Source organism: Equus caballus, chromosome 2 (assembly GCF_041296265.1).
Source record: "Equus caballus isolate H_3958 breed thoroughbred chromosome 2, TB-T2T, whole genome shotgun sequence".
NCBI lineage: Eukaryota > Metazoa > Chordata > Mammalia > Perissodactyla > Equidae > Equus > Equus caballus.
The window spans coordinates 86,235,126-86,497,188 of NC_091685.1; the positions used below are offsets into that span (position 1 = coordinate 86,235,126).

General features: G+C 40.7%; 2 protein-coding genes and 1 non-coding gene across 24 annotated transcripts; 1 reads left to right on the forward strand and 2 right to left on the reverse strand.

The window, feature by feature from the left end:
- Positions 1-18,783: 18,783 nt before the first annotated feature.
- On the reverse strand, positions 18,784-83,731 carry MND1 (meiotic nuclear divisions 1). Of its 2 annotated transcripts, XM_023636419.2 has the most exons (8): positions 83,451-83,731; positions 78,190-78,255; positions 74,702-74,759; positions 71,466-71,614; positions 39,426-39,500; positions 36,577-36,691; positions 23,548-23,592; positions 18,784-19,027 (listed from the first exon to the last, which is right to left on the reverse strand). In XM_023636419.2, exons 1-8 carry the CDS (start codon positions 83,451-83,453, stop codon positions 18,921-18,923), a joined length of 618 nt encoding a protein of 205 aa, XP_023492187.1. In that variant the 5' UTR covers positions 83,454-83,731; the 3' UTR covers positions 18,784-18,920. The 2 variants fall into 2 exon arrangements, with proteins under 2 accessions (XP_023492187.1, XP_070113776.1); XM_070257675.1 differs by lacking the exon at positions 36,577-36,691 and having other exon boundaries at positions 83,451-83,582.
- Positions 83,732-90,668: 6,937 nt separating this feature from the next.
- On the reverse strand, positions 90,669-241,902 carry TRIM2 (tripartite motif containing 2). 21 transcript variants are annotated; one of them, XM_023636422.2, is made up of 12 exons: positions 241,673-241,902; positions 145,588-145,772; positions 140,981-141,218; positions 129,038-129,189; positions 127,366-127,546; positions 125,794-126,517; positions 114,233-114,336; positions 113,820-113,987; positions 106,153-106,321; positions 104,974-105,044; positions 100,982-101,122; positions 90,669-95,089 (listed from the first exon to the last, which is right to left on the reverse strand). In XM_023636422.2, the coding sequence occupies exons 2-12, from the start codon at positions 145,719-145,721 to the stop codon at positions 94,937-94,939; spliced, it is 2,235 nt and encodes a 744-aa protein (XP_023492190.1). In that variant the 5' UTR covers positions 145,722-145,772; positions 241,673-241,902; the 3' UTR covers positions 90,669-94,936. The 21 variants fall into 21 exon arrangements, with proteins under 21 accessions (XP_023492190.1, XP_070113882.1, XP_070113827.1 ...); XM_070257781.1 differs by having other exon boundaries at positions 145,588-145,769; positions 241,673-241,889; XM_070257726.1 differs by having other exon boundaries at positions 106,141-106,321; positions 145,588-145,769; positions 241,673-241,888.
- LOC111772641 (U6 spliceosomal RNA) lies at positions 148,461-148,564 on the forward strand. The gene has a single exon (XR_002806645.1). It is a non-coding gene; the product is annotated as a U6 spliceosomal RNA (small nuclear RNA).
- Positions 241,903-262,063: the final 20,161 nt, after the last annotated feature.

Consider the following 262,063-nt stretch of genomic DNA (forward strand, 5'->3'; position numbering starts at 1 on the left):
TTCAAAACTAAAGTACTATATATAACCTTGGACAGTATTCAGAGAAGAACCACCGTGAGAACCACCACGACTGAAGTGTGGGCAAATGTATCTATTAATAGAGGAGGAAATTGAAATCACTTAGCTTGAGGGAGGGAAAGTTGAGGATCATCGTAGCAGCAATCTTTAGTGAATACGAGGTCACAGAAGAGCAATGAACCACTAAGAAAAGGCAGAGTCTTTGAGTCACTCCATTTTAGAATCTCTATTTTTAAAAAGGGGCAACAGGGGCCGGCCCCGACGCTGAGTGGGTGAGTTTAAGCGCTCCACTTCAGTGGCCCAGTTTCACCGGTTCAGATCCTGAACATGGACGTGCCACCACTCATCAGGCCACGCTGAGATGGTGTCCCACATAGCACAACCAGAGGCACTCACAACTAGAATGTGCAACTATCTACTGGGGGGCTTCGGGGAGAAGAAGAAGAGAGAGAGAGAGAGAGAGAGAAAAGAAGATTGGCAACAGATGTTAGCTCAGGTGCCAATCTTAAAAAAAAAAGGGGCAACAGCATTACTCATAATTTTGTTAAAGTGAAGGTGACACATGAAGAGTTCCTAAATACTACCTGAGGATGTGGCTTATATAAAAAGTAGGAATGAGCCTCTGTATTGAGAGCAGTAAAAGATTTTAAAAATACCCATAAAATGTACTGAATGCCACAGAGCTGTCCATCTAAAAATGGTCAAATGGTAAGTTTTATGTTATGCGTATTTTAATCACAAATATATATATATATATATATATCCATCAAAGAAATCTAGAGCTAACATGTTTCCAATTGCTAAATAATGTTACTTTTAGGAAAATTCATATTTCATAGCACCCAAAATATACTAACTTGCCTGTTTTTTTAAGACTCTGGTAATCTCCTTAGTTTTCCTGCAGAAGCACAGGGCTCTTAAAGGAGAAATGGAACTGTTAGAAAAGATGGTCTTCTGACTTGAATCCAGAGGCAGAGTGACAGGATATAATGGATGATCATCGTCTTGACTGCCTCCGTGGAGAATTTTGGCCAAGGTTGAGGAGCAGTATGTCAGTGAAGCTGGTTGGGTGGGACAATGTTTTTTACATCAGGCAAAAATGTCCCTAAGCACTGAGTCAAGAAATATGAATTCCGGGGACTTCATCATTCTCTAATTTTCCCCCGCCAGGTTGTCTTTCCTCCATCCTTGAAGTCAGATCTTCCTTCCTGCTTTATTCATGGAACAATCAGTGGGCAACTGTCTTGTAAACTGAGACTGCAGGAGCCACACAGCTCCTTTCCTTTGATTATCTTGAAGACGTGGCAGAAACACAGACTTTCTGGCCCTGCTTGAAAAAAAAGGTCTTTACTAGTTTCAATCTTTTGGAAAATAATTTTAGATTAAAACAACTCATGATGACTTGTAAGAAACATGAAAGGGTTCTCTCAAAAGAAAATACATCTAAAACTCTTTTCAAAATTTTAAAGGCCTAAAAACTGCAGGGTCTATCATTTCCTTTTTGTATTTCCTTTGAGTTGTTTCCATGGGAATCATACCTGTGTATTGGTTCTAAGTAAATGCTCATATTTTCTCAGACTTCTGCTCCAGGTGTGACTAGATGGGCCAATGGGTTATGGACAATTTCTGATGCTGTCTAGGTACTATGTTTAACAACAGAAATTTCAGAGCCTGGGTTTGGAGGTTATTTTCAGGGCCAGCTGGTCATTTCAAAATGAAAGGTGAGACTGATCACGCCCTCCCATCCGCACATACAGCAGACACCCTGCAGTGAATTAAAGAAAAAGGACTTTTTGCTTTTGCGGGGATAAGGTCAAAAGCCACCCCTATGGCAATTTTAGAGCTGATCAGGAGAATCTTATTTCAGTAAAAGGCATAGACTTTTGAAATGAAGATTAGAGCTGAGAGGAGGAAAGTTATTACTTTCTTTGATTCATGTTATCTAAAGACTAGAACCCAGCTCGACACTCAGAAAAAAAGTGTCCAAAATTTGGATCCAGGAAAGGTATTCCTGTGTGAGGCAATCAAGAGCAGAAGCATGCCTCTTCCTATTTTTCGCTCCCATATGTTCTACCCAGAAAGCCAAGCTGTGGGTAAAGGGTCAGGGAGAGGGGGAGGGGAAGCAGAAATCAAAGGGATTGCGGATTAGCTAAATGCTCAGTTTCATCCGCTAATGAAGAAAAATGTCTGGATTTGGTCCCTTGTCTATGACACTAAAATGAACCAATTCCAAAAACTAAGAGGATCTGAACAATGCTGCCTTCAAGTCCAGCTCCAGCCTCCTTTTGCAACCTAATAAATACTAAAAAACATATTCACTGCTGTTGCAATTTTTAAAAAGTGATATGAATATATACTTTTTTATGAGAAAAAGAAGGTTCTTTGCAACATGGCTCCCACTTAAAAAGTATAGGCCCACCCAGCTTTAAAAAGGGAGGGAACTCTGACACGTGCTGCAACATGGATGAATATTATACTAAACTAAATAAGCCAGTCACAAAAGGACATTGTATGATTCCACTTACATGAGGTACCTAGAATAGTCAGTTCATAGACACAGACAGTAGAATGGTGAGGTTCAGGGACTGGGGGAGGGGGAGATGGGAGTAATTGTTTAATAGGTCCTGAGTCTGAGTTTGGGAACATGAAAAAAGTTCTGAAAATGGATGGTGGTGATGGATGCATAGTGTGAATATACTTACTGCTACAGAACTGTACATTGAAAAATGGTAAATTTGATGTTATGGATATTTTACCACAATTTAAAACATTTTTTAAAATAGTGTAGGCCCTCATGTGGTGACAGTTCTCCATGCTGGCTCCTTTCTAGATATTTTAACGTGGTGCAATCTATGTCTGCTTCCCAAAACATAGTGCAAGACTCATAAATTTGGTTTAGCTCGCAGTAAATATCTTTTGAATTGCAACTGGGCACTTGACAGTGACTTTCTCAATCCCACCTGCAGTTTGCAAACTGCCTGCTGCAGGTAGACATGCACCATTTGTTTTTACAATTAGCCTTGAGCAAGAGCTGATCAAACGCTTGATAAAATAACTTCTTGGAAGACGTTGCTTTCCTCCTACTTTCCCACCCTCGTGAACACCACATAAAAAGTGACAGTTTGCAATCTTTTTTTCTTCTTTTTTAAGTATTAGCATCAAAGTTGGATGGGAACTTCATTCTTCTTCTGAATGCAAACAGGCTGCATTCCACTCTAGGAACATCCCTCATTCCATTCCAACCTAGGCAATGACCTATTAAAGAGCTGGCTCTTATCCAGTCATAAAATCAGGGGCTAAGGTGCAAAGGGACATTTCCTGCATGTCTTTCCCCTAATATGGTTGCTTCTTTAGGGGGCAGGGGTGGGGAAGCACACTGGGAAATAAAGCCGTCTGAGTTCCTCTTTCTATTTCTATAATTCTCACTTCCCCTCCCATCAGAAATCCCCTTGTGGTGGTAGTGCTTTCTCCTCTCCCTTCCCTGTCATTTCCCTTTCTTTTCTCCTCTGGTGCCTCTTCTGGGCTTGTCCCCAACGCCCTCCTACTGCTACTTCCTCTGTCTTCACATCTTGAATTCCATATCCCACAAGGTCTTGGCAGGCCCTTTCTCTCCCAAACACGGTTCTCTACTTTCGATGGCACCCTTCACACTTGCATCCTGGTTGGCCACGCCTGGCCCTTTTCACAGCACAGACATTGTGTAAGGAGTCAGGTCCGCCTCTCGGCTGCTATCATTTGCTAGCTACCACCAGACATTCAAAGTGAGAGGGAGCTGACCTCCTCTATGCATGTGAAATCCTTGGGCGCTCTCTGACTGGTCAAGGGATTTCACAGGGAAAGCTTTACCTCCCGCTGTTTCTTGGAGATACAGCTCCCCATTTCACCTCAATGGTGTCTTTTTGGAAAAACAGAAATGAAGGAGTTTTATTGGGTGAGCTGCCTCTGAAACCTAAAATGTCATCAGGCCCTTTGCTCCCTGTCAAAATTCCAATCCTATAAAAGCTTCTAAGTCCTGTCTCAGTTGTCTCTGTTTATTTATTTATTTATTTATTTTGAGGAAGATTAGCCCTGAGCTAACTACTGCCAGTCCTCCTCTTTTTTGCTGAGGAAGCCTGGCCCTGAGCTAACATCGTGCCCATCTTTCTCTACTTTATACGTGGGATGCCTACCACAGCACGGCGTGCCAAGCGGTGCCATGTCCGCACCCAGGATCCCAACCTGCGCACCCGGAGCCGCCGAGAAGCGGAACCATCGAGAAGCAGAACGTGCGAGCTTAACCGCTGCGCCACCGGGCCGGCCCCCTCAGTTGTCTCTGTTTAAATGAGTGTGACTTGGCACTGAGAGCCTCTCCCACCGTATCTTTTTATTTCAGAGTGGTGGCACGGTTAACCTTTGCTCATTCACATCCTACTATTCCGGAATGTGTACAATTGCCCGGACATGCTAAAATGAAGTGTATTTCTGCACTTAATATGAAAAAAGTTTGCCCTTTGTAGTGGTTATAAATCTCCCTCCACAATCTCATCTTTTTGTAAGAAACACAATTTCATTTTCGACGTCAAGTTCTTTTCCATTTCAAGGTCCCATCCTGCAGGATGAGAGATTTAACCTCGGCCCTTTTTGAGGCTCTCTCTTCCCCATTTCCCACGATGGTGCCCCGGCCCTGGGGTCTTACACAGCATCAAGGGCTTGCATGTCTGGTCCTCTGCTCACAGAAGTTACCTGCTGCTAAAGTCCAGTGGCTGCTTGGACTTGGCTGCTCCAGTGCCATGTTTGGGACGTGGGAGTCCTTGCCCACCTACACACTGCACAGCCATTTCTCTCTGAGGTCTTGGTTTCTCCTTAGCAGTGCAGCAAAGAAGAAGTGCACAGGTGCCCTCAGCTCTTAGGACCCCCAACTTTCCCTCTCTTTCCTCTTCCTCTCAGCCTGGAGGAATTTCTTTCTAATAGCAGGGAAATTTTCCCTTCATGTTTTTGGCCAAGATATTCTGACTATGCCCCTAATCCTCCTCCCACCCCAACCTTGCTTTAAGGCCAACAGTTTACCTATAACCAGGAACCCACCACCCTTTCTAGAGCTCAGACCTTTGAGAAAAAAAAAAGAAGCCAAGATTTCTGCTTTCCAGGGCTGCCGATAAAAAAGCGAGTACAAGGCCATATGAAAAGCGAAGATAAGGAGGACCCCAATTATAACCTCAGGACATGTTTTCAGCAACAGTTTTTGAACATGAACAATAAATGTGACAGTTATAAATGATTTTTAGATATCTAACGGATTAAAGAAAACCCCTATATAAACTTATACGTGTAATCTTTCTCTAAAACTAGTTCAAGAGTTATTCAAACTCTCTTTTCTGGAGAAAATTAGCAAGGCATTTATAAATTTATAGATAATATTCTTCCTATACCTTAGGACCACTGAACAGACCCAAATCCGTGGCTTGCTTACTATTTTTTTTTTGTTTTTGAGGAAGATTAGCCCTGAGCTAACATCTGCCGCCAATCCTCCTCTTTTTTTTTGCTGAGGAAGACTGGCCCTGACCTAACATCCATGCTCATCTTCCTCTAGTTATATGTGGGACGCCTGCCACAGTATGGCTTGACAAGTGGTGCATAGGTCCGCACCCAAGATCGGAACCAGTGAACCCTGGGCTGCTGAAGTGGAACATTCGAACTTAACCGCTGTGCCACAGGGACGGCCCCTGCTTACTAATTTTTATAACTCAGAAAGTAAAGCAAAAGTAATAACAAACATCTAACACAGTAGAGAAAACCTACTTTTACTCAGTATGCATGTAGGAGAATCATCCTGCTTCCATCCTAAATAGCATTCCAAACTCAAAACCATTCAAGTAGACTTTTAATTATGGCACAGGGCTGTGGCTAGGACAGCTTCTCACGTTTCATTCATTGACTTATTCAGTTTCTATATAAGTTGCTGTTTCAGAAGCACTTAAAAATAATTTTGTTTTAAGTATATTGATGTACGTTCACATATGAACTTACAGTTTAGGGAATGCTCCATGTCCATTATCTTTTTGGATCCTCATAATCATGATAAGTGGTCGTGGTTTTTAAAAGAATTTTAAAAGCAGCTGCAGCTGACATTTGCCTACAGATAATACTGAGCCGAGCGCTTGCTTATGAGGGGGATTCCCAGCTGGTTCTCTGGAGGTGTGCAAAAGATGCCGCCATCTACATATCAGAATAATGATAACTCCTCCAGGTTTTTCATTTTTGTGGAAATCTGTGAATGGCATTACTTTCAGTGTGCTACTTGCTGAGAAACAGACTCAAGTGGTTCTGAAAATGTACTAAGAAAAGGATCATAAAATGGATCAGTGGGAAAAAGGAAAAGTCCTAACTTATATATATAATTTTAACATGTATCAAAATCAAAATTGCAAATAAGAAAAGTACTCCTGAATTTTCACAACCCAGAAAGTATTCGGTACCAGAGAGACAGAGCAAAAGAGTGAGCAACAGACAGAAAGGTGGGGCCTTAGAAATCTTGGCTTTCTATGGGAATTTCCTACCCTGAGAGAAATAAAAGATGAGAACAGAAAACTTGCGGGCTAATTTTGTGAGAGGTAATTCCTCTCACAAAAATAAACAATTAAAACACACACACAGCTAAAATGACTGTAAAGAGTTCTTCCTTTCTTTTTTTTCCTTCAAACTTTAAATGGCAGACTTTTTTATTCAACTGCATTTAAAGGGTAAGTTGACACCATCATTTGAGGAATCACTCAAACTAGAAACTGGGCGTCACGTTTAACATAGTCTGCTTCCTCATCCCCGAGGCCCACCTCCATCCCATCCAGCCAGTCATCAAGTCTGCTCGGTTCAACCTGTAAAATACGTTTACAGTCTGTCTACTTCTCTCCTTCCTTGTCCTAATCCATGCCCCACCACTTCTTCCACGGATTATTACAATAAACATAACCTGTCTCCCCACACGAGTCTTGCTCTCCCTCCACACTGTTCACCAGTAGCCCCACAGCTGGGATCTGCCCAACCCGGGACAGAGTGCACAGGATAAACTGACGGGCTGTGGGAAGAAAACCTTAGGACTTGTATTTATCTCATCCTTTAAAATGACTATTTTTCTGTATTTTATAATATACATAATATTATATAATAATAAACATCCCTGTATTGGCATGCAGGTTTAAAATGTTTTATTGATAGAGGTACACTATTTAAAAAGTTCAGTGGCCACTACTCTATACAGCAGTCAGAGAGATTTTTAAAAATACAGATCTGATCATGTTAATTCTTTTGCTTAAACCACTCAATGGCTTCCCATTGTCCTCAGAGTCCAAAATCTGTGATAGTTCCTACAAACTCTGCTGGTCTCCCTACGACCTACTCCCTTTCCTGGGCGTGGGGCTGTCTCACTGACGCTCCTCTGCTCCTTCGAAGCCAGGTTTTTCCCATGCGAAATCACACACACTGTCCTCTCTGCCTCCATGAAGCTGTAGGTCTTGGTTTTAATGTTTTCTTCCCTAACACCCCCCCTCCCGCCCACCATCCCACTCCAGTTCAAAAGGTCCCTGGGTTGAACTCTTAGCACCCTGCATTTTCGATCATGGTAGTTAGCACAATTGCTATTATGTATGTATAGTTTTTTATTCAATGTCTTCCACACTAGGCCATAATCTTCATGAGAACTTGTTTACCACTGTAACCCCCAGCACCTAATAAGTACCAATAAATATTTGTTGAACGCAAGAATGAATTAAAGTACAAACATTCACCCCGACACTTACTTCCTAAGACTGAGGGAGCCTGGGAAGACCTGCAGAACATCTCTCAGGGAATCTCTTTCCTGTCTCGTGTTCTGCCCTGGTCCAGAGCACCTTACCTTTAAGACTTGCCCTGATTAACCAGCTGTTTCTCTGTGAGGTCTTTTGAGATGCCCCTGGACAGTCACTCTTCCACCTGGACTCCCCAGCACCCAGTGGAAAGCTTTACTACAGCACTTATGGATTTCCATTTCCATTTCCATTTCTGCACCAAGACTCATTATCTTCATGACTTGGACTCATCGTTCACCTTTGTGAATGGTGTAAAGGAGGTATTTCGTAAGTGACTGGAGATCCCTGGTGTTTCAAGGATTTCTTTTGTAGAATCTTTTGCTTAATTTCCCTAACTCTCAAACAGTTACAGCTATCCCTTAGAACAAGGCAAACCCTCTGGGTGAGGTATCTTCACAAGCCTTATTGTGATATTTTAAATGCTTATATCCTACCCTTCTTGAGAATTGGATGTATTGAGGGGGTGGAAAGAGAGAATTAACACTCTGCCTAGTTCTGCTCTTTTCTTCTCCCTCTTAGAGAAACTAACTTAAAAGAGAGGGTGAGTAACTCAGGGACTGGGTGTAAAACTGGAAGAAATACCAAAGAGTACATGGAAGTTGCTTTTGTTCACATACACAAGGACAGATGAAAGAGAAGAAAAAGGAAAGAAAAGACATCTCTGATGCTCTTTGTGGTAATTACACAAAAGGGAGACATAAGAGAGTTAGAAAGATGCTTTCGTGGGACTTATGACAGGATCAATTTAAAACAGGGCCAGTCATTAGCTTTTTGTTAGGACAACATCATTCAGATCCTTTATATTCCTACCTCTCCCTCCCTGAACAACTTTGTCCCAAACCCAGTTTAGTTGATCCATCTACATCTACCAGATTCTACACACAGGAGTTCTGCATCTTAGCCCCTGAGCTATTTAACTTTAAAGCTTGGATCCTAATAAGGGTTCGACTTGCTCACTTCAGAACCAAGAACTGCTGTGGAACAGTTACCATACAAGGGCAGAGAAGCCTCTGCAGGGGGAAAGGGGAGGGAGCGGGTTGCTTCAGCACAGCAGTTATATAACCACAAGGGGAGCGCTGCAAAAGGAAAGGCTCCTTCTGCCTTCCTTAAAAATATTAAAGTCTAAAAATGTCTAAAAGACCTAACGAGCACATTGGAGTTGCTGGAAGTTAGTAGCTCAAGTATAATTAGACCCAGAATATCACTTCAGTCTGATGGGTTTATGTAGCTGCTATTTTAAGTAATTTTCAATACTTGGTCTCCTCAAGAAACAGCTACAAAAATATATGGGCAGTATGTTTCAGTAATAGTAGAATAAATGTCATGTTCTTTTTCATTGACAATGAGTTATGAATGTTGACCTACAGGCAGTCCCCAAACAAGTTGCATTCCAACAGTTCATTTCTAAGTCAGTTGTTAGGCACTTGGAACATAGTTTCCCATAGAAACAATTTTAGACATGGTGGTTTAGGATTTCCAGATATGGCCAAAGAAGGCTATTTAGCCATAAGTAATTTTACTAAAGACCTAACCACCACATATAACAATGCTTTTCTACAAGAAAGTGTTTCCCCGACTTCTATGTTGGGCTTCCCATCACTCCTCCTCCCTTGTCCTGGAATGAGCAGAGTACGCCCTGAACATAGAGGCTGGTTGGGAGGTGGTGGTGGTGAAGGGGGTGGGTGAGAGGCAGGGAAAAGTAGGCTCCCCCAGCTGCAACAGCAAGGACTTGTCAAAATAATAAACAGAACACTCATAAAAGTGGAATTGGAAGGCCAAAAGGGGGAGCTCTCACACCCTACCTGATAGCAGAGCCCAACACAAGAAAGAAGGACATCCTCTTCTTGATGGGCAAGAAGCTCGGCCAATGAGAGACTGTCACAACTATTAACCTACAAAAACAGAAACCAGTTGAAGAGGCCGTGTTTACTTGGGATCAAAGAAGTGCAATTTGGGGAGCACAGGTTCAGGTACAAATCCAAATAGTGTCTCACTAGGGAGTAAAAGCCAGGGGCTTTTAAAGGCAAAGAAGGGAGGTTGTATTACAAAGAATTTTCAGTGGAGTTGGGTGCAGAGAGCTAGTCTTGGCTGAACATGGATTGACTATTGATTCTGTCTAGAGAAAGTCCACAATCCTCAGTCTTTGTGATCAGGGTGTCTGCTCTCCTGCCGACTTCTCAAATAATTGCTTGTAAAACAACTGCTGTTTGGCCCAGTCTGAGGTTCAAGACAGCAAGGCAGTTTCCCTGGAAAGGCAGCTCCAACTTCATTGTAAAACGGCTCACTATAGTCAGTTTTGACACAAGTTAGCCAATGACAAGCCACTACACCTGGAACTCTATATACAGTAGCCCTCCTAACTTCCTCTTCCCCTCTATAAGACTCGCTCCTCCCCTTGTTGTGGGGGACTTGCATGTGGCTCACTATGGTTGCAATTCTTTGCTGATCCTGAATAAACCCATTTTTTTTTTTGCTGGAGAAATAACTGGTTGTCTATTTGTTTGAGGTCAACAGACTCCAAGGTGAGAGTGAGGTCGGGTGGAGTCCAGGCCCTGGAAGCCAGTGCACCCGTGACAGTGATCTGTCATTATATTTGCACTGAGGGGTATTTTATTATCTCCTGGTAAGAACTTCCTAAATGTTTAGAATGATATAACCACCTTCTTCTGAGCACACACTCTGTGCTAGAGCACAGTGTTAATTGCTGTGTTTATATCATTCCACAATTCTCTAAACAGACTCACATCTGTGAGGGAATTATTTTATCGGCATTTAGGAAAGAGGGCACAAAGCTTAAAGATATTAAGTAGCTTGTCTAAATTCATACAGTTAGAGCCAGCACTTGAATCCAAGCCTACTGGACTCCAAATCCACTATTCCATACTGTTTTCCAGAAACTTAGGGAACAATGCCAACAGCTTATTGTTTAGTTTTCCATTTAATGGTTTTAATTAAGGCAGTAACTATCCCCCTCAGAGAATGGATTAATTGATTCAAGAAACACTAAGAAGTGCCTTCTATGTGGATGATACAAGGAAGTATGTGCTGGAAATCTAGTGGATACAACAAGACATCCAAACATGAACATTTAAGTAACTTTACAGAGCAGATGACCAGTGCCACATGAACCGACATACCCTAACTTGTTAGAAAGAGAAACATTTTAAGGGAGATCCCTGTGAGCTGGCATTACCATAGAAGGCCTCCTGAAGGATGCTGGACTTGGGCTAAACCTTGGAGAAATGCGTTTAGACAGGGCATGGCTGACGGACGGCTCGGATGAGCCAAATTTGCATGCTGGTGATTCTTTAATTAAGAGATCAGACTAGCTTGACTTGTCTCATGTTGGAGAGAAGTGGAAAATAAGATTGGAAAAGTTGGGGCCAGAGGTGCAGAGACCTCTAGGATTTCTTTGTTATAATTTAACTTTTTGTACAAGTAATACAACCATATAGTTCAAAAATAAAATTTATGAAAAGGAACAGAGGAAAAAATCCCTTCCTCTCACGTAGGGAACCACTGTTAATTAGTTTCCTGTGCATCCTTTCAGTTTTTTGTGCATATACAAGCAATTATAAATATGTGTATTCTTATTTTCTCCCTTTATTTATTAAAAGGTAGCATACGGCCAGTAGAAATTTTGAATAGCAATAATTTACTTATATATGTTTTACTACTTAAAATGATTACTTTTAGTTATTAAAATATAATGGTGTTTCCCACTGTGGATTTATTAAGCAAATATCAAGAACTGGTATCCAGAAGAGGGATAGTAATTTCCAGAGCTGGACTTACTCAGAGTCAACTTTATATCTATGGATCTAAATCCTAAAAAGTGTGGGTTTAGGTTGATGAGGTGGTTGTTTCTCTTCAGTGCTATCACATCTTGTACGCTCTTCTCCTTGCCTTTCTTCAGTTTTATAATTACCTGTTTATGTGTCTGCCTTATTCGATTGGAATTCTTTGAGGCAAGGACTATAGGGCTCGTTTATCTTTGTATCATCAACATGTAATATAATGCCTGGCAAATATGATTATTAAATGACTGTTCAAGTGACTTAACGAATGGAGAAAAGCGTACGTTGAATAAATGTAACACGTTCAAGGAATGGCTTGAACAACTTGGCTGATCCCTAGGGTATCAGAATATAAGGGGAAGGGATGGCATTTTATTCCATCTGGTAATGTAGTTTGATGAAACACTATGGAGATGTTAAGAAAGATCAGGCAGTAGAGAGGAAGGGTTAAGCTCTTGTGGGGAGGGGAAGAGAAGAAAAATGAAGCAAGGTTTTGGAGCAAGCAGGAGGGTGTTGAGTCATGAGCAATAATGGAGAAGTTAGCCTAACAGGAAGTATGGGTGTGAAAATAATTGTAGGTAGGGGAGTTAGGGAGAAGAGGTTATGCTTGAAGGGCTCCAATTAAAAAACATTTCCTTTTTTATTAAATAGAGAAAATGGAGGAAAGTGGAACTGAGTAGAGAGGCTTAGGTAGCAAATGTTGGAAAACAGTTGTAGGGACTGAAATGAAAAGCTGACTGAAGGTAACACCTGCCTTACAGCCTTTCTGGAATAAGGCCAATTAAACTTTAAGTAAAAGCGATGGTAAGCAATGCTGAGAGTCTGTATGAGGCAGGAGATTAGGAAGTTGTAATTCTTTTGCGTCAAATACTATGTGAGGTGCTCTGAGCCTACAGACGTGAAAAGTCAACATGCCCTCAGGGAGCTGTTGTCCAATAGGGAGAAGGTCATTTGGCCCCTCAAGATATATTTAGTTTCAACATTACCACCTTACTCCTAAAATGATCTTAGTATAACATAATCAACATGGCACTATAATATGTCTGTCACTGCTTCTAAATATTCTGTCCATATGTGAGAAAAGTTAAGCAACCTCTTAGACACTTTCAGTTATGGTTATGCAAAATAATTTTGATATCCAGGCACTTTATCCTCTGAAGCTATGCTACGCCAAATGTTGACGCCATTCTAGGGGCCGGCCTGGTGGTACAGTGGTTAAGTTCGCTGGCTCCGCTTCGGTGGCCCAGGGTTTACCAGTTTACCGGTTCAGAGGTATGGATCCCGGGCACAGACTTATGCATCGCCTATCAAGGTATGGTGCGGCCGGCCTCCCACATATAAAATGGAGGAAGATGGGTACAGAAGTTAGCTCAGAGCCAATTTTCCTCAGCAAAAAGAGGAGGATTGGTGGCAGATGTTGGCTCAGGGCTAATCTTCCTCAAAAAATAAAAAAGTGTTGACACCATTCCAAAAAAGAACTTATCTTTATGGATCCATTAAGGGAATCATTTTATTAAAAGTATATTTTTATCTATTAAAAACAAACAAACAAACAGGCCATTTCAATCCCTGTAGATACAAACTGATTTTATCAGGGTACTTAAAGGTAAAATATTTGTTCCAGTTGACCTAAGAATCAAACCAAATCTGCTCAGATGGAAACTCGCTAAGCAAGTTAAACTCAGTCAGGTGTGGGTCCCCAGAGCTCACATAACACAGGAAACACATGTAAGCAAGAAGTACATTTACTTAAACACGGTAACAACCACAACTGGACAGAAAAAAATTACACATCTGGTCAATTTAAATGTGTAAAAAGTTCCCATAGTTACTTTTCAAAATGTTATGAGAAACAAGATGCCTTCCAAGTTCAGCCTTGCAAAATAACTCACCCTTTCTGCATCAAACTCCGCCTCCAAACTGGTAAGGCATCTCTGAGAGGGGTTTTTCAGAAAGAATTGGGGCTTTAACTTTTAAAACCAGTTTTCAACCTAAAGACACATGAACATTAATGACGAATTTTCTTTCTCATTAATAAATTCCAGCTAAAAGGCAGTATTTTTTACAAATCTGTTTTTGATAACAGATTCCCAGCTCATTTTATGTCAATCTTCTTAATAACAAATCAGAGCTCGTTTCTGAAAACCCATGGAAAAAGCAATTAAAACATCCTCAAAGCCATTACCCTTCCTTTTCTTTTCTATAAAATTCAGCTTCATCTTATATTTCTCATATTCTTTTTAGAGGATCAGTTCTTCATGAATAGGGACTATTTTTTTTGGTCAAGGAATTAATCCTCAGAACTCCTACAAATATGCAAAGAGATATGTTTGGAAATGTTCTTTGAAAATATTGCCTGAAATACCACGCAACTGACAACAAACCGAATGTCCATTAATCTTGGTTAAATAATGTATAGTATATCTTTATGAAGAAATGCTGCATAGCAAGTAAAACTTTTTGAACAAAACTTTTCAAACATTTAAATGAAAAACAAAATAGTATTGATCCATATGTACAGAATGATCTAATTTTTGATTTTGCTCTTGTTTAAAATTATAGTTGAGTATCTTTAGAGACCAGATAGTCTCAATGTTACATAAATTGTTTTAGAGCTAATGAAATGAAGGAGAACTTCCAAATCTTTTTTAAGAAGCGAGTATAAGTAACACTGATACCCAAATCTGTAAAGATAGCACACAAAGAAAAAATTATAGACTGGTATCACTTAATGAACATTGATGCAAAAATTCTAAATAAAATATTAGCATGTAGATTCTAACATTAGAATAAAAAATAACTCACCATGACCAAGTAGGTCTTACGCCAAGAATGTATGGATGGTTGAACATTAGCAAATACATTAATATCATTCACCTTATTAGTAGATTTAAGGAGAAAGGTCATATGTTTATCTCCACAGATGGGGAAAAAGCCTTTGACAAATTCAATAACCACTCTTTACACAAATACTTGAGAAATAGCACTAGATGAATACTTCCTTAACATTATGTTATATATTATAAAACACCAGTATTTTACTTAATACAGGAATAATAAAGGCATTCCTACTGATTTCAGAAACAAGACAAAGATATCCTCTATCTCCACTATAGTTTTATGAGTGGTATTCGTGAATGCAATTAGAAGCATAAGAATTAGAAAAGAAGAATTGGAACTATGTCTATTTGGAGATGATATGATAGGCTACCTGGAAAATGTCAGAAATTATAAGACAAACTCAAACAAAAAAGAATTTAGCAAGATAGCAGTGTAAAATTAATATGCAAAACCAGTAGCCTTCAGATACATAAATAATAACCAGTTAGAAAATAAGATGGAAAACCCCATTTACAATGGCAACTAAAAAGATGAAATTCCTAAGAATACACTTAAGAAGTGTGAAAAATTATGTGAAGAAAACTTTAAAACTACTGGGAAAACTCAAAAGTATGCCTAAGCAAATGGAAAGACCATCCCTTGTTCTTGAATAAGATGTTTCATCATCATGTTAATTTATAAATTTAATACAGTCTTGATTTAAAAAAATAGCAGGAGGATTTTTTTTGGAATTTGAAAGGTTGAAACTAAAGTTTGATGTCAAGTCAGTTTGTCAACTTGGAATGAAACTGTGACATAAAGAAAGGTATATGCTGGCATTCCTCTGAGAAATGAACTCTACCATTGAGAGGTCCTACTCACCCCTAGCTGACTGGCCGCCGTGTGGAATAAGGATTTAGGGTTGCTAAATCATCCAGTTTCCAAAAGAAGCTGAAAATCTCAATTTACATGTGATATTTTACATGTGACTGTGTTGGTAACTAATTTAAATTAAAAACAAAATGCAGTTTGGGCAAAATAAACATGGTCATATCTAACTCACAGGCTGTCAGTTTTTGATCTTTTGGAGGTAGGCAAACTTTTTCCATAAAGGGTTAGATAATAAATATCTTAGGCTTTGCAGGCCACGTACAGCCTCTGTTGCATATTCCTATTTTCACATCATTAAAAAAAATGTAAAAAGACATTCTTAGCTCAAGGGCTGTAAAAAGACCGGCCTTGGATTTGGTTCTCAGGGCGGTAGCCTGCCAATCTTGGTTAATAGAAATCATCAGCCTTGAGATGACATTACCTGACGTCCATCACTCAGAAATAATTAAAAAGAAAAAAATCAAGCTGGGGTAAGTATAATATACACAAATTCACTGCACTGGGCCATTTCATAATGCAGTACATTTTCCTCCTGGTATATAGACAGTATTCAGGAAGCATATCCTGAAAGGGAGTTTATGCATAATTTTAAGACACTTTCCCACCATCTGTCACATTTTAACTGCTCTTACAAATGATGCTGTTAGCTGAAAAATGTGTTCTATTTCACTCCGATCATGTTCTCAAAAAACAGTATGATCAGGTTTACAATTTAGACTTTTCTCCTCAAGAATTATTAGGTGATTTCTTGCTTCTTGGCTGCCAGCTGTACTCATTTCCTTTTCTAATCCCTTAAAGAGAATCATGTTTGATAAAGTTAAGGATAATAGCATCTATTTCTGAGACAGGCCAAGAACTTTATAATCCCATCAGACTAATGATGTGGCAAACATCAGAGGAAAAGTCACCTCCAATTCACCCTTATGGATTGCTCTGGTCCAGGCCCAACCTCAGAAAGGACGTTTCAGTGATTCAATTTGGCTCTGAACAATTGTGAAACTCACTAGGAGACTGTAAAATCTCTTTCCTAGAATCCTTTAAAAATAACACGTGAAGAAAGTTGATACGACAGATATCAGCTCTCAAAAACCTTTTAAACTCCACAATCCATTGAAAAGATATTGGGAATATCAACTATAGCATTATTTTTAAAAATTTTTTTGAGGAAGATTAGCCCTGAGCTAACATCTGCTGCCAATCCCCCTCTTTTTTTTGCTGAGGAAGACTGGCCCTGAGCTAACATCCGTGCCCATCTTCCTCTATATGCGGGACGCCTGCCACAACATGGCTTACCAAGTGGTGCCATGTCCATACCCGGGATCCGAACTGGCGAACCCCGGGCTGCCTAAGCAGAACGTGTGAACTTAACCGCTGTGCCACCAGGCCAGCCTAACTACAGCATTATTTACTGAATCAAATTTGATCCTGGATCACTAGTAATTTGACTCTAGGTCTACCAAAATCGTACTCAGTCTTCAGATCAATAACAAAACCAATCCAGTACTAAGGATTATATAGAGCTTGGCTGGACTAATGTCCCTGGACTTCTTAATCAGTATCTCTAATTCAGGGAAGAGTAAACCCAGAAGTAGCTCTTAAAGATTAAGAACAGTGACGTGCCGCAGTAGGCGAGCCAACTCTTAAGTAACAGCAAGCCAGCTGTTAAACACAGCCATCACTAAAGATCAAATTACATAAATTATGAACTATGTTATATTAAAAACAATGGTACTAAAACTAAAAACTCATCAGTCCCTAAGTATCTTACATTTTACCATTATCTATGCTCTTGTGATTATTTCCATCTATTGTATCTGTATGGTAGAAATACCATATAATGGTGTGCTACTGAACGTTTTCCAAATCTGCATTGTCATCATGTTGGTAATCTGAAAATGGCCATGCTGGGAGTATGTATATCACACAAATTGGCAAAGACTATAAATCAGGCCCTACCCCCACTTTCCAAAGTCAGTTTAGTTAAACATTAACTAGCACACTACTGGCTTATTAGGGTACCACAACCTCTGGTTCGCTCATGTACAGACTCCATCTCAATTGTTGTGCTAGCCCCATAAAATAGACTCAAATTAAAAAAAAAAAAGTCGCTAAATATTTATAAAATAGAATCTTCTAGGGATCATTAAAAATGGCTTCCTTCTTGAACATAGATACCTTCTCTCTAAACAAGGAAGCGTCTTTTCTCATAGCAAACTGGGTCTGAGAAATTTTGAAATTCCCACAATTAGTGTTTTAAGGAAAGGCTTATGATGGGTTTTTATGTTTTGTTCTTTGTCTCTCACATCAAATACTTTCTTCTGTGAGTAGAGCCGTTGCCCTAAGGCAACATCAACTGGCCTCAAGAACAAACGAAAATGGACCAATTTGCTAGGCCTACCTCCAGGAAGTGATTAAGCAGGCCCGGAGCAACTCCGTGCAATACAAAGGCCAGATTCACTAACAAATGGTTTGGATGCCATTTGGGTCATTTCAGACATATGGAGTATCATTCAAGTTAATTAAAAGAATACCAAAATTGGATAGTGTGGAAAAAAATTAAGGCATGTGTGTAAAAGGCATTACACATATTAGTTTTGATTTTAAGTTTGTCTTGGAGTGCCTGCAAATACTCTAAATGCCTAAGCTGAACTGGAAAAACATATATACACAGGACATACATTATTTTTAACCTACTCCTCTTTAGATAGTTGGAAAAATAAGCCCTGAACTCCAGTTGGTGATGTGTACCATACTAATACCACTCCATCATGTTATAAAAAGTGCATAAATCAAGACAAAGGGCCATGTGCTTTACTCTTTGTAGTAGAAAGCCATCAAAAATTCAAAAGAAAGTAGTTTTTATGTCTAAGGGATTACTACCCAACTCTAAATTTTAACTTTTTTTTCTGCTATCCCCCCAGTACATAGTTGTATATTTTAGTTGTGGGTCCTTCTAGTTGTGGTATGTGAAACACTGCTTCAACATGGCCTAATGAGCGGTGCCACGTCCACACCCAGGATCCTAACAGGTGAAACCCTTGGGGCCCTGAAGCGGAGTGCGCGAACTTCACCACTCCACCACAGGGCCGGTCCCCTCAACTCTAAATTTTAGGAACAACAACTTTCTGTATTTTTTCTGTGGGAAATTTGCAAATATGATGCAGTATACTGAGAATCAATGACATTTTCCACTAAATGTTGAAAAACAGTAAAGCAGCCATTAGGGTTTTAAAGGTCATTTCCAAGCATTTATGTGTGGGTGTATGTGTATAATAGAGCCTTCAAAGGTACCCTTAGTTCTTAATATTTATTTGACTGAAACTAAAAAATGTTATCATGTCATGATGGCTTTGATCTCTAAAAAATTATCTGTAAACCTAATGTAGGTGGATGGCTATCGTCCTGTTTTTGATGGATCAAAAAGAGTGAAAAACACCTACTCTTTACACTTTATTTAAAATTAGTAAAATGATAAACACAGTTATAGGTAAATGACAATTCAGTACATTTAGTTGGATCATATAAAAATTTACATATTCACAAGCACACAGATCCTTCACCAACAACGAATATTTCAGTCTATGTAGTCAAAGTCTTCTGGAATTCCAAAATTTTTATCAATTTTATTTTCTTCGAAACCAAATTTTCTTTTGGCCCAAGATTTTATGGCAAATATGTTATCTATAAAGAAAATTGAGACATATTTTTGAGAATTGAAAACCATAAAACATTTCAAATATAATGATATTCTTTTCACTTCTGTTACTTTCAAGAATAAGGGCAATTAATTTCAGGAGAAAATACTTATGAGTATGTTAAATAAATAGATATATTAAAAATTTAGTAGATTAGTTGTCACTGAAGAATACCTTTCTTAAGAACAATGTAAAGACGGGGAAAGGCTGCGGGTGCCTCTTCCACATTTCCACAGCAGAGGCCAGGATTCTGTTACCTCAGGAATTAGAGTTGCTCCTGTTTCCAAAGGGAACACATTCCCTCCGGACCCTCTCCCCTCCCCCACAGAGAGTAATGGCTTCCAGACAACCGGGCCAGCGTGAGAGAGGAGGGGTGAGGCGGAGGGAAAGGGGTTTTCCTCTCTTAAGACTAAGATGGAAACAGATGTAACCTCAGTGTCCTCTAGGGGGAATTTAAAATGAATTTTACCAATGAAAGAAGTGTTAGATCTACTTAAAGGAATTTATCCCAAGGAAATAAAATAAATTGTGTACAAAGATTTATGGTCAAATCTTTATCCCAGTGTGAGAAAAGAAAAAACTAAAAGCAACCCCAATGTCTCATTACCTGGCAGGGTGTCTATGCGCAGGCAGTGAGGGACAGGGGGCAACAGCAACATGCTCATAGTGGCTGCACGTGGGGAGCAGGAATGATGGCCAGCTCTCTTTTTTTAATTTTACACCTCTTCTTTAATGTAATATATACCACCTTTATAATGAATTTTTATTATAAATATAGAAAAAGAATGGTAAAAAGTTTTCTGGTTCAGAGTATTCTATAAAATTTTCAGTACTGTATTAGTAATGATAAGGAAGTGTTAAAATAGATTTTTTTGGAGTGTTATGGGCTGAATTGTGTCACTTCCCCTAACTTCGTATGTTGTAGTCCCAACCCCCCAGTATCTCAGAATGTGACTGTATTTGGAAAGTGGGTCTTTAAAAAGGTGATTAAGTTAAAACGAGCCCATGGGATGGGCCCTAATCCAATCTGGCTGGTGTCCTCCTAGGAAAAGGAAACATGGACACACTGAGACGCCAGGGGCACGCACAGGAAAGACCAAGTGAGGACACAATGAGGAGGTGGCCATCTACAAGACAAGGAGTGAGACACCTAAGAAGAAACCAAACCTGCCGACACCTTGATTTTGGACTTCCAGCCTCCAGAACTGTGAGAAAATTAACTTCTGCTGTTTAAGCCACCCAGCCTGAAGTACTTTGTTACGGTATCCTTAGCAAATTAATATATGGAGTTTGATCACATTTAAAAATATTGCTTTCGGAAGTCTAATTCCAAGTATCAAATAATGATAATTAAACGTTTGGAATGAAGTTCATTTCTAAGGTGAATACTACTACACCAAACAGAATAATGTGTCTTTACTTTTTGTAACAATTTAAAACAAATCTCTACTTTTCATAAGAACCTAAGAGAGCATACTAATAGCATGAGGTACTCCAGAATGATTTGTTTAGTTTTACTAGTGTCTGCACAACCCGTACATTCTTGTCAATCACAGCCAAACACTTACAGAGGATAGAGAGCCCACTGCTACCTAAGACAGGTATTACATGCATTACACGTATTCCAAAACATAAAGAGCCTGTGCCTTCAAGCTGACACAAGAATAGAGAGAGAAAAATCAGTTTCTTACTAATCAATTCCAAAGTGATATGTATGTTAGAGATGAAGTATTATGTGTACGTCTTCCAGAATGGGCTCACAGAGTACAGAAAGATTTGCAGGAAATTCGAGAACAGATGCAACACTGTAGGGAGACTGGAGGAATGGACTTCAAACTCGGATCAGAAGAGAGGAAAACGAGGCGCCTTAGTAAGGCTATAGCCTTTGCAGGAAGGAATTTCTGGCTCACACGAGGGCAAGAAACCATTTTATTATAAACTCTCAAAGATTAAAAACAAACAAAAGAACAAACAAAAGCCTCTTCACAACAACGCTTAATGGACCAATTCAAAAAGACTATTTAAACATGTCCTTGGGCCACTGGATGTCTGCTTCAAGACAATGTTACCCATAATCTTGATAGTTCATTGCCTGTCAAATAATTTTCCCATTATATGGAAATTTTTATAAATGGATAAAAAGTAAGTTTTTTTCTTTGTAAAAGAGATAACCTTAAGACTGGTAGAATTCCTGTTAATTTATATGGAGGCATCCCTGAGATATACATAGGAATAGGAGGGGCAACATCATAGTCAGGAGTCCGTGTTAGGACCTCACAACATTTATCTCCCCTCACTCATTAAGATGCCTCCTATACAAAGTCATAAAAACTTCACTATCTTAATTAAGCAAGGTTTTATATGATATAATTTAAGTCACATTTAAAGTGTATTTAATATCACGAAACATTTAGATGTCATATTTATACCCTAAGGTAATCTCACATTCTACAAAACTGAAATACTGAATTACTGAACAGTGAATATTCTCAACTCTAGATACATTTCGGGACTTTTTTAAGTACAAAGAAACCAAACTTTAATAATTACATAACAACTTCTAGTTATAAGTATTCCTGATGTTTTCTTTTTGTTTGTTTTGAAGTCAGGGAGGTTTTCTGAGATGTAATTTAACTCCATGATCTTTTCATAACACTTTGATGCTGGAAGGAGCAAACTGTAACCTCATGGGAACAGGGTTCTTAACAGCTATTTCTGCTGTTCTAAAAATATCTTCCTTCATGATTTTTAAAGTTTCAGGTTCTTTCTCAGCTAAAAATACAGGGGGGAAAAAGTTGTTCAAATTTTTTTTATATAATAATTTTGGAAGTTTATGATCAACTGGAAAACAGGAAAGGATTTTTGAAGAGGAGAAAGGGAAAAGGGGAGTATTTGTTTACCTGTGTGACTAATGTTGTGCTGAGGGCTTACCAACTGCCTTCTTTAATCCTCCCCAAATCTGAGGTAGATATTACCCACATGGAACAGATGAGGAAGCAGGTTCAGAGAAGTTCAACAAGTCACACAGCAAATAAGGAGCACAACCTGGATTCCCTTGAAAGTCAAGTTCTTGGCACCACAGACACAGGCTGCCTGTTCCTAAGTTTGCTGAGCTGCTTGCTGACAACTATTGAGGAAAATCACTTTGTGACTCGTCTTATTTTTAACCTAAAAATCCGCTTGCTTTTTTTCTCATCCAAAATTCTGTATTTCTCAAACCCTTACAATATCACTGTATTTATTATTTATTTATACTTTATTGGACACATATTTTATTATTCTCTTTTCTTTAATGTTAGTTTGCTGATTTTACCATCCTCTGATCTTATCACTAAAGCATCACATTACTTAGGAAATAACTTTTTAATAAATAAGATTGTAATTTTATTTGAACCAAAGGCCAATTACACTGATTTTATCAATCTACTTAATTCTGAAATGGACAAGGAAAAACGATTCTTAAACTTCTTGTGAAATGCAGAGGCCTGGCATGGAGTCAGGGGAACCTGGCTCAAATCTCTGTTCCTCCAGTGACTAATCACCTTCGACTTTAGGCAGTCACTTCAAGTTTTCTGCATCTCTGCGTCAATGCAATCTTACTCGTACTCTCCCACAGAAACAGAAGGATGAGTAATACATGTGAAGGCATTATAGACTTGCCAGGATGGAAAATTTCAATTACCATTATTTTATAACAAAATACTGGAAAAACATCAGTGTAATTTTAGGACCAGTTTTAACAATACCAATTACATTTGTAAATAATTCACAGGAATCATTATTTATTAACTTTATTTTAAACTTTAAGACATAGATAAAGCCTTATTAATTCCCATTTCTTAGAATATGTCTGGTCTAGACCTGAGGGTGTATCCATTGGTAAACAAACTGATGAAGCATTTACATGAAAGCAAGTATACAGAGAAGATGGTATCATGCAGTGGGTAAGAGCTTGGATTCTGCAGTAAGAAAAGCAGGCGGCCATGGGCTCCTGATGGCCTTAGTTTCATCTCTAAAATTAAGGATAATAGTCCTATCTACCTCACAAGATGGCTGTGGAGATAAAATGAGAATGCACCACAGACACTCTACGATTCCTGGCTTATAGTCAGCCCTCAACAAATGTTAGCTATTATTATTATTGGCAAGAAGACAAATCTTTAGGATTCCACGAAACTCTTAAAGTTGTATCTTGCATTTATGTATATGAAGGTTAAGTGATTAGCCCAAGTGACTTATCTGGGAAAAGTTACACAAAAGTTAAAACTGGAAGCAATCATTGGTTTTACAAAAATATCTTATACTTTACAAAATGACTCATAATAAGATTTTTAAAAATAACCTTAAGCAACTGAAATGATTTAATATATAAAAACTTGATTAATACATACATTTCCAGAATGTCTTTTCTTGAATAAAACTATGTACAATAGCTTCTGCATTTCACATGATAGCAAGTATGGAAGAAGTTTCACTATAGTTTACTAAAGCTATTATAATACATACCAGTCCATCTGTTAGCAGCTTCTTTGGCTACTTTATTTGCCTGACCTGGAAAAAAAAAACGTACACACACACATAATCATCTTCATCTAACTAGAGACTCACTTTTTTTATATGAGCCAAAGGTTATACAAATAAAATGGCTGTGAGAAACAGTTGATATAATGACATACTGTATCTCACGAACCTGCTCAGCTTTCCAAGGAAATTTTAGATGGGTGCAGTTATATTAGTCATGAATAGAAAGTCAGTGGAACAATTTCCTTTTCCTAAATGACCATTATTATTGTACTTTCTTCTTTAAAGACAACATGGAAGTTTAAGCAAAATGTGTTTCTCAATTTGCAATACCAAAAGAGGATAAAATAACTTAAGTTTAATGGTAAAATAATTTAAGTTTATACACATATATTAGACTACAATAAACCTGACCTTAAAAAAATTTTAATGGTCATTATGGTAGCCCTGTAGGAGGAAATATTTACTTTATATTTAATTATACATCTTGCTATTAAGTGTATCTGTACTTATGTTTTTCAAGTTACTCTACACAGCACACAGCAATGCCATGATCAAGTGGGCATAAATAGTATTTATAATGATGGCATTTATTTATTGAAAGATAATTTATATACCACAGAAGTCACCATATTAAAGTGTATAATTTAGTGGTTTTTAGTGTATTCACAAGGTTGTACGACCGTCACCACTACCTAATTTCAGAACATTCTCATCACCCAAAAGGCAATCCCATACCCATCACGAAGTTACTCTACAGTCCGCTACGCTCCAGCTCTGGAGACCACTTATTCCTGCCAGTCTCTATGGATCTCCCTATTCGGACATTTCATAGAAACGAGATCATACAATATATGTCTGGATTCTTTCACTTAGCACAGTGTTTTCAAGGTTCATCCACATTACAGCATGTATCAATACCTCGTTATTTTTTTACTGCCAAATAATATTCCATCGTATAGAAATACCACATTTTGTCTAGCCGTTCGTCAACTGATGGACATTTGGGTTGTTGCTGCTAATATAAATAACTTAATAATTTTTGTGTGAATGCATTTTCAATTCTTTTGGATACATACCCAGGAGTGGAATTGCTGGTTCAAATGGTAACTCTATACATAACATTTTGGGCAATGGATAAATTCTTTTCCAAAGTAGCTGCATCACTTTGACAGTCCCACCAGCAATCTAAGAGTTCCAATTTCTCCACATCCTTACCAACAAGTATTTTCCACTCTTTTTATTACAGTCACATGTCACTTAATGATGGGTATATGTTTTGAGAAATGCGTCATTAGGCGATTTTGTCGTTGTGCAAACACTAGAGTGTACTTACACAAACTTAGATGGTATAGTCTACTACACACCTAGGTTATATGGTACTAATCTTATGAGACCAGTTCATCATTGACCAAAAATGTCATTATGCATCACATGATTGCAAAGCTATCCTAATGGGTATGAAGTGGTATCTCATTGTGGTTTTGATTCACATTTCCCCAACGATAATGTTGTTGAGAATCTTTTCATATGCTTATTGGCCATTTGTATATTTTTGTTAAAAAGATGTCTATTCAAATCCTTTGCCAATGTTTAAATTATTTTTTTAATTGTTGAGTTGTAAGAGGTTTTTTTAAAATATGTGTTTGGATATCGGACACTTAGATACAGGACTTGCAAACATTTCTCCCATTCTGTGGGCTTTCTTTTCACTTTCTTGACAATGTACTTTGACACACAAAAGTTGTTAATTTGACAAAGTTGAATTTATCTACTTTTTCTTTCGTTGCTAAGCTTTTGTTGAACTTTTGTTGTCACATCCAAGAAATTGTTGCCTAATTCAAGAATACAGAATATACACCTGTTTTCTTTTAGTTTTATGGTTTTAGCTCTAACAGTTAGGTGTTTCATCTTTTTGAGTTACTTTTTGTATATGATGTGAGATGGGAGTCCAGGCTGATTCTTTTGCATGTGGATAACCACTTGCGCCTAGCACCACTAGTTGAAAACACTATTCTTTCCTGACTGAATGGTTTTGGCACCCTCGTTGAAAATCAATTGGGTTTACTTCTAGACTCTCAATTCTAATCCATTAACCTATATGTCTATGCTTATACTAGTACCACACTGTCTAGATTACTGTAGCTTTGTAGTAAGTTTTTTTTGAGGAAGATTAGCCCTGAGCTAACATCTGCTGTCAATCCTCCTCTTTTTGCTGAGGAAGACTGGCCCTGAGCTAACATCCATGCCCATCTTCCTCCACTTTATATGTGGGACGCCTGCCACAGCATGGCTTGCCAAGCGGTGCCATGCCCGCCCCCAGGATCCCAACCGACGAACCATGGGACGCCGAAGTGGAATATGCGCACTTAACCGCTGCGACACGGGGCTGGCCCCTGTAGTAAGTTTTGAACTTGGGAAATTTGAATCTCCCAACTTCATTGTTCTTTTTCAAGATTCTTTTGGCTATTCTGGGTCCCTTGCCTTTTCATATGAATTTTAGGATCAACTTACCAATTTCTGCGAAAAAAACAGTTTGTGAGTTTTGATGTTTTACATGGAATCTGTAGAATAATTTGGGGAGTATTTCCATCTTAACAATATTAAATCTTTCAAACCATGAACAAAGGATGTCTTTCCATTTACATGTCTTTAATTTCATTCAACGTTTTGTAGTTTTCAGTATGTCTTACACTTTAATTTTATTCTTAAGTGTTATATTAATTTTAATGCTACAGTAAATGGATTTTTTCCTTAATTTCATTTTCAGATTGTTCATTGTTAGTATATAAAATACAAGTGATTTTTGTATATTGATTTTGGTGCTCTTCAACCTGCTGATCTCACGTATTAGCTCTGTTTGTTTGTTTGTGTGTGTGTGTGTGTATTGTTTAGGGCCATCTATCTACCTATATAAATAAGATCATGTCAACTGCAAATAGAGATAGTTTTACTCTTTCCTTGTCAATATGGATGCCTTTTATTTTTCTTTCTTGCCTAACTGCCCTGGCTTGGACTTCCAGTACACTGCTGAATAGAAGTGGTGAGAGTAGACATCCTCGGGGAAAGGACACAGCCTTCTGCCATTCAATATGATGTTAGCTGTGAATTTTTTGTAGATGCCCTTTTAGTAGATTGAAGAAGTTCACTTTAATTCCTAGTTTCTTGACTGTTTTTATCATGAAAAGCTGTTGGATTTTGTCAAGTATCTTTTCTTTGTCTATTGAGACAATCATGTGGGGTTCACCCTATTATTAGTCTATAAATATGCTGTATTAGATTGATTGATTTTTATATGTTCAACCATCCTTGCACCTCTGGGAATAACGTCACTTAGACAAGATGTAGAATACTCTTTATATATAACTGCTGGATTTGACTTGCTAGTATTTTGTTGAGAATTTTTGCGTCTATATTCACAAGCAATATTTATCTATAGTTTTCTTATGATGTCTTTGTCTGGTTTTGGTATCAGGTAATACTGACCTCAAAGTATGAGTCAGAAAGTGTTCCTTCTTTTTATAATTTCTTTTTCTTTGAAAAGTTAATTCTTCTTTAACCTGGTAGAATTCACTAGTGTAGACTGGGCTTTTCATTGTGAGTAGTTTTTTAATCTCTGAATTTTGTTTTTTTTTTGAGGAAGATTAGCCCTGACCTAACATCTGCCGGTCCTCCTCTTTTCGCTGAGAAAGATTGGCCCTGAGCTAACATCCATGCCCATCTTCCTCTACTTTATATGTGGGATGCCTACCACGGCATGGCCTGGCAAGCGGTGCCATGTCCACCCCTGGGATTTGAACCAGCGAACCCCAGGCCGCCACGCGGAATGTGCGCACTTAACCACTGCACCACTGGGCCGGCCTCTCTAACTGAATCTCTTTACACTTTACACGTCTATTTCAATAGTATATTTCTGTTTGAGACATTATTGGTAGTTTGTATCTTTCTAGGAATTTGCTCATTTATTTCATTTAGCTTATCAAACTTATTCGCATACAACTGCTGAAAGCATTCCTTTATACTCCTTTTTATTTCTATAAGGTTGATGATGATGTTCCTCTTTCACTCTTGATTTTAGTAATTTGAATCTTCCTTTTTTCTTGGTCAGTCCAGCTAAAGGTGTGTCAACTTTGTTGATTCGCTTAAAGAACCAACTTTTGGTCTTAGTGATTTTCACTTGTTTTTCGGTTCTCTATTTCTCTTATTTCTGCTCTACTCTCTATATTTCCTTCCTTCTACTTGCTTTGAGTTTAGTCTGCTCTTCTTTTTCTAGTTTCTTAAGGTGGAAGGCTAGGTTATTGATTCAAGAGCTTGCCATTTTTTTAACACAGGTGTTAAAATGTTAATAAATTTCCCACCGAGCAATGGCTTCAGAGCATCCCATAAGCTTTTGTATGTTTTCGTTTTCATGTATCTCACAGTATTTTCTAATTCCCCTTGTGATTTTCTTTGAGTCATCCTTATTTAGAAGCGTGTTGATTAATTTAAACATGTGTGAATTTCTCAAATTTCTTTTAGTTCTCTCTCATAACATTCCACTGTCATCAGAAAACATACTTTGTGTTATTTCAATCCATTTAAATTTATTGAGACTTGTTTAGGCTTAACATATGGTCTGTCCTAAAGAATATTTCACGTGCATTTGAGAAAAACGTGTATTCTGCTGTTGATCGGTGGAGCGTTCTATAAACGTGTTAGGTTTAGCTGGTTTATCGCATTGTTTAAGTCTCATAATTCCTTATGTTCTATCTCGTTGTTTTATTCATTACTCAAAACGGAGTACTGAAATCTTTAACTATCTTGTTGAATTTGTTTGGTTTTTTGCTTTATGTATTTTTGTTCTCTTTTGTTAAGTGTATATATGTTTATAACTGTTATATCTTTTTGAATGGTTGACCCCTTTATCACCACAATTATCAACTGTACTTCTTTGTCTCTGGTAACAATTTTTGTCTTGAAGTCTATTTTCTCTGGTATTGGTTTAGCCAATCTAGCTTGCTTTTAGTTATCGTTTTCATAGAATATCTTTTTCCAGCCTTTACTTTCACCATATTTGTGTCTGTGAGTCAAATGTCAGTTTTATTAAGACAACATATAGTTGGGCTATGTGTTTTTATCTATTCTGACAAGCTCTGCTTTCTAATTGGACAGCTTAATCCATTTACATTTAATGTAATTACTGATAAAGTAGGCTTTTCATCTGCCATTTGCTATTTGTTTTCCACACGTCATATAAATTTCTGTTAATTCCTCCACAATTGCCTTATTTTGTATTCAATGGATATTTTTTAGTGTATCACTTTAATTCACTTCTTTTACCAAATATTTTTGGGCGATTTTCTTAGTGGTTGCCCTGGGGATTAGTGTTAACATCTTAATTTATAACAACCTAGTTTGGATTAATACAAACTTAATTTCAATTGTATACAAAAATTTTGCTCCTATATAGCTTCATTCCTCTCCTCACTTGTTTTCACAAATTACACTTTATACATTGTGTGCCTAATAATATAGGCTTATCATTATTGCTTTATGCTGCTGTATTTTAAATCAGATAGGAGAACATAAGGAGATACAAACAAAAAATACATATATACTATCCTTTAGATTTACCTACGTAATAACCTTTACCAGTGTGCTTTATTTCTTCAAGTTGATTAAATTACTGTCTAGTGTCCTTTCACTTCAGTGAGAAGGACTCCTATATATTTTTTTCTTTTTTTTTTCCTGAGGAAGATTAGCCCTGAGCTAACATCTGCCAATCCTCCTTTTTTTTCCCCCTGAGGAAGAGTGGCCCTGAGCTAACATCTGTGCCCATCTCCCTCTACTTTCTATGTGGGACGCCTACCACAGCATGGTGTGCCATGAGGTCCCATGTCCGCACCCAGGATCCGAACCAGTGAACCCCAGGCCGCCGAAGCGGAACATGCACACTTAACCACTGCACCACTAGGCCGGCCCCTCCTATATTTTTTTTAGGGCAGGTCTGCTAACGATAAACTCTTTCAGTTGAGGTTTACTTGGGAATCTTACTTTGTCCTTCACTTTTGAAGGAAAATGTTTCTGGATATAAAATTCTTAGTTGATGGTTTTTTCTTTCAGCACTTTGAAAATGTCTTCCCAATGCCTTTGGTTCTATGGCTTCTAATAAGAAACAAGTTGTTAATCTGACTGAAGATCTCTCATCCATGATGAGTCACTTCCTCCTTGTTGTGTTCAAGATTCTCTGTTTATTTTATGATAATTCGATTATGATGAGTCTACATGGAGATCTCTTTGAGGTTGTCCTAATTGGAGTTTGTTAAACTTTTTGGATGTGTAGATTAATGTTTTTCATCAAATTTGGGAAGTTTTCAGCTCTTATTCCTTCAAATGTTCATTCAGCCCTTTCTCTGCTCTCCTCCTGGGACTTCCCTTATGTATGTTGGCACACTTGATGCTGTACCACAGGTCTCTGAGATTGCTGATGTTTCTTCATTCTTTTTTCTTTCTGCTCCTCAGACTAGATTATCTCAGTTGAACTATCTTCAAGTCAGTGATTCTTTCTTTTGCCAGCTCCAATCTGCTGTTAATCCCTTTAGTGAATTTTGCATTTCAGTTATTATATTTTCAACTCCAGCATTTTTTTGGGTTCATTTTTAATAATTTCTCTTTATTGATATTCTCTATTTGGTGAGATATTGTTCTCAGACTTTCCTTTAGTTCCTTAGACATGTCTGTCTTTATTCTTTTAACATATTTAAAATAGTTGATTAAAATCTTTATCTAGCAAGTCCAACATTGTGCATATTTTGGTACATGAGCCATACTTTCTTGTTTCTCACATGTCTTGCAATTTTTTTGTTGAAAACTGGACATTTTAAATAATAAAATGTGGCAACTCTGGAAATCAGATTCTTCTCCCCATCCCAGGTTTGTTGTTGTTGTAACTTGTTGTAGTTGTTATTATTTGTTCAGTGATTTCTCTGAATTAATTCTGTAAAGTCTGTATTCTTTGTTATCTGTGCCCACTGAAGTCTCTAGTCAGTTCACTTACCAGGGAGCTAATGACTCAACAGAGATTTCCCTAAGCACCTGGACTAAGTAAGTCTCCAAGTCTTTGCTGAGAGGCTGTGTGTGTGTTGGGCATGTTTCAACACTCAGCTAGGCAATTTACAATTCTGCCTTAACTTTCACTTCCTGCTTTCACAGAATGTCAAGGTCAGCCAGAGGAGAGAGATTAGGACCTTCTTAGGTCTTTCCTGAGAATGTGCACAGCCCTCTGCATGCATTTGGCCTTCAGGGAACCATCAGAGATGTCAAATAATGACAATTCTTTGGGATTGAGGGTCTTAAAGAGCTGCACTCCATTCTGCCCCCTCTGATGCCAGGAATGCAGGACTGTTATTTTTCAAGGTTACTACTGAGCTGGAGAGTAGGTGAGAATAGGGCAAGTTAAAAACACCACAAAGTTTGCTATTCTTGCTGAGATTCAGTCATTTTTCTTGAATTGGCAATCTTTGGTTAGTTTCTAGAATTCTGGAAAAGTTGTGACAATTTTTGCCAGCTTTCATGGAAGTGTAAATTTTCAGAGGTCCTTATTTCATCATTTTCACTGTCATCTTGGCATTTATTTCTAAGAAAATTTCTTAAAAGTATTTCTAGATTTCCTTTCAAATATTTTTGTGGAAATTCAATTTTTACTACAACTTATTTTATCTGTTCTCACTTAAGAATGGTCAGAGTAGATAAATTAAAATCTATCTTTTATAAATTACTGCTTTTACTTCTCACTTCTTGGATATTTGCAACTAATCTTGGTAATACTTGCTTAATGATATCAATAACTTAACTGGCATAATGAAATACAAATATTTCCTGCAAGAATTATTGAGAAATAAGTAAGAGATAGGACATAGCCATGTCGGGGCTGGTCCTGTGGCCTCCTGGGTAAGTTTGCATGCTCTCCTTTGGCGGCCCAGGGTTCTGCCTGTTCGGATCCTGGGCGCAGACATGGCACCACTCATCAAGCCATGCTGAGGTGGCATCCCATATAGCACAACCAGAAGGACCTACAACTAGAATATACAAGTATGTACTGGGGGGCTTTGGGGAAAAGGAGGGGAAAAAAAAGAAGACTGGCAACAGATGTTAGCTCAGATGCCAATCTTTTTTTCTTCTTCTTCTTCTCCTCCTCCTCAAAGCCCCCCAGTACATAGTTGCATATTCTAGCTGTAGGTCCTCCTGGTTGTGCTATGTGGGATGCCGCCTCAGTGTGGCTTGATGAGCGGTGCTAGGTCTGTGCCCAGGATCCGAACTGGCGAAACCCTGGGCTGTTGAAGCAGAGTGCATGAATTTAACTACTTAGCCACGGGGCTGGCCCCTCAGGTGACAATCTTAAAAAAAAAAAAAAAGACATAGCCACATCTACAAGAACATAAGGGTTAGAACTACTAGTAGCAGAAAAATTGTTTCAAAATAAACCATGACAAACTTAGAGACAAGACTAATTGTTGTAATAGAGTGCTATAGCCATGCTGTTAAGAACTAAATCCTATTAAAATCAATTTGTGAAACTCATAATCCTTTAATCCAATATAATCTGTTCTGCAATAACATGACAGCAGAAATCCTAGAAACTCCTCATTATCAAAAAGCACATTTTAAAAACAATATCTTCATTGGGGAAAAAGGATTTAGGATGAATACAGGTTAAAGTCTAAAAAAGTTCTCTACATTTAGTGTCAAGGAGATCACTGACATTTACTACCTAAATATTTAAATTTCTTGAATCTGTGGATTTACAGTTTTCATCAAATTTGAAAAAAATTTAGCCTTTATTTCTTCTGGTATTTATTTCTTCAGATATTTTTCTGGCCTGGGAACCCCCTCTCCCCCATGACATATACCTGTTTTGGGACTCTACACCTATATTAGGTCATCTGAAGTTGTCCTGTATCTCACAAATGCTATTTTCATTAAAAATTTTTTTTCTCTCTCTGAGTTTCACTTTGGATAGTTTCTATTGCTATGTCTTCAAATACACTAATCCTATCTTCTGAAAAGTTTAATCAGCTGTTAATCCGACCCAGTGTATTTTTCATTTCAGACATTGTAGTGTTCATGTCCAGAGGTTAGACTTGGGTCTTTTTTTTGTATCTTCCATGTTTCTACTGAACTTTTTGAACATATAGAATACATTTATAATAACTTTTAATGCGATCGTCTTCTAATTCTACTACCTGTGTCAGTCTGGGTCAGTTTTGATTGAAGCGTTCTTCTTCTCATTAAGGATTCTGTTTTTCTACTTCTTTGCATGCCTGGTAATCTTTCACTGTATGCCAGACATTATAATTTTTACCTTTTTGGGTGCTGGATATTTTTCTACTCCTATAAATATTCTTGAGCTTTGTTTTGGGAGGCATGTAAGTTACTTTGCAATAGTTTGATGCTTTCAAGACTTGCTCTTATGGTTTGTCATGCAAGTTGAGAGCCGAGCTCAGTCTAGAGCAAATTACTCCCCTCTATTGAGGCAAGACCTTCTTGAGTACTCTACCTAGTACCTTGTGAATTATAAATTTTTCCAATCTGACTGGTAAGAACAGGCACTATTCCTGGTCCTGTGTGAGAGCCTGGCACTGTCCCTTCTCACTGAGACTGTTCTTTCCCCAGCTTTGGGTAGTTTTCTCATACGCCTGCACTGAATACTTGAGGGGAACCTTCTGTAGACATCGAGGATTCTGTTTCTGTGTAACTCTCTCCTCTCTAGTATGCTGTCCTATGAACTCTAGCCACGTTGGTCTCCCTGATTCTCAGTTCCATCTCCTCAACTCAGGGAGTCTGCAGGGTCTGCCTAAGTTTTCCTTCCTTGCGTCACAGTCAGGAAACTCTCTCAACAAAATAAGCTAGGACAATTGTAATGCTTACTGTTTCCTTTCTGTAAGAATCTTTGTCCTTTTTGTCTGATATCAAGTATCTTGAAAATCATTATTTCATATGTTTTATTTTTGTTGTTTTTCAGGTGGGAGGATAAATCAAGTCCATTACTACGCTATCTTGTCTAGAAGTGGAAGTGCCATATTTGAATAAAGTTTTACTTGTTAGCTGTTCTAGGTTTTAAAAGGAGAGGAACTGGACATTTCACTATAAAAGTAAGAAGTGAAGTTAGCCTAAAAATTCTTTTTACAGGTATATAAGCTTTGATAGTTCTTTTTTTTCTAATGATTGTAGTTTGGTAGCTGTCTACAGAAAAAGATATCTTACCGTCACATCTAAAATATGTTTATGTAATTATCCTACGTATCTACTGTCTATTAAATATCATGTAATTTTCTATAATTAACGTATTCTATAAAATTGATAATATTTTTCAACACAGTAAAAAAAAAATTGCATGAAGCCAGGAAGGAAGGACTCTTATCCTCTCACTCCCCTATTAAGATCAGAAATGCATATGATAATGTCAAAAATTAATACTTCTGCAATAGATTCATCATTATAAATTTTATAGGATCCAAATATAGACCCATCTTAAGTGGCTGCATAAATATTAAAAGATAATCTAGGTCTGATGTTGAAGAAAAATGATAAAGTCTCTTAAGTCATGGTAAACCAAAAAATTTTTTCTTCTCATTTACTTAGATTTCATACCCTGCATAATATGCATTCACATTGGTATGTTTTCCTTGAGTTGAGAAATAAATGACCAAACTTTTAAATTCCAGGGTGAAGACGGAGAGAATTCAGGCAACCAGTATAAAACTGCAGTTGCAACATCCTCCTCAACTATGCTATTCTCCAGAAAATCCATCATCCTTTATATACCCTGAAACTTCTTCCTTCAAGTTTTATTACCTTTCTAAGAGGTGATGCACTTGCCAAAATTGTTGTTTGATTCAGAGGTACAAGGAATGGCAACATCTGAAATTATATGCCCGAATAAAAGTTTTTCCTCTTTGTGAATCAGTCTGGCACTGTTCTCTATCCCTGTTGATTTTCTGCACGTCAACATGATCCTCTGGTTTAGGATCACCATCAGCACAGGTCAGAGTAGTTCTGTAAGCCTAAATGAGAGTTGGAGTCATTCTTGAGTGGATATAAGTAATCAAAATCATGAAAAGGAGCGTAAAAATGGGAGGTCACAAGTAAAGGTGACGTCAGTCAGGGTCATCTGTCCAGGGAAACAGCTGTGGCAATACAATGGGGACCACAAAGTGCAAAAGCAGAAGACTTGATTGGGTATGGTTAAGAGTTGTGGGTCTGAGACAGAAAAGGGAATGAAATGGGTAAGCAAAGAGTCGGTACTTCAAAGAAAAAGTTCAAGAATTACACAAAACTGAAATCAGGAAGGAAGGCAGAACCAAGTTAGAGTAATAAATGAAGGAGCAGACTTGGTCATTGTGGAAAAAGAATTTTCATGATGAAGTGCTAAAGGCACAGCTGTGCTGAACCTGAAAATAAACTACCTGAAGGTATTAACTCTGGGTAGGAAAACTAGCTTTTAAGTTCTCTTTCATGAGAAGCTGCTCTAGACAAGACACACAACGTGTGATGTCCTCTTTAACAAGCAGTTTGTGTTTCCTTTTAAAGATGAGTCATGAGCAGGCCTAGCTTCCTAACAGTAACTCCTACCTTGTCTCTTGCTGCTTGGATGTGCTGTGTTCACTGAGCATCATTTGATAGTTTAAATTTTAAAACAGATTAAAGTGGTTAATTTTGTAGCAGTAGATTTGGTAAGCACTTCTGCAGAATGATGATAAATGAAATGCATCTCTGGGCAGTACAAAAGAGCTAACATGTCTCCCCAGATACTTAATTTACAGAAAGTGACTTGCTCAGGGGGCTCTTCTGCCTCACCTCTTTGAAAATCACTTTAGGTAATCAGCTGAACCAGGGCCAACACACGCCACCATCTAGGCTGTGTGCTACACGTACGTGAACGGTGCCTCCTGGAGTTGTGCAAAGCAGGACCTGTCTCTAAAATTGTTTAACTTTAGATTACACTAACTGAACTGCTTAAAACATTTTTAATTGCAAAGAATATCATCAAGAATAGCTTAATGGCAATTAAACTATTCTTATGTTCAAGTACCAAATATTTTCAATTTCTCTCAAACCCTTCAGTCACATACCATGATATCCAGTTTTCCTAAAAGTTTCATTTGGTAAAGTTCTCTAAAGGAAAAGACAGGCTAAGACAGAAAAATGTGAAGAAAGTTAAGCATATTTCCCTAAGCAATTAAATGCAGTGTTTTTTATAATACACTCTTTCATTTCTCCAAATATTCAAATTTCTGTCTTTATGTAAATATATAAAAATTATTCAGAATGAAGCTTTGGGGACTCTGATTTAAAAGTAGGGCAGGGGCCGGCCCCGTGGCTGAGTGGTTAAATTCGCACGCTCCACTTCGGTGGCCCAGGGTTTCGCCGGTTTGGATCCTGGGCATGGACATGGCACCCTCATCAGGCCATGCTGAGGTGGCGTCCTACATAGCACAACCAGAAGGACCTGCACCTAGAAGATAAAACTATGTTCTGGGGAGCTTTGGAGAGAAGGGAAAAAAAGATCGGCAACAGATGTTAGCTCAGGTGCCAATTTAAAAAAAAAAAAAATTTTTTAAAAATAAATAAAAGTAGGGCAAAACATCATTGGTATATTCAAATGGCAAGTCAACACAAGACTGATTTTCTGCAACTTGCAAACTCCACTTTTGGTATCCTTTCCTAGATGATAAGAGGGATTCCTTTCTAGAGCCAAGGTACTTGGAGACAAGTTAGCTCGTTCCTGACTCCTTAGTTTCCTAGGCTTATGTTTTATGTCTTTACCCTTCTACCCCAGCTACCTTCCTTACTCTTAAAACATTTATAATTTCAAAGTTGTCACTGTTAAATGTTTTAACATTAAGGCTCCTTAATGGAAATATTTAGGCAACATTAATACTTTTAATGGCTTCATTTTCTCATATACCTAGAGAATGATTATCAGGCAACTAGAAGTATAAACTCTTGTTCATTAGCAAAGTGATACAAACGTACGTATTTCTTCTACAACTTGTGGGTCACATTCTCTGTATTTTTCTACTTCTGCCTTTAGCTGTTCCCTTTGGTCTCGAAGTGAAGAAAGCTCTTTTGCTAGCATGGTTCTCTCTTCCTGCATTCAAAACAGTTTTACGTACAATTAAGACAAACAAAATGCCAGATGTTATAAAGTTATACATTTTATAAACATTTTCATTTTATTTCTCATAACTGATGTGCATTAGGCTTTTGACAATATTATATATACACAAACATATTCACAATATAAGAGCAAACTCAATTCTCATTTTTATCTGAAATCTCAAGCATCTTTTATATATATTGACTAAGTGAATGGGAATTAACATGTAGAATGGAGCACTCATAAATATGTGAGAGGTTACGAATTATGTATGAACTCTAAGACAACTATGTTATGTGATAGGAAAAAAATTATACTGCCTCTTGGAAAGTTGCATAAGATTGTGTCTATGTACATAAGTAATATATTATGGCAATATCAATCATTATATAATTTTCCTTAAAACTGTTCTAGATAATTTTTCAACCTTTAAGAATAATTAACCTTTAAAAATATTTAAATGTATCAAAGATAACAGAGATGTAGCTTGTGGCCTCCCATACTTTCTTTTAAAGGTAAACAAGAATAAAGCTTTTAGACACAGTATGACCCAATAAACACCATTTGAAATTTCTAGCCGTAATTTTCACTAACAGCTATATAGTCACAGTGCTATAGGTATTCAGTTCATATGCGTGAAACCTGAAAAATAAGTCCAAACAAAAATCAAATATGGGCAAAGGTTATGATACAGAATTACAGGATAAGTCTGAGGCAGAACCAACCAGAGTTCAAGCCGCCTAATGGGACTTGTTTAAGGTTCCTTGCTAGCTTGTATTTTAGTACTCGCATTTTTCTACTTTTGCTTTTAGCTGTTCTCCTTGGTTCCAAATTGAAGAAAGCTCCTTTGCCAGCATTTATAAAAGAGAAAGCATGCACCAAGCAGCATGCACAGTCCAACAGAACTCTACGATGACAGAAATGTTCTAGATGTGTGTTCCTTAATGCAGGAAACAGTAGCCTCATGTGGCTACTGAGTACACGACATGTCATCACACACTACTATTACCAAGAAACTGAATTTAATTGCATTTAATTTTAATTTTAATGTAAATAGCCACATATGATTAGTATATACTGAATTAGCACAGCTCAGGAGAGATTTAAAAATAACTACATTATAAAATGGTCAGTATTTGCCATGCACATCCAAATTATACATGCTCCACAATGAAAAATGAGAGGAGAAAAAGCTAATGCAGACAGGGGAAACAGTGTCAAACATCCATGTGAATGCAATTACAGCTCTCCAGACACCCTGAATTGGAAGCCGTCTCAGACTGTTACTAGCACTGAGATCGTTGCCAAATCCCCGAATCTCTTTGTGCCTTCGGTTACTCAGATACGAAAATGGAGACAGTGATAGTGGCTATCTTCTTGGACTGTTGGCAGGATTCAAGAAATATATAAAATGTGTTTGGAATAGTATACCTGCCTGGCTCATAGTAAGCAGAATATATATGTTAGCTATTTCTTCTTCATCATCATCATTGTCAGCAGCAGCAACATTACCATGAATAATATCCAGCAGATAAGGGCTAGATATTTCTGAAAAATCCTGATTGGTGAGGTCAAGATGCACACAAGAGTTCATCTTTCTCAGGAGCCTTTCTGAACTACGAAACTTTTCTAACAGCTGCAGGCACCAACTAGGTTTGCTACTGTTTTATTCTCTAGTTGCATTGGTTCCAGTGGGTGGGGTAACTCAGCCGACTGGCTGACAACTTTTGGGCATGTGTCTATCACCATGAGTTAACGGTGCTTCTACAAGTTATTGCCAACGTTAACGGAAAAAAAGGATCAAATAAAGAAGTGGTAATTGCTCCTGTCAATGGAAGAAGAAATGTAACAGTTTCAGGCTACGCCCAGCATTTACCTTCCCTTGAATATTCAGAAATTACCCTTCTCCAATTCCTATCTGGGACCGAGCTGACTATTCACATGAAAGAAGGTATGTAAAATAACTTTGAAAAGCATAAAACCACTGTAAATCTGTAATGTATTCTCTTCTACAATCTGACAAGTTTTTGAGTCTCTTTTACAATCAAGTGGTACAAACAGAAGTCTAGATGGAATGTTTTGTGGCTCACATTGATCTCCAACATTTTTTCAAGTCATAAATCCACACTTGAGATAATGATGAAACTAGAAAGTAAAGCGATTTTTAAAAATCACTAACATAATACTTTAGACAATACTGTACTTTTTCAAATAAAATAGTAGGTCAATATTCATTTAAATAATTTAGAAATATTACATGACCCCAAGGATACTATATTGATAGTTTTGAATTAGTTCTGTGCCAAGAATTTTAAAAAACATGACAAAAATTTACAGAAACATTTACATAGGGCTTACCTTGTGCCAGGTCCTCTTTTAAGTGCTTTTGCAAATATCAGCTAGTTTAATGTATACAATAACCCAATGGTTTTATTAGTCCCCATTTACAACTAAGAAAACTGAGAACAGAGTTTAGTAGACTTTCAAACCCAGGCAGTCTGGCTCCAGGGTTTATGCTTTCAAGCCATGCTGCCATATACAATATAATACAATCATCATAAATTTAGATTCACTGCCAGCGAATCCTACCAGGTCAGACGTTCACGTCTTTTGCTGTGACTCACTTCTCTTCCAGTAGGAAGGGCATACTCCTCACAGGAAGCTCCATTTCTTACTCTTCTATTTAGAATTGACATTATTAAAGAATCTACAGACACAGACTTACCGTTTCACTTCGGCCAATTTTAGCTTTCTCGATGCTTTTCTGTAGGTTTGTACGCTTTTGGTTTCCCTCCGATAACTAGAGAATTAAAACAAACAAAAGATAAACTTTCTTAACATGAAGTTTATGAGTCAAGAAGACAAATGAGATTTGTCTTCAAGCCAAGTCAATGTAACAAAAAAGTCAAAGACAGGGCTGGCCCAGTGGTACAGTGGTTAAGTGCACATGTTTCACTTTGGCGGCCCAGGGTTTGGTGGCCCGGGGTTCGCCAGTTTGGATCCCGGGTGTGGACATGGCACCGCTTGGCAAGCCATGCTGTGGCAGGCGTTCCACATATAAAGTAGAGGAAGATGGGCATGGATGTTAGCTCAGGGCTAATCTTCCTCAAAAAAAAGAAAAAAAGTCAAAGACGACACTGAGAACTAACTTCTCCAACCTGGGAAAAAAAACAAGTACCATAGGCATGATGGATAGACTGAAAAAGAAAGTTCAAAAATATTCCTTCTTATCCTATACAGAAAAGTGAAGGATACACTTTCAATCTTTTCCACAGTCTTCATTTATCAGGTTCCTCACTCCCATCCCAAATAACTTGAGGTTTATTATTTAGTTAAAAATTGAACTTGAAAATTCTAAAAAATCTGTTTTATATAAAATCTTTCTTCAAATTTCATTTCACTTCTGACTAGTGTTTTCAAAATACCCTAGACTGCTTCTTTTGATTTGTAGTATCGTGACCTGTTTCACTAACACAGAGTCAAAAATGAATACATCACTTATTACTCTTAAATAAGGTACTTTATAAGGAATTGCATACTCTATATACTAAGTTCTCAGAAAAGAAAAAAATCTATTAGCCTGTTGTTGATTTTATGCATGTTTTACATACCTTAAAAGTGATCACTTCAAGCATTTTACTAAGCTTAGAAAGCAGTAAGTTATATGTGGAAAGGGATTAAATAATACCAGCATAAAGAGACCACAGATACAGAATATTCATTAGGATTCGGCTAGGCCCACACAAAAACAGGCTGCCTAATTTCAGAACCTTGCTTCCCCTTCTCAATTTTATTAATCTCACCAGGACCCATGACTAAATAAATCATTCCAGGAAATTCCCAGTACTAAATTCTTCACCATCTCTTTTGCTATAAACGAGTGAGAAATTTCAGACTCATTTGATTGGGGAAGGACCTTTTAAAAATATATTCCACTCCCCCCTCACTCTTGAGTTATGAACATTTAGAAAATAATTATTGGATGAATGATTTTTTTTTTTGGCTGATTATAAGTAAATGACCTTTCACACTATGACCTAGTTATATGTTGAGGGTGAATAATATTTACTCTTTTTTGCCTAAAAACCACAAACATTGTATCTTCAAAAAGTTGGTCGCTTTATCCCGGCTTTAGGAAATTTTGCACTTCTCAATATGCATAAAGGAAACACTGTCAGCTTTCCTTTAATGGTTCTCTAGTCACTCACTGATTCTAATCCACAGCATGAACAAAATCCATCTGTGATGCTAAGACACCACCACCAAATTCTATTCTCCCATATATTAATATCTTGTGTATTTCAGCTGGCTTTATTATCTTCCTAAGTTAAAAAACAAAAATCTGCTGTAGAATTCGGAGCCAAAATAAGCTTTAAAGCCCTAAATTTAGCAAGGAGATTTAGTTCTTTAAAACAAGGGTTCTCATTTATAAAATAATGCTATTTTAAAAAGTTAATATTCTACCCTGAAGGATGCAGCTGAAATAATTAATAAATGCAGGTAACATTTAAATTCAGGAGTATTTTCCAATGAAAAAATACACATACATATTAGCATAACATTTTCTCATTAAAAATGTTTTTCGGGTCTTGCCCCATGGTGTAGTGGTTAAGTCTGGCACCCTCTGCTTCAGTGGCCTGGGTTCGTGGGTTCAGTTCCCAGGCGTAGACCTACACCACTGTCAAGCCATGCTGTGGTGGCAACCCACATAGAAAATAGAGGAAGACTGGCACAAATGTTAGCTCAGGGCTAATCTTCCTCAAGAAAAAAAAGAGGAAGACTGGCAACAGATGTTAGCTTAGAACGAATCTTCTTCACCAAAAAAAGTTTTTAAAATAACTAGATAAGTAGACGTTATCCAAGACATTAATAATAATATAAAAATAAGCCAATAATTAATGGATATATATCTTAATTATATCAATGAAGTGTCTTCCAGGTATTGTATGTCTGCTTGTAATTACTTACAACTTAAAAGCATTTCAAAGAGAGTTAATTCAGGAATTCCGTAACTCTGAAAATAATCTTAAGTATTTTAAATGTGATTTCATGATTTATCTTTTTAAGTATCTTGATAATGGAGGGAGGCACAATCTAAATGATGTTATCAAATGAGAAGCTTCTGCTAATTATCTTAAATATTGAAACAATTTGGTTCAGCTCAATAGTAAAGGATTCTCGGGGCTCTGTTTAGTTCTTAAGATCTCTACTGCTGGAAATGATGAAAGCAACTCTCATGAGGTGATCCTGGCTATCAATTTTTCACCTACACGTCTCTTAGAAGCAATATTGCTATACGTAGTTCCTAACACATACCTTGCAATTTCAAACCAGGCCTCAACTGATTAAGGGCTGAGATTTTTTAGCCACTGTATAGATATTAACTAAACCGGTAGTTCTCAAACTTTAGCATATATCAGAATCACTCAAAGGGCTTGTTAAAACACAGCTTGCTGGGCTTCACCTCCCAGTTTTTGAACAGTAGGTCTGGGGTGGAACCTAGTAATTTGTATTTCTAACATGTTCCCAGGTGATGGTGATACGGATGCTTCTGGTTGGGGGCACCAAACTTTTGAGAACCATTGATCTAAACAAAAACCTGTTTTCTTGCAGTAATAAAGCCAGCTGAAATACACAAGATATTAATATATGGGAGAATATTATCTAGTTCATCAGCAAAAACGAAGTACTGCTAAATATTGTAGCCTGAACTAGAAACAAAATATCTTAAGATTTCTGTCATTAAAAGAAATGCAAAAGTCCACATTTACAAAAACAGAAAAAGGAGTGATACTCTATATTCAAGAAAGGTATTCACCATAGGATTCCTTTAAAGAACGAACTCTCCTGACACACTTCTATAACATAACACAAGAATATATACTGTAACAAATCCGTTTCCAAGTTCACTAAAGCAAACAATTGTTTAAAACATAGTAATTCAGAACAAAACAACAGCAGTAAAAACCACAACAAAAACTACTTCTAATTAGTAAGAACAGGATTTCATCTTTAGATTTGAGGATCTGACACAATGCTTCTCTTTACTGCATGTCAGATCACTAGTACTGACATTCAGGCTTGAGAAACATAATGCCAATGTTTCCTAAAGGGCTGATTCACTGCCTGGAGTAACTGCCTATTCATGAGGAACAGAAAGATTGATTCAAGCTGGCTGCATCAGAATTCTGATTTGTTCTTTCTTAGAAATAATAAAATTTCAAAGCATTAGGGAAAGAATATTGAAGTTTTCTCAGGTGGGAAAGAATGTCAAGGAACAGAGGATGGGGAAAAGAGGTAGTAAGAGAAACCACATGAGTCTACTGCTTTATCAAAATTCACATACAATATGTTATGGAAAAATAGGCTCTATGTCTTTTGTTTTCCCTTAAAAAAAAAAGAGTATCATTTACTATAAAATTTTATAGATTTAAAATGTCTTGTTAGAGTATCTACAACTTTAAAATTTATCTTTTAAGGCAATATTCCATTTAGGAATTGATCATAAGGAAGCAATGAACACTTTTATAAAGACATATTTATATATAAAGATAGGAGCCATGTAATTGTCTTAACAATAGAGAAACGTTAAATCAATATTTCATGGTACGAATGTGTCACAATTATGTAGCCAAAGGAAATGTTTTGGAAGAATTTTTACTGATACTGTAACATACTCACAGAACAGAGTTTTTTAAAAGCTGGAAACAAACTGTCACTACATTTGACAGCCTATCTAGGGGAAAAAAATACTGCAAGAAAATGCAGAAAATTTTAAAAATGGTTATCCCTGTATTGTGGAATATATTTTTAAATTTTTTATACAATCAGCATACATAACTATTATCTAAAAAGCTCTTTTCTCATTATAAGCAATACATGAATGTATTCTCAGAGATTAAAATGAATACATTCTTGTTTTAAAAAACTCAGTGCAGAAGTATCTAGACAAAGTCCCCTTTGGCTCTCCACCTCTGCACCATCCCCACAAGCCCCTCCCCAGAGGGGAGCCCTGCAAATCTAGTAGGCAGCCTTCTTGTCCCAGTCCTTTGTTTTATATTCAGATATAGATCAATATAGAGAACATTTCAAAAACATATGAGATTATCCTTCATGTAATGTTCTGCAACCTGTTACTTTCAGAGAAATGTCCATGTCAACACATATACGTAGTTCTACTTCATTTTTTTAAATAGATTTTATTTTTTAGAGCAGTTTTAGGTTCACAGCAAAATTGGGTGGAAGGTACTGAGAGTTCCCATACAAACTCTGCCCCCACATATATGCAGGCTCCTCCACTATCAAAATCCCCCACAGGGTAGTACATTTGTTATAAGTGACGAATCTATATTGACACATCATTATCACCCTAAGTCCATAGTTTACACTGGGGTTCACTCTTGGTGTTGTACCTTATATGGGCAGTAACAAATGTATAATAATATGTATGTAGAATTACAGTATCACAGAGTATTTCCACTGCCCTAAACATCCTCTGTGCTCTGCCTAGTCATCCTGCCTCCCCCAACCTCTGGCAACCTCGGATCCTGTTACTGTCTATATAGTTTTGTCTTTTCCAGAATGTCATATAGTTGGAATCATACATTACATAACCTTTTCATTTCTTTCATTTAGTAATATGCATTTAACGTTCCTCCATGTCTTTTCATGGCTTGACAGCTCATTTCTTTTTATTACCGAATAATATTCCACTGTCTGAATGTACCAGTTTATTTACAGATTTACCTACTGAAAGACATTTTGATTGCTTCCAAGTTTGGGCAATTGTAAGTGAAGCTGCTAAAAAAATTTGTGTGCACATAAGTTTTCCACTCATCTGGGTAAATCTTAAGGATTCACCACTGGATCATATGATAGGAGTATATTTCGTTTTCTAAGAAGCTGCCAAACTGTCTTTCAAAGTGGCTGTACCATTTTGCATTCCCACCAGCAATGAATGAGTATTCCTGTTGCTCCACATCCTCACCAGCATTTGGTATTGTGTTCATTCTTTTTTAAATGTCTGCATACTATTTATTATTCCACTCTTTTATCAATAGCTATCTATTAATGTCCAGTTTTTCATTACTGCAAAGCTCCAATACTCCCATCATTTGACATGGGCCTATGTGCACACATGGAAGTCTTTCTGTAAGGTAGATCATAAGCAAAATTGCTAGATCAAAGGATAAGAACATTTAACTTTTTTTAAGTGCTTTTTTTTGTGGAAAAGACACAAAATTTACCATTTTAACCATTTTTAAGTGTATAATTTAGTGGTATTAAGTACATTCACAATATTATGCAACCATCACCATTATCCATTTCCAGAACTTTTTCATCATCCCAAAAAGAAACTTTGTACCCATTAAAGAATAGTTCCCCCTTCCTCTCTCCAGCCAGTCTCTGGTAACCTCCGTTCCACTTTCTGTCTCTATGAATTTGCCTATTCTAAGTATCTCATATAAGAGGAATCATAATATTTGTCCTTTTGTGTCCAGCTAATTTCACTTAGCATCAAGGTTCATCCATGTTGTAGCACGTATTAAAATTTCATTCCTTTTTAAGACTGAATAATAAATATTCCACTGTAAGTTTATACCACATTTTGTTTATCCATTCATCTGTTGATGGACATTTGGGTTTTTTCTACCTTTAAGCTATTGTGAATAATGCTGTTAAGAAATTGGTGTACAAGTCCCTCCCCTGCTTTCAATTCTTTCGGGTATATACCTCAGAGTGGACTTGCTGGATCATATGGTAATCCTATGTTTAACTTTTTTTTTTTTTGAGAAAGACTGTCCCTGAGCTAACTTCCGTGCCCATCTTCCTCCACTTTATATGTGAGACGCCTACCACAGCATGGCTTGACAATTGGTGCCATGTCCGCACCCAGGATCCGAACTGGCGAACCCCGGGCCGCCAAAGCCGAACGTGCGCACTTAACTGCTGTGCCACCGGTCCAGCGCCCTATGTTTAACTTTTTGAGGAACCACCATACTTCTTCCACAGTGGCTTCATCATTTTACAGTCCCACGGGCAATGCACAAGCATTCAATTTCACCAACACTTCTTACTTATCATTTTTTCCCTTTATAACATTCTTCCTAAAGGGTGTGAAGTGAATGTTTACTTTTAGTCATTTTGTCCTTCATAGACAATTTATAACAGGCTTACTTCCTGCAGGTTTCTCAAAAGTGGATATTGCTATTAGTTTAAAAGATTGATAATCTGATGGCTAAAAAGGGACATTCCATCATTGTTTGAATTGGTATGTCTTTAATTATTGAGATTTAGCATCTTTTCATATATCTATTGATCATGTGTATTTCTTCAACGACTTATTTAATAATATCCCTGACCATTATTTTACTGCATCATTTACTTTTTTCTCATATATTTTTAGGAACTGTTTATATGTAGTAGACAGCAATTACTCGGTTATAAATGTTTAACTTTTTTTTTTTTTGAGGAAGATTAGCCCTGAGCTAACATCTGCTGCCAATTCTCCTCTTTTTGCTGAGGAAGACTGGCCCTGAGCTAACATCCGTGCCCATCTTCCTCTACTTTATATGTGGGAAACCTACCACAGCATGGCTTGCCAAGTGGTGCCATGTCTGCACCTGGGATCTGAACAGGTGAACCTCGGGCCGCCGAAGTGGAATGTGCGCACTTAACCACTGTGCCACCAGGCTGGCCCCTAAATGTTTAACTTTTAATGTTATCCTTCAGTGTACAGTTTTAATTTTCTATGCAAATGTATCAATCTTTTGGCTTCCAGATTCTGTGTCTTGCCTAGAAAAGTCCGTCAAACTAATATCATACAAATAGTATCTATTATTTGTGGAGTTTTCTTTTGATTTTTCACTTTTTAAAAGGCCTCTGGTTTATTTCTGAAATGGTGTGAAGTAGGGCTTTAACTTCAATTATTTCAATGGCTATCCAATTAGCCCTACAATTCACTGCATAGTCTGTCCTTTCTCCACTGAATTGATAAAGATGTATGGCATCTTGATCATAAAGTAAATCAGTATACATTAGCCTGCTTATGGCTTCTCTGTACTGCTCCATTTATCTGTTTGTCTATTCTTACACGAATGGCAAGTTTTAATTACCATAGCGTTATATTTATTTTGATATCTGATAGGGAAGAATTCCACCTCATTGTTCTTTCTTTTTAATACTTTCTTGGCCCTTCTTGCAGTTTCTCTACCACAGAAATTTGACAGTCATCTAAAAATTCAGTGGGATTTTGGTTACCATAACAGTAGCTATACAGATCTGAATTGACATTTTTATAATTGAGTTTTCTCATTCATGAATAGGTTGCTCCATTTATTTAAGAGCTCTTCCCATGTCCTTCAGTAGAGTTTTGTAGTTTTCTTCATGTATGTCTTACTCATTTCTTGTTAGGGTTTAATACTGGTTCGGTGCTACTAAGGGATAGGCAATGACCCCAGGCCTAAGTCTATCGCTGTATGGAATGCTCTTTGACACAGAGGTTGAACTCAAGTGTTAGTGAATCAGAATAAAGACAAAGTCTTTTGTTCAATGGCTGTGGGAAACAACTCTCTCCTGTCCTCTAGATTCTAAACTACAGAGCTACAAGGAAGCAATAGCCCAAATTACTGCAGGCAGTCATTATAACCACGAAGAAAGCCAACCTGAGGACACGGGCATCACATAAAAGGCAAAATCAAGATAAATGAGGAGAAATAGAGTCAGAATCTTGATTAAATGATGCTTGATGTATGCTCTACTTTTGAAAAGTTTTAATTTAAATAAGTCATTAAATCAATCTCACTTTTATCATTTACGCCAAGTAAACTTGGGTTTTCTGCCATTACCACAGTAAACATTTCAACTGTTACAACAGATAAAGCTTTACCAATAGTCTATTTCATATAGTGCTGGCCAGCAATGAAAGCTATGAAACATTTTGGAAGATATCAAATTTAAAACATTCCTTTTTTTTTTTTTTTTTTTTTTGCAGGGGAAGATTTGCCCTAAGCTCATCGGTTGCCAATCTTCCTCCTTTTTTCTTCCTTCCCCTCCCCCTCAAAGCCCCAGTACATAGTTGTGTATAGTTGTATGTTGTTCTGGTGCTTCTATGTGAGCCACTGCCACAGCACGGCTACTGACAGATGAATGGTATGGTTCCACGCCTAGGAACTAAACTCAGGCTGCTGAAGCAGAGTGCACCAAACTTAGCTACTAGGCCATCAGGGCAGGATCAAATTTAAAACATTCTCATTCCTCTATACTGGGTTATAGAACTAAGTCTCCAAGAATAGAAGTGGGTGGAATAAAGTAATATATGCCAGGAAGGCTCTTCATTCAATAAGCATTTATGAAGTGCCCACTATATACACAGTTACAATACTATTGGCCCAAATCTTTTCATAAAATTAATACAGTAACAAATAACTCAAGGCATGTAGTGAACACTGAATGTTGAGTAATTCTGAAGTAATTTTGCCTTATGCTATAAGACAGTGCTCATTAAAAGACAGTCTGTGATGCTAGTAAAAATATAGCAGATTAATACTCCATTTAACCAGGAGATCAAATTTCCAGCAATCCAACCCTGTGGAACACATTTAAGGACCTGGAAATGAGAAAAGTACACCAGGAATCCTAAATAATGGACACAGTGAAAGTGGGGAATCCCATTAAAAAAGCAACATAAAGGGAAAATGAAGTTACTCAATAAGTGCATGCTCAGGAACCCAAAGAACTCAGACACTCAGAGATAACACCGGCTGAAGATGGGACCACAGTAACCGACGATCACAATGAGAAGAGAGGAACTGCAGAGTCAGAGCCATGCACAGAGAACAAAAGATCAGCATTCCTTCAACCAGAGAGACCAGGAATACGCTCCATAAGATTGAGGTAATAAAAGGAGAAATAGGAAAACGAAAGAAATTACAAGAAGAAAAAAGCAAGAAGATTTCAAAATAAATTTGAAACTAAATTATTGAAAATGAACTATTTTTAATTTCTAGGAAGCAATAAAAAAATTAAAAAGTAAAGAGATAAGGAAGGTAGAAAAAGGTCCAGTAGAAGCCTTATAGTGTCACGAGAATAAACTTAGAAGTTGTGACTATAGTCAGACAAAGCCTTATGCAGAATCCAATTAGAAGTCATTCACATATTTTGAAAGCCAAAGACATACAACATCCAACTGATGCAGTGAAGGAAGTTAGATACGAAGTTATAGAGAATTATAGAGTCTCTGGACATCAGAATTGGGTTCTAATATGACAAACTCAGACATGAGGGCTAAGCAATAGAGGCTACTAATTATCTACCAACATCCCTTCTTTCTTAGTAACAGGATCCCAGACAATAGTGAAAATAAACACGAATTATTATGACTATCAGTGCTATGGGCAAAAATATGTCCTAGATACGGAATCTCTGTTAAGAAACTCATCTACCTAATTAGGAAACCCAAAATCCACTTGGAAGAGCAACCTTAAAATTATTTGGAATGATACAATTGTTTCTTTACTAAGTAATTTTTTTTAAATCAAGGGGAGATTTATAATTAAGTACAAAGATGAGCAGATTTCTATCATTAATATTACTGCGTTAAGAAATAACCTATACATATTTTTGCACTGTACTCATGGGGTAAAACCATAGAAGCAACTCAATTTCTCCTCCCAACTGCCATTTTAAAAACAGCTCAGTGAGGGAAGTACTTCCTCTGCCATTGGATAAAGAGTTGGAAGTCCCATGACTTCTTTGACCACTCTTAATCAAGATCTACAATCACTTTAAGTTGTCAAGCAAAGCCTTGATTCAGAAATTACATGTCTAACATGATAATCGGCACTGAAATCTTGATTGAAAGGTAAGACTTCTCCCCTTTTCAGCAACAGCTGGCTGCCAGTGGGTCTTTTGCCAGAGAGGGTGGGTTGCCCTTTTCTCTTTCCTACAGTTTCCGCTCTCCCTCCAGCTCACTGCAGTTTCTACTTCCCGTCCCCAACCCCTACTGCAGCCTGGAGAAGGGGAGAGAGAATAGGTGGAGGGGCTGGGAAACATACTCAAGCACTGTTGTTAAGGTCCTCAGTGCTCTCTGGGCCTGACAGCTGGGTGAGCTGAATCCTCGCGTGGGTACGCTCCTGCGTTCCTCAGAGGCTTCTTTGTTGGATCCCCTAACTGTAACCCTCATGATGCAGAAGACAGATTCCCTGGGGCTACACAACATTCCACCCCTCCCCTTCCCCTTCCCCAGCCTGCCCCCCCCCACACCCTTCCAGCCTGGTTTTTCAGAGGTTCATTCCACACAGACTCCCTCATTACATTTCAGGGCCCTCTGGGCCATATTTTAACATAGCTCCAGGTGGGCTCTTGTTCTCTCACTTCTGAGTGCGGCTCACACTTAGTCCATGAGGACACTCATATACCCAAGAAACTCCAGGATTGCTGGCCAATTTCTTACTTTTACATATTATAGTAATTGACAGAATCTACCAATAGACCTACATAGATGTTAAAGTCAGCAAAATCATTTTTACATAAGGAATTGCTTCTTTTCTTTTTTTTTTTTGAGGAAGATTAGCCCTGAGCTAACTACTGCCAATCCTCCTCTTTTTGCGGAGGAAGACTGGCCCTGAGCTAACATCCGTGCCCATCTTTCTCTACTTTATACATGGGACACCTGCCACAGCATGGCTTTTGCCAAGCGGTGCCATGTCCGCACCCGGGATCCAAACCGGCAAACCCCAGGCTGCCAAGAAGCAGAACGTGTGCACTTAACCACTGCGCCACTGGGCCAGCCCTGCTTATTTTCTTATTGTCTTTCAAGAGCATTGGGAAATATGCTCAAATTTTACTCCTAACATTTCCAAATACTTCTTATGAGAATTAAGACTGTCCACTATTGAAATTTCTAATGAAAGTGTTGCTTAGACTATTTAAAATGTTTGATCCAACAAGTTATTCAGTTTCTTTAAGTAATTTAGTTTCATTAGAAGCCACCAGTCTAAAATACAACAAATTATTTGTTAAGAATTATCCATTATAGAGTTTAAGCTAAAATTTCTATTTGACTTAAATAGAATTAATTTAAATGTAAAGCTTTAAATTTATATTTAGGCCAGGTTATAATAAACCCCACATTAAATGTATAAAACCAAAGAAAAAGTCATAAAGAGACAACAGTGGTGAGCAATAGTCAGTGATTAGAGTACTTGTCCAGAAAGGCTTTTATCTTTTTATCAGAATAATGCTTTCTTCTTTTTCTATTTCTGTCTCTTACAGTGGTAAAATTCAAGAGAACTTGGATTTCAAAGGATTAAAAAGGTGACCTAAAGCCTTCTCCTCCATAGCCTAAAGAGCTTCAGCAGAGCAAAGAGAGAGGCCTAACATGTGATGGTAAACTAACTCAAGAGTTGAGGGCAGCCAACCAACCTAAGACGTGCAGCTAAGAGGAAGTGTTAACCAAACTAAGTGTTAGAAATTACTGAAAAGGTGAAATCCATATAGCTTTCAAAACTATAATTAACAAAATTTAAAATTGAGGTTGCTTTGCATCTAATCTAAAACTGCCTTTCAAAAAGTTACAGCATAGAAAATTTATGGGTGTAAATAAATATAAATACTAGGGAACCTGAACCAAGCCCTAAACCTGAACCTGCAAAATGCAGGCCTGGAAGTTTGAACCATGCCCTTTCGTCAAGTAAGAACCATATTTTGAACAAAAAAACCAACCAACTAATAGGGCTACTTTTGTGAAACCTCTAAATATATACAGCAGCCAGAGACATTATGAATCTTAAAATATTAAAGTGTATAAAATATTGATATGCTTTTTGAGGATAAAACAGGCCAAATAAATTGAAAATTAGGGCTATCCCAGAAAACTAAGGATAATTATGATTTTGACACTGCCACCACCTGGTGGCATGACATCCAAATCGTAGGTCCAGTTTTTTGTGGAGTAAATCTTTTCCAGGTTGGTTGATTTGGGAAGAAAATAGTTATGAATGAAGAATGGCCATCACAAACTTGTAACTCACGTGAAGCAGAGAAGAGTGTTTTGAGTATAGTGTCGGGAATTCTATAGCTCTAGGGTCAAGCTCCTCAACTTCATGCAACAAGCAGCTCCAATTGCAAAGGAGAATAATTTCTGGGGGAAGGTTTAGAAGCCTAGCCCAAAGCTACTTACTAGAAAAGCAAAAAATATATATATATAAAAAATAAATCTCTGAAGTCTTAAGTCCTATTGCAATAATTCATCCAAGTTTCACAGTTGTAATATTAACTATATAATTTATTTTAAATTATTTACCAATAGAAGTACTTAGTCTATACACTTCCCCCATCCACCCCTCCCAATTTTTGACATTCAATCTCAAGAAACATATATTTGATTCTTGATTAGCTGAGATAATGGAGAGAATAACAACATTCAATTTAAAAGACATGACTTTTGAGTGCATATAGATGTAATTTTGCAGACCCTGCCAGTTGCCTCTCTAAAGCCTTTCTCTGTAAACAGAACTACAGCTTTGTTCAGATTGGAGTGGCAATGTGTTCAGAGAGAATGGGTCCCCTCCCAGTCCCTGAGGACGGCTTACCCTTGGCCAGCATGAGCATGTGACTCAGACCTGGCCAATGAGACATAAAGGGAAGCCTTCTTGGGAATGGAGGAATTCTGGGATTTTTTCCTCCTGGATAAAAAGAGAGAGGGGGCCAGCCTGGTGGTGTAGCAGTTAAGTTCACACATTCCGCTTCGGCCAGCCAAGTAGTCTTATTTGCTGAGATGAACCCATAAAGTTGGGCAGCATTTCCTAAAGCATGTTCCACGGAACATTAACCCCTCATGAAAATGGGTCAAGTAAGATTCATAACACATACCAGCATATCAAAGGCTCTGAGAACTCAAACTAGTTTATCTTTGTTAATCCAGGATCCCCCAATTCCTTTGATTACAGAACTCCCCCCCTCCTTGTTTTTGGAGGAAGATTAGCCCTGAGCTAACATCTGCTGTCAATCCTCCTCTTTTTGCTGAGGAAGACGGGCTCTGAGCTAACATCCATGCCCATCTTCCTCTACTTTATATGTGGGACGCCTACCACAGCATGGCTTGCCAAGCGGTGCCATGTCCACACCCAGGATCCGAACCAGCAAACCCTGGGCTGCTGAAGCGGAACATGTGAACTTAACCGCTGTGCCACCGGGCCGGCCCCAGAACTCCCCTTTTAAGTAACACTTATTATATATCCATTCCACAGAATTACTTTGGGTATTGCTGAGGTAGTGTCCAGCAAAAAATAATTCAGGTAAAGTGGTGGTAAAAGAAATAATGGAGTTTAAAATTCATGCTTAATTATTCCTATATATGATATTTCTGAGGCTGAATTAAAAAAAGAAAAACTATAATCCTGACTACTTAACAGAAATCATCTTTACTGCTGCATGTTGTAGACTGGAAGGAAAAGAAAAGCTATGGCCAGGGCGGTGGCGTTGGGGGGTGGGGGGAAGCCTCCTAGACCAAGTACACAACAGTTGGGACCAAAACTAGGCAGTGCTGTATTGATTTACACATTCATTCAACAACATATATTAAGACATCCCTGCTCTCAAAGAATGTCTGCCGTGGAAATAAGGCACACAAAGACTTCACTCTATAAGAGAAATCTACATAAGGTAGTCAAAGCACAAAGAAGTCCTCAATTCTGCTGAGGAGGAGGGGATAAAAACCGCCCAGGAGGAAAGATTTCTGAGGTGGATCTTAATGGATACATGTCTGTGGTTAACGGATAGGTTGGAGTTTGTTAGTTAGACGAGTACAAGAGCCAGCCAAGCGCAGCATGTAAAACACAAAGATATAAAACGAATGGCATTCAGGAAGCTGTAAGCAATTTGGTATATCTGGTGTGTAGGGCTAGAGAAGGGGTAACATCGGGTTATTAGGCTGGCCAGTGGCAGGAGCTACATTACAGAGAGCGTTAAAGCCAGGCTGAGAAGTCTGGACTTTGTTATTCAGGATTGGGAAACCATCCAAAGGGCATTAAAGATAACGACTACAGCAGATGGGAGACAGTGAAGACTGGAGACAGGGGGACCAGTGAAGACACTAATGCAAAATTTGCGGCCAGAGATCATTAAAGTCTAAGCCAAGACAGCGCAGTGGGGATGGAGAGGAAGGGAGAGATTTCAGAGATCAGTGTCTACAACAGAGGCTTAGAACCAACTGGATGTGGAGAAAAGGGAGAGAAAAAAATCTGACATAACTACCAGGTTCTGGTTTGGGTGACTAAGTGGATAGTAGTTTCAGAGTCTAGAAGACACAGAGGAGCAGGTTTGGGTAGTGAACCGAGTTTTGAATACAGTGAATGTGAGCTGCCTGTCAGCCATTCAAGCAGAGATGTCTAGGAGGTAGCTGGATGCCTGGGTGTGGAGCTCACTGCAGAGGTATAGGCAGGAGAGGAAAACTGGGGAATCAAGAGTAGGTGGCACTGGAAGCCATGGGAGCACATGAGACTTCCCAGGAAGAACGTGCAGAGCAAGAAGGGGAAGGGACTGAAGATGGAATGCCCAGCCTAGGGATCCCCAGTATGTCAAGAGGGCTTGCCTGGATTTGAGTCATTTTTTTCCTATTTTCAAAAATCTTAACAAAAAATATATATTTACTTAAGATGGGGCTACATAGGCTAGCCAAAAATCTCATGAATGGTAGTTCTTCTAAATGGTAGTTTTTCAAAAACGAGACTCACAGAAAGAATAAACTAACTTCTTTACAATTAGGGAGACAAGAGTATTATTTTAAAGCCTAGATTTATATCAAATAAGTATGTTCGCACTAGTTATTTCACATCAATTTTTAAAAGTTCTTATTGGTGTCATATATATATCTGGTTAAAAAATAATTTAAAATGTAAGGGAATAAAGTTTGAGTCATGAATCTAAAACAGGGCCTTGATAATAGTTTGGAAAACACAGGTGAGAGTTATTACAGGAATGAAAATGGGGCAAGTATAAGAAATATAACTAAAGAGAACTGACAATAATTGATGATGGATATATACACGGTGAAAAGAACTAAAGTTAATCTCCCAGTGTGAAGACAGTAAAACGGTGGAAGTGACAGATCTCTGGATGATCTCCATTTTCCATATACTTAGATTCAATTAAAGATAAAGGCCTGGAAAGAATACAAAGTTTCTTTTAGAGCTACAGATGTTACTCAGATATTGATTACACAGATGAGAACTACTCTCGAAGGGATTAAGTATGCAGAAGAAAACATTCTTTAGAACGAATCTTGAAGGACATGACAGTAGAGAGAAGAAAACAGTAGTAAATGAAAGGAGAGTGGTCCAAGAAAGATTGATTATCAAGAGTAAAGAGCTCTAGGAGACAGTCAGCCTCATCAAAACTGGTAGAAGGAAGAGGTTATGAGGGGAGGGCAGCTAGAAGAATGGCACTGAAAGCATTCAGTCTTGGCAGCCGAAGGAGTGAAATCCAGGAGAAAAAACTGAGGCAGCAGGCATAAAAAACAGAGTTTGCTACCCCTATTCTATAACAGTGCCTGCTCATTTCTCTTTTGTTGAACATATGTTAACTAATTGTAATACAATTTATTTATGGTCTACTCTCTGAACTAAAATATGAATTCTAAGGACATGGCTATGTCTTAAGCTTTTCATTTCTAGCACCCAGCATGGTGCCACAGTGCATAGCAAGGGCACGAGAATTTGCTGAAGGATTGAATGGCTCACCATTTCACTCAGGGTAAAAGCTTTGCAACAGCATGGATGGCCTTACCTTGTCTGGCCGTCTTCCCCTTTATCTCCCTGATCCTAGTTCCGACTACTGCCTCTCACTCATACTACTCAAGCCACACTGGCCTCTTTGATGTTTCTTAGACTTACTGGGTATACTGCTGTCTTAAGGCCTTTGCTGTTAAGGCTTTCTTCTCTGTCCGGATATCGTCTCTCTCTCTGTGTTCATCCCCAAGATATTCACAAAGTTAACTCCCTCTCCTCCTTCAAATCTCACTTTCTTAGTAAGGTCTACTCAGACCACTCTATTCTAAATCTGTACCCCAGCCCCCCCTCCAGTACCTCTTTTAATTTTCTTTTCAGATACACATCACCTTTTCATACAATACATAGTTTGCTTAGCGATGTTTATTGTTTGATGTCTGTCTCCCTCCACTGGAATGTGACCTCAACAAAGACAGGGATCTTTGTCTGTTTGCTCACTATGTCCCAAGAGCCCAGAACAGTGCCTGGCACAGAGTAGAAGCTCAATAAATACTTCTTGGATGAATGAACAGATGAATCACAGTGACAGACAGAAAATGAGAGTCTGCCAGAGAAGTGGTGATACTTTTTCAGCACTGTGAGTATCTGAGGATATTTCAAATTCAGATAATGGAAAAATTCGGGAGAGGAAGAGAAAGCTGATAGGGAGGAAGCCAACAGAAAGTATACAGACTTGCCATAGGTGTGATGGGGCGCAGGTAGCCTTGGTGAAGAAAGTAGGAATATGGCAGGGGAAGAATAAATGGACATCTCCTGGTGAGAAAGCTGGAAAAGCCAAGACCTGATGCTCTCAATCTTTTCCATCAAGTAGAACGCAATAGCAAAAGTCCTAAAAGAACTGGGAATTTTACTTAAGAACTACAAATATGAAGTAGCTTTGCAATTTAGTTTATTAAACAGGAGAAATGAAAGTTGCCAACTATTTATGTTTTTGATACAGATGTGAGCTTAAAGACATCATATGCTACAAGAATAAAGGTTCTCTCTTGTCTGGAAGAGATATTAAAACTGATAAATCAAGAAAGGAATTATTAAAATTTCTAGTGGTGATTTGTATTCCTTTTTGAAAATTATTTGGAGAGATTATGTCCAATACAATAAAGATAGAAAGAACTTCCACTGAGAATAACTGGCTTGATTTTGCTATGTTACTTCTCAGGGTTTTATTTCCCAAGAAAAGTCCATTTTGGAACATTAGTTAGGAATAATTATTGAAGTTTATAATAAGGTGATTATGCCATTAGGTGATAACCTCTGGTTTACTACAGGGAAAACAATGGAATTCTTCTTTTCTCCTTGTTAACAAAGGGATAGGGGGCTTTGACAAAGGAGAAATATAAATTTTACTAAGAGAAAGAGTTGCACTATCTTCTTCAAAACTAACATTTTAACAAACTGAACATAACTGGACAATCCTAACTAAAAAAGCACGTAATGTCACTCCAAAACAATTTTGTTGTCACATTCTTCATTTTCTCTTTTCCTCCTTCATGTATTTAAAAACAATGACAAGAGCAACAAACTACAAAGGCAATACACCATACGGTGTCCCTATACGCTCTACTGTCAAAATAGTCACTTCCTTGTTATAATGATCGGTGCCTCCAGCGAGCCAAGTCCTTTAGAGGATGTAATACATACACAATCTCATTGGAGGTTTTAATATTGTCATTTTACAAAGAAACTGAGATCCAGAGAGAGTAGGTAATTTGATCAGGTAGTAAGTGGGAAGGTCGCTAGTTGAATCCAAGCCACCTGGACATGAAAGCCTATGTTTTCCACTAAGAATCCTGCCCTTCTGGGCATTATACTAATTCATTATTTAAATACTAATAAACAATGTCCAGAACAATTTCAAGCGAGAAATCTTCAAGAAAAAAAAACCTGTCTTTTGAACTATATACAGTTAGCTAAGATTAATACTTTGAAATAACATACTAGAATAAAATGGTATCTTTAATCAGTAAGAAGTTTTCAGAAACCCCAAATTCCTGAAATAAGAACCTCTGGCATTTAAAAAAAGTGGAAAAAACCTCAGGCAGACAATCTTTATAGAAGTGTGAACATATATCAACGAAAGTGTATTCGTACAGCAAAACAAGGGATTATCTAAACAACAAACAAGAAATTGGCCAAGTATTTCCACACTTCAAGAAAAAATCAAAACACAAATATTATTTGTTGCTTCTAACAGTACAGCCTTGGGTCACCCTTGCAACCACAGGGGAAAAAAATATCAAAAATAAAGCAGAGTGTTTTCTGTATAACCCACATACTCAAAGAGAATGGACTATGTTATCATTAAACACTTTATTATCTGATCAATTGTGCCGCAGTTGCAGAACTTTACACTCCCATACAATAACCTCCTATTCATATCACTATGCCTGTGGCCCACATTTTTGGTTGACAGACTCATCTAATCCACTTTCAACCTCCTTCTTCCCTTACCCACTTCCACTGCTGGTTGTCTCTACAGCTAGGTGCAACACTGTTTCAGCCTATAGGATTTAAGCAAAAGTCTGTTGGAGAGCTTTTGGGAAAGCTTTTGCCTTCCTGCTAAGAAAGACAGACATTTCAGCAACTTCCCTCTCCCCTCTTCCATACTATTCTGTAGATGTGACAAGTGGAGCCATCTCATGCCATGATGGAAGGGCCAAGAGGATCACAAAGATGAGACTCTGATACCACTGAGTCACTGATCGACATTAACAGAATTTACCTCCAGACTTTACATGAGAAAAAAAACCTTTCAGTTATTTAAGCCATTATTCACTTATTTATTCCATTACTTGCAGAAAAAAAATTCTTTATCAAATATCTTATAAAATTTTAAAGCTGACAAGAACATGGTTTAGAAGCTGGTGAGTTGTCTGATGTGTTCATTAAGTCATTTGTTTAAACTGTTAAATGCTTACTTTATATCGGGATTAGTTAGATTTTGGGGAGAGAAGTTGAAGATATGGCTCTTAGTTTGAGATACACATGCTTACCACAAGAGAGAGACGTGTAACTATGACAAGTGAAATAAATGCTCTAATAGAGCATAAACAAACTTCAATGATAGCACAAAGAGGAACCAGGAGATTTTTTTTCTTTTTGTTGTTTTCAGAAGCCAAGGTCTAGGTTCAAGTCAGAAAAATACAAGACTAGCCAGAACCAGCCCTGTTCTGTCCTCTCCAAACGACAAACTCAAGACAGGAGAGGAAGGAGAGTGTGTGGGAAGAAAGCAAGAACGTTAGACACTGGTGAGGGTTTCTGATAAGGGCCCTGACGTACCCACGCTCATACCGTAAGATTAGTTACAACGACAGAAGGAGGAGTGCAACTACAGAGCCCCGAGAAAATCTGGACGATACAGGAATAGAGAAAACCTATCACCTCGTGTCTGGAACCCTGAGAAGCAGCAGCCTCACAGGCACTGTCCACACCATCACGGCACAGGAGGTGCAAAGAAGCACTCTCTCCTGTGTTATCCAGAGCAGAGTGGGCCTGGGATAGCCTAACCTCATTCTTACAGACCCAGAGTGGCCACGGAGAGTCAGCTAAAAGAGAGTGAGGATACCCACATGCGAGAAAAAGAGAGTGCACAGATGTGAGGAGTGGGTGCAGCTGCAAGGCTGAGGACCAACCAGGAACACTGATATTTCAGCTGACGCTGGCATGGAGGGACAATGATGCCTGAGCATTGGATATATGATGGTATCAATCTCAATGGATGCCAGCCTGGATAAACGCTGAGGAGCAAACTCTTCTGCCAAAACCCTTCCTATGTAAGCCAGAACTTAGATGTTCATCCCAAAGAGAAAGTGGGCCACTGGAGAGGGAAGAATCCAAAACTGGTTGAATTTACCTCAATTTGAGAAATTTCTAAGGAGATTTAAGTTTTTTACTACCAGGTGGAATGGGCTCAAATTTGAAATTAGGTTTAATTTTTGCACATGTGAATTTGTAGCCTGATCGTTTATATTGGCCATGTGAGGTTCTTGTATATATGTTGTCTCAAAAAATATTATCACTGTCATCATCCATGCTACCTGAACCTGACCTCCAGAGAATATAGATAGACAGGATGTGTTCCCCATCCAAGCACAAAGACAGGCACAAAGGGGAAATCCAAGTTTGGATAAAAATTATTCCGCTTATTTTAAAATCTGAACTTCAGAGACTCAAAGTGTACACTACTACTGATTGTGGATTCTACCTCCTACACTTCTCCCCAGCCTGCTTTCCTCAATGCTAAGGCCAACGTCTTAGTTCAGGACTTCACCATCCCCTAGCTGGACCATTTCACAGGGCACACTCCCAGGTGTCCTCCATACTGCCATCAGAACCACCTTTCTAAAATAAGGCTCTGATCGGCTCCCTTCCCTATTCAAAATTCGTCAACTTAGACACACGGAGCCCTTCCTTATCAGCATCTGCCTGCTAATCAAGTTGTAGTTCGTTCATCCCTCACATACAGTTGAGCAGTACAAAACAACTTGAGATTCTTTCACACATCGTGTAGTTCTACACCCACCTGGTCTTTGCATATAACAACAAAAGCTAAAGCACTTATTCTGTTCTAGTCATTGTTGTAAGCAGTTATAAGTAACACATTTAATTATCACAACTACTCTGTGAAGTAGGAAATATTAGGACCACTTTACAGATGAGAAAAGAGAGGCCCAAGAGGTTTCTAATAAATGGTAGAAGTTGGATTTGAATCCAGAAAGCCTGGGTCTAGAGTCCACTCTCTTAAACCACTAAGCTACTGCCTTAACCTCTAGTCTCTGGACCCAGAATGCCCTTCACCGTCAACTCCCTTATGAACTCACACATATCCTTCCAGAACCAACTTAAAGGTCTCTTTCCTTAGCTCTAAAGCCTTTCCTAAGCACAACTAATTTTCATCCTTCTGTACCACCATCTTCTTCGGTACTGCACCTATCACACCTTATCGCAATGATTCGTTGACACGTGTGTCTGCTGGCTAGACTGTGAGCTTGTGGAGGGCAGAAACCACCTCACTGATCATGACGCCCTCTCCTCAGTCACAGCGCCTGCCGGAGCGAACATTCACATTCACTGATCATGACGCCCTCTCCTCAGTCACAGCGCCTGCCGGAGCGAACATTCACAGACATTCACTGATCATGACGCCCTCTCCTCAGTCACAGCGCCTGCCGGAGCGAACATTCACAGACATTCACTGAACGGAATGAATTTCCGTAGAGGGAATGCTTCTCTTTATTCAAAAACATTTCACATTGTCCACACAGCCCAACAATGGGCCTACTCAGTTCAGCAATAAGGAATTCTATACACTCATTTCTAAAAACTGATTAAAAAAACAAATGTTTAAATTATCCTACAAGAATCTACCAGTGTCTTCCAAAACCAACACATTGTCTGAAATCCAGCTCAGTGTGGACTTCAAAATGTTAGGCTTATCATAAACCGACTCCTAGAAAATCTGTTGCCCAACTACCCTCCACTAGTAATGAATGAGTTGCTAACCAGAATTTGAGCGAAGAACTATGGAAGACCTCAGCAGACCAAGAAAACAAAAGGAAGAGTATGATTTCCGTAATTCCAACCCTTTAACTAAATAAAAAATCAGTTAAAAACTGATTATTATATGCAAAGATCAGGTATGTGCAGAACTACAAAATGTGTGAGAAAATCTCGAGTTGTTTCGTACAGCTCATTTGTGTGTGAGGGACGAATGAAGTACAGCTAGATAAGTAGGCAGATGCTGATAATGAAGAGCTCTGTGCATCTAGGTTGACGAATTTTGAGTAGGGAAGGGAGACGATCAGAGTCTCATTTTAGACTTGCTGCAGCACTAATGAAATTCTCTGAATCAGTGGATGGTTATTGTTCAAACTAACTTCACATCCTCTGTTTCCTTTCGTTCTCATTCACTTGTCAAATACCTGCCATATGCCAAGAACTGTGCTAGGTACTAAGGATGCAAGCTGATTAAGAGATGGTGTTGAGCAAACTAACAACTGCAGCGCAGTGTGGTAGACTGGAGTCACGCTCAGGGCACCACAGCAGCAAAGAAAGGAAATACTCAACTCAGAATGGGAGTGCTGGAAGGATGGACACGGGCACAAACACAAAAGTAAAAGCATATTGGAAATGCTGTTCCTTTTGGAAAAAGACTTAGAAATGTGCATTTGAAATCAGTAGTGGTCAGTTATTTCCCACACTGTCAGGTGACTCTCTAAGAATAGCACCCCAAGCAATAGTCATAACATTGCTCTTACCTAGTCATGCACATACTACAGGACACCACCTTACATCCGTCAATATAAGCTAAGGTAAAACGGAGGAAGTCATTCCCTTAAAGCTGAGATTGTTCCTTCACTTTTAAGGCCAGGCTATTTGGAAGGGGCAAAGAAGAGGACAGAACCAGAAGACGATGTGGGATGAACAGTTTATCCTGACACATTCTGTCTTGCTTTTCCTTACAAAAAATGTTCAGAAAGACCACAGACTCTCTCTCTCTCACATATACACCCCCCCCCCCCAATTAAAACCATTATCACACTGGGAAAAATCAGCAAGTTTCAGCCAAAACTCTTGAAATAGTTATCAAGAAGAAAAAAACCATCTCTTGACCTTAAATAAGTTCTATATATTCTTCAGGATACAGAGAAATGCCATTTCATTTGGGTGTTCCCACAATATAATTACTTTTTAAGCTATGTAAAAATTCACAACAAAGACTTATGAAAAAAGAGTCTGATCATTTCTACCTTTTGTTGAACCAAAATGGCTGCTTCTACTATCATCCAAATACCGTAACATATTTACATGTATTTCACAAGAACCAGCAGACTTAAACACACACTACCACTTTCATCATCTCCACATAATGCTTTTCTTTCCCATTAAAGTTATTAATTTACCTGGAAAGGCTTCAGGAATGCATCTGTGTCACAGCTATTTAGAGAGGCTAGTTTAACAACTATTTCTTAACCCAACGCAAATATTTCAGCCTTGCAGAAATAAGTTATTACCCTTTAAGTTACTCTCAGCAACATTAAGGATAATACCTTACGTACACATAGAGAGGGGAAAAACGTTTTTGCTTAATACGAGAATGTAACTTTTTTTTTGCTTAATACGAGAACTACTTTCAAAGCTTATAATCTAATTTTTAAAAGCAATTAGATCAGCCAAAAAACCACGAAAGTATTCTGGCAGGAAAATTTTCAACTTCCCCTGCTTGATGTACATGATAAAATACAACTAACCACTAAGACATTCCATAATATGGCCTCAATCTAACTTCCAACTTTACTTTCCCATTACTATACAACAAAAAATCGCATATTCTTTCCAAGCTGGTCACCAACTATCCACTGAGTGTAATTTGCTTTAAAGTTTTGTTTATCTGTGGTTACAAGCAAGGACTATGAAGTCAGAATGCCTGAATTTGAACCATGCTTCACCATTTACTAATACTGTCACCTTAAGGAAGTTATTTAACCTCTTGGTGCCTCAGTATTCTCATATGTAAAATGGAGTTAATACTCACCTCATGCATTTGTAAGAATCAAATGACACAAAGCATGCAAAAGTTCTGCTATGGTCTACACGTTTGTGTTCCCCCCAAACTCATATGCTGAAATCCTAACCCCCAAAGGTAATGGTATTAGTAGGTGGAGCCTTTGGGGGGTGCTTAAGTCATGACGGTGGAGTCCTCGAGCACGGGATTAGTGCCCTTGTAAAAGAGGCTCGAGAGAGATGCCTAGCCCCTTTTGCGATGTGAGGATACGAGAAGTCTCTGACCTCTGGTCACAAGGAGAGGGCTCTTATCTGACTGGCTACCAGAACTGGACCTTCAGCCTCCAGAACTGTGAGAAATAAACTTCTGTTGTTTATAAGCTACCCAGTCTGTAGTATTTTGTTATAGCAGCCTGAATGGACTAAAACAAGCTCTCAAAATTGTACTTGGCTAAGTGCTCAATACATTTTGGCTGCCATTATCAACATCAGCATCAGTGGGTCCCTCTGTCTGCCACAGGAATCTCCTCCATGCATCTAAATCTATGCAACTTTCAGCTCAAAATAATCATTTCTAAGAAGTCTCCTTTAACTATATGTCCCTTAACTATAAGTCTCCCTTAACTGTATGGATTTATAAAGATCCTGCCATCCTGTAAACTCATACAACAATTAGGACTTTTCATAAACGATTAACTTTTCATAAAAAGTTAATTAACTATGTAAGGTATTTATCTTCCCTTACCAAGTGTAAATTATCTCGACATGAAATACATATTCTATTATTTCTATATTGCCCAAAGAACTTAGCACAGTGCACGTACAGAGCAGGTACGCAGTAAATGTCCGTGAAGCAGTTAATGCAACCCACACATAGTTGACTGTTTGCTATCTTAGAAAATGTCAAAGAGAAGCCTAAATTACAACCATGAGGCTTTCAGATTTTCAATAATGATCAACATATACAATCTAAAGGCAAGGGTGAAAAAAATGTGTTTCCTGATTTAATTTTCAGATCTACTTCAAGAATGCCCATTCTCAAGAGACGAGTACATTCCTGCACATAACTGGAATCACTGGCAAAACCAAAGCAGAACAGAACAACGGAAGAAAAAAAAGAAAATTAGGAGTTCTCCCTCTCTCTAATCTGGAAGTAATGAACAAGAAACTCAAAGGAAGTTAACATTTTACTTTGGCAATATGTTGAATAAACTGATTCTTCAGTGCAACCTTGAATTTGGAGGCTGGTTCAATTCACCATGAACTGAGTGACTTCTATCTTTATATAAATCTCACCATCACTTGCAGCATTTTTAATCTCTACCACTCATTCCGGCAGTTAGCCATATAACACTTTTCACTCTTCATTTCACTTTTATGCATATATTTATATCTTACCTCCAGCACAGGTTATAAGCTGTTTCTTACAAAGCACAGATCTTGACTCCTACTTTTTCGAATTACCTCCAGTATGTAGTAAAATGTTTTGCACACAGTAGACCCTCAAATATTTGTTCTGACTGAACAAATAAACTTACAGTATATACTCCTAGGTGGGGACTTAATTAGCTGAATCTGTGGCCACTACACTGGGTGCCTATGCATACCAGGCACCTTACACATATGACTTAATCCACACCACAACCCTTTGAAGATGGCATAATCTTCTAGAAATTGGGAAATTGAGGCTTTAAAGATCTTTAAAAAATTTCCCAAAATTCTACAGCTAGTAAGAAGTGAAGCTGTGATTTCAATGCATGTCTGACTTCTAACTACTCTTTCCATTAAGCCATACTACTTCTCTAAAACGCTAAGTGATCAGAACCATGGTTGAGGGGCATAGAATGATACCGACATGCCTTCTCAAATTTCAGTGAGAGAATAAAGTAAGTTCGATCATTGAAATGGCACAGTAAAATGAGTGTGTTTTTTAAAAAAATTTTTGAACATATTTATAGCAAATGCCAAGGGCTATCAACCTTTTACAAAAAACGTATCAAAATTTTGCTCTTCATTTACTTCTGGAGTGCTTAGAACAGAAAGGCACAGGACCTACTCCTATTTGTTAGCCTCTGACTCGACCTCTAATTCTGGGCAGGTGTGTGATATTAAGCTTTGACTTCCATCACGTAAATGGGAATGGGAGGGGTGTGTCACAAAATACACCGAATGCCAACTCTCAGCCCAGTAAGGAGCAGGGCATAGTGACAGTAACTAATTAGGACACCCTATTCTTTAATCATTCAGAATAAATAAACAATGACATTCAGTTCACTTTTAAAAACAGATTTCACTGTACTAGCAAGAATCTCTTGCTTACTTCTATTAAGGTTTGCCAAGCTCCTCCACTTGCTAAGCAGAGATTATGCTCAATCTAGAGGCAAAGAAATGAAAAGTGTACATCTGGCCTTTTTTCCTCAAAAGTAAAGCGTTTCTCTGGCTTACAAAGTCAACCAAGAAATGCTTAATCAGCACCCATTATGCCCAGTTTCAGAATATTCCAGGCACAAATAACTGTGTGGAAGAAGGTAAGATACACCACCAGAAACACCAACCACAGGGGCTGGCCCGGTGGTGCAGCGGTTAAGTGCGCACGTTTCGCTTTGGCAGCTCGGGGTTTGCCAGTCCGGACCCCGGGTGTGGACATGGCACCACTTGTCAAGCCATACTGTGGTAGGCGTCCCATATATAAAATAGACGAAGATGGGCACGGATGTTAGCTCAGGGCCAGTCTTCCTCAGCAAAAAGAGGAGGATTGGCAGATGTTAGCTCAGGGCCAATCTTCCTCAAAAAGAAAAGAAAAGAAAAGAAAAGAAACACCAACCATAAAGAAACACATTGATAAACTGGACATTAAAAGTAAAAACTTCTGCTCTTCAAAAGACATTTAAGAGAATGAAAAGATGAAATACAGACTGAGAGAAAACATTTAGAAAGTACTTATGTGATAAAGGATTTGCATCCAGAACATAAAAAGAAGTGTCTCAACTCAATAATAAAAACAAACAACTCAATTTAAAAAAAAGGCAAAAGATCTGTATAGACACTTCATCAATGAAGATATATGGATGAAAAATAAACGCATGCAAAGATGCTCAGCATTAGTAGCTATTGGGGAAATAGAAATTAAAAGCACAATGAGATATCACTATACACTTACTGGAATGGGCATCATACCAAGTGTTGATGAGGATGAGAAGATACTGGAACTGTCACACATTGCTGATGGGAACGCAAAACGGCACAAGCACTTTGGAAAACAGCTTGGCAATCTCTTAAAAAGTTAAGTATACATCTACCGTGTGACCCAGCCATTCCATTCCTCAGTATTTACCCACCGTAAAGGAAAAGGTACATCCATACAAAGACCTGTCCACAAACATTCTTAGCAGCTTTGTTTCTAATAACCCAAAACTAGAACAAAAAACTCAAATGTCCATCAACAGATAAACAAACTGTTGTATATTCATACAATGGAATACCACTCAACAATAAAAATGAATGATTAACACATATGGCAACATGGATAAATCTTAAAATAATTACTCTGAGTAAAAGAAGTCAGGACAAGGAGTACACACTGTATGATTCCATTTATATAAAGTTCCAGAAAATATAAACTAGTGTATAGTGACAGAAAGCAAACCACTGGCTACCTGGGGACGAGGGCAGTAGTGCAGAGGGAGCAGGAGAGAAAGACTGGGAATGAGGAAATTTTTAGGGGTGATGGCTACACTCACTATCTTGATTGTGGTGATGGTTTAATGAATGTATACATATGTCAATACTTATTAATTTACAAACTTTAAATATGAGCAGTTTTTAAATGTCAATTATTCCTCAAGAAAGCTATTCAAAAAAACTAATCAAAAAGCTAAGACTTACATATGTGAAAAGTTAAATGAATAAAAAAATCTGTGGTATGTACCTTCTAAGATGGCCCCAGTGATCCCTGCCTCACGGTATTTATGCCCACGTAGAACCTCTCCTTGACTGTGGACTGGATTTAATGACTTGTTTCTAGGGAACAGAAGGCTGCAGATGTGATGGGATATCATTTCCAACACTAAGTTACAAAAAAACTGTGGGTTCTGGGGCTGGCCCCGTGGCCGAGCGGTTAAGTTCGCGCGCTCCGCTGCAGGCGGCCCAGTGTTTCGTTCGTTCGAATCCTGGGCGCGGACATGGCACTGCTCATCAGACCACGCTGAGGCAGCGTCCCACATGCCACAACTAGAAGAACCCACAACGAAGAATACACACCTATGTACCGGGGGGCTTTGGGGAGAAAAAGGAAAAAATAAAATCTTTAAAAAAAAAAAAAAAAAAACTGTGGGTTCTGTCTTGCACTCTCCACACACGTTTGCCTGGAGGGAAGGCATATGCAATACCATGAGCTGCCCTGTGGACAAGCTCATGATAAAAGGAACAAGGGAGGCCTCCGGTCAAAACCTTTCAAGGAATTAAGGCCCTCAGTCCAAGAGCCTTCAAGGAATTGAAGACCTCAGCCCAAAAGCCTGCAAGAAACTAAATTCAACAGCTGTATGAGTGAGTTCGGAAGTAAATCCTCTCCCAGATAAGCCTTCTGATGAGAATGCAGCCCTGGCCAATGGTTTGACCACAACCTCGTGAGACTTTGAGCCAGAGGCACCTAACTAAGCCATGCCCGGATTCCCAACCCACAGAAACTGTGAGATACCAATGTTTGTTTCTTTAAGCCACAGAGTTTTAGGGTATGTAGTTTTCTTATACAGCAATAGACAACTAAAATACAAGATCTAAGTCACATTTATATAAAAGAAAGTCTTCAAAACAATTTTATCCATTTAGAATACATTCAGCTACAAATAACAGAATATTTGACTAAAGTTAGATTAAACAAGGGCTTAATTTTGTTACATAATATGAAGCCCAGAGGTAAGAAAGCCCCAGGCTTGTGCAGCATCTCAAAATGGCACCACAGACCCAAGCCCTTTTTATCCAGGCTCTGCCATGCTTATGGAACAGGTCTTCATCCTAACGCTTATCACAATATGATCTCCTGTCTATATCATGGCAAAGAAGAGGAAGGGGTTTTACCTTTATCAGGAAAGTGAACACTTCCCCAAAAACCTCAGACCTAGTCTTCCACTTAGATCTCATTCATCAGAACCGTTTCCCATTGCCACCCTTGGATGCAAGGGAGTCTGGGAAGATGAGGATTTTTTAGTAGGACACACTGCTCTCTCAACAAGTGTTTTGTTAGTAAAGAGGAAGGGGGTGAAGTTTACTAGATAGGCAACCAGAAGTATGTACCAAGGTACATTTTATTTATGATAAAGCCAAAAATATTACCAGAGTTTAGAGAACAGCAAGAACAATTTAAGCTATGGGGGCTTGAGAAGGATTCTGAAGAGAGATGTTTAGAATTTGGCTAAGTAGAAAGGGAAGAACAAGGGAATTCTCAAAGAGGACAAAAACAAAAACAAAAAACCACAAAGACAGGAAAATGCAATAAGGCATAAAAGTAAATTACTCTGTATAAAGTTTTTAATTGTATAACTAAGTTCTTAAAAAAAGACTGCTGAGTGAGGAATTTGCATGTTGTTTCCTAGCAGGAAAAAAAATGCATCATGTTTAAGAGATAAGACATGGGCAAAGGATCTGAACAGACTTTCTCCAAGGAAGATACGCAAATGTCCAGTAAACACACGAAAAGGTACTCAACGTCACTAGTTACGAGGGAAATGGAAATCAAAACCATCATGAGATACCACTTCATACCCACCAGGATGGCTAGAATCAAACAGCCAGGCAATGACAAGTTTTGGTGAGGATGTGGCGAAACTGGAACCCTCATACACTGCTAGTAAGAATGTGAAGTGATGCAGCAGCTTTAGAAAACAGTCCGGAAGTTCTTCAAACAATTAAACATAATGCTATCATATGACCCAGCAATTCCCAAGAGAAATGAAAATACGTCCCCTAAAAACTTTTACATGAAACTTTACAGCAGCATTTATTCTTAATAGTCAAAAGGTGCAAACATGGGGTTGGCCCGGTGGCACAGCAGTTAAGTTCGCATGTTCCACTTCGGCGGCCAGAGGTTTGCCAGTTCTGATCCCGCGGGTGGACATGGCACTGCTTGGCAAGCCATGCTGTGGTAGGCGTCCCACATATAAAGTAGAGGAAGACGGGCACGGGTGTCAGCTCAGGGCCAGGCTTCCTCAGCAAAAAGAGGAGGATTGGCAGCAGATGTTAGCTCAGGGCTAATCTTCCTCAAAAAAATAAATAAATAAAAATAAAAAAATAAGAAATAAATAAAAGGTGCAAACAACCCAAATGGCCACCAACTAATGAATGGATAAACAAACATCTATACAATGCAATATTATTTGGCCATCAAAAGGAATGAAGTACTGATACATACTACAACATGGATGAACCCTGAAAACATTATGCTAAATGAAAGAAGCTAGTCATGAAAGACACACATTATATGATTCCATTCATATGAAATGTCTAGAACAAGGAAATCTATAGAGACAGAAAGCAAATTAGTGGTTGCCTAGGGCTGAGCAGGGTAGGTGGGCTGCTACCACTTTAGTTCAAACCTCCATTACTTCAAGACTGGATTATTCCAATAATTTAAGCTACCTGGTCTCCCTACCTCCATTCTTTGTTCATGAACGGATTCCAAGGCCTGGAACAGTATCTGGCACTCAGAGGACAGTAGGTAGTCAATAAATTTGTTGCTGCTATTCTGACTCCAAGTCCTGTGCTCCTTTCCAGTTTTTCCCCTTGATTTGTTTATGGATATCTATCTATTATGGGAAGAGAGGAAGTGCTACTCAGCATCCAAATCTGCTTCCTGCTTTGGGGAACTGCTGGTGCCAACAGGAGGCAGCTACCTCCCACTACAGAAACTAGAAACCCCAATGAGTTACTTCCCCTGTTCCACTGGCAACTAGAGTGTGGGCATGTGAGCCAGGCTTGGCCAATCACAGGCACATCCCAGAATTGGGGGTAGCTGGGACAGAAGTTTCTTGGTGGGTATTTTTTTTTTGGTGGCAGCCACATCTGTTCTTCAGCCAGGGTCAGGAGGGCCAGTGGAATCATCTTCTCAGGTCAGCAGTGTGAACAGAGCTAGGTGCAGTGTTCAGGGCTCCAGGTTTCATGGTATGATTTTGGCTGTGCCCTTTCCCTCAGTTCCTGCCTACTTTTAGAAGCTGGTGTCTAGCTTTCTCAATGATTCTGTGAGTCCATCCTATATCTTCGAATAAATTCCTTTTCCCCTAATGTCAGCCAGAGTTAGTTTGTGCTGCTTGTAATTAAGAACACTAGCTGAAAGAAGGCTCCCTACAAACTTGAAGTCTTAAACCCAGGAGCAACATTTTAAATAGTGGTGTTTCAGGAGGATATTCCTATGAAGAAACTCAATCCTATATCATCTCCAAAAAGAAAGAAATTTATTTACTTTGCTACTATTAAGTTTTCCTGTTCCCATTATCTTCCAGAGAATCAGGACTCTTTTCCCCTTCACCTCAAAACAAGTTCAAAGCCATTTTCCCTGAAGTTTCATTTCTTGCCTCTACTGTAAATTCCACATGATAATTCACTCCATCAGTCTGGTAAAAGGATAAAAAAAAGTTCATTAAAATGTGATGGAATCTTGCAGTACACACTAAATACACATTCTTGGGAACAACCAAGATTTTCTTTAATAGCTGAATGAATAAACAAATTGTGGTACATACAATGGAATATTTTCAGCAATAAAAAGAAATGAGCTATCAAGCCACCAAAAACCATGGAGGAAACTTAAATGCATACTGCTAAGTGAAAGAAGCCAATCTGAAAAGGCTATAGAGCATATGATTCCAATCATATAACATTCTGGAAAAGGCAAAACTATAGAGACAGTAAAAAGATCAGTAGTTGCTAGGAGTTAGGGGAGAGGGAAAGACGGAGGAATAAGAGAAGCACAGGTGGTTTTTAGGATAATGAAACTGCTCCATATGATAGTGTAATGGTGGATACATGACATTTATGCATTTGTCAAAACTCACAGAATGTACAACAAAAAGAGTGAACCTTAATGGAAACTACAGACTTTAGTTGATAATAGGGCATCAACATTGGCTCATCAGCTGTAACAAATGTACCACACTAATACAAGACGTAAATAATAGGGGAAACTGTGTGTTTGGTGGGGAGAAGGGGGTGGTATTTGAGAACTCTCTGTACCTTCCCATCAGTTTTTCTGTAAATCTAAAAGGAACTAAAATACTAGAAAACAGTATTATGGCATGTGGGAAGATGAAAGTTTAAACATTCTACGTCCTCGTATGATTTGGGAGAAAGATAGAGATGCTGATTATCTTTAGACTCAGAGTCAAATAATGCATGTTAAAAATTTAATGGAAACCAATTAATGAAAAGAGGATTAAGTAAAACAAAATTTCTTTCTTACAAAGCAAATCTGTTATTTAACTTACCTGAGATTCCAGAACCTCCAACTTACGTTTCCTCGCATGAAGAGCTTTACTTGGAAAAGCCCAATAATAATTAGAAGTTCCAATCCTCTCACAGTCAACCATACCATCATCAACTAAGCTCTGAAGGATTTCTTTTACAGACATAGCAGCTAAGAGAGAGAATTTTTTAAAACTCTACATTAAGACACATCATAAATCAAATTAAAAAGCCAACAACTGAGGAAACACTTGCAACAAATATTATAGATCAACAGTTAATAAGTTAATAAGGAGCTTTTAAAAATAATAACAAAAAAGATAACTACTCTAATTGAAAAACAAAATACATCAATGGGCATCTACAAAATATCGCATAACAAATACACACAAAAAATGTTCAAAACCTAATAACTGAATAATGAAAAATAAAGCAATGAGATATGATTTCTTGACTACTAAATTAAAAATACTAAAAAATATAATAAAGGATTCAGGGAAATGAGTATTCTCAACATGGGTGGGAAAACGTGGCAATATGTATCCAAAACCTTAGATTTATGCATACCTCTTGTGTAGAAAGTCCACTTTTATAAATTCAGCCAAAGAGAATAAAGATAGACATGCATGAGGATGCTTGTCAAAGCACTGTTTTCAATAACAAAAACTTGGAAACCAGTCCAATAACTGGACTTTTAAAAGTATTTTATTGCAATGAGATACTATGCAATCATTAAATTTATGTTATAACATATTTAATAGCATGGACATATACACATTCAAAATGTATTACATAGAATGTATTGAAAAATAAAGTTAGGGGGCTGGCCTGTGGCCAAGTGGTTAGGTTCGTGCGCTCTGCTGCAGCGGCCCAGGGTTTCACCAGTTTGGATCCTGGGCACAGACATGGCACCACTCGTCAGGCCATGCTGTGGCGGCGTCCCACATGCCACAACTAGAAGGACCCACAACTAAAAATACACAACTATGTACTGGGGGGCTTTGGGAGAAAAAGGAAAAATAAAATCTTTAAAAAAATAAAAAATTAAAAAAGATAAAGTTAAAAGACAGTATGCACTAATGTGACAATGGTTATCACTGAATAGTAGTTAAGAGGCAATTTTTATTTCCTTCTTTTTGCTGATTTTTATTTTTTTCCAACAATGAACATGTATTGTCTTTTTTGCTAAGAAAACTAAAACAAAACTATTATGAAAAATTAAAAAATAAAAAAATAAACTGGATGGTATGGTTGGGGTAAGATTAAAAATCAGAAAAAAGCTTAAAAAAATGCCAAGTCATATTTTACAAATGTTTGAAATTCATGAACAATTCTTACTTTCTATTAAGTAAAACTGTACCAAGAAATTATCCATATTTTAATATCCATTTTAATTTTTCCTAGAGCAGATCCCCAAATATAAAATCTGTCAAAAAATTAACGATTTAATAAATAATAAAATTGACACCAAACGTGCAAAATATTTAGCCTCCCTTGTAAGTAAGTACTAACTGAAATGAAATGTCAAAGAATCCTAAAAATGAAGCCATAGTTCCGAGAAATGAATGTGAGTATAATTTGGTATACACTTTTCTGAACGCAATTTGAGAATACATATAAAAAACCTAAAACTACAAAAGCCTCTATTTTCTATTCCATTTCTAGTGATATTTCATAATGAAGTAATATGAGATAAGGAAAAAAATTCATGGAGGGGAGGCGGAAGGATGTATAGGCAGAGCACAGAGGACTTTTAGGGCAGTGAAAACATTCTGTATGACATCATAATAATGCATTCGTCATTCTACATTTTGTACACACTCACAGAATGTACCCCAAGAGTGAATCCTAATGTAAACCACAGACTTCAGGTGACTATGATGAGTCAACGTAGGTTCATTAATTGTAACAAATGTACCACTGTGAGTGACATTGATAATGGGGGAAGATATGCATGTGTAGGGGCAGAAAGTATATGGGAAATCTCTGTACTTTCCTCTCAATTTTGCTGTGAACCTAAAACTGCTCTAAAAAATTAATCTTTTAGAAAAAAATTTATGGTAGCATGTTAATCACACATTAATTTTAGCAGCAAAATTTGGGAACAACCTGGATGTTCAACAACAGGTAATGGGTTAAGCTATGGTACAGCGGGTGGTCACAGAGTGAAACATCAGCAGATGCAGATGCTGTAAATCATTTTTTAGAAGCAAATGACATAGGTAAATGTAGATGATATAATGTTACATGAAAAAATACATCAACATAAACTGTATATGCAGCATGGTTCCCTCCCAGAGAGATGGACGGATACCTGCATACATAAAATAAACAGAACCTATGAATAACATCAAAATACACCAAAATGTTAACAGTGGTGATCTCAGAATAGAGGGATTATGAACAACTTTTATTTTCATTATATTCTTTATAATTTCCAAATCTGTTAAAATAAACATGGATAGCTTATATAATCAGAAGGTAAGGTTTAAAAAAATATATATCATATGTAGTGGGTTTCACAGTGGCCCCTGAAAAGATAACCCACAGAACCCGTGCACGTGACCTTCTTTGGCAAAAGGGTCTGTATAGATGTAATAAAGATCTCCATGATGAAATAATCCTGGATTTAGGGTGAGTCCCAAATCCAATAACATGTGTTCTTATAAGAGACAGAAGGGGTGAAAACAAAGGGGAAGGCCCTGTAAGACAGAGACGGAGATTAGAATGATGTGTCTATAAGCCAAGCACTGCTGGCAGCCACCAGAAGCTAGGAGAGACGCATGAAGTGGATTCTCCCTCAGAGCCCCCGGAAGAACCCTGACATTAGACTTCTGGCCTCCAGAACTATGACAGGATAAATTTCTATTGTGTTAAGTCACCAAGTCCGTGGTAATTTGTTACAGCAGCCGTAGAAAACTAAAACACCATGTAAAGACACAAACTCACATTTAACAAATTCTAGAATCTACACGAACAATTTTTACTTCTTTTGAAGTAAATTATACCCATAAATAAATTAATGTGTGCATATTGTGTGAGTGCGTGTGTGTGCGCACGTGCATACATGCATATTCCATTTTAATTTTCCTAGAGCAGATAGCCCAAACACAAGAATTATGGCTGTGGCCCAAAGACATCATATAGGGACTTTTACAAACATTCTTCATCTCTAAATTTGTTTCCATAAAGTGAAACACTGTTCCAGAAAAGATGACTGATATTTCCCAAAATATCCTGGCATGTCTTTGATACTTACTAATGCCTTTCTCTTTGGGAGCAATCTTCTCCATGTCTTTTAACTGAAACACATCTTTCTGTTTAAAAAGGTTAAAAAAGAGATTAAAAACATGTATTTATTTTCTACTATATATTATATTTATCATAATTATGTTCATAAAACATTGTACTAAAAAACTGTGCCTGGAAATGGACATTGCAATAGAATCAAGCATTTTAGCGCTAGAAGAAACCGTGCCAATTATCTTGCTCAATACCATCAACAGAATGTAACATGGACAGATTTTGCACGAACATACAATTCTTTAAAGTAATTGGAGAGAAGACTATAAAGAATATCTTCCCACTGAAGTATAAAAACTAGTGATGATTAAACATTTGTTAACATGAGATTAGTCTCTCTGACATTTTGATTTTAAGAAAACACAAACAGTGCTTTGCTTGGCATGTATGATACGTCACAGATTCAGCAGTTTTAACTAAAAGCAAAACAGACAACTGTCCAGATTTGTTTCCACTAAGGTTTCACAGAAGAGCTACACTTACATAAAAAAATGATACAATTCATGGCTGCCTATCCATCATTCACCTATACATGCTGGACTTCAATCACATGAGAAGCAAAACATTATGGGAAAATATATATGTAGAATATTTAATCTTATAGTTGGAAAAAATTTATGTAGAATACTCCTTTCTTCTTGTAATAAGTGTTGGTTGAAGTGGTGAAAAGAACTTGGATAACAAAAGTGAAATATTTGAAAAGACTGAAGCATTCAGTAATTAGAACAGAATTATTGTGATTATTGTTATGGAAATTTGGGGTCTATTTCTTCCAAAGTAAACTTGAAAAGGCAACTTCAATAGGATGGAAATTAGACTTCATCAAAATTAAAAACTTCTGCTCATGCAAGGGCACTGTTAAGAAACTGAAAAGACAAATACTGACTAGAAGACAATATTCACAAAACATACCTGACAAAAGATGGTACCCAGGACATACAAAGAACTCCTCTGAAGTACGTCCACCCCCACGTCCCTCCAAAGAAAGAAGAATTGATGGATGGATAAAGGAGTAGCTAGATGAATATATACTTGATAAAGCAAGTAGAGTGAAATGTTAACGGTAGAATCTAGGTGTTGGCCATATACGTATTCACTGCAAAATTCTGTCATCTTTCATAATCAAGTGTTGGAAAAAGTAACTTCAGCTCACTACAATCAAGATTTAGTAAATTAAGGAAAACACTAGGTCATTGTTCTTAGAGTGTGAAATCAAATTCTGCGCATCTAGGAATAAACTATTTAAAGATAATACTTTAGGGTCTCAGAGAACATGTAATAAATTACTGACTTTAGGCCTCTAATGCACTAAAAAAATCAATTAATCAAACCCACGTGCAGATATTTCAGAGTCCCTGGACAAAGAACATGAACTCATTGAGACATTGCCTAAATGTGGTCATGAAGGAGGAGCCCCAGACATACTGGGTGCCCTAGTGAGGCTGCTGTGTAAATAAATGGGCTTGCAAAGAACTAGGCTTAGAACTAAGGTGTGGTCATTTAGTGAGCAGAGAAAGTGGTCTCAAGCAAGTATTAGTTCTCCCCAGTATTAAAGAGAGACAGTAAAGGAGATGAACACGATGGTTCTAGCTCTTAAAAGAAAACCAAAACTGTGTGTAAGACACCATGGAAGACACATAGCTAACTTTCAATTAAGCACTTATGACCTGGGCATTGTAATATTTTACATAGATTATCTCACTTAACCCTCATACCAACACTGCAAGCTGGGTACAATTATCATCATCCTCTTTAATAGATGAAGAAACTAAGACTTAAGTAACTTGCTTAAGGTCACAAAGCTGTTAGGTAAAACAGACTTCAGGTGCCAGTTCTCTATCATTGAGCTATACTGCTCCCATGCTCTTCCTAAGTGTAATGAGCAAACAATTCTTCTTCTGCCACATTAGCAACTTCAAATATGTACTTGTATGTATGTATTTATACATATGAATAACTATATACAGGAATATATGAACTGAAATCAGTCAATTAATACAACTAATTCCTAGCTTTGCATAAAAACTGACTACTGAACTTCTTAAAGCTGTTAATACTCATTAGCATCATAGTCATCAGTGTCTTAATGTTATTGAGAGCACAGTTGAAATTTTTGCAATCAGAAACATCCAATTTTGATAGTTGAGAAAAATCAGCACTATCACAAAGGGCAAAATAACTTCCCTCATCACTCTCCCCAGCTTCCCAATGCCTGGTAGAAATTAAATCTACTTTTATTGCTCTGAGACCATAGGAAAAATATTTCAACTCAGCAAGAAAAAGAGTCATAATTCTCACACACAAACTTCATCAATTTATCCTCCTAATCATATCATTATTAATATGATCCTCTGTTCTGAATTGCCAATGACTTTTAATAAGTCATTGGAGGTAAGTAAGATTAGTAAAATTACACTTAGAGGGCAAACTGTTTTAAAAAAAATAAAAGTCCCCAGGATATTTCACTTGTTTTACTGAGAATCTGCATTATCCAAATGAAAATGTCAAGTATTATCATAATTTATTAATTTCATATTCTGTTTTGCCATTTTCCCCATCTTCTTCACATTTGTATATAATGAAAATAGCCTGTAGGCTAAGGCAAGACAAGGCTTTGAAGATCCTATCAAGTATTAGGCTAATTAGACACAGGCGGTTAACATTTTTGTAGGGCAAAGGTTTGGACTTTACCCTGGAAGCAAAGAAAAGCCCCTGTACAGGACTATGGAGAAGAAAACAGCCTCTAGAGCCAGGTGCCTGCATTTGAATCCTGGCTTTGGCACTTAGAAGCAGAAACTCCAAACATCTTTCCTGTTAGTGGCCAGCACAAATATTGGGAATAAATTACGGAGGCCCATGTACCATCATTTATGTGTTACACTGAAGACAGATTCACAAATGCAAAGAGGCAGTATTTAGCACTGCCTCTAAGTCGACCTCCCTGGGTGTGAATTCTGGTACTATCACTTCTATCCTTTGAGATCCAGGGCTGGGATCTTACGCTGTGTCTCAGACGTCCTCACCTGTAGAAGGAGGACGGTAACAACGGTACTGATCTCATAGGGTTCAAAAGGATAGAATCAGGTAATCTCCACAAAGTGCTTAGAACAGTGATTGACACCCAGGAAGGTCTCAGTAGATGTGAGCTATCACCATTATTATTTTCAGGCAGGATCAAATAGCTTCAGAAAGGTAATTCTGGCACCAGCATGAAGGACAGTCTGGATGGAAGACTCTACGAGCACTGGGATAGGGTTCTACTGGGACAGGGTTCTTTCATACTTCATAGCTCACAGGAACCACAAATGTTTGAAATATTTATTCAGTCTTCAGGAAATTTGTCAGTATTAACTGCTAACAAAAAAGGTACAGTTAACACTGGATGACATATACTTAAGGAGAAAATTACGCAAAATACTAAAAATCTTAGGAAAAATGACTTACCGTCTCAAAAAATATTTCCATCATACGGGCTCTCTTTTCCTCTGCACTCAGTCCTTTTTTCTTCGACTAAAGCACAAAAGTTAAAAGCAAACACTGCATTTTTTTTTAAACACTGCATTTAAAAACAACTTGGTCTGAAACATTATCATAAATTTTATGCATGGTCTTTTCTGACACCAACAGTGTGACAACTCTCAGAGCCAGGCCTACAGACTGACTTTAACTAGTCTACTATCATATGCCAAGCTTTGTGGTAGGCGCTGCCAGCATGATAGTAAGAATTGTGATTGAAACGAAGCCTGGCATTTTGTAGAAATTCAATATTTATCAAATGATCCAATGATCAGTCACTGTATTCACCTTCACAAAACTTAATCTCTCAAAGAAAATCAGTAGACATAACTACTTATGAACAGGTCCATGCACAAATTGCTAATGAATTACTATCCAGCACAGAATGAATTAATTCCATCCTGGGGAAGGAGGGTTAGCTAGGAAGGCCAGAGATGAAAAGGATTTTGGCGAGTTGAGAAATAGTGAGAAGGGTGTCCTGGGCAGACCATACACAGGCACAAGGTTACGGAAGTACATGGAATGCTGCAGAAAGATAAGCACTCTGGGGTGATTACTGTACGTAGAGGGAGTGGCAGATAAAGTGAGAAAAGTTGTCTGGGGCCAGATTACAGAAGGCTGACTATCCAGCCGAAGAGAGTGGACTTTATTCTAGGAGCTACAGAGCAATTTTGAAAGCAGGGAGTGACAAGATAAGAGTTACACTTTAGTAAGATAGTTGTAGTAGCTGGAGGAAGGAAAAACCTGTCTAAGAAGAAAAAGGAAGCCTACTTCAGGTTACTATTATTCTGTCACTACCCTTTAGCCAATAGGAAATTAAGATAATTGATATGTAACAAATATATGTTAATAAATTTTACTATATAGAGTATATACATAAAGCTAAAGCACAAATTAAAAAAAGAGACAAACTTCCTCAACGCAAAGATTCACAGAAAATAACAAAAGAGAGAATGAGAATCATCATCTCTAGTTAATAGAGGATTCTGCACTAATGTGTGATCTGCATCTTTGTTTAGTAGAACTTTAAAACACTTTACACCACTTAGAAAGCAGACATAAATACCAACAATTAAAGACTGACCCTTTCTGACCAAAATACTCCATCAGAAAATGAGAGCCTATGGATAGATGGGGAAAGGGATGTGGAACTGCCATTCTGAACACATACCAGAGTCCACAAGTCTTTATTCTACCTGCAGAACCTAGAAACCCACCAGCTCATTTTCACAGCAATAAAATGATTAGCTGTTCCTTGATAAGTTAAATGGGTAAAATAACTAGCCTCAGAGTTTATATTTTTCTCTTTGTCCACTGTCTACTCTCAAAACACTGCAGTTCCCCAGGGTTCTCTATGGATGCCCCCACCTCCTCACACCTTTTCTTTGATCTCATCTGCTTTCCCGGTTTTAACTAACACTTATGCTGAGACCTCAAATCTACATCACTCCCCAGGGTGGAATTAATTCAATCTGTCCTGGATAGTAATTCATTCTGTTCTAGGTAGCAATTTGTGCCTGGACCTGCTCATCAGCAGTTATGTCTACATCAGGAGTGTCCTCCTGAGCTTCAATCTCAGGTATCTACCTGCCTCCTGGACAGACTTCAAACTCAAGAGGACTAAACTGAAGTCTTCCTCCCCCACATCTACTCTCCAAACCTGCTGTTCTGGATCCTGAGTTCAGTTGGATACCACTTTACTACCCAAGCCAGAGGCCTGGCAGTCTTCCCAGGATCCTTCATCTCTCTTACTCCACATCCAACCAATCATCACGTTCTGCCAATTCCAGTGTTTAACTATTTCCCAAATCTGTCCTGTCTGCTCCATCCCTACTCCCTCTACCTCAGTTCAGGCCTTCATTATCTGTTCTTGCAACATACCTGCCCTCCCCTAACCATGCTTTGTCCTATCCTCTTAGTCCACAGTGCAGATTGCCAAAAAGCAAATCGACCCATGCTGCTCCCTTGCTTAAAACCTTCAGTGGCTCCTAACCATCCAGAAGTATTCAATCATCCTAGAATGATACACAGTACAAGGCCCTCTATCACCTGACCCCAATCTAGCTCTCACAGGCACCACTCCCCACCTCCATTTTACTCTAACAACAGGGAGAGCTGAGCAACTTGAGCTGTAACACAAAAGCTGCTTGTAATTCTCCTCCACTCGCAGCATGCTCTTTCCCATTGCTACACCTTTCAAAAAATGTTGTTCTCTCTATCCAAAACACCTTCTCCTCTTACCCATTTGAAACTCCAAAAAAGACTCCCAAGGTTTAGTTTAGGCATTCTCTAGAACTTCTCTGAGCCCACAGGTTAGGCTGAATGTCATTCTGTGTGTCCCCAGAATACACCTTCATCAAATCATTTACTACAATTGACAGATGTGTTTACTTGTCTCTCTCAGTAGACTGAAAAACTTTGGAACATGAACTGCCTTTGCCTTCCTAGAGCTTAGTGCCAGGTTAGAAGAGCAGACATAAAGGCCAGCCCTTAATTCCTTAATTTCAGGACCATGTGTCTAATGCCCCCAACCCTAAAATTTGAGGCTGTTCAGGCTCCCAAACCCCACAACACCCACTGCACTCACACAAATGCAACACAAGGTGAATTACTAATAAGGAATTCTGTGACAACCATTTCCTCTCTTGCTTGGAGAAATAAGTCAGAGAAATCTCAGGTGGGCAAGCTCCAAGAAACCATACAGACCTGTTCACTAGACCTAGGGTGGAGAGCTAGAGTTCAACACTGCTTATCAGCCTTCCTTCACATTGGCCTCTGTAGTATCTGAGTAAAGCAAGCATGAAATTCACACCCAGTTAGAAAACTCCCTCCGCTCAAGGAACACTGCTTTTCTTACCCCAGAATATGGAGGCCACATCAGGGGCACTGCCGGCAGTGAGAATCCCTTCATGACCTTAGTTTGTGGCTGCATCAGCGGAAAACAGATCCTAAGGTTTAGGAAATGCTCCTAATGTTTTGGTATTATAAACAACTCCTTGTCGAGACCACGAATTCCACCAGAATCTGCCACCCAGAGGCAGGCAATGAGGAGAATCTAGTGTCCTGGGGACACATAGTTTTAGGAAAGCTCTTATCACTCAGCTCAGCCACCATGAAAGTTACTCAAGAAATATGGATGTGCTGTATCATCCATTTACATTGTTTTCAGCTTAATTTACTTGTCAGTCTCTTTTATGACTACAAACAGTTTTTAAGATTAACAACAGTAGGAGAGTACAGTGGCCAGAATTAACATAAAAGGATGCCATATTAATCCACATTTAGAAATTTCTCCAAAAAATCAACACGGGATCATTTAATAATTAAGATTAAAGAAAATCTCCTGACAGTATAAGTTAGAGATGCATTCAAATCAGTAAGTAAAGGGACTCATAACTTGAGAACAAAGGAACCTTCTCCCATTAGGAGTTACAGAATTCCTAAAGTGAGCCCTGTTGATCAATTACAATAAAATTTTGCAAAATTAAAACTAGAAGATATCTGCTGCCCTCAGAAGTGGCAGAAGACATTGCATTTCTCCATTTCCAAAAATACGCCCAGACTTACAATAATTGTTTACCCAGCAAACCCAGCCAAATCGACACAGCTATTAATTCAAAAGCAGGAAAGAGAACTTATCTTTGATGAACATAACACAAACCTTATTTCTTAATCATATATAAAAAATAGGAAGTATGTATCTTATAAAAAATTTTATTCTAATTTGTTTCATGTTTCTCCATTATCAGAGGTAAGCACCTGAAAAAAGTTAACAGCACATCAAACCATTTAGTATTAGGTGATTCATGTGTAGAGAAAGATTAGGTAAAAGGACAAAGTCAATGCATTTATGCTGTATAGTTCTCAACAGACAGTTATATTAGGCCCGTAACTCTACAAAGAGAACGATGACACCCTATCATATGAGAGCACTGGTAACAGATTTATAAGTGTGGTTCTGTTTGTCTTCTTACAACTTTTTATGCCCAGGTGGCTGAGATGTTAGCTTAACCACAAAGGAGCCGTTATCAGTTATAATTACATCTCGACAAGTATCTTCAAATAAACATGGTACAATCTAAATCCTTGTCCACTATTAGCTCGGCAAAATAACGGCCACTTAACTAAATTAAGATATTAAAATCTTAGATCCATTTAATTAGATGTTGATTCTCTGCCAACAGAAATAGAAAAAAATGGCATGAAACTTTGAAGTCAGTTTACGAAAATGATTTAATGAGCAGAAAAACATTAAATTCACAAAGAGAAAGAGAATTTGGGATCTTCCCAGGACTTAACCCATCACAGCATGCAAGGAAGACTAGCTCAGGGTGCTGCTCCTCTAGTAAAGTGAGCAACTCGCTACCAACCAGCAAGCAGTCCGAAGCACAAAAGGGCAGCAATCCCTGCACTTTGGTAAAAACCCACAGATTTTCACAGAAATCATCTAACTGGCACAAAGTGAAGGTTCGTTAGGTTACTTTGGAAACAGTGAGCAATTCAGAAATGCGCTGTTCCTGTTACAACGCATAAAACCCCTCAATTGTCACAAGTCAGGAGAGCCCTTTGGGACGGGAGGGCGTCCCCCGCGCCTGCCCGCTGTCTCGCTGACGTTTTCTTTCCCTGCTCCTAAGACGGGGCTGCACTTTAGGCAGCCGAATCGGGGGGGGGGGGGGGGGGGGGCCTGGGGCACAGGTTTCGAAGTGACTCGGGGTCTTTCGGACAGATCAGGGAGTTTGTGAGATAGGTTCACGAACGTCATGTTCTCGAACCTTCGCGGTTCACCCTATCCCGCGACGATAGGCAGGAGGGGTGCGGGAATGGGGGCGCAGATGCTTAAGAGGGGCGCACGCGCCGGCTCCCTCCCGCGGGGCGGGGGCACAGACGGGCTGGAGGGGCGCACGCCCCGGCTCCCTCCCACGGCGCCGGGGCAAAGGGGCGCGGGGGGCGGGACCCAGCGCGGTGCCCCCGCTGCCCGGCTCCAGCGGGAGTGCTCGGGCTCGCTCCCGGGGCCGCCCCGCCACGCCCGGAAAGTGCGGGGCTGCCAAGGCGGACCTGGCTGCCCCTCCGCGTGAGCCCCCAAAGCCAGCCGAGGCGGACAGCGCTACGCCGGGGTCCCCGCGGCCGAGGGGCTCTGCGGCCCGGACGCTGCGGGGTAGGGGCCCCAGGAACGTGATCTCAGCCCTTACCATGGCGCGGGCGGCGCTTCTTCCGGCGGCGGGGCCTGGAGGGTTTGATTTTGGCGCCAACACCGCTTCGGGGCGGAGCAGCGCAGGGGAGGAGGTGGGAGAGAGACCGACCCTCGCCCCCGCGGCGCGCAGCGACCCCTGGCGGCTCCGCCGAGCGGCCGGCTGGCCTGGGGGCGGGGCCTGGCCTGGGGGCGGGGTCTGCGCACGGCGGACTCGAGGTTCCGGCGAGTCTGGTCTCTCAGCTGCTTCCGTCTCTTCTCTCCTTCGAGTTGAGCGTGACTTTTGTTTTTAGGAAGTCTTGAGCCCTGACTTTTACGTGCGTTTTCTTGCGCAGCGGAAACTCGGTCTAAGTTTGCCTTGAAAAATAGAGGCGGTGCGGTTCTGCTGCCGGGGGAGAAAGCGCTGCCTCCATCCGTCTGGGTTTGCCCAGGCTGGGGCGGATTTCTTCTCTCTTATGATTTTACACCTCATCTCGTCAACCGCTATCCACTGCTTTTCCGGCTTTATAAAATCCCTTTGTATGCTTGTTTTACTTTAGGGTTTTTTTTTTTTTTAATAAACAAGAGAATGGATTTCAAATCAAAACTATTGAAGATGTGCTACTTCTTGACTAGACAGCAGATGGGGATTCAGATCAAAAGCTCGGGTCCCTTCACCTGAAAATGCTACAAAATTAACTCAGACTTCTCAGTTATTTTGAAAATAATTGTACGTTATTTTGAGCCACTTAAAAGTATAATTTTACTAAAAATATAAAGAGTGGCTACTAAAATAGGAATTTGAATCTCGTTGCTATTTATGGAAGCAGGGGAAGGGATATATTGAGTTGCTTAGAGTTCCATTAATTTAGTTTTTCCTAGAGTGCATTACAATACGATACGATTGATGGTACGTGAGCTGATGTTTAAAACAGTAAATGGGTAGTCATTTAATATATTTTCATCTGTTCTAGAAAATGTATGATGAGCACATCATACTCTAGATTTCTCATTTATTGTTCAAGGTATGGCTAAAGTAGGTATGTTAGTAAAAACTGAAAGTGGTATTTAAGAAAAACATTAAGTAATACCACTGTAATATGTAGATATGACAAAAATCATGTAAGTGACATTTGTGGGAAGCCTCGCCTTAATCTGCTCTTAGACTGCCATACCTCTTCAGCTCCATCAGGAGCAGCCTTTCTTCACCTGGCTTACTCTTACCCATCCTTCAGACAACTCAGGTGTAGCCTCCAGGACTGTTTTCTTCTCTGCTTCCCCTCCCCCACCCCACAGCAGATGGGTCCCTTCTGTGGTCCTGTGGCACTCTCTGTATAGTTTCATCATAGCACCTCACATTCATTTTGTAACTATTTACTTGGACAGCTTCCATACAATACCAAACTCCTTTCCGTGGCAGAGCCTAAGCCAACCATTTTGGTATCACCAAGGCCCAGCAGAGTGCCTGACATCATAAACATGCAATAAATGTGTGTTAAATAAATGTACCATCTTGTCAAGAACACCGTCTTGTCATTAACTTAGGGATAACTAGATATGGTTTTCAGTTGACAAACTGAAGGATATTTTGCTTTATTAAAACCTTAATTATTTACACAGAGTAGTGCTTTCCCATTTATTATTCTCACCAATAGAATTCTGAAATTATTTGCCGTTTAGATGTCTTGAGACAAGTTTTGCAATATTATAGAGCAGGCAGATGTAGTATGTAAGTTATGAAGTATGAAAGCAAATAAATATTTGCAGCATCTGAGAAGTACTCGTGAATCTGGATCTTGTACCCACCGTCTAGCATCTGTTATAGTAAAATGACATTCATTTATCCAACAAATTTATGTTTTACAAAAGCCTTAAGCATATATGAATTTCATTCTTTTTACTTTGAGTATCTGCTGCCTGCATAGTGTGTGAAGAAGAACCAGACAGGCCACACCCTTAAGGGGTTTATATTCTAGTCAGTACTGCCCTTCCGTCTGGGCAACCAGCCCTTGCCCTAGACCCCGCTGTGTAGAGGGCCCTCTTGGTCCTGCTCCAGCCACACCCTCCACATTGGTAAGGAGTCCACAAGGCCAAAGGAACGCGACCACCTGTAATCTACAAGCTCCCTTCTAGACCAGGGACCTGGGAACCCAGAATCGCTTGCCTGTTTTAGTTGGAATTCCCCTGAAAACAGAGCCTGAGCCAAAAATGTGCTGGTAATTTATTTGGGAGTGAGGAAGCAGCAAGGGTGAGACAGGAAAGGAGGAAAAGCCACTAAAGATGAGCGCACTTTTCAGTTTGGGCATTTAAAAGTCTTTACAAACCTTTCTTTGCCCAAGAGAATGGAAGAATTTATGGAAGGAAAGAAATTGGAAGTGATGAGCACAGAATTTCACTGGAGAGGATGCTATGAAGCTCTGGGCAGTGCTCTCTGTGCCTTTAAAGCCCTAGCATTCTTTCCAGAGTTATGATTCTTGCCATAGCCATCAAACGAACTCTCTGTCAGCTGGGCCATGCCCGACTAGACCAGAGTTAGGTGCTCAAGGCAAAGGCAGTGTGTACAGGATAGACGTAAGGCACACCACTCACCTCGGAGGTGCCCAAGGTGGCCTTGGACAGTGACAAATTGACCCAATGGGTCTTCTCTTGGGAAGGATGAGTGCAGTGCATACAAAGAGGGTTGGTCATTGGAGCTGTGGCTGTATCCTAAACGTCACCGAACTGTCCTCACAGTGCACTGAGATTCCTGGTGCGTACCCCAGTCTTGGAATACCAAACTTCAGAATGACGACTACCAAGGAGACCAGACACTTTCCATTGCCTTTGGTTCCCTTGCATTCTCAGGAATGCACCCCAAACTGAAGATGACTTTCTCATGGCCCCTCCTTGAAATTCTGAAAAGTTTCACCTATAGAAGCAGCTTTTTTATTCAGGAAGTTGCAAAAGAAAGTCAAGTCATTTGAAAGAGACAGAGGAAAAAGTTTACAAGGTAGGAAGAAGTAGAAGAATGAAAAGCCAAGAGAGGAGAAAAGTGCGAGGGAGAAATAGTGAACATTATCAACCTCTCAGTCACACCACGTCTCCTGAGTTAGAAGGAGATTATGCTATTAGGTAATGGCTGATAATGGGAAAAAAGGCTGAGAAACACTGGTGTTGAGTGAGAATAAAATTTATCATCCAAACCCTGACACGTCTGAGAAGAGACTGCTATTTATAATTTTGCTGGGACAACAAACATAAGGCAGGATTGTCCCCATCAATTATATGGTAACTTGGAATTCCCATCATGCTTTATTAACACTTCTTTTATGGCTTTTACTTCAATTTGCTCTGTATCATACTTACTGATGCTCTTTGAATCTTTCCATCTGGGATGCAAACTCCTGGAGAACAGACACAGTAACTTACTCTTTTTTGTAAGCCTGCCTCATCTCTCATTTCTTCTTGAGCATTCTCTCCTCTCACGATATCAAACTACTTGTTCTTCCCTGGACAACTCATGCTCTCTTGCCCTCTTTTAGCAAGGCTTGGCCACAGGTGGTCCACTCTCAACACCACCTGGCTGCCTTCCCCTGGTGAGTTCTCAGTTGCTGGCTTCCTAGGCCCCACCCAGCAACCCCTGCCCCCCTCCACTCCTGGAGAGGTGTCTGGGCACAAGCATGGGGTGAATCTGAGTCACGGTGTGGGGCCTCAGGTGCATGAGAAGGTTGGCACTTACCCGGTGAGTATCTCTATCCCCAAGGGAGCGTGACATTAAATAGCAAGTAAAGACCACCACCACAGGTTAGAAGAGACCACAGAAGAAAGGAAAAAAACTTTTTCATTCTTTTTCAACGAGGGGCCCTGCATTTTCATTTTGTACCAGGCTCCAAAAATTATGTAGCCACATATACATATATATTCATTTAAGTCTCATCCAAGTACAGTAAAGCTCCATGAGAACACGGACTTTTTTGTTTACTGTTATTCCCTAGTGGCTACAATAGGATTGATCATACTAGACTCAGTAAATGTTTGCTAATGAATGCATATAAAAGCAGCTCATGGTGGTGTAATTACCTGGTCTGGTTCACGAACTAGACCGTAAGCTCTTAGAGGTTACAGGCTGTATTATTCATCCTTATTTCCCTTACACCTAGCCCAAAGCCTGGTATACTACTGGTGCTTAGACATTTGTTCAATGACTATAGCAACAAAAGAGAGACAGTAGGATGGGATCGAGGATAGAATGTGACTTGCCCTTCCTGCCTCTTAAGCTAGACAGTAACACGTGCGGCTGTAATCGAACCCTTTGTCTGCTCTGGAAAGGGGTGCATCTGGGTTTGTGTGAAATGAGGTCCTGAAGGGCAATCAGATATGCCAAAACATGGGGCAAGTGACCTGTATCAGGATGCCCCACTCTCAATCTGATTCTCAAAACTTCCAGAGAGCCCATGATGGCAATGGTGCCTGCCTGGTTAAAAGAAAAAATAAGTGAGGAATGGAAGTAGGATTCAATAATACTAATATTCACAGGTACTAGGTAGCAGGGCCGTGTTTTGTCTTTGTCTCATTTCTATTGTTTCATCTCTCCTTCCAAGACTAACTTTGGTCACCTCTTTCAGACTTTCAATCTATTGTGGATTTTTTTAACCCTCAAAAAAACAAAATTTCTTTCAAAACAAAAAAAAAAAAAGAAATTTTTCTTGTGTTCCTCCATTGTTTACAAAGTATACTCTAATTAAGATAAATGTTAGTGTTCATTCCATCACAGCAAAATAGAAATCACAGACAATGAAAAATCAAAAAGCCTATAAATACATCGGGAAAAAAAGTTGTATGCATACATGTAAGGCAATGACTTGTTTACAGTCAACGAAGAAAGATGAGTCCTTTACAGGAGAAGCCAAGAACAAGCATCAAGCCCACATGCCACTCAAGATGGAGAGCTTATCTGTGTTTTTGGGGGGGAGGGGGGTCAAAGGAAAAGTTACGCTTTTACAAAAACCAGAGCTATAGAATGTAAAATACCATAAAATGCATAAGGTATTTTTGCTTCTCTTTCTTAGGAGAAAGGAGTTATATGGAAAATCTTCTTTTTTTCCCTCCATTACCTCCATGTCCAAGGTTGAAGACAGTTCATATTATAGGGTCCACCACATCTTCCGAGCAGAAAAACTACTTATGCCACCTTTTTTCCCAGCCTTAGGATGGAAAACCAAGTCACAAGTCCTATATAAGACTCCATAAAAAAAGAATGAAGTAATTTGTAACACAGCAGCCTCGCATGCTAGGGAGGTGAATGGGGTTCTGTCATTGGATTCAAAACCGTTCTGTTTCCTTTTACCAATCTTTCACTTAACCCAAGCATGCATTCATAGGGTTAGCATCTGCACAACGTGGTCCTTCCTCAGAAGAATGAAAAAACATTTAAAAATACCAAATGTCCAAAGACTCTAAGAAAGAAATCAACAACAGCTTCCTTCTCTAGGAGAAAAACCCCTCTTCTCATCCAAAAATGCGGATTTACACATGCAAAAATGCGTATTTATACAGGGACTGTGATGGTTTATTCACATATGAAATGAACCTTGTGCTATCTTGTCTTTATGCTTCTTTATCACATCAAACATTTTATTGCAAAACTGGACCTTTGTTCTTATCCAGTACATCTGTGTCACAGGACAAGCCAGGATTTCGAGATATATGCAATGGTCTAACATCTTTCATTTCAAATTAGAATATATATTTGGAATTTACTGCTGCAGTCTCAACTGCGCTTATCATGATAGTGGCTGAAACTGGAAGACATTTTTAAAAAAAACCCTGATGTCATCCATACTTGCTATTTATTTGGTCTTCCTGTTTCAAACAAAAGGTAAAGAATTCATAAATACCACCATCTAAGCACCTGTTTCAAATTAAACATCAGCCTTCAGCTTGTAAAATAATTTCTTTACAATTAAGCAAATAGCAGCAGAAGATGCATGTTATTTGCTTTCTTCCTGGAGAAGTGGGCAGGATGACTGCATCCTAGGAGCTTCTCTGTGGTGACTGACGGGTGGAACAAAAAGTAAAGAGGCCTTTTCCAATGCCAATCATGCAGGTGAAGTGTAGAGAAGAGATATCCACGTTTCAAGAATAGGGAAAGTGGCCATGTAAAACAAGCAGGACTACCCACTCCAGGAGACAATTTAGAAATACTCACCAAATCCTGAGTTCAGAATTCTGTTTTCTTTTCGAGATGAATACAAAGCACCTAAAAGTCAAGGAAAATGTTCTTCCTGATATTTTCAGCTCTGCTAAAGCCAGAGCCAGCAAAGAGCCTATCGGGAACATTCATTTATATTATGACATGTCATTTGAACTGGACCCAACTAATATGTCAGTTTTAAAAACATTTCACCAACTCGTAAACCTAAAAACAGGCACCTTTCCCAGAATTTCCCTCGTACGGGCCAGCAGAAGCACTCAACTGCCCGGGAACCGGCACACCCCCATCCCAAAGGCCGGCTTGCCACGCTGGCCTCACTCCACCATCTCTGTTCCTAGCTTATCTATTCTTAAGTCTTATTGGGAAGATACTGGCCTGTAGATAGGCAGCATTAAAATGACAACTGTGACATTATGAACAGAGATCAACATTTAAGAAATGTTTTATTCCATTTAAGACAGACCGTGGAAACTAACTCCTTTGAAAGAATATGACAGAGTGATACCTTGTTATTCATACATTTACCATCAGGTTCCTTTACCATGGAACCTCCAGAGGACTATCTAGATGTGCCCTTTGGATGCTTTGAGTATTGCTTGAAATGCGTGGCCATTAGCTTGATGTAATATAGAAATTTTTATGGTAAAGAATTTCATTCTAATGAAATTCTGGACCATAAAAACAATGTTTGCAGTGAGGTCCCTTTCTAGTCCTTCACCCCCTAGAAATGTGACTGCCATGACTGCCAGAAGGTCTCTTCATCTTGTGATTCTTTAAGGATTATAAGAATAGTGATTTTGATCTATTTGACCTTCTAAACGTATGTGCTGTACAGACGTGTCATGATTTTCCAAATTCCTGTTTAAGATACAACCCAAATGCTGACAGATTATTAGCATCATAAACAACAAAAATTTTACTAAGCTTTTTCTCAGTAGTATAAACAGTTTGATTGAGGTAGTCATATCTTCCACATATTCTAGAACATTCCTTCATTTCCCTTCACTAAGAAAGAGAACAATATGTCAAATAAACATTCACCCTGGAAATGGAGAAAACAAGCTTTATTATAATGATTTGAAATTTTGTGCATGGTAAAGGTATACACATGAATCTTGTTTCTCCTATGTTTCAAGACAGAATTAATTTAAAGTTTTATTGTAGACTAAAGCATCCAAAATACTGTGATACATATGTAGCTACGAATGTACAAACACTTTGATGCACAGCGTTCATTCTTTTCTTTAAATAGGCAGTCAGCATTTTGATTCATAAAAGAACAAATGATGAGAATATATCAGTATCAATGTCAGAGAGCGCAAGACTTAGTGTTCTACACACAAAACGTATGAAACAGACCTATAAAGATGGAATGTACAAAATTTAAAAAAGAAAAAAAGGAAGCAAAAAACCTTCATACTCATACATAGGATTGAAAGGCTACAGAATTGAGAATGATGTAAAGAATTCTATTACAAGAATACACTCTGTTGATGACAGAACATTCCCATGTCATAAAGCAAAAGCATTGAGTTTAAGGCTGTGTTGCTTTCAAAAGTCAATGGAAGTGCTGTACATTCATTGGAACAACATAGCCAATTTATTAATCTATTTTAGAACATTAATAGCTTCCACACATTCTCCATAAACAGACCATACAATCACTGCCACACAATTCATCTTCAGAAAGTTTAACATCATGATTTGTAGCTTACTGTCATTTAAAACAAAACAAAAGATTATTTATTTATACCAAACAAATCTTTAATGGGCACTTAGTTTCCTTTATGGCAATACTAGATTCCTAGTTATCAAAAATATTAAAATAATTGTAAAGTCTAAAACCCTGTAACATTTACAGAATGCAACAGTTATTACAGCTCTCGATTTTAAGCAAAATTAAGTGATGTTTGCAGCAAATAGATTCAATTTTACCCTACCTGGAAATGTCTGGTTTTTAAATGATTAAACTAAAAATGCTCCTCCCTTTTCAGAAGCTGGTGAATAGGGAGGACACGAAGAGTCCAAATGTACAAAAAAATTTTTTCCATTTGAAGTAATCTGCAGGTGATGTTTATTTGCTATTTCCTCTGATTAACTCAGTAGGTATTACCAAAGCATTTATGTGGACCCTTCAAGGATAAGGATCCATAGACACTTGCTAGTGTACTGCTCTTCCAGTTAACTCCGTGTTAGGACATACCCTGTATACTCAGTAGTACAAGCAAGTGTGTTCTAGTTGCATGGACCTGTAGTATTTATTTGCCTCAAAACTAATCAAAGAGTAAATTAAAATGAGGAAACTAGGGGACTTGTTTAGTTCCTGGAGACTCAACTTTGATCAAGATAATAAGTACCATTTAAAAAAAATGGTGAACAGTCATAAAGGCTTTTTATTCATGTGTTTCTGGATGGTCAAGTGACTCTCTACCTCCCCGTGTCCAGCAGGGGAGGTCTGTAATGGGAGGGAATGCATTGCCACTGACCTATACATTCTAACTGGCAGTATTCTGCCATACGTGCCCAGGGGAAATTGAATGGGTAATCTTTCAGTGCTACTTATCATGAATGTATGACAGGTTCTGTACACTTGACAAAGAGAAATCAAACCATAGTGGTAGCCCAGAAAAAAGTCACTTATTTTAATATCCTTCTCAGTTTACCAGAAACCATTTTCCATAGAATGTGACAAAATTTCATTTAAATCTTGTCTATTCCTATCTTATCAGCAGCACTTTTCCCCCTAAAATATGCCTACCAAGAAATACAGTTAATACATTATATATCCAAATGTGAAATGTTATCTATACTTTAACAGATATGAATACATATTTTGGGGGAAAAAACAGTGTTTCCTGGAGTGCCCATAGCATGAGTTTTAGTATCAGATAGTGGGACGTGTCTGAATCAAAGTATTCTTTCATTCCAGTTTGTGCCAAAATTGACATGTAAAAAAATTAGCTTTGTATTCAATCAACTATTGAGATATCCAGCCTGATATGGTATGACGGCTGGCTAATTTTGAAAGTCACAAATGTAACTGAAAGGTTGTACAAAAAAATCCTTTAAGTAAACCAGTCTTAAGATCAATAGCCTGTGACAGAATCTAAATAAGAAGACGTTTTTGTGAAAATAAACTAAAATTAATGTAACCAATTTAAAAAGTTTTCTTTTAAACAGTCTAGGAGCTATCAGGAGGCTAGCTTATCTTTTATGCAGAATATTAGTAAACATCAAAATGAAATTCCCTCCCCAGAGTGGAAGCCCCAAGGGGGCAGGAATTTTGTCTGTTTTATCTATCACTATATCCCCAGTGCCTAGAACAGCGCCTGGCACCTAGGAGGCACTCATTAAATATGAATGTTTAAATTCAGAGACTTATTTCACTGACATTAGGAAACAGTGGCTTGGTTTAACATTCTAAAAATGTTATTGAACTTTATCACCGTCTCAAATATTTTGAAAACTCTACCTAACTGAAAAAATACTAAACCTAAATGTAAATCTTCCTGAAAAAATTTTTTCAGAGGTTGATTTGGGCATAATAAATTTGATAGACAATTGGAAGTAGCTAGATTTCCCTTCTAAATTTAAAAAAGTCCTATATAAGAGAATGACTGAATTATAAATTAATAAGCAATAAACATCACATTTATATAATTATACATATGGGAAATGTTGTCTTACAGTACACTTCTAAGGTGCTTTCCATGAAAAAGAGCCCAAGGTCAATATTGAAAATGCCAAACACGACATCCTATTTGGTAGAACTGAGTAGAAAATTAAACAGTGGAGACAGACCACATCTTATTTTACAGTATCAATGACATCCACAGTTGACTAAATTATTCTTGACATTTCTCCAAATGCATTTATACTTAGTTTAGATTCAATGTAACTCCAGTTCAATTTTTCTTTTTTTTTGTTTTGTTTTGTTTTTGAAAGCAAAGAAGGCCATTTTCTGTCCAAAAGTCTACCCATACTATCATTCCTGGAAAATGGTGAAACTTAAATCTGCTTTAGGGCTCGCTCTACCAGGACGGCTTGAAACTGCGCAGTAAAGGAATGTGCTGAAGAAAGGCTGGAGATGCTTCTGTCTTTGAGAGTGCTGCCTATTTCGATATACCAAAGATTCAGCTATATATATATATATATATATATGATACATTCTACCTTACCCTAATCATGTATACATAGTCCTTTAATGCCTCTACTATTCATTAGACAATGATAAATAACCATAACATGCCCTTACCTGTAATGCTTTCGAGATAACACAACTTTGGTACCACTTGCTTTCTAAGGGGAAACCATTAATCAATCACATGCCTTTGGTTGACACCATCCGTCCTCCAAAGGGCTACTTATGGCTCTCTGTCCTAGGATACTGGTGTCCTACTACATGTGCTGACATTTTGCAGGAGGTAAAGCTTTCGCTTTCATAAAGTGAAAGAGGAGAGACACATGTGAGAACATGGCACATAAAACGTGACTTTTTCTTGATTATATTCCAGTGCGTTAATCTGAGTTAACGGGGCTGTTTACCAAAAGGTAGGATTATTATTGTAATACGCTTTTCAAACTATTAGGAATTTCAGGTTTCCCTGAAAATGTATTTTGTTTTTTGACACAAGGTGAGCAGGAAAGAGAAGGAGAAAAGAAAAGACAAAAAGGATCTTTGATCTAACCCAGAAAGTATGGGGGGAAATTTGCATTGATTCTTAAGTGCCAAACTCAAGAGGCCTGCTAATCACAGCTGGGAAGACTTTGCAAGACAGTCTTATGTTTTCCTAAAGTAATTTATATGTAGTTGTTGATAACCAAAAAATGTCACAAGAGTAATACCTACTGTAAAAGTGAGGTTAAAAAATCCCCCGAGTCTTGTGACTGAGGATAAATAAAGTATATAACTACAACAGATTTTGTTTTGTTTTTGGAAGCTCTGCACAAAAGCTACCATTCACAGGATTAACAAATACCTTTAAATATTCTAGTTTTTTTTTAATGGTTGTTTGATTTGCAAAATTAGTTTAACTACATAAATCCCTGTCCTATAAGCCATAGTTCACAGGTGTAAAACTCTGCAGTTTTTATAGATTCAGTAGAAGAGATTTCTTTTTTTTAAACCTAAAGGTGAATTACAGAAATTGGATATGCAGTTTTTAAGGAAATTGTTACATTCAGAAATAACCTTGGAAAGTTCACCAATGATTCCTTCTAGCATGAAATGTCTAGTATAATCTGGTCCTGCGTTGAGAAATCCATTCCAGTTTATAGTGCAAGACCTTTGTAAGGGGGTGTCCAGCTGCCCGCCGTTACTGTAAGTATCGATACACCTTGAAACAGTGGTTTCCAGAGTCTGCAACCACAACATGGCCGTCTGAAGTCAGGGCCAGGCCTTGGGGACCGTAGAGTGGGTCAGCAGATGTGTTAATGTAGGACAAAAATGAACCGCTTCCATCAAAAACCTGTAAAAAAAAATAAGGTCAGGGTATTACAGGAAAAGTTATAGTAATATGACTAAATATGAGTTGTAAACTCTTATTGCTAATGTTTTTAATATAAAAGCATGTGTGTAACTCTCTAGGTTTGTTTAGATCACTGTCACATATATAATCCCTCCACTTACCTTCCTTTTTCTCCTCTCACTCTCCATGCCCCAGAGTCACTGACACAGAGCATGCCACTGGCTGCCAGATCACACATATATTCTTACAGTCGTCATATTTGATGAGACTGGCCCTTGATGGTGCTTGAAAAATGAATGACCCTTATTTCTCACTCTAAACCTTCACTTTTCTACCTCCCAGACTCACATCCCTCTTTTATCCCCAGTCATAAGAGAGAAAAATCAGCAACTAAACCACACAAAAAGGTCCTGAGTTATTAATATGCAATGGGAAAACATTATTTTTTTTCCTTTTCAGAAAAGAGTGAGTTATAAGAAGTCAACAGTTCAACATGTCCACTTGGATACGAAGTGGTCTTCCTTTGGTTGGTAAGCTTCTGCTCTGATGAATTAAAAGGAACCCTTCTCCTTCACAAGGCCCAGGCTGGTTTCTTTTGACCATTCTGTTTGGCACATAGGGTGTTTTAAAAGGCAGTGTAATAGGCAGGTGCTATGAGGGCCACAATACAACAGCTTAGCATCTGTGGTCCTATACAGAACTCCTTCGTCAACTTAGTTCCCTGTCTGGCTTCTTGTTTCTCATTAGACACAGAATGTCTCTTTCAAATGTAGACATCCTTTGGGATAATTAAACAAGATGAATATATTGGAGAAATAAAAGCATTTAGTGTTACATTTATGGTCTCAATTCTTTTTCTGAGAAGCAGGTACCTATATCAGATTCAAACTACTGACCACTGCTGTACGCAGAGACATCTGAATGTAGATTTAACCAGTGTACTCTGGGTTGTCAGGTGCACTGCACAGGGCCACACTGACAAGGATGAACAGCCCCATCTGTAAATGCATGTCAGATCTGTGCAGGTGTCCACACAGAGAAACAAGAAAAAAGAATAGTCTTTCTTTAATTTGAGGGTTTAAAAGCTTTGTTCTTAATTTAGAGAAAAATCAAACTTGTGTGTGTGTCATGGACCCCTCTGGCAGTCTAGCAAAGACTACAGTCCCCGTCTCAGAATAATGTTTAAATGTTTCTTCCACTAGAACGTAACCAGTTTTATTATGCTTTATACCCAATCAAAATGCCAAATGCCATTCATGATACCATTATTCCAATATCATGAAAACACATTTAAATTCAGTATTATTCTTTCAAATTTAATTTGTTAATTTTTTATTTTGAAATAATTACAGATTCACAGGAAGTTGCAAAGAGAGTACAGAGAGATCCTGAGACCCCTTCACCTTCTTTCCCCCAATGGTTACATCTTCCATAATTATAGTACAATATAAAACTCAGCAAACAAACATTGGGATGTGTGTGTATAGCTGTATATCACTTTATCCCAGCTGTAGATTCATGTAACCACCACCACAATCAACACACAGAACTACTCCATTATCACAAAGATCTCCCTCACGCTACCTCTTTATAGTCACACCCATGTCCCTTCTTCCACCATCTCTAACTCTTGCCAACCACTAGTTTTTCTTCTCTATAATGTTGTCATTTCAAGAATGCTACATAAATGGAATCATACAGTATGTGATCTTTTGAAGTGGCTTTGTTCACACAGCATGATGTCTTTGAGCATCTAAGTTGCTGAGTGTGTATCATTAGTCTGTTCTTTTTTACTGCTGAGTAGCATTCCATAGTATGGATATACCACAGTTTTTTTATCCATTAATCTATTGAAGGACATTTTGGTTCTTTTCAGTTTTTGGCTATTACAAATAAGTTTCTATGAACAAAAATGTGCAGGTTTTTGTGTGGACATAAGTTCTCACTTCTCTGCGGTAAGTGCCCAGGAGTGCAACTGCTGGATTGTATGGTAAGTGTTATGTTTAGTTTTTTTAAGAAACTGTCAAACTATTTTCAAGGCTGGCTGTCATTTTATATTGCCACTAGCAAAGTATGAGAGATCTAGTTTTTCTGCATGCTCACTAGCATTTGGCATTATCAATACACATATATTCTTTGCTAGGAAAGATTTGCCTTGAGCTAGCATCTGTTGCCAATCCTCCTGTTTTATTTTTTTTCTTTTACTCCCCAAAGCCCCAGTACATAGTTGTATATTCTAGTTGGAGGTCCTTCTAGTTCTTCTATGTGAGCCGCCACTATAGCATGGCTACTGACAGACATCGTTCTGCACCTGGGAATTGAACCAAAGTGGAACATGCCAAACTTTAACCACTGGGCCATCAGGGCTGGCTCTATCAATATTTTTAATTTTAGCTATTGTAATTGCCTAGTAATATCTCACCATGGTCTTAATTGGCACTTCCATAATGTCTACTGATATGACACTTCTTTCCACGTGTATATCCACTTCAGTGAAATTTCTCTTCACGTCTTTTGCCCATTTTCTAACTGGATTGTTTGGTTATTTTACTATTGCTCCGAGAGTCTATATATTCTAGGTTCAAGTCCTTTGTCAGATATGTGGTTTCTAAATATTTTCTCCCATTCTGTTGTTTCTCTTTTTATCTTCTTAAGAGAGTCTTTCATAGAACAGAAGTTTTTAATTTTGATGAACTCCAATTTATTGATTTTTTCTTTTATGGATTGTACTTTTGGTATCATGCCTAAAAACTCTTCACCATGCCCTCGTTCCCAAAGATTTTCTCTTGAAATTTTCTAAAAGTTAATCTCCTAAAATATTATCTTCTAAAAGTTTTATAGTTTTACATTTTTCATTTAAATCTATGATCTATTCTGAGTTAATTTTTTATATAAGGTGAGGTTCATTTTTTTTCTTCTATGCATAGCCTAATTACTCCAGTATCATTTGTTGAAACACTGTCATTCCTCTATTGAATTGCCTTTGGACCTCTCTCAAAAATCACTTGGTTGTACATGTGTGGGGGCTATTTCTGGATTCTCTATTCTGTTCCATTGATCTATCCCTCCATTAATATCACACTGTCTTGATTACTGTAGCTATAAAATAGGTATATAATAAGTCATGAAATCAGGTAGAGTGATTCCTCTCACTGTCTTCTTTTTTTCAAAATTGTTTTAGCTATTCTAGTCACTTTGCCTTTCCATATATATTTTAAAATAATTTTGTCTATATCTACAAAAATTCCTGCTGGGATTTTGTGTTAAACCTGTATATCAATTTGGGGAGAATTGACATTTTTGTTGAGTCTTGCAATCCGTAGACACATTATATCTATCCATTTATTTAGATCGTTTTTTATTTCTTTCATTAGCATTTATATAGTTTTCTGCATTTAAATACTAGACATGCTTTCTTATTACACCTAAATATTTCACGTTTCCCAGCAATTATAAATGGTACTATATTTTTAATTTTGGCTTCCATGTGTTTGTTGGTACTATAGAGAAATACAGTTGATTTTTGTATGTTGATCTTGTATGCTGTGACCTTGCTGAACTTGCTTACTAGTTTTAGAAATCTGTAGATTCCTTTCAATTTTCTATATAAACAATCATGTTATCTGCAAATACAGAAAGTTTCAATTTCTTCCTCTCTAATTTGTAAGCTGCTTCTTTCCTTTTCTTTCCTTTTTTTGCTGGTAGAACTTCTACTACTGCGCTAAATAAGAATGGTGAGAGCAGACATCCTTGCCTTGTTCCTCATCTTAGAGGAGAAGCCTTCGGGCTTTCACCATTAAGTATGATGTTATTTATAGGTTTTCATAGATGTTCTTTATCAAATTGAGAACGTTCTTGTATATTTCTGGTTTTTTGAGATTTTTTTAATCATGAATTGGTACTGAATTTTGTCAAATGCTTTTTCTGCATCAACTGATATGATCATGTGATTTTTATTCTTTAGCCTTTTAATATGGCGGATTCCACTGATTGTTTTTCAAATACTGAAGCAGCCTTGCATCCCTGGAATAAATCCCAGTTGGTCATGGAAGGATTTGTATATACTGCTGAATTCTATTTGCTAGTATTTTGTTAAGTATTTTTGCATCTATAACCACAAAGAACATGGTCTGTAGTTTTCTTTTTTGTACTGTCTTAGTCTGGTTTTTGCTATCAGGGCATCACTTGGAAAGTGAATTGTGAAGTGTTCTTGTGTCTTCTATTTTCTGGAAGAAATTAGGTAGAACTGCTAATTCTTCTTTAAACATTTGGTAGAATTCTCCAGTGAAACCACTGGAGTCTGGAGATTTCTGTTTTGGACAGTTTTAAAATTATAAACTAAATTTCTTTAATAGTTGTAGGGCTATTCAAATTATTTATTTTATATTGGGTGAGTTGTAGAGCTTGTACTTTTTGAGGAATTGGTCCATTTCAACTAAGTTGTCAAATTGTTCGTAGAATTTCCTTATTACCTTGTTGACGCCTGCAGGGTCTGTAACACTACTAGTATTTTGTGTCTTTTCTCTTTTTCTTTGTCTCGCTAGAGGTTTGTCAATTTTATTGATCTTTTCAAAGAAGCAACTTTCTGTTTCATGGATATTCTCTCTTTCTCTGTCTTGAATTTCACTGATTTCTGATACCACCTTCACTATTTCCTTCCTTCTGCTGGCTTTCAGTTTGTTTTGCTCCTTTCTTTCTGGCTTCTCGAGGTGGGAGCTTAGATGATCGATTTGAGACTCTTCCTCTTTTCTACCGTAAGCATTTAGTACTATTCATTTCTCTCACAGGTAGAATGGTGATTACCAGGGAATGGGAGGCGGGGGAAATGGGGAGAAGTTGGTCAAAGGGCACAAACTTCCAGTTAGAACATAAATAAGTTCTGGGGATCCAGTGCACAGCATGGTGATTATAATTAACAACACTGTATTGATTGTAGTTAACAATACTGTATTATGTACTTGAAAGTTACTAACAGAGCAGATCCAAATGTTCTCACCACCAAAAAGAAATGGTAATTATGTACGTGATGGAGGTGTGGGCTGCTAATGCTATAGTGGTAATCATTTTGCAATATATATGTGTATCAAATGAACACTTTGTCCACCTTAAACTTTTCAATTATATCTCAATATAGCTGGGGAAAAAATTTTCTCAGCACTGTTTTAGCTGCATTCCACAAATTTTGATATGCTATATTTGTATTTTCATTCAGTCCAATATATTTTTTAATTTTCCTTGAGACTTCCTCTTTGACTCAGCGGTTATTTAACAGAACACTGTTTTTAAATGCATACAACAAAACCATGGAATTATAAAGGAAAACAATCACATTAAAATACAGTTATCAAAATGTTACAAAATTGTGATACAGTAACATGTGCGCTTTGTAAATTAACATATTAAATAATGAGAAATAGTGATGGGTCTCACAATGACTGTACTTCTGAAGTAGTGATGAGCATCAATGATAATTTGAGATGTCTGCAACTGTAATATGAAAATATCTGTGACTTCTCTTGGTGACATTACTAAAGCTACTGTGATTGTTGCCTATATTCATAATTAAAGGAAATAATAATTTTCAGTTAGAAGATATAAAAAATAATAATGGGATATTTTTGTTCAGTGGACCTCTTGAATTCTATCCACAAACACTTTTGGGGTCTGTGGGATACATGTTAAGAATCCCTGATTTAGAGGATTTCACTCTGGTAACACGTGGACGTTTTTCGTACTCCACGTTGCTGAGTTTGGTACTTCTGGTGAGATTATCTATGGTCTTATTACCTAACCAATGAAGAATGGAAAACATTCCAGGTTGGGAGAGAACCAGTTCTTCTCTTTTAACAAATACCAATCACTCTAAACAAACAAATTAGCATTTTAATCTACCTGGATCCTGCTGTTTCCCCAGTCTGCTACAATGATGTTTCCATTCGAATCCACTGCCACACCCGTTGGAGCATTAAACTGCCCATTTCCTTCTCCATTTGAGCCAAACTTCAATATGAATTCTCCTTCCTGATTAAACACCTGTATGAAATATTTTAAAATTATTTTATTTTAAATTAAAATAGTTGAGCAAACATTATGGATTTTAAAAATACCTGAGCAGGTTTTTTATAATAAGACCTATAATTTAGGACATTCTAGAAGAAAAAAATCTACAAACTAGACTCCCCTATCCCTTGTGGTTCCCCAACGTACTGTATAAATCTGATTTAGCATTTGCTAAATCATTTCTTTTTTCCAGCTTATATCTATTAAATACTTATGTGAAAAATACTTTTGTTATAAATTATAAAATATATACAAAATATAAGGTAGTATGAGTAAACAGAACTATAATTTTCAACATTATTCTTTCTGCCTTTAAATAAATAGCTAATTTCAAGAACGGGCATTATGTTTCTAACAGGATGGATGATGACTCCAAGTTCGATCAGAGAGTGGGAGCTTTTTGTTAGGCCAGATGCTCAGCATTTATCACCATTTCACTAAGTCAACGTAACAAGAAGAGTAGGCTGGACTTCACACTTACAACAGTGGAGATTCATTGTCGTGCGTGTGCACGTGAGTGTGTGCGTGTAATGGCAGTGAGTGAGGAATAAGGACATTTTTACAAATATTTTTTCAGAATATATTTCAGTTAGAATAGAGAATTTATACGACCCTAAAGCTTTGATAAATAGAGCCTACTGAGAGAAGGGAGGCTGATAGAAGTAGGGGGCCAAACAGAACTCTTAAGCAAATTCTCTAATATCTGATATAGTCAAGCAATAGGTTGTTGTGGTCAATTAAATATTCTTATGAATGGAGTGTCACTGTGTATATATCAAATACAGACGATTAATTTTGAGAGAATTAAAATTTTAATGTGTTTAATGATAAGACTATAGTAAGCCTAATTTTATCTTGATGTTTCAGATGATACTTAATGGTTCTGAAATGGTTCTCCAGGATATTATTTTAAGCTTCCATTATCATGAAGCCTACCTGCGTAGAAATACTCATTAACAAATCAGAAAGTATTCCATGCAAGGCACCCTGAGAGTAAGGGCTCCTAAAATGTGGAACTGAGAGAGTTCACTGTATCCGAGCACAAATCTAATTTGAGGATGATCTCCTGTTGCCATCCCTGCGATCATGAAAGATTAAAATGACTCTGTTTCTTCTAGTTATGTACATTGGGAAAGTGAGACACTTCTATCTCTAAAGGCTAAACTTCTTTAAGATAAAAAAAAAAGAGTCATGACCAATTCTTGAATTAATTACATAATTTCCAAGAAAGCAAGCTACCTCTTTGGTTCTTCGCAAAAGACAGAGGCAAGAACCAGCTTTTATAAGATGTCATGTTTTAAATCTCTTTCCTGACTCTTTTTTTTTCTCCTTTCACATAAAACATTCTAGTTTTAGAGACCAAAGGAAGTGTTTGTATGCTGGTGAGAACACAATTGATTACTCTCTGACCTTTCTCTTTTTAAGTCGTGCAAATAATCTTGTTTGTTTGTGTTTCTCTCTCTGAGCCAGTATGTTTTCCTTGGCATAATCCAAATGGCTTAAGAGCTTCTGCTACATTTTGGAATAATGGACAATGCCAAATTTAGTCTTACTTGTTTTGCAATGAAAAGAAAATATATACTGAAGGTAGCTAAAGAACTAACCAGACCACTTATTAGCCCTGACCTATAGGTACGGTTTTTACATTTACCAACAGAGAAGTGAGCTGAATCTAGAACCAGTGCTAGCTGCCCTGTGTTACATGGGAAGCAAAAGCCCAACTATTCTATAAAAGCTATATGGCAACAGCTGTAGAAGAGAAGAGGAAAAACAAAATGACCGGTTTTCTTAAATAAGAGGGAAATTGAGTTTAAATAACTAAAATAATCTACCTCTACTGTACTGAAAACTTGAAGTGTTTCCAGAATCTTAATAATGATAAATTTCTCATATTTCCTATTTTTCCCAACTAAAATGTCACTTACTTATAAATTATTCAGATAAAAACATATTAAGAGGCAGAAGTATGAGCTCAAATCATTTTTACAGCTTTGCTTTTTATAACAAGTTTTTAACACTTTGATGATAATCCTTTTCTGATTTCAAAATTCTGCTCCCCTCAAATACCACCCCCACTTGGCAGTCTTCCTGATAGTCTTGGCTATGGAAATCTTCTCATTTCTTCTGGATACTTATAGGACTTTACATGTACCTATTTTTAACAAATCAGTTATTGCTACCTGCCTCGCATTTTGGTTACTTACATATGCTTTATTTCCTCCTACAGTGTCAGCAGGGCTGGTAAATAGGAATCATCCCACATACCTATGCCAGTTGATTCATAAAGGCTGCCTGGAGCACTGGGACGGGAAAGACCCTGAGGCCACAGCTGTGCTTAGTACAAAAGAGCCACTTGATTAATGTTATTGTCTTCTGGTGGGCAGTGGGCAGCATCGATGCCAGGCTTCACTGGCCTTTGCACTGTTAGGATTTCTATAGGTTTTCTTCTTGTTGAATGCCCTCTAGTTGAATGATTCCTCTATAAGGTGAGTGAAGGGTAGGAAGTATGATAACAGCTTGTGTTATCCTTTTATAGTTATGCTCATCACACAGGACTGTTAGAGCTCCCTGGGAGGTTGGTCACAAGCCCAGCCCCTGCTGCCTCTTTGCTCTGTTTCCCTCCTCCTCCTCCTCCACAGAGTTTTCCCACTGTCCTCTTCCTTTTAACATGACACCTCCTGGAGAGAGAGAGAATGCAGCTGATGGACACTGAGGGAGGTGGAGAGAATGAGGATGGAGCTCAACCACTATGGAAGTAACTATGGAGAGACAACATGGCAGGAAGAGCCTTAGAAGCAAGCAACGGTGGGCATCCTCTCTTAGGGTGTTAAACTCCTATCCCTATCTAGCTATTCCCATTATCAACACTGATAAGTTGTTTTTAATTTTGGTTCCTCAACGGTTGTCTCTAAGTGCAAACTTTAGTCATTGGCATAAAACCTATGCTGTTTCCTCATCCTTCCTTTGAAATGCCTCACTTTAAAAAATTTAAATGAATTTACTTACAAGGAGAACTTTCTATCACTTCTATATGTGCAAACTACTATCACTTGATGTAAACAGAAGGTAATCCTAAAAACAAACACCTTACTCTTAAAATAAAAATGTCAGCCAGTGCACTGCCTGTGAGCACCTGGTATACCTTCAGTGGAACATGCATCTCACCTTGAGAAGCTTGGTCTAGAATGTTACTCAACATTTTCTCGTCTCAGTAAGTGAGAAATTTGTTTTGAACCACTTTATTATTTCCTAATTTGCGTATAATGAAAGTCAAATCTTTCTTCCCCCATACCTAGTAAGAAAGATGTATTGTACTATCTGGGGGAGGGAAGTGGGCATTGTTTTCTAAGGAACATAAGGGTGTGCAAGCATTTCAAAAACTATGAAATATGCTACATGAATGTATGCTAGGGCTATTTCCCTCCCAAAATCTGTTGTTGTAGCAGTATTCTAATATCAAAGTTTGTTTGAAAGGCCTTCTGCTGCAGAAAATCGAAAAAGTCATCTTGTTTTGATTTATTGAATAGTCATAAAACATTAAGCTTCAGAAAGTCCCGCCTCTCTAAGTTCAAGCAATTGCTTTTTCATCCAATTACACCAGTTTCAATTAAGAAATGTATCGCCACCATATTTCGATCAATTTTCTGACTCTCCAAAGTCTCTATGTCTAAATTAGAACGTGCATCTTTAAGAAGCAAAATCTCCTCTTTTAGGTTAACTCCTTTAGATCCAGCTTGCATATCTGAGTATTGTGTTATTTTCTGCCAGCCGATTTCTCAATAAAAGCAGTTAAAAGTTAACAACAATTGACATGTTTATACTACCTTGACAGAATGATTATGGAAATCTGTAACAATAATCTCATTATTGCTATTTACAGCTGCAAAATGGGGACCTGCAATAAAGATGGAAAAAAACATGTGATGACCTTATGTAACAACAAAAATGATTATAACACCACAGGAGTTACGAAACTTAATACATTAATTTAGTTATTTAAGAGAAGACAAAGAATTGTAGACTCAGTCCTTGAAAGGTCACTCGGCTAGACCTGTGGCTCCAGATAACGTGGATCCTATGTCATTCTACACTTGTGACTGTCTACTCTGACTTCTTTCAGATCAACTTAAGTTAGCAGCAGCCCTAAGGTAGTGGAATAAGCAAGAAGCCTCAGAATTCATTCTCGGCACCACCATCTGAAAGTCACATCTGCCAGCTTCCCTGAGCACGTTGGTCATTTTAGGGACCTCAGCTCCCACTGAGGAAAGACATGGTAACTCTTAGCGCTGGGAAAAAGACTCCAATAAGTAATATTTTTTGTAAAAAATATTTTTGTAAAAAAGTAGAGCAGAAACCCACACTTTATAATTTTGGGAGACAATGAGAACCTGGCAGAACTGGAGACAAAGCACAAAGAAAGATTATGCAAATTAATATGAAATGCCAAAAGCATCCTTTCAAAAAGAAAATTTAATAAACTGTTTTCAGCCTCTTCTTGCAGATGTGAAAACTAAGTAAGCTGGTGATTGCAAAGTGCTACACCAAAAAGAGAAGTAAAGAGACTGCCCTCCTGTGCTCAGCAAACATTCTAAACTCCTGCTCTCTTATAATCACCTAGAAAGGTGAAAAAAATTCTCATTCAGAAGCTCTTTAAATAAAGCTACAGCTACACTGAAACAGGAGTTACTCCATTGTTCCTCAAACATTTAAAAAATATTTTATTTTAAAATTTATATTTTATTTACTATTAGTATTTGAAGATTAGACTTCTGAGTTGTAAACTGCCACCGATAAAGACCACACATGGACTGCAGTTCAACTTATGGCGGGTGGAGTAATTGAGAAGCATCTAACCATGCTTTCGCTTGGATTTCATCCCCAATATCTTTCCCAAAGCCAGCAAACACACTGGGGACGAGGTGTCTTCAACATGCTCCAACATCATGCAAATGTGAGCAGAAGAAGCATAAAAAAGGGGGTTTACATATTACCATCAAGTGTACCTGCAAACTGCCTGTCCCCATTTCCTCGGCTACCAAACCTGGTGACTATCTTCCCGTTTGGCTGGAAGATAAACACACAGCACGCCTTGTTATCCACCACAATGATGTGCCCGTTGCGGTCCACAGAAACTCCTTTGGGCCCCATCAACTTTCCTGATCCGATTTTTGTCTGTCAGAAGCAAGCACAGAAAGTGAAGTTTAAAACACTATAGAACATGAAGACAGACATTTGTTTTAGTAAACATTTACTTGAATGTTCAAAGAGGGGTGCACAGCTACTCATGTCACAGTGATCTTCTGTCTTGCAAAACTATCTGTCACATTCATTGTCTGCCACTAATATTTAACCCTCTGATTGGGGCAGCATCTAGAAGAATAAAAGACTGTCGTTTTTAATTCCACCATATTGCATACAATTCTTCAGTTGCCCTTGATTTTTTGTTCCATTAGAAATTTGATGACTCTGTATGATGGCCATGTACACAGAAAGGTCTCTTGCCTTTCTGTATCTCTAACTTCCTCACCTTCTTGTGTTTTCATAATTATATTTGTAGTAAGACATACCCAAATATGACAACTTTAACATCAATAGAATGAAAACTATTCAGTGAGCTCTTGAAAGTATCCATCTGGTTGGAGACAACGCATTTGTTCTTGTTTCATGCTCTATCAAAACCGTGACCTGCCTTTTAAAATTCAGACTAAAATAGGTATGGAAATAGGAGATTTATATCTGGTATATTGAAATATTTTATATCTAATATATTAAAACATACTGAAACAGAAGTTTTATGTCTAAGAGAGAAGAGTTTCCTGAATTAGGCATTTTTCATTCAGTGGTTCAATATTGGAATAAACACTGAAGAACATTCATGCCCCCTAGAGAATGTGATATAGTTTCAACATACCCTTTTTTTAAATGATGGGTTTTGATCAAATCCCAAAGGATAAAAGGATAGCCAGTAAAAGCAATGGGAGTTCATCCAAGTGTGATGTCTGTGACCATATGCTAAGAGATACCCATTTCTTCTTTGGTGGGACTCAGTAAAATTAAACGGGTGCTCAGAAAGATGAACCTTTAACACAAATGTAGATTCTTTGTATTTATTCCTAATAGTCCTAGGGAGGTAACGTCTTAACTCTTTTTCTTTCTTTTACTCACCACCTTCTTGGTCCTAATTTTCATTCTTTTCTGCTTCTAGGTTTTTCCTTTCTATCTTTTCTCCTAACAAATCTTCTGGCCTATCTAGGAACCTTTTATGACCCCAGAACAGATACAGAGGCCCCTGGCCACAGCATTCTAAAATATCTCGTCTCTTCCCTCTTCAATTTAAGGACTAATTTGTTGTGTTAAATGCTTTCATTTAACTGTTCCAGAGCTGGAGTCTAAAATATCTTTGCTTACTATTCTGTTTAAGATGGGGGACACATTGTCAGGCCAAATGCAGTGACTCTTATTTGACTTGGTACAATCTAGTGCAGCTAAACTAGGCGTGACTAAGGCAAGCGGAAGGAAAAAAGGTTTGGGTTCAACATTTAAGTTTGTTTTCTTTGTATGTGTACTAGTTCTCACTCCATGATAGAATGGCAGTAATCCTTTATTTTCTGTTTTTATTCTACATAATTATCATCCACTTAATGTGATTTGGTTGAGTCATTCTAAGTAACAACTAGTGTTCATAATGTTAGCTAGTAATAATACTCTTGTTTTAATTATCAGAGTCTCCTCTCTTCCTTTGATCTCTACTGACATATCTTCCATTCAGACATGAAAGAAAGTATACGACTTTTTGCAAGCTATTATATCATAATCTTTGACCTTTGGGCTAGATTGCAGACTCAGAATCAAATTCATACAACAGATTCCCTTGCAAGAATGCCATTGTTTCCTTCCTAATTAAATGTGTCTCTTTGTTCTAAAGAGATGACGTCTGAATCTCAGTCGTTTATTAACTTATGAGATTAAAAGATCATACAAAGTCTGAAGCTCCACTGTGGGAAAGTCCCCATGCCTCTCTTCGTACTCTCTACATCTATCTTCATGTTTCTTTTGGGAAGGAACAGAATCCTATGGGTCCGGTGTGATATAAGCTGAATAGGGTGAGGAGAAGGAGAGTGCCTGTGAGCCACATGCACCGTATGCTGTGCTTGGCACTTTTATCCTTCAAAATCTGCATGACCCAGGAGGTAAATGCTATAGCCGCCATTTTACAGATGAGAAAACTGAGGTTCAAACTGGTGAAAGAAAGAATAAATTTTGCTCTGAAATTTTGATGCTGGGTGTTTGGATGAACTGTGGGCTTATAAAAGGAATTAGGAAATCAGGAGGTGCTATTTTTGGGCTTTCTTTTTTTTTACTGGTGGAAATTAAGAAGATAAATTTGATTTGACACTGGTTGAGTTTAAGGTGATAACTTGTAAAATAGGCCAGGACTAAAGATATGCATTTGAGAATCTTACACATAGAGGTGAAAGTTGATGCCATAGCATAAATGAGATCTTAGAAGTGTGTAGAGTTGTGCTGTCCAACTTGTTGTATGGTAGCCACTGGCCACATGTGGATACTGAGTGCTTGAAATGGGACTGGTCTGAACTGAGATGTGCTATGCATGTGAAATATACACTGCATTTCAAAGACTTAGTTAAAAAAAAAGAATGTAAACCGTTTCATTAATAATTTTAATATTGATTGCATGTCAAAATGAAAACTTTTGGATTTATTGGATTAAATATATAATTAAAAATAAGTTTTCTTATTTCTTTTTATTTTTTAGATGTGGCTACTAGAAAATTTTAAGTTACATATATGGCTCATGTTATATTTTTATCAGACAGCACTAATATAAAGAGAAAATAAGAGGACTAAAACAGAACCCATGGGAATGCAACTTTTTTGGAGTTTAAAATTTTAATTTAGAAAGTAATAGATGTAAATAGATTTTTTAAAAATAAGCCTACAGATGAGTATGAAATGAAAAGTAAGAATTTCTCCTACCACCGCTAATATCACTGGTTTCTCACTTACTTTCTCAGAGGGTTAATAATTATGTAAGTAATTTGTTTTAATAAAAATGATGAGGGGACTGTAGTACTCCAATGACTTTAAAAAGAAAAATAAAAATTCCTCCCATAAGGGACTAATGAATGAACTTCGTGTTATCTTTAGGATTTCAGAATGGAGTTTGAAAAGCATCACCTCTGAACATTTAGACAAGGAAAGGATGACCACCAGAAGCTGACATGAAGTCTGAAGCCCAAATCATAGCTGGTAAGACTTCATTTTTTGGACAGGGTTAGTAGAGGCATTGGAAAAAAAACGTTTCTTAGATGCCTGTTTCATGTGAGGCACAGATAAAATCCAGAAATAAAATCTCATTTAATCCTTACACAAACCCTATGAGGGATTCTGGCAAGATGGCGGCCCAAGAGGACTCTCAACTCACCTCCTCCCATGGATAGAACAAACCTACAACTACCTGTGGAACGATTTCCTCTGAGAGAGATCTGGAAACTGGATAAAAAGAACCTCTGCAACAAGGGACAACACTGACAGGAGTAGAAAAGGTAGAAATATACCTCTACTGAGGGAAAAAACCACACCCTAGTTGCTCCAATTCACAGCCAAGAGCAATCCTAAAGGTAGGAAGCTTTTTCCAGAGGTGTGAGGGGATCTGAATGGAGGATCTATACCACAATAGGTATATCAGCCTTTAGACTCAGCACAACCCAGACAAAATCCCATAACACCTGGCTTTGCTGGCTTTGCAAACCAACATGGAATATTCCCAGAAAAACTATCAAACTTCCGAGAAAGAAAAACCCGCTCTTAAAGGGCCCATGCACAGATTCACCCATTCCAGAAACCAACATAAAAACACAAGAAAAGTGCATAGTCCATTAGTAAAAGCGACTCACTTACTAGGCTCTGAACACATCTCAGAGAGGCAGGAGGAGGCTGGGCCCCCACCTCCAGGAACTGAGATACCAGCAGCAGCCATTATTGTGACCTAGTTCAGTTGTGCCAACATGGAAGCTGACAGATGCCAATGGATTCATTTCTCTAGCCTGTTAGCATAGGGGTTTGCCCCACCCACTAGAGCAGGGTGTGTGGAACCTCTACAGCAAGGGGAGTGAGTGGGTCCACCTCGCCTCAGTGGGGCATACACACAGGGCAGGCCTGCGCTGGCGGGGTGTGTGGGCCTGCAGGTAGTGGGGTGAATTGGCCATAGCAGACTTGGGCCACTGGCCATCTCAAACAGCCACAGAGGGGATCTGCCCTGCCTTCCAATGCCTGAAACAATTGTGTGCCGCAGTGTCTGGGGTGGGCCCCACCCATCTGCACTCCTAAGAGAGTCAACAACAGCTGTGTGCTACAGAGAACTGCACTGGAGGCCTGCAGCCACTGTGAGTCTGTGAGCCTCGCAACCAGTCACACTGGGGGCCTGACTCGCTTAACAGCAAAACAGCAGTAGTTGTGTGCTATTAGACCTTGCAGCCAGCCCTGCCAGGGCTTACACTGCCCAATAAAGCAACCATGGCAGCTGCACATGGCTAAGCCTTACAACCAGCCGGCCCTGGAGCCAGCTTAGCCTACCGGTGTGCCCACAGCAACAGCAACCCACCAGAAGAGAAAGGCACATGTAGCCCACAAAGGGGACACTCTTGGAACATTTGGAACAGGTGAGGAGAGGGAAGCACACTGCTGGGCCCCATAAGGCATCTCTTACATAAGGCCATATCTCCAAGATTGGGAGACGTAGTTGATCTATCTCATACATAGACATAAGCACAGAGAAGCAGGCGAAATGAGGAGGCAAAGGAATATGTTTCAAATAAGGGAACAGGACAAATCAGAAGAAGAACTAAACTAAACAGAGATAAACAATCTACCTAATAAAGTGTGCAAACTAATAGTCATATGGATGATCACTGATCTTGGGAGAAGAATAGATGAACAGTGAGAACGTCAACAAAGAACTGGAAAATACAAAACAGGACCAATCAGAACTGAAGAACACAATAACGGAAATGAAAAGTTCACTAAGGGGAATCGAGAGCAGAGTAGATGACACAGAAGAATGCATCAGTGAGCTGGACGAAAGACTAGAGGAAATCACACAAGCGGAACAGAAAAAGAAAAAAGAATTTAAAAAAACAAGGACAGTCTAAGGGACTTCTGGGGCAACATCAAGCATACTGACATTTGTATTACAGATGTCTTGGAAGGAGAAGAAAGAGACTAAGGGGCAGAGAATCTATTTGAAGAAATAATAGCTGAAAATTTCCCTGACCTGAGGAAGGAAACCAACATCCAGGTACAGGAAGCACAGAGAGCATCAAACAAGATGAACCCAAAGAGGCCCACAGCAAGACACATTATAATTAAAATGTCAAGAATTAAAGATAAAGAGAGAATCCTAAAAGCTGCAAGAGAAAGGCAATAAATAACATACAAACGAAACCCCACAGGGCTATCAGCTGACTTCTCAGCAGAAACCTTACAGGCTAGAAGGGAGTGGCACAATAAATTCAAAGTGCTGAAAAGAAAAAACCTACAACCAAGAATACTCTACTGGGCAAGGTTATCATTCAGAATGCAAAGAGAGACAAAGAGTTTTCCAGACAAGCAAAAACTACAGGAGTTTATCACCAATAAACCAGCCTTACAAGAAATGTTAAAGGGACATATTTAAGTGGAAAAGAAAAGACCACAAATAGGAATAAGAAAATTATCAAAGAAAAAATATCACTAGTAAAGGTAAATATACAGTGAAGGTAGTGGATCAACCAACTAGAAAAGCTAGTACAAAGGTCAAAAGACAAATGCGTTAAAATCATCTATCTCCATGATAAGAGGTTATGGGATACATACAAAAAAAGCATAATATGGGAAGAGGGAGAGTAAAAATGTAGGGCTTTTAGTAAGAGGTCAACTTCAGAGACCATCAACTTAATATAGATTGCTACTTACATAAGTTATTACATATGAACCTCATGGTAATTACAAACCAGAAACCAATAATAAATACACAAAAAATAAAGAGGAAGGAACCCAAACATAATACTAAAAAAACCCCATCAAATCCCAAGGAAAGAGAGCAAGAGAAGAAAAAAGGAACAGAGAAGAACTACTAAAACACCCAGAAAAAAGTAACAAATTGGCAATAAGTATACATACCAATAGCTACTTTAAATGTCAATGGACTAAACGCTCCAATCAAAAGACACAGGGTAGTTGATTGGACAAAAATACAAGACCCACGTATATGCTGCATACAACAGACACACTTCAGACTGAAAGACACTCAAACTGAAAGTGAAAGGATGGAAAAAGACACTCCACATAAATGGAAATGAAAAGAAAGCTGGGGTAGCAATACTTCCATCAGACAAAATAGGCTTTAAAACAAAAACTGTAACAAGAGACAAAGAAGGGCACTACATAACGATAAAGGGAACAACCCCACAAGAGGCTATAACACTTGTAAATATTTATGCATTCAACATACGACCACCTAAATATATAAAGCAATTATTAACAGACATAAAAGGAGAAATAGGCAGTAACTCAATAATAGCAGGGAACTCCTACAAATCCTATGAGATAGATTTTTTAAATTCAAATTTGAAATACGAGGCTATTGAGGCTCAAGGAAGTTATATAATTTGCCAAAGGCCAAACAGTTAATAAGCTGCAGAGCTGGGATTCCACTGGGTTGATCTATCTGAGTTAAAGTTCATGTTGTCAACAAAAAAAGAAGCCATTAGGAGGCTGGATATGGGGAACGTGGAAGGCATAGTACACATGGCCTTCAAAAACACCTTTGACAACGTGTCTCATAATCTGCTTGTGAACAAATGTAGAAAATGGGCTGGATGATAATATTCTTTGAGATCACCTTAGCAGAGAGATGTCTGTTATCACCAAAGGGCTCTCTACTCTTCGGTGACTTGCTAAACAAACAGAAGATGAAGCTGGGAGTAGTAGCAAATACGTCAGATGATGGGATCCCCAAAGAGTACCTCAACTCGCATTTTCTCCATGAAGCCAGCCCTCATTTTCTTTGCCACCCAATCCCTACATTATATACTTTAACCCTAGCTTTTCAGATTGTACCGAACAGTTTATGACTGATTAAAGGCTGACGTGAATTGCCTTCTGTCATTTTAGTGTATTAATCTTTTTTCCTCAATGAGCTTATACATTTATAAAAGGTAGAGACCATGTCTTACTATTCTATTTCTCTCATATCATCTACCACAGGCCTGAGAAAGTAGAAGGCACTTCATAAATGACAATCTGTAGCTTAATTTGGGAAACATAAATTGCTTCTTAATAACCCTTTCTAAAAAGGTTGTTGTTTTTCATTGAATTGAGATAACAGGAAATGTTCTCCTTTAAATCAGACAGTATACTAAAAAAAAGCAACTGAACAACATAATTGCTTTATAAAATCAAGGCACATTTAGGATATCTGTAAGTGGATTCATGACAGTATCACTGTTACTCTTGCTTCACAAAACTTAGATGTAACAAAGCCAAGACGTCTGTGTATGAAGAATTGTTGACTATTTCACTGGATCTCAAAAAAGAAAAACACAATTTCATCTTGTAGGTCCTATTCCTTTTCTCTACTGTTTAGTGGCCAATTGGTAGTTAATCTTACCTTAAACTTCCCGTCTGAAGAGAAAATGCTAACCCATTTATTATCATAATCTGCAATGATTATGTCCCCACTAGGATGCACAGCTACTCCCGTGGGCCGCTGCAGCTGCCCCGGAGAGCGTCCTCGTATGCCGAAACGACTTTTGAACTGGCCATCATTGGAAAATATCTGTAAAACAAATTACGCTTATTGGCATGTGAACTAGCACAAAAATTAGGGAGGAAGAAACAGGTAAGAACATCTGTCGTATGTACTACAGGTCAGAACATGCAAACTCTATTTAAAGAAGAGTCCATACACACATTATAATCTTCCTTTTCTTTCCTTGTGCCGTGTATTTAAAGCAGGAAAAGATGCAACTGTATCTATTTTATCAACAGAAGTAGATAAAGGTATACCATTCAGGGCCATACCTGCACACATTGATTGTTGCTGTCTGCAATTAATATCTTTCCATTTGTAGATGCGGCTACCCCCTGCAGATTTGTAAATTCTCCTTTATTTCTTCCTTTGGTACCTAAAAATAAATTATAAAACCACAGAAATTAAGCATAGAGAATTAGATTTATCAGTTTCAGCAAGAGAATTTTCAGGCTTCCATAGGTAACTTGAAAATGCACTGTTTTAAAATTATACTTAAAAAAAGAGGACTCCCCCCCTGCCCCACTGCCAGGACCTAATCCATATGCTACTAAACTTTTCTAGACTGATAAAGTCTTGGCAAAATCACTTTTTTAGACAAATACCAATCTTCTCTTACTAAGTTGTAGCTGCATATTAACATGACTAAATATATTTAGATTCTATAAAGACACCATAATAAAAACTAATATTGCAATCAGGAATATGCAATAGGGGAGGGTCTTATTTTAGAGTTTTGCCAAAATCTCACCCTCTCAGTCAGATGCTCTTAGAAGAAACCTGAATACTTGACTTTCAGTACATTTAACAAACCACTAGGAGACAGATGTTATAAAGCTAGTAGGCTGATTTTCCTATCTTGGATTTACTTATGCATTATTTTCACAGACTCTGTATCTCCATAGGCTGTATATTCTCCCTAAAAATGTAAAAGATGTCCTAACAGAGTACTTTCTAGATTTAATAAACAAGAAACGCAAAAGAAAATGAACTAATCCAAGTGATAGTCTCATCCTTACTAGACTCTTTTTTTTTTCCTTGCTGAGGAAGATTCGCCCCGAGCTAACATCTGTGTCAATCTTCCTCTATTTTGTATGAGAGTTGCTGCCTCAGCAGGGCTGCTGATGAATGGTGTAAGTCTGTGCCCAGAAACCAAACCCAGGCTGCCAAAGCAGAGCGCGCCAAACTTAACCACTAGTCCACTATGGCTGGCCCAACTAGATTTTTTTTTTAATGCAAGAGATGAGGCAGGAGAAAAAGCAAAGGAATCTATGAGTTAACAGATGTCTGTTTTTGTTTCAAAACGAGTGTTTATAACTTATTTCAATAGGACCACGTAAATAATAATAACGGATGGAAACAGAACGAACTTTACTCAGACATGACCAGGAAGAAGGTTTAAATTTTCGTAGTTAGAAGGAGAAAACTATGCCTCAGTTTTATGATTTCACTTATATTCAAAAGAGCAATTTGATATTTTGTTTTTAGACAGCAATGCCGTGCCTTCGGAAAGGGTAGACAGAGAGCCGCTGGTGGTGGCGAACGTTAAACACACACTTAGGCACTGCTTAGGAAGAGGTAGGCTCTTCTGAAACAGATGTTTGGGTCTGGGAAGGGAAACTGGTGATGGAATTAAACACAGAATAAAATCAACAACAGAACTGCTGGGCAGAACCATCTCAGATTACCTGGTTCTCACCAGATCCATATGGTAGTTGTTTTATTGAAATCCTGGACTCCATCAACTTTACTCACCACCTCTACCCCTCTATCTCTTTCTAACCCAGAATAAAAATTTCAGATTCAGATCCTCAAAAGAACATCCTCCATGTTGTGGAGGAAACAGTTCTATTTTATTTCACACGTATCAGAAGAGATGATCTTTTGTACTAGACTGCGCAGCATCCCTGCAGTATGCATGTCTATGGTATCAGCTAACACTCTAAAACTGGTGCACCAGTATCTGTTGGTGGGGGGTAGGGGAAGAGGCGGCTGGCCCTTGAAGGAGGTATGTGCCCATGCGATAACAGTTTTTGGTCATTCCCTGTATCAGCTGGTTAACAGGTAAAGCAAAACTGAAGGACCAGGAAAAGAAACAATTCTTCTAAAATGCTCAGTTTATAAATACTTTATAAAAGGTAGTGGGGGTAAGGCCAGGCTCTCTCAAGAATAAAAACTTAATTTATCAAAAACTTTGATAAACAAAAGCATGGAAGTCAGCACAGTGAGGAACTGAGGACCAAGTAAAGAAACATAATAAAAATGCAAGAGTCCTACAGCTGAGATTGGAACATAAACAAAAGAAGTGACTCTGTAAAGAAACCCCAGGCTGCTCTAGGTCCCTGCTGATGTAAAACGGGAAGTGCATCCGTGGCTTAGTGGGCATACTGGTAAGGGAAAGAAATACTGAAATGGGGAGAGGAATAAGAAGCACCTGATTGAGAAGACGAACATTGGTTTGCTGACTTTCTGGTCCAGATAGGGGCACAGCCTGCTTGCTGCCCTCTTTTATTTAACCTTTAGTCCATCCTGCTAAGGACAAAGCCTATTCTACTCAGAGAAGGCTCTGCAGGCAGCAGAGGTTGATGTTTGAAAGGAAGGGAAAAATGGGGAGAATAGTGCTATAGTAGAAGTTAAAGAGTGCCTTAGTCAAAAAGATTTAGTTTTCCTTCTGAAAATATAGAGGCAATGTTCAAGAAGGGAAAATATATGAGTAAAAAATAATAACACTTTTTCTTTCTTTGCAGAAGTAAACATATTTTTCAGTGTCAGTAGAAATGGGAGATAATTGTATTTGGGGGGGTATAATTTTAATACTTGGGAAGACATTTAGTTGGACTCCATATCAGTGTCATTTGGAACAAAGAGAAGGAAGTCTCTCTACCCAGTCTGAAAGGAATGTGAGATGCTGCTACCTGCTGACACTGGGTCTGAGAGCAATGCAACTATGTTGCAAAAGACCTTATTGCTAGCCAGGTTCTCCAACCTCCACCAAGCTCCAGGGCCAGGTGTTGGTCCAGCTCTTATTCTTGTCTCAAGTCAACTAGAGCTTGAGTCTGTTGCCCAACATGTAAATAAAATCACAGGGTTGGAGGCACATCTGTTAGTCTAAGACTACTTGTATATTTTTTAAAAGAGCTAGCTGGAACAGGCATTGCCACTTTAATTTTGTAATATTTGTTCTTAAAATTTGTTTTCTTTAAGCCACATGGCTGAGTTTCCAAATAGCTGGGGCTGGCATTACTGGTAACACCCCCACATCCTCATAAGCATTTTGTTGTCTTGTCAGAGTTATTGATCATCATTCTTTTAAAAACTCTATTTGTTTTTTTTGAGCAAAGCAGGATCACAGTGTTACTCCTGAGGATTAAAGGAAACACGAGCACACTCCTGAGGAACAACTAATGCGGACAATTTTTACAGGCAGTTAAGCTAGGAAAATCTTGATGTTGAGTAATGACGCAGAACTGCAGCATATTATCACTATGCTGAAATGCACACAGTCCAAGTGTTTATAAAGGGTCTCAGGACCAAAATAAAATAAACAGAAATTCCAAAAGTTAGAAATAATTTGAGATCATGCTTTACTCTTCAAGATTTTTAGTAAATTCTATTTAGTCTCTAGAAAAGTTCCCCCAAATACTATTCTAAATATATAGCGAAAACTAGTTCTTTCATAACAACTATAAATGTAACATAAAACATATATAGTACTTATAAAATCTTTTCCTGTCTACTTTGATGTAAAAGATTTCATTTGATGGTTACCTTTTAGTAAAATGAGTAATGCGAGTTTTAAAAGTATTTATAAGCAATTTGGCAACAATTCCGTAAGATAATTAAACTTGTTTTTCCCAGATTTTAAACTAGTTTATGAAGCACAAAATGAAATTTTAGGCCGACAGCTTGTCATCAGTGCTCCTTCTGGTCATTTCTACGCACACCTCCAGGAAGACGACAGAAGTAAGGAAATAAGCTCCGGGACTGAAATAGATGCTCAATAGTTACAAACTTCCTCCCACCCCGACTCCAACTTAATAAGAAAATCAATGCTAAATAAATCTAGATACTTAGAATGGAATAATGCAAGAGGATGAAATTGAGCCAAATACAGGGTCTAACCCAGGATCTGCAACCAAGTAGGTACTTAACAAATCTTTGCTGAACAAATGAGTGCCTGAATGATGTATTAATGACTGAGTAAATTACAACCCACATTACATCAGGGGAAAATGAAATGTTTAGGAACATTTACAGCACTTTCATATACATTCTCTCATGCACTTCCTATAACACACCTCATAAGTTAGCAGGATAAATATTATCATTCCATTTTATAGATGAAGAATTGACGCTAGACACATCACAAAGGTAGTAAAGAGACAGAGGAAAGAATAAAACCCAGTTCCTGACCTTTCACATATTTTTTCTAATACACACATTGCTTCCTTCTAATTGGACTTTGGAATACCAAGTTTCCAAGGCGAGGATAATTACCCTTTGGGCTCATGTGGATCATGCTTTCCCCCCAAAATCTTTTAGAAAACGTCATCCCTTATTGTAACTGTTAACCATCTGTCTCCCTCACTAAACTGTGAGCTCCCCAAGGCAGGGGTAGCACCTGTCCTGTCCACTGGTGTATCCTATACCACAGCACAGCACCTAGCACTCAGTAAAGAAGACTGGCACCTTTTTCTACTTGAAATGCAAGAAGAGTTCCCAAGGATGAGATTGTCAAGGGGTGGGGGCAAGGTTCCTATAATGATCTTAGATGCCAAATTAGCATGATCTCCTTCCTCACAGATTTTAGGGACGAAAGGTGATAGTTCACAGAGGTGAGGCAGGAGAGAGGGGCATAAAATAATATCACTTCTTCCTGTAAAGCTTCTGAACTCTGCTGAGTGATTTTGCACATCCATTTTATATTACAAGAAAGCACACTGCTCTCGAGTACAAATGAGCGTCTCATTCAACACTTCTCATGAACTCATTAAGCTATGGTGTATGAATTACATAATTTGAAACAATTCATCTGTAATTATTTCACTCCCTCCCACATCTTCCGGCTTCCTCTTTGTTCAATGACTTTCTTTAGTAGCCGACAAAACCAGCTCATGGCTTCTAGTCTGCAAACTCTGAGAGCGCAGGGAAAAATAATCCCCATGTTTCAAGGAATCTTCGTCAACAGACGCTCTAACCTACTTTCCTAAACTCACGCAGGATTGTTTTGCAATACAAGATTAGAGTAACACAATAACTCATTCACAGTCAGCATATAATTAAGTTTTCAGATGTGGGAGGTATCAAATATCTCAACTTTGGAAAACCACAGTAGTTAAAGGACATTTTAGATGAGGAGAAATCGTTGTGCAACTGAAAAGACACAGGCGTCAGAGTCACAGTTTGGGTTCCTACCCAGCTCTCTGAGCCTCAGTTCCTTAAATGGTGAAGATAACCATACGTTGTCACGGTAATTTAGCTCTTGAGGGGTAGGGGCTGCGGGGCTAGGGAAGGAGCTCTGATTTGTGGCATTTGCCCATTTCTATAATGTAAATGCTCCCATCACAGCTGATTTCAAGGTACTAAAATGGTCACTGAACACAGAATTGGGAGGCTGTCTGCCAGCCAGTAGGAGCTGGCTCCAGCTCACCACCTATTATGCTGTAGCCAGTATATTATACTGTGGGTTCATCTGGAACCGAAAGCATATTATACCTACTAAGGATTTTAAATAAGACGACACAGAAGACTGCACAACGCCTGGCTCAGAGAATGCCCGTTCCTTCCCCCTGCTCCTATTCCCCATCGGTTCCTTGCTGAATCATAACTCCTATCACGACATTTCATCGAAGCTCATGGTTTAAGGTAACTTCTCTATACTTTTCATTTCCAAATTGATCTCCAGCCCTGACTTCTTTGCTGAGCTTCAAACCCATACTCCAAACTGCCTATGGTACACTTCAACCTGGATGATCAAAACTGAAACACACCTGCCCTCCCTGTAACTTTCCTTATCTTGGTTGATAGTTATAATAACAATAACAACAAGTCAACATTGATTGAGTCCTTACTATGTGCCTGCACTGTTCTCAGCCTTTGCATGTATTATTTTAATCCTCACCATAGGAGGTAAGGGTGAAGATTATCGCCATTTTACAGATGAAGAAACAGAGCACAGAGAGTTTAAATAATTTCCCCTAAATCATACGGTTAATAAATAGCAGGCTGGGATTCAAATTGAGGCAATCAGGTTTTTGAGCTCTTTAGTTACTATGTTCTTTACTACTTAGGTTAATTATTACTTCTATGCTACAACTATGAATAATATATTAACTAGTATTCCCAACTTTGCCTCTCTCAAACATACTCAACATTATTCAGAGCCAAGCACTCTTCTAAGCTCTTTTATGCATTGATGCATCTAATCCTCACAACGCCCTTTGAGGTAGGCTCTTTTTATGCCCATTTTATGGAGGAAACGGAGGCACTGAGAGGTTAAGTAACTTACCCAAGACTGCACAGATAGGAGAGCGGCAGTGTTGGGACTGGTACCCAGGGCAGTCTAGCTTCAGAGTCCACAGCCTTAACCATCACTCATTCTACTGCCTCACATCCCTATAGCACTCAAGTTAAACAGTTAAAAGTTCAATTTGGTTACCAATTCCTTCCTCTTCCTCCAAAGCATCTTATAAATCTACCATTTCCTCTCTACTCCATGACATCACTCTTAATTCTGGCACTCATAACAGCTCATGTGGACTCCTGCAATAGGAAGCAGCTCCCTGCTTCCCAGGAGACATTTCCAATAGATCCATGTAATGCCCCCAGGCTCTATGGAAATAAATATCTTAGTCACTACACTACGTTACACCTTTCAAAGCCTCCCCATCACTCACGTAGCTATGGTTTTCAGACCTCAGTGTCCATAAGCATCACCAGAGCTTGGAGAATGCAGATTCCCAGCCCCTCCCGAGAGATTCCAATTCTGTAAATGTGGTTTGGAATCCAGGAATTCTTATTTTTCCCAAGCACCCCAAGGAATTCAAGTGGTTTATGGACCACACTTTGAGAAATACAGGTATACAGAACAAAGTCTCAGCTCCTTATCAAGGACACGTAACCTTTTCTCTGCTTCCATCTCACTTCATCTGATGCTCCAGGACGACGGAATCACTTACAGTTCCTCGAACTGCACAGTTTCCCACCTTCACGCCTTTGCACCTGCTTCCCGTTCATCTAAAACACTCTCCCCTCCTTCCATTGGCCATACTCTTTCTCCTTCAAAGCCAGCTTAGGTTTGGTGTCATCTCTAGGAACCTTCCTTAACTCCCGGCTGCCTGCCAGCCTCCTGCCCAGCCACCCAACGTCTGTGCAATGATTCATACTGAAGGTACATTTTTCACACGTCTGTCCCCTTCTACACTGTAGCCTCCTCTAAGTCAGAGTCAGAATCTCATCTCTCTCTTTACGCCACAACCTAGCCAAGTGTCTGGCACATGGTAGGCACTCAAACAGCAGAGTCATATCTAACTAGGGGGCTGGATAATCAGTGAGGAAAGTAAAAATCTAAGTCAGATTTACTCCCGAGAATCCTTTCTATCCCCCAGAAAGTGATGATTCACTCTCATGAATACACAAAATTAACACATATTATTTAGGGTTGTTGAATGAACTCTAATTAATTTGCTGTGAAAACTCTGTATCTTCAAGCACAAAATCAGTGCCACAAGCAGCTCAGTAGGTGTGAGACCAGCTGAGGAACAGCAGAATCATGGCTGCCCCCACAGACGTGTAGCTAAATGTCAGTGAATTCTGGATTACATGCGGCAGGCTTTAACACATGCACAAAGGGACTCTTCCAATCGCGAATGTTCTGTTATCATGCACCTAATAGCCCAAACGCACAAAGAAACTTAAAGGTCTAAAACAAAAGTATAACTGTAAAAGAAGTTGAATTCTTCTAATTATTAACATCAGCTCTACCCACTTGCAGCCAATGGCACAGACGTTGAGAAGACAAGTTCTTAGGAGGCCAGCACTGTCTGTCTGATATTACCCAGCACAGCTGCATGCATGGGAACACCAGTGAATGAGTGACCTTGAGTTTAGTGCATTGTTGCCTGGTCTGTGCGTCCCTGGGCCTCAAAACCAGGAACAAACAGTGGTGAGTGGGGAGTTAAATCATGCAGTAGGTCACAACTTGATCCTATTAAATGAGCAAAGTTCTTATGCGAAGTATTCTTCTGGGTATTGTTGGAGATGATAAATAATTAAAGACATCATCCTTGACCTCAAGTAATTTATAATCTTATTGGGAAACAAGACCCATGCATAAATAATAATAATCACAGTGGATTCTAAAAGAGAAGGTGGTACTTGAGGGAAGGATAAAATTGGGGGAAGAATTCACAGGCAAAGGCGCCCAGGTATGAAAGTAGAGAGGACGTTCAAGGAGTGGTGGGCTCCAACACTGATTTGTCCAGCCTCATCTCCAGCCAGTGCCCTCATCACTTTCCATTCCTCTGACCTTTGCTCACCCGCATCTTCTCATGGGATGTGTCCCCCTACAACGTCCATCAAGTTCACTCCTCTTCATCTTTCCTTTCCTCTTTATACTGGTCCCTGTGCCTGGGATGTCATATCCACCTGCCAACTTGGAAAAATGCTACTCACTGTTCATGTCTAGTTTAAATTCCTTCTCATGTCTATAGCTGTTCATCCCCGAACCCACAGGATTAGAGTTAGTTGATCATACGTCTGTGGCCCCAAAGTGTAAGCTCCTTGGGGGGAGATCTCATTTCTTTCATCTCTATACTTCCATTACCTAGCATGGTGCCTGGCAGGCACTAGGTGCTCTAGAAATGTTTTCTTAAGCTATATTATTGCATAGTGAGCAGTGTCTTTTAGCTAGACTCTGGATTAGAACATTAAGTTAAAGAGCAATAGGCCAGTGAGACCTGCCTTTCCTTCTGTCCCAACATACCTGAGGTGTATAGCATCTGTCACAGGGTGAACCGTGTTGCCCCAAAATTCACATGTTGAAGTCTCAACCTCCAAGACCTCAGAATGTAGTTGTATTTGGAAATAGGGTCTTAAAAGAGGTTATTAAGTTAAAATGAGGGCACCAAGGTTGGACCCTAATCCAACAAGACCTGAGTCCTAATAAGAAGCGGAAGAGACACCAGGGGTGTGCATGCACAGAGGGACAACCACGTGAGGACAAAGCAGCAAGAGGGTTGCCATCTACAAGCCAAAGAGAGCAGCCTCAGAGGAGACCACCCCTGCAGCCACCTTGATCTTGGACTTGGCCTTCCAGCCTCCAGAACTGTGAGAAAATAAATTTCTGTTGTTTAAGCACCCGGTCTGTGGTATCTTATGGCAGCCCTAGCAAACTAAGACAGCATCTTTAATTCATTAATAAACCCAGACATAGTGCTGCGTGCCAGGCACTGTTCTAAGCCCTTTACAAATGGTTAAACATTTAAACACCTTCCCACCAGTGCCAGTGAATCACGATGGCTGCGTTTCTCAATGGGTAGAAGGGGAGAAGTGTATACCCCCTCCCCGTGGGGTGGGAGCTAGGACTTGAAAATCAATATTTTGGGGGGAAGCATCCCTAAGAGATGTCTCTTCCCTCAGGTGAGAGTCATAGGTGGAGATGATGACGATTAAAAGTAATAACAGGGCTGGATCAGCAGCGTAGTGGTTAAGTTCACGTGCTCCACTTCAGCAGCTCAGGGTTCGTGGATTTGGATCCTGGGTGTGGACCTAGCACAGCTCATCAAGCCATGCTGTGGCAGCATCCCACATAAAATAGAGGAAGATTGGCACAGATGTCAGCTCAGTGACAATGTTCCTCAAGAAAGAGAGGAAGATTGGCAACAGATGTTAGCTCAGGGCCAATCTTCCTCACAAAAAAAGATAATAATAGTAAAATAATAGCTACCATTAATTGAGCACTTACTGTACAGAGGCAAGTACTAGTACAAGAATTCTCTCTCACTTCACCCCCACAGCAACTTTCATAGCTAGGTAATATTTCATCCCCTTCATAGAGGAGAAACCAAAGAGAGGGTAAGCTACTTGCCCAGCTGGTGAGGAGAATTAGGACTTACACCCAGATCTGTGCTTTTCTCCACTCTGCACACTGCCTGGGGAAGCAGACTGGGGTCACTTGGCTGGGGGAGGGGAGGTTTTAAATTCGAGACTGAATTTATTATTAATGCAGGAGATCAATGGGAAGCATAGTGAGTTCAATTTTTGGAGAAGAAAAGGCAGTAGGGAAAATCTAACAGCCTTAAATGCATGTGCAAAAACAATGGGTTTCATTTATTTAGCTCCTCCTACATGCCAGGCATTAAGCTTGGAACTTAGAACAGTTCTGAGGAGCAGATATTTATGTGCTTTCATTTTATGGACATGGAAATTGAAGCCCAGAGAGGCTGTCCAAGGTTCAAGAAAGTGGCAGAACCAGAGTGGCAGACCTGGGAGGCTCCCAATCCTACACCCACTCCAGCTCATCCACTCTTCTTTGGCAGGTGTATCAACAACTTCTGTACCCACAGTGCACAAATGGCCAGTGACTGCACCAGGGCCTCCCTGCTCTGAATGGACAAGTTACATATCATATCACCGTCTTGACAAGATTCAGCCTAAAGTATCAACATAGCGCAGCTTTTGCCCAAGAATGTTCCAAGGGGTTTTAGTTCCCCAAGATGTTCCATGGAAAAGGTCCTATGGTCAGAAAACTTTGGAAGTGCTGCCTGTTATCCCTCCACTGCCTTGGAGGCTTACCGTGCACATCAACAGATTCTGAAGGTTCTGCAGTAGAAAAAAATCTGTTTCCTTCACTTAAGCTAAGCTTTCCCAAATCTATTCGAACCACAGTGTTGTTTCTCTACATGTTAATATACCGTGGAGCATCCTTTTAGAGACAGTGCAACGTAGGACTAAAGAGGCTGGAGCTACTTTCAGAAACATTAACTAAAATGCAGACATTTTCTTAAGAATTACAAAGCCCATTGATATTTACATTTAGTTTGCTTTCTATAGAGCCAATAAGCAGTTTTTAAAAATCAGAGGCAATACATAAATCAGAGGACAAAGGAAGAGCTACTTGCATTCCCAAATCTTGGCCCATCCTGAGCCTTCCTTCTTGCTTCCGCCCCAACCACATTCCATTCTCCAGATTTCCACCCACCTGCCGGCTTTGGGGCTGCTCTCCAGCTATACACAACTGGAGGCGACCACAACTCGCAATGCACCATGTCCCTCACCCTCAGCCCTTAAATGCAAAAGCAATGACGGGGAGGCATCAGACCCTCTGCCCACAGTACAGCCGGAGGTGGCAGATCTGAGAAACACATGAAGTCATCTGACAGAAGGATTTCTCTGATCTTTAGGTTAGGCAGGAGTACTCTAAAGACAGTCTCATGGGGAGCAGGAAGAATACCAACTTTCCTTTAAAATTTCCAGATTATGAGTGCTGTGATTTTTCTAATTCTCTTTCTGCTTATTTTCAGTTTCTAATTTTCCACAATGAAAACGCAGTACTTGTGCGTTAAAAAGGAGGGGGAGGGGGGAGAGGATAAGGCTGGTGGGGGGGAGGAGGAGGGAGGGGGAGGAGCAAAAAGGAGGAAGGGAAAACAACTCATAAAATCTCCAGAGAAAGAGACCGCATAAGCTCACCTAACAAAACACACCAGTATCTCCCTACACCTTGAGGAAGAAGTTCCGCCCTGCAATGTTTGTATTTGCAACAACACCTTTCCAGAAGTTACCCCTTAACCAAAGCACCGCTCAGACTCCAGGCGCAGCCACGCCTTCTCCTTACCCACTCGAAAGATCAGATCGTCTTCGATGGGATTCTCTTTTCGTTTTCCAGTGCTGTACATGCTCGCGGGTCTTTTCACAGCTTTCTGCTTTACGTGGCCGCTGCCCGGGGATTTCACGCGCCTCTTCACGCCTTCGGTAGTGGGAGACACATCGGCTGACCGGATCACTTTCAGCTTAAACGGGCTGCCTCGGATGTGCTGGTCGTAGAGCCTCAGAGAGAGGGTAAAGTCCCCTTCCTTCTGGACGGTGTACAAAAACTCGTACGTGCCGTTTTTGTTGTCGAGTATCTCTCCGTCCGCCACGCTGCCGTCGGGCGTGCTCAGTTCCGCGGTGATATAGGCATTGCCGGTTTTGCAGAGCTCCCCGTCTTTGTCCTTGGTTGTTATGGTAACGGACATGGGCTGCCCGATGATGGTCTGCCGCAGCCCCTCGCCCGTGGCCACCGTCTCGGAGGCGACGGCGTTGGTGGTTAAAATCGTCCCGAGGTTGTGGATGGACTTCTTGAGCCCTTCGGTCTCCACGATGAAATCCAGCTGATCGTTTTCCCGCGGGTGCAGGGGGAAATCTTGGTCAGCCAGTTCGTTCAGCTTCTCGCTCATCTGCTTCTTCACGAGCAGCACCTCCGTCTCCGTGCCATGGTTGAGGGCCTGCGCCGTGAAGTTGCTGCAGCTCTTGATACTCTCCTGCCCCTCGAGCAGCGTATCCAGCTGCGACTGAAGGACCTGCGGGCAAAACCGAGGCGGGGAAAAGACAGGCTCAGCCTATGGGACGCCGCGCCGACGCGCCGGGGCGGTGCCCTCCGCGCGGGAACCGGGTTCTGCACCTGCCCACGCCAGTGGCTCTCAGCAACAGTGTTTAATTTAACCCAGTGAACCGGTTCTAATGCATAATCTGCATAATCGTAGCTTGCATTCCCAGTACCTTCTCTTTCACTTGCAGCTCGCCCTGTCTCTCCCACACACGTAGTTCTCGGGTCACGTGTTTTTAAGAGGAGCAATCAGAAACGTCACCACTAAGAGCTTGGAAGACAGACTACCATGCCTGACATTTGAAATATTCCTTATTCAGTATCTTTCCCTAGTGTCCCACATTCCCCTGTCACCACCTAAAGGAATGGGAACCAGACTAATGAAAACTCTCCACACCTGAATATCAGAACCTTCTCATCCCTGGTTTTGCGATTAGATTTACAGAGTTAAAGGCTGCAGTCCGGGTTCACTTTGAAGTTGACTAACAGGTTGGTGTGGGTGAGAGAGCAATTAAAACTATTAGACATAAAGGAAGGAAAACAATCCAGTTTAACCCTAAATCCTGAAAGCGTTACTTTATATTCAACCTTGCCTTGTGTCAAATTATAAATTGGTACTTAAGATCACAGAATTAGAGAGATTTGCTGAAAACAGGAAGGGAAAAATAGCTGGATTACGCCATTAAATGAAAATGCCTGTTACAACAGTGACACTTAAGGACCTATTTGAGTCCCTTTGCTGCTATTAGAACACAGTAAGCCTGTGCCGTGAAGTGCCCCAGTTATCACCTCTCTTACAGGATAAGGATGCAGGAGTCTTACTTTGTGTTTGAGGCCATAGTTGACCTCCAGTTCCATAAGCAGCACGCTCTTGCGCACGTTTAAAGTCTTCTGGAGCTCATCAAAGGTGGAGTGGATGTCATCCACAATGCTGGCTTTTTGGTTGGTTAACTGATGAATGATTTCTGAGATGAACTGAAGAGCCGAATCTATTTCTGGGAGCCTGGAGGACAGTCATTAAAGATCATCATTATTTAATATCAGCCCGGAAATAGTAAAAAACAAATCTATCTAAACACTATATTTTGTTAAGAAATATTTTCTGTGCCTGTCATCGTCTTTAAAAGGTAATAACTTAAGTAAAAAATGAATGACATGACAATTACTGCCTTTGAAAGAAGAGACTTTGAGGGTCCATGTCTATTTCAATCTAGTTCAATCATCTAATTTTAATAATTGATAGTACAAAAGCCTTTTAGCTCTCTGAACTCCACGGCTTCTCCTCCACTCTAAACAAGGCTTTCTCAAACTTGACACTACTCATATTTTGGGCCAGATAATTCTGTTGCAAGGGACTGTCCTGTACATTGTAGGATGTTTAACGGACCCTAAGAGCACCCTCCACGAGAGCTGTGACACCAAATTATCTCCAGGCATTGCCCAATATCCCAGGGGAGTGGTGTGTAATTGTCCATGGTTGAGAATCACTCTTCTAAATATATAGAAGTGTCTTTTTCCAATCACTTGAAAAACTTAGCCAAACTCAAGAGTTTCCTGGGAACTTGCAGCAGGTTTCCAAGTTCTTTTAATTAGTGTAGAATAACCACACTTTTCTCACTACAACTATTGGTGAAGAGGTTTATTTTCAGCTGCCTATTTATTTCCTCTCTGTGGTCTTTCTCATGCACCACACGGCTACTCTGTTCCTTCATTTCCATGCCAAAGAAAGAGCCTGGAAACCTAAGGCAAATTGAGCAATCACTGCTCAGGACCATTTTGCTGGGCTTGAACAGAGAGGATCCAGTCACAGTAGACACAATGGGCCTCTAATTATGTCAAGAACAGCAGCTAAGAAAGGCTCCCCAGATAGCCTGGATTTCAGAGATCTCCTGAGAGCATTTTCTTCAAGTGTCTTTTCCTCGAGTACATTTTATTCATTTAATCATACTATGATACTACAACACAAATGCTACAACTCATACAACTCAAGACTAAGCGCATTCTCAGAAGCCAATGAAAGAAAAGACTGCTTTGGACCAGGGAGAAAGAAGCCAGTGTTACCTGCTTCGACTGACAGAAAGCTTCACCTGAAAAATAATTTTAACATACCTGTTTGCCTTTCCTCCTACATTAGGAATAAAACAAACCAAAAAGAAAAAAAGAATGTGGTTTCCAAAAAAGAACCAACGTGGTTCCCAGTTTGTTTTCTTTTTATCTTTAGATACATTGAAATCTCCTGTCTGGTTAATTTTAGGCTATTCCCATTGTCAACAATCTCACAGAAAGCCTCAAAGACTAGCCCACATAAGGGAGTTGGAACTTTGCCAAGGGGCAGGGGCCAACCCTCACCACTCACTGGTTCATAACTCAGACTCATGACCAAAGGAGAGTTTATTTAGGTGGCATGAACCTACAATCCCAATGAGACAAAAGACCCTGAGGCCAAGCCTCATGCACGGGCGGCCAGTTGGGAGCCCTGGGAAGGTGTGCACACCTTTTGTTGACAGCGTCCAGCTGGACCTGGAGTGAGGCCTTGTGCTGCTCCACCACATCCTTGAGGGGGACCGTGGGGTGTTCCGCGTGCTCCCCCTCAGTGCACTCCCGACACATGGCGGTCTCGCAAGACTGGCAGTAAAAGTCCATCACCTGCAGGAGACACAAGAACAATTCCAGGTTCGGTGCCACTGACCGAGTGCTCACCATGCACTCGACCTTTCCTTGCATTCTCTCCTTTAATTCTCACAGCCTCCCCAGGATGTTGGCAATATTGTGTCCAGTTGCACAGGAGAAAGGGAAGGATAAACTTTTATGTGCCGGGTGGCAAACAGGACGGATTGGACTCCAAAGCTGCTGCTATGGCCACAAAACCGGCTTCTCTTTGGCCACTTCGCTAAAGCAGAACAGTGTAGGGAGGCGGTGCTCAAACTTCTTGGTCAAACCTTTACACTCTTTGTAAATTACTGAGGACTCCAAAGTGCTTTTGTTTATGTGAGTTATATCTACAAATATTTGTCATAATAAAAATTGAAACTGAGAAAAATTTTAAATATGTATTAATTTATTAAAAGCAATAATAAGCTCATTAAATGTTAACATGACTAATATAATTTACGAAAAATAACTATATTTTGCAAAACAAAAAATTTTGTGAGAAGAACAGGATAGTTTTCCATTTTTGTAAGTCTCTTCAGTGTCTGGCTTAATAGAAGACAGCTGGATTCTCATATTTGCTTCTGCATTCAATCTGTTTTGACAGCACACAATGTATAGTCTCTGGAAAATTCCACTGTACACTCTTGAGAGAATGAGATTGCAAAAGGTAAATAATGTCTCAGTATTATTGTAAATATAGTTTTGACTTTGTGGACTCCCCTGAAAGGAGTCCCATGAGGACCCCTGAGGGTTCCTGGACCACACTTTGAGAAGTGCTACTATTTGGTAAGAGCTGGACTGAGCAGTATGCATCCTGGTTCCATCAATTACATTACCTCACTGTGTCTCAATTTTTTCTCTGTCAAATGGAGACAACAACAATAGTAACCTACTTCCTAGGGCTCCTATGAGGATTCAGTAGATTAATATGCACAGAGACCTCAGATGATGCCTGGCACTGGCACATAGTAAGTTCTTAATAAGTAGCAGCAGTGATGATGATGATGATGCTTACCTGGAAAGAAAACCACCTTTTCCTGATTATGATGGAACTCTCAGTAACAATGTAACATAAAGCCTGAAAGTTCGTTTCCTTATGAATGCATTCCCCTTATTCTCTCAGCTGGAAATAACTTCTTCCAATTTTGAACTCCCAAAGCACTTTTTGGAGGGATCTTTTTCGTGAAGTATAACAAACATATAGAAAATGGCCTAAATCCTAATACAGATCGATGGATTTTCACAAAGTGAATGCACCCACCCAAGCACTTTTATTCATACCTCATTTATGAAATATCTATAAGATTTTAAATTACTGAGCACAGGAACTCTCTCACCCAGAGCCTAGGTAATTCCTTGCACATAGTAGGCCTTCAGTAACACCGGTGAATGAGTGAACTGTATGCTGTCTATAAGAGATTCACTTTAGATCCAAAGACACAAGTAGGCTGAAAGTAAAAGAATGAAAAAGATAGTCCATGCAAATAGTAACCAAAAGAGAGCTTGAGTACCTATTCTAACATCGGACAAAATAGACTTTAAGACAGAAGTTGTTACAACAGACAAAGAAGGACATTAAATAATCATAAAATGGTCACTCCATCAAGAACATATAACAATTATAAACAAATATTACCCAACAACAGAGGCCCAAAATATATGAAGCAAAAGCTGACAGAATCGAAGGGAGAGATAGACAGTTCAACAATAATAGTTGAAGATTTCATATATTTCATTATTTATATACTCTACTTTCAATAATGACAGAACAACTAGATGGAAGATCAATAAAGAAAGAGAGAAGCTGAACAACATTATAAAACAACTAGACCTAACAGATGTATATAGAACACACTATTCCATAACAGAATACATATTTTTGCCAAGTATACATGGAATGTTCTCCAGAATAGATCATACATTAGGTCACAAAAGTCTCAATACATTTGAAAAGACTGAAGTCATACAAAGTATCTTCTCTGGCTACAATGGAATGAAATTATAAATCAATAAAAGAAGGAAATATGGAAAATTAAGAAATAAGGGAAATTAAATAACAAACTCTTAAAACAAACAATGGGTCAAAGAAGAAATCGCAAGGGAAATTAGAAAATACTTTGAAATGAATAATAATGAAAACACAGCATACCAAAACTTGTGAGAGACAGCGCTCAGAGCAAAATTTACAGCTGTAAATGCCTACATTAAAAAGAAGAAAGACCTCAAATCAATAACCTAAGCTTCCACCTTAAGGAACTAGAAAAAGAAGAACAAGCTAACCCAAAAGTAAGCAGAAGAAAGGACATAAAGATTAGAGTGGAGATAAGTAAAATAGACAATAGAAAAACAATAGAGAGAATCAATGACACCAAAAGTTGGTTCTTTGTAAAAATCAACAAAATTGACAAACGGAATACCATGGACAGTTGTATGCCAACAAATTGAATAACCTATATAAAATGGACAAATTCCTAGAAACACACAAACTACAAAAACTGACTCAAAGAAGAAATGGAAAATCTGAATAGACCTATAATAAGCAAAGGGATCAATCAATATTAAAGAAACTTCCAACAAAGAAAAGCATAGGACCAGATGGCTTCACTGATGAATTTTACCAAACATTTAAAGAAGAATTAACACTAATCTTTCCAAACTTCAAAAAATAGAAGAAGAGGGCACATTTCCTAACTCATTCTATTAGGTGTGTTATGCCCTGACACCAAAGCCGAAGACAAAAGAAAATTACAGACTAATAGCCCTTATGAATATAAATGCAAAAATCCTTAGCAAAATACTAGTAAACTGAATCCAGCTGCATATTAAAAGGATTATACACCATGAACAAGTGGGCTTTATCCCAGGAATGCAAGATTGGTTCACATATCAAAATTAATACATATGATACACCACATTAATAGAATGAAGGGAAAAAACCCCACATGATCATCTCAATTGATGCAGAAAAAGCATTTGACAATATCCAACACCCTTGCATAATAAAAACACTTATCAAACTAGAAATAGAAGGAGACTTCCTCAACTTGATAAAGGGCACCTACAAAAACCCAAAGCTAACATTATACTTAATGGTGACCCTCTAAGATCAGGAACGAGACAAGGATGTCCACTCTTGCCACTTCTACTCAACAATGTACTGGAAGTTCTAGCCAGGGCATGTGGGCAAGAAAAAGAAATAAAATACATCCAAATAGGAAAGGAGGAAGTAATTATTTCTCTATCCAGAGATGACATGATCTTATATACAGAAAATACAAACACAAACACACAAACTATTAGAATGAACAGATGAATTCAGCAAAGTTGTAGGATACAAGATCAACAAACAAAAATCAGTTGTATTTCTATACACTAGCAATGAACAATCCAAAAATGAAATAAGAAAACAATTCTATTTATAATATCATCAAAAAGAATACTGAATACTTAAAGAATAAATTTAACCAAGAAGGTATAAGACTTGTACACTGAAGACCACAAAACATTGATGATACAAATTAAAGAATACCTGCGTAATGGAAATAAATGGAAGGATATCCCATGCTCATGCATTGGAAGACTTAACATGTTAAGAGGGTAACATTCCCCAAATAGATCTACAGATTCAATAAAATATCCATCAAAATTCCAACTTCTTTTTTCACAGAAGTGAACAAGCCGTTCCTAAAATTCATGGAATTGTGTGGGACCCTGAATAGTCAAAACAACCTTGAAAAAGAAGAACAAAATTAGAAGACTCATACTTCCCAATTTCAAAACCTACTACAAAGCTAAAGTGATCAAAATAGTGTGTTACCAGCATAAGGACAGGCATCTAGAGCAATGCAACAGAATTGAGACCATACACTTATGGTCAATGATTCTTGACGAGGGTGCCAAGACCGCTCAGGGAGGAAAAACAGTCTTTTCAACAAATGATGCCAAGACTACTGGATATCCACATGTAAAAGAAAGAAATTGAACCCTTACCTCACTCCTTAGACAAAAATTAACTCAAAATAGATTAATGACTAAATGTAAAAGCTAAAACTATAAATTCCTAGAAAAAAATGTAGGGGTAAATCTTCATGACCTTGGATTTGACAAGGGTTTTCTAGATGTGACACCAAAATCAAAAGCAACAAAAGAAAAAATAGATAAATTGGACCTAATCAAATTAAATACTTGTGCATCAAAGGACACTACCGGGAAAGTGAAAAGAATGGGGACAATATTTGCTAGTCATATGTCTGATAAGGATGTAGTATCCAGAACATATAAAGAACCTCTACAACTTAAGAACCCAATTCAAAAATTGGCAAATGGGACAGCCCGGTGGTGAAGCGGTTAAGTTCACATATTCTGCTGCAGCAGCCCGGGGTTCGCTGGTTCAGATCCCGCATGGAGACCTACACACCACCTGTCAAGCCGCTCTGTGGCAGCCATCCCACATATAAAGTAGAGGAAGATGGGCACATATGTTAGCTCAGGGCCAGTATTCCTCAGCAAAAAGAGGAAGATTGGCAGCAGACGTTAGCTCAGGGCTAATCTTCCTCAAAAAAAAACTGGCAAAGGACTTGAACACACATTTCTCCAAAGAAAATGCACAGTCAATTTGCACAAGGAAATATGCTTAATATCACTAGTCACTAGGGAAATGCAAATCAAAACTGCAATGAGATACTACTTCACACTGACTAGACTCAAAAAGTTAAGATTTTTTTTTAAAGTCAGATAATTACAAGTGTTGGTAAGAATGTGGAAAAATTGGAACTCTCGTTCTTTACTAGTGGGAATGGTGTAGCTGCTATGAAAACAGTTGGTGGTTCCTCAGAAGTTAAATATAGAATTACCATGTGACCCAGCAATTCTACTCCTAGGTATATACCCAAGAGAACTGAAAACATATGTCCACAGAAATGCTTGTACACGAATGTTCACAGCAGCATTATTCATAATAGCCAAAAAGTGGAAGCAACCCAAACATCCATCAAGTGATGAATGGATAAACAAATTGTGGTATGTCAAGACAACAGAATATTACTTAGCCATAAAAAAGGAATGAAGTTCTCATTTATGTTATAATATAGATGAACCTTGAAAATGCTACGATAAGTGATAGAAGCCAGACTCAAAACATCACATATTGTAGGATCCATTTATATCAAATGTCCATAATGGGCAAATCCATAGAGGTAGAACCTAGACTGGTGGTTGCCAGGGGTCAAGAGTAGGGGGGAATAAAGAGTGGCTGCTTAATGGGTACAGAGTTTCTTTTTGGATAATGAAAAAGTTCTGGAATTAGATGATGGTGATGTTTGTAAAACCTCTTGAATATACTAAAAACCACTGAATTGTATACTTTAAAATGGTTAAAATGTTGAATTTTATGTTATGTGAATTTTGTCTCAATTTAAAAAAAATTGATTGCAGCAAGAGACAGCAGCAGACCTGGATAACTGTCCCTGGTTCAGTATCCTCAGTGTTTCTGGGGAAGTAAAGGCCCTGAAATCACTTTGAAGTGTCAACAACTAGCCATCATCAAATGCTTGTGCTGGGGTTCTGACAGCTTTGACTCAAGCTGAGAGTTAATTGTGTGAGGTTTGCAACTCAGCTGAGTTCATCCATCTTGAGTGAGATGATGCTGGTGCTCCCAAGGGAGGGTGGGCCAGAGGCCAGGATGAGCTTATTGTTGTTGACAGGTAGTCACCATTTGTGTTCATTAGAAGAGAAGCTGGCAGCACTATATGCATTACTAACATACTGAAAAAGGATGGTCAGGGCCTTGCAGCCAACCCTGAGGCTTCTGGAAGTGGGGACTTGTTAGTGGCAGGGCATTCTTAATGAGGATCTCTCTTTTGCACTTCTTCACATCCTCATTAGTAAGGCGCCTAAGCAAGCAACAACAGGGTTTAACAATCATTTGTGTTCTGGGACTGCAAGGCATGAGCTCAAATGTCTGCTTTAAGTGCAAAGAACCTCTTAAATCACTGGCCATTATTCCCATTTTTCTTTGTATTTGGACAATGCAGCCATGGCAGTTTAATTAGAAGACAGATAGTGTCACAGCACTTAAAGTAAATGACAGGCTTTCATCCACATGTGCTAATGAGCACCAGACTGTTTATGACTGCAACATCCTGCTTTATTGTTAATTACCCGATTTTATTAACCTTCAGACGCTTGAGTTGTTTTTAAAGATTTACCCATGGCAATTAACTGCAGCAATTTATCTGTAATATTGCATGCATTTGGCTTGAATATGCAATGAGGACCCCTGTTTCAAAGCCACAGGAGTGAACTCCTACAATCTATGATGAAACAATAGAAAGATTCAAGACATACGCTGCTAATTTTCCAAGGCCTCTTGCTGGTTTATAAATTTTATGATTCCAAAGATTCATAATAACCCAGCCTAGAGAAAGTGCTCAAAGCATACTTTAAATAGCTTCATTCACCTCAAGGAGGATCAAACTCTTTACATAGAGTTAATTTTGAATGTGATTTGATGTGATACGTTTGGTAGAGAGACAGGGGAAAGTGTTAATCTAAAGTTTTCTTTAACTTTGCTAGAATTGGCATCTCTAAGAGTGTTTCGGTTTAGCAGCCTGTGGCATCCAAGGGTCTCTGTTGCCCAGGGATGCTCAGGAAGTATATCTTTGGGAATTCTTTTCTATGCGTCTTTCAGGCACTGACAATAGATTTCTCCTTCCAAAGTTTCTCTAAGATCGATAGTGCTATTTTATCAAAACTCATAGTAATTTTAAAGAGCCACCCTCTATTTCAGTTGGTAGCACCGCTGCTTCCTCAGGCACCCAAGCTAGACAGCTGGGAGTCATCCTCTCCCGACCAGTCCACCCACCCAACCAACTCTTACACTGCCCACTGCTTCAGTCTCGCTCAGGCTGCTCTGGATGAGGCCCCCTCTGCGGATTATTCCAGCAGGCTCCCACGTGGTTTCCCAGCTTCACGCTCATCCCCTTTGAATCTACCTCCCTCCCCCATCACATCTCCAGCTACTTTGAAATGAGCTAAATGCAAATCTCAACTGGGCATTCCAATGCTTGACATCCTTTAATAGCTCCCCACGACTTAGGACAGACTCAAGTTCCTTAGAATGGCATCCAGTGCCCTCCAAGACCAGGCCCTTTTTCCTCTCTTGCCCATCACCCACCACTTCCTGGTTCTTGGGAACTCTGGGTTGATACAGAGAACAACAGTCTCTCTGCTTTTCCATTCTCTCTGTCACTTTGTCCCTTCTGCACAGAATCTCTCTCCATTCTATTCTGCAGTCTACTAATTAAAAAACAAACAAAACTCTATATAAACATTCAAGCATATTCACATATATTGGCATAAGTCTCATTTGTTTCCAAAACATCAGTTTTAATGGCTACCCAACAATCAGTTATATGGATCTACCGTAATTCAACCATTTCCCTCATGATGCACATTTAGATGATTTCCAATTTTTACTGTAATACAAAAATTTCAATTAACATTCTTATATCAAATCTTTATTCTTATCTCTGGCTATTTCCTTAGAAATAATTGTATTCGAGGAAATACTAGATTAAAAAATAAGCAGTTGTGTAAAACACTTATTACATTTTGCCAAATTGACATAAACTTCCTCAAGAGCAATTTAGCCTCCCCAGAGCATATGAAAATGTCTCACCATACCATCATCAGCACTGGTTATTAGCTTTTTTAAAAACTGTAGCTAATTTGAGAAGATTTAACCATTTGTGAGGCTTAACATTTTTTTCCTCATACCATTATTAGCCATTTATATATCCCCTGTGAATTTTCTAAGTTCTTTGCCCATTTTCTTTTGCAATATTCCTATTTTTCTTAATATGTAAGTAAGTGCTCTTATATGGTAAGAATTTGCTGGGGTATTCTAATTAAGAATTTCACAGCTACTTTCATAAACTGAATGATTGATACTTTTCTTCTTGTCTGTCTTCATTCTTAGAGTTTGGTATCAGGGGTTATGAGTATTTCCTAAGTAAACTGAGGAGCTTTCTATCTTTTCTTATGATCCAGAAGTATATGCTATGAATCATATCTGCTTTATAGAGGTTTGACGGAATTCAGTTTTAAATTAACTTTTACTAGTTTCTTTTAATATTATCAGTCTACTCGTTTTCTTGATCATTCATAATTTCCTAGATAATCATCCATTTCATTCAGACTTTGAATATATTAGCCTTTAGCACATAGCATTGATTTACTCAGTTTAAAATCTTCTTTTTATCTGTCCTGATGTCTCTTTATTAGTCCTAATTTGATTTATTAATATTTCTCCCTTTGTTGCTTTATCAGATGTCAGATCATTTCATTAATTTTTTTAAAAAACATTCAGCTCTTGGATTTGTTCAACTCAATTGTTTTATTATTTTCAAACTCTCTAAGTTTATCTTTATTATTTTCTTTCTTTCATGTTCCATTTATTTATTTTGTTGTTCTTTTCCTAACTTCTTGAAATGATCTCTTTTTAAACAAAGGAAAATACTTAAACCTATAGAATTTCCTGAGTACAGATTTGACTTTATCCTATACATTTAATGAAGTTTCCATTTTCAATATTTTGTAAATAGTCTAATTTTGCTATTTGTTTCCTTTAATCAAATAATTATGAGCTTTTTAGAATGAGCTGGGGTGTCTTCTGTAACAGAAGTTACGAATGTAATTTATTGCAGTGATGCCAGAACGTGGTCTACACAATAGGAAAATATACTGATTTTTTCTCACCTAGTATATGACTGATTTTAATTGCTCATATTCTCACACTCTTAGTAGCTTAATTGAATACATTTTAGCATAGGCCTTTTTATTTTGGGGAAGCAGATTCTTAGGTGAAAGTACTCTTTTCTCTGGAATTCATCCTCTCTTCTCCAAGTCCATTGATGCTCGTCTCATTCCATCCTTTATCATCTTTCATGTGCACAACTCAGTAAACTCAGAATTGGTGTCACAGCCTCCAGTCTCTGCTACTCCATTCCTCCATAATACGGCTAAAATCCCCATCTCCTGTTTAAAAGGTTTTAATGCTTCCCCTCTGCTTATGGAATTTAGGTCACACATTTTCTCAACGATATTCATAGCTCGTCACAGCCTCTCCCCATCTATCTTTCCATGCTCATCCCTCCAGCCCATCTGTGTTCCTGCCCCCACGGCTCCTCTCTCCATGCTCCAGCTGCACTGAGCTACCAGCTATTTCCTGAATTCCACAACCCTCTTATCTTTATTTTTTGATGTAATCTTTCCAGTTGTCATTATTTCTCATTCTACATGACCAGTATCTACAATAGCTCTCCTAATGTTTCTGAAACTTTACTCCCCTGTCAAGTGAGATCTCTAGACTGCTCCGTGTTGGACTACACTTTAAGGGGACCCATGTGCCTGATAGAAATGCCTCCCCAGACTAGTTGAGAATGTTAGCTCCAGGAGGAGACACCCTTGGCATTCACTGAGAGTCAGTGTGAGAAACGGTCATAAGGAGAATGCTCAAACTGCATTTGAAGGCAACATTTACAGTTCCTTTTACAAAACTTACATGGTAACTCTCCCTGGAGTACAGTGTGTGGAAAATCTAGTTATTGATAGCCTGGTGTGCTTTCAACTAAATAGTTAAAGATACATAATCCACAATGTCTCTCTTGTTTTGGCCACCGAAAAGCTTAGGATGTTATCTCCTTCTGGTTTAGCTTTTATGATGTGTCAGCTAGCTTTGTGACTTACACTGTTCAAGTCTCAGTTTCTTCATCTATAAAATGAAAGTAACTAACACCTACTTTGCAGAGTGGTGGGTAAGAAGCCCAGCATGGTGTCTGGCACATTCACTCAACAAATATGTACTGACTGGCCTCTGAGAGACTGAATATGAAAATGTACAATGGCCACACCATATATAAAAATCGAACTCTGGCCGTCAACCTGCCCAGGTAACCAACCCCTTTATCTACAATGAACAACCCAGGAAGCCAGGCTGCTATAAATCAGACTAGTAGGAAGTCAGACTGCTATCTCTAGTAACAATCCAAAAAGCTAAACAATAACTTCTGTAACAATCAGCCCCAGATGGCTAGGACTTGATAGCTTCCCTAATTTCTGTACCCACTTCCAACTTAGGATCAACCAGAGAAAGCCAAATATATGCTCCTAACCAATCACACAGCATGCCCCACCTCCAGCTTCCCCATGCCAACAGCTTCTAATCAGAGCACACGCGAAGTCTTCCCTTTTTCCACTACAGAGCTTTCCCACTCCTCTGCCTGCCTTTGAGTCTCTGCCAAAACACAAGTGATGGTGGCTGACTCCTTGTTATAACAAACTGAATAAATAGCCTTTGTTTGTTCTTATTTGGTTTGTCTCTGTTTATTTCTACCCTTTCATGTATAAGATACTGTGCTTAGTGCTAGGGGTATAATGGTGAACATGGTCCCTGCCTCCTGGAGCTCACTTTCTAAAAGGAAAGCCAGAAGACCAGTAAGTCAACAAATACACAGATGAAGGCAGCCAGAGCGTAGCGAATGCCATAAAGAAAAATCAAGAAAGTGATGAGATGGCGGGTACCTGGGTGTCAGAGGTGGTCTGCCATAGATAGTGCAGTTAGAGAAGACTGCTCTGTGTAGGAGAAATCTGAGCTGAGACATGAAAGGTGAGACTGAGCTAGCCACATATGAGGGAGACATGAGCATTCCAGGCATGAGGAACAGAGAACAGCCAGGCCCCAGGGTGGAACACCACTTGGCAAGTTCCAGGAGGCCAGTGAGGCTACAGCATAGTGGGCAGAGAGAGAGGTAAAGAAACAGTAGTTATGGCTAATAATTATTGCTTTGCTCTAATGATCTCTTGTTGCCTCAGTGGTTTTATAACACATGGGCCTTATATTATAAGCAGTTCCAAACACTTTTGAAGTGGCCATTATATAAAGAGAAAAGTGAAGTGTCATTAATTAGAAATAATTTTAACAGCTAACATTTATCAAGAGCTTACTATATGCTTCATATGACTGGAACATTTAATTCTCCCAATAATCCTATATGGTAAATACTATGATTACTTTCTTTTTACAGATGAGGAAGTGAGACACAGAGTTTAATAAACTTGCCAAAGCTGACCCAGGGAATAGGCTGAAGCGCAGGATTTGAATCAGGCAGTCTGACTCAAAGCCAGCGCTCCCAGCCACTACCCAATGCAGCCTCTTCGGGTTACCTAGCTATCATCAGTCAGTTATCTGACGGGACACACAGGCCCTCCTGAGTTTATAACAGTTACTGAGCTTGCCGGTAGCAGGGAATATGTTTGGAATCCATAATCTATAATCTGCTATTAGGGATTCACATATCTTCAAATTCTATTATTATTCAGGAATAGGGTCTAATGGAGCATGAGAAAAATTTCCCTCTAGAAAAATAAAGACCTGTAATTAATTAACATTTTAATAATCATTCTCAATTTGCAGAACTTCTCTATTATCACATCTTTATCCATAAGTTATTACACAGATGTTTATGTGGGTCAAAGTATGCCCAGCTTGCAAACAGTTACGGGTTTGCTCTCCCGGGGAAATCCACAATTTGTGCTAAGTAGACACAATGAAGATTGATTTTATTATTTAAATAAATTCGGTCAGACAAAGTGAGCAGGCAAAATAGTCTGAGGAGTGGTAAAAATCTTTTTTAATTACTCGTTTTGCAGGTAGAGTTCTGTTTCAATGTATAACCTCTGACTGCCCAGAACCCAGTCAAAACAAAGCAGATGTGCTGCCACTTACATTCCCATCGTGGTTTGGGCAAGAGAGAGGCTTTCCCGCAGCCACCGCGGTGACTGTCTCCAGGATGGAGGACTCCTCAACGTTGCTGCCTGGAGTTCGCTGCAGCACGTCCATCAGGTTCGTGATGAAGAAGTTGTTCTGGAGCGCGGCCACCCCCTTCTCGGGCAGGATGGAGGTCTGGCGGCACACTGGGCAGGAGAGGGTTAAACTGTGGGCGGGAATGTAGTTCTGCAGGCACCTGTTGCAGAAGCAGAAGCAGGAGGACCGTCACCACAGTGCAGCTCACGGAGCAGAGCTGCCACTTCTCACAGGTACCATACATGTTCTCAGTGACTACACAAGCTACTTTACAGAATCGCTCTTCACGGTCTCCTCTACTAAGAAAACAGTATTTCAGAAGCCAAGCAGTAACCTGTTCTCACACAGGCCCTGTCAACTGATCAGGCAAATGATTATGCTCAAGGAAAACAATAATGTCATTGACATTGGTAGTGTTCTCTAGAGTCTTGGCACACAAATTTTGGTCTACCAATGAGCAGCATCGGCCTTACTGGGGAGCTTGGAAGAAATGCAGAATCCCGGGTCCCACTCCAGGTCTAATGAATCAGATCCCCTGGTGATTTGTATATACATTAAAAGTTGATGGGGCCAGCCCTGTGGTGTAATGGTTAAGTTCAGTGTGCTCTGCTTCGGCAGCCCAGATTCACAGGTTTGGATCCCGGGTGCAGACCTAAACCACTCATCAGCCATGCTGTGGTGGTGACCCATGTATAAAGCAGAGGAAGAATGGCACAGATGTCAGCTCAGGGCTAATCTTCCACAAGCAGAAAAAGAAGAAGATTGGCAACAGATGTTAGCTCAGAGCTAATCTTCCTTAGCAAAAAAACAAAAACAAAAACTGAGAAGCACTGGTCTAGAATATTTAGCATGGTGTCCACAAATTTGTGGACTTTTACAATGGGGAGAAACATAAACTTTTTTGTTAGCTTTGAAACTCTTTTCACATACAAAATCATAAGCACATCTCAGATGTTAAAAAACCCATCAAAGTGGAAATGTTTCATTTGAAGCAGAATAGGAGACCCAGAGTCTCAGAAACATGATCTTGTCCTGCCTCTCAATAGGCATCAACGTAATTCATTTGATTAGCGAAATGTATCACTAATAATGACTAACATATATACTGCTCACTCGATTCAAAGTGCTTCCAACAATGCTATGAGATAGGTACTCTTGAGATCACCTTTAGACACGGGAAAACAGGCAGAGAGAGCCTAAGTTTCTTGTCCAAAGGACTTAAGTGCTCAGGGGCAGAGCAGGAATTCAAATCAAGGCAATTTAGTACCAGACTCTATGCTCTAAATAACTACTCTATACAATGCTTCCCTGTTTCTCGGCCAAACAGAATTCAAAAACCTCTGATTTTGCCCCATTTCCCCTACTTTGCAGATGAGGAAACTGACATCAAGGAGGTTAAATGACCTTCCCTATGACACAGAAGTAAACAGCAATAAATCAATACCAGAAATAAAACAGCTTTTGCTAAGGTCACTAATGACATCTAAACCCAATAGACATTTTTCAATTCTATCTCACTAGCCTTCTCAGCAGCCTTCGTGAAACTTGACCACTGTCTGCCTTCCCCCCTTTTGAAACTTTATCTTCCCTTGGCTTATGACACACACTCACTTGGCTCTCCTCCTCTCTGCTCTATCTTTTCTACTGAGTCAACACTCTTTGAGTTAATCAAGGCTCCATCATAAACCCTCTTCTCTCCCTGGGATAGTATATTCATGTGCGTGACTATAAACATTAACACCTCCACGTTTATATTTCTTCCCACAGATATCTCCTCTGAGTCCCATATCTGTACACCAACTGCTTTCTTCACATCTCCTTAGATGTCTCAAAGGTCCTAAAACTCAACATGTCCAAAACCAAACCCAGCATCTTTCCCCAAACTGTATCCTCTTCCTCTCTCAATGACCAGCACCTCCATTCATTCATCTAAGCAAATCAGACATTAGGAGTCATTCTTAAAACAGTAATTATCTCACTATCCTTCATTTTCCACATCCAACCCATCACCAAAACCTGGAAATTCCTATATACCTTTCCAATGTTTCCAGTTCTCTTCATCTGCACTACCCCACCCTTTCTTAGATTTCTGCACTGGCTTTATAGCTGGTACACTGTCATCCACCCTTGTACCCCTCTAACTTTTCTCCATATTGCAACCAGACTAGCCTTCTCCAAACTCACAACTAGCCATTAAATCTCCTCCCCCTCACACCTAAGACGAAAACCCTTCCATGGCTTCTACTGGTCTTACAACGAAGACAAGAATCCGTATATGGTTATATGGATAACACACCTCTAGGATCTGGCACTTAGGCATTTCCTGTCCCTTCCTCTCATTTGCTGCACACTGGCTACAGTGAGCTTATTTAAGTTCTTCCAAAGTGTGCTGGCCTCTCTTATTATAGCACCTTTGCACATACCTGAAATTCTTTCCTCCTGTTCACTTCCCTTTGCTTAATTAATTTTTACTTATCCTTGGGATTTCTGCTTAATCATTACTTCTGCAGGGAAGCCTGCCCTGATTAGAGCAACTTCCCCTATTATGTGGTTGCCCGTGTACTTCTGATACATAGCACTTGTCACTGGTTTAATTTCACATTAATCTGACTGAGTAGGTGGTTAATGACTGGCTCCTCCACTAGGCTGCAAGCTGCACGAGCCCAGGGACTGTGTAAGCTGCATGAGCCCATAGCTCCTTCCAGGTCCCACTGATGCCATTTCGAAGATGTGAGAGTAAGAGAGTGACTATGAGAAGATACTGAGCAGCTGGTGTGCATGGCCAGCAGGAGCTGGAGGTAAGGGGTCCCAGGGCTCACTTTCCTGACAGGGAGACAAGCCATGAAGTTTTGTCTCTACATAAACAAAATTTTCTCATTTTAAGGAAAGTCACCAGCACCTTTGAAAGGAAATTCAATGCACATGATGCTAAAACAATGTTAACACACAGCATTCCATAGGGACTTGCCATGTAGGATCTTGAAAATCTCCACCACTGGCTGTTGGATGGAGAATGGAAGTGAGCTGGGCTAGACCTAACCAAGAAGGCATGGAGCAGACCCAGGGCAGCCCAGAAGTGTTGCTTCTCACCTGTCAGAGCAAGGAAATGGGAACCAAACAATGGATCGACTGGCACTGAACACTGGGGAACGGGGCAGCTCTGCTGAGCTCAGACTCAGTGGCTCTGGTGTTGTATATAAAGAGTTCCAGAGCTGCAGCAGTTGTGAACTGCTGCAAATCAAATTATGATCTTACAGGGGAGCCCAGGGACACATGAACAACTAGCCGGTCTTCATGTTTTAGCTACGCCCATTGAGTGAGGGGGAAAAAAAATCACTCTCCATTTAGTTATTTGGGAATATGAATCACAAAGTACTTAAGCCAAAGTATAAAATGAATAAAGTAAAAAGTATTGGTGCCCTACATACCACCATTAAACAGAAACTCTACATACCCATGCAAAACCCACAACCCAAAACAAAGAAAGCAAAACAAACAAAAAGCTACAACTAGCAGTAACAAATCCACCTTCTCCCTCCCTCCATCACCACCAAGGATGTGGTTATCCTGTTGCAACTGAGACCATCTAAAGTAAATCACTCAAAGCAAGTTCAATCAGCTAACAAGTGTATGTTAAATTGGATAGTAAACGTAATTAGCATTGATTGAAAGCCACTGGAAATACCAATTTTCTCTTCTATAACAGGAAGCAAAGCATTTTAATTACGTGCATTAAATAATAATAGAAAATGTATTTTAACAAAATGCTATGACATAATTACCATATTTGTTTTTGATAAAAATATGTAGCCTTACTAGGGAAGTATTTAAGTTAGGCCATAGATAAACTAATTACTAATAATCTTTTTAGGCTTAATTGCTTAGGTGGTAAGTTAAGCAAGGGGATTAATGTGTATTCTGATAACTGATTAACTCAATGGAAAAAACTATTCAAGAAAGATAAATAAGGGAGTGTATTTTTATATATAGTAAAGTGCATCTTCAGGTAATTTGTAATTCTTTCATATATAGATACAGTTTTTTTTCTTCATCTGAAACATCATAGGGTTCAAATGTGCCATTAGCATGTGTCTTCTGATGTGTCTTTGGAAGGAAGATCTCTCCTTTTAACTAATGCCTCATATATGCAGGTGTTTTACCTGATTTTTTCATATGGGAGGAAACAATACATTTTCAATTGTCCATCACCAAATATCCTCTGTGAGAGAACTGTGGTTGGCAAAAATTGTGTCACAAAGAACAAAGGGAAAATTTTTTAAAATTTAAAATATCTAATGCTCCATCTACCATGGAAATGAAAAAGCAGCTACTAGATTGCTTTCTTCCTCTTGTAATTATTTGAAATAAAGTAAATTGTTGACAGCTCGTGACTATGTTTCTAGATGTCTAACAGAAGTACAAAAGCTCTGTCTCCCAGCGGTAACTGTAGAATTCTGGAAGGAACCCTGTGGTAGGTTGTAGGAGGTCAGTCTGTGAAACTGCCTTCTCCCCGCACAAAGGCGGCTTACCTCTCACAGAAAGTGTGCAGACAGGGGAGAACCTTGGGATTCTTGTACCGTTCCAGGCATATACTGCAAATCAGAAACTGCTTGTCAATCTGACGCACCACAGGACTTGGGATGTTGGTTGCTTCACTGGCCATCCTAGACCACTGGCATGGGAGGCCGGCTGTCTTTGACCCTGCACGCTGCTGCTGTCAGACAGAAAAACCCAAACGGAAAAATATATAACAATCTGTAAGGGCAAATCAATCTTTGGCTCATTCACTAGCAGCATTGTGTTATGAATACAGGTAGAATTCCACGTCAGTGACCTCAAAATGACCATAACCAACCCTCATCACTGTGAGCTGCCTGTTTGTTTTCTAAATCACTAAAATAATCACATGTTCGCCACACAAGCAAAACAAATTAGAAGAAGGTGTGTTGGGGCCGGCTCCGTGGCCGAGTGGTTAAGTTCGCGTGCTCTGCTGCAGCGGCCCAGGGTTTGGATCCTGGGCGCGGACATGGCACTGCTCGTCAGGCCATGTTGAGGCGGCGTCCCACATCCCACAACTAGAAGGACCTGCAACTAAGATGTACAACTATGTACGGGGGGTTTGGGAAGATAAAGCAGAAAAAAAAGAAAGAAGAAGAAGAAGGTGTGTTGTACAAAGAGGTATGCTTTCTGGGTTTCCAGGCAGGGGCAGCTGAGGGGATAAATACTTACATGGCTATGTCTGTTCAGGCCTTCAGCCATGACTATATTTGAAAATATATTTTATGGTCTTCTTAAAATATAGCCTTATTATAGTCTATATTAAATAGAATGGTCTTATTAAGATAGAATATGTTTTCCCAACTATTGTACTTGAAGTGAATCAAATATGCCACTTTGACACAAGGATTATTATGTGCAGAAGGGCAACTGGGAAACAGCAAACGTGGGAGGAGCTCTCTGCCCTCTTCCATCTGCCTAAAAGCAGGGCATAAATTTCCCATTTGTGAAGGTACCTCTCTCTCCCATACCAGGAAGAGGAGAAGACTCTTAACCACCAGAGATGGCATCAGAGACAAGTCTGCATAAACCTTGCTAACAATCCTTATCTACCATGCATTTCCTGGTCACTTTCACACAATATACTACCCCTTGGAGTCCAAACTCTTTTCTTGAGTCCAAACTTCTTTATCCTTTGTCTAGTCACTTCTCCACAATTTGTCATCCTTTGTTAAAATAGTATATAAACTCCCAGGTCTAACTGCTTTTTTGGGTTTTCACTTCTTTTCTGTGAAGCCCCCATGCATTTAAAATTAACAATATTAAATCAAGAAAGTTCAATAAAATATAACATATGTTTTATTTTGGAAAAATAAAAGATCGATAAAATGTGTACACCTTTTTCTCCTGATAATCTGTCTTCCGTTTGTTTAATTCACAGGCTTCAGTCACCGAACTTAAGTGTGTAGAGGAAGTTTTTCCTCCCCTACATACTGTTAACATGCAGGAATGGGATAATTAAAATTTTTAATTAAAAACTTTGTATGTGATTCAGAGTGTTTTCTTCAGAACTAAAGGTTTGTAGATTTAATACTAACATGTATTTGCCATGGAGCAGGGACAAAGGCTAGAGGGAGTCCCTATTATTTTAAGAAATGTGTGTTGGTATTCATATGTGGGCATTGGAACGACCTGGTGAAATGAATTAATTCAGAGGAGGTTTCAAAATGTGAGGGATCGTGCCAGAAAAGGAGAATTAGACGGGGGCAACGGAGAAGAAAGCAGAGGGCCTATGAGAGAATAAGGGAGTGAAAAGTTATGACATAAAACACAGCTCCATTTACCACCTTAAAGAATTTCTGGCTTCCATCTCAAAGAGGTAACCCAAAGCTGAGCTAAAATTCACTTCCTAATTTTCTAAATATTTGGTAAGATGTCCACAGCCCTCCAATACCCAAGGGAAATACTCTTTGCAAAAAAAAAGTAGTTAATCTTTTCAATATGACCCTAGGCAGGAGGTAATATTATTCTCATTTTACAGATTTGTAAAAACTGAGGCTTAGTTAAGAAGTTTGCCAGAATGTAAAAACCCGTGGCCTTTTCACTCCTTAAACCACCACACCTCCTTTGACCTTGAGTTTTAAGAAGGCTGTGGTATGGAAGCTTGGTTTATATATAACATTTCACCTTGGCCTGGTACCTGTGTTTGAAGCTGGGAAATATACCATATTTACAGAACCAACAATTCTACACTTTCTAAAGGAAACACTCTTTTCTAAATATGATGGTTCTTCTTTCTCCCCACCAAATCACAAATTTTTTTAAAAAGTATGTCAACTGTTATTAAGAAAATGCACATATTTGAGTATAGTTACATACGTGATGCACCCATTTTCCAACTCTATACCTTCTAGATAAGTTCATTAAACAGCATGATTAATAAACAGACAGAACCTTATGAAAGCACTTGCTTACAATGGTGTCACATTCAAACAGTACTCACTGCCTCAGGTCAACAGGTGGGTTTGACTTATCTAATTAGCCAGCATTATCCGCCAGACTTTGAGTCTCCCTCAAGAACTAGAGTAGAGAATGATATTCATTGATTGGATTAAATGTAGCTCATCTCTTAGGAGCTCAGACGGCTGGCACGTCCTCACTTTGCTTTCACCACATCCTTATGACATCAGAAGCGGGAAGGAATGGATTTGTCTGCCTTTAACATAAGGAAACCAAAGCTGAGGGTTCAAATGACTTGCCAAGGTCATTGAGTAAAATCAGTGAATCAGAAAACTCAGATTTCAAGTTTTCCGTTTTATCTGACAAGTCAATGATACCTAATCTTAAACAAGTTTAACGCTTTACTGGTGTGTGTGTGAGTACGTGTGTGTGGCTTATAAAACTGATAGAATGTTCATTTTAGCAGCACTAAAATTGAAATGATATAGAAGATTGGCATGGTCCCTGAGCAAAGGTAATATGCAAATTCGTGAAGTGCTCCATACGTAAAAAAAAAACTATATGAACTTTTCAGTTAAAATCAGTTAAAATAATTTTATTTTGAATAGCTTTTGGAAATTTTTCATATTGCCCTTTGAAAGAATCAGTCATGCTGGGTATTAAAAAAAGCAGAGAGAAAACACAATATTGGATTTTACTCTTTTTTTAACCTTAGAATTTTGGATTCGGGGCGAGGAAAAAGCATTTGTTTTAATCAAATGATATACGTTGACTAAATGAAATTTCCTGAACCAACATTTTCATTCTCCAAAGCTGAAATAAAAACATTTCATTGTAATTTTCATTCTAATTTTATGATAACTACTGTAGTGGGTGGGAGTAAATCTTTGTTCGTATTAACTGGTAAATTAAACTTACACATTAGTACTAATTTAAAATCATGACAATATTACAGATTTGTCACAAGTGACCTGTTGAAGACATCTGGATTTTCAGGACTCATAGAATCAACACAAAACGTTTCCAATCCCCAAAAACCCCCAAACCGAGACTTTGCCAGGATGATGATCATTCCCTGACTAGAAGTAGATATCCACAATAGAAAGACACCATTTAACTACTCCTAAAGGGATAATGTGCTTAGAAAAATGGAGGCACAGAATGTGCTGATAAGCACTATGGGAAGCCTTCCATCAGTGTGAGCATGCCTTGAGGAATATACACAAAATATATGACAGCCTTTAATCAAAGTGTTGGGGCACTACCGCAGTGTCTGGTCTCTTTCATTAGAAAAGCAATAAATACTTATTTAAATTCTCAGCTGGTCTCCTTTCCCCATCTTGGTTTCTGAAGTGTCAAAAATCCTTCTTACCTAACCATCAGAAATAAGTGCACGGTAGTAGAAGAGATCAGCATATAAAACTGCTCTTCTGCTGGAGATCAGTGAAACCAATTTCTGGAGAGACCGCAAGTGAAAACATGCCTGGGGTGACTTTGCCTCTGAAAAGAGCCCAGAAGCTTTTGCATGCGGTAACTGGCACCAGACACAATGACAAAAGGCCAATAGAAAGGAAATGATAGAGAAGCCAAGGCAGGAAGAGCCATTTTAAAACTACATAAATAGCCAACATTAGTGTAATATTGACGTTAACTGGCTATGAGAACCCTTATGTGGGGAGATTAGCTAAAGTTCCTCATCACCGGAAAAGCAGCAGCAATAATGCTTACAGAGACGGGTTCTCTCCCCTTCTCCCTCTTTGAGCTCTTTGCTCAATATCACCTTGGCAACCTGAATATTTTGTTTAAAATTGAAACTTGCCCCCCAGTTCCCTAGTACTTGTTACCCTCTATCCTTGCTCTATTTTTCTCCATAGCACTGGTCACTTTCCAATATAGTATGTGGTAACAGTTGGCCCTCCATATCCATGGTTCCACATCTGCAGATTCAACCAACCGCAGATTGAAAGACCAATGACGGTTGCGTCTGTATGTACTGAATATGTACTGACTTTTTTTCCTGTCATCATTCCCTAAACAATACAGTATAACAACTACTTATATAGCATTTACGTTGTATCAGGTATTATAAATAATCTAGAGATGATTTAAAATATATAGGAGGATGTGCATAGGCTATGTACAAATACTATGCAATTTTATATGAGATTTGAGCGTCTGCAGATTATAGTATCTGTGGGGGTCCTGGAACGAATCCCCCTCAGAGACCGAGGGAAGGCTGTCTATTTGCTGCATATTGTCTCCTTTCCCACCCCACTAGGATGTAAGATTCATGAGGGCAGAGATTTTTGTCCAATTGCTCACTGCAGTCGTCCCAACACCTAGAATGGTGCCTGGTACATAGTAGACACATTTTCTTTTTTTAAATAACTGAATGAATGAAGTATAACATGGGAATGGACTTAGTCCCAGTAGCAGAAAAGAGCTGCACTTGCTGAATTACATGATAAAGAGCATGGTCATTACTAGTCATGTGAACGTTTTCACTTAACATCAGACATTACCTGCCTCCCCATGTGATAGTCTAATGCTGAGCAACAAAAGCCATCATCCAGAGGGGAGATATTTAGTGACATATTTTAACACACTCACAAATGCAGGAAAACAAATTGAGAAATACTGAGGACACACATGCGTGGAAATAAAAAGTCTATGAAGGTTAACACATAAATTCCTTACTAGTGGCAGCTTGCCAACTAAACACAGCTTGTTGTGGGTAAAAACAATGCAACCATCACATAAAATCCTTGGGCATTGAAAAATCCTGTCCCAGCATTTCTTTCCTCACGTCATCTCTGATATTTTCCCTGGCTCACTTTCTCAAATCTCCTAAAACTTGGTGGAAATTATGACCAAACGGGAAAGAAGAACTTGATAGGAGGAGATGAAATGAGAGAAAAATGTCTGCATCCACAATTCTAAGGTTGAGACCATATTTCCTACCCCAAATTATACCATTTAAATCAGAAAACTAACCAAACTCTTAATTGCTGACACCAGAGTGAGGAAGAGCAGGAATCAAGACTGGAAGGGAAAAGCCCAACTGGAAGCCCTTTTCTTAAGAAGGGGAGAGAGCTGGTGAAAGTTTGTCTGGCTGGACCAGAAAACGTGGTTGGGAAACAGGTCAAGATTCCTTTGGAAAATAAAGTTTTAACGTGATTTGTGGGTAAGATGCAGCATTTTTGATTATATACCATCCTAAAGGCATAGATTCCATTTCTAATATTTACTTTTATGGCATTCATGGGTTACTGCTTCACTTTGTTGCCATTTAGCTAAATTTATTAATATGGTTGCAGTTTTTATTGCTCTTGGGCCAATGACAATAGTCTGGACACGCTAAAATCAGCTTCCCAAGAAGTTAAAAATTTTCTCGTACATTTATAGAAAGGAAATCTTGAACCATTGGGATTATCTATAACTCACAATATGCTGCCTCTAGAGTTCAAGGCACAGGTTAAAACAGATTAAAGAAACAAGGTATTTTTAGTTTTTAAAATTCATGAGCATATTGTCATTCACCTGCAACTGAATTTGTATTGTTACTGAGGACTCAACTGAAAGAAAGAAAGGAGGACAATCTTCAGTGAAATTAAAACAGGGTGACCTATTTTCAGTTAAATCAAGCTGTTATCCCAAATGGGCTATTTTGTAAATTAGAAGGCCAGATGCAATATCTTTCCTGACAGTATGTGTGAGCGTGTGTGAATGTGTGTGTTTGTGGGGGGCACACAGGAGACCATCCACTTTAACTTCTGTCTTCAGGCAAGGATGTGCCCAAGCTTTCCAAGGGTTCTCCTTATTTCCAGGGTCAGATGTATGACAGCTTCCTTAGATTGCTGGTTTTCACCATATGGAAATTTTTTTTTAAGCCAAGGCTTGAACCTGCCTTTATGACATCGATGCCTATTTTCCCTACCTCTTTCATGAATATAGATAAATGTTTGCCATTGCCTTCTTCATAAAAGTCCTCACATTTTGCAGTCAATTCTTAAGATTTGCTTTGGGTTTTCTTAGTTCCTGAAGGCTGGGTCTGTGTGATGGAGTGTGAAGTGGTCAGGCTAATTGACAATCATCTTACAGTACCTTGGGACAGTCAAGATGAGTGGGGTCTCCTCTCCTCACATCTATCATCCTGCCAATTCTCCCTTGCTTTCCTTGGGGACGACACAAAGAGGCTGAATATTCTGGGATCACAAAAAAGGCAGAGAGCAGCCAGGCCCCTAAACTCTGGGGGCTGGGTGAGGTTAGCAAGAAGGGGGAAGAGAATTTATTCTACATCAGAACTTCAAAAGACACAGGCCCACGTAACAGAAAATCCCTTTTTGCCCCTGGTGGATAGGAAGCATATTATTTAATTCTGCTGTTGATTAGAATAAATGTTTACTTAAAGTAATATGTTTTCAAGAAGAATAATAAAAAGCAATTAATGGAGGAATGGAGGTGATTGAGAATACGAAGGCAGGAGAGGATAAAGTAGAAGAAGGGAGAAAGACAAGCATGCAAAAAGCAGTAACGAATGTTACATCGAAGGCAATGATGCTATTTGAACACTTATACTGGGCTCATTTTTTCCTCATTATCTGGTCTAAACTAAACCTCCAAATTCTAGGAGGAAACATGATCTGTTAAATTCAGACAACCTGCACAATAATAATATTCAGAGAACCCGAAGAGCCAACCCATCATAGACCAAATTCTACTCTGACACTAAAATCCTTATATAAGTGATAAAGAGGCACAGGTGGCATCAGAGATTTTCTAAAAAAGCAATTACAGGTGTGTGCAAATTATAATTTTGCCACAATTAGAAGTAATTCAGTAACAATTTTTTTTAAAAAAAACTGATAGTAAATAATTTGGCAGCAAATTTTTTAAAGTTTGAAAGTATTTCTCTTCCATACATTTCATTAATACATACAAACGTTTGCTTAAGGTCTTAATTTTATCAGAGAGATAATGAAAAAAAGGCAAAGGGAGTCTTAAAAATGAAGCTTAGTTAAATTTTTTTAAACTGCCACATATTTAGGGTATTTTTCTACTTAATAAAGATAGATAAAAGAAAGTCATAAGTTTGCAGAAATTAATGTCTAAAGATATCCAAATGAAGGACATTTTCATTTCTTAGTAAGACAAAGAATGAGTATTTTTACTTTATTTCACAGGCAACAAAATGCACTAAGCTTTTGTTATCATATAAATTTTTAGAAAATTAAGTCATCTCAGGATTATAAGATTAACTATGATGAAAAATGTGTATAGATTTTATTCTCCATTTTTAAAGTGTGTGGGTTATATACGCTGCATTCATATTTCTCAAAACAGCACATTCTATCAGAGAATATTTTTACATTCAGCTGGGTTTTAACCTTTCCAGTACAAATCACTTGTGTCTTTGCAGGAGAAAATTGGAAAAAAATACTTCGAGGTTTAGGAAAGGCCACTGCTTACATCTCTGCCGCAGAAAGCTGCTTTCTCACACCCCAGCACACATGAAACTTCTCATTGTGTGCTTGCTTGGGAGGGGCGTGCATTACTTAACATGACACCGGGTTAGGAACAGTGCTGCTAAAGCATCTGCAGGGAAATAATGAAAGGCACTCCACTCGGCATAGGTTCACACCAGGCAGAACTGAATCCTAATATTTAAGAAATCAACTTAGGAATCTGGGCAAACGAACGGCTCTTCTCACATATTCTAATTTTTTTTAAAAAACCTCTAACAATTTATTCCCCAGGAATAAAACTGCCATAATATGATCTAAGCCAAAGAAACAAACTAAATAATTTTTTAAATGCCTCATTCTGACTCTAGATCTGTTCCTTAAAGCTGTGACATTGAAATAATCTTTTCTTAAGACAGAAATAAACATTTTACCCTTTGATTCAGAAATCTACTTACTAATATTCAATTTTTAAAATAAATAGCCTTCCTACTTGCCCTCCTATCCTCCCCCCACCTCAAGAAGGAATAATGACAGGGTGGGGCATGCTTGTAGAAAAAGCTCTCTGATACTAAAATAATATCCACTGTTTCAGGAAGCAAACCTAAGGTCCAACCCAAGGATTTTTTTTTCTTCTGTATAATGCTACCATTGAGCTCCACCCAGATTTGAGTCTACTTCAAAGGCAGGGAAAAAATGTCAGAAAAAACCCCCAAATTATCTCCTGCATATTTGCTGATCATCAATGGCATTCAGAATTCAGGGGGTCGAGTCATGCATAATAAATGAGTGGGTTTCCAATGGTAACTGGGAACCTTGGCACTTAACCCCAGGGTTCTCTAACAGAGGACAGAGTGGGGGAAGGGTCGAATCGCACGTTTTCCTCCACCCTGTGGTATTGAGGAAGGGATCCTGCAAATTAAATATTTCATCCTCATCTTTGTACCCAACAGAGAGATGCAGGGGGAAAAATATCTCCTATTTACAATAAGCCGAGATACATATTAAAATAAAGACTAGTAAAACTTAACATCTAGTCAGATCCCATTAGGAACTTGATAAGAAAATCTTGCATGACTTTCTCCCTGTTCTTGTTCAATTGATGCCTTTGTTTAAGCAAAGAGTGGGCCTCCTTCTCTCTTATAGTTACAGAGCATACAGCATCACCATGAGAGAGAAGTGGGGGAAAAAAGCCCGAACAGAGACAGCAGGAGAAATCAATTATCCACCTGGCAATAATACTAAGCAATCCAAACATTTAGGACCTACCCATTTCTGCAGACAGACTAATTAACGAGGCAAAGAATTAAATTCTCCCAAGCCTGTCGCTGCAGCTCCGCGGCAATCCAAAAGAACAATGCACCTTTCTGCTAACATCTCAAGTTTGGAAGCACCATGCAAAGAGACTGGTTAAAATTCCCTACCATGCAGTGCAGCCATCATCAGAAGCCCAGCATATCTTCTGCTCTATGTAGTGATGTGCCAGTTCATGAACAGAACAGAGGAAGAGAAAAATGGAGGAAAGGAGAGAAGGCTCAGGAAAGTCGGCAGGAATGTTTCTGGGTCATTAACAAGTGGGAGACCCCTTTCGGTATTCAAACCAATCAATCTTTATCTTACAGGACATCTTTTTCTCACTCAGCGTCTGTTGAAAAGACTGCAGCAAACCAAGCAAGGGATTATGGGATAGGGATGCAGCAGCGAGCTGCAATGAGATTCGTGGGTGGCTTGCTTTCCCTCTGAGTCAGCAGTCAGCTGTTTCCATGCTCTCCTGCTAGGCTGCTGAGATCCATCACCAGACTGCCCGCACGATTCACCGAGGGAGAGGCAACCTGTGCACGTCTCCCGGTGAAACGCAGCCAAGACAGGCACCGCGTTACAAATCGGAAAGATGGTGTGCTGATAAGCAAAAGGGGGATGCAGGGAGAATAGATTCTAGAGAGAAAACTAGGCGTCCGGTACCTCAATATGAAAAGTTCAAATTTAGAGGAGCGTTTTGGGTGAGTGTGAGAACACACACTTAGCTTCCTTTAGTTAGAAAAAAAGATGATCTATTTTCTTAGACTTTTCAGGTAGCTTGAAACACAAATGTAAATTTTTAAAAATGCCAAGCAGCCCAGTTCAACAAGCCTCTACTACCCTTTCTCCTCTTGTTATTTACCCAGAAAAGGGTCTATAAAACACAGCTCCTAAAAATCAAATAATGCAAATAACACTTCTCTGCTTTTCGTGGTTCTAACCATTCAGAGAAAAATCATAGAGTACATTTATTTGATTCAGGTGATGAACAGAACCCGTTGTTTTTCTGATGATGCAGAAGTTTTCAGTTAAATGTTGAGAAACTTGACAAACTTTACTTATATACATAACTAGATTTCCTATTGTCATTAAACTTATTTTTAAAAAACTTTTAATAACATATTAATGATCAGCAAGTAGCAGTATAAAAATAATTAGATCCTCATATTACAAATAATACTTTAGAATAAAAAATCTTACCTAGCAGAATGGAATTCACAATCATTCCCTTTTCTATAGCAATGGAGGCAAGGAACCTTATTGCATTCTATTCCTATGTTAGTTACCAGTTTAAAAGTAGGCACTAATAATTTTTATTTAAATCCTAAAACTGTTAATTAGCATATTTGATTATACTAACATTCATCACATCCTTTCCATGCAGTCAGGTACTGCATTGAACCTGTGCAGGGGCCCTCAGCTCTGCAGAGCAGTGATTACCTTTGGTGGTGGTGGGAGGGAGAAGGGTCATAGAGAATCCAGTGAAATCCACAGACCCGGGAAAATGCACAGACATGCCAATTTTGGCAAGCTATTGCAGGTGGTACATAGTTCTCAAAAGCCCAGGTTAACACCCTGCCTTAGAAGTTTTTTGTTTTTTAACAGCTTTATTGAGATATAATTCACATGCCATACAATTCACCCATTTAAGGTGTACAATTCAACAGCTTTTAATATATTCACAGATATGGCAATCATCACCAGAGCCAATTTTAGAACATTTTCATCATCTCAAATAGAAACACTGTACCCTTTAGCTACCACTCCCCACCTCCCCATCCTCCACAGTCCTAGGCAACCATTAATCTACTTTCTGTCTGTATAAATTTCCCTATTCTGCCCTGTCACATGAATGGAATCATATAACACGTGGTCTTACGTGTCTGGCTTTTTGCACTTAGCATAATGTCTTCAAGGTTCATTCATGTTGTAGCATGTATCAGTATTTTATTACTTTTCATGGTTGAAAAATATTCCATTGTATGCATGTAGCACATTTTGTTTATCCATCTGTCAGTTGATGGACAGTTGGGTTGTTTCCACTTTTTGGCTATTATGAATAACGCCTCCAGAAACATGTGTGTACAGCTGTTTGTGTGGACACATGTTCTGTTTTAGAAGCTTACAACTTAATAAGAACCAACTCCTGAAACTACAGGCAGGCTACCCCCACTCCATTTTACAATGTCTTATTCCTAAGACAGGCCATCACAAAGTTGCCTGACTTGCTATGACGGAAGTCTCCTCTTCCCATTTGTGCTGCTCAGCCCATCCCCCTAGCCAAATTCATCGAATGCTGACCCCACCTTTAGCGCATCCTCTCTCCTGACCTGTCTCCTTCTCTTCCCCACTCAACCCAAACTCTGGGGCATACAAGTGGAGTGAGTCTCTGTTCTCAGAAGATGGTGGCAAAGTGGGAGAGATTCTTGGGCTTGTCAGAGATGTTTCACCTACTCATTCAATCATTCATTCCAATGAACCTTACCGAATGTCTAGTGTGTGCCAGGGACTCAGTAGGCATTGAGGATATGGAGAAAAACAACAGTTTCTCAGCTCTCAGGAAGGTCACAATCTAGTGTGGGAGATGGATTAGTAAGCAGACAATTCCAACTTGGAGTGGCAAGTGCTTTGACTGCTGGAGGAAGTAGATGTTCTGGGAGCCCACAAGAGGGGCATGCCAGGCAGGGAGGAGTAGTGTGCATTTCAGGTATGGAGCACAGCACATGCGAAGGCTTGGAGGCAAGAGATGGCTCACAGGAATTGAGAGTAGTAGTTCAGGGTGACTGGATCATGGGGTAAGGTAGAGCATACGGGGGGTTATATGTGTTTCTGATCTTTTATCTGGAATTGGGACTCTCTCTTCCTTGGAAACAGCATTACATGGGAGAGTTGGGTTCCAACTACCCTCATGACTATAACTTAACTACTGTAGGGTAGGTGGATTTGGAGGGCTCAGTCAGGAACCCAACAAGCATAACATTGCTTATTATAGGAAAACGCAGCCTTATTTTTAGTGCATGTCTTAGCAAATGAACACAATTGTTTATAAGTTGGGCCTTGGGTTACCATAGGATGTGTTAGCAGTCCATAGCATCTTCCCTTTGGCACTCCCTGGCAACAGATAGGTGGTGGTGTTAGTGGCTATTGGGATACAATGGCTCAGTTTCTTTCTGAGTTGGAGTTTGCTTGTATGGAGACCTCAAGCAGCCAAACTGTGGGGCCGCAAGAGCAGAGAAGAGCCCAGGATACTTGGGATTGAGTCTGCTGCCCACCTTACTGACTTCTTGGAGCTGTCTCTTCCCTCCATATGAATAGACATTAGGGAGTTAACTGTCATCAGTTAGACTGTGATGTACATTTGGGAAGTATACAGACAATGCATTTGCATACAAACAGGACATGTGCTAACTAAATCAGGTTTGGCAGGATCCTGGGAGATATAGATCTGAAATTTCCTGACCATGTATTATGTGCCAGGCTCTATCCAAAGCCCTTTATATACAGTCAATCTATTCCTGATTAAGGAAATTTCTCCTAGAAAGTAAACTCCTTAGGATGGCATATAAGGATGTTTATGATCTGGCCTCTGCCTTCACCATTTTTTCCACTGTCTGTCCTCCTCAGTCATACTCTAGTTCTTAAGACATGCCACCATGCATTTTTAGCAGTGGTTCTCAACCAGGTAATCGTCCCAACCCCCCTGGTGGAGTGGTGGGGTATGCACTTGGAAATAGGAAGGAGCATATTTGGCTGTCACATTGACTATGTGTTTACAGGGTGGGGGGGGGGGGGGAGGTACTACTGACATTTAATGCCTGGGGGCAGGGAGGCAAAACATCCTCCAGTGCATGAGAGAGTCTCATACATTTGTCCCCTCAAATGCCTATAGCACCCCCTTTGAGAAACACTAATCTCTAGGCTCACACGCCGCTTGTTCCGCCAGGAAAGCTCTCATCCTTTCCTGACTCCTTCCCCTGGTTAACTCCTTCGAATCCTTCAGTGCTCAGCAAAGACACCACTCACCTTAGGAAGGATTTGCTGATGACTCCTCCAATCCCAGTCTGGACTGGGTATCATTCTTGTGTGCTCCATAGCATTATTGGCTGAAAATTACTGATGGTTCCATCTTTTACCTCAAACTCCCCAGCCCCTAGAGCAACGCCTGTCACATAGTAGGTTCCCAATAAGTAGATGTAGAATGACAAAAGTCCTTCTACAAATGGACAAGTGACATAGCATGAATGTAAAGGTAAATGTTCATCTCAGAATTGGAAAATAGTTGGATCAGAGACTATTAGGGAGAGGCAATTCTTTATATCTGATTGGTGGCTTATAATTTAGGAAGCACCCACATAATACAAAGCAAAACAAACTCAGAAACAGACAGAGCAGGCATCATCATCATCATTATTATTATTATTTTAGTGGAAATTGAGGTTCTGAAAGGTTACATGACCAGCCCAGGGTGGAGTAGCCATTATGTAGTACGGGTGAACTGGAGTTCAGGTCTTGTGACGGGCATAGTTCCTCTTTCAGGGTGCCACAGTGCCCCTCAAGGATGGGCAAAGGCAGGATCAGTTTATCAGGTAGTTCCACAGTGGAACAAAGCCAGCTGATGAGAGAGGCGATGCGTCTCAGTGAGAGAGAACTACAATCACCAAGAAGGAGGCAACCTGAAATCAGGAGCCCAGAAACTCTGCCTAATGCAATCATTATTTAGTGTGTCTTATCTTTGCTTCCAAAAACCACTATGAAAATTATTGTCCAATGGTCTTCTGAAAGCAGATGTGAAGGAGCAACTACTTGCAGTCTTCAGCTTAGACATGAGCAACTGGAGAAGAGATACTGCTTTTACGGATTGCACAGGTCAGCACTCCAGGTGTGGCCCCTCAAAACCAGGCTCCTTCCAGCAGGCCCAGACTCTATAGGCAGTTGAGTGACTGGTTTGGCTTGGACTCAAAGAGGCTCCTTCTTCTCTATTGGCGGTGGCCCTGGGGAGGCCAGCCGTGTTGGAGGATTAAGGGCCTCTCTTTAGTGGCTATGGGGAGGTCCTAGACCAACACAGGACTGTTTGAAAACAATGGTGAGAAAGCAGAAAGGAGCTTCCCTCTAAGTGTTCTTAAGACGAGAGAATGTCCAAATTGGCCTTAACCTAGTGAGGTTATAGAAATGGATTAACTAGGGAACCAGCTGACCCAGCTCCAACCCAAAAACTCACACCAGAACTGTACTGGCCTTGGGATTACTGTGTAATGTTATACATTTCACAAATAATTATGTGCCAGGTGGTATACTAGCCACTGATGACACAAAAATAAATAAGACATGAACAGAACCTCTCAAAATCACTCCTGGGGATAGAGACTCCTACCTCCAAGTCACGGTCATGTTGACTGGGTCTCAGGTGTCAGACAGCCCTTCCCAGACAGGCGGAGTATTTGCAGCAAAGGTGACCCAGATCAAGCACCCCTGGCTCCCTGCCCAGTAGCTTCGTATCCCCTCCAGATTGCCTGTGTCTCCCCTACAGGGTGCTGCCCAATACTGATGACATAATTCAGGTGGGGTCTGCCCAACACAGAATAAAGAGAGACCATCACTTTCCTTGATCTAGGCCTACCTTTTTTTTTTTAAGATTTTATTTTTCCTTTTTCTCCCCAAAGCCCCCTGGTACATAGTTGTATATTTTTAGTTGTGGGTCCTTCTTGTTGTGGCATGTGGAATGCCGCCTCAGCATAGCTTGATGAGCAGTGCCATGTTCCCACCCAGGATCTGAACCAGGAGAGACCCTGGGCCGCCGAAGTGGAGCGCGCGAACTTAACCACTTAGCCACGGGGCCAGCCACCTTGGCCTATCCTTTTATTAATAATCTCTGAGTTCATTTCACTTTTCCTGGCCCTTTTGTCATGTTGAATCATATTGAACAGATAACTGAAATTCATGTCTACTAACCTTATCAAAAAAAGAATTCCGGTTGGTCTGGTATAATTTATTCTTATGGAACCCAGGATGCTTTCTTCTCTAGGTGCTTGAAAACCACCCCATTAATACTCCTCTATAAAATTATGCTTGATAGAACCTACAATTTGTGGGTTTGATCTTTATAAGTAAAAAGTGTATTTCCCTATCTCCAGTCTTTAAGAAACTCACCTTTTCCCTAAGATCTCATAAAAATCGGGATCTGTGATTTGGCAATGTTAGCTATGTGTGCTTTCAAAAACCTGTTTGTTGAAACCAGAGACTTAAAATTTATTTAGAGCAACTGAGTTTTCTATTCTTACCTACTATATTGTTTCCTAGAGGTGCCGTAACAAAGTGCCACAGACTGAGATGGCCTAAAAGCACAGAAATTTATTCTCTCACACTTCTGAAGGCTAGAAGTACAAAAATCAAGGTGTCAGCAGGGTCAATCTCTGCCCCAAAGACTCTAGGAAAAGATTCTTCCTTGGCTCTTCCAGTTTCTGATGGCCCCAGGCATTCCTTGGCTTGTAGGTACATCACTCCAATCTCTGCCTCTGTAGTTACATGGCTGTTTTCTCCTTGTGCGTCTCTGTCTTCACATAGCACTCCCCTCCCTGTTTTTCTTCTTATAAGGACATCTGCCACATTGGATTAGGGCCCACTCTCATACAGCATGATCTCATCTTAATTTGACTACATCGGCAAAGACCTTATTTCCAAATAAGGCCACATTCATAAGTACTGGGGTTTGGGGCTTCAACATTTCTTTTTGAGAGACACAATTCAACCCACAATACCTACTGTGGGTCAAATGTTAACATGAGGTCTAGGCTGATGAAGGCCCACCTGAGAATGACCTGGTTTTCCCACAGCACTGTTCCCTTGAAAACAGGGGCGTTAAGATAAATGGGGAATATTATGTCAACCTCGTTTATGGCATCCATTAATGGAGCTGTGAGGTGGCTACATAGCTAGGATGACATAAAAGATTGGGAAAAATCATTTGACTTCAGTGTGTCAAGGTGATCCCCACACACTTTGGATCTCATCCCTGGTGCATACCCCAAGTGCACAAGGGGGCAAAGGAAGTTTCTGGGCCTCCCAAAAAGAAGCAGGTGCTGTATCTCCTGCTTTGTATCCTTTGCCAACGCTTACTAACCATCTTATTAGATTAAAGCCTATTTGCATCTTGTGAGTCTGACTGGCAGTTTGAACCCACAACAGAAGCTGTGGGGCTGGCCTATCCTGGTTTGAATTCCTTCTCATTAGCCTTCAGAAGTCCCTTCTCAGCCTGAAGATGTCTTTCACAGAGAAGACTGACACAAAACACAGGGTTCTGCATCTGCTGATACACCAAAGCCCCAGCAGCATGCTACCCCTTCTTATTCTTCGTCTTGCTCGGACTAAAACAAAAGTAAGGAAAAGCAAGCAAACAAAACCCTCTTTTGTTTTGCCATTGTTTGGCCTAAGTCAGAGTTGACTCTCTCTGTCCTGAGTGTGCCTGGAAGAGAACCTCGCAGTCCTGCCTCTGGATTCCCAATTACATTCATGTCCACACTGACAAACGCCTCAGTATCCAGTGTTGTTTTTCACTTCAGCAGTTTCATGATTACACTTTTCATTTTGACAATTAAATTCAAGACGGTATCAAGTTGCTGCTTGCCTCAGCGGTTTACCGCGTCTAATTAATCAGAGCCGTGGTTCTCACCACCAGGCTGGGATTTAGAGGCTGGGATTCCATACAGCAAACGTCCTTTGGTGAGCACCCGCCGAGGCCGAGCCCAGGCCCGAGCTGGGCGGGGCGGAGCCCTGACCGACAGGCGTGGAGCGAGGAGGCCGATGTGGGTGCGCCGCTAGTAATGCCTTACCAGACGCTTACTTCCTCTTCCCCACATTCCTTCCTCTCGGTCCCATAAAGTGGATTATTTTTAAAGCAACGTGTAGTTCAGACACAACTTTACAAATGTTCACATCCGTTGACCAAATAATCCCGCTTCTAAGGTCATAATCACAGCTACGGGCCCATCTCCGACAGCCCGGGCCTCCCAGGCCCGGCGGAGCCCAGAGAGCATTCACCGCTCCCCCGGCGGCCGTTTCTATGGCAACAGCCTCCTCCCCTAGGAGCCCGAGCTCTTCCCTAGCTAAAGAAAACCGTGCGGCTTCCTGCACAGAAGTGTCCGCGGCTCTGCTTCTATTATGAATCTCTCTTTTTTCTCCTCTCTGTAGGTTTCCTTTTCTAACCTTCTTTCTCACCGGGAAACAGCACCACTCTGTAAAATAACTGATTCAAGTGGTGGCGATGGGAGCGCCGAGGGAGGGAAGGGTCAGGCCTGCGGTGACAGCGATAAAAGCTGTGAGCTGCAGGGATCGCCCTGGCCTGACCCCCTAGCAATGTGGATGCTCCAACTGCGGCCCTCTCCCATCTGCTGGGACTGCGGCCCTCCTGCCTTCCAGCCCTACAAGGTTTCCACATCTGAGCTAACGTGACCATACAGCTACGGAGTAAAGGTGGGACTTTCTCCCGTTAAGATGCCTGAGTTTCCTGAGGACTTCTGGAGCTCAGTGCCTTAACCCGGAGGGTGCTCCTAAAGTAGGAGTCTGGGCACCTTGGCAGAGAGAGAGAGATTCTGAGGATAGCTGAACTTGGCATCACCTGCAGGAGGCTGCCTCCCCAGTTCATGTCATCAGGAGAAAGTATTTCCCTAAGCCGCAGATGTGGCACCACGCCACACTGGTCACTTAACATCCCAATATTAGACTCCTACTAGAATGTCAGCATGAAGCTGTAATTAAGGCACAGGCTCTGGAGACACATCTGTATTTGCTCTATATTCAGGTTGTTCATTGCCTCTGTAAGCTCCCTTTGTAAAATATGACCTCATAAGGCTGTCATGATGATTAAATAGTATAGTGTGTAAGTGCCTTAGCGCCGTGCTCAACACGGCAAGCCTCAAGTTAGTGTAATCAGAAGCTGTGTGGTGCAGTGGTGAAGATGATGGGCCCTAGTGCCAGGGTGGTTTTGAATCTCGGCTCTGCCGCTTATGAGTCTGAGTAAGTAATTTAACCTCTCTGTGCCTCAATTTCCTCATCTGTATAATAGGGATAATAACCTACTTCATAGGGTAACGCTGAGAATTAAAATGGTTTAGTCTATGAAGAGAACCTGCCACAGTGCCTGATACATAGTAAGTAGTCAAGACGTGTATTAGCAGAGTGGCAGTGCTAGTAGGAAAGCACTAGAAGATTTATGAGTTCTTTTAGGAATGTCTCATGATTCACTTTTGTAGTCTTAGAGCCTGGCTCATATAGGGCTCATCCATTTATTTTTTGGATGAATGAATAGACTAATAATACCCTATTACTAATATGCTACTACTAATAATACACTACTCCCCATTCATTCTTTTCTATTTTATTTTCTAATAAATAAAATTTATTCTTTTCTATTTTATCTTCCAAATAAAATAAATCAATAAATGAGAGTGGGCAGAATCATGCAAAATTGGAAAAGATACATCTATACACTTTTATCACACGCGGCTGGCCACAGCCTCCCTTGGCCTTCTCACCCACTTAGCACTGCTGTCTCCTAGCTGGCTTTGACACAGTTGAGTAAGAGGCTGGAGTGTTACTTTGTTGCTCTTGGTGGGTCCTCACACTAACTCCTAATCCCAGCCAGCCTCAGGAAGGAAGAGGGTGTCTGCTCAAGCCCACCTGCCCCTTGTCCTTTGCGCTGGTCAGCGGTCTTCTTGGAAAGACAAGAAGAGAAAGGATTCCTTTTGGCTCCTTGCCATAGTCAAAGTTTTCCCCTTTGATGAAAGTCACCGTCTCTGGACGTGAGAATGGGAGACCCTGCTTTCATGTCCTACTCTGGATGGACAGGCTCTAAAGCAAATACTGACTTGCCCAGGTCTCCCTCGGGGGTTGGCAATGTGTCTGGGCTGGGTGCCAGGAAGCCACAGTGCCACTAGAGGCAAGGGGAGCAGGGGCGGGAGAACAGGAACGGGTAGGCCGTAGCAGAGGGTGTGCACACTGGTCGGGTTGGGCCTGTCGGCTCCGGGGTGTCCGGCCCACTCCTGGCCAGGGTGAGCTGCCATGGTGCCAAGCAGATCCATCCAAGGCCTGGGGGCCAAGGCTGGGGGCGCCTCAACTCTTCCTTGATAATGTCTTTCCTCTTCCTATCTCTCTTTTCGCCCTTTTCTCCTGCCGTCTCCCTACTCCCCACTTAATTTCCTTCATTCAACAAGCTTTTAATTTAGCTTCTACTATGCGCAGGGCACTGCTCTGGGGTCCACAGTGGGTCACTATCCTTAAGGAACCTGTGCACTCTTATGAGAGAGACAAACATAAAATCCCAATTACACAACAAATTAAATTAAAAATAAATTCGGGGCTGGCCTGGTGGCGCATCAGTTAAGTGCACAAGCATGTTCCGCTTCACTGGCCTGGGGTTTGTCAGTTTGGATCCCAGGTGTGGACATGGCACTGCTTGGCAAGCCAGGCTGTGGCAGGCATCCCACATATAAAGTAGAGGAAGATGGGCACGGATGTTAGCTCAGGGCCAGCCTTCCTCAGTAAAAAATAAAAAAAAGAAAAAAAGAAAAAAAAGAAAAAAGGAAAAAAGAAAAAAAGCTGTGTGGAAAAAAAAAAAATTTGATATCAAACAATTTTTATCTGTAGCCTCCGCACCTCAGACCTGTGAAGGATGCTCATGGGTATTGCTCCAGCCAACTGGGATGGTGGATAATATTCCAAACTCTGGAATCAGACAGATGTGTGTGCAAATCCTAGCTCTGACATTGACTAGTGGTGTGATTTGGGGGAAATTATACAACCTCTCTGACCCTCCTTTTCCTCATCTGTAAAATGACGATAAAAGAATTACTCCACATAGGGTTGTTATGAGGATTAAATAAGATAATTCTGGAGAGATGCTCAGCACAGTGCCTGGCACATAGTAAGACTCAAAAGATGCCAACTCTCATTGTTGTTTTAATTACTCGAGCCTAGGCGTCAGCAAACTTTCTTTGTAGAGGGCCCAACAGTAAACATTTTAGACTTAGTGGGCCATACAGTGTCTGTTACAACTACTCAACCCTTGTTGTAGTGTGAAAGCAGCCATGACAATACGGAAGCAAAGGAACATAGCTGTGCTCCAATAAAACTGCCTTTATAAACACTGAAATGTGAAATTTTATATAAATTTCATGTCATCGAATATTATTTTCCTTTTAATTTTTCCCCCAAGCATTTAAAAATGTAAAAACCATTCTTAACTCATAGGCTTATATACAAACAGGCTGTGGGCTGGATTTGGCCTGCAAGCCATAGTTTACTGACCCCAGCTCAAGCCCAGTGAGATGGCTGGCACTTCCATTTGTGGATTTTGCTTCAAAAGAAAATCCAGTTGGTGGGTCCATACTACCCTAATTCAGTGTCTGAATATTAAGAGACAAGCCCTACTAACTTTAACGAGGCTACAAACCAACCCAAGGACAACAAAAATCTCATAAAAGAAAAACAATATCTATGATTTATTTGTGCACGAGCAAAAATAAGTAAACAATACGTACAATTTACTTCTTGTGCACAAGCTAAGAAATGGGAAAGACAGTCAGTTCCTAAGACGCACGATCACCCTGTGCTTTGTAGACGATGGCAAGCTCTTTCCACAGGTGCAAGGACTGGCTGTGTGTGTACTTCACTTCTCAGCGCTGAACATAGAGAAATCTAGCTGTAAGAAGTGTCACAGAAGGTCACAACACCCCTAAATTTTATAGACAGAGGATGAGTGAAGACAGAATGTGTGGTGAGTTAGGAAGGCTGGGCAAAATGAGGGAGAGCAGAAGGAGCCTGCCAGAAAACAGGCCGAGTCCCCCCACTGTGGAAATCCGATTGCAAATGATTTAGCTGCAAAACAGTCAGATACCCCAAGTAACACCATGTAGTTCTTTTCCTTCCTTGCCTCCTCTTCTACCTTCTTAAGTATCTGTGGATGGAAACAGGACATTGTGCTTTGCTTGCCACTGCAATCGAGGAAGATTCTACTCTCTAGTCCATATCAAATTCCTCACAGGCCAGAAATTCTTTCTCTAATGCTATAAAAAGAACATATGCCAGACACATTGCAATTAATAATTAAACTAGTTTCCCTTGACCCAAAGGAAATGCAAACGCTTTCTTATAAAGTCATTCCAAGAATAAAAACTGCTCTTGTACCTCTTTAAAAAACTATGAGTTATCCACGTTCTGCTATCATTACTAGATAAAGAACCTGCTAATCCAGCCTGATGTAAGTGTTGAGCGCTCTCAAGGTCAGATGTCATAATAATGCCCTCTAACTTGTGGGGGCTCTCCTCTGGGAAGAACGCAGCCCAGGCACAGATGTATATATAGTTCAAGTCATAGATAACCTGTTGGCAACCTACAGAGTTGTCTCTTTGTTTTAACTGCTATCTGATGTAGAAAGAAAGCAACACTTCTTTAGAAAGGAAAAAGTAAGGAGCAGGGATCTGGTAAGGAACCTTGGCCAGGATGTACCCAACTGCGCCCAATGCTCCTTCCCTACCTATCAAGAAACATAAACCTGAGGTCATAGAACCTGGCACTTTCTGTCATCCTTACCACATGGCGTGGCATTGGTACTCTCTAAAGGGATATGAGCCACCACCGTGTCATATGAATCTTCAGTCTCAGACCAAATGACTTGAGTCAAGAGCATAAACTCCATCACTTTCCAGTCCTATGGTGGGGGCTCAGTTCACTATCCCAGCCCCAGGCCTGGCTCCTAATCCGTTTCCATGCTTGTCCTGGCAGAACCTCTCCACCAGTGACTGGAAGCAGGAAGGCACAAGACTCTCATCCTTTCATAGAATCAGAGGTATTTAAGTTGGAAAGGACTGTAGAGATGACATAGTCCCATGGTTTTAAAGCCACAGAATACTTTCTCTAAAGAAGTGGTTCTGGTCCTGGAGGCCCTGCCAACATGCTCACCCCTCACTTTGCTGGGCCCCTGACGCATCTCTTCAGAACATCTGGAGCTCTGTGGCCATATCGAGTCCAATCACCACCCTGTAGACACAGATACAGGTCTGCGGCGGTGACGTGATTCCCCGACACCATCCAACTAGCAAGTGGCAAAAGCCGACACAGACTGAGGCCGGGCCCTCAGTGCATGCTGCTCTCCATCCGCCCCACTGCCCTCTCTGGATAGGGAGACCCGGGAGCTGGACGTCTTTGCAGGCTGCCCGAGTTCCATCATGATCACATTAGTTCTGTGGAGACTGTTGCCCAACAGAAACGACTGGAAATACAAGCACAGGTCTTGCTAAGCGACAATAGAAAACCATACTGAGGAATAACAAACAACTCTCATATCACAGCTGGTGTGCTTGGAGTTAATGGTTTAGAGTGTTGAATATACAAACACCTCAGTCAAACAGCAGGAGTTCCCAAGATAGGAGAGAAACAGGAACCCACCACAAAGGATGAGAGCACTAAAAGGTTAAAACTCCACCATCCCCATGGCAAAGGGCAGGGAAAAAATAAACCACGACATCCTGTTGCAGGGGGATTCACAGCGAAGGCAGACTCCTGGGAATAGAAAGGAAAAAAATAAAAAGATACAAGACATAATAGACAGAGGGTAGTAACCAACTTGCACAGTTAAGAAGCTGACTATCTTCAGAATGACCTTGACAATAAAAATCTGACACTAAAATAAACACTGAGGAGTGGAAGTTAAATCATGGGTAGTTGTACAGACTGCATATAAAGCTTTTTAATCTAGTCAAATTTGAGAATAGGGTAAAGTGATAAAAGTACACAAATTTACAGAAAACACCCGTGTTGTTGGCATCACATGGCCAGCATGTCTGGACTTTTCTCTTTTCTGTTCCCTGATGGGCCTCGGGTAAAATTTCCATTCTATTTTTAAAAAGCTATTAACACATGTTTGTTTGCCCCCAGAAACGGAAAGGGAAGAACCCAGTCTTAATTTAGACTTGCCCATAAAGCTTATTCATTATAAAAACAGGTTTTATTTCTATTTTTCTATTTATTCCAACAGTCAGGGCTCTCTTAGCAGCATTCTGGGACCTTTATCCAGCCTTCCTGTGGCCACTGGCTTCTGCTCTTCCCTCCATCATTCTCTCTCCAGTGTTTCTGGCTTTTCAAGAATCAGTCAGTCCATCACCTCAAATGCAAATTCTGAGATCTTACGTCCAGAAAGAGAGGCTGCCTCTCCTGAGTAAACGGCAACATTACTGGGTCTTCACAAGGGAGGCATGAGCTCCTTTCAGGGCACTTTGTAACCCCCAGGGGTTCCACTGCTCCCAGCCCCGCTGTTGCAAGGCTGTCCCTGCTCCCGTAGCTCTCTGCCCAAACGGTGCCTCCTTTCTGAGGGTTCCCTGACCCCCCATCCTAAGTGGCTGTCCCTCTTTGTTATTAAACAGCTCACCCTGTTTGAATCCTTTACAACAATGGTCACAGTTTGTAATGACATGTCGATTTGCTTGCTTGGTTGAGCTGCTTCCCCGACCAAGCTGTAAACTCCACGGGGACAGGATCATACCCCAGTGACGACGCAGCAGCACACACGCAGCCTTGGCACATGGCTTCCAACAGAGCGTGATGAAGAATGACTGAGGGTGGAGCCTATCTGGACATTACCAGGGGCTGTGCAACCAACCCTCCTCTGGAGCACAGTCTCACTGAGCAAGCTCTCATGTGAAACACCTTCAAACATACTTGCTATGATTGAATTTCAGCTAAAGATACCTTTGAGCTATATTTGTAGGAGGGATCTGTTAGGAAAATGCTGTGTGAAATGATTTCAATCTAAAATGAAGCCGGAGGATACAAAATGGAGAATCTCACACATGCGTCCTCGGAAGAAGAGAACTTAAGAATGGAGAGACTGATTTACTGTAAGTGCCTGATCTACAGAAGACCAAGATTTACCTCCTACCAGTGAACATCCGCCAAGACTCTCTCCCCATCCTCAAGCCGATGAACTTATGGCTTGGACTCTGGCGTGACTTGCCCTTTTTGGCTCTCCTTGCCCATAAACACAGCCTGCCCCAAACCCTCAATGGACTTGCCTATAGCTTGCTACAAGCATGCATTTCCCAAGTCACAAGTCCTCTAATATTCTCAAATAAACTCAGTTTCTGGTAATTTGAGCTTGCCTTGGTTTTCACCTCTTTATTTAGGTTGACAGTGTAAGCAAGATGGTTAGCACAGCATAACCTGCTTTAAGAGTTACACCTACTCTGCAGGAAAAGATTTTCATACTACTTACTGCAAGTGTTTTTATCCAGTCATTAAGGTATGCTTTATAACACATTTACATGGTTATTGGGTAAGTGTAAATACTGAGAGCAATAAAAATAAACAGCTTTTTAGATACTCTGTAATTCACTCTTGCTTTTCCATGTATTCTGAATTAGTGGGCTCTTAACATGTAGAGTCTTGGAAGCACAGGTAGGAACTTCTATTGATGATAGAAGCGAAATAGGAAAGGAAACCATTTACTTCTAGACTAAGTTCTTTCACAGTGGGTGAAGGTAATCTAATTACTAAAAAATATTTGATATTCTTTTATTTTAGGTAAGAGAACAATAGTTACTGCTTATGTAAATATATAGTTTTGAAAGAGTAGTCCAAACTACGATGTAAAACCTCTTCTTTCAAAGAGGGAGTCTAAAATCATATTGGAAAGAAAACACTACCAAATAAGAGGTTGTGTCTCATTATTTTTATTGCTTGGCCTTAAATGTTTGCAGGATTATTAAAGGAAAACATTTTCAAGAATAGCCTAGCAATCCTTATGCACAGTTTGGCAGTAATAATCTTTTATATTTAAGCCAAATAAGGAATTATGGGTATGATATTCAGCTTCTATTTAGTGATCCTATCTACCATGCAGAAAGTTCAGATACTCTCATGCATGGACATATGCTGCTCTAAAATTCTGCTTCTAATTAAGCCAAAGATGAACAAGGGAGATAGTACCTGATAAAACTCATGTTGTTTGTTGAACAGAAAAGAGGAAGGTAAACAGAAGAGAAGAGAGAGGATGAGGTGCAGGCTACTTATTTGTGACTTTCATTCATCCCTTCATTCAACTTTTATGCAACAATGATATTAATGCCCACTAGGCCCAAGGCGGTTTCACACTGAAAGGAATTCAAAGCAGTATTACAGTGATTGCATTCTTTGATGATTACAAATAAGAGGATTTTCTCTCTCGATCAGAAAGGAACAGAAAGAGAATAAGAAAACAGAAAGACAAAAGAAAGAGAGCTAGCTTTATGAACAAATCTCCAAAACAATTCTATCAAAGCCAGAGTTATTTTCTAACTAGGGAGACTGACCACTAATGCCATCATGAGGCGCCCCCCCCATGACCTCATTTAACTATAACTACCTCCCAAAAGCTTCATCTCCGAATACCATCACATTGGGGATTAGGGCTTTAACATATGAATTTGGGGAGCACCAAGCATTCAGTCCATTACAGGGAGCCCTTAGGTTTTTGTACAAGACGGTCTGACCCTCTTCTGCCTCTGTGACCCCAGCTCCTGGGCCTCCTTGGTATGACTAGGGCATCCAAACACTTGGATCCAAACACAGGTCACTGGACACACTGAGATCCCATGACCAAACATGGGACATTGAAGCCTAGCAGCTCCAATGCATGCAATGGGAGCTGGAAGTGCTACACTTGTTGGTTCCAGGCTTGCCCTCCAACAAGTCTTCTTCAAAGGATTTAAAATGCACTAATTCTAGCCCTCCAGAGTGTGCTGAGTTATTCCCCTTCCTGTGCTTTTTAAACCTTCCTGCCTTTACACGTGCTTTCCCTCTGCCTGGAATCCAGTCCTTTTCTTCTTACTAGAGAGTCAATTGATGCGTGACCTCTATTCTGAAAACTCTCCTGATAGCCCTTTCACCCGGGCTAGGTATTCACCCCTCCTTTGAGTTACCATCAATCCTTGTACATCGGTACTTCTATTGCTGTACTCACCACTCTTTGCAGTAGCCATCAGTTTAAATGTTTGCCTCTCCTACTAGAGAGTGAGCTCCTGGCCCACACCTGACCCATCTTTTTATCCCTGGATACAGCAGGCTCTAGATATAAGTAAGTGCTCAGTAAATATCAGTCATGTTTTCTATGAATATTACTTTCCCCCCATACACATTTTGGCTCTTGGCATATGAAGAGAAAGGAAACTCATATTTATCTAGCACCCACTATGTACCAGGATCTGTGCTAAATACCCCATTTCATTCTCAAGACAACTTTGCAAGATAGGAGTTATTGGTTTGTATAAAACACAGATTGAAGAACCATCTTAGTAGAAATAAGAAAGAATATTTATCCAAAGTGTCTAGGGACCTACCTGATCAATTTTAGGTTAATAATATTTCTGGAGCCTAGTTATCTTAACTCTAAAAGAGCACAGTGATTGAAAACGGTGCTTTAGCAAGTAACATGTGTTATATGTATGATTGAAATTCAACATTTTAGCATAGCTTGTACCTACCAAAACCTACAAATGACCAAAACCACCCAACTTGGCATGAACAGTAAGGCTGCCATGACGTTAGTGGAGCGGTCCACCATGATTCAGTTTACCCTGCCTGTATTCAGTGGATTGTGCTGCTGAAACACTCCCACGAGTCCTTTGCAGCTGGTGGATCAGAGCATCACCACTTCCATTGTTCCTTAGAACAGATGTTCTTCAATTATTACATTGGCATGATCTTTAAAAACTGGGTGAAAAAAATCCTTTAAAAATAATTCCATTGTTTAGATGTTTCTGGTGTTTAGATGGCCAGATAAATTGATCTTTTATTGTCCCAATTTTGTGGTCTCCAAAGACCAACATCAAAAGTACATAGAAGTCATTTTTTTGGTTATCACCAATGGATTCCACATGTTTCTTCTATGTCCAGTAAGAGCTATGACGTGGTATTTCTCAACAGAAAAATCATTATCTTTACCTCTGTGAAATTTGCTTCACATATTGTGAAATGTGTTATACCACATGTCATGCCTCATTCATTTTGGAGGTTATTACCCATCAAAACATGTAAACAACGGAGAACTGGCAAACTTTCCCCGAAAACTATGTGTTAATTTGGTTTACTGACTTGTTTTTGAGTATTGCTTGGAGGGTAGACACCAACACACACAAGCTACTGCCACCACTACCTTAAGGCTTATTCTTACTCAGGGGTTAGATGGGTAGAGGGGCAAAAGGACAAATAAAGGAGAAGGCCCAACTGCCTGGGCACTTTCTGCTGGAGGAAGTAGGTTCAGTTTCATGTGGACTAAAGAAACTGAGCTTCCAGTCTACCTGGACCCAGGACGAGCTCTTGAGGTCATTCCACTGCCACTCCCCATCATGGCATCATGGCAGATCTCCCACCACATACCTCAGGCCTCCACACAACTGGGGAAGTTGTAGATCATAGAGGGATAGAGTTAGAGAACAGAGTACAGATCTTCTAGTCTTTGAAAAAGAGATAAATTAGGTTTCAATATTGGTAAGATCATTCAAAGACTGTCCTGATACTCTGGTTTTTTGCTTGATAATGTAGAAAGCATGTATGTATATACACCACCACCAATGTGTCTGTGTATTTATATTTTCACATTTCATATACTTTGACTCATAACTTATTTTATTAGTATGCACACTCCTAAGTAACTAAGAACCATAAACATGAGACTTGAATGTATATGAGTTCTAAAAAAAACCCAAAACACTAATTAATCATCAATTCATCAAATGTGCTTATTGAATACCTAGTCCAATGTGATTATAACATGGTGCCAATGGAAAGTTAAACGAGATATACTGAAGATTAAAGGGCAAGAGTTAAACTCTAATCCCTCCTACCCCGGCCCCCCAGAGTTAAGTCGGCAAGCAGAAAGGAGAGCCAGACCTAGCTGATTTTCAGTTCTGTTCATTTCCTCATTTATGAGAAATGACAACCAACATCATGTTCTAGATGCTGTTAAGTTTACAAAGAAATTTAAGACATGATTCTTAGACTTAAAGAACTTGCCATCAAAAGCAAATATGTAGATAAAGGACAATCTTCTCCAGGAGAGAAGTCTACAGCAGATTGTATAGGGTGCAAAGGAGGACTGAGGAAACCTACTTTTGTTGTTAAAAAATGGATAAGAAAAGGTTCTGGGACTGTCATGTGGCAGCATTTGAGAGGGCTTCAAACGGTTGTAGGACTGTGACAAGTGAAGAGGAGTGGGTGAGAAGCAGGCAGTGAAGGTGTTAGGTGTCTCCAAGCAGAGAGAGTCAGCATGAGTAGGCACACAGGCAATGAAAACAGCTTGGTGTTCCATGATATAAGGTCCAAGGTGGGGAAAAGTAGAAGAAAACTAAACAGAAGTGAAACACTAAACAGAAGCCATCCTGTGGATGGTCCTAACTGCCAATGTGAGCGAAGCACACTGACCAGAGCAATTTGAGAAGCACAGATGAGTGACAGAACTCTGTTTTAAGAGAACTAATCTGTGTGCAATTAATATGATGAATTTCCTGAAAGAGAGAAGGCAAGAACACGAGTAAGGAAGTTACTACTACAGTTTGCTCATCCATTCATTCATTCATCAAGGAAATATTTATTGATCACGTGCTATACGTTGGGCATCTGCATGCACCCAAGGAGTTTGGGATACAGTGAAGAATGAGGCATGAAGCCCTCAGGAGACTTAGAATCTGGGGAGAAAGAAGACATCACAATTCGGGCGGCCAAGAACCTTGATGGAGGCGAGCACAGGGTGCCCCAGGAGCCCAGGGATCCAGGGAGGGTCTCCGAGGAGGTGACACTTGGGTTGAACCTTGACTGATGGGTAGGGATTGGTCAAGGGAAGAAGAGTGGAAAGGGTAATAGGTCAGGAGGAACAGCTGGTGCAAAGACTCTGACAACCTGACATATTCAGGTCTGCAAGAACCTCTGGTCCAGAAGGAGGTGAACTGAGCCATTTTAAAAAATTGAAAATAACCATTACAACTAAAATAACAACCACGGCCATTTATTTAAGTACTTAGTATGTGCAAGGTGCTATTCTTTACACATGATCATTCACTTAATTCTCACAACTCTATGAGCTAGGCTTTACTATTCCCATTTTACAGATGCACAAACTGACTTCAAGTGCTTTAGAAATTCACTTCTCAGAATCACACAGCTATTAACTATTGATTAAGGGATTCAAATCTAAGTTTTTCTGACTTGAAAATCAATCTTGAGCTTTGAGGGAAAAGTAAGAGTCAGCCATACAACGAAAGGTAGAAACAGCATTCCAGGTAGAGGAAACGAAGGTGTGTGTATGTCAGCAGGGGGAAGACCAACTACAAGCAGTTTGGAATTACCAGAGGATGAAGCACAAGGCTGGAGGTAGAAGACACGAGTGTGGAGAGGCAATCAGGGGCCAGGCTATGATGGAACCAGCTTTGTAGACAGAAGGGTATGAACTTTAACCCGGAAGCTATGAAAGCCACTGAAGACTTACAAACATGAAAGGTAGGAAGGGATGGTCACACTCAAGCTGAGATGTAGTGAATGGGGCAAGACTAGGGGCAAAATTTCTCTAATCCAGTGAGTGATGATGGTGACCCAGGCTTAGAATTCTCTTACTCGAAGAATTAGGAAAATGATGCACAGGCAGCCTAGGTGAGAGGCGAATGGCGGCACCCCTCACAGAAAAGAGGATTCAGGAGGAGCAGCAGAGGGGTCTGTGTGCTTGGGGGTGGGACGGGGCAGTGGAGGGGTGGGGATTGAGAGAGAAGGTGATGAGCTGAGTTCAAGTTTAGATATGTTGAACTAAAGATGCTTGTGGAACAGCCACGTGGAGATGTCAAGCAGGCTGTTGGGTTCACAGTTCTAGGCTCAGAAGAAACAAAGATTTGAGCTGTAGACCTAGGCAGGAAAAGAAATCATAATAAGCATTAACTATTAACCAAGTGCAGTCCATAATGCTTTTCATGCATTTTCTCTTTAATCCTTTCAACAACCATATGAAGTAAATACTGTTATTACCCTCATTTTACAGATTATGGATCTAACCAGGACACAAGAACATTCAGCAACCTGCCTAGGATCATGCTATTAGTAGAGGATCCATACACTTCTACACCCGAATTTCACAAATGTTTGTAACACAACAGAAACATATTTTATGTTGCAGTCAAGTACAGACATATATATTTCACTGAAACAAAAGGTGCCTGAGATCACAATTAGCCCTCTGCTGTTTTCTACTCTTTTTCATTTCTTAAATAGGCTGGTTGCAACCCACAACTTGATGCCCAACCTACTCATGAAACCTACAGTCTGAGAATTGCTGTTCAACACGCTCCTGCCTCCTACCCCTGAATCCAGTGACGGTAGAAGCACTGCAAAGGTGAGGAGAGATGTAAGAGACATCAGGGACGTTAGGAGGGAACTTCGCTTCAGGGCGATTTTGAATCAAAAGTCTAACATGATGAGAAGTGAATCCTTTCCACCCAATCACGCCGGAGGACACGTCTGTGGAAGCCAGCTCTTCAGCAGTGAGTCATTTACGGCTGTCACACGCATTTATGAGGATTGAAGCCATTTTTGCTGCCAACTTTTTCCACTGTACGGCACAGGAAAGGATGCAGATGCACTGAACTTCGGAGAATTTTGAAGTTGTTGGTTCTAAAATTGCTACAGTATCACATGGCAGCAGAATTTGGGCACACAGCCCAAAGAAAACCAGCTCTGTGGCTGCCCTCCACTTTGATGTGATTCCTGCAGACAGTAATTGTAATAGGAAATAATACCTCCAAGGCGGAAGTTATGGAAAATGACATTTAACATCTTGCTCAACAGGAAATGGTTTTGCTGGCAGGACTTTAGGAATCTACCCTCAAAATATACCATAGTCACTGAATGTATGCCTTCATCCTTCCTTCCACTTCATAGGAAGAGGGAAGATGTTCTTCTTCAGTAGAATTAACCCCTTCTGAGTGGTCCATCTGGCTCCTCATCACCTCCAGGGTCTCGCTCCCTCAGTTAACCCTTCCTTCCCTCTTCAGCTCCATCTTTTCCTCCTTTAGCATGGCTTCCTTCCCTTCTGCCTTCATATACACATTGGTTTCCTCTCAAAAGCCCCTCATCTCGAAGGAATGATAAGGGTGATATAATTGTTCTCTATCTTAATAGAGGTGGTGGTTACACGACGCATTGTCAAAATCATAGAATTGAACATTAGAAAGGGTGAATTCTACTATATGAAAACTATATCTTAAAAAAACATGACTTTAAAATAACCCTCTACCCCTCGACCCTTTTCACAATCCTGCCACCCTGGGATTACCATCCTCTTTCCTTCCTTCCTTTCCCTGACACTTTCTTTCTCCAATGTTTTCATTTTAGCTAAGACCATAGTCTTCCCCCAGTTGCTCCCCAGCCAGTTCTCTTCCTGTTCTCCTCCCACCTTCCTATGGCTCCTGGCACTGAAACTTCTACTAGAAACTCTCTTTTTCTTCAGAACTTCATTGTTTCTCCTCTACCTCTTTAAACGCTGCTTTGACTCAATAGCAATCCTCTAACTCTGGGAATTTGCCAAAATACCAAGCCCACTGCTTTCTGCTAAATTCGCTCCCTCAGAGATCTCACCCACTCTCACAGGATAGAGGACTGCTTGACTGTGTTTGACACTCAAATCTATGTCTAGAGAGAGGAGAGCTGGCTCAGGTTTCCAGTGACCCAGTGGACATCTCCACTCAGCTCTGTTACCACCTCAAATTCAGCACATTCAGCTGCCTTTGCCAACTGCCCTCCCTGGTGTGGATGACCTCACCATTGGTCCTTCTCCCAGGCCAGAAACCCTGAAGACATCTCTTCTGTGTCATCCCTGTAGTCAGTCATCAAGATCAAAGGAGGCAGCACGCACAGAAATGCTCTGTAAATTGTCATGTTCTAGAATTATAACATATGTATTATTATGGCTACTACTTAAATCTTTTCAACGACTCCTTTGAAATGTCTATAGATCTTTCCTATTTTCCTCCATCCTCCACTCCCAGCTTACAGCTCCCTCCCTTCCCTCCAGTGTATTCTGCATTCTGTTGTCGGCCCACCTTTATCAAAACACCTTTTCCCCTCTCACTCTGCTGCTCAAGACTCTTTAAAGGCTCCTGTTATGGGCTGAATTCTCTCCTCCCAAAAAAGATATGCTGAAGTCCCCCAGTACCTCAGAATATGACTGTATTTGGAAATAGGTCTTCACATAGGTAATCAAGTGAAAAGGAGGTCATTAGGGTGGGCTCTAATGCAGTATGACTGGTGTCCTTAGAAAAATGGGAAATTTGGACACAGAGACCTGCACAGAAGGAAGACGATGTGAAGACATAGGAAGAACACTATCTACAAGCCAAGCAACACCTGAGGCTATCAAAAGCCAGAAGAGAAGCATGGAACAGCTTCTCCCTCACAGCCCTCAGGAGGAACAAACCCTGCCCACACACTTTATGGAGCCTAAACAGCAGTCCGTGTTCCTCTTTGATTTGGCCCCATCCTCCCCATTCAACCTTAATTCCCAAGACTTCCCTACCTAGACCTTCTAATCAGTCCCTCCTCCAATCAGACGGGCCTCCCTGCTGAGCCCCATCTGGAATATGCTCTCCACCTCTGCGTGGGATGTTCCCAACAGCCTATTATGTCTTACCCACTTCTCTCTTCCATCCAAATCTTGCACATTTTTTAAGCTCTAACTTCGGTTCCTCTTCGTCAATTACATTGTTCCTAATTTTTCTCTCTCTCCTCTGAACTGTCACTGTACTTAAGGTCTGTGTCATATAAGCTGACACTTGATTATGTCATGTTCATATAGTTCCTCAATGGTTTCTTGTGTGATATTCTTGGGTCTGGAATTAAATTTTAAGTGACCAATAGCTATTGGAAACCACTTTTCCAGACACTTTCCTAGATCTGTTTTCTCCGTAAAACATCCCCTCCTCTAGAACTTCCCACGAGTCTTGTATTATTTTACCAAATGTCATCCAGTCAAGTATCACTAAGCATTTTGGTTTTGTGACAAGGATGTTCTAGGTGTGAGTACAGTCCTTTACTGGAAAATCACTGGACTTCTTGAAGCTTTAGTTTCCTCACCTCTAAGTGTTACTTCTCAGAGTCATTGTAAAGACAAGATGGAATAATTTATGTGAAAGTGATTTTTAAAAGGCAAAGATTTACACAAATGTAAGAATAAATCACTATTATCATCTCAGTGCCAAGATAGCTCACTAGTTAGCTGCTATGCTGATGAAATTATGGGCTCAAACCAAGTGAGCTGGTTCTTCTAGATTGATGCCACAGGGGCCAATAAATTTCATGACTAATAAAGAGTGAGAGGAGGGATGGAGAAAACTGCAGAGCACATCCTGGTGGGTCAGCAGGGTTATCTTCATAAATAAAAGGTAGATAGCACACAGTCACCTCAATCTACCCTAAGCCAGGCAGCATCCCAGGCTCTTGGAAGAAATAACTGACAGTCCCGGATATACTCAGCTCTGGTGCAGTAAATCACTAGGCAATACATTCTGCTTACGTCAAGGGGTTAATGTTCTAGGTTTTTGGGGATTTTTTTGGTAATTGACTTATACTGGTTTTAAGACTGAAAGTTAACCAAGAATTGCTAAATATGCCTGCAATATGAAAAGTAAGTTAACCTTTGTCCCTTTCGAATCTCAATATGGTTCATCCCATGAGCATAATGAGTCAAGGAAGAGCCAAATCCTCACTCCAACTTGCAGTGAAGACGAGCTTTAGCAGCATGCAGAGTCCATGGTTTGGGAAGTATTCACGTCCCCAACCCCCAAACTTTCCCTTCAAAAGCAGCCATATGAATTTAGACTTGTTGTTTTTTTAATCTAACTGTTTCTCTTTAAAGGGGTTAAATTAACCTTTTCGTTTACTTTGCCTTTGGTATTTGTTCCACAAACTTTATACCCTGGCCAATGATTTCAAGTGAATCAAGAGATCATTCTTAAGTTGTGGACTCCAAATACAGCATGCATATTAAGAATATAAGTAGTGTAGCCGTTATTATGTGTAAAATTCAGAAAGCTGGGCCTTGGGTCTTGAGGGGCTGGGAAATAGAGCTGGCATACAACAAGCAGGATGTCTGGGTGTCTCCACCTGGAACGACTCCCTCCCTCTGGTCTGCTGGCGAACCCCCATCCCCATTAACCACCCATCACCAGATCCTAGCTGAATGGCTAAATAATGAAGTCTGAAGACCAAACTACTTGCAGGCAGACCTGGCAGCACTTCGGTGAGTGCATGTATCCAAGGGCCTTGAAGAAGAGGAAATGGTTTAGAAAAAAAAAAAATCTAGGAAAAGGAATCTATTTAGTTTTATCTAGATTTGGTTTTAGCATGGAGCATCCTGTGTGGAATAAGCCCCAAACATGCCAAGAATATTTTGTACCGCATGACAAATGAAAACCAGCTCCCATGCAGATGGAATTCAGAATTTCTTAAGCCAACAAATCTGTCTTCTTCCCATTATAGAAACTGCTTTAACTATTCAAAGCAAATTCTTAATTATTTCCCATTCTTGATATGTAAAGTCCTTTTAGAAAGTAGTATGAATTTGATCTCTAATAGATGCTTATTAAAAATTCAGAAGCTTTGTTTAAGCAAAACAGTTGATGTGGACTACAAGTAAAAGCCTTATAGAGGAAATCTGAGAAATCCAACTTTTCGTTCTTTTAATGACATTGTGTTAAACATGAATAAAACATACCTTCTTCTGTGGGGTCTGTAGCTGAAGCGGACATATTAGCGTAGATGTCACAAGAAAAAGGAGCACTTTGCACAGGGCCCCCACACTCTTCTCTCCCACCCCTTCCCTTTTCAGGCTCTTAGATGTTTTCATGTTGTTTTGGCGGGCAATTTGGCAGCTTCAAGTGGGATTTAGCCTCAGGCATCAATTCCTTTGTACTTTAGGTTTCTGGACTGAGATGCTTGGGGAGGAAAGGGATGAAGGACAGTCGAAGGGTAATTGCAATTTGATGGCTGAAAATAGGGGAAAATAACAAAAAGATTGCAGTTAGCCTGTGCTCATCCTTCCTCTAAGCAAATGGCACCCTGTCACATCACTTCATTGTACAACACGACTGTGTGACTTCCGTGTGACCTGGGGCAAAAGAGAGCATTTATCATTTAAAGCTCATTTGTTGTAGAGCGTGTGGCAAAACAGACTGAGAAGCATTGCTTCTCTAAAACGGAAACAGCTTTGTGAAAAAAGTATTCTTTCTAATGGTACCAGGAATCTGGAGACCACATGCTATAACTATTTGTTAAATTTGGTTTTGATCAGTGGTTTCATTATTGACTAAGATTTAGAAGCAAAAGACATCTTAGTCTCTGCCATTTGTCTTCTGCAGCAATCAAGAAGCAAACATTCAGCCCTTTTGAGTATCTTTTCGTCTGCTTTCTTGGGTGACTTCTGATTGGCCATGCTAAATAAGGGAGTATCCAGAATACGTGCTTACATTTCATAAGAGGTTCACTTTTATAATCTCCTTCTTTGACTAACATGGCAATTATTTTGCCTTCCATAAGCAGAATCCAAGGCATGGGATAAATGCAGGAAGCCCTGGACATAAGCTGAACAATAAAGGAGAGCCAGCTGCCCCGAATCTGCAAAGAGACAATTCACTCACCAATATCGAGGAGATTACTACGCACTGAGACAGGCTGCCTAAGTCAAACTGTACCGTTAATCTTGAATTACAAAAAAGAAAAAGAAAATGAGAGGGATCAGACCTGACCCCAGGCTTTTCTTCTTTCGAGTCTCCTCCAAGATCATACCATTTTCCTTCCCCAACCCATGCTTCCAGTTCACTATTTTAATTCCCAGCAGAATCATAACTAAGGCAGACGGCCCAGCTAAAAAGATAGATACGTACCCTCCCATCGTGGCCAACAGTCGAGGACAGACAGGCAAGCTAACAAGATGCAAATCCCATTCAATGTGGCTAATGCCTTTTTTATCACTAAGCAAAGGCCCAGAAAACCCACCCTTTTAGGCGGTTTTACAACATAACTTTGACACCATTGTTGAACGTGCAATACTAATTTAAATAAATTTCACATGGTCAGCAAAAGAGACAGCTCTGTCTTTGTTTAGTCTGAGAGACTATTTTTATGATTAAAGAGACCTGATATCATCCTCTTAATTAAAGAAAAACTCAAGGCTATCTATCATTTACCCTCCAGCAATGTCCACATTATGGGTCATTTTGGTACTAGCCCGGTCACTGCTCAACTCCTTGGTGGCTGGGGAAGGAACATTATAGGAATAGAGCCAGGCACCAGATAAGTGTCTTGGGGTTTACGTATCGAGTGTCACTTCACCCAGGTCGTGCTGAAAGAGCCAAAGAACACAACTTTCACTGCCAAAGGAAGCCAGTCTCCCATCAAGGGGCCATCTTGATTCCCTCAGGAAATGGGTGTAGCTGAATTATAGAAGAGGGTCCTACAAGAGCCCTAGACCTGGTTTCCCAGGTGAGGAAACCAACAAACACGTGAGAGAAGGATGTTCACTGATGTCTAAAGGCGCCACCAAGCCCTGAAATTCCTTCAAGGCTTATGTTCCGCCTTTTACTCAATTGTACTTTCCAGATCTTAAAGCAGGGGGCTTGAAACATAATATTTGTTCAATAAATCCTGTTGGCTGACAGATTGGGCTTGAAAAACATCTTTCCTGTCTTCTACCTCATTCGACAGAACAATCTAAAACAAAACTGGGTCTAATCTTTCACATTTTTGGTCTTATGTCAGATCTATCTTTTCAGGAGTCTTAATCTGAGAGACTTTCCATTTTATTTGCTTCCTGGTCCTCAGAATCATCATCCCTGAAGGTCAGCAATGAGAGTTCTAAAATGCTAATCCTGATCCTAATGGAGATAAACAGGTCAGCAAGACACTGTGTCTCTCTTGATATTTTGGTTTAAATCAATGACTACATTTAAACTAAAGAAGACATCCCTTGAATAGCAGACTTTCTGAAACCTGATAGACATTTACAAAAGGAGATGGTGATTTAAAAGGCTGATCACCTCCCAGAACTCCAATTGCCTCCAGCATATTTCTACAAATTGCTCTGGTTCCAGAAGCCTGCATGTCTTAGGTCGGTTCATTTTCCTGCCATTAAGGCAGAAGCGAACCTGTATCCACAGTTTCTATTTGAGCACTTCCAAACTGTCATAAATTCATAAAGATGCTCACAGACACAGTGTTTTTATTTGACTCAAGCATACATCCTAATTTTCCTGGCCAGTCCTTTTGTGTAAATAAATTTCATCTGGACATCCAGTAGGTTACAAAAAAGGAAGAACGCATTGAATATTCTAGGGAGAGGATATTTCTGTTCAAGGATTAAGATGAGATTCAAAGGCAGGCTATGAGAAAATAATAGTTTTACGTAGGAAGGAACCAGTATAGTAACACAAAATATTTGCCAAAAAAAGCGCAGTTTCTGAGGTTGAATTTCCACTAAACTCTCAAAAAACACATACAAGCTGAGTGGCTAATAAACAATTAACTGAGTGTCACTAGATTTGCTTCCCTTCATCTCCCCTCTACCTACTTATCTCAAAGGTTGCACTTGCCAATTCTCCTAACGCTAAGACCAAATACCATCCATATCAAAGACTTACCATTGTCTTCCAGAGAAAGTAACAAACCAAACTCACAGATGACTTGCAAGGACTTTTTCAGACCAACTCAGCAGGTCAGTCGTAAGGTCTAATACATAAAAGTATAAGAAATAACCTTGGTGATAGAGTATGATAGCACCTCAGCCTTGACTCAAGGCTTTTAAGATGACAGTCTCAGAGAGGCCTGTCAAACAGACATCCTGGAATATATTTTCTCATGAAACTCAAAAGGAAAATCGTCATTGTTCTTATCTGCATCATTAGCAGCAGCAGCAAAAGCATCTTGCCAGCACCTACCAGCATAAAGTTTTAGAGCCTGTACAAATCAAGCTAAAATTGTCTTTTGGGAATTTATAATCCAAGATGGATTTGGGGTAAACCAAGCAGTGTCATTTTTAGTGGAGTGGTGAGAGAAGGAGAAAGGTCTGATAATGTTATCTCCCCAGATTTCAGGATTTCAGGATGGCATTTTCAAAGGTTCCTTGGGCATTGCCGTAAAATCAGATTGGGTTATCTCTACTGAGCAGGCCAAGTTCTCACCAAGCAGTAGCTGGAGAGGTGGTGAGTTACTGCTGCTCAGAAAAGACCAGATAAGCAGATCACTCTTGAGCCCAGCCTCTTTCCAGAGCAGTCAGTGGACAGAAATTCAAAGGACAGAATTCAACCCAAAGGCAGACCACAGAAAAAGTCAGAGTGTATTCTGCTAATTCTCAGGGAGACTTCCTAATCCATTTACGTTCAATGTCTTATGAAAAGTTCCTTCCATCTGTGTTTCAATATAAAACAGAAATACCAAGCTGCCCAGACGATCAGGAAACCATGCAAGTCAACATTAAAATGATGATGCAAGAAAAATAATTCAAGATGTAGATGCCACATTTACTTTGGAAAGATACAACGGAATTTCCAATGGAGGATTTACAGACATAGAATTTTCCAGGAAAATAAAGGCAGGATTTGGAAAAATGTTCTGAGAACACTGATAAGGGGACACTGTCATCTAAACAAATCTTGACACTGAAAGGTAATGGTATCCTAGATTCCATGATCCAAAATAGAATCATGATAGGTACCTAAATGGCATACCATGGAAAGGGTAGAAAGAAAAGGGAAAAGAATGTGCAAATATGAAGGTGAGTGAGATCTCATGTTACCCTTCTGCACCCAGTCGAGAACATGACTGAACTACCTCACCATGAAGACATTTCATTACTGTAGGTGGCCCTGCCCAACTCAACAAAATCGGTATTTACCTTAAGGGAGGAGGAAAGTGTAGTTTTCGTTTGTTTTTTTAATTGATCTTTAATTGCTAGATGTACCCAAATTTGAAGAGGAAGAAAACATAATGTAATATGCGTCATAAAGAATTCAAATACTTTGCCGCTTTGGTTAAGGCGGTGACAGCCAAAGGGTTCTGAATCATTCCTGCGCTTTTCTTTCTCTGAGCTGAAGGGCAGGTACTCGGTCTGCCAAGGATGAAATCAAGTGGAAATCCGAGACAGGAGGTCAAGCAGAGCTGGGAGGCAGAAAATTGAACACAATACCTCTTTCCACCCCCTGGTACGGGATCCCGGAAATACAAGTCGCCATGCAATAAACCCATAACTATATTCTAAAAATATTGATATAAAAGTTAATCTCGATTGTTAGAAGAAAACAGGCTAAAACTGTTCAGTGAAAAAAGGCATTTGTGTGCATACTGCCACAAGAACAACAACCCACCCCACCTAGGGGCTAACCTCATCTTTGGATGTCTGGAACTCTAAGTGTATTAAAACTAACTGTTTAAAAAGCATTCGAATCTAAAGCTGTCTCATAAATCAAGGCTGGTGATTTCGGGGCGGGGGCGCGTGGGGAGGGAAGGAATGAAGAAGGAATCAGCTGCTCTATGAGTTTGGATTTCAAGTGGGAACGAATTTGGGGTTCACAGAATGCTTTGGATCTGACAGGCATTTCACGCGACAAACCTCCCTCCCCAGCCCGAGCCTTACATCTAATTTGTCAGCAGCATGCAGTTTTCAACATGGGGCATGCACTTTCAAAATAAATACACCAATCTAAAAGAGCCACAAACCCCTCAAAATTCAACATCTCCCTCCTCTGATAAGCCAGAACTTCAGTATGAACTTGGGCAGAGAATAACAGCGGAGGACAAAAGGAAAAGAATCTTTCGGTAGTTAGTTTTAGGGAAACAACCAAAACTTAAAAGAGAGAGGAGGAAGACCATCTTTCCAACAATTATTAAAGCTATTGCTTTAAGAGTGCAGAATATCCTTTTCTCCCCTCGCTGCAAAACTGTGTTAACAGCTTGACTTCCGAAGCTTTGCGCACGGACTGCAGGAGCGGCAAGAGGGTCCCCGCCTCCCGGGAGACTCGGGCAGGCCCGGCCTGGACGAGATGCAAAGTCAAGGCTCAGCACTTCCGCAGCCCCCGCCGGCAGCCGCCCGGCTCCCGCAGCCCGGCTCCAGGCTGGCTTCCAAGCCCTGCGGCGAGGATCCGGAAGCGGGTTCATTGCAAGCTCCCCGCACGCCTCGGTCCACCCGGACTTTGCCCAGAGGGGAAGGTTCCAGAGGCCGCGCGCGCCCAGCCCGAGCTCTGACTTACTGCAAGACGGCGACCGGCTCGGCAGAGAACAGGCGCGCTCGCGGGAGGGGGCGGCCGGCGACTCCCGGGACTCCGCCTGCGGCGGCGCGGCGCCCCCGCCGGGGCCGGGGTCTGCGGGCTCCAGGCTCCCGGCGGCGGGCGGCGACCTCGGGATCGCGCCGCCGCTCGGCGCCGCCGTGTCCTGCCGCAGGCGCGGGCCCGGCGCGGGGATGTCTGAAGGCGAAGCTGCGTTATCGCCTGGCGTCCCCCGAGAGCGCGGCTGATCCGGGGGCAACCACGGGCCAGCGGAGGAGAAGCTGCCTCCGGGCTGGATTCTGATGGGCCTTAACTCGGTGTCCCCGCTTCCAAAAGGCTCTCTGGTTGGTCACTTCCATTCTGCGCTCAGGCCCAGAGCAGAGAGACATCTGTTTTCCATAAGCCGCGAGGCAGAGGCAAATCCTGGCTTACATGTGGCCCAACCCTCGCAGCCTTCCCAAACCCCGCGCGGAGCTAATCCCCACACAAAAAGCACGAAGACAACACGCGAGTTGGTGCTCAGTTCCAGAAGGATTTCCCAGGGCGATGACTAAAGGCTCTTGCGGCCGGCCTCCGGGATGGGCCAATCGCAGCAGCACGGGGCGGGGGGGTTGGGGGGCGCAGAAAAAGGGAATTGGCTCGGTTTGAAGGTTTACTCCTGAAAACGCGTCCTCCTTGCCAGTCCTGTAAACACAAAAGCAAACTCTGTCCCTTCAGGGGAAGTGACTTCCGTTTGATGGGACAGAGAGAGGCCAGCCTCCATTATAGGACAGCTCATGATTAAAAGCAGTCGCAACTCCTGAATATGAAAGAGGAAAAAGTCTCTGCGTTTGCTTGGATTCTGACAAATGAGTCAACTACGACACAATCAGCGCTGAAAATGATGAGAAATTACTGTCTCTCGGGGTCTTATTTTTTACTCTGTAAAATAGGTTGGGGCAAGGAGTCTCCCCCTTCCTCCTTCCCCCTTTTCCACTCTCCTTTCCTTCTAGAAACTTTTGTGTACCAGGCTCTAGACTGAGAACAGAAAGTTGGAAATATGGAGTTTCTGCTCTCAAGTGCCTTACAGACCAGTGAGGGGGGGAGGTGGGGGGGGGGGGAGTGGGAAGCCAGGAGGAGATCAACAATTTCAGTGCATCCTGAAATTGCTATGATAGACTGTAGGCGCCCAGGGTTGCCAGAACATAAAAGCAGGTTTTAAATCATGCTGGAAATCAAGGAAGACTTCCTAAAGGAGGCTGCATTTTGAGTTTTAAAGACTGAGCAGGCATCAAGTAGAATGAAGAGAAAGGCATGGGGAAGATCTGAACTTCTGTATGTCCGCCACAGGCAGGGGAGAGGAACAAAGGTGAGAGATGAGGTTATCCAGGGCGGCAGGCAGGCGGTTGGCAAGGGTCATATCTGCTAGGCTCAGGGATTTGGCCTTTGTCTGGAAGCTGCGGGGATCCTCTGAAGGATTTTAAGCAAAGGAGTGACTTGATTAGATTTGTGTTTCAGGAAGATAACTGTGAAGGGCACAGGGAAGAAGGCCAGCCTAGGACAGAAGTGAAGGTGGGGCTGGGATGGATAGCAAAGACTCCAAAGACGTTAGAGAGGGAGAACCTTTAGTATTTGGTCCCTGGTAACAAGGAGAGATGCGGAGCTGTAGGCTATCACCCAGGTTCTGACGTGAGCAACAGAGTAGATAGAGGGAGCCATTCTCCAAGAGAGGAAAATGGGGAAGGAGGGGAAAATGGGACCAGAGAAATGATGCATTGAGTTTAGACAAGTTGAGTTTGTGGTTTCTGTGGGATATCCAAATGCAAATATCCCAGCAGGCAAGACGGCCACAAGGATCTGTAAGGTATCTGGGGCATTATGGACTAGTAATACAAATTAGACAGCTGTCCTCTTATAAGTAGAAGGTAAATAATGGAGTAGAGAAAAATGCACTTAAGTTTGCTAGGGCTGCCAGAACAAAGTACCACAAGCTAAGTGGCTTAAACAGCAGAAATTTATTGTCTCACAGTTCCGGAGGCTGGATATCCAAGATTGAAATGTCAGCAGGGCCAGGATTCCTCTGACAGCACTAGCGGAGGATCTGTTCCAGGCCTCTCTCCTTGCTTCTGGTCGTTTCTTGGCTTTTGGCAGGATAACTCCAGTCTTCACATGGTGTTCTCCCTGTGTGTGTGTCCAAATTTCCCCTTTCCATAAGGACACCAGTCATACTGGATTGGATCATATTCCGGTATGATCTCGTTTTAACTAATTACATCTGCCCTTATTTCTATCTCCTATTTGGAAATTACCCTATTTCCATAGGAAGTCACATTCTGAAGTAATGGCAGGATTTCAACAGATGAATTTAGGGGAGACACATTTCAACCCGTAACATTCACAGAGTGTGAACCGAGTTATTAAGAGCAGGACTGGATATGGAGATGAAGAGAAACACCAGCTTTAAGTCGGCAAAGACAGCAGATATGGATGGAAACTGAGAGAAAAATGGTTAGAAAGGTACGAGAGGGGTGACCCACAAACAAGGGAGAGAAATGTATAAGAGAGATGTGATTCACTTTGCCAAATGCTTGAAAGGTCAGGCAAGATAAAGCTAGAAATTGCCCATTGCCTTTGGCGATGTGACAGTCATTGGACCAGATGGTCAGAACAATAGATGAACTTCAAAGGGCCCATTTAGCTCTAACATTTTATGACTTTAAAAGCGTTGTCCAGGCAAACTCATTGAGAGAAACCAGGTGTGGTGGATATTTGTTTGAGTCTTATCTTCCATGCCATAACCTGCTTTCTCAGCCTCCCTTGCAGTTAGGGCTTGAAACTGTGACCGAGGCTCTGGCAATCAGGTGGATAGACACCGGACTTCAGTTTGGGTGAAAGCAATATGAGAAAGCAGACTCCAGAGAAGCCATTTTCTGTGAGGTGGTAGGGCCTGGTGGAAAGACATGGAACCACAAGGCCAGCAGGGGCAAGGTCCTAGTAGATGTCCTTCAGAGCGCCTGTGGCGCCTGTGCCCAGATGAACATTACTAGGGCTCATTCTGGAACCATCTGGTGGTATCATTGAGGCATTGTTCTCAGCTGGGTAGCCTCTGAGACTAAATCTCTGTATTTCTTGGGGATTCTCTGAGCTACTTAATCTTCTTCTTCTTTTTGTTAATAACTGCATTATTGACATATAATTCACATACTAGAAAAGTCATCCATTTACAGTGTACACTTCAGTGGTTTTGTAGTATACTCACAAGGTTGTGCAACCATCTCCACTATCTAATCCCAAAACATTCTCATCACCCCAAAAAGAAACCTCACAAACACTACTGGTTATCCTCTCTCCTCCCAGCTTATGGCAACCACTAATCTACTTTGTCTCTATGGATTTGCCTATTCTGGACATTTCATATAAATCAAATCATAGAATATGTGGCCTTGTGTGTCTGGCTTCTTTCACTTAGCAAAATTTTTTTCAAGGTTTATCTATGTTGTACCATGTATCAGTATTTCCTTCCTCTTTATTGCCAAATAATATTCCATTGGATGGATATACTACATTTTGTGTATCTGTTCATCGGTTGATGGACATGTGGATTGCTTTCACTTTTTGGCTAGTACGAATAATGCTGCTATGAATATTTACGTACAAGTTTTTGTATGGACATATATTTTCATTTCTCTTGAGTGAGTATCTAGGAGTAGAATTGCTGGGTCATGTGGTAATTCTATGTTTAACATTTTGAGGAACTGCCAGACCATTTTCCAAAGCAGTGACATCATATTACACTACCGCTAACAATACATTAGAGTTCCAACTTCCTAGTGGGTGTGAAGTCGTGTTTCATTGTGGTTTTGATTTGCATTTCCCTAATGACTAATAACATTGAGTATTTTTCCATATGTTTATTGACCATTTGTGCATCTTTGAAGAAATGTCTATTAAAATTCTTTCCCATTTTAAAAAATGTTTTAAAATTGTGGTTAAATATATATAACATAAAATTTACCATTTTAACCATTTTTCAGTGTACATTTCAGTGGCATTAAATACATTCTCATTGTTGTGCAACCATCATTCTTTGTCCATTTTTTTTAATTGTCTTTTTTAATTTATCTTTTTTTTTTTTAAAGATTGGCACCTGAGCTAACAACTGTTGCCAAGATGCCAACCTTCTTCTTCTTCTTTCTTTTTTTTTGCCTCCCCAAATCCCCCCAGTACATATTGTATATTTTAAATACTAAAATATTGTATATTTTAGTTGTGGGTCCTTCTAGTTGTGGCATGTGGGATGCGACCTCAACATGGCCTAATGAGTGGTGCCATGTCTGTGCCCGGGATCCAAACCAGCGAATCCCTGGGCTGACGAAGCGGAGCGTGCGAACTTAACCACTCAGCCACAGGGCCGGCCCCTAACTTATCTTTCATTGTTGAATTTTTCATTCTGAATACAAGTCCCTATCAGATATGTGATTGAAGAATATTTTCTCTCATCCTGTAGGTTGTCCTTTCACTTTCTTGATAGTATCTTAATATTCTTTCATAAATTCCTTTTATGCTCAACCTAGAGTAGTTTCTGTTGTCAGTAGCTGAGAACACTGATAAATACACTGGGTTCTGTTAAATACCATCCTTTTATATACATTTTTTTCTAGAATGACCTGTCTCATATCACATCTTCTATCCAATATTACCTTAGAACTTCAACTTTCTTTTTCTAAAATTTTTCCTATTCTATCTGAATCCCACCCACACCTTACATTTCCTGAGCAGAGCCCCAAAGTATCAATGACCACCACTAACACAACTAAGAGCATAGCTAGGGCCGCCCTCCCATTTATTTCCCACCTCTATCCAATCCCAACCCAGAACTCTGGCAGTCATGTGCAGTGCCCGCCCTCTCTCCAGACTCCTCCCACTCCACTCCTCCCTTTCCTCTGTCATATTGTCATAGCCACTGCACTTTCCTACCTTCGTGGTGTCTGCTCCTGCTGAGCCCGGTGTGGCCTCTTCTACATCTTCTGCAGTCCAATTCCTGCCTGTCCCTGATTACAAAGCTCAATGGTGGCCCTTTGATGAGGATAATCTCTTCCTCTGAATCCCATAGCACATCATATTTCACTTACAGTACTTCCAATCCCCCAGGTATCTGGTTATTTGTGCGTGCAACCCATCTCCTTCATTACTTTATAACTCTTTGAGGAGTCTACTTGAGTAGGGTCTATGCCTTCTTTATGTCTGGATTCCTATAATGCAGTAGCAGAAACCCAAAAACATTTTGCAAAGAAATGAAATGTCATTTAACAGAAACACTGGAAAAAAATTGCTATTTTGAAAGGGAAAGCAAAGCTTAATTTTAAATGTCTTGATTGTGGTAACGTTATGAACTAGATTGTGTCCTCCACTCTGATTCACGTTAAAGCCCTAACCCAGATATTAGGAGTATTTGGAGATAGGGCCTCTCAGGATGTAATTAAAGGTTAAATGAGGTCAGATGGATGGGGCCCTAATCCAGTAATATCAGTGTCCATATAAGAAGAGGAAGGGACACCAGAGCTCTCTCTCTGCTTGTGTGCACCGTGAAAAGGCCACGTGGGGACACAGCAAGAAGCCTGCTATCTGCAAAGTAGGAAGAGAGTCCTCATGAGAACCTAACCATGTGTCGGCACCTTGATCTTGGACTTTCAGCCTTCAGAACCATGAGAAAATAAATGTCTGTGGTTTAAACCACCCAGTCTTTGGCATTTTGTTATGGCAGCCTGAGCAGACTAATACTGTGGTAATGGCAAGATATTAGGAAGAAAGTCAGTCTAAACAAATGAATATTAATAACTCAATCAAAGAACTCACCAAATCTCATGGTGAGACCTTTTGGGAATAAACACTAACGGGAGAATTGGGACACACACCGCCTTTTGTCTCATCCTAAGAGGCACAAGATGCCCTTTTTTTTCTTGCAGCCACTTAAGAGGAATGAAAACTGATAAAATTTACAACTGGAGTCCACGGACTAAGAAACTGAATGGGGCTAAACAATTAATTCTAGGTCAAATATAAAGTAGGCAGAGGAAAATAAGCACTAAGACTGAAAAACAATTGGGAAGTTGACAAGGAAATTGCTACTGGCTTCCATTAGAGTAAGAGCATACTTTCTTGAAATGATGATATATTGATCTTCTTGGACTGATCCATTAGCCATAGAAACACGTTTCTGAGTCTCTAGGGACATTACTCAATAGAGGCATCAGGCCATGTTACAGAACCACACACTACCTCAGAATGAAATATTCAGGAAGAACACACAAGAAAGCCAAGAAAGAAAGAGAACAACTTTCTCTCTGGGGTCTTAATCACTGTTCTCAAGTCCTGGCCAAAAGCTCATTCATCATAACTCTGCATATTTTAAATATGTGTCATGCTTTTGAAGTTTTAAACAAAAAAATCTATCTTGGACAAATGAAAAACAATAAAAACAAGCAAAGGAGTTTTTTTAGAACTGTATCTCTTAGGACTATTGTGCTTTTGTGCCTATTCAATTCTTGCATTAGAGATTTTAAAAAAAGACATGAAAGTGTTTCTTTCAAAATCTCCTTTTATCCAACATATGGAGAAAACATGATGACAACTGAGTCATTTTCTTATTCTCTGCAATAGATTTCAATGTATTCTATTCCTAACTTTCAAACGCTTATATTCGATAGTTTTAAAAACAATAAACTTTTAATAACTATAAATTACAAACAGAAAGTACACAAATCTCAAGGCAACAGCTTAGTGAATTATCACAAAGGAACCACTACAGGGTAAACACCGTCTGGATGAAGAAATACATTACCAGCACCCCGGGTGCCCCCTCCCAGATGTAATTTGAGTTGGAATATGTTTTTTCATAAAAAATAATATTATAAATGCTAGTAAGTGCCCACATCTGGCAACAAAAGCCAAAAAGTTTTATGGACACGTTGCCCAGGGGCTAGAGGGACACCCCATTTACCAGGGACTTATCTAATTGTCAGTTTCCTTAATCAATTGCACAGCACTCACGAGAATACAAATTAGCGTAACTGTCCAGCATTACTGGAAAGTAATTTTGTGATATGCATATAGATCCTTAAAAACATTTATATCTCATGTCCTAGTAATTCCAGTTTTAAAACCTTTCCCAAAGCAATATCAGAGATGTGGTCACGGGTAGATGTCCAGACAGGCTTGTAAGAGCAGCTGCTCTGGAATACCTCTGCCACTTCCTAACTGTGCAATCTGGGACAAAATATTTAACCAGCTGCTCTGTACCTCTGTTCCTTCATCTGTTAAATGGTAATAATAGTAAAGTTGTTACAAAGATTAAATTAGTTATGATGCATAAACAACTTGAAACAGTGCCTGTCACATAGTTAGCAATTCAACAAATGATAAGTATTATTAGCTACTATCACAAAAACATTCATCACTGCATTATTCATAATAGGAGGAAATTTTGAAGCAAGATGACTGTCTAGAAACGGAGGGCTGAATACATACACTCCTGTGCATCCATACAAAAGAATATAAGGCACCCTGGGGGTATCGCACAGTGGTTAAGAACACACGCTCTGAGCCTGAGTGCCAGCCTGCCCCTGACCAGCTGTGAGACTCTCTCAGCCTCAGTTTCCTCATCTGAAAGTAGAGAATAATAATACCTTTCTCACAGAGTTAACTGGCTCGTATACATAAAGCTCTTAGAACAGTGCCCAGCATACAGTTGGGGCTTAATCAATGTTAGTCTCTCCATTTTAAGTTTAAGTGCTGTGCCTGATTGCCTGGTGATGTGTCACACACACAAAGCTTCCCAGTCAACATCTGAGAAACTACGTGCCCTGGGAGGGACAGGCGAGGGCCACAAAACCTAAATTCCCCTTGGAATTAATAGAAGGAATTAGAGATACAAGCCTCGGCCTGGAAGCTACGTGCACAATCACCGTGTGAAGGAACTGGAAAGAGTTGTTCCACTGGCAGCACCAGAACGGGTTGCTTTGATTATAAGGAGAAAAGAAAGGCCCCCAAAGAGAAACTCCCGCCACAGCAACAAACAAGTCTTGGCAAAAGAAAGGAGCTGGAACGGTTTTCCTAACCTCCAGTCCCCGGCCACCTCTTTTCTTCTCGGTGCCCTACTCTGCCTGCTCACTTTGGGCTTTTCGGAGACTACAGGACAGGGAATGGAGAAGACAGATTTGCATCCACTCAGGGGAGGAGAGGTGCAATAGCAGCTTCCACTGAGAGAATCGGGAGCTGCTCTGAAGTGACCCCCACCCACTCCTGGAGCTCTTGGTGGGGATGTGGACACAACCTAGATGTGGTTTCTGGTGTCCATTCTAAAGCAGCAGATTGACAGCCAGCCTTGGAAACTCCGATGGTATTAAGACGTTTCACTGACCCAGTAACACCAATTCCTGGAAAGGACAAGGAATAGCCATTCCTCGGCGGAGCCCTATTCCACCCTGACCTCAGGGCCCTTCCTTATCAGCAGTTTGCCTCCCCCAAGGACCCTTGTCCTCCAAAGCCACACCAGAAGCTTGAGACACTCCTGGGTCTGTGTGCAGATGGCAGCCCTGGTGGGCATGGAGGCCAGCATTTCCTGAATACCCCGGGAAAGCAACGAGGAAGCCTGGGCAGCTGCCATCGGGCCCTCCCAGCCCTCCAGTGACGGCTCAGACAATGGCGCCCTGCATTCACTGCACGTGTTGAGTGTGGGAAGAGAGCTGCTTTTTTCAGGCCTTGCCACTATCTTTCCTTGTCACATTTCCAACGAGGCTTTTGGGGCTTGTTGGGTCACCGCCACCTTATAGGGGTCTTTCCATTTTCTTTTTGTAATGGACCGGCATTAACTAATATTTATGCTGAGCCCTCAGTGTGCCCAGAACACAGAGTATCCAGAAGACATAGTAGGTAACCTTGCTGAGGATATATTTAAATGGGTCACATTTCTAAGAAATCACCGATTGCTGCTGTTTTCTTGTTAAAAATGCTCTTGAGATAATAGAACCATCCAGTGAGGAGCACAGGTCGAGAATCCTGTATCCTGAGGTCCTTAGTTCTTGTCGCTTGGTCTCCAGTGGAAGAACCCGCGTGTTGTGATATATCAAAGGGATTTGGCTCCCCTGGGTGTCCTGGAACCGCAGCGATTGCCCGGTTACCTGCGGAGCACTTGAAGCCATGGAAGGAGCCGGCCTCGTAGATTTCACAGGACTTTTGCAGCAGACACAGGTTCCTCAACACCATTTTGCTTAAGACTCTTGTATTTAAAATTAAATCACCCAATGCTGCAACTAGGAATATCTTGGGAAACTGTATAGATTTGAAACTATCCTGGAAAGCACACGAGTGCTCTTTATGGTACCTAGTTCTGAGGTCAGGTCAAAGCTTCAAAGTTCAATTTGAACTCTGTGTTTTTCCTTTCTGGGAAAGGTAGAAGTCAGAGGGAGGAAATATGCCCGGTGAGAACGCTGTCCTTGGAGGGTCACTGGTGGGAATCTCAGTTAGGATATATTTAGTTCCTTAACACATCAAAGAACACACATTGGAGGCTGCCTGCCCTGATGGGGTTTGTCCTGAGGCTTTGAGGGTGCTACAGATTTAAATATCTTCCTCTTACACAGCCCTTAAGGATAGAGAGCATTTTCCAAGTTAGTTCTAGAGACTGGTGTCAAGAAGCATATCTGATGTTTGTAAAGTCAAAGGTTGGCCCTTTGTCTTCTTGTGGTTTCTAGAGTCAACCGTTTGAGGAATTTCACTGAAATTCTATTTGCGCAACAGCTGAAAATGTGAAGGGTGTCATTCTCTTAGTGTCAACTTGTCAGGTAGGGCACTAGAAAGCTGGGGCTGAGAGAGGGCAAACGCACCTGGTGGTTAAAGACCTACATACCAGGAACTGCTCCTCTTGAAAAGCTCAACAGGACTCCCGCTGTGATAAGGGATAGTGTTCCCAGCAGGTGCGGCCTGAGGTGAGATGATGCATATCTAAATGCCTCCTAGGGGCTTCCCGGAGGGGCGGGGTGGGGGGGGGGGAGATGAAATCCCAGTCTACGTTTCTGATTCACTTTCAATCCTTTTTGATGAGTCTCTTTAACATCCTGGATGAAACAGCATGCTTATTAAGTGTGGGGGATGGTGTGAGCGTGCCTCATTTGAACATTTAAATATACAGAAAATATGGGAAATGCAAGGGATTATGACACAAATCAAATTGGGGTTCCATTGCTCTACTGCGGGAGGCCTCGGGAGAGCCAAGGTCGCAGGCTCTCTGTTCCTTAGCCATCAGCATGGGCTAAACTTTCTAAACTTACACATGTCACTCTGTGGTGTGCATATACTTTTTAGTCCACACTCCGGGCCCCAGATTTGCTTCCAGCTCCAGCCCTTGACTTGCAGGTTCATGCTTCTGTAATTTATAGAACATTTAAATGTTTTCTGCTTGGTACCCTCTTCAGCATCATCTAGAAACCTCAATCAGAATGCATGAGGTGGTCCACCTGAGAGGGAAAGGGGATGACTCCATGCCAAATATATGGAGGGCTGCCTAGATGTTCTATCTTTTCAATCCTCATAACATCCCAGTAAGGTAGACATGATTATTCCCATTTTCAGGTGAGGAAAACAAGAACCAGAGAAGTTCAATAACTTGCCCAAGGTCTTAGTCACTAGAAACCAGTAGACCTGGGATTCAAGTTCAGCTCTGTTTGAGCTAAGTCTTGGTACATCCATGGGATATTCTACTTTCATAAAATTATGATGAAAATTTTGAACAAACACAAAAGTAGATATAGTAGTACAAGGGATCCCTAAATAGCCATCACCGAAACCAAACAATTGTCAAGATCTTGCCATATTTGCTTCATCCTTATGGGACAATTTTCTTTGGTTTCATTTTCTCTCAGTTCCATCTCATCCAGGATCATTCATTCACTCACATGCTGGGTTTTAACCAGACTAAACAGCCAGCTGTTCCCTGAATACTGTCTCCTGCCTCTGGACCTTTGCACATGTGATCCCTTTGGCTCAGTGGTTTCCAATCCTGGTACACTGATGTTCACAAGACCCACCACTGACCAACCAAATCAGAAACTGCTAGCACTAGTCACCCTTCCCTCCGTGTCCGTTTGACGCACTCCTCCTCAGTCCTCAAGACTCCCTTCTAGTATCATCCCTCCCTCCACAGATGTCCCAAGTCTGGCTAATGGTGCTCCCTCCCACCCTCGCACAGCACCTTGTACAAATATCCATCCTAACTGCCCCGCAGGAACTCTCCAACAGACTGTGAATTCCTCCAGGGCCGGCATCACGGCTTTGAGCTCTATATCCCCAGGGACTTGCACATAGTAACTAGCGATCAGTAAATGTTCAAGCGAGGAAGGAAGAGGAAGAGAACAGCAGGAGAGAAAGGGAATGAACGTGAAGTCACCTGAGTTCTTAACCCTGCAGGTCTCCAGATGTGATTGGCCCCATAGCACCTCCTCTGCTGAGTGTTTGGCATAACCCAAGAGCTGCCTCCGTTGCATGGATACAGTGTGGGTCTTAAAATAGCCAGAAGGTTCGCAGAGAGAATAAGTAAGAAAATATGAGACTAACACCTGTGACCACACACAGAGCAGTGGACCCCAGGTGACTGAAAGCTGCTTTTTTTCTTTCTGCCCCCATAAATTCCCTTTGGAAATTTTGCCTTGAGACAATAGTGTCTGTTTAATTCATATTCTAATCATCTTCAAACATCCAAAGGAGAGTCTAAGAAATGGGTACCTTCCTTTGTATAAAGTGTAAAGGAGGTGAGATTTGAATGTGTTACCTCCTGAGAAAATAAGAAGCATATTTTTTAAACCACACTCTCAAACTAGGAGATTCCAGAAGAGTATTTCAGGCCCATCTATTAATTCTTGGATGAACCTTCAACATGGATAAGCATGATCAACAATGAGCTCAAAGCAGATTTCAAACTTTGTTTTATTTATGCGTATGAGTCCCTGTGAGAGAGATCCTGGCAGACCTAGAGTCGTAGGTTAAGAGCTAGAACAGACCTTGAAGACGTTGCCTCATGGACAGATCCGAAACCATGGCCCAGAGGGGATGTAGTTATCCGGACCCACACGCTGGCCAGTGGTGGAGTCGAGACTAGAGCTTGCTGACGTCCAGCCCACTGTTCTTTCTGCTACACTGCATCCTCTCACCATTCCCTTTCTCTAAATGTCACAGGTAAACCAGAGAGGCGTTCAGCACACTTGGTCAGCATTTGGAACTACTGTTGAGTGCTGGTTGTAATCATAAGAAAAGAACTACTATTTACTGAGTATTTGCTGTGTGCTGAGCACTGTGCAAAGAACTTATAGTCATGGCCACATTTAATCCTCCGAATGGTCCAGTGAAATAGATATCGCCACCCCCATCATCTAGCTGAGGAAGCTGAGGCTTAGGGAGACTAGGGACCTTGCCAGTATTATACAAGTCAACGGTAAAGGTGAGGCTTGAAACAGGATTGTCTGAATGAAAGCTCTATCTTTTAACTCTCGAGTTCTGTGGTTTCTGCTCCTGTGTGTCGTCCCTCATGGGGCACTGACCATGTAGCACACGCCTACCAGTGTGGCAGGGCAGGCCCCAATGCCTCCCCTCAGCTGGCCCTCCCTGGCATTCTGCTCACTGAGGCAAGGCTGCTATTCTTCGGCACTCTAACCTACTTAAAGGCAGTGGCTCTTGGCTTTCCTTCCCAGCTGCCATTTAGCTCCCTGCAGGAGGTCATATTCTGGTGGCAGTGACTAGAAGGATTCTTAAAAAGCTATGAATCTGAATGCCAACTATATTCCACAGGAATCCTCATTTCATAACATGAGGCTACGTACTGTATGCCTTCCCAACAATTCACATTTCAGGTTACTTACTAATTGTGTGACTTTGTGCAAGTTACTTAACCTCTCTGTGCCTCAGATGCCTTCTTTGTAAAATGAGGACAATAACTATTCTTTAAAGGGGTTAGCGAGGACCCAGTGAGATAACACATGCAAAGGCCTGGCGCACGGTAAGTGCTCAATAAATGAGACCTATTATCACCGTTAGTATTTGTCATTGTCATAGTAGTTCATCCATACCGGCTTGCTTCTTAGGCTTCAAAAGCCCATAAGAACAGTCGTCAGTATTTAAAAGCTCTAGAAGAATATTACTTTTTATTGTAAATCTCCTATTTTAGCATTGGTTTATATGAATTCTGTATCTGAATTTCAGATACAGGAGCCTGGCGTGCCCACCGTTCTGTTCTTCGTCTTGCCCCCAGCTGGGGGTGCTTGTTGGGTGGGAATGTGAGAAGGCACTGACCTGAAGGAAGCCAGGATTTGTGAGGCCTGAGGCGGGAGGGCGCGATGATGCACACGTGTCCTGTCCATGCTGAGCCCCCACCCTGCCTCGGGCAGCAGTGGCAGAGTCGAAAGTTCTCTTCCTTAGCAAGACTGCTCCGCAGGGCAGTTCATGCCCCTTTCTTGGGCTCTTGGGCCACTGCGGGAGAGCTTGGCCTCACTTAGAAATTACCTGGTGTTTCTATACACCATGCTGGACATTCACGTTGTTTTGGTTCAAATTCATTTAAGAAATAACCTTTGCATCTGATTTAATTCCACCCGCAGCCCTCAAAATGTGTTGGCTTTAAAGGTGGTGTATTTGGATAGTAAATTCTGGAGATTAGGAGAGGTGGGGACATTTATAAAGCACTAGATTTATTAAAGTCCCATGATTCACCTTGAGCTTTATCTAAAAATTAAACCACACCTCTTCGGTTTTCCAGGCTCTTGTCCATATCGAACCCAGACTGTGAGTTCACCAACTTCATCCCATGAGGCTCATCAGAAAGGAAAGGACAGATTCTCTGATCAAAGCTGCCTTAGCGATTTTCTGCTCAGCAGGAGGCAGGAATTCCAAAGGCAATTCCCAGGGCTTGAGATGATCCTTCCTCCTTGCCCCCTACTCTCGATCTGAATGACAGCACACCCTCTCCCTGGCCTCGCGTGTTCCTCTGCACTGAAAGATGTCTTACTCGGTGCCAAATGGGACATCCAAGATGATGAAATCGGGCACTGAAGTGGTGCCTGAACAGTTTTCCGCCCTCACTCATTCACACGCTGGCAACCAGAAGGAACCCCCAGGTGGGCTGGCTAAATCCATGTCAGGTTCCATTCCCATCTCACACGGTGTCCTCAGGCTCCACCGACTTCCCTCTTGGGTAGTCAAGGACAAACGCTCTAATCGCCTGCTCCTTCATTCCTGAGCCCCACCACACACCACCATAGTACCCTTTGAGCAATTTTATGGGGCAGTAAAACTTTACAGCCTGGCAGCGCTAAACCGTTCCCACATTTCTGAATAGAAATATTTATGACATACTCGACTACCGCGGTTTGCCCTTTGAAAATACCAGCAGATATTAGATCCTTTCAGATGGGGTCGACTGAGTTACACTGGCTAACAGCTGGCTTACAGAAACCCCACAGCGGCAGAGCTGAACTCCTGGCTGTGATCAGTTAACTTAGAAAATTAAACAGCCTTTGAGTTTCTCGTATGCTTTGCCACTTCCATGTTGCTTTTGCATTCAAATCCGTCCTGCGTCTCTCCCTCAGTGTTTTGCTTCCCTGCTCCTTTCTTGCCTGGGTTCACAGAGATCATCACTATGAGCTTTGTCAGCAAATCCCGGAGAACCGATCTTTTCTTTCCATCTTTGGCAGGCATAAAAAAATGAAAACCAGGAAAAAGCTAGCAACTCAGTCACAGCCTGTTTCTCCCAGAAGTGCCCAGGATTAACCAGCGAGCCCAGAAAAAGCATCATCGTCCTTACCTGTGTTCCATAACGGCCACTCCTGTGCCCCAGAGTCGGGCGCCAGCCTCCTCGGATGTGGAGACTCAGCTCTCTGCAGCCCGCAGACAATTGGGCCCATTATAGTCATCAGGCCTGTGACTTAAAGGGTGGCCCTTACAAAAATATAAACAGCTTGTCAGCACAAGCCAAGGGGGCGGGACTTCAGTATCAGGGGACAATGGGAGCCAATGACCATGCTCTTTGGGCTCTGTTAGCTTAAGATATTGTGTTTCATTCTGAAGTGGGGAGACCAGAGCGAGGAACACGAATAGGAGGGGCCAGGGTCCTCATCTTTCCAGCCCAGCGGCATGAAAGGGGTCCAAGATGAAAAGTTTAATCACTGCCTGCAGAAGACCAGTTCCAAGGAGGAGTTTGTATACCTCGCACATAATATTTATTTTTAAAAGTTACAGAACATTTCTGTTGCATTAGCCATCTTTGGCCTTTCGGGGTTAATAAATGTAACACTCATTGAGGTAGATAAGAGTTTTTCAATCAAAGAACAAAGTTCAAGGAAAATGCTTTTATGACATGCTTATCTTGTTGTATGTAATATCTGATGAGAAGCAGCCTCTACATCTGCAGAGAAAAGGCTTGATTTGATGGGGACAGCTTCAGAACCCAGAGAAATGGGCTTATTTTATTTCCCAAATATCAATGGTTCGCACTGATTTTTTAAACGCTCACTTAATCTGATCACACTTACGCGACAAAGCAGAAGTTAGTTCACTGTATTTGCAAGAAGGACAGCGGTGGCTTTTTTCTCTCTCCTGAACTTAACTAAATTCTCCTTTTAAAGCTACTAGGTCAGCTTAACTTTTCAATACCCTATGATAAAAACCAAGGACCAGAAAATAAACTGTGGCATTTTTTCTTTTTACGATTTCTAAATAATACACTGAGGTATAAATAAAGTTAAGAGCTATTTGGTTGAGTTGTGGCGTTGCATAAATTACAGGCGTACAAACTTTGAGAAAAGTGCAGTCATTACAGTTCGGAATAGTCTCATTATTTATAAAGGGAAGCATGGTAGCTATCAAAATTAACTAGCAGAGAAACAGAAGAATGTTGAAATGCACTCCTTTTCCACAAACTCTGTACCAAGCCCTTCTGGCTTTGATTATAAAAATAACAGTCCAAAGATACTATCCTTTCTAATTTATGTTAGTTTAAAAGTATTTATGATTCTGCCATTGATGTTTAATTTATATTAAAGTAAGATTCCTCTGGTACTTATTCCAAGTAGTGGTGGAAACTGCTTCGGCTGTTCAGTTCCAAAGGAGCTGTTACATCTGTACTCACATGTCTCTTGATTGTTTTTTTTTTTTAGGGAAAGATTCGCCCCAAGCTAACATCTGTTACCAATCTTCCTTCTTTTTCTCCTCCCCGAAGCCCCAGTGCATGGTTGTGTATCCTAATTGTAAGTCCTTCTAGTTCTTCTTTGTGAGTTGCTGCCACAGCATGGCAACTGGCAGGTGGGTGGGGTGGTTCTGCCACTAAGAAATGAACCTGGGCTGCCAAAGTGGTGAGTGGCACGGCTCTTGATTTTATTTTTTATTTTATTCATTTTTTTATCCTTTTTTGCTTTTTTTGAGGAAGATTGGCCCTGAGCTAACATATTGCCAATCTTCCTCCTTTTTTTCTCCCTCCCAAAGCCCCAGTACATAGTTGCATATTCTGGTTGTAAGTCCTTACAGTTCTTCTATGGGGGATGCCATCTCAGCATGGCTTGATGAGTGGTGTGTAGGTCCGCGCCCAGGATCTGAACTGGCGAACCCCAGGCCACCAAAGCAGAGCATGTGAGCTTAACCACTATACCACCGGGCTGGCTCTGGCTCTCGATTTTAAAGTACAGGTTACCTTCTGGAAAAGGTCTAGTTTTCCTCTAAAGCGTTAAGATCTTGTCATTAAAAAAAGCCTTAGGACACCAAAAACATGAACAACAAAAGAAAAAAATAGAGAAATTGGACTTCATCAAGATTAAACACTTCTGTACATCAAATGACATTTATCTAGAAAATGGAAAGAAAACCTACAGGATAGGAGAAAATATTTACAATCATATATCTGATAAGGGTCTAGTATCCAGAATATATAAAGGACTCTTACTACTCAGCAATAAAATGGCAAACAACCCAATTTAAGAATGGGCAAAGGTCTTGAATAGATGTTTCTTCAAAAATGATACACAAGCGGCCAACAAGCACATGAAAAGATGCTCAACAGCATTAGTCACTCGAGAAATGAAAATCAAAACACGAGATACCACTTTACAGTCGCTAGGACAGATATTAAAAAAATAAAATAAAAAGTGTTGAGGAGGATGAGGATAAACTGGAACCCTCATACATTGTTAGTAGGAATGTAAAATGGTTCAGCTGCTGTGGAAAACAGTTCTGCAATTCTTCGAAAAGTCAAACATAGAATGACCACATGACCCAGCAATTCCACTCATGGGAGTATAACCCAAAGAACTGAAAACAGGTACTCAGACAAACACATGTATACTCATGTTCATGGCAGCATTATTCACAATAGCCAAGAGATGGAAACAACTGAAATGCCCATCAATAGATTAGTGGATAAACAAATTGTGGTATGTACATGCAACGGAATAGTATTCAGCCATAAAAAAGAATGAAATACTGATATAGGCTACAACATGGATGAACCTGGAAAATATTACGTAACTGAAACAAGTCAGACATAAAAGGTCACATATTGCATGATTCGATTTATATGAAATATCCAGAATAGATAAATCCATAAAGATAGAACACAGACTGATGGCTGTCAGGAACTGGAGGGAGGAGGGAATGGGGAGAAACTGCTTAATGGATGTGGGATTTTATTTCAGAACTAGATAGAGGTGGAGGTTGCACACCATCGTGAATGTTCTATATGCCACTGAATTGTTCACCTTAAAATGTTAATTTTATGGTTTTTTTTTTAAACTTTCAGTATCTTCTGAGTTCAACACGTGCCTTCCTTGAAAGGTTATCCCTTGAAAGTTTATGAAGACTTTTTAAAAGATTTATTTAATTCACTCACTCATTCAATATTTATACATTGTTCAGCATCTATTAAGCGCCAGATACTGTGGGGCAGCTGAGTGCTAGGAGACCCACTTGTACTCTCTCTATTAAAGGTGAGAAAGGACAGGATCACCTAATGGGGAAAGGAAAATTGCAAACAGGATGAGAGAATTAATGTTTGGTAAATGGCTGCTGCACCAGCCCTGGTGGTCTAGTGGTTAAGACCCAAGCACTGTGGCCCAGGTTCATTTCCTGGTCAGGGAACCACACCACCCTCTGTCACCCATCTGTCACCCATGGTGGACAGGTTTCAGTGGAACTTGCAGACTAAGACTAGGAAGAAGGACTTGGCCACCCGCTTCCGAAAAAATTGGCCATGAAAACTCTATGAATAGCAGTGGAACATTGATATATCACAGAAAGGTGAGAGGATGGCACAAAAAGACCAGGCAGGGTTCCTCTCTGCTGTACACAGGGTCGTTAGGAGTTGGAATTGACTCGACAGCACTCACAACAACAACAAAATGGCTGCTACATGCTATGTCATCTCATGCTTGATCTCATTTACTATGCAAAACCACTTGGAGTGGTGGTGGTGATGGTGGTGGTGGTGGTGGTGATGGTAGGAATAATTACTCCCATTTTACAGATACAGAAACTAAGAGTCAGAGAATTTAAATTCCCAGAGTCAGCAACCTGTAGGCAATGAAGCCAGGTTCTTTCTAGTCCATCATGCTGCCCCCTGAGCAGAGGCATGTGAAGAACTAAATCCAATGGGGAAAACACGTTTCCCAATGCAAAAGGAAAAATCAATAAAGGACTAAAATTTATTAAGAAGCATTTTAGATGTCAGAAAGAGCAGTGTGGCTTTCTTTCTAGCGGGATGAAGACACAAACCAGAGAAAAAAACAAAACTAATAGTCAAACTTTTACTCAGACAGTTTCATTTTCAGCAAACAATCATAGAACTTTAGAAACGGAGGGATTTTCTAGGTAATCTGACCAGATAGCCTCATTTTTCAGATGGGAAATCCAATGCCTTGCAAAATTAAGTGACACGCCCAGAGTTATACAGCAAGACAGTAGCAGAGCCAGGGCTACGGTCCAAGTCTCTTAACTCCTCGTCCAGGGTTCTTTCTACTACGCCATATACAAAAAAACGAAGAAACCGCTATCATGTCAACCTTTTACTGAGTAGATCGTCATTGTCTACTTCTCCATAGTATTAGTAGACATAATTCCTATCCTCTATAAACTCCGAGTATAATGACCTACAGAACACATTTGACATTCTTAGTGAGTTTACTATTTCTTTCATCATATATTTTGTTTAAAACCAGTAAAGAAGAGAGAGAGCCACAATTTATAATCTGGGAAGGATTATATTTGAAGTCAGTTCATTTTAACCCAGTAAACCTCTTGGAAAGTTGGAACAGGAAATGAACTGAGAACAAGGTGGAGGAGGCTTTGAAAACATAGAAGGAAGACTTTGCCAGGAATTTCATCAAGAAAACACAACTACGTAGGACTGAAACTCTGACAAAGCTGTTCCACACATTCCTCAGGTCTATTTCTTTCCTGACCATCATATCCCTTGGCATTGGTCTATTGCTATTATTAAAAATAATATACAAAATAATTATAGAGGGAGATGTGTGTTCTTTCAAAAGATGGGGAGATGACATCACTACTTTCTAAATTGCAAACCATTAGATTATACAATTCAGAAAATTGCTATATACCCTTCGAGAATGCTCATCATCCAATTAAAATTTTACCCTTGATCCAAAACAGCTACCTCTTAGTCACCCACCTCTTGGCAACCTGAAGCTTCAATTACCCATAAGCAGAGCTTCACCCAACCCTTCTAAAGAGCTGAAGCCCCAATTAACTTAGGTCAACATCCCACAATCATTGTCAAGCCCCGGATTTGCCAATATACAAAACACTGTACCAAAGGGAAAATATTAAATTGTCTACTGATATTTTTTAAATAGTGATATACACATAAAACTAGATTCTCACGGTAAGAGACCATGTAACAAATAACATGGCTAATGGAATTGGGTGAAGTCATAACTGAGGCCCTTTGGATAACATACGGATGAATGGCCAGACCCCTTAAGTCTTCTCAGATGATTCTGGAAAGTAAAATTTCTAAGCCTAAATTATATTTTTTTAAATCCTTTCTTTTTCAAGGAAATAAAAGGGATGCATAGGCAACATGGCTTAATAAAGAGGATAAGCTGAAACTCTAACCATCAGTGACAATGAAGGACTTGGTAGATAGAAAGAATGAAAGCTACAGTCTTTCTTGACTTTGACAAGGCTTTTAACTTTGTTCTGCTTAGCTGTTCCTCAATACATTGTAAGTTATGAGTAAAAATCACTCACTCTAATATCAGCCCACAAACTGTTAAAGAAACGAACAGTTCTAAAGTCATTCCTTTCAACAACCATCCTCAAATGCATTGATTCTCTGCAGATGAATTTATAACTAATTATGTGGATGTCCCATATTTATTATTCTATATGACTTTGTACTTTTCTAAGAAAGACAGCAAGCATAAAGCTGCAAGTCAGGCTTCACATGAAACTGAGCGGGGAAGAGGACTCTGCCAACCACACCTCAACATGAATGTACTTTTATTTTTCTAACCGTGCTGATGGATTTTTATAAGTCTTCTATAGTCTTTTGCTCTGTCCTCATGTGACCAATGGCCCACATTTACAAAGCGATGCCTAAAGTTAGGCTGTAGCCATGGAAAAGAGCAGTATATTGACTTATATGGTAGACCAAACAATGGTCTTGGGCCCATTTGCCCATCACCCAGCCCATTGAGCTAAACCATGACAAGCTTCAACACCACAGATTAGTGTTCAATTAGTTGGTGAAGACCATGAGAGGATTTGCTGAAAACCCGGTTCAGAATGAATCCCAGGACCCATAATAAAGGGTCGTTCTAGATCCAAGAGTAAAGCAGCGTTTTCACCAATAATCCAAATGATGGAAGAAAATGTACTATTAATTTTGAGGAAGTACAAGCTGAGACACCTCTTCAGAAGTGGGAGCAGAACATAGTAATAATGGTAATAGTAAGTATACCACATCTGCTATCCACCAGGCACTGTTCTACAAGTGTTTAGGTGTATTAACTCATTTAATCCTCCCAGCCAACCCTAGGTGGTAGGTGCTCTCACTCATTTTACAGATTAGGAATTGAAGCTTAGAGAAGCTAATGAACATTCATCTGTGTAGAAGTGGTCAAATACCAAGAGAATAAAATTCTAACAGGATTAGTTCAGAGAAGAAAGAAGAAACAGCAGAAATAAGATATGAGGGTAGAACTAACTAAAGATATTAAGGAACAAAAATACCTGGGGGCCCTGCATTAGTTTGCTGGGGCTGCCGTAGCATATTACTACAAGAGTAAAATAACAGCCATTTACTGTCTCACGGTTCTGGAGGCTGGAAGTCCAAGATCAGTGTGTCAACATGGTCGAGTGAGGGCTCTCTTCTGGGTTGCAGACTTCTCGCTGTGTCCTTACGTAGAAAGGGCAAGAGAGCTCTCTTGGATCTCTTTTATGAGGGCCTTGATCTCATTCATGAGAGCTCTGCCCTCATGACTTAATCACCTCTCAAAGATCCCGATTCCTAATTCCATCACATTGGGCATTAGGATTTCAACATATGAATTCTGGCAGGACACAAACATTCATACCATAGCAGCTTCTTTTATTCCACATTTTTTTGAGATTCATCCATGTTGTGGGTGTATCAATAGTTCATTCCTTTTTATTGTTAAATGGTGTTCCATTACATGAACATACCACAATTTGTTTATTTACTCACTCCTTAAAGGATTTTTGTTTTTATTTTCTTGCTGAGGAAGATTTGCCCTGAGCTAATACCCGTGCCAATCTTCCTCTATATTATACATGGGTCACCGCCACAGCATGGCCACCAGTGAGTAGTGTAGGTCCATGCCTGGGAACCAATACTGCGCTGCCGAAGAAACAGAGCATGTTGAACTTAACCACTAGGTCATGGGGCTGGCCCCTTAAAGGAGTTTTAATCGCTGAATTCATTTGATATTCCAAAATTAGGGGAAACGCGAGAGAATACAAACGGTAATTTCTCCTAATCTAGGTTCTCCTCTTTCTTTCCTCCTTCGCTCTCCCCACACCTCACCTCCAAGTTACTTTCATATGCTCAGGCCCATACTCACACTCCTTTCCCCAGCCCTCATTCGCTTAAACCATTGGCCTAGAGCTGGCCATTTCACCCCAAGTGAAGGGTCCCTGTGGGACACCAGTTGAAGCCTAATTTAGTTGCCCAGGCTTCTTGTCAGCCTCTCCCAGTGCCTGTGCTTCTCTCCACGTCTACCTGGTCCCCCACAGCCCTGATCCCACTTGCAAACCCTATTTATTTCTTTTGCCTCTTCCGAGTCTCTGACTTCAACTCTCTCACACTTGGATAGGATCCACTGCCTCTTCTCCAACATCCATGCTCCATTCACCTCGCCCAGAAAGCACTGTATCATTGGCCTCAGCCCGCCTCTGTTCGGTCTTGGGTTCTGCCAAGTGTATTCCAGTAATTTAACTAAAGGAGGTAGTGTGGTAGTGTTTGAGGGCACCGACCCTGGAACAGGCTGACACGTACCCGCTGTGATTTGGCGCTGCACCTCTGTTTCCTCATCCAAAAATTGGGGACAATAATTGTCCTACTTCATACGACTGTCATGAGGATTAAATGAAATATATTTGCAAATAATTTAGAACAGTGTTTAGCACAGAGTAAGCATTATATACACTTTCTATAAAATAAATTGATAAAAATAAATATTCAAGTGCTCTTTCTCACCACAAAGAATTCTTGCGTTCATAGATTTATTCATTCGAAGATTATTTATTGAGGATCTCTGTGCAAGGAACTCTTCTAAGAGCCGGGGAATAAAGCAGCAAATATAATATACACAAATTACATTCTACTAGGGGAGACAGAAAATACTCCAATTAACAACTAAAAGCATAGACTGTGTCTGATAAGCACCATGGGGAAATATAAAACAGCCTAGAAGGAGGATTGGGAATTTCCAGTTGGGTTTGAGTGGGCCAGACTGAACTGGATTGCTGAAGTCAGGATGATCAAGGAAGGCCCTGCTGATAAGACCCCCTCTGAGAACAGGCCTGAATGGGCTCAGGGAGTGTCCCATGGGGCCATCTGGGGAAGAAGCCTCCTTGGCAGTGGAAACAACAGGTGCAAAGGTCCAGAGGCCCCTGACACTTAGTTGTTAGCAGCTCTTGTAGATTGGCTGACTGTGGTTGGGCACCATATGTCGAACATTCGTTAATTTCCTTTGTTCGACTTGCATTCTCTTGACCTTGATGTACTCTTTTTCCCCCAAAACGTTTAGAGATTTGCACTTTGCTTGTGAATTTAGAGCATGCACACTGTAGCATGCAGATACAATGCTGGTTACAGTGGAGTCCAAATGAAATGAATTGGCCTCATGGTACTGTGCCTAAACAATCACCATGATGCTGGGATGCCTGGAGAGGACTGGGCACTAGGAACTCCCCTCGCTGTCCCCAGGGCTTCACAAGAAGACTGACCACTTAGATCTGGGCTTGGCATCTAAAAGGGGATTCAGAAATAGTTGAGAGGCTTAGCAAGATAATAAAAGGATCAGAAAATAAATCCAGAGGGGACACTTTAGGAACTGAACATGCAACTATTTAGTTTGAAGAAGAGATGCTCATACGTTTTTACCCATTTCCTCTGAGAACAAACTGGAAAAACATAAGCTTACCTTGCAACATGATGACTTTAAGGATGTTTGTTTTTAAAAAACAGAGCCTCCTCATGGAAGCCTTGTTAAATACTGCATATTGTTTGATTCTCAGTCTCTGAAATCACTGAAATGAAGAGGACCATGAAAGAAAATTCTCCACCTGCAATTTTTAACCTTGCTGTCAGGTTAACTTGTTTCTAGAACTACGTCATCATGAAGTAATCAGTTATTTAAAAAAAAAACTACAAAAAATAAGAAGGTTAGCTAACATCTCTCTAGAATTCTGCCTAACAGCAGAAAATCAGAATACGTTTTCTCCAAACATAGCTTCTTTGGTTTCCACTGAATCCACATGGTACACTGAATCTGTCGTAAAACTATGCAATTCGATTAAAAATGTTTAAGCTTAAAGGTACCCATGGTCCTCATTATTGTGTTTTAGATGTATACTTGGTGGTGGCTGTTCAACTTACAGTGTTTCCTCCTTCTGTGGGATGGCTCTTCACACAGGGATGGCTCTCAAGGGAGCTGGTGTTTCTCTGCCTTTGAATGGACTCTCAGTTAGAGTTCCAATGTCTTTTTCAGTCACTCTTAGGTAATTAAAAGTCTTCTAAGCCCTTTGAATGCCAGGAGCAGTCTTATTTCTGTAATTTGAATGTCTTGTATGACAAAAAGCACAAATAATAAAAGAAAAAATTGATAAATAGAACTTTGTCAAAATTAAAATTCACCTGTTCTTCGGAAGACATTGTTAAGAAAATGAAAAGGCAAGTCACAGCCTGGAAGAAAATAATCTCAACATATTTCTGACGAAGAACTTGTGCCCAGACTATATGAAGAACCATACAGTCAATACTCAGAAAACAAATAACTCAATTAGGAAATTAGACAAAACATTTGAACAGACGTGGACAAAAGAAAATATACAAATGGCCAATAATCACATAATGAGATGCTCAATATCATTAGTCATCCAGAAAATGAAAATGAAAACTACAATGAGATACCACCACACAACCTCTAGAATAGCTAAAATTAAAAAGTCTGACATTACTGGAAGTTGCCAAAGATGTGGAGCAATTGGAATCCTTATACATTGTCTACAGGAATATAAAATGGTACGACCACTAAGGGAAAATATTTGGCAATTTCTTATAAAGGTAAACAAATGAGTATTATATAACCCAGCAATTCCCCTCCTAGGTAATTACCCAGAAGAAATGAAAACATGTCCATACAAAGAATTATTAAAAAAATGTTCATAGCTTTATGAAAAACAGCCCAAATCTAGAAAAAATTCAGATGTTCATCAAGAGATGAGTGGAAAATAAACTGTAGTGTATCCAGTCAATAGCACACGGCGCAGCAATAAAAAATGAACAAACATGGGACACACAACATGGACAGATCTCAGAAACATTATACTGAGTGAATGAAACCAGATACAAAAGAGTATATTCCATTTATATGAAATTCTATAAAGTGAAAATTGACCTACAGTGGCAGAAGATCAGCCAGTGGTTACCTGGGGCCCAGGGAGTGTGGGGAAATTGCTGTCCAGGGGCACAGCAAACAGATGGAAATATTGTGTGCCTTGATTGTGCGGTGGTTATACAAGCATATGCATTTGTCAAAACTCGTTCACTTGTGCACCTAAAATGAGTACAGTGTTTTGTATGTAAGTCAGACCTCCATAAGGGTGATTTTAAAAACACCCCTTCCAGTGTAATAATGACAACTCCAACCTCTTATCTTATTTAGAGCTTTTTCTCCCAGCTCTTTTATGCTTTCATCCTGGAAACCTGAAGTGGAGCTGTGAAAAAGGTGGGATTTTTTTCATTCTTCTAGTTTCTACTTCCTCCTCCCAGAGGTTGTGAGGTTTCTGACCTTCCAGATTTGGCCTCAGGAAAGAGAATTAGGGAAGGATGGTCACAGTCTTTGGGTACAGATATAATAGGACACTTGTACACTCAGGGCTTGGCGGATGTCTGGAGCTGGCACTTTGTCTCCTGGAAAGCATTTGTGGGGCCTTGGAGATTCCTGTTGTGAACTCCAGTTGAAATTCCCATGATGTGGTTGCCATTCTCCGGCTGCCATTGAGTCTCAGTGCCTTGTCATTCCGGAGCCTGCCTCAAACAGACCCCCTTTAGCAAGGCCTAATGAGTCGCCCCTGCAGCCCTCTTGAAGGGCCTCTTGCTCAGGAGACTGTCAGGAGAGATCTGCTTGGCCCACTGGAAAACTCCACATTCTCGTCCCCACAATGAGGGGACGGCAGTGACTCTCAACACAACCTCCTTCCTCTCTCTCTATTCTCATACCAGTCCTCATGCTCTCACAGCCTTCAGCATGAGTGTCAAGCTCTCTGAAGCATCCTCTTGAATTCCCCTTTGTCGCTTGGCTTAAGATGAGGAGGAAGCAGCTCCTCCCTCTGCCATGGGGTGGGGTGGGGTGGGGTGGGACAGGGAAGCTCACACTGACAACCTCTCCAAAGATCCAAAGAAAGCCTCAAGGTGCGTAATGGGCTTAGGGTCACGAAATAGTTACTGGCCACCCCCTTAGTAAGTCCTTCACAATGGTCTTACCAAGCTTTGGATCATGAGTGTAGACGGCATCTACTATTTTCTTGACATTATGGCCTCTGTTTACATTGATACAAAAAGCATTCTGTTTTAGCATTCTGATTACATATATATATTTACAATTATAAATAAATGTAAATACATTCTGATACTGCCATGAAATATTGCTCAAACATTCTGAAATTAAAATTTATCATATTTATGACACTATTAAGTAATAGATCCTTAATTAGAGTTATCTTCATATAGAATTTTCTGTTTATAAACGGCATGTTTTACAAGCATGCTTTTAAGTAATAGATCCTTAATTAGAGTTAAGTAATAGATCCTTAATTAGAGTTATCTTCATATAGAATTTTCTGTTTATAAACGGCATGTTTTACAAGCATGCTTTGAATTTTTAATATTGGATTTTTTTTTTTACAGTACAAAAAACAGCCTTTGCTATTTTGTGGCAAGGGGATTTTATTAGAATCTATTGCTTTTTCTGGAAAGTACCCGTCAATGAAATAGCATCAGTCTATTTGGGCAACTCTGACCATTTGTGCTCTCTTTGGGCCAGCTTTCCCGTGTAAGCAAAGTTTGTTTTTTCTCAATCCTTACCTTCCGGTCATTTCTTAAGGTCTGGAAGAATAGGCTCTTTGTGATATGAAGAGAGACATGTAGCAGACAGGGCGTGGCCCTGATTCAGTCAGAGGACAGGGAAGAAAGGCCCAGACTTGGGAGAACTGGGCTTCTGCCTTCAGGGACTTGGCAGCTGGACAGTACCTGAAAAGCGGGCCCCAGGTGCAGCTGGCTGGCATCTTAGGTCCCGTGTAACTCTAGGAGAAGCTTCTGCTGCAGGCTGCCCCTTGAGCCCCAACAAGAATTCCTTCCTTAGCCACAAAGCGTGAGAACAAAGCCCTTCCAGCTCCTTTTACAGGTTTCATGAGGATGAAATGATTCAAACTTTTAAAGGTTCACCTGAGGCTTAAATACTGTTTCCTAGAAAGTCTCTTTAAAACCTTCCCTACTTCTGCTTTTTTTTAAGTAGGAAATTCTAAGAACATTCACATCCCATCTTTCATCTCCAGTTTGAGTTAGCTTCCGTGAATCACAGAATCCCTGAATCCCAAGGTAACCTAAGAGGACATTACGTCATAGATAAGTAAACCATGACCCGAGGAGGCAAAGTGACCCAGTTCCCACCACTCAGAACGGATTCCAGACTCTCCCTCAGGCTATCCGAGGTCACTCAAACTCAGTACTTTTCATATTGGGGGCTGGATAACTGTTTTTTGTGGGGGCTTCCCTGTGCATTGTAGGATGTTTATCAGCATCCCTGGCCTCTGGCCACTAGATGCCAAAAGTACCTCTTCTCCCTCCTTCATTACGACAGCCAAAAACGACTCCAGACATTGACAACTGTCCCGTGGGGGCAAAATCACCCATGCTTGAGAACCACTGGTCTGGCAATTTCCTCAGCCCCCTGCTCCCAATGGGCTAAGGGATGGTCAGTTTTGTACCTTCCTAGTTCATTTCTCCCCGTCAGCTGCTAATTGAACCCAATCTTTCTTATCAAAGAGATAAGCCCTGGTCATGCTTCACAGGCCCACAGGAATCGCAAACTCCTGTTCTGGTTCTGCAATCCCGCTCATGTAATTTCCTGTGTCCATGCCCTGCCCCCCCCACCCCCAGCTCCTTTCTGAGCTCCCTGAGAGTGGAGGCATATCCTCCTGTTTGGCATAATTCATCCCAGGTCGTTCCTACTCATACGGTGCCAGGGACAAAGCAGAGACACAATAAATTCTATGGGCTGAACAACTCTTCAGTGAGGCTGGCTCTACTCAAACACAAAGGCCCAGCTGCTCAGATCACACATGTAAACATCAGAGCAAACATGGAAGGAACATATCCTGGAAAATGACCCACTGGCCATCCCCGCCCCCCCCCGGCTCGGGACCACGTGGTTATCCTGAGACTGCAGTAGGTGTGCTGGTACCATCAAGGGAGGAAAACTATGATTGACGTTCTTTTTTGCTTTATATAAGTGAGGTGGGAACTCCATAAGCTTGGAGTAAAAAGGCCAACGAGTTAAAAACTAAAATATTCCTGAAATTTCCAAACTTTTATGTTAACTGAATCGCTGTTTTGATGAGAAGCCTGTCACTCAAGGAACTAACCATATTGGGTGCTATTTTGACTAGAAGGTTTTTGTGGAAAGAAAGAATAAATTCTCCTCTCAGGGAACTGCAGTCAAAATGAAAGAGACTCGTTCATTCATTCATTCATTCACTCATTCATTTTGTAATTCACTCAATAAACACATAGGAAGAATGTCCGTATCAAAAATAGATACAAAGGGCAAATCACTGTACTGCGGAGGGAACATCAAGAATGCCCATCTAGGGAGTTTGTCCTAGAAAATAGTACTTGGAAATGGAATAGGACACTATTTGACTCCAAAGAGAAGGAATGACATTACCCACCATGGGGAAAATGACAGGAGCAGATGAATGTTCTGGATGGAAATGTGTCAGCAGACACGAAGAACGGCAGCTGGGCCTGTGCTTATAATGAGGTTTCTGGTATCTGAGAGATCCCACTCCACTTCCTGAGGATGGGACAAAAGCAGCAGTAGTGATGGTAATGTCCTGAATTCTGAAGGGCCGATCTTTGCCATGTGTACAGTGGAATGTCACCGCAAGGCCAATCACAGTGAACAAGGCCGAGCTCATCCATCCTCACACCTGGATCTCAAGCTGGGAGGATGGGGCTCTCCATAAAGTGCCCAGAGGACTTCTTGTCACTTATGCTACTCCTATCCTCCAGTTATGGACTGAACATTGGCACTCCCCCAAATTCATGTGTTGAAGCTCTAATCCCTCGTGTGGCTGTATTTGGAGACGGGGCCTCTAAGGAAGTAACTAAGTTTAAATGAGGTCATAAGGGTGAGACCCTGATCCAAAAGGATTAGCGTGCTCGAAAGATGAGACAACAAACAGCTCTGGCTCTCTCTCTCCCCGCGCACACTCTGAGGAAAGGCCAAGTGAGGACACAGCAAGAAGGTGGCCATCTGCAAGCCAGGAAGAGAGCTCTTTCCAGAACTCAAAGTTGCTGGCACCTTGATCTCAGACTTCCAGCCTCGAGAACTATGAGAAAATAACTTTCTGTTGTTGAAGCCAACTAGTCTGTGGTATTTGTTCTGGCGGCCCAAGCACACTCCTCCATGAGCTAGAATCCCTGCCCGAGGTAAAAGGCCCTTGGTTCACCCACTCTGCTCTGGTGGCTCATCACCGTGCAGCTCAGCCTTCCCCACTGCAGACATCACGTCACTGAGGAGTACCACATGCTTTATGCTGACTCCCGCTCGATCCCTATGAAGCTGGCAATCGTTACCCTCATTTTACAGATGAGGCTCAGAAAAGTTTAGAAACATGTCCAAGATAAGACCGATCTAAGTGGTGGAGCAGGAACTGGAACACAGGTCTGAAGCCTCCTTGTGATCGTCTGACTTGCACCTGCAAGGGATCCCAATCATTGTTCGGCATGTTTTTGCTGATCTCTGACCTTCTTCTTGCTTATTCCTTCTTTAGGTGCCCTTTGCTCTGTCACCCATTAGGCAATGCCCTTGCACACCAGGCCCTCTCTCTTGGCTGAGCTTCCTACACACTGTTGCAGACTCAGATGTGCTGATCTGGCCCTGATCTCACACTATCCTTCTCACTTCCCCTACAGCCCTCCGGACAATCCTGCCCCACCCCTTGGGTACAGCTTAGCTTCACAGAACCTATATTCAGAGCGAGGGCCCCAGACGTGGCCCATGTCCCTGTTCCAACTTTTGTCACTCTCTTTTTTTTTTTTTTAAAGATTTTAATTTTTCCCTTTTTCTCCCCAAAGCCCCCCGGTACATAGTTGTATATTCTTCGTTGTGGGTCCTTCTAGTTGTGGCATGTGGGACGCTGCCTCAGCGTGGTTTGATGAGCAGTGCCATGTCTGCACCCAGGATTCGAACCAACGAAACACTGGGCCGCCTGCAGCGGAGCGCGCGAACTTAACCACTTGGCCACAGGGCCAGCCCCTTTTGTCACTCTTAATGCAACCCTTCTCCACCCTTCATGCCCACCCTCAGCAGATGTCTTTTTCTGCTGCTTCACACAATACATGCCCTCAGGGAACATTTATCATCCAGCTGGGGCAATGGGGCCTTGCCATGGGAATGTGGAATGATGCAGTTTTTAAATCATGAAGAGAAGTCCGAGAGGAGAAAAGCAGCCCACACATCATGGCCCAGGGAAGGTACAGACCACAAAGGCTGTGTGTCCAGAGGAGAGAGAGGTGGCTGTGCCCCAGCACAGGCAGGAGAGGCCCTGGGGCAGGTGGAATCGGTGGCAGCATCGTGTGGTGGGGATCTCGGGCTTTGGGGCCAGACACCCACAGCCATCCCTTGTCATTCACTCGTTCATTCATTCATTCATCACATCTTCATTATGTTCCAGGCAGGATGCGGGGGTGTTGGAAATACAGCAGTGAACAGACTCCCTGGGGAAATCAGACAATAAGCAAGTATGAAGATCACAGGCTGGGACAAGGGCTCGGAAGGAACACCAGGGTGATGGGATAGAGGGGACTTGGGGACAGGAAGGACATCCTGAGGAGGTCGGGGAAGAGCATCCAGGTAGAGGGAAGGAAGAGCCCTGAGGCGGGGAAGCACTTGTTGAGAATGAGAAACAAAAAGGAGGCCAATGGGGCTGGAGGACGGTAACAATTTTTACAATTTAGCTCAAGAATTAAATTATTCTGAAACGCCTAATGGATTTGGGGAGAAACCCACAAAATCATAAAGTGCACCATTCCGTATTATACACACCTCAAATACTGAAAGTGAACTCTTGTTCTGTAACCCTGAAACTGAGCGGGTGCCTGGTACGGCAGGCGCTGGCTCACTGTGTTTGTTCTCATGTGTCAGCTCACTTAATCCTAATGACAGCCCTGTGGGCACGTCCTACGACAGATGGGCAAACCAAGTCACAGACGCACACCACCCAGGGTCACATGGCTGACAAGTGGCAGAGGGGAGTTTAAACCCATGCACTCCAGCTCCAGGCTGTACTCAGCCACGACACCACACGGCCTCTCACGTTTTCTTCCCTCCAAGGCCCAGTCTGAGTGCAGTTATATCAAGAAGCCTGTCTTGGACTCCAGTCTCTTCACTATTTCCGAGTGCTATGATCTCAAATGATACCCAGTATCTACAGAGCCAATGGTATCGGGCTGCAGCCTCAGGAGGCACATTGCCTCCTCAGCACCCCTGCACCTTCTGGCTTCACGTTTTTTTTTTAGTCCAATAGCCCAACGGTCCAATGTTTCCAGCATACGTGATATGAAAAACCCTGGACTCTTGTTCTAGCGTTTTAGTTTTGTTTTGTTTTGTTTTTGTTGAGGAAGATTGGCCCTGAGCTAACATCTGTACCAATCTTCCTCTCCTTTGTTGTGGGTTGCTGCCACAGCATGGCTTGATGAGTGGTGTGTATGTCCACACATCGGTTCCAAACCCAGAAACCCCAGGCCACCGAAGCAGAGTGCACAAATTTAACCACTATGCCACCTGGCTGGCCCCTGGCTTCACTTCTGATTCTGAACCAAAGGACTTCTTCCACACCTCCTTCTACCAATTATTATCTCTCCCAGGGCCTCAGTTTCCTCACCGGTGAAATGGGCTGCTGTGAGCCCTCAAGGGACGGAAGTGGGTAGGGAGCCTCACTCAGCCCATCCCTTGCTTCCCCTTCAAAGACCCAGAAAGTGTCAGAGGCAAGAATGAAGCAAAGCTGTTCATTAGGAATCAGGCTGCTAATCAGAATTCAGTCACACTATTTTCTAGAACACACCCATTTCTGAAAGCAAATGCTCCATTGCCAGGCCCTCGGGGTAGGAAGTAGATGCCAGACCACCATCTGGAGAGTGGAAACCACGTCTTTTGACTCCTGTGCAGCACGCTCCCTGGCATGGGGGCCCAGCGTCACCTGGGTAGGGGAAGGGAGACACGAACTGGGCCAAGGAAGGGACAGGGAGCCAACAGGCATCCAATGGTCCCAAGCAAGCAGGATGTTCTGGGCGTGCCACCTCCAGACTTGGTGTGCAGGGATGCTGGGACTGAGTCCAAACAAAAGGGGAAGGTGCCAGGGACTTGTCACTGCCACATCCCCTCTTCTGGATCCTGGCCCTATACTCCATATGTCTTACCCCTGGTGGATGAGGGAAGGTTGAGAGCCAGAGTCGTCTTCAGACTGGGAGGTGGCAGGGAGCAGGGCCGTGAGCCACTCACAGTCTGGAAGGTCTATGTGGGGGTAAGCCTGGCCAATGTGTCCACTGGATGCAAGGACAGCGAGTCCTCATCCTGCTCCAATGGCTGTCCCAGCCTGACTCAGAATCTGGCCATCACACGGTCCCTGCCTTCTGTGCTGAAACCACTCCCCAAGCCCGTCACTTGTGATCAGAGCCCATAGAGCCACCTCTGTTCCCTCGCCTGCCTTTTAAAGACTTTCTAGAGAGGCAGTACAGCCTAGTGGTTAATGCTAATGGCTTGGACTGGATCCCACCTATTCTGTGAGACCTGAGCAAGTCACTGAACCACAATGGGCCTCAATTTCCTCATCTGTAAAATGAATTTAACAATGGTATCCTTGGGCAGGCCCAGTGGTGCAGTGGTTAAGTTCACACGTTCCACTTTGGGGGCCCGAGGTTCTCCGGTTCGGGTCTGGATGTGGACCTATGCACCGCTTGTCAAGCCATGCTGTGGTAGGCATCCCTCATATAAAGTAGAGGAAGATGGGCATGGATGTTAGCTCAGGGCCAGTCTTCCTCACAAAAAAAGGAAAAAGAAAGAAAGAAAACAAAAATACCCCAACAATAATAATGGAATCCACCTCAGAGAGTTGTTCTGAGCATATGTAGGTTAGTACTTACAATAGTGTAGGGCTCATTGTGTAAGGTAGCTCTTGTTATCATTATTGTTACAATTATAAATGCTCATCCTCCTGAGGACTCTTCCTCAGCCCTTATCGCTTTTCGACACCTCCAGAGGGCTCAGAGACAGGCTGGACAGGGCTCTTGGTGACACTTGAGACAAGTGTTTAGGCACATTTCTGAGGGCAGGGGCATCCTCAGTGTTCTGGACAATGCCTGGCACGAGTGGGCACTTGATATATACTTACAGAATGAATGAATGAATGAATGAAGTGCTCTGTGGGATGCCTAAAGGAGCTAGCAGGAGTGTTAGTTAGAATTTTTCCCAAGGGACTATTTCTTGACTATTTCTGGGCAAGACTGCAAAGCTGAAAACTTGCCTTTCAAAGGCTGTGTGCTCTGTCAGCCAAGAGGGGACCCGCAGCTCTGCCTCTGCTTCTGGCCAGGTCCCAGTTAGCTGCATGGCCTGAGGCTGTCGAGAACAGAGCCTCATTTCCCCTGATAAGAATAGCAATACCCACATCCACAGGGGTATGGTCAAAATTACTGAGATAGCGTGTGAAATGTGCCATGGGCTTCACAAAGGAAAAACCTGCTATTACCACAAAGCAAAATTATTAAAAATGTACCAAAAACATACCAAGTTAATGGGGCTGTTAATTTATGGAGGACAAAGTACGCCTCTCGTTCAGTTAGTTTCACAGAGGCCAGGTTACGGCGTTAACAGTCAGCCCTCTGAAGACAAAGCAAATCCGTTTTATTCACGGCAGGTTTCAAATGGAAAGTGAAAATAGCTGTCCTCATCTCCTCACCAGCTTCAAGAAAACTCAGTTTAGTTTCCTGAGATTTGGCACGGTTTGGAAGAGAACTCCAGGGCCACCATGAGTGGCAGTTAACCATAGAGATCTGGCAACAAAGGGCTGACAAGTCAAGGTTGTCCTCTTCCTGACAGGCATCCTACACACCGAGCAGCTGGCGTCTGCACTCAGGTCCCTACTGGGAGGCTGCTGACGCGCTGAGGTCCACACCCACAGCTACTGGCATCCAGCCCTGCCGTGATACTGCCACAAAAAAGGTGGTGACATTCTAAACATCCCTTAAAAGACTCTCAGGTGTCAATCCACCTTTCCCCACTGGACTGCAGCTTCCATTTGCTTCCAAATCCAGCTGTCTGGAAAAAATCTTGAAATGATGCTTAAACAGTGAGCTAAGCCCCATTTTCTGTGAAATACAAATGAGCAGAGTCCAGAATCACTGTTTCAGAGTGAAGCTACAGGCATTTCAGTACGGGCTTCGTGACTCAAAAGCATACCTTGACACAGCATTTTCCAGGGTGGTCTCCAAGAAAGGAAAGTAAATAAGTGACACCAGGAAAAAGAAAAAGTTGGTGGCCATAAGTCTGGGCGATTCTGAATTAAACAGACTTCTTTACTGCAGGACTTCTCAGAGCCTTTAATGTATCAATATGTATTGCAAATCTCTAAGAGAAGATTATAGTATGCATGATTCTCAAATTTTGACTCAAGTTTGACCAGGAATCACTTTTTATTACCCCTTGCCTCAAAGCCAACAACTCAAGGAACTAGAAAAACTGCTTATTAGCACAGCAAACTTTTCCACAAAATAGGCCTTTTGACCTACCATCAAGTGCAAACTAAATATTACTCTTGTTTCCCTGTAAACACAGGAGGCAGCCAGAAGGCACCAAAGCTTTTATTCTGACTCAAGTTATTGCCTTCAGCTTTTCAAAATAGTTTGTCCTGTTGGACCAAAGCCACTTGAGGGATTAATCTTCAACAAGTAGAGTAATCGGCCATCGGCAAGCGGGTCTCCTACAAATCCAGAGTTTGGCCGAGTGGGGCTGCGGGCAGCGGTGGAGCACTGTGAAATGGCACAGGATCGTGGAACTTACAGCCTAGAAACATCACTCACTGCATTCACACGGTGCAGCCAGCCTGACGTCCCAGTTGGGCCTGCGGGTCAAAGTTTATGGCGGCTGCCTGGGCAGAAGGTCTCTTCTTTAAGCACACATCATTTGGTAGAGACTGCTGATTGTCTGCCCACCATCCATTCTCCCTTGCTTGCATAGACTAGAACCCCTGATTTTCAAGTGGGCTCAGGAAGATGTAGAATAAAGACTTCATTTCTTAGGTTCTAGCTGTGGCCATGTGACTACGTTTTGACCAATGAAAAGTACATGGAAATACTGAGCGACAACTTCCAGGAACCCTGTGTTATGACAGCCGACATGGACCCTTTGGCTTCCCCTCACCCTTTTCTTCAAGCCTTTCCCCTTCCTGTAGGCTAGAATGTGGAAAATGGCTGGTACTTAAGCAGCCCTCTTAGACCACGAGGTGGAAGCCAGTTACTGAGGGTACTCGAACAACAAACGCGATGGAACCCTAGACCCTGACACTTTGTGAACTGGACCATTCACCTCTGGTCCCTTTTTGTTATCGTTATTAGTGCCATTGCTTCTGACTCCTAGCGACCCTGTGTCCAGCAGAGCGGAACCCTGCCCAGTCTTTTTCGCGCCATCCTCTCACCTTAGCCGTATCAGACATTGCTCTGCTGCTATTTCTTCAGTTTTCATGCACAATTTTTGGGGAAGTTGATGGGCAGGTCCGTCTTCCTAGTCTGTCTTATTCTGGGAGCTCTGCTAAAACCGGTCCACCTTAGGTGACCCTGCTGCTATTTGAAACACCGGTGGCATAGCCTCCAGCATCACAGCAACATGCAGCCACCACAGTATGACAACCGACAGATGGATGGTGTGGTTCCCTGACGGGGAAACGAAGCTGGGCCGTGGTGGGGAGAGTGCCAGACTTAACCACTAGACTACCAGGGCTGCCACATTCCTTTCACTTGAGAAATAAATTTCCCTCTTCGTTAAGCTCTTGTGGGTTTTTTGTCACAGCTGACTTAAGTCTCAACAAATGCAACAGCACTTCAGTTTTTTCTTATTGGGTAATAATTTTAAACTTTCAGAAAATTTTCATGAATCATACAGCAAATTCTGGTATATCCTTTATCCAAATTTGCCAATTTGTTAACATTTTGCCACATTTGCTTTATCATTCTTAATCTCTCTCTCTCTCCACACACATTTTTAACCATTTTAGAGGGAACTACATACATCATGCCCTTTTACTCTTATGGACAAGGACAAGGACAAGGACAAGGACAAGGACAAGAGCTCCCACATAACCACAGTCACCATATTCAGGAATTTTATCACGGATACAATACTATTATCTATAATTCATATTCCGATTTCACCGATTGTACCAATAATGTTTTTTTCCAGTCCAAGATCCAATCAGAATCATGCATTTACTTGTCATGCCTCTGATATCAATTTTTAAGGAAATATTTCTTGAAAAAAGAAAGAAGAAAACATTTCAAAATTAAAAAGAAGTCATATTGTTTGCCTATCTAGCGTCTTGACACTTCCACCTTCTTCCTCTTCAAAATTCAGGAATCTGCCGTTCTTCTGCTGTGAAGCTCAATTCTAGGCCCCTCATGCAGCAGCTCTTCCCAATGCATTTTCCCTAATCTACCATACACCTCCTTCTCCCATTATTCCCGATCCAGCTTCCAGGAGCTCCGCCGGTGCTGGTCACAGCCGAGCCGTCCTTCCTGCAGGGTTAGAAATTCTCACCTACGCAGCAGTCAAGGGCAGAGAACGCTGCACGTGCACACCGTTTCCAATGGCTGCCTGATGGAATCAACACACCGGAAAAACTGGCACAGGCACTTGACGGAGAGGCGGGAACGTGGATCAGTTAAGCCTCCTGAACGTAACCAGCCTTTGAGCAGTTGTTAGAGGTTTTGTTCAGATACAGTAGCAATCAAAATCTTGAATGCACTTGATAAACGTGACTTAGGACATATGATTTATTCACCCTTGAGAGTTTGTTTTCATCGTCTCTGTCTTTACGGCAAGAGCCAGACTTGCTGATAGCCTACCTACCGAGGTACAGCGGAACTCTCGACATCTTCATTGAGCTTATTCTTCAGGCACCAGTCATTTACTTGCATTTTATAATTAAAAGAAACAATTTTTTAATCAATGAAATTAATTAAGAGGAATAGGTCAGTATATATTATTAAAATAACGGCCTGCTCTCAGAAAACAGTTACTGAGGAATCATGGTGTTGGTGGGCTGGCCGCCACCCTGTTGGGAGGGAAGCCTGCCCAATACATGAGCTCCTTCCGACACCCTTGGTGGGCCTGATGACGACCCATGGAAGCCCCACTCCTAATGACAACCCCACCCGGGAGAGCCTCATAGCCCTTCTCTCTCCGTGCACCTTGGGTCTTGGCCAGAGTCTCACAACCAGCTGGAAAGAATAAAGGGACCTCGCGGCGGGGGTGGGGGAGCCGTTAAGTTTTTCTGTCAAATGAAGTGCATTGACTGTACTTTCAGAGAAGGACGCTGTCTTTGCAGAATTGCTGGCGCATCTTCAAACTCCACTTAGGATCACCGCAAGTGTGAGGAGAAAGAGAAAGAAGACCACAGGCAGTGCAAGCATTTCCACTGAGAATGGAGGCCTTGTTGAAACAGTTCTTGACCGTCTTGCTGTCGTTGCTGGGTGGGTCTCTGCAGCCTGGCACTTTAGGCACCCTCACTGGATGCTGGGATTACTAATGGCTGACTAGTTTAGGGCGGGAACAGATTTCCAGACAGTCTTCTTCAGGCCAGAAGGTAGAGAGAGGAGGTGTGGTGGAGGGCAAGGAGGAGGCAGGAGCAATAACCCACTGAGCAGGATCGGCAGCTAGGTTGCTCCCACCTTGTGACCTGGGACGTCTGGTTCTGTCCCTCCCGTGGCCACCGTGAGAACGTCACCTGCATCTCTTTTTTAGGACTTCAAACTTGACAATGGAGACAGCAGTGCTCTGCCTTCTGGGCCTTTCCAGCTCTCCTTCCTCCACCCCTAACCCTTGCTTGTGAGACAGGCACATGTGCACATGAGGGAGATACAGACCCTTCCCCAGACCCGAAGTGTCACTCTCCCCTCCAGCCACAGCACCATGCATTCGCCCATCAGGAAGTTTTAAAAACTTGCTTTAATCTGGAACCACAACATGACAGGAGTCATTCTTCACTGTGCTCAGATTAAAATTCTCTCTCCTTCCGGGGCCCTGAGGATATCTCCCCAAGGAACCCTTCTCCCTCCCCATGTTCTAACTCACCAAGCTCCCTCCCTTCTGCACCCTTTGCTCTGCTGTCCCGTCTTCCTGGAACACTCCTCTTCAGATCTTCATACTGAGGTCTCGAAATGTCACCTCCTCGTTTCTTCTCAAACTGTCCCATCTAAGGAGCACCTCTACCCCTACCCACTTCTGAGCCTGGGGGTTCTCCATCCTCTCACGCTGTTTTATCGCCACCCATCACTTCCCCGGAGGGTGGGCACGGCGATGCTGCTGTATCTCCCGCATTGGACACGGGGCGGGCACACGACAGGCATTCAATACGCATCTTGTGCTGAAGGAGCAGTTATGCTCTAACCCAGAATCCCATCAATACAGACGCCGTTCCAGGGGATATCGGGAGTGAAAATCTCCTGAAAATGGAGCATCATCAGCTCCCTCCAGGAAGTGTTTTCAGAGTCAGTTAAAAATCACTGTGATGGACTAACGTCCTCATTTCTCAAAAAAAAAAAAAAAAAAAAGTCAGTGATTGAAAAAAGAGAGGGAGGGTGGAACTAAAACAATACAAGAGAACATAACAACCAGGTAAAATGTGCACGTAATTTCCATTGTGATTCCACAAACTAACCATAAAAAGATGCTTTTGAGACAATTAATTTGAATATAGGCTAGGTATTAGGTGATATTTAAAAATTATTGTTAATGTCATTAGGTATGATAATTGTATGGTGGTTATGTTTTCGGTTTTTTTTAACGTCCTTATCTGTCAGTTATCCACACTGAAGCATTTACAGGTTAAATGACGTATCTGGGACTTGCTTTAAAATATAACAGTGAAAAATAAAACATATCAGAAAGTTGGGGGGTGATGGACAAGTCTGGCAAAATGTTGATAATTGTTGTCACTGGGTTTGGATTCACTATAATGTTCTTTCTACTTTTGTGTAATTTTGAAATCTTCCAAAAGGAAAACATTTTAAAAGTCACTGAACCTATGCTCTCCAACCTTTGAACTAGGATGTACCATCTTTTTTCCTTTAGTTAATTCAGTGCTTACTCATTGAAACCCTGCTGTGTTAAAAGCATTGAGGTAGGACCTGTGAGGGGTCCAGAGCTTACATAAGACATGATTAAACATCATATATGTACGGGATAAGTTCTATAGTGGTTTATATTGGGCCAATCGGGCATGGAAGACCCTCACTCTTCCCAGATGCTGGATATGTTAATCTGTAGCAAGCTTGCCACACCCCTTACTAATGAGACGATTTTGGAGAAGCTACTTAGCTTTTCTAAGCCTCTGTTCCCTCATTGATAAAAAGCAGCTAATGGTAGCAATCACTTTGTGGGCTGGTTACAAGTATTAAGTAAGATAATAATAGGCCTAGCCTAGCACCTGCCTAGGCTGTTGATAAGAAATCAATCAGGATACCTAACATTATTATCCGTTTATGAGCAGCCCACTAGTAGCCCTTTGTGCGGTTAGAAGAAGGTGTCCCTTTCTCAGGGCTGGCACAGCTATGAACAAGGGTGAAGGGCTTGGTAAGTGGAGGACCGCTGATTCCCTTGTGTGGGGCTCAATCTGTACATCTTATGTAGGGGCTCTGAATAGGTTTCCCAGGCTCACGCTGCTTGCCCTCAAACTTCCCAAGAGGAATAAAAGCTCCAGAGCTTGCCCAGAGTTTAGCACAGGGGTGGATGTGCTCAGGACTCAAAAAGCAGACGCTTGGTGCTAACCAACCTGTGTCTGGGGTTTGTTGTGGCAGGACTGCAGGGTTAAAAAAAAGCATCTACACAGCAGATGTTTTGCAACTAACTTCCCCCAGCAGTGCCCCCTCATACCCACTCTGTTCCTCCACCAGCCTGAAGCACACCAGGCTGGGTCATGTTAAATGTACCATTCCTAGTGCTCAAGGAATACTGGGCAATCCCACTGATTGATATTAAAATTTTACTGTGATTTCTCCTAAATGGTGGTAACAGGGATAGTGACTAACGTATTAATGTAGATTAATTTGCTTGTTTCACTTGGAACGAAAACTCCTTTATCACTGGGCTTGATTAAACCGTATCTTGTTTTGTCTCCTCTTTCTTCTCATCCTCTCCTCCTCCTCCCTCTCCTCCTTCTTCTTTAACTAAAAGGCTCACACTGTTAGCCCCAACAATCAGGCCATTCACTTCAGCACGTATTTTTCTACGCAGTGGATTGAAACGTACCATCCACATCCCAGCTGCAGGCGCCATTAATGCGTCCATGGACAGTCACAGAAGCACACAACTGTTTGTAGATGCAGATGAAGCTAGAATGTGCCCGCCCATGTGGATGCCACTGTGCAGAGACACATGCCTCACATGTGCGAAGTAACGTGCCCTAAGGGAAAACGTACTTGGTTCACGTGTACCATATTTAGGCATGGATAGATGCCACGCATAGACGTTCAAAAATCAAAAATTTAAATTCATTCCAATTACAGACTGTCTGGAAGACCAGAGAAACATTTCACAAAGTTGGTGCTTTTACCAACGTTATAGCAACATTAAAATCTTTACAAATGCTATGGTTCAGGGATATCTTTTTGAGTAAAAAGCCCCATAAATACATATACACTCACAAATACGTTATACACACATAAACTTGTATACATTTATAAAACTTGAATTACACCAGAAAAATGACAAGTAAAAAAAATGCTACCTCAAATAGTGAAGTGAAATTAAATCAAAATTCACATACCAAGATAGATTGTAATAAGCAGGGCATGTTACACAATGTATCCTTGAGAAATCTGATAACTAAGACTGTTGCCTCCCAGATAACAAGCATAGGGATAACTTTAAAAAGCAAACCAGATGTTAAATCTATACATTAAAGTGTGGTGTGTGAGTCTATATTTCCTGAGGCACACCAATCACAATGATACATTTCCTTCAAGAATCTACTTGAAATATTGGCCCCAACTGTGTCAATAATAGCACCCTCTCTGCTTTGCAATATAGCTTGATTTCTTGAGGAGAACAAGTTGCCTCCACTATTACAGAATTTATATCAAATGAAAATCTTTTAAAGAATTTCAAACAAGTGCTAGATTAGAGCAGGAGAAATCAACACTTTGAGAATGTACTTTAAAGACCCTTTAACAATGCGTTTAAATCAACCGCTATATACCTTTATGCTTCCTAATTTAAGAAACATTATTTTAGATCTCTAAGTCTGTAAACAGTGAACTGGTTTCAGTTGAGAAAATGGAAAATTAACATTTTGAGTTGTTTCAAAGAAGTCTCCACAGTTTTCATCTCAATCAATCATGATTATCCAATATAGGTATTATTAAGGTCATTTACTTCTAACTCCATGCTTCCCACTGCCTGCCTTTGGTCACTTTATAGCTGTATGCATTTTTTTTCTAGTTTCAAAAGCAACATATGCTCTTTGCAAAACTTCAATTATCATCTATTATCCTACCACACAGAAATGACTACTTAGCAATGTAGCAGAATGCCAGATGGTTTTCTGGACAAACATATTTTTAAAACAATGCTTATTAAAACAAAATAATTCACAGTAATTTATAAATTCTTTTTACCTTCCTACCAATAGCATATCATGGAAAGCTTTCCTTATGGAAATATTTAGTTCTAGAAGCCCAGTTTTTGGTGTATGGTTGCACAGTAGGCTAGGTAACGGATGGAGCATAATTTATTTAACCAATCCCCTAATGTGGGCAAATCAATATTACAAACAAATGCACATACACCTTTGCAAATTTTTCCTATTTAAAAAGTTTTCTTTACATATAAGTAGCCCTCTCTCTCTCTATATATATTTTAAATCATCATAGATAAATCGAGTTGAGTAAATGACAAGGAAATTGGCAAAGGAGCCTTGGAAAGTAGATGTTTTTATATTATGTGTTACTCAAGCACTTACATATTTTGTCATTTTCTATGCTTCTGAACCAGAAAAACTGTAGAAGAGAAATTCTGGCTGGAGGAATTCCGGAGCACTTTCAACAACCTCTGCGACTCTAGGCCCACTGGGGACAGAGCCCAGGCTTGTCTCCTTCTCCCTCCATCGTGTGGTTTGTGAAGTTTTGACCAAAGTCTGTGTGCATCTCTCCTCTCCTGCGCTCTTCTCGGGGCAGCTGCTCCCCTTCCTGCATGCTTCCTACGGGAGGCGTAGGCCTCTCTGCACCCCATCGTCTTATGCTTAACCCCAGGGGGAGAGGGAATTCAAGAGCTGAGAAATATCCCCTGCTAATTCTAGGTATGGCACTGAACTGAAAACAAGTAACTTGTTAAAGATTCCGAGAATCAAATATGAAAACTGAGTAAGACTTCAAAATAAACATTGTTTCTTTGCCACTTTGTTGGACAGCTTTTGATCCTTCCCTAACACAAAATTTTCATTCAGGGCTTCTTTCCATGTTGCAATTTGCCATTGCATCATCCTCATGTCATGGTATGTGTTTCAATGGGCTGTTTGTTTAGAGACTTTTTTCCTTTTCTTATTGCCAAATTCTGTGAACAATGAATTACTTCAGTGGGAAACTCCATACCATCTTTGTGGAAAGATCATGTGTGCAATTGTATTCCTTTGTGGTTTCATTCGTTTGGTTGTGTGTTATAAAAGAAAGCATTTAAAAAATACAAAATAGATAGCCCAGTTTAAAGAGAAATCGAATCCAAATGTGCTCTTTTCCTCTCTGGGCATTGTACTGTTGACCTTGAGTATGAAGTCACCAACTGCAGGGCTTAGGGAACTTGACTGAGGTCAGACACCTAGTAGCTAGTGGAGTCAAGGTTTGAACGCAAACATTCTGGCTGCAGAGTCCAAATTCTTGATATTACTATCCGGTTGATTTCACCACACACACCCAGCTCTGTGGTTAGGTAAAAAGTTAAAAAAATTAACAGCCTCTACTTCAGAGGAGGAATTTAATCTGAGGTCACCAGACAGACTCCTGGGAGATAGAAGCACACCAAATTGAAAGCCGGAGATTTAAGTGAAAACTCTGTATTGAACGGGAGGCACTCCAGATTCTGTTCCCTCTCATGCTTCCGGAATGGTGGGAATCAATTTTATCTATCCAAAGCAGATGTACTCTTAGGAGACTTCTTAGTCTTAGAGGAAACCAAATGCCCCCATTAAAGAGAAATCCTCCCAACACTGCGTTTTGGGGTCTCCCAAAGAAAAACCTGGCTCACAGCCAGATCATTCATCAAAAGAGACCCACTGATTTCCAAACCCCCCAGTCACATAGAGACCACAGTCAAACGTTTTAGAGCCTCACTATAAGTATGCGTGGACAATCAAAGATTACTAGATATTTGAGAAAAGGGAAAGTCTGAAATGAACAAGCAGGAAAAAGCAACTCAGAGGCCACAGAAATCATACAGGGAGTAGAAGAAAGGTTTTAAAAAATCTACTATATTTAACATCTTCAGAGCCAAAAAAAAGAGACGATATTGCATCTATGAAATGATAGGATATTTTCTAAAAATAAAAGAACATGAATGACACCTTAGAAATTAAAATTTTGAAAATGAAAGCTCTCAATAGCGTAAAAGGTAAGAAAGCCGGAAGATCAATTCAAATGGTGTAATGTTCAGCCAACTGGATTTCTAGAAGAGATAACAGAGGAAATAAAAGGGAAGAAGTCAGCAAAGTGAAAATAGAGCGCGTTTTCTCAGAAATAAAAGGCATGAGTTTCCATATTAAAAAGGGCCAAGGGATCAAAATAATTAATGAAATAAAAGCCCTCAAATCTTGGCAAATCATCATGAAATATCAGAATACATGGAGAGAAAAAACAGTTCACATGGAAGGAAATGGAGACAGGGAATGTCAAAGGACTTCCCAGCAGCCATAGTGGAGAGCAGGCTCGGAGGAGCCTTCAAAATTCTGAGGAAAAATGATTTTCACCTGGGGATTCTATACTCAGCCAAACTCTGAAGTGTGTGGGTAGAATAAAGACACTTTCAGATAGGCAAGGACTCAAAAATCACCTTGCATGAGCCCTTCCTTAAGAAACTGCAGGAGGATATATTTCAGAAAAGCAGAAGTAGATCAAGAAAGAAGAGATAGGGGTACAAGAAAAGAGAATCCAACACAGGAGAAGCAAAAGCAAGTCCCAAACTACCGCACCCCGGGAGTGGAGCCTAAGACAGTCCAAACTGGAGTGGGTCTCAGGTGTAAGGAGGGTGGCCTCAGAGCAGAGGTGGGAAGAGGAAGCAAGAAAACGTTTAGAATTTTTTAATTAAAAAAACGATCAATAATCACGTGACATATCTGCTGGAGCATTTAAAAAAAAAGCATTAACAACAGGGCTGGAGAAAATCTAACAACAAAAAAAATGAAGCAACTATTTGCTTTGGATAAAACAAAATGCAATATATAAAAGGAAATACAATTGTAGTAAACTACTTGGCCCAGCAGTGACAATATGTATATGGTCATAAGAATATAAATAGTGAGTTAATCAAGACTTGTACCATATGGGGCTGGCCCGGTGGCGCAGCGGCTAAGTTTGCATGTTCTGCTTCTCGGCGGCCTGGGGTTCGCCAGTTCGGATCCCGGGTGTGCACATGGCACCGTTTGGCAAAAGCCATGCTGTGGTAGGCGTCCCACGTATAAAGTAGAGGAAGATGGGCAGGGATGTTAGCTCAGGGCCAGTCTTCCTCGGCAAAAGGAGGAGGATTGGCAGTAGTTAGCTCAAGGCTAATCTTCCCCCCGCCCCCCCAAAAAAGACTTGTACTATAACTAAGTTGCAGGGAAAGAAAGAGAGAAAATAGAGCGTAGGAGAGGAAGCTAAATTCTCATCTGTGACTGAGAGCCAATAGATGATACCTAAAATTGATCAGAAAATAGTAATGTATGTACATTCAAGGAAATTTCAGGAACGATATACGCGAGCCTGGTGATATTGGCAGCCTCCAGAGAGAGAATTAGGGAGGCTGGGGTCCAGGGTGAGAAGGAGACTTTTCATTGTTTTTATCCTTTTTTTCTTTTGAATTTTGAACTATGTAAATATATTACCCATTTGAATAAAAATAAGAAATAGCAGAAAGAGGATGATTTTTAGAAACATGGAAACAACTGACAGAAGAATGGCTGAGAACGTTGAAAGGGGTAGTCTGTGGGAGAAGGACCGTGGGGTGGGGCGGTAGAGACATGGGAGACTGCCGTATTTAGATACAAGCTTTGAAAAATACTATTTTGCTTTTTAAATTAAGTGCATCTATTTATTTATATAAATAAAAAGTTTAAACAACATTAAAGTATGAGAAATGCTTTTTAGGGAGAAGCTAGTTTAATTGTACAGGTAAATTAGGTGGGTGAAAGAAAACTTGCCACAGTAAGGAATTCCTGCAGGTGTCAACTCTGAGTGAACAACTGCCAACGTCCTTAACAACACTTTTCTTTCAAAGACTTTTTGTCTAAAAAGGTACAGTATAAAGTGGCTTGGAGGTGAATAATAAAAATAAATATAACAAATCACAAAACAGAGATATGTTTTCCAGGTTTCTCTACTTTGTAGCACGTGTTTCCAAAGTATGTGACATGCATTATGCTTCTTAGAGAACCAATATTCTACAAATTTCAGAAATTTACAGAAACCACCTAATTGCATTAAATCAACTAAACAAAGTAGTCTTAAATGTAGCTACATACACTTGGGTAGCATAACAGTTATTTTTCTCCATAAGTTGTCGGAAAAACTGGGTTCGTGCATGTTTTTAGAATTCTGCCTTTAAAAAAATCTTACCCTTAAGAAAGACACCCTTTCATCCTTCAACTCTGGAGAGCATGGTACATGTCTGAAGCCCTTCCTTTAATACACTTGATCCTGTGAAAACTGATCACTTGGGCACAAGTGGCCAAAGGAAGATTATCTAAGTGGCATCATGATTTCAAACTCTGTTGTCTGTAGGAGCTGCCTCACTGGGAAGAAGAGTCCTTCATATTAGCAAGGTGTCATTTTAACTGAAGATTGCAATGACAGAGACCAATGCCTGCCATCCCACTTGCTCTGCCACAGTTCAGAAACTACTGTTCTGCATTTACTCATTCACTCATTGTGATGGTTAATTGCATATGTCAACCTGATTGGGCCACAGGGTGCCCAGACATCTGGTCAAACATTACTCTAGATGTCTCTTCAGCAGTGTTTTGGATGAGATTAATATTTTATTTTATTATTATTATTATTTTTGGTGAGGAAGATTATCCCTGAGCTAACATCCATTGCCAGTCTTCCTCTTTTTGCTTGAGGAAGATTCACCCTGAGCTAACCTCCATGACAATCTTCTTCTATTTTTTTTTTTTATATGTGGGACACCACCACAGCATGGCTTGATGAGCAATGCATAGGTCCATGCCTAGGATCTGAACCCGTGAACCCTGGGCTGCCAAAGCGGAACATGTGAACTTAGCCACTATGCCACCAGGCCAGCCTGATATTAATATTTTAATTGGTAGAGTAAGGCCAACTGCCCTCCATAAGGTGAGTGGGCCTCATCCAATCAGTTGAAGGACTGAACAGAAAAGATGGACCCTCTCCTGAGTAACAGAGAATTCACCAGCAGACTGCCTTTGCACTTCATCTGCAACACTGACCCTTCCCACCTGATGGCTTCTGAACTTGACCATCAGCTCTCCCTAGTCTCCAGCTTGCCCTCCCACCCTGCAGACTGGACTTGCCAACCTCCATAATCACGTGAGCCAATTCCTTATAATAAACATCCTATTAGTTCTTTTGTCCTAGAGAATGCTGACTAATGTACTCACTCAAACAAATATTTATTAAACTTGTACTATATGCCAAGCAGTAAACCAAGTGCCAGGATAAAGAGATAAAACTAAAGTCCCTACCTTTGAAGATTTAGGAATTTGGCAATAACGTAGACAACAAACAGTTTCTCCTATGAGTAAGCTGGCAAAGTTGGCCCTACACAGAGAACGTGCACATGAATTTCATTTAGGAGCTTGAGGCCACATCAGGCTTATTCATGATTACAGCCTGACCAAGTTTGCCCAAGCATTTGGTTTTTCCAGTCTTGCCTTGTCTATTTTTTCCAGTGGATGGAAACTTCCAGGAAAATACTACAACTTTCCACTTCCTAATAATAAGTCAGCCGCAGAGGATAACAGTGCATTTATTTGCTGGTGGTCCACGGAGTGACCCTTACTTACACTTCTGTGTGTGTTTTACACACAGTTTACCACCTTGGAATACCACCCAACACTCAGTCATCTAGGAAAGTTGTTGGACCTGCCTTGTGGTGGTTGGCTTGTGAGAACTAGATGACACAAAGAAAACTAAGCGTACTGCTCGTGTCTGTGAGGGTTCTTTGAGCTTGAACCACTCACTAATTAGGGAATTCTAGTGAAACCCAAACTGGAAAACAGAATATTCCAAGGGATTCTGCTGTGTGTCATATCATATGTCGAATATACTGGAAAGATCAATGGCTTTAAAGTCAGACAGGTCTGAGTCAAACTTCTGCACCTGCTTCTTAGTAGCTGGTGACCTTGGAGAATTTATCCAACCTCTCTGAGCTTTGGTGTTCTCACCTCTAAAATGAGGACAACAATATCTTGTCACAGGATTCCTGTTAGGACTGAATGGGGTCATGGATGCACAGTGGCAAGGATGGTGCCTGCCATGTAACATACATGCTCAATAAATGGAGGTTACTTTTTAACACGGAGCGTTGGCGGATCTTTGATCCATCTCTGTGCTTGTAGAAGCAGTAGCGGTTGGTTATAAACACTTGCTTGCAAAGGGTTCCTGAGGAAAGGAAGGATTACAGTCTCTGTTTCAAAATTTTTTATTGAGCTTTTTTAGAACAAAGGACCCATTTTAGCTCAAAGTACAACAAAATCTTTGTTACTCAGAATAGTAGAGCATGGGCAGTGAATGGATGTGCAAAGAATCTGGCCAGTGAAGAGTTAATTCCCATTGGCCAGAGGACCATGCCTGGTCCCCTCTCCCTCCTGGGGAAACGTAAATACGAATGAAAAAACAGAAAGTGGAAGATGCTATTGTTTGTGAGGCAGAGATCCAGCCCCCAGCCCTCCCCTTCTCCCTTTAAAAGTGAAGCCTGGAAAACAATCATCTAAAAATCCTAATACTAACTCACAAGACTGATTTGTTTTCCTCTGGGGAAGCTAATAAGATCAGTGATCTTGCTGGGTTATCTCAGAAACACTTATTCCCAGAACCTGGGCGATGGAGGAGTGTCAGATAACATAGCTTACTCTGCTCCGTGATTATGTTTAATAAAGATGAACTCAAAGGAATTGGAGAAACGGGGGAGGGAGAGAGGGGAGAAAAATATTTTGCTCAGACGGGTCATAAAAAGACTTTTCAAAACGATAGTGTCAAGATTACGACTGACTCATATTCTAAAAATTGCACCAAACAGTTCTGGAAAATTGTAAAATAGAGATGTAACAATGGAAACAAATTACTCATTGCCAAACCGAAAGCATAGTAAAGTTGTAACTTTTACTTAAAATAGCTAAAAATAAAGGGTTGTGGGGAAATGTCCAAGAAGAATAATACACTGGTGGAAATTAGGTGATCTTATATGTTGAATAAAAATCTTTGAGTACTGAATTTTCACAAAGTTCATCTGTCATAGAAGTAACTGGCAGTCACAGCTTATTAATCATTAAACTCAGAGCTACTGTTAGTTTTCCAGAAAAGTTGGAGGCCAATGGGATGCTGACCACAGATTGCAGTTAATTGACAAATCATCCTGAGAGATAGTCTACTCACAGATTTAGAGGAGCACATTGAAATTCTGTTGGACTCGTTAAAGTACTAGAGTTTGAATTACAGACACAAAAGAGAAGAAAAAAATCCAAGCAGAGATTCCAACGGTCATATAGGAATTTGGAAAAATTCATTGAGCTTTTCATATAAATGGTACAAGAAAGCTTTCATTTCCTAAAGATTCTGCATTGTCTTGGGATTCCATAATGTCATGGGAACAAGTCAAAGTTCTTTGATATTGAAGTTGGGTGGAGGCTCATCATTTTGTCTTGCTAACACTGCTCATCACAGGTTAATCAGTGGTGTGCCATTTACAGCGCTGGACCCTTTACGTCAATTCTCTTTATTCCTTAAAACAACGCAATGGTTGTCCCCATTGACAGATGAGGAAACTGAGACTGCATGTGAAGCAAATTGCTCATGGTCACACACCTTTGGGATACAAATCCCAATCCTCTGACTCCAGAAAGAAGGCCTGTCTTCTTGCATTAACTATCAGAAATGAGTAACAAATCCACGCTCGTTCAGTCTTTTGAGCCACTGCTTAAGCTGTTTGCCTTTAGGTGACAAATACCTCCACCATCTCTGCTTACCCTTCCAGTTCTGGAATATTCCTCAAAGCCCTGGAGCCACCACAGAGGACCCAGATTATACCTACAAACATCCATGTCCCCCTTTCTAGCCATGGCATGGAACAGACTCTCTGTCACTTGTTCCAGCTTCTGATCAGTGAGTCTACTCCACCTAACACTTTCTTTGTCATCTTCTTTATCTGTTCTTTCTTCTAAACATGATAGCAAGAGCTAAATTTTTAAATTGTCCTATGCTTCCTTCTTTTTTATACTTAGTGGTAGAAACAGTAATTATTTAATAGATTTAATTTAAAATTTTCTGCATTTTTGTTGCCCATCATATATAACTATACATTAGAAGGATAATTTACTTTTTGGCTTGCCACTCTATGATGATGAGAATAATCTACTTTAAAATAAAACAAAATTTCCAATGGAATTGATGTTATTCTAAAAAAAATTATAGTTTATAATATTGCATCATGGAGCTCTACTAGTATTCTTATTAATCTCATATAACAAGAATCTTAGATCCTGCAGGACGGAGATGAAATGAACAGTCATGACTATACCGCTGCATTTTCTCTAACAATATCAAATTTACCCTTAATCAATTTTTCTACCACCATCATGAAGAAGTTTGAAAAAATGGATTGGAGTTTTTCCTTCTCTCTCTGCTCTTGGACACACTTCAACAGATCTTCTGTTAGGAGTGAATTTGCCAAAAAGAGCCAACAGGAAGGTTCTAGAATCGAAAGGCAACCAGATAAACTACCTCAAGGAAAAATACAAGCTGCTTGTGTAAACCCTGGTAGACAGCCTGTTGGCCAGGATTCTCCATAGGCAACCAGTTTTACAGGCCAGAAATGGGCAGAACTTGATGTTCCAGGCGCCAGAGCAAGGCAAGTGATGTATTTAACAACCAGCCTGGGCCACGGCAGGAAGACAGACAGACGTAAAGTAAAGCTGAATCCAAAGTACACTCTGCAGGTTGGTCCCGTGACTAAACGGAGACGGGAATCGGAGGAACCTTGTGTACAGCGCATTCTTGGGCCACAGTGCCCAGGCTGTGTGGTGTCTGAAGTGACTCAGACCTTCAAATGGGCCTCGTAGCACCCATCTTACATCCTAGTCCTTCCAAGCTGGTCCCCCACTGGTGGCAGAGGCTGATGGGGTGGAATGTGTTCATCTAGGATTCCAGTAAAGCATCAAGCACTTTTTTCCTGCGGTCATTAGGAGAGAGGACGATTATGCCAGGGAAGAGCATCTCGGGCCCAGCCTAAGGCCTTGGCAGCTCAATATTAGGGCTGATGTGGCTTTTGCCTCTCCAAGAAACATATTTCTGGGTTTGGCAACAGAATGCAACCAAACACCTGGATCCCATTTCCTTCCCTTATCTCTGGCTGATTCTACACTCAGACTTCAAAACTCTCCTTTCCTTCTCACTGATAGGCAAATCTTTGGATCACAGGCCCTGCTTTTTTGACTTTGGAGAACCATCGGTCTGGCAAAAGGACTGAAGACAGAATGGCCATGGCTTGAGAGGTTTTTCATAGCCCATAGAGGGGAGCCTGGCACCTGTCTAATCGCCCATAGCCTCTGGGAAGTGAAAATGGGCAGCTGCTAAAGAATGCTAATTTCATTTATGCGTAGTGCCATCTTGCTTAACAAAGGTGTTTTGAACAAAACTGGCTTCTGCTCATCATGCTGGGCTAAGTGCTCATCTCCTCTGTGCTGAGTCCTTGTCACCTTGCACCCACAGGTCTCTGTGTCAGCCTAGAAGACTCCCTGCGCCCCATCATTGGGAAAGGAGGGAGGTACCACCCTGGTCTTAGAATCACAGTGGGGGAAACGACCAGAGAGAGGTAGGTGTTCTGCCTTCCTGTTACTTCCCCTGCCCCCAGCCTCCAAACAAAATAACAACAGCCCTAACCCAGAGAGAGGAGGCAGGGGGAATCCAGCCCAGTCACATTTTTAGGTCCCCTGAATTTTTTCTTCTTTTGGCAAAGTTCTTATCTAGGGAAAGTTGTGTTGAATGCCTCCTCTTTGCTCAGAGACATACTATCTTCCATTGCTTGTGTAACTGAGGGAAAGCTGGAGGGAAACTGAAGAGATGTGTGAACTGGGAACTTCTGAAACCAGACTTCAACATCAGTGCTGCTTATCCACATGCACAAGCCATGATTTTTTTTATCATCAACCCAAAAAACACAACAAGCCAGCTCGGGACAGTTCCCAGGCCTCCCGCAAAATGGATCAAGCCTCCCAATCCCCATTCACACCCATCTCCATGATCACTGACCACCAAAGGGAGCTGGAGAGCTCTGGGTGGTAGACGTGGGGGAGGGGGCAGGTATGGTTACCTCCTACTTCAGGGCCCCATGCTCATTATCCCAATCTCCAGTGGTCAGCCTCTTTAACTTGCAGTTGCAGGGTGGGAGGGAGGTTATGGAACTAGAGAATTTTCCTTCATTCAAACAATCCAGAGAGATCTACTGAGGAGCAGATACTCAGCCAAGCAGACATGGGCCTTCAGAAAGAAAGAGGCCAAGAAATATTTGTTTACGTTAAAAAGAAAGCATAAAAAAACAGAACTCAAGCTAGCAGAGGCCCTGGGAGAGCAGCTGGTCCAGCCCCTGCTCCTTGCCGCACAGAGAAGGCACAAGGCTATGGCTGAGGCGGCCTAATCTGGCCTGTGGGTCCGCTCCAGCAGGTGTGTTTTGTTTGGCAAGCACAATAAACTTTAAAATGTTTTAATTAGTTGCCAACCTTTGAAGTTCTGGCGATTTCATATTAATAAATAAAAAACTAGATTTCCAGATTCCCTGATAAAGCAGAAGATCTGGCAAAGCAGGTTGACATCCACGTGTGGATCACAGCTGCCCTGCCTCATTGACCCCATCAGCCCGGGTCCCCCTCCGGCACCGATGCTCCCTGCTGGCCGCTGCGGAGATGGGCTTTGCCATCTTAGGCATGACCAATGTTTCTCTACCCAGCGTTTCACCTGGGGGCTCTGACAAATATCCATGCCCGAGCTTAGTGAAGTCAGAATCTGTGCTTGGGGAGGGAGACAGGCCTTAGAGGAGTTTTAAAGTCCTTGCGTGATTCTAACAAGCAGCCTGGTTTAAGGGGGGGGAGGGGGGGTGGCTAGACCATGAAGAGCAGGTAGTAAATTATTCTCTTCTTGAAGCTCCTCAGTGGCTCATTTCACTCTTTCACCATTTTAGAAGTTCTTCATTATATCCTATCAAAGTCTAATTTTCTCCTATCCCATCCTTCTCAGCACCTCACACAGCCTCAGGGTTTTTTAAAGCTTCTCCTCTTTCTGCTTCACTAAGTTATTTTAGTTGCTCCATTCTGAACCCCTCCTCCAGTTACTCCACATTCTTTTTAAAGTACAATGGACAAAATTAGAACCAGTACCCTAGGCATTATTTTACTAGAGTAGAATATAGAGAAGAATTCAGTAGAGATCTTTACTTCTAGTTTATCACGTCATACTTAATATCTCAGAATCATTAATTTCTTTTCACAATGCTTTTTTTACTTAGTCATCATCTGGTTTTGTTAACAAGGAACTATTTACAAAAACTGAGAAACCACACTCCAAGATGGAAAACCAAGATTTGGGCAAATTAAAGCATGGAATATCAAGCCTCATTTTCAGGTTAGAGGGGCATCAACCCTCCCCAGGGCGATAACCTGATATGCAAAATTAAAGGGGCCATATGCATGTTCCTAGTAGTTCCATAAACTAATTTATAATCAATAGGTTAGTCTGTTTTTAGGCAATTTCTGAGTTAATTTAATTGCTTTTTTGAGGGCTGTGATTTAAAATTTTTCCATTTTGTAGGCTTTTCCTTTCTTTCCTACTTGTTCCCATTAAGATAATCCTCAACTGTCAGGTTATAATAGAAAAGCTGCTTAGTGGGAGATAGAATTGGAAGACCAACACAAATCTTAGCCTATCTCCATGAGATACTACTTTGTTATGCCCATTTTACAGATTAGGAAACCGAGGCCTGGAAAGTTTAAGCAGCTTGCCGGCAGTTGACTGTCCACGCGTCCAGGATCAGATGAGTCCTGGCTCTGGCGGGCCCCTTGGAGAAGGTGAAGCCTTCCATGGCCATCAGTCCCTGATGCTGGATATCAGACACCACATCAGGAAACCAAGCCTCAGAGACGCGGAGTTAGGCTTCAGATCCGGCAAGAGCAGACTGCGTCTGGGCATCACACATTCCGGCCTGAACCAGAAGGACGTGGAAACGCACACAAAACGTTGACCATGACATTCAGGAACTAAGTGACGTTGTTAAACGCTCCTTGGAACCCCTAGGGAAAAGCCAAGGTTCTTGAAGAAATGTATAAACCACGGAGAGACCCTTGCCAGATGCCAGCTCTGTAAAGTTGGAAATCTTGTCCAGAAATAAATATAGAAACGAAGTTGAACTTCAAGATTCCCTCTAGCAATCGATAGTAAGAAAAAACCCCACATCCCTTCACACTCATACTTTGAGGAGAAAGGAGAAGGAGGGAGTGTTGGTCTTTTCGCCTTATGTCTGGTCTCCATAAAATGTCTGCCCTGTTAGAACACAATATGTGAGGAGGGGAAGGCAGGAGCTAGCTCCGGGCCCTGAGGCTCTGAAATCCCAAAGGCGCTGAGATCCCAAAGGAACCCGGTGGCGCCGCCCTCCCGGGCCGGGACCCTGGGGCGCGCGGTGCTCCGGGCCGCGCCACCGCACCGGGGTCCCTGCAGGATGGGCCGCGGTGGTCACTGCGCGGCGCACAAAGGTCTTCCCGGGCGGGAAAACACTGGCCTCACCTCATTGTTTCTATCCAACCGTAAAATGCAGCTTTTCCCCTTCCTCAAAAAGGACCCGAGGAATTGGGGGCCCGAACAGGGCTGTTTACACTGGCTGCCTACCCCGGCCCTAGGTTCATTTCTTTGTGCATCCGTCCCCAATGCACAGGACCCGTTCCCACGCCATGCACTAGAACCCGGGCGCTCCAGCCCCCTCCAGCAGGCTCCCGGGTTGTCGCCTCCTCGCCGCGCCAGCGCGCACCAGGTCCAGACGAGGCGTGGCGACGTGCGTCGCGAGGCCTCCCGCAGCCCGAACCCCGCGCGCCGGCCTCGCCTCCCGCCGCCTTTCCGTCCCGGCGACCGGGCTGGAAGCCTCGGAGCCGAGCCGCCTGCCAGCGGCGCGGGGCGCAAGATACTCACGTCTCCAATTGTTTCCGCGAAGCGCGCGCAACTGTCCCCGGCCACCGGTAATTAGCAAGAAGAGAAAGGGCTCCGGCAGCCGCCTTTCAGCCAAGTGACAAGCAGGCGGCCAGCTGAAAGCCCCTCATTTTCTGCAAGCTCACTCAAAATGCCCCTCGGTGTCGCCAACGCAGCTGCCAGGTTTAATAACCATGTCAGACAGCCCCTCCCCCCTAAAGAGACACAGAGATGACAGGCTGGGGACTGAAGTCCGCATGTTCAACAGCAGTCACCCTGCCTCAGCCCCCGCGATCCCTCAGCTAGAATGACCATGCAGGGATGGACTAGGAAAAGGTTCAAATGTCAGCCTTGACCTAGGAATTATCTGGAAACCTCAGTTCTTTCCTATTCGCTCGGAGCATAAATCTGATACTCTTCCCTATGGTATTTGGGAAACAAAACAAGAGACGGGTGCCTTTCCAGAGAACCTAGTCTGCGTCTTAAATGTACTTAAAGGAATGCAGCAAACCTCAGTCCTGTTTATACTTGATTTCTGGGCATTGATGGGATATCCTGGCACTATGCAAAGCGCAGGAAGCTCATCGAATTGTTTCCCTCCCGTTTTAGTCGCTCATACGAACGCTCCCGCCTCTGCAGAGGATGCTGGCCAGCAGAATCTTACTGTCTGGCGGGGCTCCTTTGCGGATCCTCCTCGACCTGGACCATCTCCAAAGCGCGGACGGCTCCTCAAGAGCGACGGGATTTTATCAAGCCGGAAGGAATTAGTGGTTCTGTTTTGCAAGTGAAATATCCCACCGAAAGAAATGCTTTATAAAAAAATATACGCATAACCGATCCAGGGCGCACAGCCCCCTGGCGGCCACGCCCCGCGGCCTCCCCGGGCCCCGCCCCGCCCCGCCCCGGAGGCTCTTCCCAGAGCGGCCCCGCCCGCCGCACCTGCCCTTGCGGGGAGTGGTTTTTGTGGAGACACAGGTGAGCAGCTTCTCCCTTAAGACGCGCCGTTACCCTGACAACTGCAACTAGCGTTAGGCAGTCCCGGAGGGATGGCAGTGCACGCCGGCTTTAAATCACAGATTCAGAGAGATTCGAGAGCGTGGCCGGGCAGGAAGAGGGGGCAGGGATGTTTGGGAAGGGACGCGGAGCCGCGCGAGCCTGCGTGTGGGTGGGGTTAGCGGGCATCGCGGACCCTCGGGGTCCGCATCGCTCACCCCTCCCCCGGAACAAGCGAGTTTATAGTACTTGGTTTTAGAATGAATTCCATCATTCGCTTCAACATATTTACTTTTCTCTATTCTGCTTAAGATACTGTTTAAAAGTTACTTTGCCTGCACTGAGCACTAGCTAGCTCCTGGTACAAGTGAGGAGAGGCTCATAAAGATGTGTGGAGCAGAGAGGGGATCTCATGGAAATAATATTTAACTGTGGATGATCATGTGCACAGCAACTCAAGAGTTGTTCCGGATACAACTTTGCACTGTCAGGCTATGGTGAATACATGGTTACAAAATTAAACTCGTTATTTCAGGTGAAAGTTTAGGTGGGGAAAAGGGGAAAGGTGGACCAGAATATCCACATTTGTTAAAAATTTAAATGTTCATATGCCAGCTTGTTACTTTTGGGTATGGACATTTTATACTCATCAAACCACAAATAAGTACTAAAAACTAAAATGAAGCAAGTTAATGAGCTTTGCACAAGGCACACAGGATTGCATACAAACACATGCATACCCCATATTGGTTTCTCCTTGCTGTAAACTGTATATTTCATATCTGAGTTATTAAAAGTTAAAAATCAGTGGCATATTTGAATTAATGAGATTTCATTGTACACATAATAATATGATGATATTAGTTAAGAGCTGGATTGAGTCTGAAATATATATATTTGTATATATGTGTTATATATACACAAATGCATCTCTTTTAAAGTCATAAATGTACGATTAAAATCAATGAATTTCATTATATGTAAATTGTACCTTAACAAAACTGACAAAAAAGGAGATTATGGTTTTTTAATATTTTGTCCAGCATTTTACGGGATTCTATATTGGGAGTTTCTCTACACATTTAATTCACAAAATTTGTCTAAGATTTCCTTAACATCGTCTAAATGTGCCTGCATTTTTAATTCAAAGCCCTTATGCTAAGGGGAATTGCATAGTCATTTGGTTACTGTCTGTCTCCTCTGCTTGACCACAGAGTCCACATGGACAGGGTCATGTCTGCGTTCACCATGGTCCCCTAGTGCCTGGCTCATAGTGGGTTTTTGATAAATATTTGTTGAATAAATGAGTAGCTCCTCCCCCGGAGCAATTTCAAACACCGGAAAATCTGATTACACATCTTTCGTCCAGCTGATCTCTGGTTGCCTTCAATTCCATTACTGAAACCTTTTCTAAACTATAATTGAAAGTTGGAGTTAGAAACCTTTCATTTAGCCCCATTGCATTATAGAAACGGCTTATCCTGACTGCCGTTATCTGGGCTGGAGGCCCAGGGTACACTCAGAGTGTCACTGTGCGGGCTGAGAGGGGAGGAATACAGCAGCCAAGGGCTGAGTCTTCTGGCTGCTCTGGCTGACCTCGCTGGTTTCCCGCCATTTCCAGTTTTCTTTGGTCACCTCAAACTAAGCATCCTATTTCTTTTCAAGGCTTCAATTCAAAGTTTTCCTTTTAAGGCACACATGATTGATCTAAACATTAAAAAAATATTAGTAGTAGTCAGAAGGCAATGTCATTTGGGACCAGGTGAGACATTAACAGAAGCCAAAGAAGGCAGAGGCCTTTGGGCTGGAGCTGAAAGCATCCTCAGAGGGGGCGGGGTCAGGAAGGTGCCAGACATTTCTGTTGAGGAAGCTAATTGGCCCGCCGTTCGTTTGACCTTGACCTTCATTCAGTTACTTATCCAGAGATGCACAACCCTCCTCTCTTCCAGGTCAGAACTAAGGTGCAAAACTGCCTGGTGCTAAAATCCTCCTGAGTATTGTGATCTACCAACAGCATCTCTTCCCCCTCCTGGCAATAGGACCCCAAATTTCCAGGGGAAATTGGCTTGAGTGAGATTGAACCCATGTCAAGTTCCAGGAGTGGGCCCCGGTAGACTTCAACCAACTGGCACACCTACCTGTGCCCCCAGCTCACCTGGATTGGCTTGGAGATTGGCACTAACCCAATCAGAACCAATGAGTCAGGAGAAGATATTTGCTGGGGCTTTTGTGAAAAATAAGCCTGCTTTCTCTTGTAGTGGTTCTGGGAGAAGAGCCCATTCCTTTTACTCTGGATGGTGTGGTATAAGGATGTCAATTTTGGACCCGCTGCAGCAGCCATTTTTCCATTAAGGGAGATCCCACAGCTGCCTTTGGGGCAACCTCGTGGAGCCTTAGGATAAAGCCAACACCATATAAGGCAACGTGGGGAGCAAAGAAGCCTGGCCCTAGGTGGCATCTTTTGAGCTGCTGGATCAAACCTCACCTGACATCAGTGCCTCTAGATTTTCAGTTACCCCTGAATCAATAAACTCCCTTTCTCTTAAAAGGCAGCCTGGTTTCAGTTTTCTGTCAGCTGCAATAAAAAATAAAAGCAACATTTAGTTTAAAGATCCTCAGATTAAAGCTAGAGTGTAATTTAGACATCACCTAAAAATTCTATTTTGCCTGCATTTTGATAGAACTTTGATGGAAGTTTCACAATTGTTTTTCAGTCTTTCAAACTTCTAACATCCAGACACCAAGTTGACTGCTGCCCAGTGTCCTGACACTTGGTAACTGCCACTGATCTGCTCTTCATAAGGCTTCTCTCCTGCTACGCATCCTAGGATGTATGTGCAAATTATTGAAGCAACAGCCCTAGAAAGGGCCAAGGAGAGAAACTGGAGAAACAAAGGAAAAGAGGTAATTGTTGCTACTTTGTCTGACCCCTTTGAGAAGACTGGATCCTCAAAATGCAGGCGCGAGTTCTGAAGAACATCAGTAGCATAAAAAGTGTATTATACTTGTGACCAAAGATAGATCCTCAGGTTTCTACTTTTGCCTTAAAATTTCCATTTGTGATTTGAATATGAAGAAAATTAGCATCATTTATGAGCAAACCTAAGTTTATTTTCCATCCTATGCTTCTCAATGATACTAGTTGGCCTTTATTGAGTGCTTACTATATGTCAGCCACTGTGATATGCATTAACTCATTTACTCCTCAGGTAAACCTTCTGAAGTTGCAGCTCCATTTTCATAGATGAGGAGACTGAGGTTCAGAGAGGCTAAATATGAGATTATACAGCACACGTGTGACAGAGCTGGGGTCCAAATCCAGGTCTGAGGCCAAAGCCTGTGTTCTTAACCACTTCTCTATATTATTCTCTAGTCAAGAGAAGAACCTCCAGCACAGCTGAAATCATTCCAGTGTTTCTAAATGATAGCCTTTCATTATCACCTTCCCCTGACATCACCTGAGATCACCAAGTTCTTTCTTGTCTGTAAGTGAACCATCCTCCACCCGGCCTGAAATTCCCCCTCTGGTCGTCTCTCAAGGCCGGGTACACAGGGAGGGGGAGAAAGCACCTTGCAGAAGTGGGACCACTGTGGGTTTTGAGGATTGTGGCTCTGCTCCCTGACCCATCAATCAAAATGCCGCGCCCCCTCTCCCTGAAACCTCCCTTTCTCAGACCAAAGGGAGCAGCTCCCTCTGGAAAAGCTCAGAGCCCCTCCACTCCTCTCCATGTGTCATTCTCTGCCAACTGCACACCTACTGTGTGCACAGCATTCCACTGTATGTCTTTGTGTACTTGTCATATTCTTTCTATTAAAACGTTGCCTTTTCTCACTGTCGTAGCCCCAAAAGTGCATAACGTGGGCCCAATATATTGAGCCAGTAATATTTTCTTAATGGGTAAAAGAAAGAAAAAGCAAAAACTTGACCTACAGCGTGCTCCACCCTGGCCGATGGGTCAGCGAGGGGAACTGGCATTTTTTGAGCAGCTGCTCCAGGCACTCCATCCAGCCTCTACCTCAGCCATCCACACGCTGGATCTATCCCTGTGTGATAGACAGGGAAACAGATGAGACTTGGCTAAGGGCACAAAGTGGGCCAGGCTTCCAGTCAGCCTGTCTGGCTCCGAAGCTCAGGAGCTTACGCGGTGCCAGCCCAGGGAAGAGCGAGGACGGCGGGCAGAGGAGGCTGGGAGTGCGACTTGAGAATGAGAAGGACCGCAGGGACCAAAGGCTCCTGGACTGCAAACTGAAGTGGGAATTAAGGCCCCACGTGCCACTTAATGAAAGGCTGGGCGTAGCGTTTCCTTAGAGGCAGGAACAAGAGGGAAGGGGGTAGGGGGCAAGGGATGTGGCAAAGGGCCAGAAGCAAAACCAAACTCATTTTCCCCCATTCTGCCCAAAGTGACCACAGCCCTCAGTGGCAGTAATGTCAACAGGACCCTGGCAAGGGGTGCGTGACACAGAGACTACAATCACAGTGCCACTGTTTCCTGGAACTCAGCTGGGCAGCTTGCTCCCACTAAGCAGTACCTTCCTCCAAATTCCCCTTAAACCTCCATTTCTCCTGGTCATCTGGACACTCATCACATGGGTTATAATGAAACCTCACATTGACCCCCTGTCTTCAACCCCCACAGCAAAATTGTGCCTTTCTGGTTATGAATGGTCGTGACGGTTGCATGACAAAGTGAATGTACTTAGTACTATGGAATGTACACTGAAAAATGGCTGAAATGGTAAATTTCATGGTATGTATGTTTTATTAAAATTTTTAAAATGTGATTAAAAATGTGCTTATCAAAACTCTTCACTGACTTATATTTAGGATTTGTGACTTTGTGGTCACACCCCAACATTCCAGAGGCTTTTAACTGTGCGCTTCCCCAAATGTTCCCTGCCCAGCCTCACCCCTCCCAGCCCCCTTCATATTCCTATCAGCTGGGACCAGTCCTGAGGGGGTGGGCACGGGAGGAGGTAGTTAGCAGTGGCTGCTGCTCCCTCTGTGCCTGGCAAAGCCTGGTTGCCCTTGTCTGCGATTTTAGACATAACTAACAAATCAGGCTTAGCATTCGCCATGCATATGCACAGCTACTGGCAGCACGGGCGTTTCTAGGGCAGATAGCAGGAGTGAAATCACTTTCCCTGAAGATGTTGGAAAGCCAAGAATCGTCTGTGTTCTACAGCCATGTGGTGGGATGGGACCCTCCGGTTGAAGGCAGAGGCCCCCTTTCAGATTATGCATTTTATAGCCTCTAGTTTCTTCCTTTAATTCATCAGGCGTCAGAAAGATCCTTGTTCATATTGCCTATATTTGCATTCACTGGTTTGTGAAATTCTGAAATTGACTCAAACAGGCCAGAGTATTCAAGTGCTATAGATTTCAGTCTGTGTTATAGATATATCGGCAAAGAGTGGGGACAAAATCAACTGTTAAACGTGAGAATAACAGCTGACCTTCAGTGGGTGTTCCCCTGTACCAGGCACTGGGCTAATTTTTTATTCCACACGTTATCTCATGTAAGCATCATGGCAGCTCAGGGCAGCTGGCTCATGGCACAAATGAGGAAGTTTGGCACAAAGCGATTATTTAGCTCACCCAGGACCCCAGTGGATATGAATGACAAAGCCAGACTTGAGCTCAGGTGGCCTAATATCAGAGTGCCTCTGTGCTTTTTCCTATCATAAAAGTACAATGGAACCTGCTGTGAAAGGTTTTTGATGAACCCTTTCAGGGAGAAGAGAAAGATTCAGTGCCGAAGATAATTGTACCATAATTCTTTCCACTCTGTATGTTCAGATTTTTATTTATCAGATTTTAAGTGTAACACATTTTCATATAGGCCACCCAAGACATTTTGTGGCAGATCTAACATTTCAATGTCAAAGCAGCCATCACAACATGGTAATCGTTTGAACTTGGAAGAGGTACGTATGCATCACGCTCTGTAGAAAATGAGACAGAAACGAACATTTCTGCTACCAAAGGCTTTTGTTTAAAAGAAGAAAAGAGGCACTTAGCTCTCTGAGTCATAGACACTTCTGTCATTTTAGATAAGCTGCCAGCCACCAACCAGATCCCACAGGCCAGGGGCGGTTGCCCTTGTTCAGATAAGGGCTGCACGTGACCTTAGCAGGAAATAAAGTAAAACTCCAAAAGCAGTTCTGAGGTTGATGATAAAGATGCTGATGCTAATGAGATTGTTTGCACTTTCTCCTTTTCAGTCAACACCAGGCTTTGTTGTTTCCCAGGAACGCTTGATCCCATGATGTTTGTGGTCAGAGGTTCTTGGCTAGAACTGGATTGTGGATGGTTCCAGAGCGGATGCTCCAGGTTCGTGGAATCCAGGGCTGGACCCCCATAAACTGGGGAGCAGCTTCCTCCCTCAGAAGGCTCTTGGTAGCTTCAGCTGACTAATGCTGTGGGTTCAAGGCTGACTCTCACCCTTACCCTCCCATACAGCATCCTTCCATCCTCACTCCTGAAATGCTCCTTCCCAATAACTCAGACTGAAGGATCTTTGACATTAAACACCTGTCACGCACCTGCCATAAACCCTGCCACTGAATCCATGAAAAAAACCCCCAAAACTCTCACAAAGTAATGGAAGGAAACCACCCCCTTGAAACCTTCCCTTTATTCTTTCTTTTGTTGAAAACGTTTGTTAAAAAATATAGAGCTCCCTCAAGACATATTAAATAGAATTTGATTTAGAAAAATTCAGTTTTTCAGACACACGGCAATTCTTTTTCTGTAATCTAGCAAGTCTGATGCCAAGTTGACACCACGCTCTGTCTAGCAGTCGCCTGAAAATCCTGTGAGTCATCTGCGAATCTGTGTCCTCAGAGTTTCCAGAGGGGCTGGGGACATAAGCCAGGAGAAGCAGTCTTGGAAGAGCGTCAGACTCAGGCGCTTCCAGACGTCCACTTATGGTTTTGAGATATAGGCCCATTGGTTGGGGAGGGGAGTTACCTGCTTCATTATTCTGCAGCTTGTGACACTGCTCAGATGTTGGATTACATGTGTCCCAACACGGATGGAAATGGGAGCAGGTGCTGGAAGTTAGGAGCCGGGCTCTAGGGAACTTTTGGTGGTGTGACAATGACCAGAAGCAGATGTATCTTCTGGGGCGCTCGGTGACAGTCTTCCTGGATTAAATCCAAGATTAAGTGTATGTCTCTCCCTTTCTTATTTAGCTCAGACTCTCTTATTCTGTCTGCGGGGAGTGCAAATGGCTCATTTTCTCTAAAACACAACTTTATTTCCCACCCATGTTAAAATCCAACGCTCTACCCCACCCAGTGCAGCCAGGGAGCCCTGGGGGACCTGTGGGGTAGTTACATCTGTCATTCTCTGCACCAGAAAGGGCCTGTGAATTCCCCGCAGCTGCCGCCCCACACCTGGGCCATTCCCTGGGTGCCTCTTGGGTCTCTCAATCAGCAAAAATGCTGCCTGCTACGCTTGCTGACAGTCTCATTATGATTCTGGAAACACCTGCTTGGCATTTGCCTTCTTTAGTATCTGGTTCAAAATGATTCTGTGTGGGATTTATGCCACAATCATTTTCCTGGGCAGCTTTTTCTACTTCTTGTCTCTTTTGAAAATCATAATGATGGTGACACTTTGAAATCCCACAGTAGTTTCCAACTAGTACATGTGAGGAAGGAAAGAGGATGAAAACCCTTATAGATGTCTATCATCTGTGCCAAAAGCTTTGCTTATCAACTCATGTGAAAGTATATCAAGAAAAGAGCTACGGATCATATATGTGCATGTGTGTGTGTGCGTGTCTATGTGCGTGTACATATATATAAAACAATATCATTATTGAAAAGGAAAAACAATAAAAAAATTTAACAAAAACCTCAACCCATTATTATTCCACTAACACAAAAACTTATTTTCGTAATTTTGTATTCCATTCCCACCTTTGCCAAATACATACATTTTACATGTTAGATCACAGACACATGCAGTTTTATTTGCTGACAGGGGAATTCCTATTGACGGTGAGTTACCTCTTTCTTTGTATGTCCCCCATAGCCTATCATATAATCTGTATTTCTATGCTAGCAATTACTTCCCTACACCACAATTAATATTTGTGTATCCTTCTCCCCTATCACTAGAGGGGAGGGAGCGGGTCACATTTATCTTTACATTCTTAGCATCCAGCACACTGTGCCTGGTAATAGCTGGCACTTGATAAACGCCTGCTGAGTGAGTGATTACAAGTACAATGCAGTCTGAGCAGATTCATCTAGACTGAGGTTATTCCTGTTCTGGGGGCGCAGGGAGGCGAGTTTGCAGAGTCCAGAGTCCAAGGAATCCTATATATTTAGTACGTGGAATTAGAGGGGAGATACTGAAATTTTCAAAAATCATGCCCATGGTAAATTCTCAGTAAGATGTAATCTGTCTGTGAGACGCAGAGCAGAAACACAAAGGCACCTGGGAAGATGAGCCGCAGCTCAACCTGGTGTAGTTCAGCTCTTCCTCAGAGGCCTTACGTGGACTTGCTGAATCACTGAGCTTGAGAACTGTGATTTGAAAGAACCCAGAGTACCCACAGTATTCAGCTCGAATTAACCTCAGTGACTAAGAACGTACACTATTTGAAGTAACTAATGATCTCTAATATGATTATCAACCTCAACCTGAGTCTGCACTTTACAGATGAATCAAGTTCAAAGCAAATAGCAAAATGAAAGGCAAATTCGATGTCATTGTCAATGAAATAGTCTGAGAGGGATTCTGGAAAGATGGCAGTGGTGACAGGATAGTTTTGTAATCACACCAAATTCCTTCATAAAAACAGAAAAGGCAACTAAGTAGCAAACCCCAAAACCCATGGACAACCTTCACAACAAAACCGGAAGTTAAACCATCCCCACAAACCCCAAACTACAAGTGAATAAGAGGAAACCACCAACCACAAGGCCTGCATGGTAATCAGTATCTGTGCAGAAAAAGGCAGAAGGAGGCAATGATGCATCTGACAGACCCTTGAACAGGAAATCCCAAAAGAGCCACCAAGTGTTCACTGCAAAGCATGATGGAACAGTTTGAGAGGAGCAGATGAAACGAAGGGGTTTGTCCAGTCCGATAGTGGGTCCATGGCAAGCTCAGTTTAACTCCCAAGAACTCCCAAAACAGCCCAGCCAGAGCCCCCTTCAGGCAAAGAACCCCAAAGAAGGAGAAACTGTGCAATCAAAATAGTGCAGGATGTGGACAACAAAGATGAGGAAAGAGAAGGGCCAGATAAAAGTGGTAGAGGGGAACAGAGCCAGGAAATCTCAGAGAGCAAATTACACACACACACACACACAACCAAAAAGCAAAAGGGAGCTCTGTGAAGATAGAAAAGCTACCCTGTCTCCTTCTAAAACTTAAGGAAAGCTAATTCTGCTTAAAAATGAACAATAGAAAAATAAAGTCAAATTCCACATAAAGTTCCCAAGGAAAAATAAAGAGAATGAAGGCAGAATAACAATACTACAGACATTGTAAGTATACCAGAAAAAAATAGTTTACAGAAAAGATCACAGCTATAAGTTTTTCCAAATGAACTAAAAGATATTAAGAAAATGATACAACTGAATAGACATTTCTCTAAAGAAGATATAGAAATGGCCAATAAACACATGAAAATATGCTAAACATCATTAGCTATCAGAGAACTGTAAATTGAAGCCACAATGAAAAGTCACTTCACACCCACTAGGAGAGCCATAATGAAAAACACAGAAAATAACAAGTGTTGGCAAGAATGTGGAGAAATTAGGAACTTTATACACTGCTGGTAGGACTGTAAAATGGTGCTGCCACTTTGAAAAACTGTTTGGCAGTTCCTCAAAAAGTTAAACATAGGGTTACCATTTGATCCAAGGTTTCTACTTCTGGGTATTTACCCAAGAGAATTGAAAACATTTGTCCACATAAAAACTTGTATATGAATATTCATAGAAGCATTAGTGATAATAGATGAAAAGTTTTACAACCTAAATGTCCACCAACTGATGGATGGATTAACAACTTGTGGTATATCCATACAATGGAATATTATTCAGCCGTAAAAAAGAATGAAGTATTGATACATGCTTCAACATGGAGGAACCTTGAAAACATTGTGCTAAAGGAAAAAGTCAGAAGCAAAAGACCATATATTATATGATTTCATTTACATGAAATGTCCAGAACCTATAAAGACAGAAACTAGTTTAGTGGTTCCCTCTGGAGTTTAGGAGAAATTGGGAGTGATTGCTTAATGGGTATAGAATTTCTTTTGGGGGTGATGAAATGTCCTAAAATTGTGGCGATGGTTGTACATTTCTGTGAATATACTAAAAACCATTAAATTGTATACTTTAAATAAGTGAATTTGTAGAGTATTAGAATTTTACCTCAAAAGGCTCTCATTTAAAAGAAGAATATTATAAAAGATATAAAAGAAGAAATAAACCAAAATCAGACAGACTCAGAAATGAGGTGATAGAATTCAGAAAGAATTAGAAACAAAAGCAAAAAATTGTTTCAGAAATGAGGACAAAACTAGAAGGAAGAACAGATTGAATAAAAACACATATAACAGAGAAACAGAAGGGAAAAGGGAAAACATTTTTAAAAATCAAAAAGAAATGAATGATATTAAAAGGATTCAAGAGAAAGTGACAACTATTGGAAACAAAGAAGACCCAACATACGCATAATAGGAGTTTCTAAAGAAAAAAAGCAAAGCAAGAGAAAAGAACAAATACTAAAAACTGTAATTCGAGAAAACTTTCCTGAAATAGAAGATTTGAGATTACATATTGAAAGAATATAACACATATCTTGAATATTGACTCAGAACAACCAACACCAAAATCTAACCTAGTAAAATAACCTGACTTTAAAGAAAAAAGAGAAAATCCTTTTTTTTTGTCTATGTAAACCGGTAAGAGACTTATAAGAGAAAGAAAAGTAGATGTTCATCAGGAGAAAATGAAATAATATACTTAAGATGCTCAAGGAATGAAAATGTGAGCAAAGATTTTATATTTGGAAAAACTGATTTCCAGAAAAAAGGTAAAACTGTTATCAATATGCCAGAACTCGGGGAAAATTGTTTCTATGAACATTTCCTGGGGAATCAGAGAATGAGCCTCAGAAAGCAAAATGATTAGAGATATCTTGATATATGGACTGGTGATGAACATAAGGCATAGATTATTTGTAGCACTAAAACTAAATGAGGGCTAAAGAGGACAGCACACAGTACGCCATGGCTGTACGTGCAGACAAGGCAGACGCCGAACAAGCACAAAAAATATATGGAGGGGAATGGAAAGAGCACATGCAACCAATTTTTAGACTATTCTCAATAATTTTACTGGCGATGGTAGTAATGTTATTCTGAGACTGTTTGTATGCAATGTGGGCTGAAGTAAATGAGTAATTATGGGATATACTAATTCTATCATCCCTTGAGAACAAAGATTGTCAGTGTTCAAGGAGATATAGCTATACTTGATAAGAAATTATATTAAAAACCTGAAATCCTGAATTTAATTGGAAATAGTATGAATTCTATCTACCTACCTATCATCTACCTATTTATCTATATCTACAGAAAGAGGCCTAGAAGCAATCACTCAATCCAGTTGCAATGAACATTTCCAGTGCCCAGATTATGGCTTGAAATGACATTTCCCACTAAAAGAAACCAAGGTTTTTTGAAGAAATAGTTGAATCCTGGTACAACATGAGCCTGAATCATCTTGTCATACCAAATATGAGTAAATTGTCAAAAAGACTCAGAAACCAACCTGAGGAGGCACCATTCACCAAATAAGGGACCATTTGAATATCAAAAAGCATAACAGGGGCTGGCCTGGTGACGTAGTGGTTAAGTTCATGCGCTCTCCTTTGGTGGCCCAGGGTTCGCTGGTTCCAATCCCAAGTGCAGACCTAGCACCACTTATCAAGCCATGCTGCGGCAGGCATCCCGCACATAAAAAATGGAGGAAGATGGGCATGAATGTTAGCTCAGGGCCAATCTTCCTCAGCAAAAAGAAGAGGATTGGTGGCAGATGTTAGGTCAGGGCTAATCTTCCTCAAAAAAAAAGAAAAGGCATAATAAATGTCACTGATTGAAATCATGAGATATTTTTAAATCCATGAGTTCATGATTATATCAAAAAATCTCCATAGTCACCTTCAAAGGGTGGTAAGGAAATGTTCTGATTAACTACTATGTACAACAAACTCCCCCCAAGAGTTAGTAGTACAAAACAATGTTATTACTTTTGTGGATTCTGTATTTCGGGACTTCAACAGGGCCTGATGGGAATGGCTCCATGATGTTTGGGACCTCATCTGCGAAGACCAAATGGCTTGGGGCCCGGAATTATCTGGAGGCTGCTTTACCTGTATATCTGCGCCTGGGCTGAAATGACTCTAAACCTGTCCTCAGCTGGGGCTGTTAACCAGAGGAAACAAGGCAGGAGCTGCACGACTTTATGACACAGGCATGGAAGTCACAAATTGCCATTTTTTATGCATTCTATCATTTAAAGCAGTCACATCCCACCCAGATTCAACAGGAGGGGACACAGATCCCATCTTTTAAATGCAGAAGTGCCAAAGTATTTGCAGCCTTGTTTTAAAACCACCGCAGGAACTAATTCATTTTCTGGAAAACTGGTGATTAAAGCAAAGAAAATTAAGCTTTTTCTATGTGACCTTTGTCACTGAGAAATCAAATACAATATGAAGGGAAGCAATCTTTTATAAAAGTATTCTAACTAATAAGTGAAAAATAAATGATGAATATTAGAATATCACTATTTTGCAGACTCCAGTGAATTAATGGATCTCGACGCAGAGCATTGACAGCTGGTAACATCATAAAAAGAGAGAAAACCAGCAAGAATGTGCCTCCTGATGAAAGAGGACACACCGCCTAGAGGCCTGCTGAAGGGACTGGGCGTGAGTCTGATCCAGCCTCTGGCTCCAGCGCCAATTTGCAGGAAATACAGAGGACAGGGGAACATGTTGAATTGCACCACGAATCTGCAGTCGATGACATACAGACTCTGAGGGGCTCTATCGGTCAGATACCCCACGTTCTTCAACAGGTAAATTGCAAAGGAAGGAAAGGAACGGAGAGGAGCCCATAGATTAAAATAAATTTAAAAGACCTAAAATGTAAAAATAAGGGGGGGAGGGCACAGACTAAACTATAGCGTCTAGGCATGCACACTTGGGTGATAAAATCATAAAGAAGCAAGGAAGTGACTACAGTAAAAGTCAGAAGAGCAGTTACTTCTTGTGGAAGGGAGAGAATCGACGTTGGAACAACGCAATGGAGGGGCTGCTGGGCTGGCCAGCACTTTTGGTTACAGGGGTATTCACCTTATAACGACTCATTGAGTTCTACATTTGTTATGAGGATTTTCTATATGTTTTATTTTACAACAAAAAAGTAAAAAACAGAAAGGAGCAGAGAAGTACAGAAGGAGTGATTTTGATGATAATGATGATATGATTGTGGTGGTGGTGTAGCAAACATTGGCTGAACACTTACTAAATGCAAGGCATGGTGCTCAGCCTGGCACAGATTCTCTCACTGAATTCCCTCCATTATTATCCCCAATTTTCATATGGTGAAACTGAAGCTTACAAAAGTTAAGTAACCTGTCCAAGATTTTAAATTAGTGGGTGGTAGACCTGAAATTTGCTGATGATCCACAAACTGAATACTCCCACAAATAAAGTTATAGGGTATGGCAAGGCCATGGATTCTATTGTCCCCTCCTTTGCTGAGAATAGAAAAAAAGGGCAATATGGTGTATTTACGCTTAAATATTCATTATGGGGAGATTGTGAAAGATACTCTTTTTCTTTGGTAAATAGCACTTTAGGGGAGAAGAGGATATCATCCTAAGTACTTTGTGGTAAATTACTGATACACAAGACAATAATTTGATTTGGGATTTACAAAAAATAATTGTTCTTCTTATGGTGAATTTAAAGATCCAGCTATCTTTAAACAAATGTCTTCCATGCCCTTGCCATTCATCCTGTTTCTCTTCTTTAAAATAAAGGAGTTTTAAATCATATACGTTTTAAGATAATTTAAATGGAGAAAGAAAATAAGTCATTAGGTTTTAAAAATAAAATTTTGGCTATAAAGTGAGGACACATCTTTTTAAGAAAAACTATTAAAATAATAAATCCCTTTGTGCTCTCCAAATCACTTTGAAAATTCCAAAGCAAACTGTTTTATCTTCGAAGGTAAAAGCAGGCCCTTGAATGCACGGAGTGTATAATTTCTTTTGTGTTCTCTCCCAAGAAAAGTCAAACAGAGAGCCTGTTTGGTGACCCGGCCAATGCTCCTGAAATTGCAATTAGTGGATTGTCCAGTAGAGGGCACCCGTTCCCCAGGCTACTCAAAGGAGCCGTCTGACGGCGGCGAAGGCGAATGGCAAAGAACAAAAGACGCGCATTCCACCCAGAGGACTAAGAACAAAAGAGGAAATTTTTAAAAAACAAGAAAAACTGAGCATTTAATGCTACTTCCCATAGTCTCCACGAACAGCTTATAACTCGGCCACAGCTTGTCACAGGCTGAATTTTGCATAATAAAAAATAAACTGGAAAGCACCTGTTTTTTTAAAAGATATTTTTTGCATAGTATTATAATCCCATCCTTGTAATGCCTATTTATTCAACAGTCAATTTTGCTGAGCTATGTTTTCGCACAATGGGATGAACACAGGCACTGCCGAATCCAAAACATATTTTAACATGAATTCTGTGTTTGGTGGGACAAAAGCATATAGGACGCTCAGCACTCCCCCAAATAATGTCCCGCATTCTCACCGTTCACTTTGTTCTAGTTTACTACTGAAAACGCATCTCATCCACGTGAATAGTTTTACTCAAATAATTATGCTTTTAAAAACTTAGAGCCACTTTCATGGTCTATTTTTAAGAAAACAGTAAATATTCCTCAGCAAACACAAAGATAGGAATAACCCAGAGCAAGCAACTCAAAGCAAACACACAAATGGAAACCCCAAGCCCCTTGTTTACTTACAGGTCTTTAAGCTCCTGATATTGACATTAGTTTCTTAGGTCTCCTGTGCATTTTCTTTTCTATAGCAAACAACAGTACTTTAATCTATAAAGAGGAGGGCTTTGCTGCTCCACAAGCATGGGTTAATAGTCCCCCCAAAGACAAAAACAGTGAGCAGCGCGGAAGAGCTGACAGCCTGTATTATTGGGAGCAGCAGGCAAGAAGTCTTGGTTTGCAAAATAAACTCCTTTGCATAAGCTATAGCGCTGCATTACAGAATCCAGGATAAAGAACCAGAACGAGACACAAACAATCGTAAGATTACAGTGTTTGAGAAGGATTTGGCTTCTGCTTTTTCTTACAGGCTGTTTGAAAGTATTACATTGAATTTCAGCATGCCTTTCTAAAAGGTATTTTTAGAAGTAATTACTTTAAAAGCTTTGAGCTCCTTGGAGTTTTATCTATATGGATATCTCCTGGCCTAAGGGACCTTAAGGTATTGAATTAAGTGAGTCTCTTTTTAGAAAGCAAGTACTTCCATATAGAAAGACAGCAGCCACACTTGTGCCCAGGCTGGAGCCTTTGGAAGAGGCCGGGTGCGGCTGGCGGGAGTGTTACTAAGGAGGTGGGAATTGCTGCTTCGGACAGTCACCCCTGAAGGGGTAGATTGATCAAGAAAGGGGCCTGAAGGCTTGATAAAGGGCTCAGGTGTTCCTGCCACCCCACTCCCAGGAGGGTCCTCAGGAGAAGAATTAGGCGGCAGGCATGAGGGAGAGCCCTTCACAGCATCCCTCCTTCAGTCCGGCTTGATCTCCCATCTGGATGGACTAGGAAACCAGGATGAAGCCAGGGACCCCTGCTACCACCACCTCCAGACCCAAAGCCCGCTCAGCCCAAGCTCGCCCTTCCCTGGGTCACATCCTCCATCAGTGCAGTTTTCAACATCCATTACTTCCTCCTCCTTGTCTGGTGCAGGAGATTTTTATCCTGGGGCCTCAAGGATGGGTGGCTTCAGGGTCCAGAACGCCCTGAAATCGTGTGTGGTTATAAAAATGTCCATTTTTTTCTTGAGAGGATGAGCTTTAGCTTTCATTGGATTTTCAGAGGGATTTACAGCTCCCAAATGGCTCTGTGAACAACCCCAGAGAGAGTGTGAAGGAACTAAAGTCGGAGAAACTGCACTGACTCAGAGAGGAGCCGAGGCCATCAAGACTCAAGAGGGCAAGAGCTAAGAAGAGCCGACAGAGCCTCTCACAGCTTCAGACCACAAGGAGACCTCAGAGGTCAGCTGGTCCAGCTCCTTTATTTTATAAATAAGGAAACTGAGTCTCAAAGTCACAGGTCAGGCATCAGGCCAGCACCGGGGTATCCTAACTCTCCATCGGGAGCTCTTTCCATAAGACAGCTCACAATGATCAAGTTCTCCTAGTCAGTTCTAATCCTGGAGATTGTGCGAAGATGTAGCAGGAGAGGGATGACCTCTACTATCATCAAATCGTCTTAGACTTCACAGGGTTTATATCAGCAGCATATCGTTGGGAGCATGGCCTCTGGAGCATGAATCTGAATCTTGATTCTGCCTCTTCTACGTGCCTTTGGGAAAATTATCTCACCGTGGCACAGTGATGTGCCTCAGTTTCCTTATCTGTAAAGTGGGGATGATAGTAGCGCATACCAATTAAGATTTTGCTACAAGGATTAAATGGACAAATGTATTACATATTTATATATATACATACAATTTATATGTACACATAGAATGCTTATAGACATAGAATGCTTAGGATAGGGTCTGACACAGATTAAGCACTTATCCTCCTCCTCATCTATTATTGATATTTTAATAAGAATTTATTGAGCATTGTGCCAGACGCCTAACAGTCAAAGGCAACAGGCCCACTTTATTTCCTCCAGTCAGGAGTAGGGTGTGGAGGAACCACAGTTCACTAAAATATATTGTGACAAGAGCCTCCATAGTGGTTGGCCCAATGCCCTTGGTAACTGGGAGGAACGCTAACTAATACTGAGTGTCTTAAATTTTCCCTGAGACTCAAAATGCAAACCTACCCAGAGGAAGCAACGATATGCTCCCTGGATCTCCCTGCCAAGGGACTGTGGAGTGACAGAAGGTACCCAATATGCCAATGCAAACATCAGCTGCTCTGGCTCCCCTAGGGCAGGGCTGACAGGGCGGCCAAGTGGCAGATTGGGATTGGGGGTAGGAGCGAAGTTGGGGGTGAGAGCAATGGGCTGGGAAGGGGCTGCCTGAGGACCAAATACTGCAAAAGCTGCCAGGATATCCATCTGATTATGCCCCAGAGTTAACGAGCCAACAAGAGCAAAGACACAGAGAAGAAGAGCTGGGATTAAGACATGCGCAGTCTGGGCCAGTTTCCTCCATGGCAGCTGTGGGTTGTGTGTTCCCTTTTTGAAGGCATACAGCCAGGGCCCCAAGCCTACCAGATCTATGGGTTAAATATAAGGTCCTCTGTATTAGTCAGGGTTCTTCAAAGAAACAGCACCAATAGGATGTCTATATGTACCTAGAAAGAGATTTATTTAAGGAATTGGCTTATGCCACTGTAGGAGCTGGCAAGTCTGAAATTTGCAGGGCAGGCTGGCAGGCTGGCAACTCAGACAGGAGTTGATATTGCAGTCTTGAGTCTGAAGGCTGGAAACTCAAGTAGAATTTCTATGCTGCCATCTAGAGGCAGAACTCTGTCCTCTTCGGGGGACCTCAGTCTTTTCTCTTAAGAGTTTCAACTGATCAGATGAGGCCCACCCACATTATGGAAGGTAATCTGGTTTACTCAAAGTATACTGATTTAAATGTTAATCACATCTAAAAAAATACCTTCACAGCAACATCTGGACTAACGTTTGACCAAACAACTAGGTGCCATCGGTACCATGGCCTCGCCAAGTTGATACACAAAATTAACCATCACACCCTCTGACTAACACCCACCAAAGACTGTAAGGCCACATGAAGGCAGGAGGGAAGGGGGAGACTTTTAAGTTTAGAACCCTGGCAAATCTGAACCTTTTCTTCTAACTCTCAGCTCACTTGTCACCTCCTCTGGAAAGGTGCTCCCTGACCCTGTGCCGTGAGTTACATGCCCTCCTCCGTGGAACCAGTGCCCACTGCCTGCCCTCTCTGACCTGTCATTTGGGGTTATACCCCTGTGTTTATTCTTCTGACTGTCTTTCATCCCTATATCCCTCGGGCCTAGCTTTCATTGCACCTCCTGTGCACATTAGGCACTCAATAAATATTTGTTCAGTGATGGAGTTTCTGCTTTTGCAATTCTACCTGAACCTCCACACCAATGAAGATAGAAATTCAAGTTGCCTGACAAACCTTGATGCCAAGAGAGCCCTGCATCCGAGATGGCAGACAGCCTGCCTATTTGGTTAAACATTGACTTATCAAAACACACATCATGCCCCAGTGATGAATGCTACTCTTCTGTGTAACATGCTAATAGAAATACATACTTTTCTCATTCACCATCAGATAGCAGCTATGAGTCACTTCCTCAGGAGTGGGGTTCAAATTAAAGATCTTGATGTGGAAGGTTCCAGACTCAGTCTTCTGGGCTTGTCTGTTGTTCATTCCTTCCTTCACCCTAAAAGCATCTTTTTGGGTGCTGACTATGTGCTTGGAGCATGGTCCCAGCCCTCAGACAATTCATGGCCTAGGGCTCAAGATTTCACTTCTATCTTCATAAAGAAATGCCAGAATCACTTGCTATTTTGAAATGTAGTGGATCTTAGGCCAAAATGTCATGCTTCCTCACGACCTCATCTTTAAATCTGACACAAAGTCAAAGCCTTGGGCATTGTGAGGCCCAGGGCCACTTCAAATTTTGTGCCATTTCTTCTCCAGCAGAATGTGATGCGCAAATAGTCCCCCATGTCAGGCTATAAATTCTGACCCTTTAACCACCGCAAACTCAGAAAAACCAAAAGCAGTGAAGAAAAACCCCTCTTTCTCCCCCTTCTCTGAGCAATACCTCAAAACCGAACTTGGAAAACCAGAGGGAAATAGAGAAAGGCGTCCTTTGTAATTGTCATAAAATGAGTATACTGTGGAATTCTAGATTACAAACTGGAAAAAGAAATTTGTCCAGAACGATACTTCAGAAAACCCAATATGTCTCAAAGCACAAAAAACCCTCCAGTTGCGTCTTGTATTAATGAGCCCATCTGTGCAAAGCCGACCCCGAGGCCGCCCCCTTTTTGGCCACGCGCTGAAGGAGCCCCGGAGGGGAGTGCTTCTCGGCACTTGGTTCTATCCCGGACGGTGACCTGAGACATTTCCCAGGAAGATTCCATCTCTCTTCTGCTGTTTTCATTCCTATGCATGACTCAGGAAAGCGCAGCCCACAGAGTCCACACAGGATGCACCACAAAGGAAGGAAACTAGATTCAAGACAGAGATTATTCTAAAGTATAATGATTTTCAAGTAATAAGTTTTGAGATTTTACTTTTATTTTGTGTTTCTATAATTTAATTTTTCTTAATGGCTATGTGTAGCAACTGGCTCATAAAATTCCTAAAAATTTAATAATTGGCTCTTGTGAACTGATACAGGTGAACCCCAGTACACCACGGCCACCCCCCTAAACTAGAACTCCATGGAAATGCTGGTTAAACTATAACATGAATTCATAACAATCGTATCTGAGCTCAAATGGAGTAAGAGGAAAATTCCCAGGTGCTAGAAGCAAAGAGGGAGCTGAGCCAGAGCGGTGACTGTGCTAGTGCTTGAGAGTGGGCCAAACGGCAGGGAAAACCGGATTCAAATGTCAGCTAAGAAGCCGGGGCCCAGCGCGCAACCTGGACAGGAGGCGTGTCTACGCATGCGCAAGAGAGCCCCAGCAGTATGCAGGGGCCCTGGAGGGCAGCGCCTCTCTGCAGAGCGTTTAGAAAAACTACCCAGCAGCCCAGGTAAGGGCAAGGAAGGTTTTCTCTGGGTAGGCAGATTTTAAAAAGTCTG

What these genes read in the sequence shown, in the direction of transcription:
- MND1 (XM_023636419.2), bottom strand. An exon ending in AAATTGGCCGAAGTGAAACG is followed by an intron (nt 36,692 to 39,425) that starts GTAAGTCTGTGT and finishes TTTTGAATGCAG; the next exon opens with GAAGAGAGAACCATGCTAGC. An exon ending in AGCTGCTAACAGATGGACTG is followed by an intron (nt 19,028 to 23,547) that starts GTATGTATTATA and finishes TTTTCTTTATAG; the next exon opens with ATAACATATTTGCCATAAAA.
- TRIM2 (XM_070257684.1), bottom strand. An exon ending in CTGGACGCTGTCAACAAAAG is followed by an intron (nt 127,547 to 129,037) that starts GTGTGCACACCT and finishes ACTGTCCTCCAG; the next exon opens with GCTCCCAGAAATAGATTCGG. An exon ending in TCCATAATCATTCTGTCAAG is followed by an intron (nt 101,123 to 104,973) that starts GTAGTATAAACA and finishes TATTTCATACAG; the next exon opens with GTGTTTAATCAGGAAGGAGA.